The 288,358-nt window shown below is 47.8% G+C and overlaps 1 protein-coding gene, 2 long non-coding RNA genes and 1 other non-coding gene across 5 annotated transcripts; 2 read left to right on the forward strand and 2 right to left on the reverse strand.

Moving 5' to 3' along the window:
• Positions 1–4,383: 4,383 nt before the first annotated feature.
• On the reverse strand, positions 4,384–198,841 carry LRFN2 (leucine rich repeat and fibronectin type III domain containing 2). The gene is made up of 3 exons (XM_007972687.3): positions 197,711–198,841; positions 47,228–48,652; positions 4,384–8,503 (listed from the first exon to the last, which is right to left on the reverse strand). Exons 2-3 carry the CDS (start codon positions 48,625–48,627, stop codon positions 7,534–7,536), a joined length of 2,370 nt encoding a protein of 789 aa, XP_007970878.1. The 5' UTR covers positions 48,628–48,652; positions 197,711–198,841; the 3' UTR covers positions 4,384–7,533.
• Positions 23,289–23,391, forward strand: LOC119626928 (U6 spliceosomal RNA). Its single transcript, XR_005243101.2, has one exon. It is a non-coding gene; the product is annotated as a U6 spliceosomal RNA (small nuclear RNA).
• On the forward strand, positions 85,988–96,147 carry LOC103221539 (uncharacterized). Its single transcript, XR_012089251.1, has 3 exons — positions 85,988–86,231; positions 86,391–86,448; positions 95,847–96,147. It is a non-coding gene; the product is annotated as an uncharacterized lncRNA (long non-coding RNA).
• Positions 118,273–137,289, reverse strand: LOC140708940 (uncharacterized). Of its 2 annotated transcripts, none has more exons than XR_012089252.1 (3): positions 136,557–137,289; positions 130,083–130,285; positions 118,273–119,430 (listed from the first exon to the last, which is right to left on the reverse strand). It is a non-coding gene; the product is annotated as an uncharacterized lncRNA (long non-coding RNA). The 2 variants fall into 2 exon arrangements; XR_012089253.1 differs by lacking the exon at positions 118,273–119,430 and adding an exon at positions 129,118–129,222.
• Positions 198,842–288,358: the final 89,517 nt, after the last annotated feature.

Raw genomic sequence — 288,358 nt, forward strand, 5'->3', positions numbered from 1 at the left:
GGTCAATGGGCTACCATCCCCCCACCCCTTGGGAAGAGCTCACCTCCCTTCTCAAGTGGAGAGCCTCTGGCCCACTCTCAGCCCTCTGATCAGAGTCAGGCTCTCACTGAGTGATTTTCCTGGTACCTGGCAGTCTTCCCATCCTAGAAGGGAACAGTGGGAGGTTTTTGGTGGCAGCATTTGTGTCATTCCAGAGTACTGAATGTTAGATTTTGGCTATTGGGCCAATCCTGGAACAAAGATGAAGGGTGAGAAGGATTAGGGAACCAATCAGTGAGGGGCAGGATGGCTATCCTCAGCCCAGATGTGAAGTCTAGAATTTTCCAGGTGCTTCCACCTATTATGGGGACTGTTGTGTACGTCAGAACATTCAGGGCATCAGGGGCTACAGAGGTTACCATGTACTCTCTGCCCCTTCCCTGCCTCCTTTCTTTGCTCTAAATCATGGAGACCAGTACTGATTTGGCAAGGGAATATCGAACCTCTTGAGATTTTCCCAGCTGGGACCCTGGCTCTGTACCTGTTTTTTAAACACTATTTTGACCATAGCAGTCTTTGGGAGTTGCTTGATGTTTGGGCTCTGGATTTCCCATGAAGTCAAGAATGATGGATTCACATGGGCCCACCAGGAATATGGAGCCATGGTCCCATTAGAGTACAGAGAGCTACTCCCTGCCTTGGGTAAATCCTGAAATTCATCATGCGTAATTTGGCTTATAATAAGATTAATAAGAGCTTGAATAGATATTGAACAGGGGATCCTAATACCCATTGAGGGAGGCTGGAGTAGACGACTTCTGATAGCTTTTGCCAGCTTTGAGAGTCTATGAGCTTAACATATGTAATATTATCATGAATATGCTACAATTTATATTAATTTAAATGATGCATATCATTAATACTAATGACTATTATGCTGCCTTTTCCAATCCAATATGTGATCTGTATAACTACATAACTACATAGTACTACAGAAGCATACTTACTGAAGTCGATACTTACCATTGATATCTTACCAAAAAGGAAACTGTGGCCAAGAAACAGGCTCTTAACCCAGATCCCCCAAACTAAACAGCCCCTTTCCCTCAGGAGCAACTGCACCTGCCTTGGGTTACTCAGGACCCTCTAGTTCTCTGCAACTACCCTTCTTCCAGGCCTGCTTTGTTCCCTCCACCACACCCCCTCTCAAGCTCCTAGGACAGCCAGAGATGCTTCCTTCAACCCCTACTTGTCCAGGCGCAGGACCCGAGTCCTTAATGTGCCCCTGTTAGATCCAAAGCCAGTCACTTTTCCATACCAGGTCTTAATTTCCTCTTCTGTAAAGTGACTCAAGATTTTGGAACTTAAAATCTGGTGAATTCTTCCAAGCACAGGGGCCATCTTATGTTGCATGGCCTTTGGCCAATCTATCTGTTCATCTTTTCTTGGATAGTAGTTTTGCCAGATTTATAAGTTACCTTGAAATTAGTGAAAACAGACCAATCTTTGATAACCAGAGATCTAAAGCATCAGTGTATGTCCCTGTCCTTCAGGGTAATGTGTAAGGCCCTCAAAGGCATGCATAGTGTCTTTGACTTTTATCTCTCTTGATACCATGCACAGTGCTAGGCACACAGCAGGTCAGCAAGAGCATGCTGAATGAGCACAAACGGATTTTGCCATCCGACAGAGGGCACAGATGTAGACCCCTGAGGTTTTACTTCACAGCAAAGTGGAAACAATGTCAGATAGGTCAGCTAACAGAGGTCTCCATGGTTTGGAAAACAGGATATCTTGGATGTAGCCTAGGAGATTCAAGGGAAAGAAAACTCATCCTTGCAAAGTATATGAATGTTAGTGCTGCTGTGGGGTGTGCTAGGGAGCACCGCTGAACACATGTTACAGAGGAGGTGCAGGAGAAGAGGGGGTGTGCTCATCACCAACTAACCAGATGGATAGCCTGGACGGATGGGCTAGGGCTGTGGGAGGTTGGTCAGTGGGCTGACTGACTGTGGGCCAGATGGGTTTGGGGATCCCATGGAGATGGGTGAAATTCCAGTTCCACTGTCTCAGCAGTAGGAAACCGAGTGTGTGACTGTTGATGTCTTGGAAAGGACTAGATCATGAGATCTTCCTTGCTCCAATCCCAGACAGATTCCAGCATGAGATGGTGGAGGAGAATTCTGGCTCCAATCGCCAGGAGCACATTCAGCTGTTGGCTAAAGGGACCAGAAGATCAATTATCCCAACAATAGCAGGAAAATAACCCAGGAAGAGCCTGTAATCTGGGCCTACTTCCTCAGAATAGGTGAGCAAAAGAAAGATGCCACATGTTATACAAAATGAGAATATGGGGAAAGATCATTCAACCTGTCAGAAGTTCCTAAATAGCTATGATAGGGGTCGCAGGATAGCCTTAAAGGTAAAAGCTAGCTCCTCTCTTTGGTCTGGGGAAAACATGCCAGTTTCCCTCCGACAGAAGCTTTGGGGAAGGGAAACCATGAGCCTTGTAAACACTGACTGACTGTGAGGTACAGAACCTTAACTGAGATGATGGAAGCTACAACCTTTGGTTTAAGGGCTGAAAGCACAAATAGATATTTTTAAACTGTGAAAGTGACAGTGTTCCCTTTAGATACTGGGGGACTAACCTGGATGGGCCTGATTCTATTATGCAAAGGTGGAAACCTCAGGTATTTACCTGTGAGAAGCCTTCTTGTCACAACAAATGTTTCTTGCTGCCAACTGCGTCACATGGAAAGGCTGGTTTTGATACTCTAAGTGGAATCTTTAAAACTGTGCATTCAGATTTTGAGTGCTGCCTGCCAATAGTCTCTTCTTTTGAATAAGCATGTCTATTTTTCTGGCAGCAGTTTGCAGAAATCCCAATGGTTGCAAGAACAGAGGAAGCCCCACCCAGCTTGCTGAAGCCCTGAGACCTTCACTGCAGGCACATTGAGAACAGAAGACACAGAAGTACTCAGGCTGTACTTACGAAAAATCAAGACTCACAGACTTTTAAAGAAAAGTTACTTTGCATTTGAGAAGGGGGAAACCTGAGACAGTGACTGTTGCCTAACCTGGCTGACAATTATATCCCTTAACAAAGAAGTGTTCCTAAGGTATTTTGGAATTTCAACACTGTAACGATGAAAAAATAAAAAATTCTCTTGAGGGAAACCTGAGGGATATGTCATTATCAAGAACATAGGGAAAGGGCTCGAACTGTTTTTCCAGAAAGCCTAATAATCAACTAGGCAAATATTGTATCAGCTATCTCACTTCTGCAAAAGATCGAAGAGCTGGAGGCTTCTGTATATCAGGAAAGAGGATCTGGGTAGGTATCATCTCTGATAGGGACAGGGTATTAAAATAGAAAGAGGCAAGAAGATGGGTTTTGTCTCTGGAGCAAGCTGATGTCAGGCTTTTTGTCTTAGGGGGAAGAAGTTATAGGCTCCTGGGGCAGAGGAGCCCAGACAAGACTGGAGATGGAAGGTTCATTCAACAAGTGACCTCCTAGAGGTCACCAAGAGGGGAGAAGGGGTGGCCACAGGGTGGGGTGGGGAGTGCAGTCTGAATCCTGAGGAATTTTCCTGGCTGGGGGAGGGAACGTGTTTTAAGGCAAGGAGGGCCAGAAAGGCCAGTGTATGGTCAGAAGGAACCGATTCACCAAGGTTCTCTTGCCTGGAGTTAACATTCTGAGGATTCTAGCAGATCTTAGGCTAATCAAGGGTTTCCCGATTAGGCTACAAACGTGAATCATTCAGTCAATATAAAATACAATCTATTAACAGGTTGATGGGAAGAAGAAAGGATAGGGGAGGCAGTGTAATGTCATGGGAAGAACTAAGGCTTTGCAGCCAGACTTAACTGTGTGACCTTGGGCAAGTTACTTAACCCCTCTGAGCTTCCGTCCCTTCATTTATAATATGGGCATAATACTATCTACCTAAAAAGGCTTTAGTGATGATTCAGTGAGAAACATATGTGAAGCAACAAGCACAGTATCTGGAAGCTGTAGGTACTCAACAAGTGTCAGTTTCCTTCCTCTTCTAAGCTGTGCTTTCAAGTCAATTGTATGTCTAGAGTCACACTGTCCAGTACAGTGGCCAGTACTAGCCACATATGGCTCTCGGGTACTTTAAAGAGGGCTAGTCTGAATTCATATGTGCTATACATATAAAATACTTTAAAGAGGGCTCATCTGAATTGATATATGCCATACATGTAAAATACAAACCAGATTTCTAAAACTTTGTACCAAAAAATACTATAAAATAACTTACTAATAATTTGAGTGATTACATGTTACAATAATATTTTGGATATATTGAGTTAAAATATAAGATTAAAATTAATTCTACCTGTTTCTTTATGTTTGATTCAACATGGCTACTAGAAAATTTAAAATTACAGTGTGGCTCACATTTTATTCTATTGGACATTACTGATCTAGATACTAGAAAAGACAAGGTTGGGAAGCTGTGTTCCAGAAGCACGTTTGTTTCTATATCTTGGGTTTGGGTTTTGGTTTGTTCTCCCACGGTTTCCCAGTAAAAGACCCTTTTGAAAAAAATACTATCCAGGGCTCAACCAAAATGGGTAGAAGATACCCACATGCCCCTAGTTGTCAGGCGCTGTGGTGACCACAGTCCAGGAAAAAGTAGGTAGGGCTGGCACATCAGAGAATGGAGATGTCAGGTAGGACAGTCGGGACAGCTGGGGATAGACTGTTCTTTTCTTAGCCTGAAGCTTCACTTCAGATTTCTCTACCTTTCTCTACCCTGGGAGGATGATCCCATTCTCTATTATTTCAGAAGATTCCCCCACCGTATACACGAACTTGGCAAGAAGCAGGCTCCCACCAGGCAGTAACAAACACAGGTGCAAGAGAAAATGCCACTTCAAAGCCATCTTTAGAAAACCCCAGAGTTTCCAGAGAAATGAACAGCAGACATTCACAGACATAAGAATGTTCTTTTTTTTTCTCCCACCCAAGGAGTGTGGTTAGTGGTTGTTTTTAAAACTGTACATTTTACTGTACATTTTTTTTAGCAAAGGAGAAGATTGGCATTTATATTCTGACCACAGGGATGCTGCTTTCCAAAACTCCAAGTCAGAAACATGACAAACACAGGAGCAAGTACATATGATGTCACGACAGAACTCGGAGCCACTGATGAGAATAGACAGTGAGTTGGTTCCTTCCGCTGTTCACCACCTTCCCTCTGTGTGTCTGAATCCAAAGGCAAAAAAGAAAGCTGGTATTTGAGACCACTTCCACAATGGCTATAGTTTGAAAGGATGAATGAGAAAGATGAGGAGGGATAAAAGAGAAGAGGAAAAAAACAGGAAGGGAAAAGAGAAAGGGTGGAAGAGACTTCCTTTCAAGTTACCCAATTCTGTGGGTGCTTCTGTGACCATAGAAGGGATGTGCTCCAGCCCTGGGACTGGCCTGGAAAATTGTTATAACTTGAGGTCTCAGGAGGAACTGGCCTGGTCTGTTAATGACCTTGTCAGGACCAGAAAGGGACTGGGAAAGGCAGAGAGTAACAGGAAAAAAAAAAAAAAAAAAAAGAAGAAGAAGAAGAAGAAGAAGAATGAAGAGAAGAGAGGGGAGGGAGAAGTGAGGAAGGAGGAAGGCCTGGGATTTGGAGACTCTGGAACTAGAGCCAAAGGTAATTCTGCATAGACAGTTGCAATCCCTCCTTGTGTGTTCCAGAGTGGGGTTGGGGGCCAGCAGCTCAGCTCCAGGTCTGAGGCCATTGGAACTTTTTGGCCCAGAATGGTCTTGCCTGTATGCATTGTGGGCTGTGTGGATGGCAAGTGGAAGAAGGAAGAACAAAAGAGGGAAAATAGAGGTCTATGGAAGGAGTTGGGAGAGGAAAGAATGAGTTGGAGAGACTGAGGGAGAGGTAGTGAGTTGCTGATGAGTAGACACCGGACAGGGATACAGGGGAAGGTCATTCCAATCTGTCTACAGCAGGTTCTCTGGGGGCACATCTCCTCTTCCCCTTCTCTTGCCACTGTCTGGCAGGGAGGGGTTATCCCTAGATGGAAAGGAGCCTATGCACCCCTCCCATTCCACCCTGTAATTTCCAAGGATGGACCCTCCTCAAGAAACCAAGAGCAGGCATCCCCTCATCCCACCTTGAGCCACTTTCTTAAAGAACAAACATGGGGCATCCTTTGGACATAGAAATGCCCTAGGCAGGGTGAAAACAGGGTCATGGATCCCAAACACCACTGCCAGGAGGCAGGTGGCCTTGGCTCCTGCCTTGACCTGGTCATGAACTCACTGTGTGACCTTGGGCAATTCCCTTATGCTCTGTGGAAGGGAGAGGGAGGGTTAAAGATGGGATGATTGCAAAGACCTCCCCAAGCTTCAAAAGCCTATTATTCTAAAAAGATTCAACTTCCCCCCTCCAAGGCTTCTAGAATTCTCTGTGCCCAGTAAAAAGAACGGGGACTGCTGTAACCAGCTTGTGCTTCTGGTATCACTAAGCGAAAAGGCCTAACATCTAGAGTCATGAAGAATTAATAGGCCCATAGAACTGGAAAGGGACTGGAGACCTAATACAATCCCAGTATTTTTGCAAAGTGGCAAATTCAGGTGCCAACAGATAAAAGGGTCTTGCCCCAGTTACTCAGCAGGCTCTTCATGTGACTATGGACACATGAGCTTTGGACTCCAAGTCCACTGCTCTTTCTGCCACCCACACTGCTTTCCTTAAGAGAAGCCCTCCTGGCCTGCCACATGCTCAAGGGGGACTTTCCATGCCAGCTTCCCAGAAAGAGTGGCAACAAGCCCAAAGCAACTCCGGAAGTTAAGATCCCTTGTGCCCTACAACATGAAGCCCTCCTCCCTCCCCACACATAAGAACCCAGGAAGTTACTCTTCTGGTTCAAACTTCTGTGATAGGTGTGGCATGTCATGATTGAGAAGCAAAGGAAACTAGGTCAGGTATTAGGGGTCAGTCACTCACCCCTTCCAGTGTCGGGTGTGGGGGTGGTTGGGAGTAATGAGAGCTCTGGGCAGGGAACCCCACAGTCTTCCCCCAAACAAGTGTGGAAACAGAATAATTCCCTCCTCTTGTCAATTGGCAACAATTACCCAGTACCAGGGCTGCTGGGAACACGCATTCATATGTACGATTAACTCTCGATTATCCGTGTGAATGAAGAGGAGGAGTCTGGGAAATGGAAAAAAATAAATTAAGAAATAAAAACAACACTAGACCCATAAGCAATCCAAAGCCGCTTGCTTGTAGGCTACATTTGTGATTAGAAAGGCGGAGTCTCGCCTTTCCAAACACTCAGGGCTCAGTCCGGTATTTGAGCGAGTCCGCATTCCCTGAGCACACCCCGGCCGGGTGGTGGGGAGGTGATATGGGTGTTGGGGGTTGGGGGGGGGACACGAGGCCATTGACAGGGAGAGGAAACTGTCCCTGGATGTAAACATCACCATGGAAACTCCACAAACACTTGCCAGTGAGATTCTTTCCCCTTCTTCTCCCACCCTGCGCGCAGGAAAGGGAGCATGCCCACCCCCACCTAGACCGTGCTCTCCATCACCCACTCGGAGCTGCCAAAAGTCCCTCGGGCCCCCACCAGGTCACTCTCCTCGAAGGGCAAGAGCATGCCGTTGACAGAGAGGCTGCGCTTCGTCCAGATGTTCGAGACCCTCCGAGGGGGACTGTAGCCGCCGGGCACTACCCCTCCCGCCGCCGCAGCCGCAAAGTCCCCCATGTCGAAGGAGTGACTGCGTTTGGCCTTGCCCTCCAAGGGCAAGGGGAGCAGGCTCCTGGCCCGGGCCGCGGGCGGCCCCAGCAGTGGCTCTCGGTCCGAGTGGTGGCCCCTGGCTGACGTCCCAGCCCCTCTCCCGGCTGGAGTCCTGGAGTCCAGCAGCTCCTCCTTTCTCTGACTCTTGAGGTCCAGGGAGGCGAAGGCCCCCATCAGGCGGTCAAGGCTGGGCTTGGGGCGCGGGGCGGAGGGTGGGAGCCTCCAGGGGGCCCGTCCCAGCCCCGCGGCCTCCCCACTGCCCAGGGAGCTGGAGGAAGAGGAGTCACTAGCGCGGGCCAGGCTGGCGGTGAAGTCCAGGAGCTCGTTGCGCACCACCACCTTGGGCGGGCCCTGAGGCGGGGCTCCGGCAGGCGCGCTGCTTGGAGGCGGTGGCTGGGCGCCATTGGTCTGCGAGTACACATTGCTGACGGCCGCTGCCATCTTACTGGGGGCCTCGTGGTTGCAGACCTTGTAGCGCACCATGAGGATGACGATGAAGACCAGCAGCGTGGCCACGATGATGCCCCCGATGACCAGGATCATGGTGCCGCCCAGTATCTGGCTGTGCATGGACTGGCACTGCGGGTAGTCAGCCTTGGTGAAGAACTGGGCACAGCCCACGATGTTGGTGGCTGTGAGTGTTGTGGCTGTGTCATCCCACATGGCCAGCACACACAAGTCGTAGCCGGTCCCAGACACCAAGTTGTTGACCACGAAGGCCTTGTTGGAGGCTGGGATCATCCTGGGGAGGGAGGTAGACACAAAGAGTGAGGGGTGGTGGGGTAGAAGGACAGGGTGAGGGTGAGGGGCCAGAGGGAGAAACAGAGTGAAGGGGGAGGGGGAGGGATGCCAAGACACACACAGGGACACAGAGAGAATAGGGCAGAGGGAAAGTAAGGGACAGGGGTGAAGAGACACAGAAGAAGAGAGATGAAGAGACAGAGAAGAGGGGAGGAGAGAGGGACAGGGGCAGGCAGGTGACAGGAATAGGGTATAGGAAATGAGAAGAAAGAGATGTGAGGAGGAAGACCCAGACAAGGGAACCAAGGGACAGGTTGGGGTGGAAAGGAAGGTGAGAGAGGGAGATTCAGGGATGGAGTGTCAGGGAGAGGTATAGATGGAGAATGTGTCAGAGACCGGGTGAGAGAAAATCCAGATATATGGGAACAAAAACACAAAAAGACAATGAGTATGAAGATGAAGGGAATGAGAAGGGGGGTAGTTGAAAGCAGAGAAAAGGGGAGGCATTTACAGGTGGAGGGAAAGAGGAGGAGGGGGAGAGACTCAAGCAGAGTTGAGAGGACACACAGGGACAGGCAGAGGGAGAGACAGAGAGGCAGAGAGGTTAAAGTGTGAAGAAGCAGAAATTATACAAAGGGACACCCGCTACCCTCCTCCCTCATACCTGCTACAAGTATTCCCTCTGTCTCTGGGAAGGGCGGGGTGAGAGGTCAACCCTGACCCTGTGTCAGCCCACTCCAAGGCTCCCTCCAGCCCTCCTGTGACCTCTGAGATTCACAGGGATCCCCATCAACACTTTCTGAGCCTTCTTTCTGGACCAGGTGCTGTGCTGTGTCAGAGACAAGATCCTGCCTGGAGAGGCCAGCACCACCCTCACCTCCAAAGGGCTTTCTCATGACTCAGGAGGGAGAGCATTTGCTGCTGCAGACTGAGGGAGAGAGGGTCTAAGCAGAAGAGGAGTGGAGGCAGGAGAAGGGGGCCTGCCGCTTAGGGGTGGAGGGACAGTGCAGTATGAAGGACTGGGGGGCACTTCTGCATCCCAGAAGAAAGGGACGATACCTTGGTCCTAGTTATAGTAGCCCAGGCTCAGCCAGGAAACCTAGGGGAAGAGTTTCTGTAGTAGAAGACTTTAACTGCTCCTTCCACCTTAGGGGAGGGTCTGATGGGGAAGCACTCTCCCCACATTGTGGCTGATCCTCTCCTGCCTGGACCTGCTCACTCTGAACTCTAGAACCTTGTGACCTTGTTAAGCCTGGATGCACACCCTGAACTCTAAGACCCTTTTTGAGGTATCATGCCTTCTGCTGATTCCAGAGATGATGCCTGTGTCACTTCCATAAACACTCCTGAAGAAATACCCAGGCTTGAAGGTAACACTGTGTAGCTTTCTTGGTATTTCCTCCACTCCCATTCTCCTATTCCCTACTACTTGAGAACGAAAGGGCTCTATCAGCAACCATCAACCCCTCAAACCTAGAGCTGGGCAACTTAATTAAGATATCAAATATGAAATACTGAAGTCTGAAAACTTCCACCTGGGATCCTCACACAGAGGACTGGAACTGACAGGCAGATATTGACATCCCGTCAGTGGGCAACCCCAGTGGCTGCTGCCTCCCTCCTCACCTGCCCACCTGCTCTTTTGCTAGGGAAGTCACACTGGAGGAAATTGAGCCCCCAAGGCCCAACTGATATGGTCTGGCTGTGTCGCCACCCAAATCTCATCTTGAATTGTAGCTTCTACAATTCACGTGTGTTGGAGGGACCTGGTGGGAGGTAATTAAATCATGAGGACGGGTCTTTCCCATGCTATTCTCATGATATTGAATAAATCTCATGAGATCTGATGGTTTTATAAAGGGGAGTTTCCCTGCACAAGCTCTCTTCTCTTGTCTGCCTCCAGGTAAGACATGCCTTTCACCTTTTGCCATGATTGTGAGGCCTCCCCAGCCATGTGGAACTGTGAGTCCATTTAACCTTTTTCTTTTTTTTATTTAAATTTTCCAGTCTTGTGTATGTCTTTATCAGCGGCGTGAAAATGGACTAATGCACAGCCCCACCCCTAGCACAGTGTTTGGGGCAGAAGAGGCCAGAGGGGTTAGGAGGGGTGGATCCAGCAAGGACCCTGCAGCCAGCCCCACAGGTCTATCTGAAGACTTCAGAGCCAGTTTCACCTGGGCATCATGACAGTCCTGTAAAGGCAGTGATCAGTACTCCCATTTCACAGAGAAGAAATGGCCGAGACTCAGAGAGGGTAAGTGATTTGCCCGAGGTCACAAGCTTGGACTGCTAGTATGCAGCAGTTGAGACTTTTAACACTAGCTTCTGGGTCCATGGTCTGGGCTTGTTCCTCATTGTGTGACAGACGTGGAAGCATTTTTCCTCATTTCAGTGAAAAGTTCACCCTGGCCTGTGGTTGGTCAACCACCTTCATCCCTGGAGCAGCTTAGAGCCTGCTGTGGCTCATGCTCCTCTACTGATAGGATGCCCTGCCTGCTGGGCCATCTGCTGGGCAGGGCCTAAGGAGCCCTGTATGGCCATCGCTGCAGGGGACACTCGAGTCCTCCAGGCCTCGTTCCTTTCCCCTCAGGGCTAATGATGTAAGTTGAGAAGGCAGGAGCTAAGCACACCCAGAACAGTGACAGCAGCAAGAGCAAACACCAGCTGGTAACTGTGTGCCATGCTCTGTTTTAAGTGCCCTATGCCAACTCACTTAGGCCTACAGCAACTCCCCGAAACAGCTGCCATCATAATCCAGATTTTTCAGATGGGGAAACAGAGGTGCAGAAGTGTTAAGCAAAGATAACATGGCGGAGCTGGGATTAAATCCCAGGGAGGCCACCTTCAGTCTTCTCTGAACCACCGCACTCCACCATTTTGCTGGGTCGCAGTGATAGAAGAGCATGTCCACTTGAGAGGTGGATGGACACCCTTGTTTACTGAATACCTGTTGTGTAACATAGATTTCCACATTCATGATTGCATTGAACACAGCCACCCCAGGACACCAAAGATGTACTACAAGCCCAGAAATCTTCTCAATATTTAGCCACCTTCTCCTGGGAAGCAGACCACACTATTACTACTATTACTACTACTACTACTAATAGCAACAAAATAAGAAGAACAGCTAACATGAGGGCTTACTCTGTGCCAGGCACTATTGTGAGATATTTAAGGGGATTAAGACTCATTTAATACTCCCTAACATTGTTGGGAGGCAGTTATTGTTATTCTCATTTTCATTTAACGGATAAGAAACTGAAGCACAGAAAGTTTAAGCTACCTGCCCAAGGAGGCCCAGCTAGTAAGTTGGCAGAGTGGGATTCAAATCAGGCAGTTTGGCTCCACGGCCTCCACACCTAACCACTGGGCCATGCTGCCTCCCAGACACTGCCCCATCTACCTGTCCTTCCTGGGCAACTTTGTGTGGAAACCTGCCTGGCCTCCCCAACTCCCCTTTGCTCCCAAACTCAGAGAAAATCATAATGTGGTGAAGCCACCTCCTAATGTGATGAAGCTGCAATTGGGCTGTGCTGCTGATGGAGGTGTAACAAGGCAAGGCTGATTCTTGGCGGGCCACTGGCACCTGGATGAAGGGTCAGGTCTGGAACAGTTTTGCACTGTAACTGGCCCATCAGAAACAAGGCCAGCAGGAAAAGCCTGCCAGGATGAAGAGCAGAAAGGCAGAAGACGGCTCCTGATTCCTCTGCTGTGTGCGTGCGTGCGTGTGTGTGTGTGTGTGTGTGTATGTGTGTGGCAGTAGGAGGAGCTGGGGTGACTTAAGGAGAGCCAGAGCCAGCTAACTCAAAACAGCCCTAGCGGGCAAGGTCAAGTTTGCCTTTTCTAATAACAATAATAACCAGTATTCGCCTATTGTGCTGGCATGTTTACACGCCTTATCTCATTTAAGATCCTGACAACCCTCTGAGGAAGTTATTCCCATTTAGAGAAGGAGGAAGCTAAACAGTTTGAACTTTCCCTTGGAGGAATGATGGGGCTGAGACCAGATCAGGTCCACTGGGACCCAGAGCCCACACCTCTTAAAAGCAAGACCACTGCTGCCTCCAGGCAGCCAACAGACAAACTGCATGAGAAAGTCACAGGAAATGGGCACTCCAGTGAAAGATAGAGAATTCATCTCTGACCTGTGTACCCCTGTCCATCTCATCATCCAACCCTACGAAACCATCCACGGATCCTCCAAGCTGTATCTGGGGAGCCTGGATTTCCCCCTTCACTCCTGCTCACAACCCATCACTCTGGCTGGTAGATTCTACCTTTTGAACACCCTCTGCCTTCCAACTCCACATGCAGTGTTAGCTTAGGGCTGTCCATTTCTGGTCGGGATGGACTCAGCAACCTCCAGTCAGGCTCTCTGCCACAGATTGTGCTCCCTGAAAGTGCACTCTCAGCACCACACCATGTCAAGTGCTCCACCTAAAACACAGCTCTAGCTGCGTCCCCTGCCTGCTGAGATGCTTCCAGTGCTGACTACGGTCTACAAGAGACAGTGCAGCCTCTTTAGCTGGGCTCCAAAACCAGGCTGCTGTCACATTGTTGTCCTTCTACCCACACAGCCTCTAACGCTGCCCACATTCTTAAAAACTTGCCCAGGTAGGAAAACACTGCAGAATCAGCCGGGGCCTGAGCGGGCAGATGGCACTTCCTAGAAGGATAGTTAAAGAACTTATTTATCAAGGGACTAATTGTAAAGAGGCAAGAGGTTATGGGGGATCACAAGGGAATGTGCAAGAACCCAGAGCTAATAGCAGCCAAGAGCCGAGCTGTTGCCTCTGCCACACCCCCAGGAGAGAGAAGCATGTAGGCCAGTGCTACTCGTAGTGTGGCTCACAGATGGCTGCCGGCCCATGGACAGTTTGTTCCTGCTCCATGATCAGACACTACAGAAGTCAAGAGTAAGCATTAAGGCTTTATAGCAATTTGGCATTGGTTGTCACATTCAAGTGCGTTATGATTATTTCTGATAACTTAGTTCTAGTCTTACAAAAGCACTGGCCTGCAACAGAGTGGGGAAAATTGAAGCTGCTCCTTCACAATGAATAGCTTGAGGAGCCCTGGGCTAGTGCAGGCTTTCTCAGCCCCGCCACTGTTGACACTTTGGCTGACTATGTCTTGGTTGTGTAGGGCTGTTCTCTGCATCGTAGGAGGACAATCCCAGGACACCCCGGGCTCCACCCACCAGATGCCAGAATACACCCACAGTGTGACAAGCTAAAATGTCTCCAAGCATTGCCCAGTGACCTCTGGGGGCAAAGTCACCCTCCACGGATGCACATTGGTTTAGAGAATTTGGTTGAGAGACAGAAGCTGCCAGGGGCAACCTCACAGAGTGGGCGCCAGACAAAGAAGTAGCCGGACCTCACTCTTCTCTGCCGCCGACCTTCTGCTGCTCCTCTGCATGGCTGAACCAAACTGAAAGCCAGGTTCACAGGCACATGCAGGTCAGGCTTCCCGAGTGCAGAGCAAGGCAGAGGAGGGGAGAGTGGATCCCGAGGGACAATAGACAATAAATGGCTCAACCGTCAGGTCAGTCATGGGCCTCTCGGTGAAAAACACGTCCCTGAAATCCTGAGAGATTTCTTTTCATCATGTAAACTACCAACATCTCTGTTAGCAGAAAACATGAATTGCTATTTTAAGTTAAGCTGTTCCAATGCGTTAAATTTAATTAAGCTCACACACTCTAAAAGACAATTTGAAACTGCAACCCCAAGCACTTACTCAGGAAACACAAAACAAACCTAAGTGACTGCCTCTGGATTGTTTTTCTTTTTTTTCTTTTTCTGTTAATATTATTTTGGCACTGTTCATTCAGTTTAACACTAGCACACAAATCTACAGTTGATACCAGAGGTCTATGAAATCACAGGCGCATACTGTTATTCTACTGTGGGCTCTCGAATCTGTTCTCCACCTTTCACCTGCTTGCCTCTGCTCTGTGGGGAACTACATTTCCCAGGCTACCTTGCCTGTTCCCAGGTTTCTGAGCCCTCAGGCTGCCAGGTGGAGGTGGCCAATGGAGGCACTGGAGAGAGACTGGAGGGCCGGAAGAGGGGAGAAGCCAGGTATCTCTTCTACTTTTTCATCTCCAAGTGGTTTTGCCCTGTCAGGCACTGAATTTCCTCTGTGATTCCAGCTGCCAGGGTTCCAGCTCCTGCTAGACACATTAGGATCTTAATCACTGGCCATACCATCTCCTCCTGTGTCCTTCCAGCCTTGGATGGGGATGGGTGGGTGGTGGTGGCTTCCGGCTGTTGCTAATCTCTATAGTGCCTCCCTGCCCTGTCCCCCACCCACTGCCCCTGTACCCACTGTCCCCACCTGTTGTTGACCTCTGAGCAGCTCCATCATCCCTAAAATCCAAACCCTGTACTGAATTCTCTTTCTCTCTCTCTCTTTTTTTTTTTGATACAGAGTCTCACTCTGTAGCCCAAGCTGAAGTGCAGTGGTGTGATCTCTTGGATCACTGAAACCTCCGCCTCCGGGTTTCAAGCGATTCTTGTGCCTCAGCCTCCCAAGTAACTGGGACTACAGGCACATGCCATCAAGCCCAGCTAATTTTTTATATTGAGTAGAGACAGGGTTTCACCATGTTGCCCAGGGTGGTCTCGAACTTCTGAGCTCAGGCAATCTGCCCGCCTTAGCCTCCCAAAGTGCTAGGATTACAGGTGTGAGCCACGGCGCCCGGCCTGAATTCCCTCTTTCAAAAGACCTAAAATGTTCCTTTTTTTTTTCTGACTGAATCCTGAATGACACAAGGAGATAACCTTTACATTGTTGAGAACATTCTATTTATTAACTTATTTCCTTGCACTTTGGGAAAAGATGATCATCTCTTCATGTCAGCAGCAGCACATCTTGGCTGCATCTGGTGAAACTTCAGCTGTAGGAAACAATTTACCAGCCTCTTGAAATCACTCATCACTCCCCCAGTAAGCCATCTTGATCCCATTATCCCATTGCACACAGTGGTCCCTCTTCCTTAGCATCATATCTTTCTCCACCGGGTGATCTCATCTTTTAAGGCCTGACTCATAAATTACCTCTGACCTCACCAGAGCTGTCTTTTCTCTCCCTTCTCCCACAACCCCTCCTACAGTCCCCTGTTAAAGCCCTGGGGGTTGTTCATGTACACCTTTCCCTTGAGGACTGGAACTATGTCTTATTCCTCTTTGTATTTCTACTGCTGATCATGATGTCTGGTCTAGAGTCAATGCTAAGTAAATATTTGCCCTGTGGTTAGGCAGTGAGTGCAAGAGTGCTTTGCAAAATGTTAGGGCCTAAACATATGTGAGGGATTCTTATCTAATATTCAAGGGCTAGCTAATGGTGAATTCTCAGACACTGGCTGGGTCTGAGGACATCTTTCTGGAGAGGTATTTTTTCTGTCACCCAGGCTGGAGTGCAATGGCATGATCTTAGATCACTGCAACTTCTGCTTCCCAGGCTCAAGCAATTCTCCTGCCTCAGCCTCCCGAGTAGCTGAAATTACAGGCATGCACCACCATACCTGGCTAATTTTTGTATTTTTAGTAGAGATGGGGTTTCGCCATATTGGCCAGGCTGGTCTCGAACTCCTGACCTCAGGTGATCCACCCGCCTTGGCCTCCTAAAGTGCTGGGATTACAGGCTTGAGCCACCGCACCCAGCCTGGAGAGGTATTTTTTCTGTATCCTTGAGGCTTACTGCAAGGGCTCCTGAAAACCTTTCATGGATGTGCATATACGTATGTGTTTGGGGTATATGATTGCGTGTAGGCCTGTGTGCAAGAAGATGTGTGTCTAAGAAGTATCATTTGTCAGCTGAATGTGTGGGTATTTGTGAGTATATGTCAGAGTGTAGGTGTTTACATGTATGTGGCAATAAGGGGTCCTGGTCCTAGGCGATGTTAGTCATTGTTCTGCCCCTCTTTCAACCAACCCCCTAACCCCACCACCCCCAGAGGCTCCCACAACCTCTGAAACGTCTGAGGTGACTTCCTGTGTGACCTCTCCTGCAGACTGAGCCTCCTCTTTTCTAATGGAACGGAGTTTGCCCCCCAGAAAAGGCATTTGGACCTCAGAAATAGCAATGGGAATGGAGTGGGAGTTTCTGCCTGGGCCTCGGCCTCCAGGAAGAGCCTGTGGGCTGACTACCAAACCCCACTCTCCCCCTCTCTCGTGACTTCCCATTTAGGCCACACTCTCTAGGCTCTCTTGCAGCTAGTATGCCCATGTGACCCTTTCTGGCTAAAGGGATGTGGAGGATGTCATCTGTGCCAGATGATCTGTGCCATCTCTGGGCCATCTCTTTGGTAGGTCAGGATGCCTTCCCCACACTCCCCTTTCCTTCTGCCAGCTGGACCTTGGGGCAGGATGACAAGGCCTGGAGGGAGGTACATACGGGTACCTAGGTCTCCCATGAGGAAGGTCTCCTGATAACCTGGCACACTGCTCTGGACTGTTAGGACAGTGAGAAATCAAATTTGATTCTGCTGGAGCCTTTACATTATGGCAATTCTTTGCAACAGCAGCTGCCTCCCCTGACTAACAGACACCTGCAGGTAAGATGAAGTAAGCCTGAGGAATTTGCTATGTAGTAGGTATGTGTGTGAGAGACAGGGTGAATGTGTGTGTTTGTGTAAGAGGAAGACATTGGTGCTGGTGTCTATACAAGAAATCCTTGCCTTCCTGGAGTTGTCAACAAATACCACCTCTTGTATCTGCATAATTTCTCCAGCCTCCAGCCTCCCCTCTGCTCCCCTAGCACCACGCCTTTCTAGGTGCTCTGTCCTCTCCTCCCTCCATCAGTGATGCACCATGGCTGCCTGCTGAGCCTCAGCGCTAATTTGGAATGGCCACATCAAGTTTCCCTCACCCCACCGCCCTGGCTCTGTGTCCTCATTACTGGCTCTTCACAGAACCACTGGCTTGCCACCCTCTCTAGCTAGCCTTGAGATCTCAGACTACATGACATGGCCTCATTAAACCAAGCCAAGCAGCCCTTACTCCCAGATTCTCTCTCTTCCTGCAAGCCCCAAAGGGACCTGTTTGCTTTCATGCATGAGCTGCAAGGGAGTAGAGGAGATGAGTGTGGTTCCATCCTGCATACAATTTATTGAGTACTTAGTATGTGCCAGGAACTTGACAGGCAGAATCTCTTTGATTCTGCACACTGACTGTATGAGGTAGGAATAATTACCCCATATCACAGATGAAGAAACTAAGGCTCAGGCAGATAGAACCTCTGCTCAAGCTCACACAGCTGGAAAGCGGCTGAGCCAGGTCAGCCAGGCCACAGAGCATGATCTTCCCTATGTTGTATTATACTGAATTGAATTGAGCAGAATCAGGATTTAGCAGGAGGCGAGTCTTGGAGTCAGCCAACTGTTTGCCAGCAATTTAATAAGAAAAAAATAACCTGCATTACTTTACAATGATAGTTAACATTTTTTAAGCACTTACTATATGTCAAACACTGTTCTGAATATTTTCCACGTATTAGTTAATTTAATTTTGGGAAATCCTGTGAGGGAGGTACTAGTCTTATTATCATTATGGATGAGAAAATCGAGGCTCCAAGAAATTAAGTGACGTGACTAAGCTCTCACAGAGAGGTTCGTGCTCAGCCAAGATTGAACCCAGCACTTTCACATTTCCTCAATTCATGTTCACAATAACCCTGGGAAGTACATCTAATAATTGTGCTGCTGTTTGAGAGGCAGCGGTCAACTGAACTGCCGTGGGCTCACATAGCTGATTAGGGCCGGAAATGGGACTCCAGTGAATAAGGAGGGCAGTCTCTCTACTTCAGGACACATGCTCCTGGGAGGTCTGAGGGAAGTGAGGGAACCACGTGGATATCCATGGGCAGAGTTTCCAGGCAGCAAAGAGGTGCCAGTGCAAAGGCCTTGAGGTAGAAACAGTGAGGAGGACGGTGAGGCTGGAACAGAGAGATGGAAAGGGAGAGTAGCAGGAAATGAAGTCGCCAAGGTAGCAGCTAGGAGCCAGGTTCTTGCAAGTATGTTCACTCTTGTGTTCCAACTCTGAGCATTGGCTGCTAGGTGCTAGTGTTAAGGATTCTGAGGCTGTGTTTAGACTCAGTGGGACAGAGTCCTCTGGAGACTGTCTCATATTTGCTGTTTCTGGCCTAGAGATCAGAGTAGTTAGAATTACCAGTACAAGTTGTAGACCCTACTGGTGACTAGTGCCAAATGCTGGCCTTCCCTAAACACCAGGTCCTGAGTGATCATGGGGGAAGGCACATGTCTTTTCTTTAGAGTGGGATGATCATGGAGCTGGTGTGACTCAGTGAGGGCTCCAAGGATCGGAAGCCTCTGATCTTCCAGTTGGGGCCAGGGATCAGAGGCCTGGGGTTGGGGGCCAGCCTCTGTCCCTGCTCTTCTGTCCTTGTGGCTCCTGAGAATATGGAGCTTCCACAAATGCCCCGAAGCACCCCTGCCTTACTGGCAGTTACTTTAGCCTCTCAGTGAGTGAAGGGGCCACATTCCTTTCAATAAGATTGAGACTCTGAGACAGAGCACCCCAACCATTGCCTCAATCCTCAGGTGTAGCCAGACATCCACTTCCACAGCCCCTGAGACAGCAGGCAGGGTTGACATCAGCCCCTGTTGAGTTGGCCTCTGGGTCTGGGTGTCCTTCCTTGCTCCCATCCCCCAGCCTCTTCTCTGCCAGTGGTCAGAGCGATCCTGTTAAAACCCAGGTCAGAGCCTGTCTTTCTCGCTCAACCCTGCTCCTGCCCCCAGAGAAGCCCACCTCATGTAGTCAAAGTCCTCACATGGCTCACAGGCCCCAGGCGATCTGCCCCTCCCCTCTTGGGTTTTGTCTCCTTCTACTCCTCATTCTTACTCTACAACCTGGGCTCCCCGCAACTTCTTAAATCTGCCAAGGGGGCTCCTGCCTCAGGACTTTCACACTGGCTGTTCCCTCTGCCTGGACGCTCTTCCCCCAGGTATTTATATGCTAGCTGATTTACTTCTTTCAGGTCCCTGTTCCAATGTCACGTTCTCAGAGAGGCCATCCCAGATCATCTTTTCAACACTGGGGGCTTCCTCAGGCTTGTCACTCCACTCCATTACGCCCCAATGCACTTTTATTGCCCAACAGACAATATCATTGATTTATTATGATTACTGTTAGTTGCCTTTCTTTCTCTCTGTCTACTAGAATGTCAGCTCCCTGAGGTCAGAGTTTTTTGGGCTGTTTTGTTTTGTTTTGTTTTTACCTGTTTTGTTTACTGATATTTTCCCAACACCTAGAACGATACTTGGCACAGCGTAGGCCCTTGAAAACATTGGCTGAACTTGTAAATGAAATGAATGTTCCACACTGCACTGCCTAATATAGTAGCTGCAGGTGGTCATTTAAATTTAACTTCAAATTAATAATAATTGATTAGAATTAAAAATTTACTTTCTGAGTCATAATAACCAGATTTCAAGGGCTCAGTAGTCACATGTGGCTAGTGGCTACTAGATTGGACAGTGCCACTGTGTGACATTTCTGTCAACACAGGCAGTGCTATTGGATGGTGCTGTTCTAGAACATGCTATGCAGCCCTATCCATGTACCCAGCAAATGGTATTAACACTGTCATTTTCTATGTGAGCCCTGATGCACCAAACAGGTGGGCCAGTCCAGGTGATGTTGTCCAGCTCTGGGGCAGTTCACACCAAGGAATGAATTTGTCTTGGAGGCTTTGATCCAGACCTCTGAGCAGCTCCCCATTCTCTCTGAGGCTCTGGACAGCTTCATCCCTCCTTCATGACTCTTCCAGTTCTCCATGGTTCCTAGGACCTGTGGGTTCAGCATGCCCTCTCTGGGATTCTCTCAGGCCTATCTCCAGCTCCTCTGCCCCCTGGAGCGTTCTCTCTGCCTCCGATACTCAGCTTGTGCCCCAGCCCCTTCCCAAGGCTTGGCCCCACTGGCAAAGCTGCTTCACCTTCCCTACAGTCCTCAAATAGGGTCAGCCCTTAGCCAGCCTGTGTCTTTGGGCCCCCTCTGGTCCTTTGTTTCGATATTCTGGTTCCTGCTTTTCTGCTTCCCATGTTCAAGCTACCCATTACACATCTGACACAATTCTATTAAGAAAAATCCCTCATAGATCCAATAACAATGATAGATATCGGAATACCTACCGTTAGCAAGAGAAGTTGAAGAGGCAGCAGGTGCGGTGGATATGCACACAGGCTCTGGAGCCAGACTCTGGGGTTCCAATCCTGGTTTTGCACATACCAGCTATAAAACCTTATCTTGGGCAAGTTTCTTAATCTCTCTGTGTTTGTTTCCTAGAAATATCCCCTTTCTGTAAAATGGTGCATTCAGAATCTCTGCCTTATAGGGTTGTCATGAGGATTCAAGGAGTCATGATTCCTAAAGTATCTAGGTCAGTGCCTGGCAGAGAGTAAGCCCTGCATGAGGGTCTGTTACATAAAGGAGTGGGCCATGCTTAACCCGCTTAACCCCAAGGAAATGCCTCTCTGATGGTGGAAATCCAGGCCTCAGGGATTTGTGGCTGACAAACCTTATGCAAATTAGAAACAAGGAGATTCGGCAGTGCCTGACCCTAGCTGGGCTGGCAGGGAGGCATCTTGGCTTCAACACTTGCAGCAGGATGGGTCCCCTTCCAACTTCCCATGAGAGTCTTGTTCAGAATTCACGTGGAGGAAGTGTCAGGAAAGGCCTGGCTGAGCAGTGGCAGAGGTGACAGGAAATTAGGCCAAAGAGAGCTGAGCCCCAGCAGGCTGCCTCTGTGCTCATCTCCCCAGCGTTAGGCCTTACCCGGTGACAGGTGAGGATCACTCGTTGGGAGGCCCTGTGTTTGCTCCCTGATTTGGGAGGCATGGTGGATGCAGCTGCCAGGCAAGGACTTGGGAAAGTCGCAGCCCAAGTGTTTGGTGGAGGCAACAGTGTTAGGAAGGGAGCTTCGCCCTGCTCCATGGGGCTCCTTCATGGAGGGGATAAAGCCAGGAGGTGGGAATCTAGGCACTGGCACTGCACCACCGGGTTCAAGCCCCAGTCCTGTCACTGACCAGCAGTGTGACCTTGGCCAAGCCACGTAACCACCCTGTAAGAGGGGGCAGATGATAGAGCCCCGTCACAGGGTTGCTATGAGGATTACATGAGCGAATCTCTGTGATTTGAACAGTGCCTTGTCCCTAGTGAGTGCTGAATTTGTGCTAGTGTTTGTGACTGAGGACAGAGAAGTGAATCCAGGCCTGAGGCTGGATACTGGCTGATGGATCAGGTGCACAGCCAGCTCCGCAAGCCAGTCGTCTGAGGTCTGACAGTCTGTCTTGGTGCAGGCCACTGGGGCCAGCCTGCCCCCTGATCCGGGCACTTCTCTTGCTGACTCATCAAGGTGTCTGCTAGCTCTTCCCAGTTCTTCTCTGCCCTCACCATGCACAGATCCTAGGAATTCCAGGTTGAGAAGGGCCCTGAGAGCCAACCTGCTCATCAGCGCCTCCATAGCAGGCCCACCTGGCTGTCAGCACCCTCTGCTCACACACTTCCGGGATATACCAGGCAGTCATCCTAGCTCTGGACAACTCCTAGTGACTCATGGGGGCCATGGTCTGACAGACTGCGACTTCCTACCACCAGCCCAATGCAACCCCACAGCTGCCCAGAACAAGCCTGTTTCTTTCTTTTCTACATGTTGATGCTTCCCATATTGTGAGGCCACTCTCTCATCCCACCTTGACTTTTCACATCTCCAGAATTCACATTTCCGTTTCTTCCAACCATTTCCTCATAGCACAGTTTCTAGTTTGCTGGCAGGCTGCCCCGCCTGATCATACCCAATCACATGTCAGTTTGTCTTTGGCCCTTCTCTTTGGGGGTTCTGAGTAGTCAGATCCTATGCTCCCCAATCAGACATCACACTTCTTGTGAACACCACCGCCCTCCCTGAAAGTACACTGGATTCTCTAGAAGCCACATCCCATTGGTGGTCACACTGAGCGGACTGTCAATGGAGAGGCCCTGTGCTTTCCCAGGACTGCTGTTAAGCCACATTGCTTAAACAGTGTCCCCACCACTGCAGGCTCAGCCAACCCAGGCGAGCTCTTGAGCCCATGTAAGGCCTGCCTCTCTCTCTCTCTCATTCTGTGTATGTGTGTGCGCGTCCTCATTCAGGTCTCCACAGATATAGAAGTCTTTTCTGCATTTAATTGTCTTTAGCTTCCAGCCCCCAGGGACTGGGTTGGCATATCTTAGAGGAAAGAGTGTAGGCTTTAGACTCAGACAGAAATCTCTCTTTGAAGGCTAGTTCTGCCCCCGACCAGATGTGTGACTCTAGACCATGTAACTTTCCTCTCTCTGAACCTCTGTTTCCTCACATGTGAAATGGGAGAGTAATACCAGCCTTCTGTGGTGAGTGTGAGAAATCAAGTACAACAGGAATAAACATGTCTGCTCCTTTCCTGGGCCATTTGGTACCACAACGACGATGACTACAGTGATGCTACTTGTCATTCATCTCCTGGAGGAGCTGAGAAGAGCTTACTCAACAACTCATCACGTACCGAAAAAAATGCAGAAGGTGTCAGATCAATTATACCTTGTTATAAACACAAACGTGTGCAAAATGAAGATTCCCCACCAGCTGTGCCCAAGACACGCTAGAACAACCAGCAGACACCAAGTAAACACCACCTAATGATGAGCCTGATCGGACCATTCGCCCCAGTTGGCAGATCCATAATTTCGTGGGGGCATCACCCGGAGCACAGGCAGCACCAGCCTCCTTGAAAATGCTATCGTTTGCTCTCTCTGGCAGCACTTCCACTAAAACTGGAACCATGCGGAGGTCAGCATGGCCCCTGCAGAAGGATGGTGGCAAATCTGTGAAGCGCTTTATATTTGTATGAAATTCTGGCACATGCTACAACTTGCAGGAACTTTGTGCGATTCCACTTATATAAAGGGCCTAGGGTAGTCAAATTCATAGAGACAAAAAGTAGCAGGGTGGTTGCTGGGTGCTGGGGGAAGTGAGGAATAGGGAACTCTTATTTAATGACTACAGAGTTTTAGTTTGGGATGATGAAAAAGTTCCAAGATGGATGGTGATGGTGACTGCACAACAATATGATGTATTTAGCGCCAGTGAACTGTCCACTCTAATGTGGTGAAAATGGTAAATGTTATGTATATTTTACAATAAAAAAAGGGCAAAAAATATTGCAAAGCCAGTTCTACCAGGTGAGCAGGAAGAGGAGAGGTTGTTGGAAATAGATGTGTCACTTTAGGGAGGCTGATGAACATCTGGGTGGCAGTCACCATCGGCAGGGGCTTCTTGATTCTGTTGTCAGTGAGCTTGGGTGACCCTGTCAGATCTGGGGAAGGAGACAGCATTTGGGGAGGGGTAGAAAGAACCCCTGGCCATCTGATGCTATTCTACATGTGCCCCAGTGGGTGAAGAGTAGGGCAACTCCAGAGTAGAAGTTGGCAGGAATCAAATGCCTGGGAAGAGGCATTTGAAGATCCAGCATGGTGGTTCACAGCAGCTGGGCCTGGGTTCAAAATCTGCTCTGGCGCTGACTAGCTGTGTGACCCCAGGCAGATTACCTACGCTCTGCCTCAGTTAAATAGGAATGCTAGTACCTACTGTGTTGGAATATAATCAGGGCTAAATGAGGTAAAGTGTGTTAAATGCTAGGGGTGCCTGGAAATAAATGCAGGAATGGTAAACACTGGGTTTTGTTTCAGTGCCAATGGTGAAGTCAACAGTAACCCTTTGTCTTAGTTTCTGTGTATTGCTTAACAGAATACCACAGACTAATTTATATTTTTAAAAAAACAACAACAAGATTTTCTCATAGTACTAGAGGCTGGAAGCCCAAGATTAAGGTGCCAGCATTTGGTCTGACAAGAGCCTTCTTTCTGTATCCTCACATGGCAGCAGTGGGAGGGCAAGAGAGAGACAGAGAGCCCCCTCAGCAGCCACAAGCCCTCATGAGTTTATCACCCCTTACGGGCTCCACTTCTTCATCCTATCATCGGGGATTAGGTTTTAATCTATGAATATCGAAGAGGACACAAGCATTCAAACCACTGCACCCTTAATAAAGCAACTCTGGGTAAAATGAAGCCCTCAGTCGTTTCATGGAGGGGCCCCACGTTTTCCTTCAATTATAACCATCTCCTTCGGTCAGAGCAGAGGCTGTATCATAAGAAGGAACCTGTATTGACCACCAGGGTGAATTTGTGCTCTAGTGAAGAAGGTTTACTGACTGTGCCATGTGAGGTGCGTCACTTCCCATGTTTGAGCCTCAATTCCACAGTTTTCTCACCTGCAAAATGGGTTCATAACAGCAATCATACGGTGTCTTCGTGAAAATTAAGTACCATGATATTTGTTCAGTACAGAGTATGCTGCTTAGAGTGTGTTTATGCAATAAAAAGCAGCCACGATGATGTTTGCATTTGGTATTTGAAGATCAGTTTCAAATGTTGGCCCCACCATCTGCTAGCTGAGCAATCTCGAACAAGGAGATTGTGCTCCTCTGAATCTCAGCCTCCTCATCTGTCAAACGGGAATGAGAACACTACCACCTCCCCGAAAGGACCGTCTGGAAAACCTAAGATGCACATCTGCTTGGACACAGTATGTAAGTGGTGAAGCATTTATAAATGTGAGGTATCCATTTTTTATCATGGGGACAGCCAGCACTCGTGCATAATGAGTGACCGAGAAACTTACTGACACTTCCTTGGGGGCTGCTCCAAGCTGCATGCCTGGAGGCAGACTCCCTGGTGAGAGCTTGCTGGGCATCCAGCTGCTGAGTTGCTGCATCATCCTGCCCACTGCCTCACCCCACGGAGAGTTGCCCTTTCCACCCAGCAGTCAGGAGGAGTCCACTCAGCACTTCTCTGGGCTGTGCTTCTGCTGATTCTCCCTGGATACCTCTGTCTCTAACAAGCAGTCTGGTCAGGAAGGAGTTAATTAAGGGTGGGGAGAGTGACAACTTCTAGAGGGAGTTCTCAGGTGGGCAGCAGGGAAGCCCCACTCTGTCCAGCCAAGTGGAAGGTCCTTGCACACTCCCGATCCTGGAGTCAGCAGGAGGGAGGGTGGGGGAGCAGAGCTGTCCCCACCCACCAGCCATCCTCATGTCCAGGCTGGAGGACGAGGCTCTAACTCCCACTCTGTCATGACTTGTTCAGCCTTGGGCAATTCACTTTCCTTCTCTGTGCTTTTAACATTCTAGAATTTCATAAGAACATCACTGGAAGAGGGGTGATGGGAGCGAGGGGGAGGTGGGAGGAAGGGGATGGGATACTGGGGCCGTGGGAGTAGGGGCAGCAGCAGGTCCCTGATCCTGAAAGCACACAGGAGTTAGCATCAAAGTGACCCAGGCTCTGGGCTCAAATCCCATCTCCACAATTTATTGACTATATCTTTACTCCCTTACTTGACTTTCTGTAGCTTGTGTCTTCTTATTTGTAAAAGCAGTTTGCGGACCCAATTTGCAGAGTTATATGAGGATCAGCAGTAACGTATGCCAAGCAGTGGCATACAATATATACTCAATAAATCATTTATGTATATAGTGAATGCTTACGTACTTTATTATCGTCTATCTTCTAGTTGTCTGTCTGTCATCTCTTTTATAGACTAACACCATCCATTCCACCCACCTCGCAGCAGGACCTCTCCTGGTGGCAGAAGATGAGCCACCTGAGGGCACAGGTAGTTTTAGGGGTTGGGGTCTCTGCCAGATGGCAGAGGAGCCTTCCTACGGGATGTATTCATTAGCAGGAGCTTTAAGGTGGGGCTGGCCTGGCCCAGAGGTGCACCATCCTGATTTTGCCCGGGAATTACTAAAAGCAGCAGCGTAATTATCCTCCTTCCTCTGTCCTGCCCCAAGTCTGGGAGCAGCCAGCGCCTGTGGGGACAATGAACACAGAACAGAGCCACTAATTGCATGCCAGGGTCCCTGGAGGATGGCCATATGGGCCTGTCATCTTCTTAGTGTGGAAGTAATCATGTAAATAAATCACGTGTGAGTAAATCACAGACTTATCTGTAATTTTCTGGGAGTCTCTCCAGCACTGTTTATTAGGGTGCATGGGTCTGAAGCCCCAGGAATTGGCTCGGTCTCCTCCCTCTCCTGCTCCAGCTGGGGAGAGGCCACACTGGGTAGCAGACGGGAGTGAGGCTGATGAGGAGTTGTCCCTGCTCTGCTGGGGCACATGCAGGTGCGGTGGAGGGTGAAGCGCAAACGGGCATGGCAGGAGTAGGGGGGCTGTGGGAGTGAATGGCCATTGGCCGTGTAGGTATGTATGTGAGTGTGACTGTGTGTCCACTGGCCAGCGTGGAAGCAGCTCTGAGCATGTGGCAGGGAAAAGGATTGACCTGAAGCTGTGAGCACCTGTGATCATGCACAGGTGGGGTGAACACTTGAATCAGCGTCCTCACAAGGGCCACATGGCCCCACGGGATCTGGGCCCACTGCCTCTCTGCCCCAGCTCGCCCAACCTGCCCTGCACTCTCTCTGCTTCAGCCACCCTGGCCTCTTCATTGCTCCTCAGAAACACTCCAGTCACAGACTTTGCTCTTCCTTCTGCCTGGAAGGCCCTTCCCACAGACCTCAGTCCGGCTCCCCTTCAAGTCTTTGCTCAAATCCCACCTTCTCAGGGAGGCCTGCCCTGGACACCCTAGCTAATATTACAACTTACCCACCACCCCCAGCACCCTGCCATGTCTTGCCTGAGGTTTCTTTTTTGTGTGGCACTCACTGCCTCCCAGCACCCATATCATTTACTCATTTGTGGTGCCTGCTGCCCGTTTTCCTCTCATAAGGACCAGGATTGCCAGTTGTTTTGTTGACTGATGTGTCCTGAACACCCGGAACAGGAGCATTTCTTTGCTGGCATAGCTGCCTCAGGTCTCTCATCTGCATGTAACATGGGGAGGAGACAGAAGCCATCCAAGTCATAGGGCTGCTGGACAGGCCCAATGGTCGGATATCTAAAAGCACTGACAGCAGCCTTGGCACACTGTTCAGTAGCTGTGAGCCCTTGTTATCATGCCCCACTGCAGCCTGGAAGTGAAGCCTGCATGAATGATCCGTGGAAGGATCTGACACAGCAGCAGGTATCCCAGGGAGGGGTCCTGATAAACGCTTCCCGCCCCACTCCCACTCAACACCTTACAAATTCTCAGGAACAAAAATGTTCTGACCTCCCCCAGTCAAGGAACTCATATTTTGGGGATCCCTTTGGGTTAAGAAATTATTTATCAGGAAATGTATAAGATATTTGGTTTTTTAAATCAAGGGAAAAAGCAAGCGAGGCCCCACCCATGCCTAGCCCGGGGCTGCACAGCTCCAGGGTCCTACAGGTAGTTAACAGAGCGTGACTGACAAGTACATCCTCTGAGTGCTGTGAGAGCCGCGCAGACCATGCAGGACCTGGAGCTCTGGCCTGAGAGTCTCCAGCCCAGAGTCTTCTCCCAGCGTTGCAACCCCTAACAGGCTATGAGACTGGGGTCAAGTTCTATCCCTTCTCTGGGTCTCTGCTTTTCCCTGACACCGTGAGGCATTGCAATTAAGCCATTTCTTAGGTAATTTCCAGACTCATTCATTCATCCAAGAATGTTTGTGGAGCTTATGTGACAGGCACTGCTCTAGGTGTCTGTGGGGACAGCAGTGACCCCCACTGATACGAGTCCCTGCCTTGTGGAGTTGACATTCTCTGTGGGGACAGAGCAAACAGTAAACACAATTGGTAACTGATTTAGTATGTTAGAAAGTGGGCTGTGCTAAGGAAAGAAGAACAAGCAGGTAAGAGAGAAAAAGAAAGTGTTGAGGTTAGGGTGGGACGGCTCAGGTTTAAGTGGGTGGTCAGGCATCACCTCATTGAGCAGGTGACCTTTGAGGTGAGGGAGATCTTACATCCTAGGAATCTAAGAATCTGGTCAATGATTTCCAGCACTGCCGTATTCCAGAGAGCACCGTTTGTGGTCTCTGGAGCCCTATCTCTTCTTTTTCTCCATTGCTGTGCACACTGACCCCATGCCACCCAGTGGGTGATGGGACTGGAAGACAGATCAGCCATATTTGCAAGAGTGGTGAGTGATTTACCGCTGCCTTTATTCATACTCTGATATTTCATGGCTCCCGCGGCTCTGATGGGATAAATATGACCTCTTATTCTCCACTTTGCTTAAGACTCAAGGTCAACAGCCCAGTTGTGATCTATCTGCTGTTCCCTCGGCTGTATGTCCCCAAGCCAGGGAATCCCGTGACTGTCCAAGATTCACAGTGTTGTCCTCCAGCTACACACGCCTGCCTGCCACTCAGCACTGGGCCTGGGCCTGGCTGGGCCGGGGAGGCAGTGGCTGCAGTAGCTCTGGGAGAATGATGGCTCATGTAGGGCAGACGCTGAGCCATAAATCTCGCTCTTCCCCAAGCCTATGCTGTCTCTAGGGCTGAACCACGACCCGGTTTCCTTTCAGTCTGGGAAGAGGCAGCAGTGGGAGGCAGAGCAGCCATGGTTCAAGTGGCAAGTTATAAATTAGAACACCCCAGGACATGGCCATCATCTTCCCAGCATGGAGAAGGGGTGGAAGGCGTGCATCAGCATGCCTGCCTCATATGGAATCCCCCAGGCCCTTGAAGCAGCCGAGGCTCCCCTCTGCCTTCAAAGCAGCCATGGCTTTGTCAGACATCACCAGCACTGCCGGAAGTTCTCCCACTTGTCTAGCTGAGAGCCCACCCCTCCTGAAGTGCCCACCTGTTTCCTCGTGTTCCTCCTTATGTGCAGGTGGGTGGGATGGGTGGATCTGGTTCAGTCTACCCCATTTCCTCATGGTGGTTCTCAGTGCCAGTGGGCTGACGGTTTTGGGGTTGTTAGTAGATTGGGCGACCGGGGAGGGGACAGGGGTGAAGGAAATGGGGTCACTGGACTCTATTTTGAAGACATTACCTGTGACTCCAAGACACTCATCTCACCCCCTCAATCCTAACTCATGTCCTGGGAGGGAGAAGTCAGGAGCTCTTTGGAGCACAACAGGCCTGGGTTTAAATCTGGACCTGTCACCTCCTAGCTGGGAGGCCTCGGGCAGTTTACATACCCTGTCTTCTCCCTGTGATTCCTAGCCTGGGAAAGAATCATAAGCCTGCCTCCCGGGGGGCTATGAAGGTGTCCGGTGCAGGGGGGCACACACCGTGGGCACTCAGAAGCTGGCGGCGCACTATTGAGGCCTCAACTGGAGCCAGTCTACTTGGCTTCACATTCCAGCTGGGACACTTCAGGCAGGCTTCTTCCCCAGGCCATGCCTCAGTTCCCCCCGCCCCGTAAAATCGAGATAACACCTGCATCTTTTTTGTCAGGATGTTGAAATAATTAAATGAGCTAATAAACAGAAACCACGTACAACAGTACCTGGCATGGAATAATTTCTCAGAAAGGTTGGCTCTTATTCTCCTTATCTTTATTGGAGGAGAAACCACCTGCATTCACTTAGCACTTTTGACCTAATCCCATCCATTGACTTTGTGATTTATAACCCATTTATTTCCAATCAAAGAAATGAAATGACTTGAAACATAAAAACATAAAATGGGACACGCAAAATTTGTTAATGTTCTATTGAAGATTGAAAAATCAATAAAAAGGCTTGAGTGAGAAGCTTGCCTCCCAGGCGGGGTCATTGTGACACCCAAAGGATCACTTCAGTTATAAACCCCCACATGACCACACAGCTGAACACAGCCCTGAGCCACTCCTTTTGGGAACAGGCTAGGGAGGAGGCAGCAAGATGGTCCTGGACAACGTGAGGGGGTGGCTTTGTTGGGGTACTCTGTGTGGGAGTTGGCACCGTCGGAGGCTAGGGAGGGCTGAGGCTGCCTTTACATGGGGGGCACCCTCAGCTTCAGAGGAGCTTCTTCAGCCCATTTTGGCCCGGACAGGCCACATTCAGTGCATTGCCCACTGCCGGACCCCACACCTGCAGGGAGACGTCACAAACCCTGCACACATCTGAGGTAAGGGACTGGAGACCCACCCCAGGCAACTTCCTGCTCCAGAGACAGACAAACACGCCAGTCTTTCCCCACAGTGCCTCCTGTGCCTCTTCACTAGTTGAGCTCTTACTTATTTTTATTTTTTTCTTTGAGACAGTCTTGCTTTGTCGACTAGGCTGGAGTGAGATGGTGCAATCTTGGCTCACTGCAACCTCCACCTCCCGGGTTCACGTGATTTTCCTCAGCCTCTTAAGTAGCTGGAATTACAGGCACGTGCCACCATGCCCAGCTAATTTTTGTATTTTTAGTAGAGACGGCGTTTTACCATGTTGGCCAGGCTGGTCTTGAACTCCTGACCTCAGGTGATCCACCCACCTCGACCTCCCAAAGTGCTGGGATTACAGGCATGAGCCACCATGTCCGGCCTGAGTTCCTACTTGACCTTCTGGGTCACCTCTTCCAGGAAGCCTTCCCTGGCTTCTCCAGGCTAGGTCAGTTCCCCAGGACCTACTCTAGCATATACTTGCACAGCATTTATCACAGCTGTAGCTACTGAATCGGTGAACACCTCCCAGCATAGTTGTTTAACGTTTGTCTCCCTGGGAGATGCGAGTTGCAGGAGGGCAGAAATGCCTTGTTCATAGCTGCCTTTCCCATGTGTGGCCCAGACGAGTTGTAAACTTAAACACCTCTTGAATGATTAAAGGTAAAGGCAAGGATGGAGCGAGGCAGGGAGGGAAGGTGTTGAATCTGAACAAATAGTATTGGGTGAACTATGAGAATTATGTTCAAAAATTAAATGGACATATTACAGAAAAAGAACTAGTTTTATGCCTGATAAAGATGAAGGCAGAATTTAAAGGTTGGAGGTAGAGGGAGATAGATTTGAGGGCCTGCAATGAAGTATAACTTTTGTTTATTTGTTTGTTTGTTTGTTTTGAGACAGATTCTCACTTCTTCACCCAGGCTGGAGTGCAGTGGCATGATCTCGGCTCACTGCAACCTCCGCCTCCCGGGTTCAAGCAATTTTCCTGCCTCAGCCTCCCCAGTAGCTGGGATTACATGCATGTGCCAGCACGCCCAACTAATTTTTGTAGTTTTAGTAGAGACAGGGTTTCACCATGTTGGCCAGGCTGGTCTCAAACTCCTAACTTCAAGTGATCCGCCCGCCTCAGCCTCCCAAACTGCTGGAATTATGGGCATGAGCCACCACGCATGGCCAATGAGGTATAACATTTTAGCCAGTGGCACCCAGCAGTGGTGGGGCTTTCTTGTCTCTGGAAGTTATTCCTGCATGAAGCCAGCCAACATCCCAAGTGGGTGGTGGGAATGAGGGGTGACGGGTGGGAATGAGGGGTGACGGGTGGGAATGAGGGGTGATGGGTGGGAATGAGGGGTGACGGGTGGGAGGAGTGGTGGGCACCACAAGGATTCACAGAAAGGGGAGGGTTGGCCTGGTTGAGCTTGAACTGACCTTTTCTTACTCTGGACTTCTTCTTGGTCTGAGAGTAGCAAGAACAAGGCCCATTTTAAAGACAGAAGAACCAAGTCCAAGAGAGTCGCAATAAAGAAGCAGCTGGACTGGTCCCAAGGACTTTGGCTCTGCCTTTCCTCTCCCTGACTCTCCCAAGCCCTTGACAATAGGTCCACAGAGGGGAACTGGGCTTTGAGGTCACCTCATGACCCTTCCTGACCCCCTTCCTCCTTCTCCTGCTAGGGCGTCCACTGTGCCCTCCCTCGGGTCAGCATCCACTGTTTGCCAGTCCCAGGAAAAAACCCACTTTACCATCTCCCAGGTTTCTGCCCCTTAAACGTGCAAAGAAACCCATCTTTAATGGTGGAATTCCCGGCCCTCTGAACTGTGAAGGAAGCATTTTTAAACAGGGTTCTGTTCTTAGGCCTGTTCTAGGCAGGGTGGGGAAGAATAGGTCTTGGGTCTAAACCTGGGCGCTCCTGCTTTCCTGGCCTGGGAGAAGCAGCCCCCCACCCACTCCCTTTTACTGCACACCAGAAGCTTCCTTCCAGCCCCCTGCCCCAGAGGGAGGCGACTGCTGAGCACCAGCCAAGCCAACCCAGGAATCTTCAAAGCCTCCCTGTTCCACTCAGACCTTTTTCCTAGCAACAATCAAAGCTTGAGGGAGGAGAGCAAAGCAGCCTTGGGAAGCAGCCCTTGGCACTGGCTCACACGCGGTGGCATTTTGACGGGTGGTAAAAATATCTTTCTGGCGTTCAGTGCCGGCTGCCGCTGCCGCCACCGTCTCAGTTTCCAAGATCCTGTCTCCAAGCTCAGTGCCTCGGCAGCCTCCCCACCTGTCAACACACACCTTGGGAGTCAGAGCACAGGTCACTGAGCCCCTGACCAAGGGCCACATTCATATATGACAACTGCCACCTTCATTGCCAGGGCCAGGCACCAGCCAAAAATGCACTTATGAGCCACTAGAGTAGGTGATTTATTGTCAGAAATGCCACGGCACACACCTAATGAGCTAATTAAACAAGAACATAAATAATTACTCCCTATCAGAGTACAAGGTTGTGGGGTGGAGGGGCTGGGGTTTGCTGACGGAGGAGCTGGGTCAGTGATGGCGTGGGATGCTCTGCTCTACAGAGGAAGATCCAAAACTCCTCTCCACTCATGGCTGAGTTGGGCCTCAGTGAGGTTCCCGGGCCGAGCAGACATAGGCCCAAGGATTCTGCCAGAAAAATCATGACAAAATGCTGCTTTGTTCCCTACCTAAGTACTTCCTACTCCCTCACAGGCCCACACCCTAATCTCCTCCTGCCCCAAGTGGGAGAGAAAGAAGGGGTCCTTCTCCCATTTTATGGATGTGAACATTCAGGAGGAAGAGGGTCTCAAGATACACCTAAAACCCTGCAACCATCCCGTAACTGGTCTCCCTGATGCTCTCCCTGCCTGCTGTGGTATATTCTCCAGCCAGCAGCAGAATCTTTTTTCTTAGTCACACTACACCAGTCTCCTGCTTTCAAATCTCCCCAGCCTCAGCCCCAGAGGTTTCCATCTCATTCAGGATAAAAGCCAAGGCCTCATCATGGCCAGCAAGGGCCTATGTAATCCAGCCCTGTCCAGTCCTCTCACTTATTCACTGCCACTCTACCTCCAGAGGCACTGGAGTCCTTGCCACTTCTCCAACAGGATAAATGTGTCCCTCCCCAGGGCCTCTGTATGTGCTATTTCCCCTGCCTGACTCTTTCACTCCATTCAGGTCTCTACTCCAACATCACTCCTTACAGAGGCAATTCCTGACCAGCCATGTAAAACCGTAGCCCTCTGGTCTCCGTCTCGTTTCACTGTTTATTTTTCTTCCTCCTGTATATTTTTGAACTTTTCATCTCTCCCCCCAATAAGAATGTAAGCTCCTTGATATTCAAGGCCACTCTTCCCTCTTCCAACCTCTACCTTCCTATCACTTTCCTAGGCAAGTGCTATGCCTGTCTTTTCCCAATCCTGAGGTTTTAACCAGACAATAAATATTTATTGACTGAATAAATGAATAGCTGGTTCCAAATACAGAGTTTTCTTCATCCCAGGTCATTCCTCCCCTCAGAACTAGACCCTGGCTTCTCACCAGCAACAGGAAGAAGCCCAAAGTCAGGACAGCACTGGCTCCAAGCTCAAGCTCCACCGCCTCCAAGCTGTGAGGCCTTGCAAGTCATGCCACCTCCCTATGGCTCAGAGTCCTCATCTATCAAGTGGCAATCATGGATCACACCTCATAGGGTTAGCATGACTCCAAATAAGAGAACATGCAGAACAGCTTTAGAACAGTACCTGGAGTGCAGTAAGGACTCAGAAACATAGCTACTGTGTGTGACATTCAAGGCCATCCATACTCTGCCCTCTTCCAACCTCTACATTCCTATCCTTTTCCTAGACCAGTGATTCTCAGAGTAATTTCCCCAGACCAGCAGCATCAGCATCCCGGAGAGAATGTATTAGAAACGCAGATTCTCAGGCTCCACTCGGTACCTACTGAATTACAAACTCAGGGGACAGGGTCTTGTACTTGTGTGTTCATAAGCCTGCCAGGTGATTCTCATGCATGCTCAGGTTTGAGAACCACTGCCCTCTAGGGGGGCTTTCTGCCAGGAAAGTCAAGTGTCACAAATTATTGGTACTGTTTCTTTACGGGCCTGTAATAAAGGAGGATCTCCACAGCCTTTCATGGCTTGATGCTGAGTGCAGTTCATTCCCTGCACCTTGCCTTTGGGCTTGGCCACGTAACTTGCTGTGGGTAGCGAGATTTTGCAGGTGTGATACCAACAGAAGCTTGACATTCTTTTCTGCAGCTGGGCTTGCCTTCCTGCATTTCTGCTATTACCATGAGAAGAACATACCTAGAGAACCACTACCCCTCTCCTGGCGCTCCAGGATGAGATACCCAAAGAAGATGGGAATCAGAACTGGAGCCTGAAGCCAAGTGCAGTCGTGCCCAGCCCAGCCCGGACCAGACCAGTTCAGCTCCAGCCAGCCTGCAGAGCTATGACTAAGGAAATTCAATATTCTTGGCTATAAGCCACCTAGAGTTTGAGGTTCTTTGTTATGCAACACGGTTGTGGCAGCAGCTGACAAATACACCAGGGGCCCTCACAGGACTTTGACTGGGCCTGATCATTCCTGCCTCTGTCTCTGTCTTCATTGGTTTCACCTAAAATAGCTACCACCCCCGCCGACCCCGTGCAGCCTCCTTCCTTCCAAATCCCGCCTTAATCCCAGGACACAGCTTACACTCCACTCTACCTGCTCTCATAGCCCCCCAGAATATGTTCCTCTCAAGCCAGGCAGTTAGCTCATGGAAAAGCTCAAGTGGACTAATTTCACCAAGCAATTCATTTACGTTTTAACCTTTTTGGGGGCTAATTGCTAAACTGAGAAGCTCCTTTACTTAATACCATCACTGACTAATGACCTAGTGCAAAGGTTTGCTGTTTAACAGATCTCTTCCATGCTTCATTTCCTGCCGCTCACCTCTTTTACGATGCAAGTGGAGTTCATCCGCATGTCTGGATCAGCACTCTCAACCACAGCATCAGCCCCACAGCCACAGAGCACAGCGGAGCCCACCTTTGGAGCCCACCCCTGCTGGAAATAGCTCTCTTTTGTAAAGAGTTAACAAGCTCGTTCATCCACAGTGCATGGCTGCATGGCCCTGCGTTCACCCCGGGGTGGCCCATCACATCCTGTGGTTTTGTGCCATTCTTCCCGCATCCATCCCCCACCTCTGAGACCCTGAAGATGATGGACATTAATTTGACTTCTTGTCGTGATCCCTTCTGTCACCCACAGGGTGCCCACTCCCATCACACACATTCATGCCAGACCATAGGCCTCATTGACAAGAGGTAAGCTTCCCTCTTTGCTTTGCTCTGTGTCTCCAGAGATGAGAAAAGAACACTCACAGAGAGGCAGGAAAGCAGCCCCATCAGCTTCCCCCTGAGGCTGGCCTCAGCCACAAACTGGCTACTGGTTGCTGGGACTGTGTGGGCAGGTGCCAAGAAACGCTCACAGCAGCGATGCTTCCGCCCAGGCAGCTCTGTGGCCGTCGTACGCCTCCCCAACATCCATTCCCCACTTCTAACTGCCCGGCAGAACGCTGATTTTATCTAGTGGGGAGCAACGTGCACGAACAGACAATTGCCCTCCTCAGCCTCCAATGTGCATTGGGAAAAATACAATAAGCTAGCAGCAAAAGCCACTGGGTGGGATTCTTTAAAGGGGTTGGTGCCTGTCTTAGTTTGGGTTTCCCAGATGCAGACCCTGAGACCAGGATTTGAGTATGAGTCGTTTATCTGGGAGGTGGGCTCAGGAAGCTGTGGTAAGGAAGTGTGGAAGGAAGTCAGCACAGGGCATTTTGCTAAGCAAGTTACCACTGTGGGCAATTGGGGCCCACCCCTACTGGGAGCCCCTGGGAGCGAGCATAGACCATGTATCCACCTTTCTCCGAGGGTAAGGAAGCTGGGGTATTCATCCTCCAAATTCTGTTAAAGGCTGAAGGCTGATCCCAGGGTTGGCAACTCCCCTATGGATAGGCCACGCCAGAGAAAATCTCCAGGTAGAGAATGTGAGCAAGAGCAGGAGCAGTGAGCCACACATTAAGAATAATGCAATTGACCTGCCTCAGTCCCTGACTCCATGGAGCTCCCATACCAGCTCTGAACTACCATCTTCTGGAATGCTTTGACAGAATTGTGAACTCACAAAAGTATCTGACAAGTCTCAATCCATTTAGAAAGTTTATTTTGCCAAGGTTAAGGACCTGCCCATGACGCAGCCTCAGGAGGTCCTGACGACACGTGCCCAAGGTAGTCTGGGTGCAGCTTGCTTTTATACATTTGAGGGAGACATAACACATCAATCAGTACACGCAGGATGTACCTGGTTCAAACTGGAAAGACAAGAGGTGGGTCACTTCGAGGTAATAGGTAGATTTAAAGATGTTCTGATTGGCAATTGGCTGAGTCATTATCAACAGAAAGGAGTGTCTGGGTAACAATAAAGGGTTGTGGAGACCAAGGTTTTATCATGCAAATGAAGCCTCCAGGTAGCAGGATTCAGAGAAAATAGATTGTAAATGTTTCTTATCAGACTTAAAGAGTCTGTTCTGTCAGTAATTCCGAAAGAGAGGAGGGTATAATGAGGCACGTGTGGCTCCCCATTCCCATCATGGCCAAGTTTTTGGAATGCTTTGACAGAATTGTGAACTCACAAAAGTTCAGGTTAACTTTGGAATGCTCTTGGCTGAGTGGAGGGGTTCATTCAATTGGTTGGGGGGCCTTAGAATTTTATTTTTGGTTTTCAGAATGACGGAAATTACCCCCAAATTTGGAAAAGTCGGATTTCTGCTACTAGAAGCACTTCACATTTTATGAAGATGTTCTTCTTTCATGATGTGTCATCTCTTTCCAATTTTACAACAACCTGGTGAGTTATCATTATCCCCATTTAGAAGGTGAGGAGCCTGAGGTTCAGACAAGTAAAGGGAAGGGAGATCACAAGAGCCCATGTCTGGAACCCATAATTCCATCTTTCTTATGGTAATCACTCAGACTCAGCTGAGGGGTGAAAAAAATGGCTCCAGCAACTGAAATGCACATGGTGTTTTTGTTTCCAAAGTGTTTCCACATATGTTATCTCTTTGGAGATAACCCCATAGAGAAAAGATTTTTTATTCCAATGTTAGATGAAGCAAATCTCAAAGAGATGAGTAGTGCATGGTAGAGCTGGGATTGAACCCAGGCCTTCTGGCTTCTTCCCTCACTAGCAGTTTAGAGACCAATCCCCTAGCTGTGGATTTACAGAAACTCTGTCTACCAGTGCTGTCCAAACCCCTGATTTCACTGGGCATGATGCTGAATGCATGTCAGAATCACTGGGAGAGCCTTAAAAACGTGAATATCCAGGCACCAACACAAGCTGACTCAGAATCCCTTTTTTAATGGGGGGATGCCACTCCTCAAGGGATTCCAAAACACAGTCAGGGTTGGGAAACATGGGTGTGTAGGAAGCCCTGGGGTCAGGGTCAGAATGCCTGAATTCCACACCTTCCCCACTCCTGGTCTGACCTGGGCTGTTAATGAGGCTGAGTGGAGCTGGGTTCTGTGAACACGAACATGCCTGGAAAAGTTCAGTTGTGAGATAAGTGTTTGGTGTTGTTTTGATGGCCACCATCACAGCATCATCCCCAAGTCCCAGGCACTCCTCCAGGCCTAACCCCATCCCTCTGTAAGCCCTTTTTAGTGTTTTCCTGGTATAGAATAAATGATATCCCCACTCCCATCTCCATATAACCAAACATATGTAAAATTAATTGGACTGGTTCTCTTGTTATCTCTTACTGGAGGGGGAAAAAGCTTCATTTCAGAAGATGGGAGACCGGATACATGCTGTAATCTCTTTACTCTTGCTAATTACTTTTTATCTTTGGAGCTCTCTCCAGCCACAGCTTTTGGAGATTGAGAAAGGAATAACGTGGAGAAATTAGTCACCTCTGAACAGATGCTCTGAAGCTTTTTGAATCCCAGTGGTGTCACCTTCTTGAGGACAGCAAGAGGGGCAGGATGTGGGGGTAGTAATATGATTTGAAATGCTCTTAGAAGGTGCCCTGAAAAACATCTCCCCATGCACAAACCTACTGTGGGTTTTAAAACTCCACCATCAGGGATTCACTCCTTTGGGTCTTTCAGAGCTCCCAATTGAAGTGAAAATATTTCTGAAAGGGGTTATACCTTATACTTTGATCCCTTAAAACTTCATCAGATCGTTTTCCAAGTTTACAGCTCTGTTGGTTTTGAAAAATGGAGACACAGGAGGCAGGCTGGGGAACAGGGACTAGAAGAGAGGTCCAAGAAGAAAAAGTGGGCAGGCTCCTAGTAATCATAAGTACTCTCAGGTAACCAGTATGCCACTGCTGACTATGAAGAATGCTCTTTCAAATACATGAGTTCATTCAGTCCTCACCACAATCCTATGAAATATGCAGAAAGGAATCTCTGTTCTCATTTTACAGATGCGAAAATAAAGATGGAGAGCAGTAAAATGATTTTCCCATGGTCCCAGGACTAGTAAATGATGGAGTTGTGTGGATGTGCTACCTGCCTTCCTATCTTCTCTACATTACTGAGGGTGCATTGTGCCTAACTTGGAAAAAATAACCCTACATTTCCTAGATTCCTTTGCAGAAATGTGTGCCCAATGAAATGCAAGGAGAAGTTATTGGATGGGGATTCTGAGAAACTCCCCACTTTGCTTTCTTGCCCTTCTTGTTTCCATCTTTCCTATTGCATAAAAGGGAGATGGGATCACTGGTGCTCCAGCAACCATTTTGTACTATTAAGTGACCTTAAGGACAGAAATTGTGTGCTGAGGATGGTAGGACAGAAAGACAGAAGGAACTGGGCTCCTGATGACCATGCTACCGAGTCCTAAATTCTCTTCCACTGGTCTTCTTTTACATGAGATATTATAAAACCTTATGAGTTTAAATCATACTAGTTGAGTTTTCTGTTCATCCTAATCACCACCCTGGACTTCTGACTCCAGAGTCATTTTTTTCTGTAATACCTCTAGCAACTCTGTCACTTCACAGTGGCTTACCTGGTGACATGCAACCCAGAAATCTTCATCTTGCCCATTGATCACCTGGACGATCCCAGGCGGTACAGTGGAACCAAGCTTCTCACTGGCACCCCTGTTTCCCCAGCATTGCTGGAACTTAGAAGTATGAGACTGAGTCTCGACTAAAGCTGACAGAAAATCCCTATGGACTTCCAGAGAGCTACTCCATACTTCCCAGAAAGAGAAATTACAGCTGGTGTCCCCAACCCATGTCTCCAGCCTTAGTAAGGACTCTTTGGGGCTTTAGTGAGAAGTGCCCCACAGCAGGTACATAGCACAGTGGAAAGGGCTGGATGTAGAAGACTACATTTCTTAGTCTTTGCTTTGGCTAACTTTGTAAAATCTACTCAATCTGTTTAAGACTAGTTTTACTATCTATAAAATAGGTTTAACATTATAGTCTTTTGCATCCTCTCTTGTAGATGTCATGTTTCAACAGTGTGAAAAAAAAAAAAGAAAATATAAAATCCAAGGCAGTTTGATTTTGATTTGGGTTCTGACCAAGGAGTTACCTTTCCTCCCTGTCCACCCCTATTTCCTCCTCTATACCATTCTCTTCCTCTGCCTGTCGGGACTCAACCGACCCTTCCAGAAGAGTCCAGACCCTCTGGGGAAACAGCTGAGTCAAAGAATCTTCTCTCACAGGTCCTGTCCCTGGCATGCCCCACTCCCTTTAGAGAACACCTGTCCCTAACAGCATCTCCCTTTAAGAACACCTGTTCCCACCAGCTTCTCCCCATGGCCCCAGATCCTGAGATGTTGACTTCACGAGTAAAGTTTTCTCCAACCCACAGTAGAGATGGCTGTCTTTTCATGGGGTAGGGCAGAGCTCCACTGAGATGTGGAGTGGTGAGATCCTGATGGGGTGAAAACTTGCTGAATCTGCCCTCTTGTCCTTTCCCCAAATGGAAGACAGAGCAGCAGTAAAAGACGCAGCCCCCTGCCCCAGCCCTGCAAAACTCAGTGGGGTGGTCTGGTCTCCCAGTACAGGACGTGTGTCTAACAATCACAGAAGACATGGCATGGGAAAGGGAGCCTGCAGATAGCGTCGGACAGGGGCTGGGGTGGCTGTCATCTCCCCATCTTCAGGGTCTCTCTCGTCACAGCCCCTCACTTTTCTACACGAGGATGGGGGCAGCATATTGAGCAGCACAAGGCACAGCTGCATCCCGGCTGACTGCCTCAGGAGCACGCCTGCTCTTCCCCTGGCCCTCCTGGGGACCATTCCAACATCACGCCTGGTGACAGATGTTCTTGACAACTCTTAGAGACAAGTGTTAGTGAATGTCACTTGGGCTGATAATGACATGCAGGACATTTAACTTTCCATGTCACCCCAGGGATGAAGCCAAGCTGGGGTAGGCTGTTGCTGCCTCCAGGGTGGCAGGGGAGGCTGCCTTTCTGACTTCCCTCTCCCAAACTTTCCCTACCCCTCGTTGACTCCTCTCCCCTTTGTTGCTGACACCATTAGTGCCAGCCCCTTCCTGACAGGGTGGGCCCTGGCATTGAGGGACATGTCAGTCAGCCCTCCCCAGTCACAGAGGAAACAGGCCAGGCCCCGCTTGTGGACTGTCTGTCTCCAGTGTGTCACAGCGCCTGCCTACAGGGCTCAGCTGTGTGTACTCAGGAAGGGCAAGCAGCTTGGAAGTGCAGCCAGGATCGTTAAATAATGAGGGAGCTTATTAGCTGAAAAAAGAGCAAGGCACTATTTTATATAGCCTAATTCAAATCTGGTCTGAGTTATCCATGATTTGGGGTGATCCGTGCCTCTGCTCCTCCTTCCTGGTATGTAGACTAGATGCTGATGTTTTCAGACATCGCTCACAGCTCTTTGGGGTTTCTGTGAAACCTTGAGGTGGGTCACTGGTGACCTGTCAATGGCCTATGTCCAGGTCTGGTTGGGTTCTCTGGGCCTCTGCCAAGATTTTTGTCTCTGACCTCAGGCCCTGGAGCTTAAATGCCTGTGAGACACGGTACCCTAACCCCAGGAGGCGAGCTGACACAGTGCCCCCAACTAGTAAAAGCAGGTAAATTTAGCAACAGTGGAAGCCATATTATCTTGATCATGGGATTTTGAAAGTCTCGAGTAGATCCACACACTATGAGAGCTGGGATCATTTAAGTTAAATGTTTTCACTCCTGCCTGAAAGTCAGGCTGCCTGCTTAGTACCCCTGGAATGGAGTCAGCCAGGTTCTCTTGAACCCTTTTGGTATGGGCAGCTCACTACTTTGTGGCAGCTTTTACTTTAATCTGCTGTTGGGCCGCTTTGATCTTTATTTCCAGTCTGTCCAGTTCACCAAATGTTGACTCAATAGCTATTTTGGACCAGGACTTACTAAGAGCTGAGGACATGGAGATGAGCATGCATGAATATCACATGCTAGCGAGGAAGATAGATACAAAGCCAAATCATTTCGGAGCCAGATGGAGAGCAATGAGAGACATGTGTAAGGCTGTTGCTGTTGGAATTTTGTTTTTGTAACGGGCCAATGCCTACTTCCATGCACGCATGTGTGTGTGTGTGCGCGCGTGTGTGTGTGTATGTCTTTTCCTCTTTTCCACCCACAAATTCTTCGAATAAGTTAAAGGAGCCATGACTTCTTTTCTAAGTCTTCTCATCTCCAAGGTGAACTTCTCCCATTTCACCTGAGCTTCCAGAACCTCATTCTCATCAGCCCTCCTCTGGATACATTGCAGCTTATAAACATGACTCCCAAGACTGTACCATCCAGAATTAAACATATTAAAGCTCTGCTCTGACCAGCTACAATGACTCAGCAGAACCATAACCTCTCATGATCTGACCACTATACTTCCATTAGCGCAACTAAAAATGACAGGAGTCTCTCACCGGTTTCATCACATTGTGGCCATAACATCCTCAAGATCAACCACAACTCTGAGCCTAGGCACACAGAATTTCAGTCGAGCCAGATTTTCCTCACCTTGACCTTGTGCAATTGCAACTGATTTCTTGAACCAAAATGAAGATAGATGATTGATTGATTGATGTTTTGTCGACATGACAATTGGCCAAACCTATTTTCTGTGTAGTTATCAATCTCAATTAGAAAATACACTGGCAGTACAGAAATGGGACAGATGTTGAGGCAGAAGCCAAAGGCTTTCTGGCATATTCGCATCAATTTATTAATCAGTCTGGTTATCTGGTTATCTGACCAGTTACAACTTCACTTCATCAGTTTACATGTCTCCATTTTGTCCCCAAGACAGCATGAGAGTTCACCAAATGTCCTGTACGATTGTGACGTGCTCTGTTTATGGTAGTGACTCACAGCCAGCAGAAACTCCTAGGACATTTTCCAAGTGTACCTGTCACTCCAGAGATGCTGGTCCAGCCGAGAATCACTATGCAAGCGGGGATATCTCTGAGAAGCACTGCCCTCATGAATGACAAGGAGGCAGATAAAAAGGTTGAGAACTACTGGTCCACAGCCTCTCCTGAAGACATGGTTCAATGACTTGGCAGGATTTGCCCTTAGTGAACCCATGTTAGGTTAGCATTCTTTTCCAAGCGCTCACAGCTACCTATTGAGAAAGTCTTTCCAGAATTGTATAGGGACTCCATGTCCAGCCTAACACCCTAAGCATTACAGAGTTTATTCCCTGAAAATCAGAATATTCACCCCTTTCCCATCTCAGGCATCTCTCTGTCTATGCTATCTCAGAATCACCACCACGGGCTTGAGAACCTCGTCTACTTGCTCCTTTAGTCCTTACTCACCTACATGTGACCCACCAGGGCGTGGTGACCAGAACTCATGGATGGCACTGTTATGCAGGCCTGTTGGGCTTTGGCATCCCTCTCCATAGTATTGGTCTTGTTAGGTTGAGGCTTTGGGCAAACATACAGGCTGCCTATATTCAGATTCCATCTCTGCTACTTACCCCCTGTTTAACACCTTGAGCAAGTTTCTTCTACATAAAGTGAAATAATAGTTTTTAACCTCCTAAGGGTTTGTGAGAACTAAATGAGTTAGTGCACATAGAACCCTTAGAATAGTGACCAGCACAAATAATCCATCAATGCAGGTGTTTATTGCTGCTGCTGTTGCTGCTGCTGCTTTTCTCCTTGCTGGGGAAGATGGAGGCAAGTTGCAAGTTGCAACTCTTTGCTTCTTATCTATTCTCATTGTAACCTCTTTCCCAACCAGCATTTCTTCTTCTTGGACATAAACATGGACTAAAAAACCCTCTTTGGTTGCATTGAGCTTTCTCTGTACAGCACGTGCTCCTCTTCAATACTCATCTTCAGATACAGACCTTTCCTCCCTTCTTTTGTATACCTTCTGTTTAAAATGAGCAGGGCAGAGAGCCCTGTGCCCGCTGATGTCCACTCTTTCTAATGAGGTCAATTCATTTTCTAAAAATCCAGATTCTGTATTAGAGTCTCCTATTTCTCTCAAGCCGTAATCCCTTTTAAGACAGTGGGCAGCATGACCACAGGGGTTGAGTCTGGGTGCTGAAGCCAGAGGCTGGAGTTCAAATCACAGCACTGTCTCTTTCTGCTGTGTGTTCTTGAAATAATTTTATTTTTTAATTCTCTTGGTCTTTTATGCTTCTTCATATATCCAGACGGATTAAATGAGATACCACCTGTAAAAGCTAAGCATCAAACACATAGTAGCCTGGCAGTAATGTTGGCCAGTGATTGCTATTACTATTATCTGGCTACAGACTTGCGCTTACTTTTTCCTCAAAAACTTTGGAAATTTGTCTTCTTAAAGAGAAGACTGAATTGCATATCTAACCTTCCTCTTCCACTTTCTTCCCCAAGATGGTGGATATGATGCTAGTCTTATTTTATACTACTATTATTCTCACTGCTACTACTACTGCTAGTAGTACTACTAGTACTACTACTAATACTAATAATAATAATCCTTGCGTGTTTACTACTATATGCCCCCACTATTTGGAGGATTTCCATGCTGTATCTCCTCTTGTCTGTGTAACCAGCCCTGAGAAGTCACTATTGCTAGCTGCATTTTTTTATTCCAAGGTTTCTGACGCTTCCATTTAATTTACATTATATTTAGAAAGTTAGTGTTTCCAGGTTCTCAATCACCAAATAAAAGCAATTTGAATTCCCACCTTGAGTGATTACAGGAGCCTACCCCAAGCCTTCCCCTCCTCCTCCCAGGGTATCTTTGAGACCCCTGGTGAGCTGCGCCATTTTGGCAATGCTAGCGTGTTGCCTTGTGGAAGCCAACATCTTCTCTCCCCCTCACAAACTGCATTTCCCTGTGCAAACCACAGAGCTGGTAGCTTTTTGCCTTTACATTTTTTTTTTAATCGAAGTCATGACCATATAATAAATTCACAAGTAAAGAAATATATTTATTTTCAAAAGGTCAACCTCACAAGTTAGCAAAGAAATGCAAATTAAAGCAAGTGCCATTTTTCACCTCTCAAATTGGCAAAGATGAAAGTAATTATATATTCAATATTGGCAAAAGTGTGATCAAAATGAGCACTTCCACTGATGAAAGGGTATTTATATGTAATGTATAAAGATTATAATTTATCCATAAACCAGTAATTCAACTCCTAGAAAAATATGCTAAAGAAATCACTGAGGTTGCACAAATATATTTATGTGCAAAAATATCCCTCACTGTATTACTTTTAATAATGAAAAATGAGAAACCACCTGAATGTTCAATAATAGAAGGTTAGTTAAATAAATTATAATACAGCCAAATAAAAAGTATTTTAATACCATGGGAACTAAGCAAGCTGTAATGGTGAGTGGGAAGAATTAAGATACAGAATATACACTAGATTGATTATAAATACCATTTGAATGAACTCAGACACCTTCCAAATTTCTCTTATTAACTTTGGATGGTGGGATTATAGGTAATTTTTATTTCCTTCTTCATCAATTTTCCCTACTTTCCAAATTTTCAATAAAGACTATGACTTTTATAATGAGAAAAATACATATATGCATATTTAAGTTTGACTATATGCCCCTATCTATATATTCCTATATATGTTCATACATGCCTGTGGGTAAGTTCCAATACTGCTTTCTCTCCATTCTGAGACGCAACACTGCTGTCTAGACAAGACCAGCAGCTGCCAGGTAACGGGAGTTCCCCAGCTCCACTACGGTTTCCATGACACACCCACCCTCAATCACATTGACTCTATTCTTCCGCATGTACTCTTCTCCCACAAGCTTCCCATCCAGAGTCTCATCAACTCAGACAGTCAGAGCTGGAGGAGACCTCCAGGATGGATCAAGTATTCTTGATCTCTCTTGCACCATGGGCCCTTTGGCTGTCTGATGAAACTCATGGGATCCCATCTCCAAACAATCATTTTACATGCATAAAATAAAACACACAGAATTTCAAAGGAGACCATACATTCCTTGAGTGATAAGGTTCTAGGCCATGTCCTTCATGTTTCATATAAGGGAACTCATCTGTGGTCAGCATTTCAGCCCCTGGCTTCTGTCTCTCTGTGACCTTCTTCCCTCTGAATGACTTGTGTGATTCTATTGTAGCTTTCCACAGTTAACCTCCCTTTCTACCAGACCTAGGAAAGACCCCTTGATTTTCAAAGAACTTTCCAAGGTCAATATCATTGTCTGCACTTCTAGATGAAGAGACTAAGTCCCAGGGGGTTCAGCACAGGAGAGAGGGCTGACGCTACCTGTAAGATCCAGGGGGCTCACGTGATGTGGTCTGACTCAATCAGCGCTCAATCGGGAATGGGAAGCTCTTCTCCCTCTAGGGCTCTAAGTGGGCTCTAGGGCTCCTTAGAGGACCCAGCAGAGGTCTCCCAGAGGAAAGAGACTGCCTGACGGTGAAGCCAACCCAGAGAAAAATAGAACTTAGGGGAGGTAAGAAACTGAGAATACAGGTTTGTGGGGACCTTTGACCCAGCTGAACCTGAAGCAGGTTCCTGACTTATTAATGACATGAGTCAACACACTCCCGCTCCCTTTCTCTCTCTTTTTTTTTAAAAGCCAGTTTGATTCAGTTACCAAAACTGAGTAAGTGCATTTAGTGAGTGTCCAAACTAAGTCAGGTATTAATTATCCCTATTTTACAGATGAGAAAACTGAGGTAGGCCAGGAGAATGAAATGACCAGCAAGTGGAAAAGCCATGATTTGAATCCCACTCTTTCTGACCTCAGAGCCTTAACCATGACTGTATATGAGTCCAGGTGAAGGTCAAATGCATTCCTCCTTGGGGGAGTCAAAACCTTCAGCCAAGAGGTCTATTCATTGTCCTTGTATATCCTCCATCTGGGCTCAGAACAGAACATTCAGAAGCTCATAGCCACATGACCACTGACCATAGCCACCCAGCCGGGAGGTGTGGTCTTTCTCTACACATATCTCTCAGGCTGACCATGTGGGTTCTTTTCTTCTTAGCCTTGTAGTTGATGTTCTTTCTATCTCCTCTTACCTGCACGAACGGCACAGTTTACCCCAGAATCCCCACAGACACCTTTGGGGAAGAGGGGTATAGATGGGAGCAGCCCCAAAACCTCTCCATTCCCTCCTCCTTCCCCAGCTAGACACCCTCCCTGCCTTTGCCACAGCCGCTTGCTCACCTGTAAATCAGTACCTCATCGTCAGAGCAGTTGTACTGCAGCTGGTACATCTTCACCCGGGGTGCTGACTTGCTGACAGACCACTTGACCAGAGCTGAGGTGGTGGTCACTTCAGACACAAGCACAGCCCGTTCCGGGGGGCTTTTGGGAGGCTCTCCGCCCCCACTGCCTCCACCTCCCCGGCTGGTCTTGCTGGAACCAGTGATGTCTGAGAGGCGGGACTTGGGGGGTGCAGTGCGGCTGGTGCTATTGCTGAGGTGTGGCAGCTGGACGATGGAGACCTCCACCATGGCTGTGGCTTCTCCGGCAGCATTGGCAGCAATGCAGGTGAAGGCACCACTGTCCTGAGATGTGGTGATGAAGATGTCCAGGGTGCCATTGTCATAGACAGCGGTCCTTGAGGAGTTCCCTACCAGGCGGTCATCAGGGGCTACCCAGTGGATAAGGGGGCTGGGGTCCCCGATGGCTTTGCACTTGAGTGTGGCCGCCTGGCCCTCCAGAACCAGCAGCTTGTGTGTGTGCTGGGTGATGAGAGGCGGCTCGCACACAAACTCCTCCTCACGCACGTGCCAGAAGTAGCGACCCTTGAGGCCCCCAGGGGAGCCACAGGTTTCCAGGTCGTCGTCTCGCTCGAGCCTCCGCAGCCAGAGAAGCTCACAGTTGCAGTGAAGTGGGTTACCCCCAAAACTAAAGGACAAGGGTGGGGCAAAGGGTGTGGCTGTCAAAGCCGAAGCCTGGGAGCGGGCAAAGATGGGATCAGGGGGCAGCTTCTGCAGCCGGTTGGAGGTGAGATCCAGGCGGGCCAGTTTCTGCAGGTCTGCAAAGGTGCCCTCAGCGATGTGGTCCAGCAGGTTGTGGTCCAGGCTCAGCTGGTGGAGGTTGACCATGCGCCGCACGGAGTCCCACGGCAGGCCATGGAGGTTGTTGTAGGAGAGGTCCAGGTCCTCCAGCGTCAGCAGGAAGTCCTCAAAAGCCTCATCTGCAATGCCACCCAGCTGGTTGTTGTTCACAATAAGGTGCTGCAGGTTGACCAGGCCCCGGAGGGTGTCCTCCCCAAGGCTTGGCAGCCGATTGCTGTCGAGATGCAGGGAGCGGAGGCTCTCGAGGTCCAGAAAGGAAAAGGGCTGGATGTGGCTGATGGTGTTCCTGGACAGGGTCAGGTCCACCAGCCCAGTCATGTTGGCAAAGTCCTGGCGGCTGATGTGGATGATGAAGTTGCCACCCAGACGCAGCTCCACTGTCCGCCGGTCAATATCAGGGGGTACAAAAAGCAGCCCCTTGGAGGGGCACAGGGTCCCCAGTGACTCAGACAGGTTCTGGCAGACACAGTACTTGGGGCAGGCGTCGACCACGGCAAACGCCATGCCAAACGCCAGCAGGCCACCAAGCAGGGTCTCCATGGTCTGGTCACTCAGGCCACGGTGCCTGGAAGGGAGAAACACAAAGTCAGGGTCAGAAGGCAAATTCCTAATGCATTCACCCAGAGCTTCCTCCCTCACATTAACTCTCACTGCTTAGGGAGTGGCAGAGAATGGCATGTGTTCAGGCAAGACCTAAACTCTTCCAAGAATCCCTCTAATGCAGTTTCACTGTTTCTCTTTTCCTTAGCTTCTATCACCTTCTAACACACTATTTAGTTTACTTATTTATGATGTTTACTTATTGTTTCCTGTATCAGTCTTATATGGTCAGCTCTAAAGAGAGCAGGTACTTTTGCCTGCTTTACTAACTGCTATATCCCAATTACCTAGCTCAATGCCTGGAACACAGTAGCTGCTCAATAACCATCTGTTGGATGGATGGATGGATGGATGGATGGATGGATGGATGGATGGATAGATGGGATACCATACCACTGGCTTATCCAATAGTTGAGTTTGAAAGGATGTTATGGCTGTATTTTGAGACATAATTTTACCTTCTTAATTGGTTTAGGCTTAGCATGAAATTAAATTGAACCAGCATTCCTTAAGAATGATGTTGTAGATAAGAAGAGAGTTGGTGCTGAGAGTCTCCAGGGTCAGTGGGGAACTGTTTCACCAAGGAGAATTCATATAGTTCATGAATCCTTGAGAATGTGGGAAGTGAAGAAGGAGGTATGATGGGAGGCAAAGGAGTGAATTCTGAACCCTTCGTAAGCAATTAGCCTCTGTCTGGACCCTCACATACATCAGCTCTTTTGGACTTTAGGAAACCCCTTCAGAAGGAAGGGATTATCTATACACAGATGAGGATTGCTCATGGCCTCAGAGCCTCCTTTGGATCTTTACTCACAAGTTACCTTCTCCCAGAGGCCTTCCCAGATGCCCTTCCATGATCATCCCCGCCCCACCCCACTGCATAGCCCTCTGCTCTGCTCTCTATTTTCTCCTTGAAACTTATCTCTATCAACCTACTCTATGTTTTACCTATTTGTCTTCTTTGTAATTTGTTCTTTTGCTCTAGCAGTAAAGCCCCAAGAAGAAGGGACCTCTTTTTATTCACCACTGCATGCCTAAAGCCTAAAGCACTGCCTGGCACATAGTAGGTGCTTTTACAAGAATGACTATCTAAGAAAGAAAGGAACAGAAATCTGACTCAGGTCTTCATGCCTCCAAATCTCAACAGTTTCATCACTATCCCATGTTGTACTAAATGTGGCCTTATTGATGTAGTGCTTCTTGGGTCTTTACTGCTAGAGCAAAAGAACAAATGATAACCAGCTGAGGTGGACTTTTGGAAAATCATGCACACTGATTGTGTAGCACTATGCAGACCAGCATTTCTCAAATTGCCTTTTTTTTTTTTCTTTTCTTTGAGACGGAGTCTCACTCTGTCTCCCAGGGGAGTGCAGTGGCGCAATCTCGGCTCACTGCAACCTCCACCTCTGTGGTTCCAGTGATTCTTCTGCCTCAGCCTCCCAAGTAGTTGGGCCTACAGGCACACACCACCATGCCCAGCTAATTTTTTGTATTTTTAGTAGAGATGGGGTTTCACCATGTTGGCCAGGCTGTTCTCAAACTCCTAACCTCAGGTGATCCACCCGCCTCGGTCCCCCAAAGTGCTGGGATTACAAATGTGAGCCACCATGCCCAGCCCCTCAAATTGCCTTCTAAATGTACTAATTACAGTTCTGCAAAAATGGCTTCTAAGGCCAGTAAGTTGGGGAAGCATTGCCTACTCTTGCTTTCTCTCACAATAGCTCTATGCGCATGAGCAAGTTTAGAAGAACTGAGAAATTCTGCTGCAGTGAAACACTAAATTAATGTTTAATTTTGCATTACTCCTATTTCTTTTTACTATAAAGACATCCCTTTTTAAAGCAACAGTTATATGTGTATATATATGTGTGTGTGTGTGTGTATATATATATATAAAGAGAGAGACAGAGAGATTATATATATATATATATATAGAGAGAGAGAGAGAGACAGAGAGAGAGAGACAGATTCTTGCTCTGTCACCCAGGCTGTAGTGCAGTGGCACAATCCTAATTCATGACAGCCTGAAACTCCTGGGCTCAAGTGATTCTCCCACCTTGGCCTCCTAGTAACTACAGGCATGTGCCATCATGCCTGGCTAATTATTTTTATTTTTATTTTTATTTTTGTAGAGTCAGATTTTGCTATGTTGCCCAGGCTGGTCTCGAACTCCTGGCTTCAGCCTCCCCAAATGTTGGATTTACAGGCATGAGCCACCTCGCCTGGCCAATATCTTGTGGAAGTAGAGCTCCATAGCTCCCAGTTTGAGGAGCACAGATGCAGAAAAAAACTAGCTTATTTTATTTTTTATTTATTTATTTATTTTGAGACAGAGTCTCACTCTGTCGCCCAGGCTGGAGCACAGTGGTGCTATCTCGGCTCACTGCAAGCTCCGCCTCCTGGGTTCACGCCAATCTCCTGACTGAGCCTCCAGAGTAGCTGGGACTACAGGCACCCACCACCATGCCCGGCTAATTTTTTGTATTTTTAGTAGAGACGGAGTTTCACTGTGTTAGCCAGCATGGTCTCGATCACCTGACCTCATGATCTGCCTGCCTCGGCCTCCTGTAATAGCATTTTTTTAAAAGAAAAAAAAGATATGTAATATATTGAAAAATCTATTCCTATCATACACTTTATTATGCATATTTGAATTCCATTATACATATTTGAATTCTATTATTGTTCCTCTTTAAGGGTAAATCTCCTACCTGAGACCCTTTAAGGGCCAGAGGCTTGCCCTATATTTCATCTGGAGAGAGCATCACTGTGAAGTAGAAATACGATGTGAGCCAAAAATGTGACTTCAAATTTTCTAGTGCCCATATTTTTTTTAAAAAAGTAAAAAGAAACAGGTGAAATTAACTTTGATAACGTATTTTATATAACTAGCTATATCCAAAATATTATTTCAACATATCATCAATATAATTATTAATGAGATGGCTAACTTTTTTATTTTACAAAGTCTTCAAAATCTGGTGTGTATTTTACCCTCAGAGCACATTTCAAATGCTCACTAGCCATATGTGGCTATTGGCTACCATACTGGGTAGTGCTGCACAGACCAAATATATCCTGTCACCTGTTTTGGTAAATAAAATTTTATTAGAACACAGCCATGCATATGTGTTTACATATTGCCTGTGGCTTCCTTTGTGCCACCGTGGCAGAGGTGAGCCATTGCTGCATATAACATGTGGTCACCAAAGCCTAAAATATTTACTATCTTGTCCTTTACGAAAGAGTTTGCTGACCTCTGTTCTATAGGATATGTGTTTTTTTTCATCTTCATCATGGGCACCTTCATTAAAAGTCTTGGCCAAAGTTCCACACAGCTCTGCCCTGGGGTCCCCATGAGCACCTGCCCACCCTGCCAGTCCCTGTTCTCACCAAGCTCCTACCTAAGGTAGACCAGCTTTACCTTACCCAGACCCCACCAGATCACAGGTGTTGATACATGGAAGCTTTCCACTTGCCACTTTTCCAACTTGCTCTTTGCTCTAATGTGTTCTGGCCTTCTTGGTCTCTACTTGCTGGGGCCTCATAGAACAAAATGAGGATCTTCTCCATTTGCACTGAGTCTTGAGTTTTAGTTACACCTCCCTATGACTCATTGTGGTCACAGAATGAAGAAGGCCGACATTTTTTTGGCTATGGCACCTGCTCAAATATAGTTGAGTGGTATTCTCTATACCAATGGGAGCACACAAACAGCCACAGCCACATCCAAGGATGTCCCTTGCTAATTAATTAAGAGGTGGTTGAGTGTGTGTGTGTGGCAGGGGGTAGTGTTCTATGGCCCCAGGAGAAAGGCCATCTCCCTTATGAGCTCTTATCAATAAATGCGGCAGTGTTCTAAGTCTAGACAGCACTTCCCAACATTTTCAAGTCCTGGCACACAGGAAATGATATTTGTCAGGTGCCCCTGGGCCCAGGGCCGAGGCTGTTCATGGCCTGTGCTGAATATCTTCCACTGTCTCTCCAGATCCTCTCTCCCACCCCCGCTGCCGGCGCTGCATTCTGGGAGGCTGACCCATATGGGCTGCATCTGTGTAGTATAGATGGACTGCCTCCACCATCCTTTGCGCCTTTCTACCCTTGGCTGTGTCGCCTTCCCTCTAGTAGAGACAGCAATGGCAACAGCAGGCAAAGAAGGCCCAGCCACTTCCGGATGCATATCCTGGAGCTCAGAGGCACAGAGCCCATTGTTTCAAACAGTTGTGTCCTTGTAAATTATGCTAAACAAACCACATTTTAAAAAAAGTTTGTGGAGGATTAACAAACGTCTAATGAATTCAAATCTATGACATAATAGAGCTGGGTAAATATATTTTAAGTAATCAGCATGGAAGATTACTGACAGAGAAGTGACTATTGAATCTTAATTAAAATTGTATTCTGAGAACTGTCACTTAATATATTGTTCTAACAGCCAAACAAAAGGCGGTTTAAATCCCAAGTTGGGAGGGAGACAAGGGGACTGGATGAATATGTGTAATTAGTGTATATCTAGGGTGCAAGGCCTTTCTCTCTGGGGCCAGAATTTGGACAAATGCTGGAAAGAGGAACTCCAGGCCTAGTTCCCTCTAAGTATCTTAGGGTGGTGTAGGTGGTGGAGGGGAGGAAGGATATCCTCCATCTGGGCTCACAATAGAACATTCAGAAGCTCATAGCCACATGGCAATTAGGGAAAAGGGCTCAGACCAGGAGCAAAGAGATAAATGAAAGTGGGCAGGAGGGGCAGTGAGATTATTTGTGGGCAAAGCTGACAGAGGTGTGTGGGGATCAGAAGCGAGGCTGAAATGGATGCTGGTATCAAATGTCAGAATCAGCCTTCATAGGAGGAATCCATCTGCAAAGGAGCGAGAGCTTGTCTGCCCAGAATGTCTATGAGCCTGCGCTGGGGGGAGGCAGGGTGGCAAACAGAGGTAGATACAGGGGAGCAGGGAGAAGAAAATCAGTCCCCAAAATGAACCTACAGCATTCCAGAAAAGCAGTCCAGTCTTGGGCATTTATCCAGGATAGAAACAGAATCTCCTCCCTTCCTTGACTGGGTTTCTCCATGCAGTCTTCACAACCCTACAAGGTGAGTGCCACCATAATCGCACAAGGCACCCTCGTGCAGGCAGAAAGAGGTGTTCCTGCTGGCCTCTGGTAGGGTTCCCTCATCTGAGCAACCTCGTGCAGTGAGCAACTTGCCCCACCCTACCTTGTGGCCCTGAATATTGTCATCCCCATTTTAGCTACTAGGAAGTGAGGTTAAAAGAGGTTTGTGCCTGTCTCAACTCCCCTAGCTACCCTGGACAGAACCACAATTTAAACCAAGATCATCTGGCTCCAGGCCACGCTCAGAGTAAAGGAAGCCCCTCTGGAGGCTTCCATGTGCCTGGCGTGCAGAGAGACTGGCTGCCTCCGCTCCAGGTTTGCTTAGTAGCTGGTGGCGAACCAGCTGCTTGGCTACATGCGGGCACTTGTGTTTCCTGCTTGGGGTCAGGCCTGGAAGGGACGCTGGCATTCTCGGAAGTAGAGAGGCCTAATAGGCCCAGAAAGACCCACCTGTCGGGCCCTGATAATGGTGAGTCTCTCTCACACACATACACGTGTTCAGAAATACATACTGGCAATAATAAATATAAAGTTGTGGAACTAGGCTCTTGGTTTGTAATAAATGCCTTCGGATGTGATTTTACATTTAAAACAAAAGGGAGAAACAAAGATGATGACAGAGAGTGGAAAAATAATGAACATGGCGGCAGAAAAGGAAAGTTCTTGTTCCTTGGCTTGACCACAGGCTCTCCCTGTAGCCAGAGGCTTCCTCCCCTCACTCCGCTCCCTGGGCTCTGCCTCCCAGTCAGAACCACCTCGAGCTGTTCCAGACAGAAGAGGCAACAGTTAGCAGATGGCTGGCACGATGTATGTGATATCTCTCCACCCTGATTTCCATTTAAAAGATACCTTAGCAACCAGCCGAGGAGCCACCCGCCCCTAGAGCCTGTAAATCAAGTAAGATGCCTGTCTCTGCATCAGGTAAAAAGAAATGGCCCCTCCAGGGTGCTCCAGGCCTGGAAAGTGTGAATTAATAAGAGTGGGAGGGGTTGGGATCTGCCAGGGAGAGGCAGCCGCCTGCAACTTCTTTCCAGACTTCCCCTCCCAAAGCCCCACTGCTCCCCATAAATCACACCACTCAAGGTGAGCCCTGGAGGGACCAGTTCTGGAGAAAGGGGTGGGGAAAGGAAACTTGAGTTCCACTTGGACGGGGGCATACAAGCCTAGAAACATGCTGCTTTTCTGATTTGGGAGTTGCCAGGGGGTGAACGCCGCCAGCACCGTGTGCCAGCTCCAGTGTGAAGCCTCTCTCCCTGCCCTGCTGTCTCCAGCACATCCACCTCCCTGCAGGGTGCCCACAGACTCTCAGGAAGTGGCATTCTGAGGTTTCATCTAAGAGGTAGCATCAGTGAGTTGATTTTTAAAACCGCCTTTCCAAAGCCACCCTGTATAGAGATTCTTCTAGAATCATGAGAAGAGACAGCAGAAGCAGGCTCAATGAGTGTGTGTTGGGGTAGGAGAGGGCCCCTGCTCCACAGAGATCCCAGTCTGACAGGGGAGGAACAGCATTTGACTTCAGGGACCTCCTAGTTTGACCATGGAGTCACGGTTTCTAATTTGAAGGTAGGGGGAAAACAGAGAAAGAGAGAATCCCCGAGTGAGCCTCCCGCTCTCAGAAGGTTCTAGCTTAGTGGCTGCAGAAAGACACCCACACAAGATAGGCAAGAACATTCTCTGTTCTTTCCCCAAACAAAACCCTGGGGACAGGAGCCACATCCTGTATCTCCAAACTTCTTCATAAACCCGGTAAAAACAGCAGTCTGGTAACACAGACAACAGGAAAAAAAATAGACAAATAGACAGGAAAAAAAAAAGACAAAATAATGTCTAAAACATCAAAAGGGCAGAATGAGCCCATTAGGCTCTTTTTAAACTTCTATTGTGCAAGATAAGCAATTGTTATCATAAGTAAGTTATTAAGCTCAGAACCGCTTCCCCTCTGTTCTCAATGACAGCATTATGCCTCTGTGTTAGCACGTCCGTGATAGCTTTTATTGTGTGGCAACATAATTATGTGTTTGCCTGCCTTCTACCCTTGTGCACCTGGGAACCCCTTCTTGGCAGGGATTGTATATTGCTCAGCTCTGTGTCGATGGTAGCAAACCCAGTACCTGGCACTGAGTAGGCACCCGGGATATGTTTGAGGAGAGAATGAGTGAATGAATGAATAAATGAATGAATGAATGGATGGATGCTCCAGCATGAACAGACACAGTAGCCCTTGACCCCTCTGACACCCTGTGCCCTCTGACTCAATGCAAATGCATGCTTGCACCTCTGGGGCAGGCTGGGTGTGCTAAAGAATTATTGCCCCCAGAGAATAGTCCCCAACCAATGCTAGTGAGGGAAATAGAGGATAAATGCCTCAACTTCCTCACCTCCTGGGTGGGACAACTCCAAGGCACGTTCTACATAGTCTTCTAGAAGCCCCTAGGAGGGCTGAGCCTCAGTTGCCCTTCCCAGTCACCTGCTCCTTAATGCACTGTATATGGGCCTCCTTCCTTTCCCCATCTCATTTCCCCACTTCTGTTCCCTCATTTCCTGCAATCATTACCCAAATAAACTACTTACATTCAAATCCTTATTTCAAATCACTGTTCCATTTCTGGGGAATCCAGCTCAAAGCAAACTTCTTAATTATAACTGTCATTATATAAGGGACCAACTAGCTAAGCTTGGGCCACTGTAGAAACGTGAGATGCAGGGAAATAAAAAATAATCTAAAAACCATACACGTCCTTGTTAATAACTAACAAACCCCAGCAACTTTCAGAGGAAGGAGACCTCAGTTCACATACCAATGATTGGTAGTAATAGTTTAATGGAAAACGTCTTCTACCCAGGGTATTCACGACCTGGGCTGTGCGGCACTCGCCGTCTGTTGTCTTGAGACATGTGTGAGCCAATGTGTGAATGAGTGTCTGTGCATGAATGGAGGGAGGCCTGTGCACGGATAGGGTGAGGGGTGTGAACGCGGAGGCTGGAATGTGAATGGAGAGGTGTGTGTGTGAGGAAGATCTGTGCAATAGTGGGCGTGTGTGACTGAGTGCTCCTGAGGGCGTGTGAGTGAGGGGGCCTCACATGAATGGAGGTGAGTGAATGGGTGTGTCCCTTGATGGAGGGCTGTGTGGGTAAAGGAGAGCCGGGTTTCACCAGTAGGGGCCTGGATATGAGTGAGTCCGCCTGAGGAAGGGAGAGGGAGCACAGCTTGTTTGTTCAGCTTTGATGGAAACAAATGCTATTTTCCTGCTGTGTTGTCAACTTCGAATGCATTAATCTTCATGGTTGCCTGTGATCTCTCCCTGCTTTGGGGACACAGACAACCCACAGGCTGGCAGCTCTCAGCGTCAGTTTAGACCTTAGGCTGCTCCTCCTCTCCCTGCCTATCAGCCTCCACTCCAGCCTACAGGTGTGAGTACGTGGGGGCTCTCGTGTCACACAATGAGATTTTTGCTTTGAATCAGTCATGACTTTGAAGATTTTTTGTCTAAACTGCCCCGACCCCCAACACTGCCCATGTTTCAAGCATCTTTAATTTTAATTTAATTCTCAAGCAAGGCTCCAACCCTAGGAACCTGGATGGAGACCAGAGTTCCTGGATGGAAACTTCTCACCCAGAGGGTGAAGGTGGAGAATGCCCAGTCACCAGGGCCTTGCCGGGCCTTTCTCCCTCGCCCAAGGTCTTCCCCAGCAGATCCAAGTGCCAGGTTCCAGGCCTTGTTATCTCAACCCCTTACTCCGTCTGGTTCTGAATCACAGAGCACCCCAGTTCACTAACACACCAGCATCCTCTGCCCTCCAAGGGCCTCGGCCTTTTACTAGTACCCATCCAGGAGCAAACTCAGTGCAGGATCCTCTCTAGGACGGGGCTAATGAAGGGAGCAGCGGGGTAAATAATGCGAAGTGGCAGATAATCCTAAACTCATTTCCATTTGGCTGGGGAATGTTCACTCTGTGATTTACTCTCCTCATTACGGTTGGCCCAGGTGAAAATTAAAATAGGCTTTTCTTTTTCAACCTACACAGGATAGAAGGTAGGCAAAGGCTAGGAGGCTAGGTAGCATCAAAGGTCACTGTGGCTAGACTCCATAATTACAGGCTGACACAAGACTTGAAAGTTACTGCCGGTAGGGGTTGTATTTCCTTCAGTAGACTGGGGCTCCTAGAGGACAGGGCTGAGTCTCCCCTCAGACTGAGACCCTCTGAGGATGGAGCTGAGGCTCCCTGAGGATCTCCCCTCAGTCTGGGGCTCCGTGAGGACAGGGTTGTATCTCCCCTCAGACTGGGGCTCCCTGAGGATGGGACTTTGTTTCCCCTCAGACTTGGGCTCCCTGAGTCAAGGCTGTTTCCCCTCAGACTGGGGCTCCTTGAGGAGAGGGCTGAGTCTCCCCTCAGCCTGGGCCTCCCTGAGAACAGGACTGAGTCTCCCCTCAGACTGGGCCTCCGTGAGAACAGGGCTGGGTCTTCCCTCAGCCTGGGGCTCCCTGAGGACAGGGCTGGGTCTTCCCTCAGACTGGGCCTCTGTGAGAACAGGGCTGGGTCTCTTCTCAGACTGGAACTCCCTGCGGATGGGACTCTGTTTCCCCTCAGACTGGGGCTCCCTGAGTCAGGGCTGTTTCCCCTCAGACTGGGGCTCCTTGAGGAGAGGACTGAGTCTCCCCTCAGCCTGGGCCTCCCTGAGAACAGGGCTGGGTCTCCCCTCAGCCTGGGGCTCCCTGAGGACAGGGCTGGGTCTCCTCTCAGACTGGGGCTCCCTGAGATTGGGACTCTGTTTCCCCTCAGACTGGGGCTCCATCAGACAGGGCAGTATCTTCTTTCTGTATACCAAGGATAAGCCCAAATTTCTGCCTCCTGAGTCTGTGGCTAACGTGAGCAACGTCTTCCTGTTTCCTCACAGCCACCTCTCCTCACTGCATGGGGCCCTGCTGAGGGCCTGGTCTCCCTGAACACCCCTCCTGGTTGTGCAGAGCTGGGCCTCAGCAGGGCCTGGCTAGGCTGCGTCTCTTGAGCATCATGTCCTCAGGCTGCTCTGAGGAGAGTCTCATTACACAGGCCTGCGGTTATCACCCTGCCCTGTTATTATGTGTGTGGTGTAATATTATGCATAGCATATTTAATCTTGGGCTCCTAATAACCCCTTTTATTATTAAAACAAAAATAATTTAGAAAATCAAATTTCCTTCCTGAAGGGCGTTTGTGTTTCATTTGCCTGTTTGTGGGCGGTCAGGCAGGGCTGCTGCAGTGGAGAACAAGTTACAGACAAAGGGATCCCACGTTGTACCGGCAAGGTCTGGTCTTTCCTTGGCCTTCGGACAGAATCCTCACCTGTTGACCAACCTGGACTTATAGGAAACCAAGATGCACAGAAACAAGACGACTTTTCAGCTGTGACTACCTTTACTGTTTTTGAGCCCCCACAAATTATTTCAGTAAACATAATTCATAGAAAACAGCCGCAATAGGGAAAAGGCCCATTTGGGGGATTCCCACAATAGGCTGCCCTATCTCACAAGCATTAGCCAGCTCTGAAGTATTTCCCAAGCAGCCGCGAAAGGGTCAGGATGAGTACGGATCTGGACTTCCAGGGCCTTTGAGGGCAAAGAGAGGCTAGGCCTATATGCCATCTCTATCCCCACGCACATACTACAAATGCTTCCCTCAAGACCAGGTATCATCCAGGCCCTGGATCCTTCCTCCCACTTTGCAAAAGGCAAATGGAACAGAGTCTCCCTGCCTGTGGCATTGTTTATTGTTCTCCTGTGTCCCCGCAGTTCTGGGGAGAAGAGGTAGAGACACATTATCAGTCAGGGGCTTGAGAGGAAACAGATGAGAGAATCCAAGCAGTAGCTGAAGGATGTTTGATGAAGGGACCATTTAGAGAGATGTGGGCAGGTGGGGGAACAAAGAAGAGGTGGTGTAGCACCCAGGGGGTGGCAACAGAGGGGAGCTACTCAGCCTTCTACCCCTAGCCTAAAGGGACAAAGGTAGAGGGCAGTTTCTAGAACCCAGTCAGGGCATAGCCATGGGAAAAGACTTGTCCAACAGGAGGATGCAGCCCTAAGTAGACAGACACAGCTCACTGATAACCTCACACTGGGAGGGAGCTGGCCGAGGGAATTAGCCTGTCTCTTTCTCCACCCTCTCACCTGCTGATGCCTCCCAGTGGCCAAACCCAACGAGAGGCCAAGGGGTAAGGAAATGTACATGCAGTTGTCCGTACAGGTCAGCCTACCCGGGCACAGAGCAGGGCAGTTAAAGGTGGAGAGTTTATTTGGAGGAGCAAATAAATGAAAAATAACTAGCACAGACAGGTAGTCCTTCTCTCTTTTCAGCTTTCTCAATGAGTTATTGGATAATTAAGGCACTTGGAAGTATAGGAAAATGAAGAAGGGAAAGAAGGGGGAGAAGGAGAAAGGAGAAAGAGAGACAGACAAGAGAGATTAATCTATTGGAAACAACAAACCCACAGACTCAAGAGCAGTAAATATGAATTCAATTTGGTTTTGCCATTTACAGAACCCAGCCTTCTAAAGAGTTGACAGGCCGATCAGATAAAAGCTGCTGTTGCCACCAGGACAGCACATTTAAATTTTTATTGCAAAGACCAGGCTCCATTACCCTGGGATTTGCTCTCTGCATTCCTAATATTGTCTTTCTTCGGGTGGGAATGGGAGTATCTGACTCTCGCTTACAACCAGATACAGCAGGAAGAGCATGCATAGGAGTTCCATAAGCTCGGTCCCTGCACTGACCCAGCCTTGAACCTCAACAAGCCACTTCTCTTTGTGCCTCAGGTTCCTCATCTGGGCAATTAGGCTGGATGGGGGTCATCAATTCAAGTTTATTTCTAGCCCTGGTTTGACTAAATGTTGGCAAGGAGCAGTGAAGACTCAGAAAACCCTAGCAGTTCAGTCCACCCTGCCCAGTCTCCCTCTCAGTCCTCAAGTCCAAATAGGCCTTCTTTTTCCCTGCTTTGCAATTTTTTGCTTCTCCATTTCCTCCTGCCTTTGTCTTCTTCATCATTTTTTTTTATTACCTCCAGTCTCCTCCCTGGTGACTTTGTTTGCTGTCAAGAGCTGGAACATTGCAGTCAAGCCCTTCCTCCTTCCTGCACCCCCTCCACCTCACCCCATGGGGACCTGCTTTACTCAGCAGCAATGATTCAACCATTCAGTTAGGCTTCTGTCAAGCACCAGCCCCACATGGGCATGCAGACATGGGGTGGTGGAAAGAGCTGGATGGGACATCTTCCCTCTTCTCAGGAGGAGCTTACAAACACATACCTGGATAGGAGCAATCCAAGGGAGGAGGCAAGTATCTACAGGGTGTCTGGTGTTTCACACGTTATTTCATTTAAACCATTCACTAATGCAATACCATCTGCCCATTTTATAAGTGGAGAAATTGAAGCTTAGGAAGCTTCCACACCTTGTTCAATAACTTATGACAAAAGGCAGAGTTGGAATCCCAGTGCAGGTATGCCCTAGCCCCTCCCAGATGACACTGTTCTCAAGGCTGAGAGCAAAGGTGTTATGGGAATTCTATGGAAGAGTCCTCCTCCAACTAGGGCAAGGGAACGCTTCTCGGAGCAGGTGGTGCTGATTGTGGCCTTGAATGGTAGGTGGTAGGATTTCAGCAGCTTGGGCCAATTGTCTTAATGAGGACATTCAAGAGGGGAGAACAAAGATTCAAGGTATTGTGATTGGAGAGAGGTGGATCTGCCAAAGGGGGACAATTATAGGAACCTTTTTTTTTTTTTTTTTTTTGGAGACGAAGTCTTGCCCTGTCGCCCAGGCTGAAGTGCAGTGGCACTATCTCAGCTCACTGCAAGCTCCACCTCCCCTGTTCATGCCATTCTTCTGCCTCAGCCTCCCGAGTAGCTGGGACTACAGGTGTCCACCACCACGCCCGGCTAAGTTTTTGTATTTTTAGTAGAGATGGGATTTCACCGTGTTAGCCAGGATGGTCTACATCTGCTGATCTCGTGATCTGCCCGCCTCGGCCTCCCAAAGTGCTGGGATTACAGGTGTGAGCCACCACACCCAGTTACAGGAACCTTATAAAGGAAGTATCTTCAAGAGGCCCCGGCTTGAGAAGTGCTGTCTTAAGAAGCTTGACTTACTGGCAAGGTGGCTAGTGGTAGGCACATGGCCTCTGGGGTCCAGCCACTTTGTAGAACTAAGGCGTCCCCTCAGCTTCAATCCTGGCTTGCCTCTTTCTGGCCCAGTGGTCTTGGGCAAGTTGCTTGACCTCTCAATACCTCAGTTTCCTTACCTGTAAAATCAAATAATCTTATAAAGTTGTGAGGATTGAGTCAATCCTGTAAAACACTTAACCAGGGCCAGGCACACAGTAAAATCTCAAAACAGTGTTTCCCATTACAGTTCTTATTAAGTGCACTCTCTTTAAGTTGTGACTGGCTGTTCTCAAGGAGAAGCTTTAGTAAAGAATGAATTTTAGATTGCCACCAAAATAAAAAGCTGAAATGTAAAACATATTCATAGAACTCAGCACCTCCTGGGGACCTCACCACTAGTTTAGGAAATTCTGCTGTTGTGGGCTAGATGGGCAGGAATAGAGCCATGACTAGGAAACAATAATCAAATCTTCCTCCAGCCTGGCTGCTCCTGAATCCAAGATCAGGCTGGGTGTAGTTTGGGTGCAGGAGGTCTCCTTGCCCAGGAGAAAGGCAACCAGCAGTGGAGAGATTTTTTTAAATTTTTAATTTTAATAAAGAAGCATTCCAAGGCAAAAGTGGCTAGGGCCCACAAAGGTGATAATGCAGCCCTGCTCAGGGGCACTTTCTGGGCACATGTTATGGGGGATACAGAGGATAAAGGATCTCCCCCTTCCCCGCTGCCCCTGCATTCCTCCTCTCTGATCATTATAGGCTTTTTAGTAACCGCCCCCCCCCCAGCAGCTTCCTCACTCCCAATGGCCTTGCTGGCACAGGTTCATCAGGCTTCTGTCACTGGGGCTAAGTGTATTTATTGTGCTACATCATTAGCGGTGATACGTATACATTGAACACCTGCTGTGCTGAGCTCCATACAGAGTCTGAGTAAATAGTTTCTTTCTGTCCTCTGGGAGGCTGCAATCTATCAAAGGCAAGACAGAGTCTGCACAGAGGAAGACACACAATTATCTTCTTCCAGTAGGAGAGAGAGGTGTGTAGGCAGGGGACAAATGACAAAAGCAAAATCTGCCCTGTTTCTCCTTCAAACTAGACCTCCCAGAGAAGTGGGAGCTGTATCCCCCTCAGACTGGGGCTCCCTGAGGATGGGGCTGTGTCTCCCTCAGACTGGTCCCTGAGTCAGGGCTGTGTCTCCCTCAGACTGGTCCCTGAGTCAGGGCTGTGTCTCCCTTCAGACTGGGGCTTCCTTATGACAAGGCCACACATTCCCTCATTATCCTATTAGTTTTCCAAGAACACGGTATTTCTACTTTCTCTATTCAAGGCAAAAGACCTCACCAACCTTCTCATTAACCTCAAGCAAAGCATGTCCCCACCGTATGCCTCAGTTTTCCTGTGTAAATGAGGACATTAATTACCTTTAAAGTTGTGTTAATGTTATGACATTAACCTCAAACTCAGAATTCTGCCTCACAGGCTTTCTTCTTTCCCCAAATTTGGCTACCTTTAACATCACCATAGGCAGAGCTGTCACCATCCCGTAATGTCTTCTTCCACCTGAACTAAATGGGGACCTGAGTTTAGAATCTTTAACAAGTTTTTTCCCAAGCCTTTATTTTTCTGTGAACTTTTCAGAAGCTGAAAGACTTGACTTTAGCTCAAATAATTCTCACTCTTCATGACTTCAAATGTAGATGATATCATCATCATCATCATCATCATCATCATCAAATGGTGAACACATGAATGCTGATTCTATGCTAAGCATTTTCTGCTTTAACACATTTCATCTTCCCACCCACCCTAAGAAGTGGGTGTGGTAATTATTTCTATTTTACAGATAAGGTGAGGCCCATCAAGGTGTTTAGATGATTCACTCTGGGTGGCCTACCTAGTAGGTGGACCCTCATCCATCTGGGCTCTCAAAGAGCTCTGTAGACATTGCCAGAGTCTATGTTCTCCTCCATTAGAATCAACCAACAAAATGTACACAAGGCTCTAACCAAACAGCAATCACTTTACCATCAAGCACTGATATTAACTGATAATTAACCAAGAAAGAATGGGGAGCATGTCCTGGAGTTTCAGGGAGGGAGGCCCAGCCTTTAGGTGTCAAAAGCCATGAGTGCTCCTAGTAGGGCAATAGCCTGTGAGAGACCAGGAGTGTGGGTCCTCCTGAGCAGTGTCCTTCACACCCATGAATCCTTCCTCCACTCATACCCATCACTTGGCCTTGGGATTTGTGGGCTTGCTGAGTTGGGGAAGCAGCTCACATCTTCCCACTATGAAGAAGAGAAACAGAGTCAAGTGCTTGGCGGAGGCAGTGTGTTTTGTTCTTCTCCTGCAACCCCCTGGGTTTAGTGCACCCACCAAGTGCGTGCTCCCCTCCAGACCCCACCTCTGGTAGCCTCAGATAGGGTGAAAAAATAATTACTTTGTGAATCAGAAGATCAGGGTGAGCCTGAGGCCAAAAGGGATTCGCGTCTGCCAAAGTAATAATGATACCCAACAAATATATACAAATTGTAAATTTACAATTAAAGATAAAAATGAAAAAAATGAAATATTTGCATCTTCCATCAGCCCTAATCTTTTGGATTCTTCTCTTGCTGCAATACTCAAAAAGTTCAAATACATAGATGGTTAAAATATTAATGGCTGATTATCTTAAATGAGAATTCTACACTGCCTTAACCAAAGGACTGAATCGCTAATGAATTTTTAGGCACTATCTCCTGACTTGTGGGGGCAGTGTCTGGAGAGATTGCAAGGCTGGGAGAGTCTAACTGTTGCTCTTAATTCACACCATATACATGTTTCCTGTCCTTTGGCAGAAGGCAGAGCCAAGGAAGCTGAACACTTCTGGCTTGCAGAACTGGAGATTGAATGGAGGAGGCTGGCTGGAGGCTCTGTGGGCTGGGAAAGAGGTCCTGGGCCTATTTTGCCAAAGGGAGGAAGCAAGGGCAGTTTCCTTCTTTAGTTAGGAGGGGTAATAGGGAAGTCAGGCTGGGGGCTCAGAAGTGTAGCCAAAGCAACCAACTCTTCCTTGATACGCAGCGTTGTGCTCTTCCTCTATGGGGTGACTACCACAGCCTCTTGGTTGTTCCCTAACACCCATTTTCCTATTCTTCCCCTAGTAAGAATCCTCAATTGCACATGGTGAATATAGTTAATAATAGAGTATTGTACATTTCAAAATTGCTAAGAGAGCACACTTCAAACGTTCTCACCACAAAAGTGTTAAGTATTTGAGGTGATGGTTATGTTAACTAACTTGACATAATTATTCCACAATGTGTTTATAAATCAAAACATTCCTTTGCCCCCCATAAATATATACAAATTGTAAATTTACAACAAAATATACAAATTTTAAAAAGAGAAAAGAAGTCCCAAGTATTATTTGGCCAAAAGACCACCCCCAAATAAAGACTATATTTCCCAGCCTCCCTTGTACTTAGTTGCAGCCACGTGACTTAGTTCCAACCAAAGGGTTGTGAGGAAATGTCTACTATATGATGACCCACAAGTATCCTTAGAGAAAGGTCATGCCCGTCTTTGTTCCTTCCTGCTTTCCGCTGATTGGAATGTAGATGGGGTGGGTAGAGCCTGAGCAGTTATCTTGGACAATGAGGTGGTGGTCAGGTGTTGAGAATGCAAAACAATAAGATGGAAGGAACCTGGGTACCTGGTGACCATGGCACCACCATATAGCCCTGGACTTCCTGCAGTTTGTCTCTTTTTTCTTTACAACTTTCTATTTTAAATACTTTAAGACTCATAAGAAGTAAAAATAGTATAAAGAGTTTCTATATACTCTTCACCCCATTTGCCCCATTGGTAACATATTACCTAGCCATAGCACAATTGACATTGGTACAATGCTATTCATCCAAATATAGATCTTATCTCCGTATTTGTTACTTGATAGAGAAATAAAATTCTGTCTCATTTGGGCTACTTTGCATTGTTTTGGTTTTCTTTTTTCTCACTCACAATGAAATCTATTTCTAACTGATATGAATTTCCAAAAAATATAAGGTGGCATCCCAGTCCCATCCCTGAGAAATGGATATGGTAGGCAGAAGGAGCTGATGCAGATGCAGGGAACTAGAAAAACTTCAGGACAATGTAGAAAAGTTTTTTGAAACAGACAGAGATACAGGACTATCAAGTCATCCTTTCTTTCGATGGTGCTGAAAGAACTGTTCTCTCCAGCCTCCTTACCCCACCACTGACTTTGCATCCTTGCCTCACCTTCTCTACCTCAGAGCTCACCTTTATTGTGCTTGAACCACCTGCATATCCACATCTTACCTACCCAGAGCTCTGCATCTCCCTGCTAATTCTTGGAGACTTAAGATTCTCATTAGTATTGCCAGCTCCTGGCCCATCAGAGTCACATGTCGGGAGAGAGGAGTGAAGGCGGGTGACATTTGTTGGTATTTTCAACTCGGGTGAAAACAAACAAATTGCACTGAAGTTAAATGTCAAAGGCCCCTGAGCATATTGAGAGGGAGGGAGGAGCACCGCCTCACAGGGGCAGCCTTCTCCTTGTCCCTGGGTGGGGGTGCATGGGGGATGCAACCATGTGAGAAGCCTACAAGGAGGGCAAAGTGTGCAGTGTTTGTCCAGTGTCCAACTTCATCCCGTTTTGGGCAGACTGATTATATACATGGGCAACACCCAAGTGAGGAGATTCATTTATTCTCCATCTATTCGCTTAGAGAACATTTACTGAGAACTTACTACGTACAAAAGTTGCTGTAATAGGTACTGAGGGAAGCCAACTATGAAACAAATTTTGGCTGGTCTCCACCTCCAGGGAATGGATCTCCCTTAGAGGACATAAGATGTACAAATACATAATGTAAGAAGTGAATGAGTATCATCACTAGGAGTACAAAGTTCTTTGAATGCTCAGACACAGGAGGAAGGAAGATCAGAGAAGAATTTCAGAAGCTTTGTCATGAGACCTGAAGGAGGGACAATATTTAGACATGCACAGATGTGGGCTATAGGTGCCACTCACCTCAAAGACAGCATAAATGCATCTCCATGGATATCACTATTAGCTTGGATATCATTGTTTCCTCAAACTAAAGAGAAGTGCACTAAGGGAACTAGACGTGTGTGACATAATCCAGCAGAGGAGGTTTTGTTTGTTTTACTCCTTAAACCATGGAGGAATTTCTGTGGTCTGTGAACTGATTGAAATTGTATGCCACATTTTTTTGTGATTATGCATTTTTCTGGAAAGACTATCCACGGCCTTCATTAGAATCTCTATGGTAGAAGTGACTTCTCCCAAACTTCAATTCCTATTCCACAAGCTGGCAAGAAGTGGGTCCTCACTGAATCTTGGACCATTAGTTGTCTGTCTGAATCTACTCCATGAGGAGAGGCTGGAGGTTTCTACATGTGGTTCTTCTTGCACAAGCTCTAATTCCTGAGACCTGGGTTACATGCGTCATCCGGAGAGACCCTAAAGCAGCTGCAGCTCAAGGGGGTGGGGCAAGAGATAAACAGGGGAAGGAATAAGACAAGCTCTTCACCTGGGGGAAGCAGCATCTTCTGCTTATGTCTGGCCCTGTGGTGATTGAATTATCAACCCTCAGACTTAATGAGCACCTCTCTAGTCTGACCACGCAGGCTGTGTTGGGGAGAGCAGACATTTCATTACTAGAATTCAGTGGTGCTGTGTGGATCCTGGTCTCCTGACAATTACGAGAAGGAGCTGTAGTGCCAGGCAGCAGCCTTATGTTAGTCTTGCCTTGTTAGAAACATGCCAACTCTCTGCCACTCCCTAGTCACATGTGTAGCTCTATGTGACCAGGGGAGGCCAGATGCCCCTTCTAGGAGACCCAAAGTACAAAACAAATTCCCTAGTCACGTGTGTAGCTCTATGTGACCAGGAAAGGCAAGATGTCCCTTCTAGGAGACCCAAAGTACAAGACAAATGCCTTGTTTGGATGTTTCCTTGGGCCTGGACCATCTGGCTACCCAGAAATAATGAGAAGACACATGACACCTTTCCAGATTAGGATTAAGAAAGAAATGCACAGGCTGCTGCTGGACAATTTCTAGGAATCACCATCACTCCTTCATCCTTTTACTTCCAAGGGTATCTCTCCCAACTAAAATGACTTTATGGACACCTCAGGTCACTGTAGATATCACCATTATCTTCCCTCCTACACAAGGAGAAACAAAGGCACAGGGAAAAGGCCAGGGACACTAGAAGACTCTAGGAGGATGTCCGAAGTGTCCAGTCTTACCACCCAGTGAAAGTCTTCCAAGAATCAAGGGCAAGCATAGATCAGAATTGTTGCGTCATGTGATAATGCATGTCAGAGTTTCTCTAGGTCACCTGGCCTCAAGGACAGAGTCATGGCTGGTCAATATCAAAAGCCCAAGACCAACCAAATCTTGGGTCAACCATGCCATAGGACTGCTCCTGTGATATTGCTGACATCCCAAACCAACAATGATTCAGAATTAGCCACATCAGCTGGCAGTCATGATAGCCAGTGGTGTCTCCAGTCAGGGTTAGAATGTCACTCCCTGCATTGGTGAGTCCTGAGCACTGCTGGATTATTACTTCAGGGCATCCTGACATGAGGGAAAGAGAAGTACATTTCAGCCTGTGGCTGTGTGATCCTCCCTAAATTCTCCACCCTGGAAGTCAGAAGAACTGAGGGATTCGACCCACCTGATTGTTTCACCAAGTCCAGAAAAACTTAGTGATGGGTGACAGGTCTCTAAAAAGAGCCACACAGACCACAAGTAGGATAGAAATGACTGAGGACATAAGGGAGGTTCCTTTGAAGCCAACTGTGTGAACATTATGGAATTATCCTTCTTCCTCAATACTTCCTTAGCATACAGAGAGGAGGGCACACACAGAGAGAGTGAAGGAAACAGGGTGAGAAAGAGAGGAATAGGGAAAGGGGAGAGGGAGAGGAAGAGAATATACACAAAGAACTTTAGAAAGAGAAATTCCAGCATATCACACCAGCCCCCTAGGATAAGAGATTTGGTTGTAGCCTTGGGCAACTTATGTAAAATAAGAGTGACTCATTGCTAGGTGTAAGAGATGAGGCCCATGGCAAACCGCATTGACAGAATAGGTGATTCTTCCTCAATGGGAATGTTCTATGGCACCCTGCTTCAGGCTAGAGAAGGGTCCTGATCACCACTGCCAGTAGAGACTCCAGCTCTCTCCAAGAAGAAATATAAAGTCTTTTCCTGTTGTGTACCCTGCAGGGAACTGTCACTCTAGAAATGTCATTATGTTAATACAGTTGGAAGGAAAAAGGAAGAGGAGTGCTGGAGAGTGAAGATGTGGCAATAGGGTTGAGGGCAAAGGAGAAACTAATTGGCTGGCTTTGATATTCTCATTGTGCATTGACGTGGCACAATGTGGGGGAAAGATGAATGACATCTCAGTTGTCTCTAGCTTTAAGGATCCTAAGCATCTATGTAACAAGGATCACCCTACAACACCCACCACCACCACCCTTAGCAATGCCAGACCCACCACCACCCACCACTCCTTAATAGGGTCAACACCACTGTTACTCCCCCAACTCAGACACACACACACACACACACATACATGCACATGCACACACACACACACCTCTCTTTGAACTCACTTTGCAAACACACACACCTCTCTTTGAGTTGACTTTGATATCCAGAGTTTCTTCCCTCTGAGTTAAAAAGACACTCTTTTCCCCCAAAGACATTTGCCTAGAGGGACGCATGATCAGGACTGGGTGATATGCAGGAGCATTTTCAGTTTTACTCACATCACTCACAGGGCTTTTAATTTGCTGAGGGCACATTTTGTGCCCAAGGATTAGTAAGTCACTGATACCGACGATTCTCTACAACAAACTAATTTCAAGGTTCTTTTGGATGTGACAAAGCTCAAAGCAAAATGTTCCCATAAACATCCAGGCCCTGTCCATTGTTTCATCAGATTCCAAACACCTGCCAGCCTCTCCCTGGCTCTCCCTGCTTCAGGTGAACCCTCCAGTCCGTGTGGTTTTTGTGCTGGACTGTCTCTCTACACCATCTCATCCTGCTAGGAATGACTCTGGGTTCCCTGAAGTGGGGTCTCCTGTCTAGTTGGGATGCTCCAGACCAAGACCATTGATCATTTAAAACCTCCTTGGATGTCTAACATGCTCAACTTTGTTGATAATTAAGGCAATGCAAAGGAAAACACTTTAATTTCATTTTTCCCCAAGAGTTTGGTAGAAACAAAGATGTTTGATAATAGCCAGTGCTGCTGAGGCTGTAGTCAAACAAACATAGTTAAACACTGTTGGGGCTGTTGGGGAGGGAGGTGCAAATTAGACAAATTATTGAATCTGTTGACATTTTTGAAAGACAATTTGGAAATATCTATAGAAATTTTAATGCTGTCCTGGGTGCATCTAGTTGGGGATGGTGTCGTGGGTGGTAAAATTTACCAAGACAGTTGTAGGTAAAGAAAGACAGATTAGAGAAAGTATGAAAATATGTTGCAAGGGTGCAATGGGCAGTACAGCAGAGAAGGGCTGTCTGCAAAGAGCCTGGGGCTGGAGGAAAGTTTTATAGGATCATGCTGGAGGGGGTATGTGCAGAAGGAGGTCATTGTACCCTCAAATCGTTTGTGATTGGCCATCTCTCAGAACAATTGCTCATTTTTCTCCCCTACCTGGGCCCCTTCCCTACCTGGAACCCCTTCCTTGTTTTTGCTTACTTGTCTTATCAGGATTCTACACTATCTACTCTTTGATCCGGCAGTTTCACATCTAGGAATTTATTCTGCACAGACACTTGTACTTACACACAAAAATTTAGATATAAGAATTTTGTTATAGCATTGTTTATAAGAGCCAAAGACTATATATAACTTAAATATTTACCTATAGCATACCCATATGTGAAATGCTGAGTTGTAAAACCTAATGCATAGTGAGATCCTATTTGTATCTCTGAAAAGGACACATACACACAAACACACACATAAGCACATCTATTTATCTTTTATATGCTATCTATGTATAAGCCAGAAATTTTTTGAAAGGTTTCTCTTAGAGCTGTAACTGGGAATCTAGGACACAAAAAAGATGTCCTTTTTATTATACACAGTTTTGCACTGTTCCCATTTTTTAAATTTAAATCTATTGCTTTTATAATAAGAAGAAACTATTTATAAAGTAAATAACTGAAATGAAATTCATACCTCTTGACTCTTTCCCCTCCTCTTCATTCTCATGGTTTCTGCCTTGGAGCCATGCTTTCCTCTCACTTATCACAGTAGCTTTCTGTCACTCCTCAGTACGCGAAGCCTGTGCATCTCTGAGACTGCTTTGCACCACTCTACCAAACACATGGTGATCTCATGGCCTTACCCGTCCCTCAGGCCACCAGCTGTTTGCTCCACCTCAGTTGTCCCCTCAGCAGAACACTTCCATACAGCCATGTGGATTCCACGTGGGGTCTGGCGTAAGCCCCCACACCACCCTATAGCATGAGATTGGGCTTCAAGAGCACTCCCTTAAGAGGTCAATGACACAACCTGGAAGTGCAGGGGAGTTAACTCCTTATGGGGTACTAGCCAATGGAAACATCCTAAAACGGAGATAAAAGTATTACATATTCCCCCCAGGGCTCTCAAACAAGCCAACAAATATCCCAGCTTTGCTCACTCTGAAGGACTGTACAAACATGAGGAGTTACCATGCAGCAGCAGCAGCAGCAGCATCACCATCATCTTTATTGTGTTATTTTGTGGCCTTGAGCACACATAAGAGCACAAGATATCAGCAGTAGGGTGGAGGTGGGACTTGTCAACATGATGGGTGTGATGGGGTACCACTCCTGTGATTACATGACATTGTAGGGCAGAGGAAGTTCTGCAGATGTTATTAATGAAGGTCCCCCATTAATAGACTTTGAGTTAATCATAAAGGAGATTATCCTGGGTGGGCCTGACCTAATTAGATGAGCCCATAGAAGGGACTCAGCCCTTCCTGAAATCACGGAAATTCAAAGTGGGAGAGATGTTTCTCCTTCTGGTTTTGATGGCGCAAACTAGCATGTTGTGGAGAGGGCCATTCAGCTGGGAGTGGTAGGCAGACCCTAGGAAGTAGGAGAGATCCCCAGGTTGACAGCCTGCAAGAGAGAAGGGGCCTCAGTTCTACAGCTTCAAGGAACTGAATTCTGCCGACAATCTCAAAGGAGCTTAGAAGTAGATATTCCCCTAGAATCAAGCCTACAAATCAGAATTCCTTGACTTCAGCTGTGTGAGACCCTGAGCAAAGGAGCCACAGAAACTGCAAGGCAGTAAATCTGTGTTGCTTTAAGCCATTAAGTTCCTGCTAATTCATTATGCAATAACAAAAAACTAACACATACCCAGAAGTGTGAATTCATTTCGTACTGAAAGAAGGAGGCAGCTAACTGCTTAGAAAGCCAGAGGAGAAGGACAATGAACTCCTAGGAAATGAATCTAGGAAAGAGAGACTGAGAGAAACAGGACCCAGGTATATTCATGAAATGTGTTTCCTAAGCCTGAAGTAGTCTACTCTGTAGCTAGCCTGAGTACTTAGGGTCACTGATCTCTTTGAAACTTGTGCTCTTGTGTGTGGCCAAGGCCACAAAATAATGATCGTGTTGCTGCTGCATGGCAACTCCTTGTGTTTGCACAGCTCTTTAAAGGTAACAAAGCTGGCATAGTGGTTGGCTTGTTTGATTCTCTAAGAACCCTAAAGGGAATATTTAATACTTTTATCTCCATTTTACAAATAAAGAAAATGAAAACAGATCATTGAGGGCTCTCCACAGTTACACAGTTATTAAAGGCTGCCCAGGACCCAGACCTGAGGCTCACAACTCCCTCTCCAAGGAAGGAGAGAAAAGGGAAGGGTGAAAAACAGTAGCTATGCTCCTTGGGTCAAGGACACAAGAACCAGCCTCAGAGGCAGTCCAGCTCCCACTTACTTGTAGTCATTTTGGCACCTAGGGAAAAATAGCATTCCCAGAATCACCACACGTGCTTTTCTCTAACCAGGAACACACCAACCATGCAGCTCTTCATCTTTCAGCTCAGTGAAGGATAGGGGTGGTCACCATCTAATCCCCTCCAACCATCCCAAACCACCTCCCCTGCACCCCTCACCACCACCCTTTCCTCTGTTCTCTCCTCCTCCTCCCCTATCAAAACATACCTGTTCTAATTCCTAGTCTCTTCTCACTAAGAATATCATCACCATATGGAGGTAGAAATGGATAACAATGGTTTACATTCCTGTCCGTAAGCCAAGAGAGATGTGTATATTTTAAGAGTTTTTTCCTTAGAGTCCTAATCCAAAGGAGGGATCTTAAATATGTGGATTTAAGGCCTTGAAATATAGGTAAGCTGCTTACTCTGGAAAAAAGTCCATCATTCCACAAGGAAGTTTAGGGGAGAAAAAGGGATTATTTTCTGTTATACCAAGGGAAAGGTAAGTGGAGCTTGCCTTATTGTCAGCATAGGGTTACATCAGAAATGAGAAAACTCAGGCCAGAGTCAAGAGTCAGTAGCTCAGGCCTGTAATCCCAGTCATCCCAGCACCTTGGGAGGCTGAGGCAGGAGAAATCACTTGAGCCTAGGAAGCTGAGGCTGCAGTGAGCCATGATCGTACCTCTGCACTCCAGCCTGGGCAACAAAGCAAGGCCCTGTTTAAAAAAAAAAAAAAAAAAAAACAGAGAGAAAGGAAATGATAAAATTCTTTGAAAACCTGAAGGTGCCATGATGATTTACCATGGGATCTTGTGCAAACATGTGTGGTAGATGTGATGAGTGCTCACCAGTATCCAGCTCTCTTCCCCTTCTAGACAACACTTCTCAGCCTTCTTACAGGTCTGAGAGCTCTGCGATTGCATCTGGCCAATGAAATGTAAGCAAAAGCAATGTGTGTGATTGACAGATATGATTGCCCAGCCCCTCTCCTGCCCTGCCATGAGGGCCAAGAGGGCTGTGCAGTCCAGAAGTTGTAGCTACAGGAGAATGAAGCCATCATTAGCCTGGATTGTTTAGGGTCACATATAGGACAGTTGCCCTTAAGAGTCATTCATGTGCATAGTGGATTTTGTGAGGGTGAGAAATAAACATTTGTTGTCTAAGATTGGAGGCTGCTTATTACTAAAGCATAATCTAGCTTATTCTAATTAATAGATTTCTTAACTTCACTGAGTCTGTTTTCTCTAACATATGGAGAAAACCTGCCCAGCCTTCATCCTAGGGTGACAGTGAGGAACAGATGAAACCACTGATAACTGCTTTGTAAACAAAAGTGTATAAATTATTCCAGTTAGATCAAGGAATGGGCAATTTGCTGGAACGGAGGTTTCACTGACAATTGGTGCAGGCAGTGATAAGCCTCACACGTTAGGAAGCAGAGAGAGCTAGGCAGTCGTCACACTTTTGTTTTAGAAAGGTACTATTTAAGAGCAGCAAAAAGTCCAAAGTTCTCTGAGAACAGCAATATATGTCAGTCTAGGGCTGTCCACTGCAGTCTACACACTGGTTTCTATATCCTGGCTATGTTGACAGGTGATAGTCCAGAGCAACATAAAGTCTCAGCTTTCTCCATTCCCCCAGCAGTGAGATAGAGCAGAATCACTAATCACCCTTCTTTCCATGCTAACAGACCCCATCCCTCCTCCAGGGTTGCTTGGACAAATGGTACCAGCCTCTCCTAGAATTACAATGTGACCTTGTGTTCTCCCAAGCAAAGTGTGCAGCAGTGATGAGTGCAACTTCGGCATCCCTTGCTTTAAAGAAAAGCTCTTCTTCTTGACTTCTCTTTCCAATTCCCAGGAGTTGGGTAGTTGCCAGTCACCCAGCCCCAACAACGCAGATGAGCCCAGCACCCAAGGGGTTTGAACCATAAGACAGAAGAATCCTGGGTCTGAATGACTGTCCAGCACAGCTGACCCCACCAGCTGGCACCAACTAGACTGCTCTGTGAGAGCAAAATACACTTCTATCTCATTTCAGCCATTCTCTTTTCGGACTCTTTGTTATGGCAACTTTACCTTATCCCAACTGATACACTGGATTAACAGATGCTACAACAAATGTTTCAGTTTATTTCATATGTGTTTTCCAAGAACCCATGAGACCAACATAACAAAAAGTCTTTCGGTTTGTAAACTTGGCTAAAGATCTCTACCTTCCCTAAGAAGGAAAGCCAGGTCCCTGGGCTAGGCAGGCAGGTAGGAGGGCACTGAACAGTACCCTTTGGGTCTCACTATCTCACTCTCATTTCCCCCAAGAATCCAAGGAAATTGTTTCTTTACCTTGGCCACCATACTTTCAACAAAGTGAACAAAGTCTATGATGGGTCAGTCACAAGAGTAATAGACCAGAGGAACTTCAATTGTGAGGGACGATGTGTTCCCCTGGTCTGTCTACCCAAGGAGTGACTAAATAGAGTAAGAAGCTTGGAAAGGTGTGTGACATATAACTCCTTAGTAAATTGCAGCTAAATTGCAAACACTGTCTTTTTACAGTAAATTACAATATGTCAAGTATAGACAAAACATGTGTGTTTTGCTGTGGACTTCTCTCCATGAACACTTCATGATTCCCTGCTTCCTACTGTCCTCCCCTCTCATCTCTGCAGGGCCTAATCCTATCAGTCTTTCAGGGCCCAGAACAAATGCTATCTCTTCTCCCTTGAAAAACCGGCATGTTCCCTACAGCAAGATCAGTTGTTCCCATGTCCAAATACGAAGGCATTTTCACCTGTGCTTCTGTTGGGATGCTTGGCACTATGTGCCTTCTGGATGTGTTGGTGAAGACACACAGCAAAGGCTTGTGGTTTGGATGGAGGTAGGGCCTTTTAATGAGAACATGTAATCTTTGTCTCTGGCTAGGGGCCTCATATATTATTTCATCTAATTCTTATATCAACTCTATGAGCTGGGCATTATTAAGAGCACCAAGAGGTGAAGTCACTTACTCATGGTCACCCAGCTAACAACTAGGTAGGAAGGAATTCAAACCTAGGAAGATGCAATTGCAAGCCAATATTTATAACCACTGTACAACGCTGCCCTCATTCATGACAGGGACAAATGGGTGCCCATGAAGCTGGGCACAAGGAAAATATTGATGGCAGAGAAGGTGGCTGCAACCAGGAGCAGTTCAGAAGTCGCCATGTGGACTCTTGTGGAGTCCCCTCACAGGGGCTCCTTCCGGAGGCTCCTACTGACAGCAGGCCTGAGCTTTGAGTTAGTCAACCGAGATAGTGAAACAATTCTCTCAATTAAGCCAAACATCTGGTCAATGTAGTGAAAAATCAGTCACCAGGGTTCTGGCCACAGACCCAGGACTTCTTCCAGGCTGTAGACTCTTCCCCAGGCCCCTGCAGATGGTGATGCTTCTTTAATTCCCAGCCCCTGATTTGCATGCTTCTTTCTGATTGGTGGGTGAGGCTCACATCTAATCCTGTCCTAAGGACCTACCATGAGCATAGGAGGGGCAAATTCTGTGGCCTCTGAAGTGTGCATTAGAATGGAGAGCTGGATTCAGCCCAGATCCTAAAAGCACATTCCCAAGCCGGGTACTAAGTTCTGTGCTGTCTGCTGTAGAAATGCAAATTGCCATAATAAATGCCAATTATCCCAATTACCTCTAATTGTCTGGCTTATGTAGCAAGAGCATTACCATAGGAGAGGCCTACAAGGGAGAGGGTGTATTTAACAGAATACCCTATCCAGGAGCTGGGTTATAAATGAAGTAGGTGAGCTGGCCCAAGAAGCCCCCTCCATAGCCCTTGGGATAGATCACCACAGAAAGACGAGGAGACTTCACAGTCTACCAGCTGCTTGGGGACAGCACTGATGCAGTGACATCTTTATGCAATGGTCATTAAATGCTATTTAAAAATATTGGCCAAGTGCTGGAGAGATAAGAGCAGAGAACATATGCTTGTTCCCTATCCCTCTTCCTTCTGGCCAACTGAGTCTATGGAACAACTAGGGGAGAGGGTAGGCTATTGAATGAAACAATGACATTATTTTCCATCATTGTAATGTAACATTTGATTCATTCATTTATTTAATCAAGCAGCCAGGCAATCGGGAAGCATGCACTATATAACAAACATCTGGAAACAGCATTTTGAGCTGAAAAGCGACATTAGAAATTATACACACTGGGCTGGGCTCAGTGGTTCATGCCTGTAATTCCAGCAATTTGGGAGGTTGAGGTGGGACTATGGCTTGAGGCCAGGAGTTCAAGACCAGCCTAGGCAACATAGCAAGAATTCGTCTCTATAAAAAAAATAAAAAAATTAGCCGGGCACAGCAGTCACACCTACAGTCCCAGCTACTCTGGAGGCTGAAGTGGGAGGATTGCTTGAGCCCAGGAGTTCAAGGCTGCAGTGAGCCATGATCACACACTGCACTCCAGCCTGGGTGACAGAGTGAGACCCTGACTCTAAAAAAATAAAAATTTTTAAAAAGAAATTATACACACTGCACGTCCAACAATCATGCCAAATGATTTCATTCCTTTGTGTAGCAAATAATTTTTTGAGCCAGGCACAGTTGTAGCCCCCAAAATATAGCAGTAAACAAGATAGATCAAATCTCCAGCCACCCCACACACCAAAAAACAAAAACAAACAAACAAAAAATTCCCTCCACCTTCAACAGAGCCTATATTATAGTTTGGGGAGACAGAATACACGAGATAAATAAAGGAAACATGATATCAGAAGGTGGTAAGTGCTAAGGAGAAAAATAAAGTATGAGAGGCGAGGGAGATTACCAGGTCTGGAATTGAAATTTAATGTAATTTGGGTGACACAAAAGAAGATGACACAAAACCTTTAGTAGCAGCAATGAGAGACTGCACCCTCCCCCAAAAACCTCACACTCTATTAGTCACTACCTGAATAGACTAGAGACAATTTGATACAATACAGAAAAATATGGTCATAGGCTATGTACAAATACATTAGCTGAGGTCCCATTTGTAGTTGTGCAGGCTCATTTTTTATCAGCTTGGGTAAGAACACAAGTCTTGCTGGACCTCTTAATTCTGTTACAGTATTGATTAAGGTTGAGCAAATGCAAAACGTGCAATTTACACATACCTTTGTGAAATCAAAACCTCTCCATTTACTGACAGAGCAGTAATTACTGCAAGAACTGAGGCCACCTCAGCTAAAACCAATAAATGATTTCATTTGCCAATGAAAAGAAAAACAGAGACTAAGTATTAAGTGTGGGTATGTCGCCTTGTGCTGCTGTTCTTAACCCTGGCTTGGTCCAAGGGGAGAAGCATGGGTGAGCTCAGGATGATGGAGAAAAGCCCTGGGATGTAGGCTGGTAGGAATGTGTGGATTACAAACGAAGCTACACAAGTCCCTCCATACTCTCTTGCAGGATTTCAGGTACCCTCTTGGCTTTGACTAAAGATATCTCCTCCAGAAGCACATGGACTCCATTCCAGGAAACCCCTGCAGCTCCCCTCAGTACGTGATTCATAGCCTCCCTTCCCTAAGTCCTCTCTGTCTAGGAGAAAGCCTGCTCCTGCCTCACTCTTTCCCTCCCTCATTCCAAGAATTTTTACTGACCTAGAGGCATCTAAATCTGTATCTCTCATTCAGTACTTGTAAAGCAATCTTGATTTATCAATGGGGCTACAATGAATACAACCACAGTGATGATATCTCATGAGTGACAGCACTTTGCAGTTTATAAAAACTTTTTTTGTCTATCATCTTGTCAAATCTTCACAATAATCCTACATCTCCATTTACAGATAAAGGCACCAAGGCTCACAGAAGGTACCCAACGTAACAAAGAGTGGAAGCCAGGTCAGTCTGGCCACAGCGCACACGTCTACTGTTACCTTCTAAGGACCAGTTGCTTCCAGGGCCCAATGTACCCTTGTGTAGTAATAGAATTGTGGTTGGGAAGATGGCTTCCAGAAAAAAGACATTATTTCCCAGTCTCCTTTGCAACTAGGTGTAGCCATGTGGCCAAGTTCTGGTGAATGAAGTATAAGTGGTAAAGGTATAGACAACTTCTAGGAAGTGTCCTTAAAGGAAGGGTTGAGCTCTTCCCTCATCTCCTTCCTGCTGGCTGGAATGTGAATGTGACAGATGGAGTTGCAGTGGTCATCTTGAACCATAAGGTAGATTTGGGAGTGAAAAACATGCAGGGCAATAAGGTGCAAGGAGCTTGGACCACCTAGCTAGAGTTTTATATAAGAGGAAAATAAACTTCTATTGTCCAGTTTGGATTATCTGTCACTCAAAGTCATACCTTGTCCTAAGTTATATAATAGTATTTTATCTACAAACAGAGTTGCCGTTGGATCTCTCTCTACCTCTGCAACCAGAATGCTAATTTGGAAGCTCTTTATCTCTTCCCTGGACTGCTGCAATAGCTCCTGACTAATCTCCCCTGCTCCTAGTCTCAGTATTTCATATCCATTTTCCACTCTGTGGACAGAGGGACCTAACAATGATATTACTCTGGCTACGTTCTTTCCTGGCTCAAAACCTTCAAGCGTTTCCCATTTGCTCCAAGATGGTGTTTGAACATCTTCCAATGGGTGCTAGTGTCCCACAACCACATTCCTGCTCAACTCTCTAGCAGAATCTCTACCCTTCTCTGCCCAGTGTTTTAAGCAAGCAGGGATACTTACTCCACTCTATGTTACCTGCATTTCCCTGCATGCATCATACTATTTCTTTCTTTTCTTTATTTTTTTATTTTATTTTATTTTATTTTTTTTGAGGCATGGTCTCACCCTGTCACCGAGGCTGGAGTGCAGTGGCACGATCACAGCTCACTGCAGCCTCAACCTCTTGGGCTCAAGACATCCTCCCACCTCAGCTTCAAAAGTAGCTGAGACTACAGGCATGCACCACTGTGCCCAGCTAAATGTTTGCATTTTTTTGTAGAAACAGGGCTTCACCATGTTGCCCAGGCTGGTCTTGAACTCTTGGGCTCATGCAATCACACCATTTCTTATCTATGTGTATTTGCTCATGCCTCCTTTCCACCTTGAACAATGACCTGCCTTTATCTGGCCAACTCCTAACGTCCTTCAGTGTTAACTCAGACTTTACGCTGCAGTATGTCGTTTCTGATCTGTCTCTTATCCCTATTCTAGACTGTGTTCCACCAATGCGCAGCTCAGGTTTCTATCACTACCCTTACCACACTGCATTATAATGATTTCATATGGGTCTATTCTTTCCACTAGACTGTGAAACCCTCCAAAGCAAGGACTGGTGTGTTTTTCATCATTTTCTCACTAGGATCTGGTAAAAAACATGGCCTAACCATTCATATTTCTGATGAATCAATAGATGAATTAGTTAAAGGAGTGCTGTGGTTTGCATGTATGCCTCAAAGTTCATGTGTTGGAAACTTAATCATCAATGCAACAATGTTGAGAGTTGGGAACTTTAAGGTGATTAGGTTATGATGAATTGATGCAGTTATGGTGGGAGCAGGTTCCTGATAAAAGAATGAGTTTGTCCATTCCCCTTCCCACTTCTGCTGTGGGATGATGCAGCAAGAAGGCCCTTGTGAGATGCAAGCCCCTTGACCTTGGGCTTCTCAGCCTCCAGAACTGTAAGAAATAAATCTCTGTTCCTTATAAATTATCCACTCTCAGGTATTCTGTGATGGCAGCACAAACGGACTAAGACAAACAGACTCTGTTGGGTGTCTTACCCACACCCCTCAATGCCCACCATTCCCATGCATTCTGAGGGCTTCCTGCCCCAAGCACATGTGACTCTGCCTTCTGTGGTCACAAGAGTCAGTAGGCTATGGAAAACAGGTCAGAAATGCAGAAGGGTTACTCACCCCCTACTCCAAACCAATCTCGGATGGGAGCTGGTGAATAAGCAACCCAGCCTTCTCACTCTTTGAGTAGGACAACTCTCAGAGATAATCTACACATTTTCTTGTGGTAGGCAGAATAATGGCCCTTTATAGATGTCCACATCCTCATCCCTAGAGCCTATGAATATGTGAGGTTACGTGACAATGAGGAATTAAGGTTGCAGATATAATTAAAGTTGTTAATCAGCAGATTGTAAAGTAAATGTTATGCTGGATTATCCTGGGTGCATCCAATGTAATCAATAGGGTCCTTAAACATGAAAGAGGGAAGGAGGTGAGAAGAACTAGACCCACTGTTTCTGGCTTTGAGGGATGGGGCCATAAGCTAAGGAGTATGGGCAGCCTCTAGAAGCTGGAAAGAGCAAGGAAACAGATTCTACCCTAGAGCCCCCTGAAAGGAATGTAGCTCTGTCAGTACCTTGATTTTAGTTAATGAGACCCATTTTGAACTTCTGAACTACAGAACTGTAGAATCATATATTTGTTATTTTAAGCTATCAATTAACAGAAGCAACAGGAAACTAATGCACTCCTGGAAGTCTCCAGGAAACCTGAGTCTCAGGTGTTCAAATCAGTGACTTGCTTATGAGCAGCCCTATATTGGCTTCTTGCCCTTCCTGCTCTCACTTCCCTACTTCTCTATCAATGCCTCTTGAAGTCACCCCCAGATAAACTACTTACTCTCAGATCCTGACTTGGTTTACTTCTGGGAAAATCCAACATAGGATATTAATTAATTGGAGGAACCAGGGAGATATTTGACCACAAAAACCTGGGCTTTCCTGACCCATGTAGGATTTGATTCAGATCTGATACCTGACAGCTTCAGGATCCTCAAACATCATAGGATATTCCCAAGAGGATCAAATTTCTGGGAATTTGGAGACTGGAGAGATGCCCCCCAATACCAGGAGTAAGGAGGGCAGGATGGGATGGAACAAAGGTGGAGCAGCAGTGGGCTCACACTGTCCACCCAGAGAAGAACAAGCAGTGACTTGCCCCCGCAGCCCTCAGGTAGGTTCCTGGAGGGGAAGGGAAGCTTTAACCTGGAAAAGAAAAGGTTGTAGGGGTGGAGATGGTAACTGGCAGAATAAGGCAGTAGTGGTGACAAAAGGCAATCCTCTTAAGGCCCTACAGTCTAACAGGGCTTACTTAGAATATGGCGAGAAAGAGAAAGTGGTACAGCAAGGGAAGACTTGAGGCTGTCAGCTACCAACTGTCTTTCTCATTAGCCACTGAGCACTTCTTTGGGGTCTGAAATCATGGGATAATTCTCTGCAAGAGAATACAGGAGATGTAATAAGTGGGATGACCTTTGCAGGTCCATTCCCATCTGATGTTTGGATATTTTATGACCTTGAGACAAGACGACCAGATCACCCCAAGGAGCAGGCAGCAAAGATAAAGGGAGGGAAAATCAGGAGAACCTATAAATGTGTTAAGCAAAGGTCACCCAGATGTTGCCAGGCCATCTTTCTGCAATTTGTCACTCTTTTAGGGGAGGTTCCAGATGGGGAAATGAAGTTCAGTCCCAGGGAGCCCTTCATTGGAGGGAAGAGTCTCAGTCCCATTTTTAAAGAGCCCCTGATGTTACAGGTAGAGCAAGGACACCCACCTGAAAGACAGCCATTGGCATCCAATAACGTCTAGTATAAGCAGGGGTTTCCATCATGAGGTGATATAGGCAGAAAGGAGAGGCCCCCACTCAAGAGTCTACCAACATTGCTCCTGCCAGAGGACAAAAACACAGGGTCCTGGGCTGGACCTATCATTTAGAGGTAAATCCACTTCCACTTCTTCATCCCTATGCAAATCACCCCAGACAAGCCACTTCTGTCCCTACCTTAATTTTTTAGCTGTAAAGTGAGGACAACCTGTGCTTTACTTATTGTTATAGGATGAATATGGCCAAAATTCATAAGTATGTTGAAATCCCAAGTCCAAGTGCCTGAGAAATATAACTGTATTTGGAGATAAGATTCTTGAAGAAATAATTAAGGTAAAATGATGTCATATATATGGGGCCTTAATCCAATATGCCTGGTATTCTTACAAGAAGTAAAACTGTGGACACAGACACACAGAGGAAAGATCATGAGAAGACAGAGGGAGAAGAAGGCCACCTACAAGCCAAGAGGAGAGGCCTCAAAAGAAGCCAACCCTGCCGACCCCTTGGTCTGGACTCGTAACCTCTAGAATAGTGAGAAAATAAATTTCCATTGTTTAAGCCACCTGTTCTTGTTTCGGTAGACCTAGCAAAGTAATACACTTATCTCTGTATTTGGAAAGTTGAATGAGATGATGATGATGATAATAATGATGATGAGGAGGATGATGAGTGTGTTTCAAAAATGAGGCCCTTTCCCCCGTCCCATTAGTCCTCCTTCCTAGGTCCCTACTGTTCTTCCTATCACTTGGTGAACTGAAGGGAGAGCTTTCTCCAGATCCTATCTGGGGCGGGCCCAGCTGCCTGTGTCCTTGGAGGCTGGACTCAGCCTGCAGATACTGCAGCAGGCTCTGAGCTAGAGCCAAGACCTAAATCAGAGGAGGTGACATCCCCTCCCTTGCCCTGATAGCCTTAAAAATGGTGCTGCTCCTACCTTGTCCCACCCAGGAACTGCACCAGGACATCCCTCCACCCTGCATGCACCTTGCAAACCATCACTTTACTCATCTCTGTAGTTAATGCTGGGAGTTAGTCATCTACCCGCAGCTGGGTCCTCACCAGCCACAGTGTCCACTTTGGAGCAGAGGGACAGACTTGTAACCTGGAGCCAGTCCCTTCCTTTGGAATTCCCACTGGCGGATTTCTCTTTCTAGAACATCACATTGGGTGATCATGGGCCCCTGGGCACCTAAAGCACATGTGTGGGCCTCAGTTTTTCACCTGCCACACATCTCCTCATCCTGCCTGCAGAACCCCACCTGCCAAGCCAACATGGCTCCCCAAGGCATGTGGGCTGGGGAAACAGGCAGTCATAGGCTGGGTGCATCTGAGAAAACACAATGCCCCCTCCTTCCACATCTGCTCAGGTAACAGAAACCACAGAGAAATGGAGCCAAGTGTTTTTCCATTTAATTAACAATTTAAGAGGCTGTGTGACTGGGTGCAGTGGCTCACACCTATAATCCCAGCACTTTGGGAGGCCAAAGTGGGCAGATCATGAGGTCAGGAGATCAAGACCATCTTGGCCAACATGGTGAAACCCCTTCTCAACTAAAAATACAAAAATTAGCTGGGCATGGTGGCGTGCGCCTGTAGTCCCAGCTACTTAGGAGGCTGAGGCAGGAGAATCGCTTGAACCCAGGAGCTGGAGCTTGCACTTAGCCGAGATCGCGCCACTGCACTCCAGCCTGGTGACAGAGCAAGACTCCGTCTCAAAAAAAAAAAAAAAAAAAAAAAAAAAAAAAAAAAAAAAAAAAAAAAAAAGAGGCTGTGTGCTGCTCTCAGAGGAATTCCCCAATGGAAAGAGAGGAACTGTGAAGGCAGAGTAGCCAGTAGTGAGCCCTTCTCATCCCAAGCTTCAGGTTCAGCACATCTGGCTTCCCCTTGCTTCAGCCCCTGCGTTACCTGCTGCTGTCCTTGCTATTCACCTCCAACACAGGCAACTGCTGGGCCTGGGCGCACCTCCAGGGGAACACCAGGGGTGGGGATGGAGCACAGGAGACAGGGTCAGGACAGGGGGTGGGTGGCTGCACCACAGATGCCTGGAATGTCAGACCCCCCTGAGTTAATCCCTCATCCTACAGAGGACTGCAAGGACCAGGAGTGACAGGGTCACACCTGGAATACCCCACCCAACCCTGGGGACAGCAGGCTGAGAAGGAAGTTGGTACATCAGGTTGTGTCCAGCTGGTCTGAGCCTGATAGGTGAGGGGCTGGGGGACAGTGGCTGAAAAAGTAAAAGGGCTAAGGGGGCCAGGGGCCCACAAGCTTGTTCAATCGAAGGCTGCAGGCAGGGGTACGGAGGAGCGTGATGTGCCGATATCTGAGAGTGTCTGGAAAAGGGGATGGGGCTCTTCTCAGTGGCTCCAGAACTAAAGCCAGGGCAGAAGGTACAGGAGCTCAACTTCCAAATGACTTTTCCCAGAATCCAAACCATAGGAAGATGGATGGCTCTCGTGTCCTGGCAAAGTAATGAGTAAGCTGTCACTGCATGTGTTCAAGCAAAGGCTAGCCTGCCACCATTCAGTATTGTCATGCCATGGGGAGCTCTGCAAAGTATCACATCGACTGCTGAAATCTCTCCCCCGTACACACCGAGCTGCCCTGGGAGAGCTGGTATGGCATGCTGCTGAGCGTTCAACCCTAGAGCCAGCTGGCTCGGGTTCAAATCCCTGCTCTGCTCTTGAGGAGTGGAGCTACCTGGGGTAACTCACTGCAGCCACCCCCAGCTCCAATACTGTATTAGAAGGATGACAATGGCAGTGCCACCTTCAAAGGGTTGCAGTGAGGATGGAATGAGTTAATACTGCAAGTACTTGCTCATTCTGGTTGCACAACCAGAAAGGCCACTCAGACCAGTATCCATCCTCCAGATCAGCCAGGAAGGATTTCACTTTGTATTACACTAAGAGAGGTGCCTTCTCTGGAATGACTTGCCACACACCCACAGCCAGACATAAAGTTCCCTGAAGGAAGAGGGTAAGCAGGGGACCCCAACACTGCAAAGCAAGCGCCTTGAGAGGGAACCTGAGTGCTCAGAAGCAGTGAGGGCCTATTTATTCACACTTATTTAGTGAACCTCATGCCCCAGGTATCCCAAATGCTGGAGGGCCCAGTCACAGGGACCCAATGACTTGCCTTACCCAATAATAAATAGATGCCCCAACCCCACTTGCAGGGTGCTAAACATAAGCTCCCCAGTGTGTGCATGGAAGTAAAGACAGTCAGGTTGTACTTATAGAAAACTTGAATTCTTCCCCTGTCAACCCCTGCACTGTCCCCTCCCTCTGTCTCTGCTCCTCATCTTCCCTCCACCTTCCCTCCAGCCCCTGCAGTTTCTCTTGTTTGGCTTCCTCCCCAGAGCTGGATAGGTGTTTCCAGGTCAAGACAATTGGTTGATTCCATCAAAACCCACAGCAGGTGGGGCTTTGAAAAAAACAGGAGTCTGCATATTTATTCTCGCAACACTTTTCACTGCTTGCCTGAACTTCTCACTTTTCTGCAGGCTGAGTTGGCATCTGAAGACCCTCTGCTGTTGGCCACAGCAGCAACTCAGGAGAAGTGGGAGGATTTAGGAGTGCAGAGAGCAGAGAAGCCGCTAAGGGCATTTTCAGCTTAATAAGCCTTCCTGGGCGTCCTGCCAAATGACCTTTGGGAGCAGCCTGTGGGGTACCCCTCGCTACTTGCAAGCATTCAGATTCGCCCTGGGTAAGCCGAGCTGCATTTGTGCACTTCCTCCTCCTCATGCTGGTGTGGCTCAAGCCACTTCAGAAGCTTCATCCTATGCTTCCAGGGAGATCCTATGGGAGCCCTGGATGTGACCTGACTCTGAGCAGCATTTGACATGCTGATATCCTTTTTCCTCAGGCCTCTCTCCTGCCTGCACCTGCTGCCTCCCCTTTCAGGCACCTTGGCAGGCTGACAGGTAGGAACCATGTCATTCCCTAAACTGCATTTTATTGGCTCTGAACTTTCAGTAAGTGTGATTCTCCTTGGCTTGGAACCTCCCGTCTCTGTCTCTCCCACCCTGGTGTTCACACCCTTCATTCGCTCGGGGCTGCATCCGTCAGGAGCTCCTGAAGCACCTGTTTCTCTGGCTGTTTCAGAAATGGGTCTTATTGGGCGAGATGCTGGAACAGGGGACACAAAACATACACCTACCTCCTCCCTGCCTCTTGGGATCCAGCTCTCATCTCTTCTCCCACTCCTCCAGATCTCTCCTCTTACGTTCTTGCTCCCCAAGATAGGTGATCTTCTGGGCCCCAAACTTCAGGGCCCCACTCTCTACTGGATGGCAGCCAGGAGGGATGGTTATAAACTGACAAGCAGCTCCCAGCTGCCACGCCTCGGCCAGACTGCCTGTGGAGCGTCTCAGGTAGCATCCTGCCTCCTCCCAGCTTAAATGTCATGTCTCCAGGAAGCTCCCGAAAAGGAGACAGCGTGTGTCAGACTAGAAAGTGCCTCTGCTTCAAAGTTAAGAAAACCTAGGTTCAAACTCCAGCCCAGCCATCTTCTAGCCATGTTGGGGATGTGACATAGACCCCCTGGCCTCCATTTCCACCCCCAGTCATTGGGGGAAATGGTCATGGCCCACACTTCCCAGGGTGCTATAGATACTAATTCATTAATCCCTCACAACACCACAGAAGGTGGGCATTACTATTATCATCCCTATTTTGTTTTTCGTTTAAGTTCTGGGATACATGTGCAGAATGTGCAGGTTTGTTACACAGGTATACATGTGCCATGGTTTGCTGCATCTATCAATTTAAGCCCCACATGCATTAGGTATTTGTCCTCATGCTCTCCCTCCCCTTGCCTCACAACCCCCACCAGGCCTTGGTGTATGATGTTCCTGTCCCTGTATCCACGTGTTCTCATTGTTCAACTCCCACTTATGAATGAGAACATATCATCCCTATTTTACCAGTGAGGAAACTGAGGCAGAGTGGTTACATCACCTGCCCAGGGATACATAACTAGAAACTGGCCACCTGGACCCACCATGCCCTTAACCACTATTGCACACTACCTCGCACACATGCCTCCTCACTCACTGGGATTCAAACACCCAGGTGTCCCTGGCACATGGCAGGAACACAGTCATGCAAAATGGTCTTAGGGTCGTCGTTTTTTTAGATAGGGGGCTTTCAGGCAGGCCCACAGGGTCTAATAGGTATAGTGGGGGAAACCTGGGCACCTTCTCAGGTAAGTCAAGAGCCTTGTGTATTTGTTTCCTGGTGCTTCCATAACAAATGGCCACACACTGAGTGGATTAAAACAACAGAGACTTACCCTCTCATAGTCTGGAAGCCAGAATTCTGAAATGAAGGTGTCATCAGGGCCATGTTCTCTCAGGAGGCTCTAGAGAAGATTGCTTCCTTGCCTCTTCCAGCTTCTAGAGGCTCCCTTAAATCCTGGGTGCTCCTTGGCTATAGCTGGATCACTTCAGCCTCTGCCTCTGTCTTTACATGGCTGTCTTTTCTGTGCCTGTCTCTTCTCCTTTTTTTGTCTGTTATAAGGACACTAGCATTGGATTTAGGGCCTACTTTAATCCACAATTTTTTTTTTTTTTTTTTTTTTTTGAGATGGAGTCTTACTCTGTCACCCAGGCTGGAGTGCGGTGGCGTGATCTCGGCTCACTGCAATCTGCAACCTCCGCCTCCCGAGTTCAAGCGATTCTCCTACCTCAGCCTCCCAAGTAGCTGGGATCACAGGGGTGTACCACCACACCTGACTAATTTTTGTATTTTCAGTAGAGACGAGGTTTCACCATGTTGGCCAGTTTGGTTTTGAACTCCTGACCCCAAGCAATCCTCCCGCCTCAGCCTCCCAAAGTGCTGGGATTACAGTTGTGAGCCACTGTGCCCGGCCCATAATGATTTCATTTTGAGATCCTTATTCCAAATAAGGTCATATTCTAAGGTTCCAAGTGAAATTATCACTTGGAGGTCACTACTCCATCACAAATACTCTTTTGGTTCCACCTTCTGTTTCTTAAAACAAGAAAATGATGCTAGAAGACCCTGTGCTCTTCTGGGTCTTCAAGGACAATGACCTCAACCATCCCAAGGCTGGTCCTGAAGAGACAGCCCCAGCCACACTCACTCTCACGGTTGTTGGAGACTGGGGCTTCATGGGCAAGCAGCTACAGTGTACCCCATATGTGCAGGAGGAGCCTCCAGGGGTCAGTATGGCCCCAAATTCTCTGGGATGGGGCAGGAGACCCTTGCTCCATGGCAAGCCAGCTGCAGGCTGGGCACTAGCACTGAGCCTATGTGCTTGACCAACTAAAGTGCAACAAAGGACAATCGATGTAGCGGTTCTGCTTGGAGATGGCAGCCAGACCTTGAGAGCATCGCAGGGAAGAGAGACAAGGATGTGAGCCCAGTAGGGCCCCTGGAGGAAAAATGGAAAAGGAGGGACTTGGGGGATGGCCTGGGAGGGATTCCACTCCGTATTAGAGACAAGCATGGTCTGTATGATGCTAAGCTGTGTGCAGGCGAGGAAGGTGTGGGGAGGGCAAAACGAGGTCCCAGGCCTCAGGGGCTGGTGGGGTGTCATGAGATGTGTGCTCAAGGGGTACACAGAAAACTTCTATAGGTTGTGCCATCAGTACTGGAAACTGAGAAGTTGTTTTTGTTTCAGTGGAAAGATACGTTATGAAGTACATGGAATAGAGATGATGAGGCTGAGGAAGGGAGCCCTGATCCCTTCCCCTAAAACTAAGCTCTTCTCACAGCTGCTTTTAAAGCAATTTCATGTTTCCTACTCTGTCGACCTCTCACTCTTGGCCATTCCACCTTGTTGTACAATTCCAGGGGCACCATGCTTGATGTAGTCCAGGTCAGCGGTGCTCCTGGGATGTGCTGCCTGTGAGATGGGTCTACCCTTCCCAGGTTACAGAAGGGCAAACTAAGCTTCAAAGAGGATGGGTGAATTGCCCAAGGATGCACAGCTAATTAAAGGCAGGGCCTGAAACAGTATCTAGGGATTTAGAATCCCACCCAAGTGTTTTGCCCTAGAGTGGTGGTGTGACTTTCCTGTAGTTTCTTTCCTCCGTAAAATATATATTAAAAGCTGTATGTTATGGTTGCATTGGTATAAGGATGAATGTAGTCCAGGCTAGATTGTGTCTGATGGGCCCAGCATGGTCTAGGAAGCCCCTTCCTGCTGGGCCCCAGCCTGGCCTGATGCCGTTCAGCCCATGCCACCTCCCTGTGACTTAGTCTGTGCCCCACCCACACTTGGGGCCTACATTATAAAGTATGTAGGCCTTTTTCCCCTCCCCACATTTACTGAAGTTCTCTGGGATGGTGCCTGCCTCCTGTCTGCCTCTATGTTTCTCCAGACTTATCTCCTCCAAGAAACCTTCTTTGATAACACAGATGTATTAGGAACGGCCACTAGAAATTCTCTTTGTATGGAACCATCTTGAATTCTCTTTGAACCAGTGTCTCCCCAGCCTCACTGTAAGAAAGGCAGGGCCCACGTTCTCCTGTGTGTATGCAACACCACCCACTTGTACTTCCAGCAAAGCCTGGTGCAGAACGGGGCACATGGGGAACCCCATAGGTGCTGAGTTAGCAGGGGTAGCCCCTAGGTCAAACTTGCTCTTTCCCATTCCCTGCTTTCCACCTGGCAAACTTGTACACACCCTTCAAAGCCTCGGCTCAACACTCCTGGTCTCTAGAAGCCCTTCTTTATAACTTTCCAGACAGAGTTCATCTCTCTACTTGCCCGCTCCCCTTAGTTCCCAGCACAGGCTCCATGGGAAGAGGATACAATGCCTTCCTGTCATCATCACTTTCCTTGGCCGTTTCGCCACCCCACTGGGGCAATCCTGAGAGCAGGCCTGACCCACAGCCCAGGACAGGCCTCAGATGTTGGTGTCCCGATGGACATCTTCTGCCCCAGTCCAGCTCACACTCACTGGCAAGCAGAATCAGGAGTGGCATCCTATTTCCAGCCTGCCTGGGCTGGACCCCAAGGAATTTCTCAGGCCTGCTACAAAGTAGCCTAGACACCTAGTTCCCCAGAGTCTCTTCCCACCTTCTCCTTTAATTAAACTCACTTTCAACTCTTGATGATCAGGAAATGGATTATTTAGGTCAGCAGTCTCCAATCCCAACCACACATTAGACTTACAAGGAGCTTTTACAAAATTCAGTGTCTGGCTTCCCGCAGATCAATTACATCGGGATTTCTGGGAAGGGGACCCAGAGTGAGTATTTTGGGTATTTTTTAAAAGGCTCTTCAGGTGAGTCTGATGATCAGAGGGGTGGAAGTAACTCATGTTGGTGGTAGTTTTCTAACTAAAAGTGTCTGCCTTTTGTTCTCATGATGTTTTAGTTTTGGCTCATCTCCCGAGTCAAGGGCTCTCCTCGAAGGCTGGTTGGGAAGAGGTCATGGCTCCTAGAACTGATGAGGATCTCAAGGGATGGTAGGACCTGGCTGCCTGCCTTCAACAAGGTTATCTACGTTGTCTGTGGTCCCATGAGAAAACCAAAACCCAGAGAGGTTAGGTGCCTTTCACAAGGTCACACAGCCAGTGGATGGCCACAATGAGTTATAAATCAGGTTATTTCAATAAAGATTTGGTGGTGGGCTGGGGCAGGGGTCAAATGAGGCTCCAGAATGGCACTGAGTGCACGTTTTCCCAGCACATCACTGGCCTTCCCAGCAGGCACTGCAGGAACAGGCAAGAGTTAGCTCCATTTCCCTCAGTAACAACTCCCTGGTGGCCTCAGCTAAGCAGCCAGCTTTGGGCACATCCTCTCCTGGTTGTCTCCTCCTAGGAAAGAGACCCCAGCTGGAGGCCCGCTCTCCCCTCCCTGCTCCTTCCAGAGCATTTTGCTGAAAGAGCTGCAGGCAAAGCTCTTTAGCGCCATGGTGGTGAGTCATCCGTGCCCCTCTTTAGAGACCTGACGCTCCTCTCCAAGCCCAGGAAGGAGAGATGTTTAATTTATCAGACAATGCCACAAGATGTTGTTTACATGCACACCGGATGTAACACAGACGCAGCAAACCGTGAATATGGTAAACCTGTTTGTGGCTTCTCCTCCGTGTCATAATTAAAGAGACAGTTGATTGAATCACATGTGCAAAGTGGCAGCATCAGGGAGGGAAGCCACAGGGATAAGCCGGCTCCAGGGTATGTAATGTCCTGTCCCTGCTATGCCAGGGCGCACCCCTGCTGCCATCCTCTTCCTCTCAGATGGAATGGCTGTGTGCCCTGCTGCCCTGTACATGCTTCCTCTTCCTGTCTCCACCCCTGAGTTGGGGTCTGAGCCCATACTTTGTGCTATCATCTTATTTGGTCCTCAGAATAACCCTAGGAGACCAATGCTATTATTGGCCCATTTTACAAATTACAAATTGACAAAAAGCACTAATAATATTAATTGCCACTATTATCACTACCACCACGGTTAACATTTGTACATATTTACTCTGTGCCAAGCTCTAAGTCCCTTATACGTTCATTTAATCCTTGCAATAGCCCCGTGAGTAAGTACAATTAGTATCCTTATTATACACATGGGGGAAACTGAGGAACAGTGAGGTTGAGCAACTTGCCCACAGTTACACAGCTGGAAAGCAGCGGTGAGGAAATAATCCATTCACTGATGGAGTGAGAGCAACTGGAGATCCAAGGGTGAATGGTGTAGAGAGCCCACCCCTCACGGAGCAGGCGAATTAACCTGCTGAGTACCTCAGTAGCTGAACCAGGGCTTGAGCTAGGTACTCTGGCGTCCTGAATTTGGTTTCCGTCCTGTCTGACCATGCTCTCGGTCCTTTCCGATATGCATATGTGGTGCGTGTGCGTGTGTGTGTGTGTTCACACATGCACATACGTGTAGAGTGTGAGGCCACATTCTGAAATGCATTTTCTATTGATACATTTAATCTGGAACCAGCTGGTGGTTTTGACTATCCAGCTGATCACATGGTAGGTTTCAACAAATAAACTAAAGAAGTCAAACTGAATTGAATCTAGCACCACTCCTTTCTCTGGGCTTCTAGGGACTGGAAATGTACAAAATTATACTCCGAGGAGTCGGTATAGGCAAATAGTTGAGGCGCAGGTTCTGAAATTTTGTCTGGCTTAAAACCAAGCTCCCACACATACCAGATAGAAAGCCTTAGGCATTTGCTTCACTTCTCTGTGCCTCAGTTTTCTCATTGCAAAGGGAGATGATAATGGTTCCTACCTCAGAAGTTTAAGTGAATATTAAGCTCTTAGAATGTTTGGTACCCAGCAGTCAATAAATTACAGCTCTCACCATCATCTTCATCACAATTAATAGAAGCGAGGTCTCTCCCAACCTCTTGCCAAAGCACACTTGGGGAGATTCCCTGTCCTCCATCCGAGTCATAGCAACCACCGCTCAGAAGAGGGCTTCCCACTCCTGAGCTGACAGTGGCTGCAGTGCCATGGGCACTGGGCCTACAAGACAAGCCACAAGGGTTTTAGTGCCAGCTCTGACACTAGACAAGTCTCTTTCTCTCACTGGGGCCTCAGTTTCCTTATCAGTAAAATGGGGGGCTGCTAAGCTACTTCTGCTAAGTGACCACTAAGTAACTTTCTAAGATCCCTTCTAGGTCTCACTTCCTAAAATTTCTAGGAGCCTCCCTCCTGTCTCTTTCCCGTTGTGATCCCTTTTCCTGGGAGAAGCATACTCCTGAGTGTGTTTTGCTAAAACAACATGAAGGAAGATCCTCAACTTCTAGATAAGCTGAGACTCAGCAGGAATCCAGTCAAGTTCGTGGCAGGACTGACCTGGGGCTCGGGTCCACTGGTTCCTCGTCATCACCACAGAGCCCAACTACGAGGCTCCATGGGGATTTGAAGACCATGCGAGGGTGGAGCCTGGGCCACATTCCTCCTTCTCTCCAGCACACAAGGCCCTGCCAGCCCTAAGAATCTGTGCTGCTGTGAAATAAGTTTGGAAAAAATAATTTTGGCTTAAAGCCTGTTAATTTTTTCTAAGGCCTACTTCTAGGAAAATGTCAAGGATTCCTGAGAATTGATGTTTGAATGCAGACACGAATCTACTTCCCCTTTCCATGTCTTTACACGAAATCCTCACGGCCTAGTAGAAAGGATAAAAGTAAACACTGATTTAATGCTTGCTGTATACCAGGCTTTCTTCTAAGAACTTTGCATATATTAACTTATTGACTCTTTACACAGCACTGGGTGAGTATTATTATCCCTGTTTCTCAGATGAGGAAATGGAGGCCAGATGGCTCCATTTACATGGCTAGATATTGATGAAGCTGGGATTTGGTTCCACTTGTCTGGCCAGGAGTTCAGTTCAGGCTCTTTTTCTTTTTTCTTTCTTTTCTTTTCTTTTTTGAGATGGGGTTTTGCTCTTTCACCCAGACTGGAGGGCACTGGCACTATCATGGCTCACTGCAGCTTCAACCTCCCTGGGCTCAGGTGATCCTCCCACCTCAGCCTCTGAAGCAGCTGGGACTAAGAGCATGTGCCACAACACTGGCTATTTTAAAAATTTTTGTAGAGATGGGGGTCTCACTATCTTGCCCAGGCTGGTCACAACCTCCTGGGTTCAAGCAATCCTCCTGCTTCGGCCTCCCAAAGTGCTGGGATTACAGGTATGAGCCACTGTACCTAGGCGAGTTCAGACTCTTAACCACCACGTACATCAGGGATTATGCTTTGGAGTTGGGCAGTGTTAGATTTGAATCCTGACTCCTTGCCCTGCTTGCTGTGTGGCTTTAAATGAGTCTCTTATTTCTCCAGGTCCCACATGCCTCCCCTAGAAATAAGAATAAATCCCTAGCCTGAAGGGAGGGTTATGATTAGGACTTATCGATGTCACATGTCACCATGTCTCATATGGGACCAGGTGGAATACAAGCACTCATTAAATGGTAGCTATTATTTGTGACTTAAAGGAATATCAGACTGCTGACTGGGCACTTAACTGCAAAACCTAATGATTCTGAAATTCATAGTAGCTAAGATGGAGTCTAAAATAATGTCACCTCTATGTCTGGAGGGAAGAGGCTTAGAAAAATCTGGACTAAACATCCACAGAGAATCTTTCTAGAATGCTTATATATTAATTGCAAGTGCCATGCTAATTTGAGGGAGTCACCAATTGCTGATGGGCCCCTGACAAGCATCTGGGTCTGTTCGGCAACATAAATCTTCTGAGGGCTTTAGTTTTGAAGGAAGAAAAGCATTTATTGGGCTGGGTGCAGTGTCTCATGCCTATAATCCCAGCATTTTGGGAGGCCGAGGCTGCAGGATCACCTGAGGTCAGGAATTCGAGACCAGCCTGATCAACATGGTAAAACCTCATCTCTACAAAAAATACAAAATTAGCCAGGTGTGGTGGCACATGCCTGTAATCTCAGCTACTCAGGAGGCTGAGGCAGGAGAATCACTTGAACCCAGGACGCAGAGTTTGCAGTGAACCGAGATTGTGCCACTACCCTCCAGCCTGGGCAACAGAAAAAGACTCTGTCTCAAAAAAAAAAAAAAAAAAAAAAAGGAAAGAAAAGAAAAGAAAAGCATTTACTGAAAAGCGGTCCCTGGTTCAGAGTTTCATCAATACCGATAGATCCTCTCTTGGGGATCAAAATCAGTTTGCTTTGAATTTGCTTATTTTTTTTGATGGGGATGGAAAGCACCTTTGAGAAACTGAGACCCCGGGAGTCTGGTGTACATGTAAGCCCAGGGAAGAGTCCACAAAGGCAAATCTAAGGATAGGGCTCACCTGTCCCTTCCAGTTGCCCAGTGACTGTGCTGAAGGCTCCCTGGGTGAGGTTAGGGTAGCCGAAGGGTGGTGTTCAGATCTGAGAGGTTCCTGTGCCTGGGTCCAGGAGATGAAGGGTGAAGACTCAGTCCCACAATCCTGTCATCCAAAGCCTCAGTTTCACAGCCCTAAAGTGGAAGATTGCTGAAATGCTACAGCACCAGGCCAGACCAAGCAATGATGCTGTTCTAAGTGTTTTACATATGTTCACTCATCTAATCCTTCCAGCAACGGAGTGAGCTGGATCTAGCTATTGTGCTCATTTCACAATGGGGCAACGGAGGCACAGAGCAGTTACCTAGCTTGCCCAAGCAGCTAGAAGGGATGCTGGGTTCTGCAGCCAGGCAGTATGACATGGGAGCTGGCACTTGTATCCCTTTGCCCTTTGTGTTAGTGTCAGTTGCCATGTAGAAAAGGTGCTACTGTCAGGCAGGGGTGGGGAGGATGGGACATGGGAAACCTTGGCTTCTGAAACTCACTCCTCCCGGTGGGCCCAAGTCTAAAGAGGGCTTCTCTGCTGGTCACTTGGCAGGACCTGAATAGAACCAGACCCGGATGACAAGTCCCATAGAGGTCCCAGGTTCTCAAAAGAGGTCTTGGAACACAGATGGATGGACCAGAGTCAGGAGAAGATGCCAAGTTCTGAAGGCCCCTGGGGACCACATGGAGGCGCCTCCACCATCCTCAGGGGTGAAACCACATCCTCCCCTTGGGGGAATGCTGGCCCTGATACCCCCACCTGCCTGCCCAGCCATCTCCAGCACTCCCCAAGATCTCTACTTTTCCTTCTGGCAAGGGGTACAAAGACAGCAAATAAAACTGCCAAACTTTTATTTCTTTTTCTTTTTTTCTTTTTCAAAGATGTCCCTAGTCTGTGGTTGCCATGGCAACACCTGCTAGCTTCTCTGAAGTCAGCGCTCAGCTCCCTTCACGGCCTCAGCAGCCTCCCCCACTGCGCCCTCCTTCTGCACACCCCCGCCCTCGCCCTGCCCATCTCAGCTCCACCCTGGGCCCCGCCTCCCCCTCCTGGCCAGGCCAGCTCCCTGGGGATGGCTCAGGCTGGGGCGGAGGAGGACTTCAGAGGAACTCAGAGTACAGGCAGATAAGTGACGGTAATGAGCTCCCGGGTGGTGCAGGCCTGCCAAGGACTCCCGGACATGATTAGGGCGCCTAAGGGGCTGTGCCCACTCCACTGCCAGCTCCCTGTCCCTGCTGCAGCCACTGTCCCTCTGTTCCCTTGGCCTCTCCCCTGTTCTTGGAGCTCTCACTTCCTCCGCCAAAGCCCAGAAGGCACCAGGGCGGTTGAGAAGAAAGAGTCTGTGACAATTCATCAGCCACTTACTCGCTGCCTGACTCTGGCAAGTTATTTTACCTCTCAGACCTCACTTTCCTCATCCACAAAATGGGTGCCTAACACTTACTTTAAGGGTTGCTGTGGGGCATAAAATAGAAAACGCGTGTCAATACCAGCTACACTGTAGATGTTAGAGTGATGCCATTTCTCATCTCTCTGCTTTTCATATCCATCCTCCCTTCTCCTACCATCTTCTCTCCCCTTGAACCTGGGTTTCTTTGCCCTCCCTGCTCTGTCTGCTTCCTGGACTTTCCCACTATTGCACTGGCAGAGTTGGTGGCACCCTAATGGCTTCCACCTTGGGGTTCACCCATGCTTCTCGGGGTCACATAACTTCTTGGAGAAGGTGAGGTGGGAGGTGCTTGATCTGCAGAAGAGACAGCCTTGACCTCTGATGGGAAGCCAATGAGGGTACAAGAACAACAATGGCAACGGATCCATTTATTGAGCACTTATTGTGTGCCAGCCTCTATTTGAGGAGTTTTTCACAAATCAGCCCATCTAATTATAACTTCACACCTATGCCGAACTTACTCTTGCTGTCCCCATTTTATCTCTAGGGAAACCAAGGCTCAGAAGTGGCAGGAAATGAGGAGCAGTGATTCCATGATGTGGGTATGAGAGGGAGGAAGGAAGATTACGAGGCAGCTTCCAGATGGAAGCAGGACTTCCTTCCCTCCCTTTACCCTCAAGTCTCAGTTAGGCTTTGAGACAGGTTCTGACATTATATCCCAAATCACCCCGAGGAGCATCTGAATCCCTGAAAGCATCCTTGGTTCTAAGTTCAAGGTCACACACAGTCTCCTGCCTGCCACATCATCCTCCCTCTTGAGCCTGTCAGCATTCTTGGCTCCGAGAAAATAGCCGCCTCTGTCCCCTCTCCCTGCCAGGAGTGCGGGCTGTCTTAGCATGCACAGCAGGCAGAATTTGCTATCTCCTCTGGCAAAACCTTTACCAACAGGATCTTGAGGGGCTTTCTGTGTACCTGTGCCAGCTCCAGAGTGTCGGGACCTAGCTATGCCCCTCTTGCCACCTCTGCTTAGCAATGAGACAGTACCAACTGCCTCCTCATCATAAAGGAAATAATTTCATTCCAGAAGGAAGGATTTATGAGAAAGCAGGCAGTGGGCCCTGACAAGGATGGAGTGTGGCGCTGATCCAGGAGACAGGGTCACCTGAGCACTCTCATTTTGGAGGCCTCTGCCAAGCTGTGTGATCAGTGGCTAGTCTCTAGTTTTCAGCTGTCTAATCCAGGCCCAAACTAAGGAGCAAGGGCTCCCCAGTGGATCCTGCCCCCACCCACTGAGCTCCAAAGCAATCCCTCCTGCCAGCTTCTCCAGAGGGCTAGTCCGGTGCCTCCCTCACTGTAATGTGCACACAAATCACCCAGGGGACCCCAGAAAAGAGCAGATCCTGGTTCAGAGAGGCTGATGGGCCCTAGATGGTGTACTTCTGTGCTCCTTGGACTCTGATCCCACTAAGAGCATACTTGGAGGGGCAAGGGTCTTGGCTCCCTGGAGCCACACATGCTCCTCCACTCTAACCCCTGGGATCTATTCCTCAGGAATTAGATATCAGACCATCGTTCTCAGCTGCTGACCACCCATCATCCAGGCCTGTACGGGAACATCTCCGAGCTAAGTCCATGAGCTCAGAGCCACGAAATGCCATATCCGATCCTTCCCTCAGAGGGATGCAGTCCTCGCAGGCCCCTCTGGCTCTCGTACATTGAAGAGTATGTCCAGGTGAGAGTTGCCCAGGTGGGCTCTGCCATCCACACTTGCTCCTCAGCCTGATCAGACAGAGGCTGATGGGGTTCAACAGAGATAACAAAGTTCCGAGAAGATGCAATGAGAGTTCAAACGTAGCCTTGACTACTGTAAGAGACCCCAAAAAAGGATTTGAGGGTCAAAGTGGAGCACTCACAGAATTCTGCATTCATGTTTGTCATCACACTCCAACCTTGTGTAAGAAAGAAAAATCATTAACCTACTTCCTCTTCGGTTTACTACTCTAGCTACAAAAGGGGTATTTTTCAGGCAGGTCATGTCTATAAAATGTTCAACTATCAGACCAATGTGTCTGTGCACACCCAGACATAGAAGGATGGACAAGATGACATCTCAAAGTAGCTCCCAAGTCAGCGCGGAAATCTATGAATGTCCCACCCTCTCCTGGGCATCACAGAGAGAAAAAGCCCCTTCCCTACTGCAGTTTGTGGTTTTGACTTTGATTAAATCTCGAGATTAATTTTTCCCAGTGACAGAGTGGCCAGCCTGGAAGCCATAATCCCTTCAGTAGTTCAACATGTTTATGAGGGTGAGAGGATGCTTAATGCTGCAGTTAAAATGCGAAGCTGAGTAATCAGTTCATTAGAAATTTACTCAATATGTTTGCTGTCTACAGCTGGGCCCCACTCCCCTGGACAGAGATAAATCAGCAGACAATGCAGCTAGTGACAAGATAAACTCCTCCAACATCGAAAGCAAGGCTCAGAAATGCCCTCTCACGGAGGAGAATTCTCTGGCCCAGTGCCCCTGAGGTCTTGGACAAGGCCAGGCTGCTCCCTAGAGTTGGAGAGAACTCTTGAGGTAGAGTACACCCAATGTCTGGACTTTAAGCCCTGGAAGAACACAGGGCAAATCAGGAAAGCTGTGGCTCAAGGTCACTTGGTTATCATGGGCTGACCAGCCAAGGGTCTTAGTTTAAGTGCCCCGGAAGGAGATCCTGAGACAAAGATTCAAGGGCACATAGTTGATTTGGGAGGTGGACTTTGAAAACCTGGGAGGGGGGAGTAGGGGAAGTGAAAAGAGAAAAAGAACCCAGCTAATAAATGTGTGATTAAGCTAGTTACAACAGGGGCAGCTGGAACTCAGCCCCACTGGGGAACTCAGAGGCGGTGCAGACATTCACATCAGTGCTACCCCGCCCTCCTGCGGGGCGAGGGTGCTGGAAGGCGAGTGCCCATCAGTCATTGTTTGAGGGCTGCTCCAGGGGCATAAATTTCTTGGCCCTTCTGGCCTATGTACTTTCCTGGGCAGAATGTGTAAGTCTAGAAGGCCCTCAAGTCAAAGATGCAGGTGTGGGCAGTGGGCCGTGGCAGTGGGGCTGGTATAACTGAAATTGTAAGGTCTGAGGGGAGATGGTGTGCCGTCCACAGAGGATGAGCAGAATCAAGTGGGAATACAACACCCACCCAATGAGTAATCTTAGAAGGAACTCAGGACCCCTGGGCTAATGGGTTTCACCTCCTGACTGTGCAAGTAGAGCAGGATGCATCTCTAACAAAGGGCGGGACCCCTAAGCCCTGGAGCACAGAGATTCCTTGGGGAATTCAGCGGATAGTGAAGCCTTCTGGCAGATTCCTTCAGGATTACGATGGGCTCAGGGGCATGGCGGGAGGGCATCTCAGCGGATCTGTGCCTGGGTAAGGAAGGGGTAGAAGTTTGGAGAACTTGCTGGGCACTTATCTGGGTGGAGAATGAACAACAGAAGTGTCCCGTGGTTAGGATGAGGCCGCCTCATTTGAAATGTTAATAAATCATCTGGAAAAGGGAGTTACGCAGTGAAAGCTGGGGATGTGCAAATGGCACTAAGTTTTTTGAGGGAATGAAATGTCAAGCCAATGGGGATACGCTACAGAATCCCACAAGGGTGTGTACGAGTGGGCAGAAAAGTGACAGATGAGATTTGGTGTGGGCAAGTGTAAGATAATGTATTTAAAGACATATCTCAAGTGCTGTATGACTTCCTTCTGAGATGATGCATGCCACGGTGGTTTTATTTTAGGAAGAGTAGGGAGGGAAGGGGAACTGACATTTATGGTGTGGCTACTAGGTGTTCACAGGTTTTATCTTCTGGATGCAGAGTGAGGAAATGTGGTTCAGAGGGGCAGAGTAAATTGCCCAATGTCACACACCTGGGAAGGGATGGTGTTGGGATCCTGAGTCAATCTATGTTCTTTCTGGTCTGTTCCCTGAGGACATGAGCCAATGTATAAAGTGGCCTGAAGACCACCAGGCAACAGCCATGACAGGGATTACTTCTGGGTCTGCTTCCTCTCAGGCCTGTCTGGCTCGGTCTCTTTTGCTGGTCTTTCAGCAAAGGTTGAATTGCTTCTGGTCCTTCTTGGCCTTCTCTATTCTCTTTCCCTTGGGGAGGTCATCCAGTTCCATGGTGAGTAGACCATTTTATGCCAATGAGCCCCAAGTCCATGCCCTCAGCCCTGGCTTCACCTGAGCTCCAGACTCACCATTTGACTCTCACTGATATCACCACTGGGATGCCTCATAGGTACTCCAGACCTGGCAGGGAATCAGTGAGTTCTTGCTTCTCCCCTTACACCTGTTCTTCCTGCAGCCTTCCTCATCTCATTAAATAGCAACTCCATGGGCCTATCCTTCCATCTCTGCAAAATGTACATGTCCCAAAAAAGTTAGCAGATGGGAAAGGGAGATGGGCAGACAGCTGTGAAAGGTGCATGGCCTCTGACTTTTGGAAATATGGCCAGAAGGGATGGCTGGAAGCCCAAAGAACTGTGAAATTGATGGGGAAAAGTCAATGGGTTTCATCAGTGAATCCAAGGATGGGATGGCTAGGATTTGGAAGTGTAAAAAGATACATGTCAGGATAAAACCAAAGCAAGCTACCAGGCCCACTGTGTATTGCCACATGGAGAACCGCTGCCCACCTTCCCCAGCTGTCTGCTGGAGGTATCCTGTGCCTCTCATCCAAATCCTACTTTTTCTCTGCATCCCCTGAACAGTCAGAATCACCCAATACTCCTAACCCCCTTTCCCTAATCTTAGCCTTGAGCCTGGTGTGGGGTGGAAGCCCCAGATTCCTCTGGTTGGTGGGCGGGGTAAAGGCTCAGCGTAGCAGTCCCTAGGCCCCCCAGTCACAGCAGCAGCCCCCAGTGTTTCCCTAGGCACGGGTTGAAAAGGAAAGGGAATGTTTTCTCTTGTTGTTGGGAAGACGAAAGCCAACCAAAAAAAGCCATAAAGTCACTGGATTGGAAAATGAGAAAGTAGAATAAATAGGCTCTTAGGAGGGAAATAGGTCTTCCCCGCTCTGTGAACAGAAATAAACAAGGAGAGCACCTGTCAGGAGGAATTTACACCAGGGAATGGGTGGCTTGGCCCTGCCCAGAATCTGCAAAGAAAGGGTTCCAAGGAGCCCTGAATCTTCCTTCCAGACCAGACCTTTCTTCTCCCACTCTGCTGGCCACCTGCCTGGCCCCCCAACCCCCACCGCCATCCACACCAACTTCCATTCCCTCTGCCTTGCTCCTTCCTGACACCAGCACCCCATGAGAAGTGGTCCTGTCCTCTGCTAAAACAACCCACCTATCCTCCAAGCCTCCCTCCTGTGGGAAGCCTTCCTGGACCTCTTGCTTCTGAGAACCTGAGTCCCAGGTATACAACAGACCAACTCTCTACCTGTCCCCACCACACCCTAGGCAGCTGCCTGCCATTCTGTCCCTTGACCAAGCCATTTATCAAGCCTTCTGTGGCCCATAGAGTGTAATTATTCACATCTTTCAAGGCTCAGCTTCAACATCTCCTCCAGGAAGCCCTCCATGATCCCTACAACCTTTAGGAGGACTTAAGGCTTCCTCCCTGTACCCACTGAGTATTAGGGGTAGTTCCAAACCTCAGGTCTGGTATGAAGGAATTTCTACCTCCTCTGCCTCCTTGAGGGCAGGTGCATTTCCCTATCCCTAGGGGTTTCAGGGTTAGAGGATGATTAGAATTAGGGAACATTCTAGGAAGTGTAAAAAGTTAGGAGCAAACCAAAGGAAGGGAACTGACTCAGTAAAAAAAAAAAAAAAGTACTTATTGGTGGAGAGTTGAACTGATAATGTTGAATTTTATTTTGCTTTCAAGGTGTTGGCATAAAGATTTCACATAGCGCTAAGCACATAGCCTGCTGTAAAGTCCATTCCTTCTACAGATATTTACCAAGCACCTCTCTCACCCCCATCTATACCATAGGCACACATATACCTCACAGCACACCAGGAACCAGCAGGCACTCCCCACCCTGCCTGCCTCCGTCTCACTGCCTTCTCTGCATCCCTGCTGTCACTTTAGTGTATTTGAAATCCAACAAAGACCTCCCACCAGAAAACAAAAACACGAACGACAGAACAATAGAGCACCCTGTTCTTCTAAGCACCAATTCAACAATCATCACACTTCAGAACTGGAAGGGGACTTGGAATAAGCTCATTGGACCTCTTAACTCCATAGATGGTAAAACTGAGGACGCAAGTGGGGCAGTGCCCATCGGAGGCATGCAGTTAAGAAGAGGCAGAGGCAGAGACACCCGCAGACCTCCTAACACCTGGTCTCCAGGCTCTCCTCAACCCACCTCAGCTTGGCCCGGTGGAGGGAGATTGTGCCTGGAGGAGGTGGCAGTGTCTGGGACACACAGGGGAGGAGATGGGTGAGAAGGAGGAAAACTGGGGGAGGAAGACAGCAACCCAGCCTGGGAAGGGCTTGGGGGATGAGGCAGGGCTGCCTGGGTGCTGATGAGGAGGACTGGGAGGAGGGTAGAAGGACACACTTAGAACTCTGAGTGAACTCTCCTCACCCACCCTTCTCACCTTCCCTCAGGGTCTGTCTTCTCCCACTTACTTAGGGAATAATAATGACAGAAAGGTGGAGAGTAGAGACAAAAGAGAGGGCTGACCCACATGTCCTCCCTCCCATCTCTGTCCATCTGTCTCCATCTACTCACTCCCCACCCATGACTTACCCACTGTGCACTCTGTAGGCATGCCCGGGTGCCCCCAGCTCATCTCCCTATTTGCACCACCTCAGCCCCCACTGCTGCCCCCCGAGTCCACTTCCCCATGACCTCTCTGGCCTTTCTGCTCCTTCCCTCTATGCCTTTCTGCCTGCAGCAGAGGGAGGACCACCGCTTGCCTGGAGCCTGGAGCCTAGCGCCTGGAGGTCAGTCAGTTCCGGTGGGAAGAAGGGCCCAGCACCTACTGCTTTGCAGCAAGCCCAGGAGAGAAGTCAGACCCAGTAGAAGCATATCTTGTCAGGGTTCTGTGGAGGCCGGGGAGGAAATGGGTCCAATTAATCCACATTTGCCTCTCCAGATTGGAGTACAAGTGGGGAGATGGAAGAATTAACCTTTTCAAAAATGTAATTTCATAAAATCATCTTGCTTGGAACAGACTCTCTAGTTATTACTATTATTTATGGCCATGTCCATGCCTCAGGCCACCACCAGTGTGGAGAGATGGAGGAGGAGCAGCGAGGCTGCAGCTGCCTGATGGAGAGAAGAAGGGCTGCCAGTCTGAAGCCCAGGCTCAGGGCTCACGCAGCCACCCTCAGAGCCCTGTGGCCACCAGAGCTCACCTGTGGCTCTCCTGCAGAAGGACCCCCATGGGAATGGATTTTCAAGTCACTCTCAAGACTCTTAATGAAAATTCATTGCTCTTTGCCTCTTTTCAGCCCTGACGATACTCTTGGAGCTGCTGATTCCCTGCTCTCCCTCTAGAGCTCACCATGTCTGGCACAGGCCACAGCATATGGCCCACTCTCAGCAGCTGCCCCTCATAGCCAGGCCTGGGTTTGCTTGTACCACCCACTAGCCCTGTCAGGACTGGAACATCAGAGAACCCTGCCACCAGAGACTTGCTCCTGGGCTCAGAGAATGGGCATTAGGCTCCCGCTGCTGCCAACCTGCCTGGGGCAGCGGAGACTCCTTGCCTTTCTGGCCCTCTGTTCCCTCCCTGACTTACCGGCTTCCCTGGCTTCGATCTGGCTGCCTTCTCTTCAAGCTTTGAGTGATGCCTCACATCCTTGACTCATCCGGATCTATGGGCCTCACCTATAAGGTGAGGGGTGTGTGCATGGTGTGCAGAAGGGACAGCCAGGAGGCCACTGTGGCCATAGAGGAGTGAGGGGGAAGAGAAGGACAAAGAGGATAGGGAAGCCATGGCGGTAGAGATGGAGGTCACGTAGGGCCTTGCAGGTCACTGGGAGAGCTTTGGCTTTTACTCTGAGTGAACCTGGGAGCCACTGCAGGATCTAGAGCAGAAGAGGGTGTGACATACCATCACCACTGATGCTCACCTGTTCTCTGGGGCCTGGTCTGCTCAAGCTGCTTCATTCTCCACACCTCAATATCTCTCCTCTTTCCCTGGGACTCCATGAATTTAACAATATTTCCTAGGTGGCCATCTTAGAGTGCACCTGGAGGGCAAGGAAAGAGACAGGTGTGGCTCCTGCCCTTGTCAAGGCCATCACTTTTTGGAAGACACAAGATTTCCTCCCTAGAAGTGCCAAAGGAAGAGTAGCCAGAGGACCCCTAGCGCTCTGGCTCTGGCTCCACTCTATTTTGCTGTGTGACTCTGGGTAGGCAGCTTACCCTCTCTGAGTGTCTGTTTCCCTCTCTGGAAAATCAAGGATAGGGACCCTGTGGTCTAAGGTACCTTCGAGCCAAGACACCAATCCTCTGGAATTGGGAGGAACAGGGAGGATGATATAGGGTCATGGGCTAGTTGGGCAGGATTTCCTACATGAGCTACCCTGAGTCCCAAGGGTGAGTGAAGCGGGAAGGGTGGGAAGGTGCAGTCCCTTCCTCTTGCCTGTCCTGGAAACTGCTCTCCTTCCTGCTCAGCTGTCCCCAGCCCACAGCTCCCCCTGCTCCCCTCTCCTGGCCCAGCTCCTCTTTCAGCCCCTTCTCTGGCACTGAGCTGGAAGCACATCGAACCTGCCAGGTTAAATCAGATCCACATGTGCAACAATTTAACAAGAGCTGGATCTGGCATATGTGTGTGGTTTTTAAATAGAGGTTCCTTGGAGCCGGTTGTTTCACTCAGAATGAAAACAATTGATTATCTTTAGAGCCACTTACTGAGGCTTATCAGCCTTGATACAATCGGCCTGGGGTTTCCAGGACCCAGCACTACTCACCTGCCCTCAGGCCTGCAACAGCCCTGTTCTCAGGGAGAGGTGGGCATCACTGCATGGCAGCCAGGGGCACCTTCTCTGCTGGGGCCCAGGGCAGAGGCAACAGGACCCCAAGGAGGGCACTGAAGGCCAGCCTCTCTATCATAACCAGAACCAGTTCCCAAGCCCAGAAGCAGTTAGAGGAGGAGAAGAGGGGGTCACAGGAACACTCCTCCCAATTCACTGCCTAGCAGAAGGGAAGAGAAATTCCCTACCCCGGGGGAGCTTCCATTCTAGCACTAGTGTGGTTGGTGGACAGTAACAAGACAATATATACAGGATGTTGGATAGGGGTAAGTGCTTCAGTGAAGCATCAAGCAGGTTACAGGTATGAGGGGGAATGAGGACTGAGGAGCAGGAGCTCATTTGGACAGGGTGGTCAGGGAGAGGGGTGCAGGGACACTATGACATATGAAACAACCAAGCCCTGGTGACATCTCAGAAAGCACATTCAAGGCAGAGAGAAACAACATCCTGGAGTCCTCTATGCACTGGGACCCGACCCAAAGCTGGGTGTCAGGGATGGGAAGTATGTCCTTCTATAGATGCCCCCTGCCCTTGCCAGTCCACCTTGACCTTCTGCCTCAGTTTCCCTGCATGCTACTCCAGTTTCCTGCCAGGCATTCCTCTGTATTTGGAGTCCTGACTTGAACCCTGACTCATCTGGCTGAGGAAATGACACTTGTCTAATGCTTACCAACTGCTTCCCAAGGGCAGAGACACTATTTTCTATATCCCAGGCTAGGTGGCATTCCACTGTGTGTAGGCAGACAGGATTCCCAGCTGGCTTTGAGTACTGCCCTCTGCCTTCCCATCTCCCATTTCAGGGCTTAACCTACTGGCCTGGACATGCTCTCCCATACAGAGTCTGTCTAGCACCAACCCTACAATGGATGAGGCCGAATGGGACACATAAACAGCCTCCTGAGCTCTCCAGCACCTCCAGAAGCCCTAGCTCTGTTTCAATCCTCCTCCTGCCCCTTCATCCCTTGGAGTCTGGTTTCTGCCCCACTGCCTTGCAGCTGGCTTCTGCCTCTCAACTAGGCTGATGTATTGCTTGGACAATCCATTTGGCTGGATGCTGGCCTCACCTCCAGACACCAACTTCCAGCTTGTAGGTCAATCCTGCCTTATCCGCATCAAGCCAGGCTCTAGAACCCCAGTCGGGGACCATGCTCAGGTTACAACTGATCTCTGTACCCTGACCTGGCCCCACAAGGGCAGACATAATCACTAGGTGTGTCTATTAGCTAGGCCAGTGTGCCTTTCACTTGAGCCTCACCTGCTGTTCTGAAAAGACAGTGCTGTCCTGTGGTTCTGGAAAAGCCCAAAAGGGTGAAATGGACCTCCCCTAGGGACAGCCGGAGAGGAGCTTCCTGCTAATGTCATGGTGAGTCCTGTGTTTTCAACACAAAGTAGAGTGTTAGGAATCTTAGAGAAAAACAACACAAGATGGGAAAGCAGGTTTGAAGTAGTTATGGATCTCAGGTTCAGGGGGAGACAGGACACCTGGTTCCATTCCCAGCTCTGTTCCTAACAGGGTCACCTGGGACAAGTAACATTCCTGCTCCTCAAATGTCAAATAAGGGGTCTTGGACGAGATCGGTACTTCTCTCACTGTGTGCCATGGAAAGTTCCTTGGAGCCCTCTCAAAGGCTGCTCAGAGTCGAGGTGAGAGCAAGGGGCTTAGTTTCCCCACCCCTATTTCCAAACAGCAGGGCTGCTTTCTTCTATTTAAGCTGCCTCAAAATGCTGCCTTTGAATAAGAGTTGAGTCTTACAAATTGCTTTAAAACCACTTCATTAGATGACTTTGAAATTCCAAGAATTAAAGATTAATCATCAGTTGATGACCTCAGCACTTGGCTCCCTGTCTCTCTCCATAACCATCCCTGCCATCATTCCTGACAATTTAATATCCTGGCAAATTACCTGTTCAACACCCAGGCCCCTTAGTCCATTGACCCTCTTAGCACCAAGGACCTCGTCCTTCTCTTCAACATCCCCTCACATGGCCACAACCTAGACCTCATCATCATCCATAACACCTCACCTCTGAAAGCTTCATTTCAAGCACCCCCTTGATTGTCATCTCCTATCTCACTCTCTACTCCTATGCCAAATATTCTTCCACCTGATTGAGGGCCCCAACCCATTCATCTTGTTCACTGTTGATGAAACATTATTCTTATTTTCTTCTATTACTCAGCCCAGATTTCATGGACCAACCCAAAAGCCATCCTCTTCCAAGTACTCTTATTGCCCTTGAACTTATCTCCCTCCTTCATGCTCACCTGAAAATCCCCAACCCTGATTAAACCCAATCATCCTTCTGCTTGGCACCTGCACCCATCAGCTGACTGGCATCTAGAGCCCTCCAGGGAATAACACACAGACAGGTAGACTAGTTCTAATAACTGGGCAGACCTTTGAACCTTCCCAGGTAATGTTCCTATACTTTCCTAATTCACTTTTCAACATTTTCCATCATTCCTCAAATCATCATTTTCCCTGTCTGGTCCTCCTCAACAGACAACAGCTTTGATACACACTTCATAGAGAAGTCAGTGAAATCAGAGACCTATCTCTTCCTCAATCCCTGTGCTACCAGCTGACTTGCATTTTCTCACTGTCTGGATTATCTCACTGAAAAACATGGTTCCCTATTTCGCGTCTTAAAAAATAAATTTCCTTTGACCCCATGCTGGCTTCCAGCCCCTCTATGACCCTGAACACCTGTTCATAGCAAAATATTTACTAGTCAGTACCATCTCTACTGCCTCATCCCCACCTCTCTTCATGTTGGGCTTTTACTCCTACTTCTCCATGAAACAGGCATTGATCAAGATCACCTCTGACCACCCAACATCTTCTCAAAGCCAAGTTTCAGTCCCCATCTTGCCCACTCTCCTCATGACCATCCATACAGTTGCCCTGTCTCCTTCCTGAAGACTCCATCATCTAGAACCCTCCAGGGAATAGCACACAGCCATGTTGACTAGCTCTAATGTATGAGCCAGTCAATTTACCCCCAACAGCATGGGTTGTTCCTTTCCAGCCTCCCTCCTTTGCCAGCTCCCAGGCCTCTCATTGTCAGATTGCCTAAGGCTTGATCCTTAGCATTCTTCTCTTCTGTGTCTACACTCTACTCAGATAATCATATCTGGTTGGACGACTTCCAACACCTTCTAGTGGGTGAAAATTCTTCACATTTACTTCCAGCCCAGTCCTTTTCTCTGAACCCCACTGAAACTACACATCCCACTGCCAACCTGCCACCTCCACTTGGTTATCTATTGGGCACCTTAAACCCGAACAGAAAAATACATTCCCTCTTCTCACTCCAAATATGCCAATACATTCCCCGCTTGGAGCCTTTCCCAACTCAGAAATGCCCCACCATCCACCCATCCAGATGCCCAAGTCAAAAGCTTAAGAGACATTCTTGATTCCTCTCTTCCTCTCCCACCAAAGAGCCCGTCCATCACTAAGTTTCCTTAGCTCTACCTCCAAAATGTATCCCGAATCCAACCCCTTCTTACCACCTCCACTGCTACTGCCTGGTCCATGTCACCATCCTCTCTCACCTGGACCACATTAGTCTCCTAATTTATCCTATCATTCTGGCCCACCTCCAATGTGCCCTCCACAGAGCAGCGAGAGGGATCCATCTAAACTGGAATCAGGTCATGTCAGCCCACTGTTTGAAAACCTTTCAGTAGTTCTCGCTATACCAGGGATAAAAGCCATAACCCCTACTGAAGCCTGCAAGGCCCTGTGTGATTTGGTCTCTACCTATTCATTTTCCCTGGGGCCCACCCTTGGTCAGGAAGCTCCAGACACCCTGGACTCAGCTCATTCCAGTCTTAGAATCTTTGCACTGATTAGTCCTACTGCTTGGATGCCTCTTTCCCTGGCCTGGTCTTCACATGCCCAGCCCTCATCATTCAGCTCTCAGGTCAGATGCAGTGTCCTCAGGGAGGCCTCTCAAAGGGCCCCCTCCCTGACCTCCATCATCCTGCCACCCACATCTGCACTAGTCTATTTTATCTTCTGTATTGATGCTTAAAAGCATCTTCCTGATGGGTTTGTGTGTCATATTCTGCTTCCTCTTGCTAGAATATAAGATCCTTTGGGATAAGGTGTTGATTTGGGTGGTTTCTGACTCTAGTCCCAGCACTTCAAAAGCACCTGGCACATAGTAGGTGCTTATTTAAAATGCCTAACTAATAATCTCAGGCCTTCAGTTCCTTGCTGATGGGCCTTGAGACTCCAGTTAATTACTCAGTGCCTTCCCTATCTATAATGTAAGAGTTCTCATACCCGACACACCTCCTGGGCTGGTATCGGCTGACTGAATGTAATACAGCTTTACAATCTATGGGGCACCATGCAAAGGAGTCAGTCCCTCACCTGGATCTGCCAAAAGAGGCATGCAGCTGGGAGGAGAGAAGTTTATAGCATCCCAAAGTAAGGCCCTTCTGCGGCCATTCCTGACTGCCCACCTCACTCCTAAGGCTGTTTGCCTTCTGTTTCCACTTTGCCTCTTCCCCTTGCCTCAGCTTCAGAGCCCCTCTGCAGTTCCCCCAGACGTCCCTTACCAGCAAGCCACTCCCTGGTTCTCACCCAGTGAGGACCCCAGCACCCCTCTCTTCCAGCATCTCCTCTTAGTCAACCAGGCCCAACCTGTTGCCCTCATCAATTCCTGCTCACCCAGGCCCTACTTCGTCTTTTCTGCCCTGCCCTCCATTCTCTCTTCTGTGAGCCTTCCCTGTGCTCCCTTCCCTATCCAGACATTTGCCTCCAAAGCTGTCTTATGGCTTTGTTTTCCAGCAGGAGTCATATAAGCATTCTGTTTTCTTCTTTTCTCAGTCACCCATTATCATACTAGCATCTAATAAGTCCCTTGTACTACACAGAACACAAGGTGACATCATGTCTATCGGGGAACAGAAAAGAATGTACTTACAATAGGAAAGGGCTCAGAAGGGAAGAGCTGAGTGCCTGACAGTGCCTCAGTTTCCACACCTGCATCAAGGAGGCTCTGCAGCACAGGTGTCCTAGATTTTCCATAACACCTCCCTGACTCCCCCACCCTCACCTTCCTGTCTTCCCCAGGATTGATGCATGGCCTTTGCAGAGAGGGCCTTGGGCTCCCCAGGAAGCAAGGATGATCAAAAAAAAAAAAAAAAAAAAAAAAAAAACCAAGATCAGGACATCAACAGCTGGTACACAGGGGATTCTTAGAAGGCTAGAAAAATGTCACTTCCCGAGTCTCAGGCCACAACAGCTATTTATCATCTTTACTGTTGGGGAATAGCCCTGAGAGGGAGCTGACCTTGAAGAAGGAGAGAATCACTTCTGGGGTGTCTGCCTACTGGGGTGCTAAGTGGGGCAAAGGATGGGAGGACAGGGTGAAGACTGGAGGAAAGAGGCAAGGAGACAAGGTCTAGGCCATCTGGAGGCAACACTGACTCTACAACAGTGTGCCTATAGATCTGTATCCACTGAAAGGCTCTGTCACCATCAGGGGAGCCCTGGAGACTGAGCGCAGGGAAATGGCATTGAAAGTGCAAGCAGGAGATGGGACACAGCTGGAAGGGTTTGTCACAGCCAGAGAGGTAAATAATGAGTCTCTCCACCAAAAAGTCCAGTCTTCTGCCCTCAGGTCCTTCCTAATAATTGAATCTAAGCTGCATTCATGGCTGAAGGGGTCTACAATTAAGACCCAGATTCAGACATGCCAGGGCCATTGGCAGAGAGGCCAGAGCCTGTAGAAGAGGATCCTGACATATTTATAAAGATATCCCTAGACATTTATCAGATATTTCTGCTTCCAGTCACCTGCCCTGTGGCTGCCTTTGCATACTTTTTTTTCCCCATATCGTCACACAAAAAAAAAGAATGTACACTTGCTCCCAAATGCAGATATAGTCACAGCCGAAAGTTCAGGCACCAAGATATCCAAGGACACTCGTCCTCACACATATGATCTCATGTGCTATGCACACACTCAGCTCACGCCCAGCCTGTTCTGCGACACCCACATGGACAGGCAGCTGTACACAATCACTATTTAGGTCCTTGGGGCATGCCAGTGAATGAAGTCAACCATGATCCCTGCCCTCAGGAAGCTGACATTCTGGGGCACCATCCACAGAGAGGTACAGACACTTTGCCTCTGACTCTTACACACAGACTTATTCAACACATACAGAGACTCTACACAAACATTTAAATGGCCCATAAACATTTATTGGGCACCTGCTATGGTCCAGGAAGCATGCTTGAGACTAGAGATACATCAGCAAGCAAGAGCAGCATGGTTCCCGTCCTCAGACGCACCCAGAAAGGCCTACTCCCAGACACAGGCTCAACAAATACCGACACACACGATTTCAAACACAAATCTGAAGGCATTTTTATGACGCCCCAGGTAGCAACTCACTTAGAATGAGGAACGAGGAGGCTCTTTAAAGTTCAAAGTCAGATCTGTACATTGTCCATTCCTCTACCAGGCTGTGTGTTCCTCTCCGTTCAACATCACATCGTCTCCATCCCTCCCTAGTGGGCCCATGGAATAATTGAAGTGCAAGGGACTGCCTGCATCCTGGAGCCCCCATCTCCCCAGCCCCGATGATGCTGCTCAAGACATTTCTCGGGTTTCCCACTGCCAGGACGGGGCCAAGCACAGACCCAGTGGCCGGGGATTTTTGCTGAGCCATTACATTACAACAGAGCCTGCTCCTTCCAGACATTTTTTTTTCTTCTACTTTTGCTTTTAAAGAATCAGAAATAACTTGGCCGTAAAAATGTGCTTTGGGCAGAAAGCTGACTCCCAGGGTCAGAGCCCAGGAGAAGATTTCTGCAACACAGTTTCAGGAAAAATAGCAGGCACTCAGCAATTTTTATTTTCCAAGGGATGAAGAGAAAATACAATTGGAGTGGATTTAGGGCTTCGCAGGGCTTTGCAGGGCTCCTCTTCAGGTTGCAATGTGTATATGGTTTCTCTCTTTTCCCCGGCTGGAGAGAGTGGCAGCAGGGAGTGTGGGCTGAGGGGAAAGTGGAAGTGCTGGGTCTGCTGCCTGACAGCGCATGAGACCAGTAACCCGCTCCCCCTTAGAGCATGGTGAGTTTCTGCTGCAAGGTTCGAGGCTGGTGGGCTGTGTTCAGGGTAGTAGGTAAGTGGGTTTGGAGCCACTGATCCAAGTTCAGATCCCAGTTCTGCCTTCTACTAACTGTGACAGCAACGTTTTTAGAAACCTTTCTGTGCCTCAGTTTTCTCACCTGGAAAATGGGAAGAACAGCAGCACCTACCTCATAAGGCCATGGTGACAATAAAAGAAATCTGCAGTTCATATGTATTTCAATAGAGGAGGCCCTAATAACTCTCGGAAGATGGCTACTACCTGCCGCCCATCCTCTCCATGGCAGGCCTCTCCAGCTCCCTGCCTGTGGGATGGACGCCCAGTACGAAAGCACTCTTAGCCTGCACTACTACAGACAGCAACGCCCGGGTCCTGGGCCATCAGGGAAACCCCATCAGCCTGGTGTTCTCACACGTTCTCCCTGGGGGCTGGGAGGCTCTCCGTGCTGACTACTCTGCCTGCCCCTCAGAGCCTCCTTCACCCAGCTCTGTGCCCCAGGGAAAGGTCCCCTTGCCCTCTTATCTGCTGTCAGGTTTGGCCCATGGGATGTACCAGACGAAGGTCACAGGGCCAGTGGAGGGTGAGGCTGTTACTTCTGCGGCATTCCCTCTGGCTTCAGAGCCTCAGGTCTGCTTCCTCCCTATCGCTTCAGGCCGAGGGGCAGGCAGCTAATAGCTTGCATCACTGCTAGTCTTTGAGTGCCTCTCAGCCCTTGTTGATTCTGTCAGATCTGCCCACAGCTTTATAAAAAGTCCCTTCCTTAAAGATTCTGGAGAGGAGTGAAAAAAGCAGTGTACAAGGAAATAATCATGGTTATACACAAAGGCTTTCACACAAGGACGTTCATCATAGTGTTGTTTGTAATAACAAAAGGTGGAAAGAAACTAGATGTCCAACCATCAGGCATTGGACGAGTAAACCAGAGTAATCCAAACAGTGCACTGGACAGCAACTATGAAGAAAAATAATGCACTGCAAGAATATTCACCAACACTGGGGAATATTCACTACACACCTCCAAGAAAAACGGTGGGCCTAGAAGACTATGGATGGACTGATAGCATCAAAAATAACATCTGCAGGTTTGGAAAGAGAATTCTTACGTAGGAAATACATCAACATGTCTACTGTGTTATCTTTGAAGATATGAATTACGGGTGGTGGTGTGTTTTCCTTTTGTACACTTCTGTGTTTTTTCACTTTTTTTTTTTTTTGCATTGAGCATATATTATTCTATTGATTAGAAAAGAAGTTATTGATAATACAGGTACAACCATTAAAAATGACATTTTAAAAGAATATTTAACATCATGGGTAAATACATGCTGTAAGGTATGAAGTGAAAAAGCAAAAATTGCCCTGTCTTCATACATAGGTCATATGGACATATGCCTACATATATATCTGTCTAAAATAATATAAATATTATTTAGTATTATATATAATAGTTTCATTTAAAAAGACTGGAAGAAAGCACAAAATGTTAACAGAGGTTATCCAGGAAAGATGTAGTTACGGGTAATCTTTTTACCCTTGCCTGCATGTTCTAATTTCCTATCATAAGCATTGATTTTATTTTTTTTAAGACAGGGTCTCACTCTGTCACCCAAGCTGGAGTGTAGTGGCATAATCATAGCTCACTGAGGCCTTGATCTCCTGGACTCAAGAAATCTTCCCACATCAGCGTCTCAAGTAACTGGAACTACAGGTGCCCATCAACATGCCTGGCTAATTTTTTTTTTTAAATTTTTAGTAGAGACAGGGTTTCATTACATTGCCCAGGCTGGTCTTAAACTCCTGAGCTCAAGCAATCCTCCTGCCTTGCCCTCTAAAGTGCTGCGATTTACAGGCGTGAGCCACCACACCCACTCACCATTGATTTTTAAATAATCAGATTAATATTTTACATTTAGAGAATCTAGGACACTTGAAGCCAAAATATTCCAGGATATGGTCTCAGTCATGTGCCAGCATGCCTCTCTCTGCCTTCATGCTTGGATGTCCCTGCCTACAAAAGATGAGTCCAGGCACTCTTGTGAGCATGGTAAAGTTGGGGGCAAAAGCCCTCATGGAATCAGAGATCTGAGCCCACGGAGAGTGGAGTCAGACAAACAGGGGGCAGAGAGTCACACACCCTGCGTAGCCTGAACATTCCACCTTGTTGATGTGCGTTTTGCCCTTAGTGCCTTCATAGAGCATGTCCTGACTCCACATGCCCTGTATCAAGCCCAGTGGAGACCCAGAGAGGGTGTCATCTGCTGGGGAGACAAACAGACATCTGCAAAGGAAAGCAGATGTTAATACAGAAAGAATAACCACCTTTCAATTTCTGTACGGCCTTGCCGAGTTCAGAGCACAGTGTCTTTGTTACTTCATTGAATGCCCACAGCAGCCCTAGAGGGGAGTATCATTATCCCCACTTTGCTGATGAAGAAGATGAAGCCCACAGAACTTCAGTGAGTCTCCCTGGACTAAACTAGAATATGAGAGATGCCACAGAGCCTTCAGATGTGTGGGCCCAGCCAGCACCCAGAGCCAGGGTGGTGTAGGTCATCTCCCATGGCTTCAAGGAGGATTGAAGGAGGGGAGGATTTCAGAGGCAGAACGGAAGTCCTGTGGGTGAAAACGGCTGTCAGGAAAAGTCATAAAAGACACGAAGGCTGAAGTTACAAGCCCTTGGAAAATTTTTGCCTATGTCTACAGGAGGAGTGCACCCAAGCACAGGAGTCTCAGCCCATCCCTCCCCTCCCTCTATGCTGAAGGCTGGCAGCAGGGCACTAGTTTCTGACTCTTGACCTTCCTGGAATGATGGGGAATTGAAAGGCAAGTCACAAATGGGACATTCACTCAACACCTGATGAGTGTCCTTTGAATACGACTATGTGTCAGTGTTCTATTCACTGTCCTGTCTCCCAGACCCCAGACAGTGGCTAGCACCTAAGTCTTCAGAGAGTTTCTGTGGGTGGGTGAGTGACTACCTGCACTATGCTGTGTTAGGCACCGGGTTGCCCAGCAGGGGCACAGACAGACATGGCACCTGCCCCCATACAGCTAAGAGTCCAGTGTGGAGGCAGAAGTGATCAGACAGCCACATTAGGTGATGAGGCTCCCAGCCCAGGAAGAGCTCTGAAGTTAGGCCAGTTGTTATAGAACCACAAAAGAGAAAAATCACAAAGGAGCTGAAATTGGAGAGTCAGCATGCCAGCAGCAAGGGGACAGAGAGAACAGCATGTTCAAAGACTGTATCAGGGAGGAAGCACAGTGAATTCTGGGGACTGGGAGGTCATGGAACCCAGAGAGCAAGGACAGGGCAGAGGGTGGGTGACGAAGATGGAGGTGGGGTAGGCCAGCCATGCAGGGCCACGAGGGCCAGGTCTCAGACATGGAGATGATCTCACAAACAACAGAAAACCAACAGAGGGTTCAGTGGGGTTAGGGTGGCAGTGAGGGTGACATGATAAGAGTTTCGATGTGGAAATTGGATCAAGCAGGACAGCAGTGAAGCTGCCAGACCAGTCGGGAGGCTGTAGTGAAAGAACAGGAGAGAGGTCAGTTCTCCCACAGCTCCTCAGGAGGACTGACTAGTCGCAGTAATGGAGAGACTGTAGTGGGGGAGCAGAGGGAAGTGCCCACAGTGACACTTAGCTGCTCACTGGTGCAGCCGATGAAGGGGTGGTACTGTCCGCTGGGACACAGAGCCATGCAAGAAGGCCACCATTGTTGGAGAAGCCCACAAGCTCTATTGTAGACAGGTAGAGTTTGGGGACTTTTAAGACATCCAAGAAGAGATCCTGAGTAAAGAGTTGACAGCGCAGATGGGAGCTCAATAGAGGTCTTGGTGGGAGACACACATTTGTAGATAATCCACACAAGGAAATGAAGGCTAAGTACAGATGAGATTGCCCAGGGAGAGGGTAGAGCACTGGGCCTTGTGGAGCCCACCACCAGTGTGTGTGTGCCAAGGTGCAGCCAAAGATTCAGGGCACGCCATTGGAGGCAAGGGAAGAAGATGCTCCCGGAAGGACGAGGTGGGCGCTAGAGTCAAATGCTGCTAAGAAGTCAGATAAGAAGAGGACTTTACTAGGCCTGTTGGATGTAAAGACACAGAGGCCACCAGTGACACTAGAAAAAGCCCCTGTGCTGGAAAGATGGGGTGAAGGCTCATTCAGAAAGGCTGGAGGAGTTATGGAATGGAGGCCAAAAAAAAAAAAAAAGAGCCAGTTCCAAGATGTTCATGCAGGGGTGGAGAGAGATAGGAGGGTTGCCAAAGGGCATATGGCATTAAGGGGGAAGTAGTTCAGTTCCCAGGATGAATGGGCTCAGGGCTGGGGTAAGGGCCTCCCTCAGAAAGACCAATGCAGACAGCAGAAGAGACCTGCCCAGAACCATTCCAAGGCTGGCTGTTGCATCTTGCCCACAAGAGACGGGTAAAAGCTGGAATGACTTAGGAGTAAAAGCTAGAATTTTCTGATTGGTCCTGGATTCAGTCACTTAGTAGCTGTGTGACCTTGGGAAAGTTACTTAACTTCTCTGGGATGAGGAATTTTCTTTCTCTGGTGAAGAACTTTAGTTTCCTCATCTGTAAACTGGAATAATCACAGGGCGACCTTAAACGTGAAAAGCGACATGATACAGAGCAAGTGCTTAGCACAGTGCCTGGCACATACTATGGGCCCCAAAACACGACTCTAACCAATCCTCTGGTCACAACAAAGTAACCACTGTCATGCTAAAGAAGTGGGTGTATGAGGAAATCAGGATGGTCATGACTCATTATGAGGGTGGGAATAGGAATGAAAAAAAAGAAGCATATTCTGGAGTTATGGGCAAATGAGAGCCTCCTTCCCAAGAAACCCACTTGAGCCATGGACAGTAAAGGTCAGAAGGAAACAGTACAGAAATGTATATGGAAAGACGTCTTGTAGGGCTTGAACCTGAAGCCCAGCTAGAAATCACCTGCTCTCACCAAGAAACAGGTGTGGAGTGAGTCACGGCCAGCCTCACTCTCCAGCCCTTTTCAATTTCCAAAGGTCTTTTGTATACAGAATCACCTTTGATATTACAGTAGCTCGGTTTCACATGTGTGTGCGAGTTACAATGACCAAAGGCACACCAGCCAGCTGTGAGTATAGCGTTGGGTCTGAAACCAGGGTCACCCTACCTGGGACTAAAGCTCCTGTCCCTACAAACTGCCCTCCTTTGCTGGGTGGGCAAACCCCTCACTCTGTCAAAGCAATTTCACACTGAACCATTTTTAGAGTGTGTGATGTGATGATGGCAGAGGGCAGAGGTGAAGACAATGAGCCTAGATCTTTGGAGGGGACAGTTCCAGATCACTCTGGTGGCCTCGGCAAAGCAGCCAGAGGGCTCTGTCTGCACGGGGCCTGTGTGGCAGGTTTCTGTGTGGTTGTTTATAACCTGTCAGTGGGGTCTCCTGGGGTTCTGTGGGGGCGGGGGATGAGGTGCTAGTGAGTGAGATCCCTAACATGAGAAAATAGCCTCATAGTGAGTCTAATTACCACTTTCCACAAGGAATTTCACCGTGCGTGCTCGTTTGCTTTTTAATCATCCTCTAAATATGCATTTTCACGTTATACCCTAATGGCACCCAGAGAATCATTAGGATCTGTTGGGACCATAATCCATGGTTTCGGAAGTCTCTAAGTATGTAATTTCACTCCATGACGCAGGTTTCTAAAAGTCCACAAATAACCATTTGCATGATAAAGTCACAACTCTAAAGTCAATTACAGCTACAGCTGGAGAGAATTTATTTCCTTTTTGAAAATTAAAACATGAAATTGGGAAGTTGCCACACAAAAGCCTTCCCTTGCCTGGGTGGGAAGAGGGAACAGAATCTGGCCCTTTCCGCTACCCCTCGAACTGGGGTGGAGGCCCTGATTGACAGGGAGCTGTTTCATAATCACTGGGTAGCCTGGGCCAGGGGCCTCTAGGGTGGCACTCAGTGGAGTTGGCTGTGGGACTTTGCCTCACACAGGTCTCACCTATCTTCCCCCCATGTCTTAAGATCATGCCTCCTGCCAGGGGTTGGGGGGGTCCCGCCTATGTCTCCCCAGGATAGGTCTCCTCAGCTTGGCTGGCTCAGTCAGCTGGCCAGCTAGAGATCCAAGGCACATGGAGATGGGCAGGGGTCTGGGGCCCAAATGACCTTGACATGAGACAGTGTGACCAAGTGTCCACTGGAACGAATGAACCCACTGTTCCCCATCTCAATATTCAGGATCCTGCAGGCTGGGCCTGAGCTCTGAGGGCCCTCCAGTGAGGGGCCTAGATCTTTCAAGGAGCCTGGGCGTGGCTTGGAACTGTCACCATTTCCACAACATCAGGACTAGACACACTTTAGAAAGCATCTTATTCCAGCATTTTCAAAGTGTAGAAGGAAGGAAAGCTTCTCTACCAAGGTCACACCAGGAAAGGGCAGCAGAGTGGGTGTAGACACCCACGTTCCTCCCTCTGAGAATAAGCTGTGTCATGGAACCTGGCAGTCCCACCACAAGTCGTCAGAATAAAAACCATCCGGGTAGATTTCTGCTCTCTTTTCGTGTGGAGATTTGTGCAGGAACTTGAACTGAAAGCAGAGTTCTGACCAGAATGAATCTGCTGGCTCTTTGAAGCACGAATGGAACTATTTGAAAAAAGAAAAAAATACAAGGATACCCTCAGAAATCATGTGCACTGGAGCCAAATCTACATTCTATATATTTTAGAACTGTGACGCTGGGAGTGGAGCCTTCATCTATTCTCCAGTCTTAACTGGTGCTTTATTTAGTTGGTATTTAGGATCACTAGGAAGGCGCATTCATCAATCGAAGGTGTTAGCATGCTGGCGGGTTCCCCGGGCATGTTCCTATATGTCCTGCAAATCAGACTGTGTGATGGTTTGCCCCCGTCGTTGAGCCTCATTGTCCCAGACCTATTGGAAGATGCCTCTTCCAAGATGTCACTGTCCCCAAAGCTGGGATCAACCATGCCTCACTTTAAGAAGGAGCCCAGGATAGGGACGGTGGGAATTCATTGACCAGGAGTTTGAAGTTCTGGCCCTCACACTGCCAGTAACTGGCCTTGCAAATTTGGGCAACTCATTTCTGCTCTGAATCTCAGCTTCCTCAGATGCCAAATGGGACCCTAATTTACCTGGCAGGGATGTAAAGATGAAAAAAAGACCACAGAATTTTGTAGTTTCATACTTGTAAAGGGGAACAGTTTTCAAATTATAAAGTACTACACAGATCAAGAGCCATTATTAATTTAGAAAGCATGGCAATGATGTCAGGTAATCATGCTTAAATGGTATTGATTGTTTCCGCTCCCTGCGTGGGATGACGTCCTCCACCCTGGGTGTGGATTCAGGAGACTGGGGATGGATACCGACTCAACTCAGCCTGGCATCTCTACTAGACTGTAAGAACCTTGACTCATCTGGCACACGGTGGGTTCTTAATAAACGTCTACTGACACATCAAACTATTCTTGGAGCCAGACTAATATTGCCCTGGTTTAGTTCATGATCTAAAACGGGATTTTCCCCCCCTGTCTTCTGTACCCTAACAAAACACAGATGGAATTTTGATTACCACTGTTTATTGAGTGCTTGTTCTGTGTCAGACATGACACTAAACCCTGAGCACACAGTATCTTGTTTAATCTTCACAACACCTTGCTGACACAGGGCTGACCTTCAGAAACAGGCTCAGAGAAGTCAAGTGACATAGGTCGTATGAGTGGGATATGGGAGTGGGGATTAAAGGTGGAGGGCTCTGAAGACCCTGCTCTTAACCTCAGTGCCAAAGGGCCTTCTTTTAAGGTTGGGCAGGCCACTGGGACCCTTGGAACCTCAGTTTTCTCCTCTGAAAATTGGGAAGAATGATGCCCTCACCTGTTTTGGAGGGGAAAATGCCTAGTCCAGCATATGGCACACGGTAAGTGGCAAGAAATGCTGGTGACAGCTTGTTTTGTTTGGATTTGCTGTTTTGATCGTGCCTCTTATAGATTCGAAACGACCTACTCACAAAATACTCAGGCCCCGAAATGTTTCAGATTCTATCTGAATCTGATTAAACCTCAAGCCAAAACTCAGAGACAAGTACTATGATTCTTATGCTATGATGACAGTAAGATGAATAATGGCTAACAAATGTGTGCCTTTTATGACATTGTATGCATGTCACAGCTGTCCTCAAGGTGGGAGTCTCTGGTCCAGTGGAAAGGTGAGGAAACTGAAGCAAGGAGTGGGCCGGTAACCTGCAGCACAGCACAGAGTTAACAGCAAAGTCTCAGGACTCTGAGTGAAACGGTGCCCAAGCCTGACTCTGTCCCTTCACCAGCTGTCCCTTCATCAGTCCCGTCACCTTGGGCTAGTTACCTCCCCTCCAAGCCCTCACCTCCACCGAGACTTGAATCTGATAATTTTTGCAAAGTGCTGGACACAGTGGCTTGTACCTAGTACTGCTCTACAAAGTTTAATAGCTCTTGGTTTTTCTGCCCAGGACATGCTGCAGGTAAGGGGCAGATCAGGGCTTTGGCCTCCTTCCAGCCATCCTGCCCTGCCCACTCTGGTCCCTCTCTGCTCATCTCCCACCCCACAGCTTCCTACTGTAGCTGCACCACTCTCCTTGCTCTCTTTCCTTCCTCTGCTCATGAATGCAGAAGATGGGGGTTTCTGGAGGGGTCTGATCAGCAGTGTGGGGATGGGGATCCACCCAAGAGGACCCTGGTATTTTCTCTGTGCCTAAAGAGGCTCTGCTCCCTGCCCCTAGGTCTCCAGCAGTACAGTCTTAGGAGCCCACTTAGATTCAAATTCTTGGTCTACTGTATGCTAGTGGGTCACCTTGAGCAAGTTACTTTACTCCTCCATGCCTCCATTTCCTTTCTGGAAACTGCAATTGACAAAAGTACCTATTTTTAAGGGTTGGCATGGGTAGTAAAAGACTTGATACATGTAAGACACATAAAGCTGCACTTGGCCTGACATTAGTGTTCCATAAATGCTCAAATATGCCGGTAGAACTAATAGTAATAGTAACAGCAGAAGCAGAGTCTTACCCAAAGCCTGGGTTCTCCCCACTCAACACACTGACTTAGCACTGACTCTGCTAATGACCACAGAATGATCTTGGATATGCCATGGGCCCTCTCTGGACTTCATTCTCACATCCATGCAATGATTGGGTTGATAAGATGATCTCCAGGGCTCCTTCTATTCTAGGACTTTGAAATCCCTTCCTTATAAGGACTATGGCAACCAGTGGGGCCTATCCTCCTTCCACGTGTGAGATCTGCACTAGAGATGTGTGGGGAGGTGGATTATTCACTTGTGCACCCATCCACTCAGTCTGTCAACAAATATTTTGGAGTGCCTGCCACTGACAAAGCAGGCTCTCTCTTTCTCAATGACCCAGTCAAGGATGACACACTCCACATAACCTCCTTCCCAGGTTCTGATAGAACCTCTCACTTGCTTTCTATGAATACTCTTGTTCTCTGAACACACAGAAGTTCCTGCCCATATCCCCCAAGGTGGAATCACTCATGGGACAGAGCACAGGCTCTGTGTCCAGCAAGCCTGGTTTGACTGTCACCTTTCACTCTCAGTAGTTCTGAGATGTCGGGCAATTTCTCCCAGGATGTGAGTCATAACCCACTTGTGGGTCAGCAGCTCAATGGAGTGGGTCATCTCCAGCGTTGAAACATAATGAAAGAGTAGAGAGTAGAATGAAATGGCACAGAAAACAGAGTGTACTGTGCAGGTAAGGGGTGGGTGTGCGCATGCGGGTATTCTAGGGAACACTGGGCTGTGCAGGTAAGGAGTGGGTGCATGCATGCAGATATGCCAGGGAATATTGCACTATGAAGGTAAGAGGTGAGTGTCTGCATGCGGGTATGCCAGAGAACACAGGGCTGCGCAGATAGTGGCCGTGGGTGCATGCATGCGGGTATGCCAGGGAACATAGGACTGCGCAGGTAGGAGGGGTGGGTGCATGCATGCCAGTATGCCAGGGAACACTGGACTGCGCAGGTAGGAGGGGTGGGTGCATGCATGCGGGTATGCCAGGGAACATAGGACTGCGCAGGTAGGAGGGGTGGGTGCATGCATGCAGATATGCCAGGGAACATAGGATTGCACAGGTAGGAGGGGTGAGTGCATGCATGCGGGTATGCCAGGGAACATAGGACTGCGCAGGTAAGGAGTGAGTGCATGTGGGTACATGTGGGTATGCCAAGGAACACCAGCCCATGACGGGAATCCTATGTGTTACTGTGGGATATGGCCAAAAAACTTGAATGTCACATACCTAGAACATATAACTTGAGGGTAAAATGAGAATAGCATCAAGCCAGGTAAGGCTGGAGATTCCCAACTGATGCCTCACTGGTCATCTGAGGTCCCCCTGTCTTTTTCCTGGCTCATGAACCTCAGCCTTCAGGAAACTGAGTCATCTCCCTCACAAATCCCTTTGCTCCCTGTCAATCGACAAACCAGACAGTGAGTAAGAAAGTGCATATTAATCTCACAAACATTTGTTGAGCTTCTACATGATGCCAGACCTTGGGCTCGGTGCTGGGGCGCAGTGAGGAGTGGGGTGATAAGAGCTGTGCCCCAGGGAGTTTACATTCAAGCATAGAAGCCGGTGATAAGCTGACAGGTCCATGACCAGAATGCCAGGCTAGACAACATGCCGGAGGAAACGAAAGCTGGGCTGAGGAGACAGAGATGCTGTTTTCCACTGGGTGGCCAACTGGACTGCCTATTCATGCCCAGCCCTGTGGCACGCAGAATGCAGGGAGCAAGTGTGTGCAGATGACGGGGTTCTCAGCTTAAAGAAGCATTGGGAAGACAAGACTCACACAGCGGTGATGGAGGAAAGGTGCACAAATCCCTAGGCCAATGCTGGAGGGGTGGGGGCACTAGCGATCGGGAGGGGAAGCCCGAGTGTGCTCAGAAATCCTGTTTTGCAAGAAGAAAGGGTAGAGTTAGGATAAATAGGAAGTGAGCTGGCATTCCGGGGCGGGGAGAGAGGTGAGACCATGGGGGAGAAGGCCAAAGGGAGCCTGGGGCAGGAGAGCTGAGATATCAGATAGCACACCAGGGGAAACAATGAGAGGAGACCTTGAAGGGGCGTGAAGGTCAGACAGAGTTTACTCTTGGGCCAAAAGTAATAACATGTATGGGGCACCTACTGAGCACCAGGGCCTGTGCTGAAAGTTCTCCATGTGTTAGCTCATCTTCATTCACATAACTCTTGAAGTAGATGCTACATTTCATTGAATCTCAGATGCCTTTGATTAGAAGATGGACGGTAATTTTTTGTATCCCTAAGAAAGAAATGTCACCGTTAAACTTGGACAGGTCATTGGTTGCAGAATATGTTTCAATTCCAGAGACATTAAAATAAACATCTTAGAATTGACAGAATGTGGCATTTTCATCCACGGGAAGTAGGGGCAGCGGGAGGGTCAGTAACTTTCTCCAAATCACAGACTGGTAAGTAGCAAGGGGGTCTGAGCCCAGGCCACCTGGCTTTGAAGTGTGTGTTCTGTTTTGTCAGGTGCTATCGTCTCTGTCTGGGAGACGTTATGGCAAGAGGGAGGTGCTGCGGGTTTCTGAAAGGAGGCATGAGGGGTGTTCCAGGAAGCATGCAGGCCAAACTGGAGAGGGAGAAAGGGCAGGGCACCCCAAGGGGGTGACAGTGAGAACCAGGTGTGGGTGCCAATGGTGTGGCCAGCCCCTGGCAGGTAGAGGGGATGTGAGGGAGAAGAAGGGGTGCACAATGATTCCAGGTTCTAATATGATGATTCTGTCCAGCCAGAGGCTGAGTTTTCTACAAAGGAGAAATGAAAGAGGTGTAGGTTTCAATTAATTGTAACTCTCATCCTTGACCGAAGGATGCTCAGGTGGAAACAGAGAGAAAGAGGAAGGAACTAGGGAAAAGAAGGCTGAGGAAGGGGCAGGGAGGGTTTTGCAAAGATGAGCAAAGCCAGTCAGTGAATCACTGTGGGACACAGAACTCCTGAGGCTAAAAGCCAGACTTTTGGACACTTAAAATCCAGATCATCCCCAACCCTGCCCAGGTTCCCAGGTTTTCTGTGCACACTGACCATAGTCTCCAACCCCCATCAGGAGAACTGACCTGTCCCATGCAGGTCAGGTCAGCTGACTTAAGAGACAGTAGCCAATGGATCATCTCTGAAAGACCCAAGGCCTCCAGTCTGCCTTTGCCTGCACCTAGGGAGGTACTTACCCTCCCATTGCCCCCGCTTCCTGTGGATAACAATGCCACATTCTGTCAATTCTAAGATGTTTATTGTAACAACTCTGGAACTGGAGTGAGTCTTATAATCAATAACATGTCAAAGTTTAATTAGCAGCGATATTTCTTTCTTAGGGATACAGAAAAATATGGTTTATCTTCTAATCAAAGACATCTTAGATTCGATGAAATACCATAGCACATACCTATTTCAGTATCTCAGACACACCCTGATTGCAGAGATTCTATGCCCCCAGGCCAGGCCAAGCCAGTCTCTCTGTTTTTGCAGACACCTGGCAGGAGCCACATTTTGGGCCTGGTTTCGCTTAATGAATTCCCTCCTTGGCAGCTGTGGACTCAGCCTCACTGAAAATAAACAAAACAGACCCTGGATTCCTCCTGGGGGCCCACCGCAATGCGCCATAGATCCCTGGATCCACCGTAGGAACCATGCTGGGATAAGAAAAATCTACCAGGAGGGTGCCAGAGGCATACGTCCTTTATGCTGAGCCCTTGGGCAGAGAAAATCACTGCCACTTTCTGAGCAGGAAGAAATCAACTCCAGCTAGTATTCCCAGTGATGGGAAAACAGCCAGCCTGGGAGATGGGAGTGAAATACACAGAGAACATCCAGGGCAGGATGGGGCTAGGGGCCTACAAGATTCAGTCTCCTATCTTCCAGCTCAGCCAAGGTGAGCCATGGCTTTTCTGTTTATAAATGTCAAGCCTGATGCTTGTAACAGGCATTCGTTTAGCATGTCCTTAGTGGCTGGGACTTGTCAACTGCTGGGACCCAGAGGTAAGGCCCAGAGCAAGTGCCCTGGAGAAGCCAGTGTACTGGGGAGGCAGGGTGTGGCAGCTATAATTTGTCTGCAAGCTCGAGTGCTCAATAATTATTCATTTGAAGGAATACAGCAGAACAATTGAAGAAGCCGTTAACAATACTCCCTCATTTAACAATTTTTTTTTTTTTTTTTTTGAGACAAGGTCTTACTCTCATCACCCAGGCTGGAGTGCAGTGGTGAGATCTCGGCTCAATACAACCTCTGCCTCCCGGATTCAAGCAATTCTCCTGCCTCAGCCTCCCAAGTAGCTGGGATTACAGGTGTGTGCCACCATGTCCAGCTAATTTTTGTGTTTTCAGTAGAAACGGGGTTTCACCGTGTTGGCCATGCTGGTCTCGAACTTCTCACCTCAAGTGATCCGCCCACCTCAGCCTCCCAAAGTGCTGGGATCAGAGGCATGAGCCACTACGTTCGGCCTCATTTAACAATGTTTTGAACACCTACTAGGTGCCAGGCACTGTGAACAGGGAATAAAATGAAAAATGATCCCTGCCCTCATGGTATGACATTCTGGAGTCAGGAGACAGACCACACTGAACAAACCAATTAAGCTAACTATATAATCTGTGCAAAGGTGATATGTGCCAGGGAGAAAAATAAAGCAGAAAAGGGAAATAGGGAGCTCTGGGGGAAGGGGTAGAGATTTTAAGAGTAGTCAGGAAGGTCTCACCAAGATGAGGAGGACAAGACCAAGAGAAACTTCCCAAAAGTGATATCCGGCCTGAACCTTAAAAAGTGACTGGGAGCCCACCAAGTGAGGCACTTCCGGCATAGGGAGCAGTGTGTGCAAAGACTCGGGGTTCTGAAGGCTCTAGGTGATCCTGGGGAGCTATCAGGAGGGGCCTGGCCAGAGAGGACACGGGAGTGGGGAGCTGTCCATGTCATGATGGACCACCATGCCCGGCTAAAATGTCTGAGCACCATCCAACCAGCTGGGAAGTCTTGGTGGATTTGAAGCCAAGATGTGACATAATCCTGTTTAAATAAGATCCAATGAGAGGCAAGTATGGAAAAGCTCTGGAAAAATCCTGAACAGCATTCCCAAGGAATGCTCTACAGGGCGTTCTCTCAATTCCTAAGAACTCCATGTGAAAGAAAGAGTTCCATATGCCAGATAGTTTTGACCCCCCCACGACACAAACACACGTGTATTATATACACACTGTATGTATGTAATACATACGTTATACGATTTTTATTATTTTTTTTCCTAAACGGAGTCTTCCTCTGTCGCCCAGGCTGGAATGCAGTGATGCAATCTTGGCTCTCTACAACCTCTGCCCCCCAGGTTCAAACAATTCTCCTGCCTCAGCCTCCTGAGTAGCTGGGATTACATGCATGCACCACCACACCCAGCTAATTTTTGTATTTTTAGTAGAGACAGGGTTTTGCTATGTTGACCAGGCTGGTCTTGAACTCCTGACCTCAGGTGATGCCCGCCTTGGCCTCCCAAAGTGCTGAGATTACAGGCGTGAGCCACCACACCCAGTCATATGTTACACGTGACTAGGCAAATCAGCATTGTTATCTGCCAAAGAAAGGTAAAGGATCTGAGAAGGTCTGCAGTAAAAATAAACTTTCGGCTTTTGACTTTTACAATTTTCACATTTTCTTGATTTTGCCAATTCCAAACTCACTTGACCACATAACCCTTCTCATTTCTCTCTCCCACCCTCGTAATACCTATTAGCTTCCTGGAGAAGCAGCAGAGCGGGGAAAATGCTGCCAAACAGTTCCCATTTCTCAAAGTGTATCTCATTTTCCATATGCAGTGCCCCCCCTTATGCTGCCCCTGGCTGGAGGCCCCATTTTTAGAACTTCTCAGCAGTAGCCCCCACCCTGGGCCAGCCACCTGGGCAGCTCCCAGCCTGCCTGGCCGCCGTAGGTGAATGCAGCAATCCTGGTCACTCTCTAGTGGGTTAGCATAATCCAGAACAGTAGATAATCTAAAAGCCATTTATTTTTGGCATGCTTTAGTGAGTTTATTTTTACTGTAGCCTTACTTTCCTAATTTGGCCTCACTCAGACACATGCTAAAATGAGTGCGCTTTTTCTGAACACACTCTGAGTAAAGAGGGGGAAGGGGATCCAGAGGGATGCTGAGGGAGGCTGGCGGGGGAATGTCATATATGTTGTGGCCAGTGTCTCCATCTTCAACTGCATGTTGAAAAGACCTCCAGATTAGAAACTCTGTGCTGATCTGGTCCCTGAAAACAGCAGCTCCAGGAAAAAAAATGAGCAGAATACATGGTTCAGTGAGATCTGGTATAAAAAGCATGCGCTTGAGGGGCACTCTGATGGGGGTTTGAATCCCAGTGTCGCAGATCCCATTACCCTTTCCATGACAGTGCGTGGCTCCCAGCTACCAGCACCTACATCTTTCACCTGAGGGCTTCTGGCACATCCAAGCCACTCTACCTGCCCACATGGTAGGCCAAAGCTGCCAGGGAATTAACACTCCTCACCCTTAACCTAAGAAGTCCGGCTGGGCGCAGTGGCTCACACCTGTAATCCCAGCACTTTGGGAGGGAGAGGCGGGTGGATTACCTCAGGTCAGGAGTTCGAGACCAGTCTGGCCAACATGGTGAAACCCCATCTCTACTAAAAAATACAAAAAAAAAATTAGCCAGGTTTGGTGGCATGCAACTGTAATCCCAGCTACTTGGGAGGCTGAGGCAGGGGAATTGCTTGAACCAGGGAGGAGGAGGTTGCAATGAGCTGAGATCGCGCCACTGCACTCCAGCCTGGGCAGCAGAGCGAGACTCCGTCTCAAAAAAAAAAAAGTCTTCAATCATTGCCTCAGCAGAGGGGTATAAATACCCCTGCTCACTCACTCCTCAGGTGGTCCCATTCTGAGGCTTGAGTTCTCACTGGCTCCCATGGTTTCCCAGGGGGATTAGGCTCCAGTTGCCACCAGATAGATGGCTTGAAAACCTGCCCTTTGTGGGCTGCCTTCCTGCTTGTCTCACCACCTATTTGTGTTTTCTGGGCCCAGCTCCCAAATACATTACTTAGACTCAAACCCTGGTCTCAGAGCCTGCTTCTAGGGGAACCCAGACTAAGAAACCCCTTCAGGCTGGGTGACCTGGGAGCAGTACTCAGCACAGTCTGAGCCTCAGTCTTCCCAATCATTAAAGAAGGGACATGACCCCAGCTCCACTCCGTTCTGCTTAGGGTTCCAGATATCCCAACAGATGCCAAATAAACACTGAGACTTTGTTATTCTCTGCAACAAAATCATTTACACCAAGTCAGGCCTGGATGGGTCACCAAGCAGACTTCACAGCAGACCATGACATCCACAAGGAAACAGGAACAAGGATGCTGGGGGAGAGAAAGGACGCAGTTTTCAGCCATCTGAAGGCAGCTGGGGAAGCTTGGCCCACACACCACTGTGAGAAGGTGAGAAGGGGTCACCTGATTTAATTTGCAGGAATCTCTAGTTGATGCCACCTGCTTTACTAATTAGAAAATTACCTGCCAAATGGGTTCTCCCCCAGCATCTGCCCACCAACTTGCTGACCAAGTCCTGCCTCCCTGACCTCACTCCCTCCACAGCTGTCTCTTTCACACACCCCCTCCACACTAGGCATGCGCTGTTCCCACTCAAGTCTCCAGGTTCCTGGAAGATCATGGGGTGGCCAGGAGCAGCCAAGGATGAGTGGGTCCCCAGTCTGAGCCTTGCTTGTTATATCACCTTAGAAAAACACCTCCCCTCTATGGAGCTCATTCTCCTCATCTAAGAAAGGGGCAGAAAAAGACTCCAAGGCCAGGAAGGTCTCATCCTCATCTGGGTGGAGCTCTCCATTCCTTCCATAGCTGTTTTTTATTGTGTGTCTACTATGAGCCAGGCCCTGTTCTAGGTGCTTGGGATATACTGCTGAATGAACCAGAAACAGTCCCTGCCTGCATAGGGCTTACTTTCCCAATCTAGAAATCAGCGCTTGCTGGAAAGAATAGCCCTGCTGTGGCAAAAGGACTGGATCACCCAAGTGTTCTGATGAGATAACTGGCCTCACTCTCCTCATCCCCAGCTGCAGTACTCTCCCCATCCCTACCCTCACCACAGATTACCAAGTGCCTGAAATCCCAACCTACATCCGTTCAATTTAATTAACACATGGTCTTCAAAAGACCTCTGTAGAAGGAACATTACCAGGGAGTGAGAACTACGTTAGTCATACCTTATAAGTATGAAGGTATGATTCCTAGGTGGAGGGCCAGGTCGTGCTGCAAGACACAGAAAGCACAAGATGGGGAAGCAAATTCTTCTTAAAATGCTCATCTTTCTACTGGTCCCATCTCAGACTTTTCAGACAAAAATCATGCTGCTCCATTTAAGCTTGACTCTGGGCAAGCCGTAGAGTCTTTCTCTCTGATGTGGACGCTGGACAAAGGCAGAGAAGTTCTTAAGCCTCCTTCAGCTCACAGAGCCGGGCCTCCATGTGGATTATCCATTTCCCTGCTCATTCATCTTTGGAACCTTCATGCTAAGCAGCATTCCCCGCCCCGATGCCTCCCCACCACCTGTGTATGTGCATTGCAGGAGGCATGCTCATTTCAGTATCAGTCTGTGCAAAGCCTAATTAGGGGGTTAATTAGCAGCCTCTCCTCGCACACCCACCCACCAGCAACACACACTCGATGGCATAGTGTGCATGTGGCAGAGCTGGGGAGAGGGTTTACGGGATTAACTGCCCTCTGGAATCAACTCTACTCCATCAGTACGGACAATTTGGCAATGACAACAGAGACCGAATCACTCAAGCAAGGTTCACATGAGCTAAGAGGGGGTATGAGGGAAGATCAGGCCTGTTTTCCTCCTGCTCCCCACCCACTTTCTCTGACTCCTCATCTCCCAGTTCACCCCTTTCCAAGTAGAAGTAGTTGGTGAAGTATAAAAAGCCCTGTGCACTGCTTGAGCATCAGGAAACCTGGATGCTAGTCCCAGTACTGTCCCTAATTTGCTGTGTGACCTTGGGTGAATGCCTAGCTCCCTCTGCGCCTCGGTTTCCTCATCTGTCAAATAATAGGCTTGAATTAGACAAGAATAAGAACCATTGTGGACACTTACTGTGTGCTATGAACTTGGCCCTGTACTAAGCATTTTTCATGTAACATCTTATTTAATCCTATACTAATTTTATTCTGTTCCCTGCTCTCTCTTCAGCTGGTGACCAATAAATATTTGTTCAATGAATTCTTCCAACACCTCTATGAAATAAATACTACTATGATCCCACTTTCCAGAGGGGAAAACTGAGGTATAGAGGATTAAGTAAGTTGCCAAGCTCACCCGGCTTAGTGAATGGTAGAGCTGGATCTGAATCTGGGAGGTCTGGTTGTGGACCTGCATGCTCACCTCCTATGCTGCTCCCTCCTTGATAATCTACTGACCTTAGATGTGAGTCAGAGCAGGGTCTTGGTCCTGTGTACTTCAGAGCATTGACCCAGGGTGAGCACCTGGTAATGCCTCATGAAAGCCGGCTAGCATCATTTCTAATGTCCTTACATTGACGGCCCTCACACAACCCCTCCTTGAGCCAGTACAGATCATTGAGGATACCCTTAGTCATCCATTCATTGTCGTTCAACCAATACACATATTGAGTGCCTACTGTATTCCAAGCACTAGGGGCATGAAAATGAACAGGACATGGCTTCTGCCCTGGAAGGTTTACCATATTACAACAAAGTGTGGTGCATGTTACCCAAGAGAAGTGATGCTTGAACTGAGCCAGGGGAGCAGGCTCAGAAGCAAGTCGGTGAAGGTGGGTGGGCAAGGAGGTTCCAGGAAGAGGAAATGGAAGTGGAGAGTGTGGGGGCAGCAGAGAGCTCAGCACTTTCAGTGGGGGCTGAATTGAGCAGTGGGGAAAGGCGAGGGCAGATCTGAGCACGACCAGGGCAAACCCCAGGGGTGCTAACCATGGGAGAGTCACCCCTTCTGCAGGGGTCGGGGAAAGAGTTAGGGGACTCACTACTTGGCCCAGACACTGAACTCAGTGTTCACCATAGATTATCAGTTTTGTTCACAGCTGTGTTTTTAGTACTTAGAACAGTGTCCAACACAGAAGGTTATCAATACAATATGTGCTGAGGGAGTGAATGAATGATTCTAATTCTCATAACAACCCTTTAAAATTAAGAAAACTGAGGTTCAGAGAGGTGGAATGACTGGTCTATATTGATAAGCAGTGGGACCAGGACTTAAACACTAGTATAGTCCCAAATCTGCCCACCCAACCCTGTATTCACATTCTTTTCTATAAGACTGTGAGGTTCCTCCCATAAGGGGCAGAGAATACCACCCCTTGACTTTGAATTTGACCATATGACTTGCGTTGGCCAACAGAATAAAGTGGAAGTGATGTACAGTTCCAGGCTTCAGATTCAAGAAACCTCCTAGGGTCCTCTTGTCTTCTTGTGCTTCCACCATGGCCATGACAAGAATATGCGTTGCCCAGCCCGCTGGTCTCAGGAATAAGATGAGAGTCATGAGAGCAGAGCTATGTGCACAGCCTCTCCAGTCAAACCAGGCTCAGCATCGCTGCTTTCAGCCATTAAGTTTTAGTGTGGTTTGTTACTCAGCAAGCACTGATGAATACAACAGGGATAGGAAAGGTGATGTGTAAAAGTTGTCTGATAACACACAGGGGAAGCAGGTGAGTCTATAGGGCGTGACAGAAAGGCTTCCCAGAGGAGGAGGCATTTGAGTTGAGGCTGAAATGATGAGTAAGATTTACCATTTATTCAATAAACTTGAAGTATGCACATGCCGTGTGCCAAGCACTGTCCTAGGTATTAGAATTGCTCAAAGGAGAAGGGGCATGGAAGGGCATTTCAGGCAGAGGGAACAGCATATGCAAGAGCAGAGTGGTGCTAGGACAGTGTGGCATATCTGGATATAAAGGGTGTGTAGGACAGAGTGGGTGACGAGGCTGCAAAGGTAGGCAGGGCCAGGTGGAGCAGTTCAGGCCTGACTCTGAGGTGACAGAGACCCCTTAAGGATTTTAAGTAATCTAGTGATGAGACTCAGCTTTGGTTTTAGGCAGAATCCTCTGGCAACCATGAGAACTGTAGCAGGAAACAGGAAGCCCAGCCTGAGAGGAGATGATGCTGCAGTTCTGGCGTATGGCAGTGATGAAGGGGTGGAGGAGTGCAGAGGGGCTGGGAGAGAGGACAGGCAGCTTAAGGATGTGGGCTGAAGAAGGAGGTACAGGGAGGGGGAGCAAGCATGACACTCTGGGCGCTAGTCTGGGCAACTGGGTGGGAGGTTATAGAACATGGGAGGTGGGTCATTTTGGGGGCTGGAGCAGGGAAAGAAAACACTAGGTTTATGCTCCCATTGTAGGAGAAGCCCCCTCCCTTGCAGACCTGGGTCATGCCTAACCACCCAGCCATCTGTCCAACACAGCCGGAGGCATCGTGGCCTTCCTGTCCTTTCCTATCACTCCCATCCTCATCAGGAAGGTCCCCTTTAATGGCCACTGCTGTTCATATAATCTGAGGAGGATGAGCAGCTGGCTTTGTGCTGACACAGTGGTGCAGGCAAGGAGAGGGGCCTCTGGAGGCTGGTGCAGGCTGTGGTAGCGGGAGGGAGGGGTGGAGAGTTGCCATACCTTAGACCTGTCCCCCTCTGCCCAGGCCTGGCTAGCCAGCCCCTTCATAGTCTCCATGGCAGATGCTTGGCCATGAATGCAGCTGGAGAGGCTGCCAACCCTGTATCACCACCGAGCACCCTCAGAGGGGCAGCGCCCAGCAGCCAGGAGCAGGGTGGGAACATTATCTCAGTTCTGTCCCAGGCGAGCTGAGTTAGAGGACTCATGACATACACACAGGAACAAACAGGCCAGGCAGGAGAAGCCACTGGAGAGACAGTGAAGAGTGCAGGGAGGCAGACTCCAAGTCCTTCCTTCAAAGGCATGGGGCCGTGTCGCTAGAGAGACACAACTAGAGTCAGAGAGGACTGTGCAGCCGGAAGGAAAGAGAGAGAGAAGAGGAGGGGACAGGAAAAGTGTGTATGCCATAGCATGTTGAATAGATGAGAGAAGAGAGGAGGAAAGGGAAAGGAAGGGAGGATGAGAAGGATTGGGAATCTCACATGGAGCCTGCCAGCAGCTAGGCACTCCTGTGGTGCCCTGAAGGAACGGGGATTGGAGTGGGGAGAGGCTTAGAAAGGGCACTGACACCCCCTTTCCAGACAGGATCTCAGAGTCCCAGGCACCTGTGAGCTGAGGCTGGGGGCTGGAGCAGCCAGAGAGAGGGGGCTTCTTTGACAATTTGAAATAAAATGTGCACAGCTTTCTAATACTAACAGCCTGTTATTAAAATCAAGTGCTATTTTGCAAAATGCATTTGCCAGAGAATCACTAATTACAGGCAAGGCACATTTCTGTGTGTTGGTGCCGATTAATCCTGAACGGTTTAAGCAGTCGAATTTTATACATATAATTATCACTCAAGATTCACTAAACAGCAACAAGATGCTCTGGGCTCTGCCCTTGAGGGACTGTGTGGCAGGGAGGGGAGGAGGCAGGGAGGTGTCCAGACAAGGAGGTTCTAGCTCAGGCTGGGCTGTACTGTATCACGTGCTGACAATGTCACCTTGACCCACCTCTTCTTATCAATCTCCTACATCCTGGAATAGAACCGAATAAAGACACCGATGAAAAGGGAGGGGTGGGAGAAGCTGAACACAGCCCACAGGGGAGCTGCTAGCAATGCTGCACCCCTTCCCAAACATGGCCCCATTATGAGACTGAAATAGCTGTGGGCTTTGAAGCAAAAGGTATGTTCCATTCTTCTAAGGTCTTGGAGTTTCATCTGTGAAATGGGCTGGCTGAAGAGTTTCTCAAGGATTAAGGCCATGCCTCCAAGACCAGAAGGAAGAGAGGGAGTCTTTATGGGGTCCTATGGTGCTGCTCAGCCAGAGAGGATGGGTCCTCACACAGCCAGATGTTGTATGTGGTGCTGCCAGCTGCAAGGCATGCTGGGAGGTCCTGCTGGGAAGAGGTGGCAGGGAACTGGGGCAAGCTCGCACCAGTGCGGGGAAAAACATGGAAAAACTAAATGGCAATGTGGGACTGAAGGCCGGCCGACCGCCATTCTGGGAGGAGGGACAAATTCAGATAAAAGTCACACTCTGCCTAGAGGGTGCCCAGGAAGGTGGTGTCATGTGGGCTTCTGGGCAACAGCAAGGGAGTTGGGGTATTCGAGTGGGACCCCATGGAGCAAGAAAGTTGAGTATCCAGCCAATTTTGCAAGAAGAAAAGGCCCAGAGCTCCAGCCTACTACCTAAGGCACAGGCTTGCCCCAATCTCAAGGGAAGCTGGAGGGTCAATGAGGGTGTGGATTCCTGGGGGGACTGGGTAGGTGAGGCAGAGAGGTTCTTGTCTGCACACAACTCTAGAAGGACAACTTCCCTCTGCACCTCCCTCATCTCCTGCCCCTAACAACAGGAGACTAGCTTTCCCAAAGGCAGCTGGGATGGAACCAGCAACCAGGGGCTGGCGAGGGGACCGTATAAAGGTTGCTGTTTCCCACCTACACCAGAATTCCAGGGCCCTAGCCTGCCCCCTACTCCAGAGTCCCTTCCTATGGAGGAATCCTGGGAGCACAACAGTTTGAACAGCGCTGGCTTAGAACCAGGCAGCTGCATCTATGTGGGACCCCATAGGGGTTTCAAAGAAAAAAGAGGGAATCAGGGATGATAGCCACTCATGCCTTCTCTGAGCCTGTGTCATGTTTGTGACTCTGTCCTCTGTGTGATGGGCAGAAACTGGGGCCGAGTGTCAGGTGCAGGGCCTGCAGTGGATGTGAATGCACCTGTCTGGAAGGAGAGTGGTAATAAGGGAAGGACAGACACACAGGCACTGGGCCAAGTTAGCAAATCTGCTGTCAGAATGGCGTTAGAGAGACTGAGTGTGACACACGGTGTCTCAGCACGTGTGAGCTTTCCTTTTGTTACCATGGTCCTGGTTGTTTCAGGGGCTCAAGGGGCCATTTGAAGCCCAGAGGAACAACAGACTATGTGTCACTGGGCCAAATGAGATAACACCTGTGAAGGTACCTGCCACACAGTAGGTGCTCAATAAAAGCTCAATGCATGGTGAATTGGAACCCCTCTATCCTCCTTCTGGAGGACTCTGGCCTCCAGTTTTACTCCTGCAGACAGGCCCCTTGATGCATCGCCCACCTAACTCACCAAGAGTGGGTTTCACAAGCACCCCACCCACACCCTAGCCCTGGGCCTCAGCCCCATGGATCCAAGTGGTGAAGGATAATTTCATCATAAAGCCAACTCTTTTGTGTTTGGTTGGTTTTTAGTGCCTTAGGACCCTAAAGCGTCTTTAGGTGATTTTTTACCAATAGCCCTATGAAGAAGGCATAACAAGACTTTACCAGAGATGCTACAAATAATACCTTCGATCCACTGAGCACCTACTCTGTGTCAGCCCAGGGCAGGAATTGGCATGCATGAGCATGTATGATTTCACCAGAAGTAAGTTCTACCATTGGCCCTGTTTACTCATGAACACATGAAGCTTGCTCTGAAAGGTTAAGACACCCAAGGCCACAAGGCAGTCCCGTGGCCATGCTAAACCTGCCTGCAGCAGAGCAGGAATGCCAACCCCAGGTCTGTGCTTGAGGTCCTGTACTTCTGTCTCTGTGACAGCAAGAAGAGGTGAGTTGACTGGCCCAAGGTCACAGAGGCTCAAAGCTGGGTCTTCCCAGGGCCAGTACTCTTCCAACTGCCATCTAACTGCGTCTGCATAGAAGGGCACGGGGAGGGGCTGGGGAGGCCACCCCAAGCTGCATGGCACTTCCCAGCAGTTGCAGGAAAATTACTTGCTGTTTTCCTCATCATCGTGAACACCAGGGGCACAGGAAACCTGGGGGATAATGTCCCCCATTAGCCTGTTTTCTTGGCACGCAGAGGGAGATATTTTAAAAATAAAATAGAACTACATCCAAATTTGATACCCTAACCTACCAAAACACATGCAGATTTTACAATACAGAAAATTCCCATCAGAGTCAACGCAGTTATCCCCCTGCCTCTGACAGGTGTCCCGTAACCAGGACAGATCAGCTGGATGCCTGCCTGTCCTGATAAGTGATGCTGTCGGCCAGTCACCTCCCGCTACCCTGACTCACTGCTTCCCACCCACCACCCACCACACCTCTAACACACACTGACACACACACACTCTCTGTCACACACACACACACACACACACACACACACCCCTGCAGCCCTCATCTCTTGTCTCTCTTTGGCTGTGAAGTAGATAAAGCCTGGCCTCTGGTGTCCCATTTTTGTACCTTTTCCATCTTTCTTGGAGACCTGGTTCACGCAGGCAGGGGGCCGAGGCGCTTCCTCTCACTAACTCTGTTGGCAACCCAACCAGCCTTTAAACTGTGTCTTTTCATATATAACAAAAGACCTTTCTTTTTGTCGTTAAAGGAACTTGGGAGGCCAAAGAGATGGTGGTCAATATTCCCAGGAGAGAGGGGCCTTCCAGGTGCCCTGAAATCAGGCCGTGACAGAAGCTTATAGAAAACTGGATCCTAATAGTAACAACTCATTCTTATCCTGAACCCCCACCCACTGACCTCCAACCCCTGCCTCAGAAAACTGAGTCAGGGGTCAATGATTCTAGAAGCTCCATACCCTGCTCCTTTATTTCCTGTTATAAAGAACCACAAAGGCATTGTGGCAAAGGTAATGAGCTTGGAGTAAGGAGAACTGGGTTCTAGTCTTGGCACTGCACCTACATTGCTGTGTGACTTTAGGAGAGTCACTTCCCCTCTCTGGACTTCAGTTAATCACCTATAAAATACAAAGTGGGCATAAATGGACTTCAAGATTCTCCAGTCCTGGCCACCTCATTTCTGATTCTGTGACAAGTCAGTGTCCCCACCTGGCCCTGGCTCCACTGTCCTCCTCTGGGGCCCTGCTGGTGATTCCAGGCGGGGAGCAGGACACAGGAGCATTCCATAGGCCACTCCCTTGCTCACCCCTGCCTGGAGCAGTCTCAGAAATCACCCCAGAAAGCAAGGGCGGCCCTGCTGCAGGCTGGCTCTACTAGGCAAATTACAGCCTCTCAAGGGTGCATATGACAAATGACGACTAAATGGTTTGCTTTCCCTATGCAAATGAAGCCACCAATTTACATTCATTTGCACCTGATGGGTGTCTGAAATGGATGGATTTGATTTGTGCCTGATCTGTAAGTGTCTAATTTATTAATCAATAAAACGTCATGTACAGGCTTGAGGATCCCCAGTTCCAGCCAGCCTCCCATATATATGTAAATAATGCAATCTCTCAATCTACTTGTTATGTAAATGTTAATATAAAACTGACAGAAATATGCATCTGCAGAACTTTATGAGCAAAGAGAACTGAGATTTACACATGCTCCGAGCCTACCCTCTGCTCCTCAGCTCTTGTGGTGCCTCCTTCCTCTTGCCACACCTTCTTACTTTCCCTAGGTCAGTTGACCCATCTCACTTCCTCCAGGAAGCCCCCCTGCTCCAGTCCTCCCACACTGCCAGGCCTCCAACCAGTAGCGCTGGCTCTTACATCCTGGACAATCTTGCTTTTCTCTGGCCCTGGAACTTTGCCCCCAAGACCACATAAGACACAGTCTTCCCCCAAGTTCTCCCCTTTCCATTTCTGTGCTGAAATTTACCCCCCTCCAAGGGCCAGCTACACGTCACCATCTTTAACAAATACACACTGAACACGAAGGCACAGGATGGGTGCTGGGAAGAGGGAGAGAGAAAAGATTCCTGTTCTCAAGATGTTCTTGGTTTAATAGCAGTAATGTTTCCTTGGCTATCTGCAGGGCACAGTTCTGAGCACTGCTTATGGGCTGACTGCTTAATTTGCACAATAATCTCTGCAACGAGGGTGCTACTGCTGTCCCCATTCCACAGAGGACAAAAACAAGGCAAACTAGCAGAACGGGGGTTGAATCCAGCCAGTGTGCTCCGCAGCTGGTCACAACACTACAGTTTGGCCTTTACCCAGTGAGCAAAAAGGTCATTTCAAGCAATGGTGTGTGTATGTGTCACCATTCCAAGTGCCAAATTACGTCTCTTCTATAGTTCTCCTTGAAGGGGCCACAGAACAAACCTTAGCAAAGATGGAAAATGACAGCTTTTGCCTCCTCCCAGTTCTGATCTGCCCTGTTCTTGTTTCCTAGCCTATGCTCCCAGGAAGGCGTGACCTTACCTGGATCTTGTGAATGAGCACCTGTCTTTAGCACACCAGTTCTCCACACCCACATGACATTCTCTCTCCTGCCCTCGAGCTCTGGGGGTTCCACCATGGCAGCATTCTCCATGTCTGACTCCCACTCTCTGTCCACTGTGAGGGCGAGGCCAGCTCTTCCTCAAGAGCTCAGCAACATGCCCAGCACTCTGCAGACCTGTGTGGCCCGTGGGTGGCTTCCTTTTGGATGTGGCCATCGGGTCCCTCCCCACTCAAACTCCTCCTGCATCTCTTGTCCCTGCACACCTACCACCTCACTAACCCAAGACTCAGGAACCACTCTTAGCCCACATTTTAAGATGAAAGGGTTGAGATCTGGGGAATGAAGCCAAGCTCGCAGCATCACATACCTGGGAGATGGTGCAGACAGATTCAAAGCCAGGTCTGCCTGGCTCCCGGGACCATTCCTTTGGGCAGGACTGGTCATTGCCTGAACTGGGTGAACTCAAAGGGACTGAGTAGGATTAAAAGGTTGCACTGAGGGCATAAATATGGATTTGTCTGCAGGAGCTCAGTGACACAAGGCTGTAACTCCAATGTGGCCAAGGGAAGGGCCCCTAAACATGAGACCAGTGACATCAAATAGCAGTGTTTCTAGAAATTCCTTCGGAAGAGCAGCATTTCACTCAACCTTGAAAGTAAAATGGAAATTGACCTTCTTTGCACTGGAGAGCTATTTTCCAGAAGCTGCCTGAAGGAAGGCCTAGAGCTGCAGACAGCCTGAGCCTCATCCTCCAGGGCCTTCTCTAACAATACATTCCAGGACAGCCAAAGTCATGTCAGAGATAGAAAAATGAAAAGGGACAAGGTAAGGACTAATGTTCAACGATGCTTACTCTGCACCAGGGGCTTGGTAGATTTTATTTCATTCATTTGACCCCGTAGCCTATGATGTGACGTACACAGTGAGACAAGATATTTACCTAAAGCTACACAGACAGCAAGGGGTCAGACCAGAATTTCAGTTCAGGTCTTTCTGACCACAAAACCCGGACTCCTTCTAGGACCTCAGAGTCTCCAGTCATGGAAGGAAAAGGCCTGGAGTCACTGTAGATGATATGTCAGTCTGAAATATGAGAAGGAAGTTAGATTTTAAATCATTGAGAAAGAGAACCAATATACACTTGGCTAAAGATAGAGGGATTATGTAAGCAATTAAGGAGAAAGGTATCATAGTGTATTTGACCAGGGTTTGAAAATCATATGACATAAATTATTTTACTCATTAATGATCACTTAATGATGCTGTTTTTAAAATAATTAAAGCAAGACCACCTTAAGGCATTTGAAACTACATGCTTATGTTCTAAATTTGAGGCCAAGTTCAGTTTGTAGTTTGGGTCGTATAGAGGAGACAAAGGAACCTCCTGCCACCAGACCTAACAATAATCATAGCTATAATAGCTATTATCATATGTGTTACTAACTGAAAATGCCTTAAACACACAAACTCACGTAATACTACAAAGTGACTGTTATTATTCCCACTTACGGAGGAGAAAATGGAGTCTCAGAGAGGTTAAGTAAACTGCCCAAGGTCACACTGCTGATTAAGGCCAGAGGGGGAATTCAAATCTGGGTTTCTTTGGCCAGAGGTTAAATACTTAACCCCTACAGCATATCCTAGCTTTTACAAAAGAGGTATCTTAAAGCTTCAATTTTCTATTGTCAACCTTGGAATTCTAACAGGGTAAAGATCACGTGTGTTACCTAACTCCAGCCCCTTCTCCCCACTGGTGGCCTGCCGAAGTGGGGCTGCACAGCTGTGTTAGAGCAACCAGGCTGAACACAGGGATGCCTGGATTCTCAGACACTCTAGATGCCCATGGGAAGAGGGAGCACTCAGCAGAGTCACTCGACGACAGGCACACCTTCTCCCAGCTCTTTAACGTGAGGAGGAGGCTGAACCAGCTGACCCTAAAGCCCTCCAGTGCTCAGATCCTGATGCCTCTGGCCTACCCTACTACTGCTGTCCTTGGAGAGCTAAGGTGGACCCCCTTAGCTAAGGGGGTCAAAGCCAGTGACTCAGCTCCTTCCATAGGCTAAGGGCTCCAGGCTCAGACTAATACAGATGCTTTTTGACTTCCGATGAGGTTACGTAAGTTGAATGTTTACAATACTTTCAACTTAGAATGGTTTAGGTTTTTCTGGACATCACTAGATCATAAATCTGGGAGCCTCCACATCATTGTAAAGTCAGAAATCCTAAGTTGAAACATCCTAAGTTGGGGACGGTCTATAGTCCTTCTTTCTCCCTTTCTAGGGTGCAGAGGATCTTTTGGGCTTTCTGATCTTTACCCCAGGTCCCCATGGATTCTCCAAGAAGCCTTTTAGATTGGTTGCTCCAAGTAGTCCCACTGCTAGCCCCATTCCTGACACCCCAGGACACATTCTGGGCTCAGTTTGTTTACACGTTTGGGAAAGGCATGGCCTGGGTGGCTCCTGCTCCTCTAGCAGGCAGGGGCTTCCCACAGACTCACACACACACTAATTTGTCCTGACCCTCCCTATCGCCCTTTTCTTTTTCTCCAGGCCTCAGGGTGGAAAACGAAAGATGCTTGAGGTCACTGCCCTCCTGTTCTGTACACAAGCCCAAGCTTGGGAGGAAATTATTTGAGATATTCGGAAGAAGCGGGGAGAGCAGGGCAGCTCTGAAGTCACTGGGAGGCTGTGAGAGGTCAGCCAGCACTTCAGAGGACCCCAGGACCTTTGCATAACCCTGGACTGAGCGGGAAGGGAAAATCCCAGTCATGACAGAAACTGAATTTCCCACCAACTCAGTAGGAGGTTTGGGATTCAGGGTCAGTTTCGTGGCAGTGCAGACAAAATAAAGAAAATGTGATATTTATTGCTCACTTAAATTTGTGGACCAAACTGCCTACCATGCTATCCACACTGTTTCCTGTAAGCAGTCAATATGGGCTTAAGGGAAATGTAACTCATCTTAATATTTGTTTAAATCAAATGGAATATAGAAAGTAAATAAATCTGCTGCCAAACCATCAACTAGGGCATTCTAAACCCAAAATAAAGAGCCTATGGACTGTCTATGGATTTAGATTATGCATAGTTTTCTGCCGCCACTCCGTGTTTTCAAATCAATAGTCACATTTCACTGCAGACACTTTGAGCTGTCTGGGTTCAAATCCCAGTTCTGTTGCTTATCAGCTGAGACACTTCGGCCAAGGTACTAAAACTCTCTGTGCCTCAATTTCCCCAGCCATTAAGTGGGAGTCATAATTGCATAACCCCCACAGGGTGGATGTGACAATTCAATCAGGTCACAAAAGTGCATGCTCAGCCTAGTGCCTGGCACACAGTAAGGTTCAATAAACAGGAGCTATTATTATTATGCTAATTTGAAGGATTCTTGTTGTTTTTAAACGTCCTCATTTCACATTGCAGATACCCAAATAGAAACAGATTTTCATTTGCTTACAAAACTTCCGCTTTTCTCCAGCTAGAAGTTACAGGTGGCGTCTATGGGTGAATGTATTAGGCAACACTTACACTTTAAGCATGGGGAAATGCAGGCCCAGGGAGAGTCGACGTAGAAGGAATGAAGCAGAGACAGACAGGCCCTCTCTTTGCAACGCCCACTGCCTGTTCCACCCATCCCCTGGACTCTGTGCCACCCAAGCATACAGGCCTGCTCGGGGAAGCCTCAGTCTTCTCTACTTTCCCCTGTGGCTTAGACAGATAGAAGGTGAAGTCTAACAGGGAAGAATGCTCTACATTCAGATCAGGGCAATCAACTGTACAGGCCTGGGACAGGAAAGTCCTGGCTCACAAGCAGTTCCAGAAATGAACAAGGGCCCAAGTTATGGTAAGGGTGAACGGTGAGGTTCAGGATAGGAAAGAGTAACTGAACAGCAGCTCATTGAGACAGAAAAGACATGGAAGAAAGCAGTAACAGCAGCAGTGGTGGTAATGGTCAAAATGACCATGCTTGGCCTCTCTGCAACATATGGCCTTGTTGACCATGATCTCTGTGACGCTCTCTTCTTCCTGAGTTTGTCCTCTCTCTGATCACCCCTTTCCCAACTTCCTCACAGGATTGCCCCTCTGCTTGCTCCTGAACCCTGGTTCTCCCCAGGACCCATCACCCCCACTACCCATTGCTCTCTTCACTCTCCACACTCCATGTGGGGGACCTGCCCCCTGCTCCACAATGCCCACCATACTGATGGCCCTCAGGTCTACACTTCTGCCAGGCCTGGTCCAAGCTCCTCACACACACTTCAGAGTGCCAAGTTCACACCTGCTCTTGACTGTCCAACAGGCACCTCAGCCTCATACAAAGCAAATTCTTTGCTGCTTCATATGCTGCTTCTCCCTTTGCCTTCCTGGTCTGGGTAACTAACTGTCAACACCATTTGCCTGTCTGCACCAAGCCACAATCCTTGGAGCCATTTTTGGAAGGGAGAAAGGGAGCATTTAAAAAAGCATGTTTGTTGAAATACCAGATGCATACAAAAACAGTGCATATTATAAGCTCAATAAATTTGCACCAAATAAACAGACCATGTAACCAGCACTCAGATAGAGAAACAAAAGAAAACTAGTCCCTCATGCTCCTTCCGGTTGCTCCCCGAACTGGGCAACTGCTTTTCTGATGTCTAATATCACAGATAGGCCATCTGATTTGTAATTTACATAAATGGAATCCTACAATATTTAATCTTTGATGCCTGGCTGTTTTCATATGTTCATGAGATTCTCACAGAACATGCAACATAACTTCCAGTTGTTCATGACTGTTGCTGTGTAGTATTTATTGATGTGAGCACATCATGACTGACTTCTTCCACGGCTGATGAGCATTTCTGAGTCTCCGGTTGGGGCTATTAGGAATAGTGCACTCTGAACACCCAGGAACACATCTTGCCAGGGCATATGTGTACATTTCTGCCGTGTCTAGGAGGGTCGCAAAGTATGCATCAAGATAGCTGTAGTCAATTCTACCCAATGGTCTTCTGAATGTCTGTCTCCCAGGTCCTCCCTCCAGCAGTGGAGAAGAATTTCAGTTGCCATTGGAGCTGTTTTTGATTCGTTGCCCCTCTCCCTCCCTCTGCTAGCAGCATTTGTGGCTGTCTTATCTGTGTGCCAGTTTTTGTTTATGAGGCCGATTCCCATGGCCTTCAGTTGCTGCTGATTCTACTTACACAATAGTTTTTTTAATCCATAGCTTTTCCATCTCTACTACCACTGCCCCCTCCTTATCTTCTGTGTGAGCTGTCACCTACAAATGTCCTTCCCTACAAGCCTGTACTGGCCACTGTTCCCCATTCTATCATCTACATTCCAGTAAGATGCCCTGACACAACCCACCAGTGCCACTTTCTGTCCAAGAACCCCACTAGCCCCTGGCACCTAAAGCAGTCTCCATGCTGGGATCTGTGAACGTCTTGCAGGCAAGGGCAATCGCCCGAGTCTCCGTGCAGGAATTCTTCAGGTGCCCACACAATTCCTGCATATATGGAAGCTCAGTTTGCATTCTAACCCCACCTACCTTTCCAATCTCATCTCCTGAAGTTTGACTAGTGAACCCACATCAGGGACACCTGCATGGCACACAGCTGTGGGCTCTCTTAAGCCTTACCCTGGGCCAACTATGTATCAGGCAGTTGGATGTGCCTTCCCCTTTGCCTGAAACTCTTTCTCCTGTGGAGACAGTTTTAGGGAGGTGGCAGTCTAGTCCTACTTGGGGTCATCATATCCCAGAGACAGCTGGAATGCACTTCCACACATTATAGGAATATAATGAACCTAGTGGTCACATTCACCCATATAGTAATCATGCCCCAATGCTACTTGTTTTATATTTGTTCAATTTATATTTTACAAAACAATGTCATGTGCTTAATCTTTTAATACAGTAGCTCTATGAGATATGTAATGGAACACCATTATTCTCATTTCATAGATGAAGGCTCAGAGAAGTTAAGTCACCAACCCAAAGCCACACAGCCAGGAAGTGGTAAGCTGAATATTAAATCCAAGTTGTCTGATGCAAAAGCCATCCCACCTCCACTGCCTCTGCCTGCCCTGCCTACGGAAATCCTGTACCTCCTCCAAGATGCCTCATCAGTTATTCCTTACAAAGCAGTTCCGGATTTCCCAGTCAGAATTAATTAATCTCTCCTCCATGCACTTTATCTGAACTTTTATTATAGTAATTATAGCAGCCTGACTTTTACTACAATCATTATTTACATGTCTGCCTCTCCAACTGGGATGGGAGCTCATTAAGGGCGGAACCCTGTCAATTTTGTACCTTGAGCCCCCGGCAGGTGGGTACTGAACACAACACAATGATAATAACAGCAAGGCAATAATGAAGGCCTCCAGCCTTCAGGCTTCATCAAATCCATAGCTTAGCACCTGGACTGTGGGTCAAGTACCAACAAGCGACAGGCTGCCTGTGGTTGTAAAAATGCAACGACCAACGGTTTAAAGGTCTTAAGTGGCAGAGTGTTAAATTCCCACAGGATGAGAATGTTTCCTACGGCTTCTTAAGGTGCCTTGATGACCATTTACTTGTTTCACCCATTGAGTCTTTATTTTATTTCGTTTTGTTTTTGTCTCTCTGTCTCTATGTCTCTGCCTCTGTCTCTGTCTCTGTCTCTCTCTGTCTCTCTTTCTCTCTCTGTCTCTTTTTCTCTATCTCTTTAGTCTTTTCTTTTTCTTTCCCTTGACTGGAAGAAATACAGAACCAAAATACATTTTCTATTACTTTATGTACCAATTGAATTTTTAAAAATCTGTTCCCTGCTCTAAAAAGTATATGAGTGGGATGTTTTCTACTTTACTCCTCTCTTGCTCAAAACACACACACACACACACACACACACACACACGAGAGAGAGAGAGAGAGAGAGAGAGAGAGAGAGAGGTCAATTTCTTTCAGGGACCCTCAGGTAGTCTTTTCTGACAATTACTGGCTGTTGATTAAAACCACAAAAAGCTCTGCTCCTACCTCTCACCCCCACAAAAGTAGGTACAACTTCCTAGACTCAGTGAGGTCAGCTCGCCTGTACCAAATGCCCTGGGAAGCAGAGGCCAGAACATCCCTGCTTTGGACACAAGATAAAGGCAGAAGTAGCCTGTACATGTGGGAAATTCATATCCTGATAGAGGAGACTTGACAAAGAAGTGTTGTACCCACAGAAAACTCCTGAGAAGCACGCTGTGGAGGAAAGGATGGATTCAAAGCCCAGGTGGAGCTAAGCACAGCCTGGACCAAGGAAGGAGAGGGAAGGCCTCTACCTGTGGCCACACTGCAAGGTGGAGGCTGGAGCAGCATGGCATCATTACAGTTAATGGTACCACACTGGCATGATGAAGGGCCAAGTGTGCCCAATTCACTGGGCACTTAGAATTCCTCAGGCATTGCTCCAAGTTCTTCACATGGACTAGCCATTTAATTCTCATGTCATAGGCACTGTTACAACTTCCCTTCCACTTTCTACATGAGAAAACTTAGGGACAGAGAGACTAAGTAGCTTGCCCACAGGCACACAGCTGGTCAGTGGTGGACCAGACAGCCTGAATGGCAGAGCCTGTTCTCTGAACCGCTTTCAAACATTCCAGGGGGCCAGGAACGCTGAGACCCAGTGTTAGCTCTGCCAGCAGCTGTGTGACCAGTCACTTCTGCTAGGTCTCGGTCCTCTCACTGTGAGATGGGCTTGATGAACTGGATGAGTTGTTCTCATGTTTTGGGGGTCACAGACTCTTGTGAGAATCTGGTGAAAGCTCCCCCAAGGAAAACGTGAATTGCACATTTTCATGGAAATGTACACATAACACAAGAGGGCTCCCCAGACCCTGAAAGCCCCCCGCTCCCCCCGACTGCTGATCCATGGACTAGCAGCTCTACGGAGAATTCAAATAGTAGCTTTGGCAGTCCCTGGCTCTGCAACAGCAGGCAGACAAGATCTGTGCAGGCTCTGAAGCCAGCTCTATGACCCTGGACAGATATGGAACTGTCCTGTGCTTCAGTTTCCCCTCTGGAAAATGGGCCTCATAATGACAATATTTCATAAAGATTTTATGAGAATTGACTGACAACATACACACAATGAGCTCAGGACAGTGCCTGACACATATCAGGTATTGCTATTATTATTGTTGGCGCTCACTCCTCACCTTCTTTCCAGGACCATCACTCTCCCCAGGTCTCTGGGCACAGGCTTTGGGCAAGGTGACCCATAGCCTGTGGTAAGAACAGGGGACCTCTTGGACAAGACCAAGACAGATACCATTTACTGAGCACTTCCTAAGTGCCAGGTGCCCTGTGCCCATCTTAGAAAATCCCTAGGCAATGAGTACCAGAGATCCCATTTCACAGATGAGGCGCCTGAGGCTCAGAGAGCTGGAACCAGCCGGAACCGCTTGCCTCCAGGCCCATGATAGAGTGGCGGAGCTGGGACTTGGAGCGAGGTCTTTCTGACTACAAAGCCCAGGCTTTTCATTACCACTCTAGTTTGCCTTCCTTGGGCAGCTGCAGGTCGAGCCTTGGGTCTTGGAGTCATCCCAGAAAGCAAGATAAGGCCAAGAGGAGAGAGTTTCTGTAGCATGGGAGGCCTCAGTGGCTGCTGCCTTCTTATGGGATCATAAACCTCTGATCCCTCTGGGTCTCAGCCACCTCGCCTGCCTGTCAAATGAGATGATGAAAGGGAATGCCCTTTGGGAGGCATTCTGAGCATTTACAACCAGGCTTCATGATGATTACCATCATTATCATGACTATTATGACTGCTCATCCTGAGTTAGTAGGCAGACAGCTGTGTCCTGAATGCCTGGGGAGAGCTGAGGGCAGCCTGGAACCTAGGCTGTGACCAGGACCCAGAATTCCACAGAGAAGGGAAGTGTGGGGTCTGGACTGTCCCTGCCATTGCCTTGGTGTCCCTTGGGGGTGGCTGAAAACCCGCCTGGGGTCAGGAGACAGCCCCACTACAGCCTGTTGGAAAAGGACTTTGACATGACCTCATTAACCACCCTTACCTCTCCTCCCCATCCTTGGCAGGGGGTGGGACTGCGAGCCAGGCACCCTCCTCCTGCCCTCCAGCAGACCCAGGCTGATCTGTCTGTTAACTGCTTAGCTGCACAGTTTACACTGGTGGGAGGTGCAGGTGGGGAGGAAGGATAACAGGAAGGGGGTGCAGGCCCCACATTTGCTGACAATGCACTGAGACTCTTATTATGCCCATCTCATCAGTGTTCTGAGCGTGTTTTGAGTGAGTGTAGAGAACCCAAGTCAGCCAAAGCTTCCTTTGACGTGCACAATGCAGAGAAAAAATAATTCGATTAGGGAAAGGGGACAATAAGAAAGACAAGGAGAAGGAGGTCACCTGGTTTTGCAGCTGGCTCAGCGATGCAGAAGCAGATGGGTCTGGCCTGAGTGAGAATGTTAGAAAGACACTGTGCAGGCTCAGGATGGAGTCAGGTGGGGAGATGGAAATAAAGAAGTTCGCGGTCAATTGCCAGTTGCATGTGACCAGTCACAGGAGGTTCTGCTTCAAGCGGAGGCAGAGCAGGAGACCTGGAAAGGCTCAGAGGCTCCTGCCCGAGGGGCGAGGCCTGGGCAAACCTCGAGGAGAGAGCCAGGTGCTCCAGCAGCTCCCAGGGTGAGTGGGGGGCCAGTTCTGTCCACAGGGATCCCCAGTCTGAGAGAAGACACAACCCTGCCTCAGGGAGCCCCACTCTGAGGGAGACACAGCCCCGTCCTCAGGGAGCCCCAGTCTAAGGGGAGACGCAGTACCATCCTCAGGGAGCCCCAGTCTGAGGAAGACATAGACCCGTCCTCAGGGAGCCCCAGTCTGAGGGACACAGTCCCAACCTCGGGGAGCCCCAGTCTAAGGGAGACACAGCCCCAGCCTCAGGGAACCCCAGTCTGAGGGGAGACACAGCCCTAGCCTCAGGGAGCCCCAGTCTGAGGGGAGACACAGCCCCATCCTCAGGGAGACCCAGTCTGAGGGGAGCCCCAGCCCCGTCCTCAGGGCGCCCCAGTCTGAGTGGGAAGCAATAATCCCTACTTTCAAGGTACTTCTAGTCTAAGAGAAGAGTCAAAGTCACTGCCTTCCTGGAACGAAACCCAGAACATGTATTACATGCATGTTAACTATTCCCTGAGGTCACAATGTGACTTAACAGAATTACAGCAAATGAGGGCCCGGAATTTCTTTAGCTGTCTTGAGTTAGAAAAATGAAAAGAATCAGGGAAGGGACTAAAGGGCCTGGGCCTACAGTGGAGACGAAGCGGGGAATATGGGAAATGAGGAGCCTGTTTTGGACCACAACCACTAGGAGGTGCAGCTGGAGGAACTCAGGTTCCAACCTGCAGAGTGCTGGGAGAGCTGGCCTGCAGGGACTCCATGCAGGGTGCAGCCTCCACCAAGAAACCTGAGGCCCTGCCCCTCAAAGCTCAGGAGCTGAAGAAGACCTGCCAGACAGAGGGCAGCTCAGAATCTGCAGATCAGAGGGTGTGGAGCCACCAAGACCTTGAGCCTCATCTCCTGGCTCCTGGCGAAGGCACCCCTGGAGGATAATCGTGGACGCAGTCACCGCTCTTCATCTAAAGGTGCCATTTGTCAAGTGGTTTCCATGTGCAGTCACTGTTTTCAGGCTTTACATCTCCAAGCTTTCTTAAGCCTCACCACAACAATATGAGGTAGGGCTATTATTATTCCTGTCTCCCAGATAAGGAAACTGAGGCATGGAGGGTTGACGAACCCTGCCGAAGGTTATGGAGCTAGTACACGGCACAGCTGGACTTTGATCCAGGGGATCTGGTGCCGTGGTTATCCCTTCTCTGTGTAATTGTTTTCAGGGACGGGGGCCTCACTCCCTAAAAGGACTGTGATTGCCAGAATAGCTTCTAGCATAGTCTGCAGCACCCAGCAGAGGCTCATCACCCTAGATGTGTAGGGCCCATGGGGGCAGGAACCCCAGTACTGGGAATAGTGCCTGGCACATCGTAGGCCCTCAGGAATATTTGCAAAATGAATGTTCTTCCAGTAGAAACATTTCCTAGGCACATATCCCCTCACTCCCGGGTCCACAACCAGGGAAAGGTCACAGGTTCTGGGTGTGCCCCTACTAGTCATAACAAACTATGGCTAGCACCAGTCCCAACTATGGAAACCCAAGGCAGGAAATTTCCAAGGAGAAGTATCAGGGGAACTGAGCGGGCTGCTGTGAGAGAGTTGAATCCAAGGCCCACCTCAACTGCCTCCTTCTCCAGGAAGCGTCCCTGACCACTCTGGCCCTTGTCTGATACCTACCATCTTTGCCTCTCCCCGGTCCTGAGCCAAACCTAATGAGACTTGTTCCTGTCTGTGGGGGTGGCTTACCTCCCCACCAGACCACAAGCTCCACTGTCGGGGCAGAGACCTGGCATTATGCTGCTCTCCAGTCCTCAAAGCCTCGGTGTCCAGTTAGGCACTAAGGGGACTCCCTCAGTGTTAAAGCTGGATAGACATCAGAGGGCCTGGGGTGGGGGCAGGGGACACATGAGGGAGGGACTAGGCACAGGACCCACACCAGCCCCTTTAATGCTCCAGCTGCAATCAGGAGATCCCAGGCACACTAGAGATTGAAGGGAGGGGGGAACATAGGAAATGAGGAGCATGGGCCCATGGAGACCCTCTTGCCCCATCACCTTTCCTGTGGCTCCAGCTTCAGCTTCTTCAGGTTTGAGGATTAAGGAGGGACAATACCCCCAGGACCCACCCACAATCACCAACGCTAAGGCAGAGGCTGCCTCTTTCAGGTCTCTCTTTGCTATTCTGAGAAAGGGTAAAGGGAAAAATAAATAATTATTTCTCCTCAATAGGAATTAAGTCTCATGAACCTTAGGCACTCAACACTGTGGGGAGGGGCAGGAAGTGAGGGGGCTACCTGGGAAGAGGGGAGGGAAGGAGAAAGGCTGGGGCTCCGCGGAGTGAAGTGATGGGAAGCCCCGGAGCCAATAGGCTTCCCCTACTCCCAGGCCTCCAGCTCTGCAGCAGCCCCCCTTCTCCATGGCCCCCTGCCACCCACTACCTTCCCTCTGACAGCTCATTCCAGAGCAGGAAGCCACCCCCATCCCCGCTCAGGATTCCTGCACCCCAACAAGAATTGTCATAAACACAATGGGTCCAATTACACTGAGAGACTGGATGGCTTAAGAAGAGAAATCCTTGCATCCAAGTCCCTCTTTCTCTTTGTTCTGCAACAACAGACAAATTGGCCACTGTCCTTGCTGCTCAAGACCCTCATCAGAAAACTCCAACCACCATAAACCCCAATCACCCCCTGCTTTCCAAATTACAGCTTTCTACTGGCACCTCCCAGGGGATATCCCCATCCCCAGCTTCTCCTCCTAGACTCTCACAGGTGTGTCTGACCCAGGGCATCTCAGCACAGCCCCTCTCCACCTGCCCTCTGGTCTCAGAGATGCCTGTTGTGTGTCAGGCCCGGGACTGGGGCTAGTGGGAAGGAGGGCAGTGAGTCCTGCAAGCACAGTGTCAGATTCTGTCTTTTTGTGCTCATCAGAAATGTTTGCATTAATTTGTATTTTTAGAAACATTGCATTAAAAGATGATTTTTTCCATGGCTGAGTGTTGTGGTGCCCTCTTGAATGTCGCACCCCAGGTATTCACCTCGCCCTGTTCTGGTCTTTTCACACCCTTATGGGTGGAAGTCTGGGCTGTGTCCAGGTTCCTCCCTCTCTAAGACAGAGGACAGCTAACAGCCCATTCCTCACTCCATCTTCTACCCTCTCAGCCCCAAACCCACCCCTCTCTTTGAGAATAAGACCCCCTCCACAACTACCTGTCCCCACCTCTGCAGGGCCAGACCTCAGAGGGCAGAGGCTAAGGAACAGCTGTTAGCCATGGATATCTGGAGCCTTCCTAAACAGAGCCTTGAAGTGACCTTCCCTTTTGGGGGGGTCACTGACCCCCATCTCGTCAACTCTGCCTCAGAGGTACCATTTCCCCAGCTTTAAGCATTTTGATGTTTCTTCCCTGGCAGCCTGGCAACTGACAGGGTTCAGCGTAAGCCAATACTGTTTAGACCCAGGGCGTCCTCTTTAGAGAATAGAGGAATAAATAAAGACAGAGAGTTCTAAGTGATGGAGAAAACAGTCACTCTCAGCAGCCTTGGGAAGCTTCCAGGTTCAATTCATTTCTTTATTCAATAAATATCTCTTGAGCACCCACTATGTGCCAGACATGGTCGTGGGAGCTTTGGGTACAGCAGAGAACAAAACAGAATCTCTACCTTCAGGGGCTGTCATTCAAGTTTCAAGGTGGGAGGCACATCCCACGTGCACAGACCTCCAACACACACAGGCTACACCTCATTTCATTCACACAGGATTCGCAGCCCCCATGGCACTGGGGAGCCCAAGACAACTGGTTGCGTTTAGAGCAAATAAACGGAGATCTAAACTTCTAAGCAGGGTAGAGAGGCTTTAGATGGGTGTGGGAGGTTGCGGTCTTAGTTTTGATCTTGGTCCCTGCCCTACTTACGGTGGGGCCTTGGGTAGTTCATTGATGTCGTGATTCCTGACTCAGTTTCTCCATCTGTGGCCAAGAAAGGATAATCTTCCCCTCTTCTATCACCTCTCCAGGATGCTGTGAGACGCCAGGAGAGAACAGAGGCTGTAACGCTTGAGATCTGGCAAAGCTGCCACGGTGGAGAAGCAGCACTGGGTTGGGAGTTAGCGTCACAGCCCTGGCGCGGCACAGGCCATGGATGCAGTAGTTGAGGGAACACATGTGGTGTCTGACGTGGGTGTCAATCCCAGCTCTCCCACTGACTAGCTGTGGAAACTTGGGACAGACTCTTGAGTACCCTGTGCCTCAGTGTCCTGGTCAGGTGTGTGCAGGGAAATACTACTCAAAGTGTTACTCCAAATAAAACATTCCAAACAGGCCCTAGCACTGTTCATAAGCATTTTGTAAACGCTGCTGATTGTGAGTTTGCTGGAGCTGCTGGGCCAGCCCATGCCTCCTCTGGCGTTCAGGAGTGCCGTCTGTAAAATGAGTATGTTGAACCTAAGCTCCTTCCAGATCCCAAGCTTTTGCAAAGCATCAGGGTGTCTTCCTTTGAGGCCCCGAGCATCAGACCCTCAGGATCTTCCCACTCCCTCCCCACCACCACAGGGGCCGGGAGCACTGTCCCACTCCACACGCTTCAGGAGGGGAGGAGAAGACAGTCAGGGAGCTTTCAGAGGGTGCAGTTCTCTTGTGGATCTGCTGTGACTGGTAGCGTGGGGAAGGAAGATGTTGCCCTGAGGGGCTGCCAGCTGCCTCTGCCGCAGTATTGTTGAGAGCAGAAAGCAAAATTGGGTTTTCATTATGAAAGAGAAACACTGGGCCTTCTGCAGAGCATTGTTTCCTTTCCTTCCCCGCGTGGAGGGCAGCTCATCCAGCGGTGGGGCAAGCACCCTGTCCTGGGGATACCCACACCACAGCCCCCAGATGCCCAAGGAGTACAGCAGGGGTCTGCAGATGCCCAGGAAGGCAAACATCTCCATGACAGAAGAGGGCAGTCTGGCAAACTAAAGCCCTTTCCCAGCTCGCTCTCAGGGCCAGAAGGGGTCTTTCAGAGGCTGCAGGAGGCTGCTGGGGTCAGGAGGGAATGAGATGTGTCCCCAGCAAAGGAGGACAAGTGCTTGTGAGCTATGCTATTATGCTGTACCCCCCGTGCCCACTTTCTCCCTCCTTCTGCAGCAGGAAAACTGCTGTGGGCACAGAGCCAGGCACAGGTGCAGGGTGAGTCCTAATTCTGCCGCAGCATCCTACATCACTGGTACAACCATCAGATCCTGACCCCTTCCCCAGGCCAGCCAGCCATTGGCGGGTCCCAGGCTCACAGTGAATGGTCGCTTCAGGTTGGGTTGGTTCTGCCCAGCCTGAACTCTAAGTAATGCTGCTGCACAGACACCCCAAATATTCCGCCCCCCACAACCTGTGTGGGGTGATACCTCCCTGACCATTCATGTGGGGCACACCTGTCCATTTTCAGTCACCTCACATTCCTCAAGATGACCTTCTGCACCAGACACAGTGAAGGAAGAACTCACAGCTGAGCCAGGCGGAATGTGTTCCCTGGGCCATAGCTGTGAGCTCTCTGAGGGCTTTGTTCACCGTAATTTCCAGGTGTCCCTAAGAAGTGATAGGGCCTGGGTGGGTATTCAGAAGATCCAGGATGGGGTGGGGGTAGAGGCAAATGATAAAGGCAGACATCAGGGTGGTGATGGCATCAGTGGAAACCCCAGGAGCCTCCTCTGCCTACCCAGAGAATGAAGATGACAGAGAGAAGGCTTGGGGTGTGGAGCAGAGCCCAGGGGATACAAATCATTGTCACGTTCCCAGACATGCCGACCACAGGTGTAGGTGACAGGTTGCAGCTGCCGCTAGTGGGGATGTCCTCACTTGCAGAGGATGCAGGGAAATATGGCTCTCCTGAAACATGGGCCTCTGCCAGGGCAGCCACAGCCCCCTGTCTTCCAGCACCACCCCCCGCTCCATAGACACATGCCCAACAGTTGGTTTCTGGACCACAGAGAGATTTTCATTATGTTACGCAAACACCTGCATCCATCAGATACCGCAGTGGCAGCATGCAGAGTGTCAGGCAGGCACCCAGAGGCACACGTGGCAGTGCCACACGCAGGTCCAACCACCAGCCCAGTATGTGTCTCTGTCCTCCCAGCTACCTGGAGAGACTGCCACACACACACTTGCAGTCATGTGGTCAGAGACCTGGTGGTTCTAAGTCACGCAGACACACACAAATACACACATACTCCATTTCCAAGTGAACTGCTGCTTTTGGCTGGATGCTTGCTCCAGGTGTATTGGCATCAACTCTGACATGCGAAGCAAGGACAGTGCCAGGACAAACCTCACACACCCTGCAATGAGCTTCCTGGGCCCCTGGGCGAATTGCCTTTCCATGGGATGCAGGCTGTGAGTTTTCCAATTAGGAAACCTGGCCCTGAGAGGTGGCAGTGGCAGCAGGGGGTCATTAAGGATGCAGCCTAAGCAGTGCTGGGTAGGAGGAGGAGGGATGAACTCGGGAGGCAGGCTGATGGGTGAGCGGGAGGTGCTGCAGTGAAACAGGAGCATGGCAGAGACTTTCAGAGTGATTTGGAAAACATCTGCAGAGCACCGAGATGCACAGACATCCCAGCTTCAATCAGCAACCCCGGGCAGCAGTGGCTTCCTCACTGGCCTCCAGGAGAGAAACAACCACCACCCAGGTTGCCAGCGGGGGCTCTGCAACCTGGGCCTTGGAGCCGGGTGGGAAGTGAGATACTAAAAGATCTTCTTCACACCCTTTCCTGTGTACCCAGCCCTGTTCCCCAACTCTGACCAGGCCTTGCTTCTTTCAACAGGAGAATTTGGCCCTGCTACCTCTCCTTCTCTTAGCTCCAGCCAGAATGTGGGTCCCTCAGGCATCTACCTTGAGCCCATCCCCAGAGGGCTGGGCTTTCCCAGTTGCTATCTCCAAGGGAGTAGTGCCCTAGGTCTCTGCAGATGCAGCAGGAACTGCTGCTCCCCAGAGCCAAGTATCCACATTTTCCCCAAAGGCATCTAATGCCAAAGCATCCTCTAGACAGAGACTGTTTGCAAAGTGAACGAGTGCTAAGGATAAGGGTCCTAATTCCCAGTCCCACATCCTGCCACTTAGATGCTTCATCTGCAAAATGGGTGGCAATCCATTAAAATGACTGGGCCTGATGACTTCCAGAGCCCCTGCCAGCCCCAGAAGCTGGGATACTCTGAAGTAATCTTGAATGGAGCCTTCAGACATGATCAGGCACATTGCAAAGACCACAAGTGTGTGCTCTCGGCAATGCATGAACACCTTCCAACTAATTCAGTCCCTGCTTCCTCAGCACAGAGTCCAGAGGGATAATTGTCTCCTTCTCTCTCATTCTGGTTTCTCTGCTTACACAAGCCACACAAATCCTTTCCGGATGGAGCCCAGGACACACAGAAATCATATGTATGCACCGTCATGGATGCGCCTGTCTCATTGCCGGCAGAGACATTAGCTAGTGGGCAGCTGAGTCACATTATTGGCTTACATTCAATTCCTGGTCTGTGTACACCCAAGTGGCCTGCACATCTGTACCTTCTCCACTCCAACTTCTTCCTCCCACCATCCTAACTCTGCTGTCCTCTCTCCTCTCCTCCCTCCACTCACCTAGGGAAACAAGCTGTGGGAAAACAAGCTTGTGATTTTTCACCGTGTTTATAAATCTCTTAAGCTTGACACGGTGCTTTTTTTCAGCTCGAAGCCTAGCTAGAATGTGGCTGTTTTCACAGAGAAAAATCAAAGGAAAGGGATTATAATTACGGGTCAAGTCCCGAGTGGGAAGCAGCTGCAGGCATTGGGGGCTTCCCTTGCCTGGGCATCGTTTGTATCAGCGAAAAGCTGGGCATCCTAGCAGCATGCTGAAAAGGGATTCGACCTGAGTTTTTGCCTCCTCTCATTCTTTCCATTTCTTGCCCTCATGAAATACAGTGCTCCTGTTAAGAGTGTCTTGTCCTTGTCCTTGGTGTGGCAAATGCCTACAGCCAGGTTCTAAACGCTCAGCTCAGAAGCCTCAGAAGGACTTGGGCCTGACACCCTCACTCTGCCCTAGTCACATCTGGGGGATGCACGTGCTGACCTCCAGCTTCCCTCCAGGGAATGGCACGTCTGGCTCCCAACCAGCACCACCCTGAGATGCCGGGCTACCCAAGGACTTTCTCACCAGGACACAATTAACCAGTCCTATCCAAGCCTGGAAGGAGCTATCCAATCTGCCCAGCTGAGAGAAAGAAAAGAGAATGAAGGAGAGAGGAAAGTGTGTGTGTGAGAACACACCAGGCCTAGCTCTGAGCTCAAACCCTTATACCAGGCAAGCAGTGTCCTTCCCGACGCCCGAAAGTCTGCAGAGTGTCTCTCCCACCCCCAGTGATGCCAGGCATGAAAGTACCACCTGAGGCTGAGTTCTTGAAGCCTGTTGTTGGTTTTTAAAAAAATATTTAGCATGAATTCTCAGTGTCACTGTGAAGCTATGATATAAGCCAGCCTTTGTTCCCCAAGCCCCTCTTTGGGAGCATCTTACTACTGAGCATTTCTCAGTGGATTTGAGTAAATAGCCATGTGTGTGCCTGTGTTCCCCTGCAGCACCCTGCCTGGGTACTTGAGCGGCCACAGACGTTTGCTTCCAAAGCTCTGTGAGCCTATACCTCCCCTTCCCCAACCCTGGATTCAGACTGTCTGATCTGGAAAGGTCTATGAAGTAATTTACTCCAATGCCCTCCTGTAACAGAAGAGAAGGAAGGTAACTGGTCCAAGCTCACAGGGAGAATCAGCAGCAACCACCCACCCGCGTTAAGCCTGCCAGTGTACAGGATGGCCCATCTCCCCAGCTCCAGCAGCGCTGAGGATAACCCGCATTTTCATGGTGCAGAAAAAGTGATACTGGCCAGAGAAACCTAGTGCCAACTCAGTGACCAGCACCATGTGTAACCCTAAGCAAGGTTCCTTTCCTCTTTGGACCCTAAACCTGCACTTTATAAGGAGGAGGATAGAGCAAATGGGCAGCTATGATGATTAGGATAATGGTAACTGAACAACGGCTGCCAATAAGGGGAGTGTTGGGTAGTGGTTAGAAGCACAGCATCCTGAATTCAAATCCTGCTCTGCCATTTATTAGTGGCTGACCCAGGGTCAGTCACTACTCGTCTCTGAGCCAGAGTGTTGCAAATCAGGGGTAATAATATTACTTACCTCGTGGAATTGTTGAGAGATCAAATGAGCGAATTAATGCAAAGTGCTAAGCATAATTGCCTAGCACATAATAAATGTTTCATTAATGATATTATTATTTTCTCCTTTTGGAAACTGACCAGATAGCAAGGAGCCTAGTCCTCTAATGCCGGAGAGCTGAGCAGTGATAAACTCTTTCTGTCAGGGTGTAAGGGGCGGAGCCTCCTGGGTCCCTGGACACAGAATGAAGGTGGTGTGGTTGGGCTGGGTGGGGCAAGGTTCTGGAGTTTTAGGGCCTCCTACGAGGCCACTCACTCACTCATAATGCAGAGCAGGCAGCCACAGGCTCCCTGGGCAGCAACAACGATGGATCATTGAAAACAAACTGACTGAGTGATATGTATTCCCCCATCTCTCATGTTCAAGCACTGGGCCAACCCCTGAAGCATGTTAAGTGGGTTACTGTCTGCGGTGGAGTGCTGGAGGGGAGAGGGAGAGACACACAGCCACGGCCCCAGGTGGAGGAAGAGCAAGAGGGGAGGTCAGGAAGGTTGGCGAGAGAGGAAGAGAGAGGAGAAAGGATAATGGGAAAGTAGAAGAGAGGAAGGTGGGACAGGGAAAGAGAGAGAAGTAAGGGAGCAGAGAACGAGGAAAAGCAGGGGAAAAGGATGAGGCAGAAGCACTTGGAGGACGAATGAAGCCAGGGCCTGGGTCTCATGAGATGAAAAGGTTGACCATGGCCCCTCTAAAGAGGGCTGCCAATATCCTTTGGCCCATGAGTACAGAAGTATTTTAAAATGTAAGCTTAAGAGGGCAGGAGCTTTTTAAAAATTGTTTCTTTTTCTTCTAGTGTTGTATCTTCAGCTCCTAGAATCATGCCTGCCCAGGAATTCAATAGCTATTTGCTGAATGATAATATTTTAGTGCTGGCAGTCAACTAACCACATTTTAGACAAGTGGCTTCTGTGGGCTCCACCCTGCACTCTTGACAGTGGGGAGACTCCAGAGAGAGGGACCAGGCTGCCTGGCTGTTTTTGAGGATCACAGGTTGGCTGGGCAAAATGGGCTGAGAGAGGGGAGGTAAAGAGAATTTGCATGACAACTCACAGTCAGCAGGCAACTGGCTGGCTCTGGCTGCAGGCAGCACGGAGGGCCAGCCCAGAGAAACGGGGCCTTGAATGCAGCTGAGCATGTATGAATGCAATGTGATGTGCCCACTTGGTCTTAAAGGTCTGGCAGGTTCCAAAAGTTTGCACAAAACCTTCATGTTGTAACCTAAGGGCTCATTCTTCCTTGGGAAGAAGGTGCATTATTAATCTCAATGACCTGCTGATATTGACCCCAGGTCTCCCCACAGCCTCTTAAACCACCTGACTATTGGATTCAGGTTCATTAGGGACAAGGGTGAGTAGCTGGGCTCAAGTCCAAAACTATCTCCTGGCCAACACTGGTGGGAAGCCCAGGAAGCCTCTCATGACATGTCCTCATTGGCTTAGCCAACTCTCATGAATCAGACAAGATAATAAGGTGACATTCACTGACTTTGGAGTCCAGCTGGATTCAAATCCCAGCTCTGTAGCTTCCAAGCCTTGTGATCTTAGACCACTTTGTGAATAGCGAGAGCATAAGTTTACTGAGTATTGACTCTGTTCCAGGAACTGTTCTCAGTGTTGTGTATATAGGTTCACTACCCTATGTGGCAGGAACTAGATTTATCTTATTTCTCAGATGAGGAAACTGAGACACAGAGAGGTAGAATAACAGGCCTAGAGGCAAGGAGTGAGTCAAGATTGCAATAGAGTCGAGATTGAGCTCAAGCATTGACCTCAAAGTCCTGGTCTTAACTTCTACACTATTTTTAACTTTCTGAGCCTCAGTTTCCTCATTTGTCAAATGAGACAAAATAAGACCTTCTTCCTAGTATTACTGAGAGAATTTGAAATACAGTAATATATAAAGTACTTGATAAAGTGGGTATTCAAGAAACTGCAGCTATCATATTTTACGGATGTAAGAGTATATTTCTGTTGTAAAAAAAAAATGGCAATAATGCAAATCTTTTTTTTTTTTTTCCCACCATGTTGCCCAGGCTGGTCTCGAACTCCTGACCTCAGGTAATCTGCCCACCTCGGCCTCCCAGAGTGCTGGGATTATAGGTGTGAGCCACTGCACCCGGCCACAAATCTTAATTAATGTCAGTAAGTGGCCCAAAACCATGGTGACACTCCTGCCTCTTAATACTCGCTCTGACTCTTATACCATTTACCATATGGGCCGTGTAGTTCCCCTGTGCTGGGCATCTTCTATTTGACCCTCCAGGTCCACAGTACACCCTTCTTCACCCTGGTCATTGTCCAGGAGGCTGGTCAGTGTGGCCTCCCTCAGTGGGCATCATGCCCTCTGCCTCCTGAATAGGCAAGGTCAACTGGGAAGATCAGCGGAAGATGGGATGGAGAAAGGAGAGTGAGTTTGAGCTATTTATCCTCCTACCCCTAGCTTCCTCATCATGAGTCTGGCTGTGACCCGCAAGCAAAGGTGACATACCTGGTGGGACACCTTTTTGATACTGCTCACATACTCTCTGGGGTCCAGGAACTACTGCCTCCCTTCTCCCTCCAAGTTTAGGAGAAGTAACAGCCCCCCAGCGTTACTAGCCCCAGGGTATTTCACTAGCCCTATGGTTTCTCTATCCCATCCCCACACCATTGAAAATAGCTTCTTTTCATATAACTCATTTGACTATCTCTTCTGTTTCCTGATGGGACCCTGAACAGTATGTAGCTTCAACTAGATGAAGCCAGAAGGCATCATCTTCATTAAAGCCTGGCTGACTTTGGGTCAAATCTTGTTCTAATATTTACCAGCCATGCGACCTACATAAGAACTTCAGTTTTCTCATCTGTTTTTACAGGGGAGTAAAACTAGGGATAAAAATCGTACTTGGCCGGGCACGGTGGCCCACGTCTATAATCCCAGCAATTTGGGAGGCCAAGGCAAGTGGATCTCCTGAGGTCAGGAGTTCGAGACCAGCCTGGCCAACCTAGTGAAACCCCACATCTACTAAAAATACAAAAAAATTAGCTGGACGTGGTTGCAGGCACCTGTAATTCCAGTTACTCAGGAGCAGAGGCAGGAGAATCACTTGAACCTGGGAGGCAGAGGTTGCTGTGAGCAGAGATTGCGCCATTGTACTCCAGCCTGGGAGACAGAGTGAGACTCCATGTCAAAAAAAAAAAAAGAAAAGAAAGAAAAAGAAGAAAACGAAAAAAGAAAAACAGTACCTACCTCACAGATTATTTTGAGGCTCCAGTGCACATTGCAGGACACAATAAATGAAAGCCATCAGCACTTTAGCATTATAGTTATATCAGGAGTATGTACAGCTATTATCCCAAAAGCTCTAATTTTGACTTGGGGAGTTATGTGTTCCTGAAAAGTTGAGACTCCAACCAATGCATTTTAATTCCGGAGGCCACAGTGATTGAGAGGAACATACAGCCTAAACAGGTCCAATCAGAGTGAAGCTCAGAATTCCTTCCAAGACTGTTGGGAGAATGTATTCTCTCTCCTTTTAGATGCTCTGCCCTATGGACATACAGCCTACATCTGCTAGAGCTGCTATAGCCATCTTGCTACCATGAGGAGGAAGGCCAGCCTAAGGGCAAAGCCAGTTCACAGAGCACAGGGAAATGAAGCCAAATTCTGATAAATCCATACTTGAGGTCCACACCACTTTGTTACACAAGCCAATAAAATTCATTTTAAAAAGTCAGATCGAACTGGGTTTTTATCTACTTGTAATCAATTTCAACCAGTGAATGGAGAATTTGGTACCAGAATTGGGACGTTGAAATAATTGACCCTACAATGTCAGCAGGGTATACACTACCAAGCCAATGGGGTGGGACAACAAACAACAAGGATGTCGCCATTCAGGATCTCCAGGTATACTATGCCTTGAACAGCTCAGGGCCATCAATGACATTGATAGTCATAACAGATTTGCATGTTTGCAATATAGTTTTCCAGCAAAATGACAGTAAAGTGACTTGAGAAAGAAAGGAGGTTTTTTTTCTAATTTTCACAAAGATGTCAACTAGGCTAGTAGCAAGCTCTCATGCCCCTAATCTGGTGAATTGGCAAAACTTGTCATGCAGTGACAAGGAGGGTGGTTAAACTGCTGCTTCATTTTCCTTTGGACTCAGGCCATGTACCTGATAAGGCTATGGAAGATAAGAAATTTTAGGATATTGGAATAAATTGATTACTTCATATGGCTTTCAACAAAAAGTAACGTCCTACAATAAAAAGATAATCTTCGGTTCAAAGTGGCCCATTGAGAGCAGAGAGAGAAAAAGAAACAATGGCTTTGCTAAGTGAGGTTATTGCTGCTGCTTATAATCCAAATTTCCTGAGATGATGATAATCTGGAGTCTGACAGGGATGGAAAAGTGATGCTATTGTATGTGGGCAAAGGTAGGTGGTGGGAACCACAGTGGAACATAAGATTGGGCTCACCAGGAAGTGTGAGTCCCCAGACCATGCACAAACATCTGTTGAAAGAAACTCTCGGCCAGATACGGTGGCTCACGCCTGTAATCCCAGCACTTTGGGAGGCCGAGGTGAGCGGATCACCTGAGGTCAGGAGTTCAAAACCAGCCTGGCCAACATGGCAAAAACCCCATCTCTACTGAAAATACAAAAATAACCCAGGCATGGTGGTGCTTGCCTGTAGCTACTCGGGAGGCTGAGGCAGGAGAATCGCTTGAACCCAGGAGGCGGAGGTTGCAGTGAGCTGAGATCGTGCCATTGCACTCCAGCCTGGGCAAGAGAGGAAGTCTCCGTCTCAAAACAAAAAATAAAAATAAATAAACTCTCTTACTCTCTTTCTGGCAGTGAGGACAATCCCTTCTGTTGTGAGGGTGCAGCTGGGGTACAGCCAGTAAGCAAAGGGCAGTGGTACTGCCCTATCCTGAGGCAAAGAGGACCCCCTAGGAGGTACAGCCTAACTAACATGGAGGCAGAAGCTGTGAGATGAAGGGCCAGGGTATGAGCAGAGCAAGCAGCTCTGTTGCTAGGAGACAATGCTCAGACTTAAGACTGACTCAGCAATATCTCTTGCTGCAGTTATTGGCACATGATATTGACTGGGAAGTGAACAGACTAGTAATCTAAGGTCTTTAGAGGGAGTCACGTTGTCAAGCCTGGCTGGCAATGGCCTTTGATTGCTCAAACCTTAAGACATACCTCAAGCTCCCAACCTCATCCAGTAGGGGGCATCTGTCAAAGTAGCACAGAAGACAGGCCTTTTCTAATATCCATCTCAGAGGAGTCCAGAGAAGACAATGGACAAGAAAGAACCTTCCACCCCAGACTAGCTAACCAAAGAAAGCATGCACTGCCAGAAGAAGGTACTGTGGACCACAGACCAGTGGTCACAATGTGGCTTTCCAATTTTACTATTTTCCAAATGGGAGAGGTATAGTTTTGTTTGCTTTTTTGTTTTGCTTTTTGCAATTTTCATATTCTTTCTCCAATGGTGTATATTGCGTGTGTTGAGGTGTAGACAGCTTACTACTTAACAAGTCAGTGCCTAGGCCATAAAGAGTTCTATCTGGAGAGGATGAAGAGGACTCACAGCGCTGAGAGATGCTGGATGGAGAACTGTAGGCAGAAACTAAGTAAAACTCCACAGTTTCTGCCTGTGGGCATGGGGTGAGTATATCATATGTCGATGGAGAATTTTTAAATGTGCATATGTAGTACAAGAGTATGTGTTGGCAGCCAAAGAGGTAGACTGCAGTGGATGGGAGTGGTTGTCTTCAAGAGATGCATCATAAAATCTCCAGATGTCCATGTAGGGCCTCCTGTGAGTCTGGGGAAATCAACGCAAGGGTGGATGAGGTTCATGACACTAGGCTAATCAGTGACAATCCATGACCCTGGCCACAGAGACTAGTCCAGAGGAACATGTGATCCAAGTCAGTCCACTTGAGGTGACTCAAAGCACTTAGGGGCAGGGACTTACAGAAGGTCCACTGCATTCCAGGCACTATTCTGGGCAGTGGCAGATACTTCAATGAGCAACTGAGGTTGGGTCTCTACCCTTCAGGAACTCACATTCTTCAAGAAAGCAGAGTATATAGACATGAGGCCAGGGAGGATGTCAGCTCCAGGAGGACAAAGTCAGTACACAGAAGACAGGACACAGAGCCAATGAGAAATGGAGCCCGAGGCCTGCTCAAGCTTCTCCTGAAGCCCACATTACCACTGGACTTTTCAATACATGAACCAAATAAACACCCTTGATCGTTTCAACTAGTTGAGTTGGTTTTTCTATTATCTGTTGTAACATTTATCTCTTGAGTTTAATTAATTCATTTGCATTTAATCATAGCAACTAACCTGATGGCAGGAGCGTAGATAGTGAGTGATAAATATGTGCCAAATGAATACACAAAGGTGAAAAACATCAAGCATCTGAGTAGAAAGCGGCTGTTGAAGATTGATTCCAGGATGGAACTGCAAAGGCCATGATGCTAAGATCATACACTAGCGGTAAACCTAGCAATGCAGAGTGACTGAAGAATTCACTGAACATTCTTAATAAGAACAGCATAGATTTTTATAAATATAATTACTCTGATCTGCTCTGACATACCAACATGATAGGATCAAATGTTAAGAAAGATCAGCGGTAGAAGGAAGATTCAAGTCTATCAAGTCCAATTCACCCATTTTACTGATGAGGAAGCTGAAGCCCAAAGGAAAAAAAAGACCCACCCAAGTCACACAGATACAAAAATCCATTTATACAAGGTGAGAGGCACACTTACTCCCATACTGGGGGCTATGTCTTTTTGTTTCATTCTCTAACACCGTGGTTCTCAAAGCGTGGTCTTCAGTCTGCAGCTCAATCCTGTAAATTCCCAGGTCCCACTCCAAAACCTGCTGAATCAGAAACTCTGACATGAGTCCAGGAATCCTTGCTTTACTAAGTCCTCCAGGTGATTCTGATGCATTCCCAGGCTTGAAAACCACTGTTCTAGAACAGTGGTTCTCAAATCTTAATGTGCATACAAATCACCTGGGATCTTGTTAAAATGCCAATTCAAATTTAGTAGGTCTAGGGCAGGGCCCAAGAATTTGCATTTCTAACTAGTTCCCAGGTGATGCCAATGCTTCTGCCCCATGAACCACCCTTTGAATAGCAAAGCTCTCTATGTTAAAATATTGTTTTACATCTGTTCCCTGTCACCTGTGGAAATTGGAATTTCTTACACACGTAGCTGAGCAGACACAGTCATGTGGGACCTGAAAAAGTAAAATCCCAGAGAGGTACTACACCCTGCAAAAGGAGATAGATGTATACCAAATCATATCTCCAGCTAAAAGCATTAAATGACTCAAATATAAAACATCAGTCACTAAAATCTCGAAAGCCATTTTTCTTTCCTTTCTTGCTTTAAAAAATTCATTATAAAACCAATATCATTAAAAGATTTTTAGAAAAGGAAAGGAAGAAAAACACTCATACTCTAATTACCCTAGCCCAGCAACTATTTTTTCATATTTGCATATTCCTGCCAATCTTTGTCCATAAGTATCCTTAAAAAAAATCAGTTCCTATCATGTACTATGGAATTTTCTTGACAAGAATAATTCTGTGTTGGAGTGTTCTTATCTTATTCTCATTTATCTTAATCAGTAAAAATCCCATACCTAATCATTTCATTAATATACTCAGCTATTCAACAAGTTAGTAAGAGTTACACTTTCTGAAATTTGCGCTAGCTGATGCTTTCCTGGTTCTTTGAGCAGGTGTGTGCCCCTCAGCTCTGTCTCTTTCTCCAGCAGTCATGCATCTCCCTTCTTGTTCGCTCTGCTCTGCCTGCCAGGTGGAGGAGGGCATGTTGCTTTTCTCAGCCACTTCTAGTTTCTAATTAACCCACATCCTGGGGAGAAATAAGCCTCTAGGTGGCTTAGCCTGCGTTTGCCACCTGACTCTTTAAGGAAACTTGGCTATGGTAAATATCAACCAATGCAGATTGACTTATTAAACAAAGCAATGATGAGTTCAACACAATCACTTTTTAAAATAATCAACAAAACCTACACCGCAGTAGAAAAACAAATATAACTAGAGTGGAAGGGCTTAAAGCCACAATGGAAACTGAGTCATGTCAAAGGAAAGCTGGGTACTCTCTAAGTGAAGGAAGCATTTCACATACTGGACGTCTTGGACATCATCTTGAGCAAACACCAAGTTCAGATGATAAGTGAAGGATGGCACTTCTGGACAGTCCATTTGTAAACAGGGAAGGTCTTTCCCCACTGTGTTCTGGATGGCGGGGAAGGTCTAGGAGGGCAAGGCCATTCTGCATCATGTTCTGAGATCAGAGTCAGCACATAGCAAATGCTCAGGGAATTGCATAAATAAGTGACAAATAAAATTGGTCAATAGGGAACTACAGTTCTTAATGAATTCGCCTCAGATTTAATTACATTATAAAGATGAAACACACTTATCCATTATCTCCATAAGGAGTCTTACAGGTGGATAATATAGGCTTTATTTGAACTCCATAGATGGGAAGACTAAGGTGATGCCTTACTTATAGGAAGCTGGTGGCAGAGGCAGGCTGAGGTTCCAGCCTTGTGCTTCTCACCTCTGGGGTCTTCTCTGCAGATCACACTTTGGATGACTGATGTCCTTCCAGCCCTGAATACTGTTACTCATGGACCCAGAGAGGCTGCTGTCTCTTTTGTGGTTTCAGGTGCCTCTCTCTCTCATGGGACCTTCAAGGATTTCAGAGAAAGAATCACGGTCAACCCCCTTCTTCCCCCTCTCATCTACCTATGACCCTCCATAAGGTAGACTCATCTACCTAAGACCCACCTGGGAACCAGGGCTTCTTTGCTGGGACAAGCTCCTGTCCTTACTCCTGTCCCCCCAAAGTGGGAGAGGAATGTTCCATGAGATACACTAAAGTATAAGGAAGATGCTGGTCAAGAACAGGCTACCTGGAAGTCAGGATGGATGTCAAATGGACCCAGAGTTTCATTTATGAGGCCACCTCAGTTTTGGAGGCCTTCATATAGTGGACTAACCTCATGCCCTCCTTAGGGGCTTCTCTCCTTGGGCCTCCTAAAAGCCTGTCTCCCTGCCTTGGTTCCATTCAGGAGTGAGCTAGAATGCAAGATGGAGGGAGGGAAGGGTCAATGGGTGGGTGGATGATGGGAGTAGGGGTGAATGGGAGGGAGAGGTAGATGGGCAGAGAGACAAAATGACAGAAGCAGCTTGGACAGACAAATTGACAGGAAACAGAAAGGTGCCATGGGAATTGGTATTATTTTGCTTGCTTCCCAAGAGCAATCATGAATGCAAGGTAAAGTGGACCTCACAACTGCTCACCTCTCCAGGCCACCACTTCGTATTCTCACCATATAGAACCACTAGGCAGCTGAGCTGAAATGAGGTCCCTTGTACAGATGGGTGAACTGAGGCCCAAGGAGGCCCAAAGTCTCAAACACTGTTTTTTAATCACCCCCTTCCTACTTGACTCCCCTTCTGAAAAATCGCTCTTGTCCTAACTTTCACCTACCTATCCTCAGTCTACCTTTTATCTCTGTACTCAGTCAGTTTCTTGGTTAAAAGTCACCTCTCAGTAAATCAGCCTACCAGCACAGTGCTTTCCACAGCAAACGCAGAAGGTAACGGCAACATTCTGTTTCTAACAAAGTCATTTTTAATAATGCATAATTAGCTATAATTATTTAAGAAAAGTCCTCTTCCTTGCATGCTGGTGGAAAGTTCCTCCTGACATCTAACATAACTCTGTCCTCTTTACAATTGGTGAAATAATTTCCCCTGAGTCTGACCCTCTTTTCCCTAGGTAAGGTATTGTTTTTGCCAACTTTAGAAAGGCCAGTAGAATTAAAAGCGCTCTGCTGGGGGCCCCTCTTTTGCCCCCACTCAGCACCCTGCAAGGGCAAGTTGTGAGGAGAGGGGGAGGAACCTTGGCTCCTGCCCACTGCCCCTCCGGGAAGAAGCCATGACAGTGAGGTCATCCCTGGTGAGAGGTGAAGGCTGGGCCCCAAGGGGATGGGCACCAGCTGAGGGTCGCGGTGGGGAGGCTGGGCCGGAGATGAGCTCACCCACAGTAAGGAGGTGAGGAGACCCTTCTCCTCCTCTCCCCTCCACAAGTGAGACTGCGCCAGCAGGATGCAGGAAACGTTTCTCAGAAGTATTGATCACAGACGAACGAGTGCAGCTACGGATGGGCTGTCTGAACCCCATCCGGGAGGTAAGAGCCAGAGACAGTGTTGCTACACACAGCCCCTTCCTCACATGCCACTGCTCCAGGATGCAGGAGGAGGAGTCTGTGGCTTCTGGAATTGTGAGAGAATTCTTTCATTCTCAGCCCCACATCCTTGCATTCACCAACTTTCTTTGACTTAGCCTTGCTCCCCAGCCTGCTTCTTTCCTATCCTCCCAAAGTCTCCAGAAACCTGTTCCCCAGCCCTGCCCCAACCCCCGTGGCAGGAAGCCTTGCCACACTGAGTAGATGAGATTCAGTGGGGAGTCTGAGTCTGCTCCAGCCCTCTCTACCCTGCCTCGCAATCCCCACCAATGGCCACCCACCCCTCCCCACATCTCTCCCTGACATACACAATGTCCATAGAGCTTCTTATCTGGTGGTGATTGTTTTACTGTACTAAATCTTCCTTCTTTGCTGACATCTAAATCTACACAGAACTCCTGAAGAACAAGAGGTGTAATGAAGATCAGAATAACCTCAACAATAATGATACAGGGAGAATGCACTCTGTTCCAGGCACACGCCGACCCTCACCGTCAGCCCACCTGCTCTCCTCAAATGCCACCCACCCCGTCCACCTAAGCCACCTAGAAAGCCCCCCGCCCCCCACCACCTGGTTCTAAACTGGGGTCTGGGAGGGCTGGGAGTAGCCATGGGAATCAGAGGCCCTCCCACAGCCCCTCCCACACGTTGGCCCAGGCTGGATGGCCAGCTTTCCTGTCTAGCAGCAGGGACCCAGCCCCGACTGAACACAGGCCCTTGTCTAGGGCTCTGACACCTGACAGGCCCCTCTTGCCCTAGAGCAGGGGCCCTTCTGCTAGAAGGAGAATGTGATGTGAGGCTGTGCTGAGGGCGCAGAGTAGTAGGGATAAAGGGCATGAAGCCCCACCCGCACTTCTGAAAGGACAGAGGAAAGGGAAGGGGAGAGAGCCCCGGTGCAGTCACTCTCACAGAAGCAGCTCACCTACACCCCGATTCTGCAGGAGACTTTGCTATTAGTCATTCCGGGGAAGCCACACTGCTTGTCCTAAGGATGGAAAGTTATTAGAGGGGAGGGCAAGTAAATGCCCACAAGGGCATATGGCTAGTCAGTGTAGAGAGTGAATTAGAACCAGGTCTCTCTCTCTCTCCCTCGCTCTGTTTCTCTCACTCTTACATACATAGACACACACACACACACACACACACACACACACACACACACTCCTACTGATGCCCTGGGCCACCGTCTGGATGGCTGATTTCTTGAACTCCTGTTCCCCTGTCTGAGTGGCCCCAAGTTTGACCCACCTGCAGAATTCCTGAGGCCATGGCCACCAATGCTTTCATCTCCCAAGACACAAATCCAGCTCAAGGCATCCTTTGATTTTGCCTAATCCACATCACTTCAGACAGTGAGCTCCTTAAGAACAAGAGACATAATAATAACCAGGATCTTAATCAACACTCAAGGCCAGATGCCTCCTTGGGTCTCCCTTTCCCCAAGTCTGGCTCCCCCATCCCCATCTGTGTGCCTTACAGCCTCTCTGCCACAATGCAAAGAGTTCATTTTGTGCAGGACTCTCAGCCTTTGGGATGGGGCAGCTGGAAGCTCATCATAGAGACAATGCCTCCTCACTCACCCGAGACGAGGTCTCCATGTGTCCAGCACATGGCCCACCTTTTGTGGATTCCCAGGAAGCAGAACATACAAACAAGTCTGCCGCCAAGGCACCGATATCTGACCAGCAGAAATGATGTCCTCCCTCAGAGATAAAGCATAAAGGTCAGAAAAGTATTACTAGTCGAGGAAACAGAGCCACGGGGGTTCAGAGATGGGGCAACCATGGTGGTAACGGTGGCGGGATCAAGGCTACCACTGCTGACCTTTCTCCTAGAGAGTCACAGAAAGATAAGACCTACAGGCACAGTAGTCAGGGGTCTGACGATTGAGTGACCCATTGGGTTTGGGTCAAGGAGACCCTGTGGAGGCCCTGGGGTCAGAGACAGGCCTTCATCCTGAAGGCCCAGTAGGATACCCACAAATAAAGATGAGAGTGGGGTGTGCCCAGGGAGAGAAACTATAGCAGCAGAGATACCACAGCCAGAACCCAAACCATTGCATCCAAAGGCCCAGAAATAGTCCTACACAAATGATTAAGTGTGCAGATCCTGGCCCTGCTATGGTACTTCACTCTCCTATGTGACTCAGCCTTTCTGTGCCTCCTCTGTTAAATGGGATGATAACGGCACCTATGTCATAAGATCCTTGTAAAGTGTAAGTGGGTTGATATTTATAAAGTATATAAAACAACGCTTGTCACACAGCAACTTCTATGGAAGTGATTATTTTTATTGTTGATAACGACGATGTTATTTTGTTGCACAGAAGCCTTTTATAATAAACTCCCCAATGGTTTTGCTGCTACCTGGTGTCTAAGTTTTGGGCAAGGAATCACTTGTCCACTTGCCTAAAAGAAGAAATATATTCCAGCAGTGGGGGTCCCTGATGGGCTGTGTGGGCCTCCTGACTCCACCCACATGAAGGGGTGGGGAAGAGGAGGAGCCTTCTGACTGATGGGTGGAGTCTGGTGCTTCTGGGAATGAGTAAGCTGAGGGCCCCAAGGAAGCTGTTCTGATTCCCCAGAGAGATCCTCCAGAACAAGCCTGTTTGTTCGGCTCATTAACACCTCCTCTCCCTGTGGATCCAGGCAGGAGCAGCCAGCAGCCCATGTCCCCTGGCTCCTGAAGAGACACTGCATGGACTCTTTTCCTGCCTGCAGCTTTGTGCCCAGTGAAGGAACAGCCAGCACTTCCTTACTCGCGTTATGGAAGGTCTAGGCCACTGCACTCTGCAAAGAACCTGTCCCTCCATTTTAAGCCCTAGCATTGCAAAGATGGATCTGCCTCTGGCTGAGGCATTTGGGGCTGGGAAGAGGGTTTGGCCACCTTGCTCTGGGATTCAAATGGTCAGTGAGCTGAGGGTGAAAGGTACGTGGGTCCCAGCAAGGTAAAGAAGAGCAGAGAGAAGGCTGGGGGAGATGTCCCCAGTTAGGTGGAGAAAAGAGTTCCTGACCCTGTGGAGTTTGGGGCCCAGTGGGGGAAGGCGAGGGCTAGACTGATGTTAGAAACATTAAATTACTGTCTTTATTATTATTGTTAGTGCCTATTCCTAATACTACTAAGCTCCTACTCTGCTCTTCCAAGCACTTTACTGACATTGTCATTTAATCCCACAAAACCTCTATGAGGTTAACGTTATTAGTGCCTCCATTCTGCAAATGAATTAACTGAGGCACGAAGAGGTTATATAACCTATCCGAGATCATACAACAATCAGAGGCAGCTCAATCCAAAGGCCGGGCTTACCCGTGACACTGTGCAGAGGATGCATGCTTGAGAGTAGCACGCGCAGTCATGGATGTGTGAGCACCAGGCTGAAGGACAGAGGAAGGCTAGCTGGGAAGGCAACCCCAGGTGTCCCAAAGAACTGATTTGTAAAGACAATAAGGGCCGTGGATCAAGGGGAGAGGGCATGGGGAGGAGCATATGTTGGGGTGTCAGGATGGTAAGAGATGAAGCCTCTGATGATATTGGGGGGAGGATGGATGGCCACTGGGTGGGGGTGAGAGAGGCTGCTCTGTGTCAAGTGCGGAGAGGGAGCCAGCGGGCCTGGTGGGGAGGGGTCAGCCTATAAATGCTCCTCCTGGGAAAAGCCTGGCAGTGAGGCTTCCTGATGACGCTGTAAATCAGGGCCCCTAAGTAAAGTCATTACCATACTGAGGTACTCAGTCTATTGCCGGATGCCACTGTTTGAGACATTACTTTGAATTTAGTTTATGACTCCTGCTGCTGTAAATCCTGCCTAGAGCGGATCTGAGGAGGTGGATGGGACACCCCCACACCCTGGGAATCCCCAGTCCAGCTGGGACGGTCCCAAGCCTGAGTAAAGAGAGGCTAAGCTGGCCAGGAGAGTCTATGGGAGCCTGGCCTGGGGCCCACTATGGGGGTGGGGGCAGGGGAGGGAGGGAAGAGGAACCAAGGGGGCTACCTGGTCCCTCTAGCTAATACCTTGCTAATATCAGGTCTTTTGACACTGAGAAATTGTCCAGTCTCTGAGATTGTCTAGGACCAGAGCCCCCAAAGATGCTAGGACAGGATGTAACTCAGGCCTGACCCTCCCCTGGACATGTCCTACCCTAGCTGCCTACTCCACCCCTGCCCAAGCACCCTCCCAAAACTGAATGGCATTTCATCTACCCCCTCCGACTCCCCATCCCGGATGGGCTCCCCAGTCTTATTCACAAATCTTCATTTCTCCTTCTCTGCCATTCTTCCAAGTCCCACTCGTGTGGGAGCAGCTGGTACATAGGTCTGGCCTCTCTCCCTCTTCCGTTCCCAGGCACAGTCCTGACTTGGCCCTCCCCATGCCAAGGCGAGTTCTAACTATCTGCCCATACCCGCCTCACCCCCAGGCCTCCGGCTCCTGGACACAGCAGTGTCTTCCTCTCTGCATTGTCTTGGTTAGCCCTGGGTGAAGCACTTTGAGGAAGCTCAGTAAACATTCGTTTTGAGAACTATTCATTTCTGTGGCCTTCATGTCTCACACAATGCGGGAAACACAGAAGGTGCTAAATAAGTGTTTGTGAACTGAAGGGAATCTAGTCCAGGAGGCGCTCTTACTGAGCCCACAAGCCACCAACGCCTGCACCCATCTGGGACGGCGCTCTGGCCAGCAGCACCAGCCACCATACTACCCACCTTTTCAGAGATCATGTATTCAAGGCCTATAGGCCCTTCCCATGACCAGGCACCAGGATACCATCATGTGTGAGACACCACGCCTAGCTGGGGAAGCCCAGTTGAGGCCAGAGACCCAACATATTCAGAAATGATGGATTGCACCATCATGGGGCAGAGGTGGCAGGACAAGGGCGTGCCTGACTCCTCCATTCAGGAGGCTCTGCCGTTGCTGGCCTGCTGCTGTTTGAAATGCTGTCTGGATCAGCCAGACAGAAGATACTCCAGGAGGCAAAGCTTCTCTTACTAATTCACATCAAACCAGATCTGCCAATCACTCAGATTGGTGTTTATCAAACTGCAGTTCATGATCCATCGGTTGGTCACGGAATCAATGCAGTAGTCATGACCAGCATGCTCAGTAGAGCAGGATAGAATAGGACAGAGCAGAATAGAAGAGGTTACAGGGTATTGTGCTTGGTAAGGACATCGTGTCATAGTATATCTGTTTCCATTATACAAGTGTTGGGTATTTGTATGTTTCAAATGCATTTAGTAAGTTGTCATGTAAAATCTATGTCTTACAGTGGGTTCAAGTCAAAAGAGTCTGAAAGCCACTAATACAGATGATCTAGATCATCTGCAAACTTACCACACTATAATTGCTTTGGGCTTCCGTCTTCCCTCTCTGTAATTTTGATTCAGCAAATAGATGGAGTGTCCATCTGTGCTAAGAGATGTTCTGAGCAGTTTGTTGACTCAGTGCAGAAGTATCCTTCACCTAGTATTATAAGCAGAGTGTGTTCAGAAGAGAGGTACCTTCAATGGGACCTCAGAGACATTGCAGTTTCCAGGGCCATGAGGTGGTGCTAGGAACTCAGTCCCAAGGGAAAGAGAGAGAGAGGAGCCCCAAGACCCTCGATGCTCTGTGTAACCCTCAGGGACTGCTCCCCTGCCTTCAGGGGAACAGAAAAGACAGGGCTGTGTGGAGTGCAGGAGAGCTGGCCTGGGCCCAGGCCCTCACATGGAAGGTCAGGGCTAAAAGAGACCCCAAGGACCTTTTGCAGTGACCCTTATTTAGTAGATGTAGAAACTGAAGCCTTCACAGAGAAAGGCAATGGCTGATTGGGGACTGATCTGGGAATGGAATCCATGTCTCCTAGAACTTCCCCATGAGCACTGTTTCTATGGCTGCTGGGACCTGCCAGAGAAGCTGGCCCACTGGGCAAGCAGGCAGGCCACACTGACACAGTGCCCTTCCCTCCGCAGGGGCTGGTGCTGTGGATCTTGTCAGTACATGGGGATTAGGGAGCGAAGAGATTCACTGGTTACTCTCTTCTTGGGCTTCCACAGAAGGTGCCTGAGCTCTGCAGTTTGATAGAAAGTTGCTCAGAATGGAAGGGCTGACATAAAAGCAAGGTAGGCACGGCCTTTTTGGATACTAGAAAAACAGGAGCCCAGATTTATCCACACAGATCCCTGGTGAGAGAGTCAGGAAGGGAGGGAGAATTCTCATGACGACAAGCTCCAGAGGGGCTGGAGGAGGCGGATAGAATACAGCAGGCCTGGGAGGCCCACCCCAGGCTCAGGCTTCCTTGTTCAGGCCTCAGGGAACCCCAGGCATCTCCCCATCCACCATGATGACCAGGAGTCAAGGAGTCCCTAAGCAGAAAACCATCAGTGTTATTCAGCCCCATGGCCCCAGGGACTAGTCCAGTGTCTGGCTCATAGCAGGTATTCTAGAAGTATGTGCCGAATGAATGATTAAATGAATGGAGTTGAGATTAGAGAACATAGAATCTGTTCTCTGGAAAATGACAGTCCAGCTTGGGTGTAAGGAAAGTGATAGACAAGAATCATTTAAAAATCAACATATGATAAGAGGCAGATGAGGGGTACAGATCATGAATGAGATGGGAGTTGTGAGCAAGGCTGAGCTGTAGCAATCACAGAAGGCTTCCTGTGGGTGGTGGTTAGGGTCAGGTAGAGATAGGGCAGACACAAGGAGGAACCATGACTACACAATGAACTACTGGGCTTGGGGAAGTACAGACTGTCTAAGGAGCACAGAGGAGGGGCACCTGTCTAATGCAGACCTGAAGGGCCCTGGAAGGCTTCCTGGGGTTGGATGAGTAGGAACACAGAAACTGGTCAGGTGAACAAGTATGGTACAGCGGGAGGGCAGGGCAGTGAAGAGCAAAGGGAGGGGGAGAGAAGGGAGAGAGAAGAGATGACATTTCCAGTTTCACATCCCCAAGAGACCATGGGGTCCACCGGAAGAGTGGGCCATTTTGCCAGGATCCTGCAGTTCCAGCCAGAAGCAAGAGCTCATGGGAGTTTCCCTCTGCTGCTCTGAAAGCTTAAAGGGCCCTTAACCACCAGAGAAGCAGCAGGGATGGGGCCTCCTGGTCCTGCCAACACACACACATATTAATCAGCCAGAGAAAGCTCTAAAAAGAAACCTAGCCTATTTCTGTCTGTGCACGGAGATGAAGACATTCCTAGAAATGGACTCTTAAGCCTCCATGGCACATGCAAAGGCACATGTGAGCGTGCATATGTGCATGCGTGCACATGTGCGTGTGCGCGCGCGCGCACACACACACACACACTTCATTACCCCCAAGGGACCAGATTTGGGGCTTGCCTATGGCTGTGGCTCTCAAGAGGCTGCAGGTGAATCTGAGGGAGGGGCTGGCCGTGGGGGTCAGTTTGTGTGTGTCTGTGCATGGGAGTGTCATAAGCATGTCTCCCTGACAGATATGTTCAAGTTTGCTTTAAGTGTTGACTGCCCATTAGCTGGTTTTCAGCTTTACCCATGTCTTCCTGAGAGTTGACTTGAAGCTGACAGGTGGCTTGAGGGACTGCATGTGTAGAGACCCCTCCGTGCACACACATGATACCCGCAGATAACCCAGGTGTAGATGGGCTCCTCTCTCTGCTCTGCTCCGGAAATATCTGCCTCTCTGCATCCGCTCGATTGCTCCACATCTGCGACTTATAATTCTCTCTCTCTCCTGCCTAGACTCACAAGCACAGCAGCAGGGACAGCTGCCGGGCCAATGAGCTCCTTCTGCCTCCTCCTCTGGGGGGCCCTCCAGGGTCCTGAGGCTTGCTGAATCTTCACTTTCTCATCAAAGGGAGGAAAGGCACAGGGAGCAGCAGCTGCCAGGGACTCCCTGTCAATCCACAGTCATTTATCACAGAGCAAAGACCATTAGGGAGCAGTTGTTTTTAGGGGGTTCCATCTGGATGAACATCACCTGTTGCTATTTTTAAAACACATTTTTTAGTGACTAAGCTGGGATTGAGCTGAGGCGAAGGTAGATATGGAAGCAGCTGACTCCCCAGACGTTCTGCCTTCCCCCTCAACACTGAGGGCCTGCCATGAGCCCTGGGGGCTATGTCACAAACAGTCTCATCTCCTGGGCTGCCAAGAAACAAGAATAGAAATCAAGGTAGAAAGGATAAGACGGATGTGGAAGTAGCTTCAGCCTCCCCACAATTACCAGCCCTGTCATCAAAGTCTCCAATAACTTCCCTGTCCTTGTTAGCACTACGATTGCCATGGATACCACCCCTTCTCTCATTTCATCACCTGGTTACTCCACAGACAGACCTTGTGTGCCCACAAGGTGCTAGATTCAGAATACAGATAATTCATTTACTTAAATGACCACCACTGCACTTACCAACCATGGTACAGGCACTGCACTAAGTGCTTTCCAACATTATCTCATTTAATAATAACCCTGTAAGGTCAGCATTCTTTTTATCTCCACTTTAGAGTTGAATATGTTGAGGCTCAGGAATGTTACCTAATTTTCCCCAAGTCATACAATCAGTAAAGAAGAACCTAGGGTTCAAATGCAGGTTCATCTGAGTCTCAGGTCTGGCCCCTATATTAGCCATCTGTGAGACAACTCCAAGAGTGTTTCGTGTCCAGTAGTGGACACAAACATGGGGACCACGGCTTACAATATATACCTTTTGTCATGTTCATGACCAAGAGTTAACAGCAACAGTCATCCAACCAACACTGATTGAGGACCTAGCATGTGCCAGGTGCTGCTTTTCTGCTTGAGCGCCTAGAGATACAGATAGACAAAGTTAAGTTCCTGCTCTCATAGAGTTTACAATCCAACCATCCACCCAACTGCCCAGAGTTCATCTTTGATATCTCCTTCACATTCACAGCTCCCCCAATGGGATCAAGGTGTCTTCTAATCACCACCAAGTCCTGTTGATTTTACCACCTAAGCAGCTCCAGCACCTGTGCACTGCTATCCATCCCCACCGCTATAATTCAAGTTACCATGATCTCTCTCCTAAACTACTCCACTGCTCTCTTAATACACCCACTCTCACCATCCTCCAATCAGTTTTCCACAATGCAATTAGAGTGATCTTTTCAAAATGTAAACCTAGGCTCCCTTCCCTTAAATTAGAATACTTTCTCTCCATTGCTCATAGCAAAAATGCTTCTTAACAGCCCATGATGCCCTACCTACCTCCCCAGCATTCCCCACACCATGACCACAATAGCTTCTCCACCTTCAGTGTGATCATATCCTCCAGCCCCACGATCCCCCCAGCGTCCTCCACCACCATCACAGGAGTCTGCATAAAGCAGCCCCTCCACCTGTGTGATGGAGTCAGACTGCCCTGTACCAAAGCTCTGACCATTTGAGACACAGACTCAGAAACACACCGTCACGACGCCTGTCTGTTCAACTAAAAGCCTCAACAAGACTGATCTGGAGTTTCGAGACTTTCCCCAACTCTAAGAAAAATTGGAGGGCAGGATGTATAAGAGCCAGGACCATCTAGCAGAGGACACAGATCCCAAATCATTATAGAAAGCCCTAACATTTATATTCAAGCCAAAACTTGGTATGATGACCTTCAAGAGCAACCTTAAAGAGAACCACAAAAGTATGTTGACAGTAAGAAGGGGAAGGCCCATTTCCTTAGAGTCCTTACAATATTATGTCTGTAGCCCCTACATCCCCCAGTTGTAAAGATGAGGAAACAGAAAAGGAAACAATTTTAAAGAGAGGGGAAGACATTTGATCAAGGTCATACTGCAAGTCCCTGGGACTGCCAGGATTCAAGGTCAGCCTGAGACTCCCTCCCTTACTTAGCCTATCTAGCTCCCTGGAGAAAAGAGGTGGAGCCACTCAGGAAAGGAACAGTCTCCTGCTACCAGGGTCCTCTTCCCTGGATTCCAATGAGGAAAGAAAAAGACACTCTTTCTCTGGGCTTCTAGTTTTCCTCCAAAGCTGGGAGAAAAATCAAAAGGGCAGACACAGTCTGCTTCCAGCCAATAGGACAAAATTATGAGGTGGGAGGCCCTTCTGACTGATGCTGGCTTGGCTAAAAGAAAGAGCAAAAATAAATCTCCCTCAACCCCAGTCCCTAAAGAGCACATGGGAAGCAACCTGACCAGTTTATGGTTTAAAACACATGATTACAAAGCTGTCTCGATCCTTGACTACCTCTCTGTGTCCCCATCTTCCTCCTCTCCACTTCTGAATCTCCACTCCAGAAAAGATATGGGACACCAGGCAACAGAGCCAGAGAAGTCAACAGAGGTGGAACCCATGAGAGGGAAAGAATAGCATTTAGAAGTTACACTGAGCATTGACTATGGACATATTTGTATACAAGCACTTTGATCTTCACTGTTTTGAGGACTAGGCACACCGTAACCCCTTGAATTCCACAGCAGTCCACCTTGAGGGGTTCTGATGGGGTCAAGGGGCAGACCTGGCCTGGCTAAAGTGGAGGTGCTGGTGAGGCGGCACCAGCAGGCATCTTACAGAGACTATACCCCACAGATGAACTCCTGAGGCTCTTCTGGAAAATCCACAACAACTGCCATCACATTCTCCAATGCCCCTAGACAGCCTGCTCAAGAACTGGAATGCCCAAACTAATAGCTCTCCCAGCTGCCAGATGATCAGTTTACCCCCAAATCGTACAAACAAAATTTGCTCTTCCCAGATGGTCTGCAGTTTCCCTCCCTTCTCTTCTCTCTCTTATAAATTGGGTTTTGCCTGTGTGAGTTGACAGCAATCTACTGACTGTCTTCCTCCTAAGAGAACTATGTACAGATAACTAAGTCTCAGTCAAGGTTTGACAGCAACCTGGACTGGCCTTGGCCTCTCTGGGAAAATAACCCCAGGCCTGTGCTCCCACAGTGCAGTTAAGATACATGTGGACTGCGGTGTCTGCCCTGTGTCCAGTGAAACCCCTGATCTGTGGGCCTGGGGAGCTGTGAGTTGGCATGCAGGCCTGGGATCTGCGTGTCTAAGATGGTATATGGGAAATTGAGACAGCAGCTTCTCTGTATCAAGGAGACTTTTAACACGCTTCTCAGGTTTTATCAACAGCAGTCAACATGGCCCACATGGGTGAGGGGCAAAAAAAAGTTATGTATGTGGGTGGCTTCCAGGCCTCCTCACAAGATGAAGATAAAGATACTATGTGTGCTCTGTTTCCTGTCCTGTTTCAAATGCCTCGCGAATTCTAAGAAACACAGTGCTAAATTAAAGCCTACTGTATCCTCTGAGTCAGATGGCCAATTCAAACCTGTGATTATTCCCAGTGTCACTGGGTTACTAAACATCTCCCCCATTTCCTTCCCCTTCCTTCTTTCCTTCTTTCCTTCTTTCCTTCTTTCCTTCTTTCCTTCCTTCCTTCCTTCCTTCCTTCCTTCCTTCCTTCCTTCCTTCCTTCCTTCCTTCCTTCCTTCCTTCCTTCCTTCCTTCCTTCCCTCCCTCCCTCCCTCCCTCCCTCCTTCCTTCCTTCCTTCCTTTTTTGAGACAGAGTTTCACTCTTGTTGCCCAGGCTGGAGTGCAATGGCGTGATCTCGGCTCACTGTAACCTCCGCCTCCTGGGTTCAAGTGATTCTCCTGCCTCAACCTCCCGAGTAGCTGGGATTACAGGCATATGCCACCACACGCAGCTAATTTTGTATCTCCCCCATTTTCACCTGTATTATAACAGATAAAGAAACTAAGGCACACAGATATGAGATGACTTGCCCAAGACTATACAGAGCAAGATGGGAGCACCCACTTACACTGCTTCCAAACAAGGATAAATGGTGTGGTACAATGGGAAGGACATGGGTCACTTTGTCAAGAGCCCTGCCTTCCAAAGGCAGCTCTGGGATCCACAGTTTCATGTGGGAAGAAAATTGAACAATGAGGGAGAGAGAGTTTGGTAGCCAGTGAGCTGGGAGGCAGGAAGCATGAGTACCCACCTATAATCCAGGCGACAGAATATTGAGACTATATTTAAGCCTTCACTGGGGGAGAAGCCCTGGAGGATGGGAGCCTGTTCCTTCAAGGGAGCACTGGCCTGGAACCAGGGGAGAGTTGGTACATTCGAGGCATTTAGACCTCAGGGCTTTGCAGGGGTAGGGTGGGGATCATAAATGAGGAAGTGGGCCTGGGAGGGATTTCCAGGTTGAAACAAGAACCCCAGAGGCCAACAGGGTGTGGACTAGAGAATCTTCACTGATGGTCAGAAGTCCAGCTTAGAAACCAGATGGAAAAGCCCTTCCATAGTCAGGACCAGATGGGGTTTATATCAGCCCAGAGTGACACCGGTTTGGCATTGTGGTTGGGGGCAGGAGCGACCAGGTGGAATGCTGCACCGCCCAGATTTCACTGTTCAGACATGCCAAGGAGGATTAAGTAATTAAACTGGGTCCAGCAAGTCATCTGCCCAGTACAAGCCTGGCTCCGCACTGCTCTCACTGCGGCAGAAGGTCTTCTGCACTCTGATCTCCATGCCTTCAATTTCACTCGCAGTAATCCATCCTCCACACAGCTACCTAGGCCGAGTTCCTTAAAGGCAAATCGGACCATGTCATTCTCAGTTTAAAAGCTTCCCAGGGCTTCCATCGACTTCCCCACCAAGCCTCAGCTCCTCTGCATGACGTGCAGGGCCCTCTCAGGTCCGGCCCTGACTTCCTGTGCTGCCACTCAACTCCCTTGACCTACCTCACCCTCTGCGTTCCCTCCGGCATGGCACTGCCAGCTGCACCATGTTCTTGGGCTGTGAATGTCTCCCTTCCCCATCTCTGTGGTTCTCAACCCTGGAATCAGAATCCTAGGGAAGCTTTAACTCTTCAATGGCCTGGCAACTGTCTTGGGGGTAGGGCTCAGGCATCAGTGTTTATTAGAGCCCCCCAGGTGATTCCAACGTGCAGCCAGGGCCAAGAGTCACTATTCTCTCTCTAACCAACCCTCAACTACTTCCTTGAAGATTCAGCCCAGGTGTCTCAGCCAATCATCAAATATTTATTGAGCTGGGTACTATTCTAAGCAGTGGATATAAAAATAATAATGATAGCTAATATTTATCGAGCACTTGCCATGTGCCAGACACTGTTCTAAGTGCTTTACATACATTAACTCATTTAGCCCAAACCATACCTCTGTTGGGGGCAGGTATTATTATTTCTCACATTTTACACATGAAGACACTGCGACACAGAAAGATAAAGCAACTTCCCCAGAGTCACACAGCGGTGAGTTGTGCAGCCAGATTTCTGCACAGGCAGTCTAAGCACCAGTCTGAGCTTTTAATCCCTGGACCATCCATCCTGTCCCTTCCCCATTCCTGCCCCATGTTGTTCACAGGCTGCAAGAGAGAAGCAATAAACCAACAAGCAGATACAGAGTGTGGAAAGGAACACACGGGGCAGAGGGAAGCTGCCCTTGGTGAGAGCAGCAAGGGGCCAAACTTTAGACTGGGAGTGGTCAGGCCATCCCTAAAAGCAATATTTAAGCTGACATCTGAAGGACGAGTAGCGTCCAGCCATGCAGAGGGTAGAGAAATGGTGCTCCAGGCAGAATGCAAAGGCCCAGAGGTGGAAAAGAACACGATCTCTTCTAGTAAGTGTTCATGGTTCCCTCAGTGTGCAGGACGTGGGGAGAAGGCACAGAAGGAGGTAAAGAAATGGACAGGGCCAGTGCCTGGCAGGCCACCTAAAGGGTTAGGATTTTATCCTAAATGCACTGAAACATCTTCAGCAAGGTGTGCGCATTGTCTATGGGAGAGTGACCTAGAGGAACTTAGTGGGGGGCCATTCAAGAGGGTGCTGCAGCCATTTAGCAAGCGGCCCAGAAGCAGAGCTGGAGAGGAATCACCTCTTGCTGGAAGCACTGCAGGTTCCTGCCTCCAGTCACAGGACCATCACGGTGCATTATAATTGTTTCTTTACCTCTCTGCCTCCCCACCAGACTGGGAGGCCCTTGAAGGCAGAAACTAAGTCTAATTAGCTGGCCTCTGTCACCTAGCAGCTGACCAATACTAGGTGCTCCGTAAACATCTGTTAACTGCAAGTGAGTTGAATGGAATCATGCAAGGCCGATTAGGTTGGCAACACATTGAAGAATTTCTTCTTCTTCATTGATCTGGGGACTTCACAGACCTTGGCCAGAATAAGAGGATGCTGCACGCCTCCAACAATCAGTAGAGACCCTCCTCTGAGCACCCGCCATGGAAAAGCAGTGTTGGGCTATAGATAACTTGCAGCAGCCAAGGTCTGTCATTTCCCTAACCCCCAGCAAACCCCATAAGGCATGGCAATGGGGAGGGAGGAAGCTGAAGCCCACAGTCCTCCTAAAGTAGCAGAACCTCAAGATTCCAGGTGGCACTGGATGTTTTAAATAGCCCAGGTTTTAGCAGGCAATTTGGGCACCCATTGTGAGTCTGCACTTCTGACAGTGAGGGCAGGGCCAGGTCCGATGTTAGAGCCTCGGTGGCCCTCCTTTCTGCTGCCATCACCACCATCAGGTGGATCCCCAAATCATGTGACGCCCCACCTCCGTTCGAATCAGAGACATGCAGAGGAAAAGGGGAGGAGCCTTTGAGGGCCCCCACAACCAGTTGGTGGCAGAGCTGGGGTGGCCGTGCAAGCGTCCAGACTCCCAGCCCAGTGCTCTCTCCATGGCACTTCTCAATCGACCTGCCCAGCCCCTAGCCTGCCCTCACTACTCCTTGAGGAACGTCTCTCTGGAGGTGCTGAAGCTGCCCAGAGCACAGAGTCTCTGAAACAGGGGGGCCCACAGTTTCCTGGGAAGAAGCAAAGAGCCAGGCCCTTCAGAACAACAGCTACCCCTCCTCCCGTTCTGCTCTCATGCTTTGCTAACAGTGTGATGGTTGAGGGGGTAGGGCTAAATCCCTGCATGCCACTTATCACATGTGTGGTCCTGAGCAAGTTACTTAAACGCTCTATATATCAGTTTCCTCACTAGGAAGTAGAGATGATAGTTAAAATAACAGTACCTGTGTCTTGGGTTGTCATGGACAATAAATTAGATAATAAGTGCAAAGGGCTTAAGGCAGTGCCCAGCATGTAGTAAGTGCTTACTTAGTATGAACATCAGAGAGAACTTTCTAGATCAGCATTAAGGGACCTGGGTCATTATCCAGTTCATAAACCCCCTGTGTGCCTCAGTTTTCCTATCTGTTAAATGGGGGAGTGATGCAGCCATATGAGTGGCTTAAACACAACCATGAAATGCTAATTACTATGGGAAGTGTTTGGAAGTTAAAGAGAAAAAGTACCTTAGAAGCGGGAGGCTTGATGGGCAGATGACCCCACAGCAGAGGAAGGGGCCCATAAATCACCACCAGCCCAGCAGGCTGCCTGGGTTTTATGGGGCTTGGGGCCCAGGCCACTTTCCTGAACATCATTTAGAATTTATAGACTCTTGTCCCTGTCCTTTCTGTTTATTTAGTTGCCTTAGAAGCCAGCCTGGCATTAATAGTATCTTTGCTGCCCAAACAGGAGAACGCAGCCTTTTCTACGTTTAATCCCCAGCTAGTGGAAGGAGTGAGAGCTGGAAGTCCACAGAGAACCCTGGGGCTGCTGGTGGGCTCCTATAGTGAGCAGATGGGCTGCTAGCAGGCGGGCATGTTCATTCTGCAACAAGGTGCCTCCTGTACCTGCTGGGGGAAGGATCGGATAATGACAACTACATCAAATGGAATATTGGAGCCAAAGGACCACAAGAGTCCAGGTCTCCCCAAACCTGCTGCCTGCATAGCTGCCCCAGTGATGACTGAGACCTCATAGACTTCATGTGAATTTGAACAGAACTGAAAGGGACTGGGGGCATCCTGTCTATTTATCAAACATGAAAACAAGAGTGAGAAGCATCAGCTGAGAACTCCTGATGAAATCTAGTCCTGCCTTCATCACTTACAAGCTATGTGACCGTAGCTTAGGAATTTGGCCTCTCTGAGCCTCAGTTTTCTGTCCTATAGAACAGGTTTAAAAGTACCTGCCCTGACTATTCCAGAGGCCACTGGGATGAAAAATGAGACCAGGTACCGCTGGGGGGAATTTGGAAAGGATGGGAGCCAAGCTGCAGCAGAGTGGTCAGGAGTGTGGGGCATTGGGGCCAGATGGCCTGGGTGCCAGTCCCAACTTGGTCACTTCTTAGCTGGGTGACCCTGGGTGCACGACTTGACCTCTGTGTTTCAGTTCCCTCTTTGCCATAATTTGCCTAAGTGACAGAGTTTTGTGAGAATTAAGTGGGATAGCATCTCTGAGCCTGCCAGAGCTCCATAAATGTGGGCAGCTAAGAGAGGCTCCATCCCTGAGAGTGTCTAGAATGGCTTAGGGCATGGCAGTGGATATCAGAAACAACTGGATTCAAATCCTGGCTCAGCCATGCATTTGTTCTGTGACCTGGGTAGGGTGCCCAACTCAGCCTAGTTGGCCTGGGACTTTCCTAACTTCAAAACTGAAAGTCCTGACCGGGCACAGTGGCTCACGCCTGTAATCCCAGCACTTTGGGAGGCCAAGGCAGGTGAATCACCCAAGGTCACAAGTTCGAAACCAGCCTGGCCAACGTGGTGAAACCCCATCTCTACTAAAAATACAAAAATTAGCCAGGCATGGTGGTGCTACATAGTGGGCTGAAGCAGGAGAATCACTTGAACCTGGGAGGCAGAGTTTGCAGTGAGCCAAGAGCTTGCCATTGCACTCCAGCCTGGGCAATAAGAACAAAACTTGTGTCAAAAACAAAACAAAACAAAACAAAACAAACAAACCAAAAAAAGCACAACTGAAAGTACTGCATCCCAGGAATCCCCTTAGTCTCAGACAAATTCAGACAATTGGTCACCCTAGACCTGGGCGAATCTCATTGATATTTCGAGCTTCAGTTTTCACATGTGCAAGGAGGTAATACCTACTTTGCAAAAGCAGCTGGGAGACAAAATGAGAGAATGCATATAAATTATGGTATAGACAAACACTTTAATAATATATGCCATGTGCCAGGTGCTATAGCATTTTGTAGCTATTTACCATTTTATACTCATGACGACCCTAGGGATTAAGTATTGCTGTTAGCTCCATTTTACAGAAGGGGAAAGTGAGGCTCAAAGAGCTAAGTGACTTGCACGAGGGTACATAGCTCCTAAGTGGAACTGCTGAGATTTGAACCCAGCTGTCTGACTCCTGGGCCTGATTCACTGTACTAAAATTCCTCTCACATACCAAGTGCTCATCAAGTAGTAGCTATTTATAAGAAAAGCAACAGAAATGTCACCCTCAGAGTTATGCTCCCAGTTTGTGTCCATCACGGGGCAGGGGGATGGCAGGGAATGGTGGGTGATTCTGAGCCCACAGGAAAAAGTATAAGCTTCACTTTACCTTTATACTTCACACTTTCCACAAATGTGTGGCCTGTTCCATAAATCTCAGGCTATGTAAGTTTGGTGCATAACTGGGAGGCACTGCAGGTACCTGCGGCTCCAGGATAAAATCCAGGCAGCTCCGGAGAGAAGCAGGGCCCCATTAGCAAGGACAGAGTGAGAAGTGGGCAGGGAGCAAGCTTCACTTCACAGCAGGACCACGGAAGTGCAGATGTGTGGAGCTGCACTCTGCCAAGGATGGCTTCTTGGAGTTATGGGACTCACGACATCCTCAGGCTCAGGACCCTTTTCCCCCACCCACCGTAATAAGGGACATGCAGAAGGCACAGGGGATTCCTGCTTCTCCCAAAACATCTGCCTCCCTTCCCCATGAGTGTGACATGGGAGACAAAGAGATGAGTGTCTGGGCCATGGCAAGTGGCATATTGTGGCCTGACTCCAGCCATGGCAATAGGTCCTTAGGATGATGGAGGAAGCGGGGATGTGAGGATCTGGAGAGGAACGACTCCTCAGGATGCTCCACACTAGACCCAGTCACCCCTTCCAACTCCTGCTCAGGCACCAGGCATCTCAGGCCGCAGTGGGAAGCACTCAGCAGGGCCTCCTCACTGCTGTGCACTAGTGAGGGCAGGGCTGGACCTGACAGAGTGCGCAGAACCCCCAGCTCTTCCCCTGCTGCCCACTGGCTCACTGTGCTCCTGGGAGCCAGGCCCAGCTCAGAGGTGCTCCTGGGCTGCAAGCGCTTTGCCTCTGAAACAAAGGGCAAGGGAACACACAAAGGCAGTACTGAGAGAGACACCATGGAGGTCAGGATGTCACCCTCCCTCCATGGACACAGGAAAGAAGGAGGATGGATGGCAACCACACCACCCAGCCAGGGCTCCCACCAGTCTTACTCTGTGCCTGCCCTTCTGCCCTTGCTTGGGGGCCAAAACAGTGGCTATTGGAGGCCTAAACATCTGCGGATATTGGGGTAAAAGGAACTTGGCCCCTTGCCCGCCCTGGGGACATTTCCTGCTATTGCAAGGTCCTCAGGCCTTTCCCCTGGGTGCAGTGAAAACAGAAAGAAACCGAAGTCGCGTGAGGATAAGAACGCCTCTTGCAGCACCATGAAGCCATTCCGCCCTGTCCTCACTCTCCCACCCCCAATCCAACTCAGGGATCACAGCGCATGACAGTGTGCATCCTGGTTAAGAGTGGGCTCAGGAGCTGGCTGCTGGGGTTTGAATCCAGCTAATTCAAAGTTGAATTTTACTGTAATAGCTGTGTGACCTTGGGCAAGCTACTAACCCACTCTGAATCTTCATTCCTTCACCTGTAAAATGAAGTAATAACAATACCCACTGCACAGAATGAATGCGGGCATAAAATAAGTACATAAAGCTTATTTTGGAATAGCATGGGGCTCACAGCAAGCATTCAATACCCAGTAGCCATTATTATTATGGTATAATATAATATAATGCAAGCATGACCTGGTCATTCCATTAGCCTTCCTGAGCTACAGTTTCCTCATGTTTAAATGGAGACAAGTCTGCTTGCCCTAATTCCTCACTGTCATGGGGTCCAAAGAAGACAGGTATGGCTGCAAGTAGGACTTTAAAATGTATAAAGTGCTGTATGCATGGAAGGGATGAATATAATGCATACTCCAATAAATACAATGCAGTGTAAGCCTAATTCCATAGGGTAACATGATACAATGTAAGATAATACTCTGTATTAAAAACTGAATTGGAGAGAGACAAGACAGATGGAGAGAGAGATGGAGAGGCAGAGAAAGGCCAAGCAGAACAGGGACAGAGAGTGAGGGCTGAACTGAAAGAGCAGCGAATCAATGTTGTACTGTAATTTAAAAACCAATATACAGTAAATATCAGCCCGGCGCTGCAGCGCAGCAGCACGGCAGGGCAGCCCAGCCTGAGATAACTCACGTCTCAAGCCGGGCCAGCCACCACTGCGTCCCACCGGCCTTCCCTGTAACTCATGATCCATTGCTCTCTCTCCGGAGCTGCCTGGATTTTATCCTGGAGCCGCAGGTACCTGCAGTGCCTCCCAATTATGCACCAAATTTACATGGGCTGAGATTTATGAAACAGGCTGATCACAGAGCCCTAGAAGGAGCTCAGGGCCTTGACATCTCTCCCCACCCCAAGAGAGAGACACTGGGCTGGGGCTTTGGGTCCTGGCCAGCCTGGCTCTGAGCAGAGAGTGGCTGGGAGGCCTGGGCTCCAGTCGGGTCCCACTCCTAGCTCTCCTCCTGTGGTTCTTGCTGTTGTCTCATTCTGGCCTTCACCACCTTCCTGACTCCTCTTCCTATGGTCCCACGCCAACCCTCCATCATCACCTCATGTCCCACCCTAGATACTAACCCATGATCCATTCCTGCACCTTGACACCCTTGAGTTCCTAAAACCCCATCCCCATGAGCATTCCCTCCTCCAGTCTGCTTTTCCCTGCTGCAGGTCCTCATCCACTCTTCTGGGTCCTGGCCCAAGGCCCATTTTCTTTCCTTTTATTTCTTTTTTTTTGGATACGGAGTCTCGCTCTGTCACACAGGCTGGAGTTCAGTGGCCCGATCTCAGCTCACTGCCACTTCCGCCTCCCGTGTTCAAGCGATTCTCCTGCCTCAGCCTCCTGAGTAGCTGGGACTACAGGCACCTGCCGCCATGTCCGGCTAATTTTTTGTATTTTAGTAGAGACGGGGTTTCACCGCATTGCCCAGGCTGGTCTCGAACTCCTGAGCTCAGGCAATCTGCCTGCCTTGGCCTCCCAAAGTGCGAGGATTACAGGCATGAACCACCGCACCAAGCCCACAAGGCCCATTTTCTTGCCCTAAATTCTTTCCAAGCCCTTTCAAACCAAAAGATCCAGGAGGGTCTCTTTCCCACCACTAGGAGCAGCCCTGGGACAAAGGTGTGGGGTGGGTAGGAATACGGCCCAGGAGGATGTCTCTGGTTTTCTGCCCACACACCAGGCCAGGCTGAATCAAAAGGTCCTAATCCAGGTTCCCCGTCCCTTCTGTGCCCGCTGAGTGCTCCCAGCACAGCCCCGCCCTTATGTAAACATTCAACAACCCTATAAAGTGGATGCTACTCTTATCCCTATCCCCATCCCAAGGCACTCATGACAGTTTCAAAAGGCTTCAATACTCATGTCCTGTGGCCTAACTCCCATCCTCTGGGGTGCTGTGTAGAGGGCAGCCTGCTTCTCCCCATGACATTTCACGTGGACCCCGCCTAGTTTTGCAAGCCTGGAATGAGATCTTCCTTCCCCACCATGGTTTATTTTCCCAGCAACCTGATCCCAACATGCATAAAGGCCAGGTGGGAAGGCCAGTCCTGAACTTATCAGCTATCATCAACCAAAACCCTCTGCTCCAAGATTCTTGTGACCCCTCACCTGAATGCAGTGTGGCTGTAAGGTACCATGAAAACCCCATCAGACCAGAAACCACTTCATAACGTCTGTGCCTCCGTTCCCCTTTATGCAAAGTGGTTATAATCATAATGTGTATCCTGACTGCCTGGTAGGTTTGTTGGAAGGGACAAATGAGATCATGTGGAGAGTCCCCAGATTGCTGTCTAACTTAAGAGGTGGTTGTTAGAAAGGAGTATCAGTTAAGAGGGTCCTTAGTGGTATTTTTCTAAGTATGGTCCTCTCCATGCTTAGAAAAGAACCACTATTTCCACTACTACTACTCTACTACTACTACTGCTGCTGCTGCTGCTACTACTACTACTACTACTACTACTACTACTACTACTAATAGCTCACACTTATATAGTGTTCAATCTACTACTACTACTACTACTACTACTACTACTACTACTACTAATAGCTCACACTTATATAGTGTTCAATATGTACCAGGCACTGCTCCAAGTATTTTATGTATAGTAGTTAATTTAATTTTCCTAACAACCCTGTGAAGTGGGTACTATTATTATCCTCATTTTGCAGATGAGGAAACTGAGGCACAGAAAGAATAACCCACTCAAGTTCACACAACCAGGAAAACAGAACACAGCGGGGGCACAGGTACACACATTTCTCCCTGTGAGAAAGGTGCTCCATCCATGAATTTTGGTGCCAAAAGGTTCCCTAATAATGTGCCTTGTGTATCTGCTTTACCTCCGCCTTAGACATAAACTTCCCAAGGACAAGGACTGGTCTTTGCTCATCAGGTGAAGGCCTCCCAAGCATCAGGAACCTGCTTTGCCCATTTGCAACCACTCTGTGATTGCAAGCACATTCCCTGCCAGCAGCCTCATTTCCAGATTCTCTCCCCACAACAGCCTGGGGAACCACCCTCTCCTCCAGGGCAATAGCCCTTATTGTCATGTGCTTAGAAGGTGTGACTCTGGACACAGAGTCCAGGATTTAATGTCTATTCCAGGGTCTCTAGCCTCAGCTCCCCTTCTTCCCAGCTTGGCCTCTGTGACATAAGTCCTCAGGCTAGGAAGAAGATTAATGGTTCCTTTCAGGCCAGCTGTCCCTATATTGGGACAATGACCCCAAATCTCTTCATCCTATCAGTTTCTATTTGGGTGAGATGGTAAGATGTCAGCTTAGTGGTAGAGCAGGGGAGGGAGCTGGGAAAGCAGCTTGAGAGCCTGTTTCTTAAGTTGCCTTCATTACCATCACCATATCATCACCATCACCATCAGCATCATCTCCACCACCACTATCAGCTTTACATCAAGCAGTTAATCAAGTGTGACCTTGACTGACTCCTAAGCAACACACACGAACACACACACACACGTGAAAATGCAGGTGAGGGCTGCACTAGAAATCAGCCAGAACTTGGAACCGCCACCCCCAACACAATCAAGTCCTGGGGTCCACAAAGAGGGCTGGAAAAAGTGCAGGAGAAGAAGCCAAATGATCGGTGAGATGGAGGGCTGCATGCACACATGGATTGGAGAGGTAATTCACCTTTGCAGTGTCAGGCTCCCTGGGTGGCACATAGTAGGCATTCGATTAACGCTTGCTGAATTAAACCAAACAGGGGAAGACTGCTAGCCATCAAGTCATGAAAGGGATGGATGAAGGAGGATGGGATTGATTAACATCCTAGAGGAACAGGCTCTCTGGGCCTTAAAGTTTGAAGGAAGTGAAGGAGGCACTTCAGAGCGAGCTAAAGGAAACCTCACTGCCACGGCAGGCAGAAAAGCACAAAAGCTATAGCCTCAAGAGGTGAGGTGGGCTGAGACTACAAAAAAGGATACATTGATGATGGGCGTAGCTTGTTCCCATTATAAGAAATAGCAATGAGAGGGCTTATTTACCCCGACCCTGAGGACAGAGGCAATCTACTCTTCTCCCACACCCTACTTTGGTGGAAACAAGTCAGAACTGAAACTGGAATGCCCATGGGCTGCCCCAGGGTGGCATTTCTCACTTGCTGGAGTTTAGTGTGAATAAAAGCTTCTAGCAGACTGAGAGCCAGGAAGGAAGACGATCACCAAGAAGCTGCAGAAATATGCACATGTCCTGGCTGAGAAGGATAGAAGGTCTGGTCACCCTTTGTCTGTGTGGAATCTCCCTGGTCCTTAGTTTCCCATCTTCAACACAGGGACAAAATATACCCTTCCTGTCTTTCACGGTTGTTCTATAGAGCAGAATGTGCTACAGCAGCTCCAAAGTGGTAGGTGAATCTCTGGACAGGATCCAGAAGTCTTGGCGCTCATCCTGACCCTGCTACCTGCAAATCCAAGCCAGTTTCCTCATCCATATACAGAAGAGGACATGGTTTTATCCTCCTGAATGAGGTCAGAGGGCTACAGGAATGACAGGAGGCCATGTATTGAAATGCTCTGTGAAGTAGACAGTGAGCTGGAAGGGTTGAATGGCACCCGCCCATGTCTTTGAGGGAGAAGCCAGTGCAGTGGAAAAAAGGAGTGCGTGCATGTGTGTGTGAATATGTGGGAGTGTTCCATTTGTAAGAGCAGGTATATGAACTCATGAACGTGTGTACATGAATGGTGCTGTGTGTGTGCATGTATGAATGTACAAGTGTGAGTATGTATATGTATGTGAATATATGTGTGACTATAAGCATAAATGTGGGTGTGTATAGGTATATGTGTGGGCATGCAAGTATGGATGTGTGTGAGGTATGTGAACATGTGTACACTGGTGGGTGGGTGTGTGTATGAATGTGTGTGTATGTGCACATGTATGTGGGGGAGTGGGGAGGAAAGAGACACCTTCATTCATTCAGCAGCCCTGGGATCCTGGTCATTCCAAATGAAACCCAGTTACAGTGTTTGGTCATACAGTAGTCAGGAGCATGAAGCAAAGAAAAGCCTCAGGTCAGTGCTATCTGGCAGAAGAGGATGGGAAGGAGGATGGAGGACCCCAGCCAAGTAGCTTCTGGGGTCCAGATGGCTCCACAGAGATGTCTTTGCTCTGAGGCTGGAACATGGACTCATAAATCAAAGGATCAACGACCTGAACTGAAAAGGCCTTAGGAGAGCACACAGGCTCTGATCTACAGGTGAGGACAGGAAGAGAGAGGGGATGGCCAAAGTCACACAGCAAGTTCTGGGCAGAGCTAAAAGGAGAGCTCATTCCAGGTTCCGCGCACCCCAGCAAGCATTCTCTGACCAGCCCTCAGTGCCTTGTGCTATAGGAGGACCTCTAACCGCGCACCTCCATGACCCCAGATCCCCAATCATCCTCCCTCCCTTCTGCCCCAGGAGGACATTTCTAGGTATTATAGTGGCTTCATTACACGAAAGGTTGAGTCAAGGAATCAATTCTACCCACCCAGGAATCTTCAATACCTTTTTAGAATGACAAGGCCTCATCTTACAACCATTGTTAGGCATTTTTAGGAGTTTCCAGGAGCTCAGAAAGTCAGAAGTGCCTTTGCCCTCACTGCCATCATCCATCGCTCTCTCACCAGGTGCTGAGACCCTAGCATGGCTCATTCCCCAGTGAGTGGCCACATTTCATATGTTTTGGACACATCAAGGCTTACTTTACAATTATTCTGAAGTAGGAGCCTCCACAGACCCTCAGTATTAGTTGGGGGACTCCCTGGCTTCTTTGACTAAAGCTGCCTTAACAGGAGAATGAAAAAGAATGGGGTAGCTGGGCAGAGAGTGCTACTTTTGGAGAAAAGGAATAGGAAGTGAGTCCCTGGGAAGAAGAAATGGGAGGGCCAAATAGACTTTGCATCCCTAGGAAGTTTATTAGAGATCTGAGTTAAGGCAAGAGGGAGCCTGTTCCTCTGTGTTGTCCTACACCAAAATGGGGTAGAAGAAGGGATGCGTTGAGGGGAGAGGACCCAGGCAGGAAACATGGAGGGAAGAGGGGTTCAGAGATGCTCAGCTTTCTGCTTCTTTATGTTGTTTCTGGGCACGTGAACTGTAGTTTAGCTCCTGCTGGTGGGTGAATATAGGATATGCCAATAATAAATGCAGTGAACTCTAAAGAGCCCAACTTATTTTGTAATCTCTCATGTTTTGGGGGCTGCCGTGTTAATACAGGATGGCTGCCAGGGAGGCCCAGGCTCTCCTGCAGACAATCCCAAGCAGGCTGATAAATGACGAGAACACAGTTTTGTTCCTTAATCCAGCTTGACACAGTTTAACACCCATATCTTGTCTCTATAGTTCCAGTGGTTCCTCAGGTTGGTGTGGTCTCCATTAGGCTTGGCCCTTGGAGACATTCAAAAAAGCAGGCCCAGCTCTGTTCCAATCAAAGATGCCCTGATTTTCCATTGCATGGAAGCCCTGGGTCTTCTCTGCAGGGCCCCCATACCTTCTATACAACCCTTAGTTACAATGCAAGGAAATCACTCAGAAAAAAAAAAAAAAAAAAGAAATAGACTGATAAATCATGACATGTGTAGACTGTGTCATTACTAAAACTTGCTTGGTGCTTTGGACTCAACAGTTGAACAAGCTGAGTGGCCCAGAACATAGCAATTTTTGACCCTCTGTTCAAAGTTTAGCCTTGTGTTCTTGGGCAGTCAACCCAACACTGTCCTGACCTCCCATCTTGATAGAATGGAGATTCCTACTCAGGAGGTCTGGAGCATGGGGCTTTTCATGGCTTACCTGCTCCCAGGTGATGCTGACACTGGTCCACAGACCACACTTGGGGTAGCAAGTTGCAAGTGCATCTGTCTCCCTCACTATCTTCTGAATTCCCCCTGCCTCATTAATCCACCTCTTCTAACTAACACTAACCTCTGTTAATTTTAGGACAATGCATCCTCAGTGGGGACAATATCGCCCCCAAGGGGGCAAAAATGTGTTCTTGGTGGGGAGGCAAGAAAAGAGAACTTAATCTTTTGATATACAAAGTACAGATATACATATAGAATGTCTGTGGTATTAAAATTTAATGGGAGGGTGTGATTAGGAAAAACCCTCCAAAAATGCTTCTTCCAAAAATGCTGCCCATGTGCCCCTTCCTAGCTTCCTGTTACCAGTCCCACCCAATTATCTGAACCACAACTACCCTGTTTCTGAAGGTTCTTAACACCCCTTTTCTCAGAAAACACAGTGTCCATCTGCCTGGCCTATAATCACTAGTTAACTGCAGTCCCACATGAAACTGACCCATGAAAGTCCACGTTTAGTGCCCTGATACCTGAGTATAATTATATTTGACACTTTAGTGACAGTCTTAATGAGAAAGGGTCACAAATATAGCTGTGAGTGCTAAAGGGCTTGTCCAGTTTACAAAGTTCAGTCACACATGCTGCTCTGCCCTTCCAACAACCCTGGGGGACGAGCATTAGCATCCTGTTTCATCAGTAAGAAAACCAGGCCCCTCTCCCAAATTGGATGTTCCATCTCCCAACTACACAGATAGGACCCAGTTCAATCACATCCCCTGCCCAGGCGCCACAGAGCTGTATCCATTCACTTTACCTGGGCCTCACAACATTCGTATGAGGTCACCCTTGGGGGAGTGGGCAACAGAGTCAGAAAGAGAAGACTGGGTGCTGGCGGGGGGTGGGTATTTTACATTCAAACCTTAGATAGGAAAGGGTGGCAGGAGATACTTGTAAAATGTAGATCCCCTCTTCCTGAGCAAATGTTCATGGCCATAAAAATCTAAAACAAACAAGAGAAAGGGAGGGAAGCACGTGCCTGGACCCCAGAGGTGAAATTTGCTCCTCAACCATCAATCCTCAAAGTTTTCTGGAGGGTTCATGGAGTCTCTTAACAATCAGCTTATGTCTGATGGCATCAAACCCTCCTGGCAGCTCCCTGGACAGGGGGAAGTTGGCTGTACTATCCTCCATGTCTCTGAAGACTTCTCCCTCCCTTCTAACCTCTCGGCTTCAACCAAAGACTCAGATCTGAAAAGGGGTTTGGGGACCGCCAGGAAAACATCAGGTCATAATACATCTGTTGGGCACGTGCTATTATTTTATTTTACCAGGTCAAGACACAAAGACTCATATGGTTAACCAAGATGTGGCAGAGCCAGAATTTGAACCCAGGCCCCCACATGTTGAGGTTTCATTCCATTATATGACAACTCTATCCCTTCAATAAGGGATAACCCTAAAACTCCACCCCTACCCAAAGAAAAATCACAACATACTCAAATTGTTGTTGCTCTTGTTCAGAGTCCAGTTCCACTTGGCCATCCCAGGTTGTTTATTGTTCTATGTCTCTGCTTCCAGTCTAGCAGCCTCCCCAATCAGACTGTGAACTCCCTAGATGCTCATATCTACCTTAGGAAAGGGGAGTTTCTGAAAACAATTAATTCCAATTTCACTTCTCCACTGTCCCTGGGTAGCCAGACCCCATGCCAGGAGCTTATAAGCCTCTGTACACCCACCCTCCAAAAAAAGGAGAGCAGAACCTGCTCAACCCCACAAGCTGAAGAGGCTTGGCAAACTGGCACTCGGAGGCCAGAATCCCAGGTTTTTGTTTTTCTTGGTTTTTGTTTGTTTGTTTGTTTGTTTTCCTTTGAAGCTGCAGCAAAGATGAGAAGAGCAATTCCTCCTTCAGTCAAAGCAGGACTCAGTTGGCCAGAAGGCTGCCTGGTTTCCCCGGTGGCCCCACCCACTGTGACTGTATTTTCTTCCTATCTATCTTCCTTCTCCTCAGCCTCACCTCCTGGAAGCTCCCAGCTCACCCTGTCTCAGGCCAGACTCCCCAGCTTCTGACGTTTCTGGGCCTGAGCAAAGAACTGGCACTTCACAGAAGAAGGAACCCTGAAACCCAGCCTCCAGCCCACGGCAGGCAGACACCCAGTCCTTCCAGACAGGAGACGGAGCTGGGAGCCAGCCTTCCAGAGGCTGAAACAGAAATGCCAAGTTTGCTGTTTGCATCCCCAGGATGAGGGCAGGAAGATAAATAATTACATTCCTGGCCAGGAATTAGAACAGAAACTCTAAATTGACGGCTGGGCAGGGGGCCTGAGCATGTGAGGAGGCCAGAAAGAGAGATGCAACTCTGCACTCCCAGCCAGAGTCAGAAGGGAAAGATGACATTCCAGCATCAGCTGAAGGGCCAAGGCAGCTGGCATGGTCGGCAGAGGCTGACGGCTCCAAGTGCAGGCCTTTTGGAGCTTCTGAATACTCCCTGTCGGACCCTGACTCCCTTCAGCCTCCAATGTACCCCACAAGGAAATGCCACTGCCATCAGGGCTCTGCTGTGTGCAGCCAAATAAAGCTCCTGTCAGAGGGCAGTGACCAGACCAGGGCACAACCCCAAGACCCAGTTCCCTTGCTCCCCACTTTCAGTTCCAAATCGGCCCCCACACAAGAATAACAGCCCATATAGAACCTCTAGCTCTGGTCCCTGGGAGCTTCACAGCCCAGGGAATGGCAGTTTCCTCCCTAGCTTTGCTCCTCCCCAGCAGCAGGGGATCAAATTCCTGAAGCTGCCCCCTCCCCCAGTACTAGAAGGCCAATCAGGCCATGGAGGCCACAGCTGCCACCTCCCTGAAACATACACATGCATACACACACACACACACACACACACACACTCCGTTGTGGCCAGGGGAGGAGGTCTTCATCTGTAGCCATGCCTGTAACTCCAACTCAAGAGTGCAGGCTCTGACATGTTCCCTGTCCCTGCAGGTGTCTGTCTGTCTGCAGCTGTCTGCTGTCGCCGGTGCATTTGGCAACAATCTGGCTCAGTCCCTCTGCAGTCTCAACTCAGGCTCCCTTCTCCCTCCTGCTCTGGTTTTCAGAGGCTCTATCTCCCTAGAACTCTCTGCCTCTGTCCTTTGTACTGGGCTGATGGGAAGATGAGTAGGACACCTCCCTCAGAAGGTCTGTGCAAAGCAAGGCACTGTCCACCTCGGAACGGTCCACTGCTCTCCCTCCTCCCTACCCAGACCAACCTTAGAACCAGGGCAGGGCTGGGTGGGAGACAGAGACCTAGGAACCCAGGCATGGCTAATACCATTTTCCATATTGCTTCATCATGCCATTCTGATGCCCCAAGCTGCACACACACACAATCCCCCTGATCTCGCTTTCTGCCTGAGGCCAGCATAGGGTCCCTGAACCTGCCCTACCTGCCTCCCCAAACTGCAACCATGCCTTCCTTCCTCCCATCCGCTCTGCATCAACCCCTCCGCACTTGGCTTCACCCCACCCTACCCAGTCCACAGAGCTCAGGGAGTCCCGGGCGCCCCCACCCAGCCCCCAGCAATGGCTCTAGCCAGGCCTCGCATGTGCGGAGATGCAACAGAGTGGTCTGGCAGCAAAGTTCTCCTGCTGCTTTCAACGGTTCCATCCACCCGCCTCTCCATCCTGCTCTCCAGCCTCACACGGACCCCGCTCTCCCCGCTCCCCGCCAGAGTTTCACCCCCACTATCGGAAAAAAAGACTAAAGAAAGAAAAGGAAATCTCTCACGATAAGGATGGGCGAAAACAGAAGGGGGTGTCCGCAGGAGCACCTAGGATGAGGGGAGTCTTCAAGTGAAAAAGAAGGGGATGCAAAGTTCCCGGTTCCTTCGGGTGCGTTCAGCCCCGCGCCAAGCTCCCGCGGACACCCGGGATCGCGAAGACGCAGCGCCGGCGACCACTCACCTGGGCGAGGCAGCATCTACCCCCGGCTGGGAGGCACCGAGGCCGGCTCCGCGGGGCGCCCGGGCTCCCCTGCTCGGCCACGCATCCTTCCCCGCCCGAGACAGACTCGAGCTAAACCCTCCGGCGGCTCCGGCGGCTCCGGCGAACGCAGGCAGATGGTGGCCTCGGACGTCCACGCGGGGAGAGCCCTGAGCCGCTTATTCAGTTATATCCATGGCATTTAGCAAGAAGAAGGGGGAAAAAGCACAACTTGCTCTCTTCTCTTCCAGATTAAAGAAAATAATAATAATAATAATCTCTCCCTAGGAGGATGCCGGTAGGATTTTCCGGATCGAAGAACCCCAGGCATTCCCAGGAACCTCGGGCATCTTGGAATGTGGGGTGTCTTCAAGTTCAGACGAGCCTGCGGGTTGTGTATGTGTGAGTGTATGTGTGTCTCAGCGAGAGGGAGCCAGGCACTCACACCCACACGCACACACAAACACACTCCCCCGTACTCCCCGCATGCACACTGCTCCCCACGCGCGCGCGCATACGCGCGTACCCGGTTTCCCTCTCCCCTCCAGACACACACACACACACACACACACACACACACACACACACACACACGGATCACACGCTCCAATCTGGGAGGGAGTCGGGCGGGCTGCGGAGACAGCACAGGGCCAGCCGTGGAGAAAGCCCAGCGGCCAGAGGCGCCCAGGAACCCGGCGGCCGTGCGCACCGTCCCCGCCGAGCTCTCTGGCGCGGCAGCCCCCAGTGGCGACCGGCGGAGCTGCAGGAGCCGAAGGCAGCCTCTGAGCCCGCTGCCCGGCCCGCTGTCGAGCGCACCCGCTTCCGAGACGACCAACACCGCCGCCGAAACCAGAGGGATTCACGGTCCTGGCAGGGGTGGCGCGGGGACGCACGGAGGGGCAGGAGTGGGCTGGGGCCGCCGTAGCGGAGGGCGGTGGGCAGGCCGCGAGCCCCGGAACCGGGAGGGCAGTCTCGGCGGTCCAGCGGCACGGGCAACCCCTGCTGAAGGCGAGCCGGGCGGCCAGGGCTGCACCTCTGCAGCTGGCGCCGGCGCTGCCGCCTCACGTGCCTAGCGCGCCCTGCAGCCGTCAGCCCGCCGCCTGCCGGAGGAAAACCCGACCGCGCCGGCCCTAGGTTGGGAGTGGGGGCTGGGACGATCGCCCCCACCCAGTCCTGGGGCCCAGTTCAGATTCTCGCATCCTGGTAAGGGACCTGTGAAAAAAGAGCGCCCCGTGCACGCACACACACGCACTTTGACTTTTCATGATTATTACAAGAATCAGTGAGGGGTGCAGTGGCGCCAAGTGTTTGCACAGCATCTTTACAACTCTTCACTTGTTCGATCTTCCCAGCAACCCTCATTCGATGTATAAGGAAACGGAGGCCCCAAAGAGTAAAGTGACTTGTCCAAGGCATGTGGTAGGTAGCGGAGTCCCTACTCAAAGCAGACTGTGAGCTTAGAGTCAGAACACCCGGGTCTGGTCAGGGTCTAATCTTTGGTTATCCTCCCTGCCCACTATAAACAACTAGTTACCGGAAAGGCAGGACCGTCCTCTGCCTTACTGGACTCCCCAAGAGGCATTTCCTTCCTTCTGAAGGAAATGAAATTTTGAGATTCCTGTTAGTACTCCAGCTGGTAAATCCAGGGGCAGGAAGAATGTCAATGTTGCAATCCTTCTCTACTCTCCTGGTGGCTAACACATCCTGTGCACCTGTCCCGGTTACCCACAGGGAGGCACATGAGGCATGTGGATGTGTCTCTGCAGGATTGGCTCGGCTGGATACATCTGTAACATACGACCCTGTCTCCGCTCTAAACACATGCATAACTGCAGAAGCCGAGACAGCTGGTCCTCGTGTGTGCACCCTCCACATGTGCACCCCGGGAAACTGCCAAACTGGCATGCTGCAGATCCTGGAAGACAGGCCCCTCCCTGCAGGAATTCTGGAAAGCCTGGTGGGGGAGGGGCATAGCTGGGATGAAACTCAAGGTGTATGGTGTGGGCCCTGGAGAGAAGGGATCTAACTCAGGAGTAGGGAGTGAGGGACAGAGGTAGGGAAGAGTCGTGAGAAGGAAAGTAATGAGGAAGGAGGAGGTGAGTAAAAGGAGGTGTGGAGTAGAAACTGGGGAGGGCAAGTAGGGAAGAGGAAGGGGAAAGGAAGAAGGAGGGGAGAACAGCAGGAAAACTGCCTTCCTCTTTGCTTACCTGAGGGCTTGCCTACTATTGGCGGGGGCTCCCAGGAAGAAAGGCTTAGGAATAACTACAGCCCGGGCTCAAGTCTCTGAATTCTCCCAAGGGTTGGGGGCAGTGGGTTAGGTTATCTCCCCTAACGCCCAGTCACCTGTGAGACAACCAGAATGCAGCGGCAGGGATAGAACCAAGCTGGCGCCAGAGTAGAAATGGAGCTGCTTTTAGAAACTAGTAAAGCATTAGAATGATGTGAATGAGGGATATCAGAAGGATGGACCATTCTCTGCTCCAGAGTGAATCCAATACTCCATCAAGAAGTTTTCTCAAGTCAGAAACACGGATGTTCCATGAAGAGCCAAGACCTGGGTCATTGGTAATTCTGAGAATTACTGGTTTATTTTTCGAATTACATTTGCCCCAGCATAACCTGAGTACTGTGCTGGGGGACAGGTGGCCTGGATGCTCACCATGGCTTTGTATTAACAAGCAATGTGACAAGTCCCTTTCCCTCAAGAGATTTGGACTGTGCACTTTTTAAGAGCCTTTCCAGCTCTGGGAGCTCCCAAGCAACCTTGACAGATGGAGTATGGTGGGACCACATACATCTTGGGAGGCCAAGAGAAAACCGGTCTACAGTCACCATTTACCATGAAAATCCCCAGAAGATAATCCACAGTTGGATCACGAAAAGGTGAAAGACGGTGGCTTTCTTGGCTCCTTGAACAAGCCCACGAGGACTGAGTTAGGGTCACTAATATGGCATCTGGCTTCCTGTACTGGTTACTTACCTCAGAGTTGAGCCAGGGCTTCCCACAGAGGTGATCCCGTCATTCCAGAAGGGGTTGGGGAGTGAAAGCCATTCTAATAATGGGCATTTTGATTCTTCTACATGTTCATTCTGCTAAATAACCCTGTGATGAACATCTTTGTACCTAAGTCTTTGCCCACGTTCTTGTTTTTGTGCTTAAGCTAGACTCCCTGAAGTAGAATCACTAGGCTGGAGGGTATGAACATTTTTAAGGTTCTTTGTACATACTTTTTTTGTTTCAGTTTTAGAACCAAGGCACTGAAGTGCAGGGCAGATAAATGATTTCCCAGAGAGCTCCCAGCAGGTGCTTAAGGATATTTTCACACACCCTTTCATGTCTCGATGTGGTAGAGAATGACTGTGCCTTGTGCTGTAGGCTGCACATCAAGGCAGAGCTCCACCCTTGAATATAACTTCAATACCCCTAGTAAGAAGAAAGTTTGGGCCCCCTGCCACCCCCAATCAGGACTCACCTTCCCCTCCAGGCCATGCCTGCTCTCCTTGACACCCCTAACGAGCCTTACCCTGTTGTCTGTATGCCTTGGTGTTTTTCACTAGACTATAAACCCCACACTCCTTGGCACACTTCTGGGCACACGGCTGGCTCCCAACCCTCACTTGCTAAATGGAATCTCAGTGTCTGATTAGAAGAGTTCCCAGGAGGGTTTGGGGTAGAGAGGCACTCAGCCTGAAGAGAAGGCTGATTTGGCCTAGGCCTTTATAACCAACGAAAAGACTCCTTTGCAATGAATGATGGTGAGTCTCTCTTCTCTGTATTCACTGAGTATGAAAAGGAGAGGAGACTGGCTTTTTGTGGTGAAGTATTCTGGTTTGATGACAGGACAGAGCCAGGTGAAGCTATGGAATCCCAGGGTGGGGGCAATTGAACCTGCTTCATAAAAGAAGGGGTGCAGTCTGTAATCCCAGGGTGTGCTAGATACACTTCTTAGAGTTTCCCTTGGCTCACTATGGCCTGAAGAGTGACTCTGTGGGCTGGGGAATAAGAAAGATCCTGGGGCATAGTTTCATAAGGTCTTGGGATCTCCCTCCACTGAGTCTATTCCATGGACTGGATGCTGGGAGCCACTCCTGAATTAGCACCTCGTTCACTAAACTTCCCCCAGGACCAATAGCCAGCCCAACCCCAGTTTATCCATAGGCCTTGGCCTTAGCCTCACATAACTTGGACAAATGCATCCTCAGAGCCGAGGGTCCAGCACCAGGGTGCCCTATCTGGAGATGAAGGGTCAGGTCTTTTATTTCTGCAGTGTCCTCTACCTCTCCTCCCTTCCCAAATGCTGGAGTAAGAAGAAGCCAAAATAAATTCTTATTAGTATGCATATGTATTCCCAAATTCCTTAACAGAATGACTAACACCACCTACAGCCATTAGCTCTGGTTTGTTTTCTAAATCCAGTTTACTTTTCATCATTCAGATCTCTGTTTACCTCTTCCCCTCCCCTAGGCCCAATGGACTCCCTTCACAGACTCACCCTTTTGCCCAAATACCAGGTCTGGGAGTGGGTTCCTGATGTATCAAAGGATCAGACAATACAGGGAAATAATAATCAATGAAAAGGAGGTCTTTACTGAGTATTTTTTGTTTGTTTGTTTGTTTGAGATGGAGTCTCTTTCTGTTGCCCCGGCTGGGGTACAGTGGCATGATGTCGGCTCAGCGCAACCTCTGCCACCCAGATTCAAGCAATTCTCCTGCCTCAGCCTCCGTGGTAGCTGAGATTATAGGTACCCACCACCAAGCCTGGATAATTTTTGTATTTTTAGTAGAGATGGGGTTTCACCATGTTGGCCAAGGTGGTCTCGAACTCCTGACCTCAAATGATCCACCTGCCTCAGCTTCTCAAAGTACTGGGATTACAGGCATGAGCCAGTGTGCCTGGGCTTTACTGAGTATCTTTTATGTATCTTTTAGCATTTTGCTGAATACTGTAGAGGAGAAGAAAAAGAAGGAGGAGGCAGAGTTTCTCCTTGAAAAGAAAAGACACTTTACTGAGTATCTTTTATGTACCTCCTAGCATTTTGCTAAATACTGTAGAGAAGAGAAAGAAGGAGAAGGCAGAGTTTCTTCCTGGAGAGAAAAGACACACCAATGCTGGCACCATGCCTTGCAGTCTATAGAGAGCATTCCCAAATATTACCTCACTTGTTCATCACAACAATCTCATGAAATAGATCATTATCCCCATTTTACAAACAAAGACAGTGAGTCCCAGATAGGTTAACCTGATGGCTCCAAGCGTTTAGAGCTATTGACTGATGGCACTGTATTTCAAACCAAATCTTCTGACTCCACATCCCAGGCTCCTTCCTGTGAACAAGACAGCCTCTCTAATGCTAGCCTTGATGCCACTAAATGGTGAATTACCTGATGCAGCCTGAAGTGCAGTAGACATGTGGCAAAGAGAAGGACAAGGTGTTCGAGGCCACACTGACAGACACACGGAGCTAGGAGATTCTAGAATTGGGGGCAGTAAGGTAGAAAGAGCTCCAGAAGGGAAGATAGAGGAGCGGATTCTGGTTCTTTAGTGTGACCTTGGGCAACTTTTGTTTTCTCTGGGCCTCATTTTCTCCATCTCTAAAATGAATCCGGGATAAATGGTCTCTGGACTTTAATGAAAAGAATAAAGAAAGCCACTCAATGAAGAACTGAAGACAGCAGATGCCACTGACTTCCCTGGCTTTCTGACTCCTGCCAGGGAATTCCTAAACCTTAAGGGTGGTATTGAAGCAAAGAACACTATGGGCTGTGGCAAGTGCTCAGGCACATCTGGGAAGCATCACAGCCCTTAGTGCCCCAGGGCTTCACTGGGCCACCCTGTCCCCTTAGCTCAATTTCCTCTCTTGCCATCAGGCATAAAACAGCAAGAGTGCCAGGACTGTAGGCCAGCCACTCCTCTCTGTCCTGGATGAGGATTGTTGTATTTAATTCTCAAAAAACTCTAGCAGGTAGAGTTATTATTCCCATTTTACAGATCTGGAAACTAAGACACAGAGAGGCTCAGTAACTTGCCAGGCCAGAGAGTTGGCAGGTGGCAGGGCCACAATTCTAATCTTGACACTCTAACTTTAGAGCCTGTTACAGAACTGACTGGTTGAGAAGTAAACTTGTTAAATGAGAAAGAATTAAAGGAAAACCACTGTCTCAGTCTCCAAACTGGACAGGGCAAATCCCCCTCTTTTCATTCCAGTTCTTACTCCCTTCCTTTACCTCTCCCTGACTCCTTCTATGTATTGTTGAAACATATAGTCATAGTGTGTGGTTTGTTTTATAATCCAGTCAACTGTGGAAGCACAGCTATCGTCATTTATGTCCCTGCCTTAGCATCCTTCACCCAAGAGATTTATCGCAGCAGGAATTGACTACAGAATTCTTTCCATTCCTTAATCAAGTCCTTGGCTTTCCTTTCAAAGGACTTGTGGAGAATGGAGCAGAAACCAACTCATGTCTGCAAAACAGTAATTCCATTTAATCTAATAAAACTGTCTTTGTGGGTTCCATGTGAAAAGGACAGGACAGGATTAAGGGAAAGAGAAGCTGTGGTCCCATCCTCCACTCTGGAAGAGCTGATCAACTGTGTGTTCAAAAGGCTGTCACATAAGAGAATAAGTTAAAAACAGAAAGTTTGGGGAAATTCTGTATTTCAAAAAGAGGAAGATCACCTCCGAGCAGAGAAGACAAGACTTCAAGGAATCTTGAAGGTGGATAACACTTGAAGGATAGTTAGCATTTTGGTAGGTGAAGAGATGAGAAAAACCAATAGTCCAGGCAGGAGTGATAGTCCAGGCAAAGGCAAGGAGGCAGGACAGTAAAGCAGCTTTGGGGGCATGAGGAGTTCTCTGGCATGACCAAATCCCAGGGCAGAAGAAGGCCTAGAGGTCAGGAATGTTGGCTCTGTTACAGTCTCTGGGTTTAAATTCAAGTCCCCCACCTCTAAAGGAAGTTACTTGAGGCCAGCTACAGGACCTCTCTGTGCCTCCGTTACTTCGTCAGTAAGGCAGAAATAACAGTGACTGTGTCACAAGGTGGATGAAAGGATTAAATGTCATGAACGACTTTAGAATATTGAGTGGTTCATAGTAAATTTTCAATAAGTGTTAGTTGTTGTTTTACCACGATTCTTACTAAGAACATAGTGGGAAGTAAGAGTGCAGAGTTGGTTGACACTACCTTGAAGACAAAGGCAATTTGTCTAGATTCCTTTCTGCAGGTAAATGGGCAAAACTGCAGGGTTTTGAGCAGATCTATGCAGGGGTTTGGTGGTTGCACTCCTAGAAGAAGGAACTGAAGAAAAGGAAAACAGTTATAAGTTAATTGAAAGAGCCCAGGTAAAAGGGAAAAACAGGGTCATCTCAAAGTCTATCATGCTGACGATACAAAGAGGTGAATGTCAGAAGTAGAATGGACTAGACCCTAAAGGTGATCAGGTCTGGGGAAGAGGAGAGTGTGGTCAAAGCAACTATATGAAATAAAGTTCACCGGACTGGATGAATGGTTGATATCCTTTGGAAAGACTGGGAAGATGAGGGAAACTAGGGGAAGATGAGAGAAACTAGGGGAAGAGGTAAATGAGTTCCACATCAGACGTGTGGAGCTAGAGAGCTCAGGAAAACCCAGATCCTCTTGTCCTGAGCATGATTCAACAAAGGGTCTGTAACAAATGATCAGGGGTAGAATGGAGGTGAAGATCATATAAACGGAGAAAATTCACAGGGAGAAAATGTAGGGTGAGAGGTAGGTGGGGGTTAGAAACCTAACCTTACTCAGCTTACCTCCGTACATGGTCCTGTGCTAACCCTTTTAATCATATGATCTGTGATCCTTCTTGCAAACAGAAATTGGTTAACCCATTTTGTGGATAAGGAGACTGTGGCTCAATAAGATTACAGTCACTCTGTCAGTTAGAGTACCCAGGTAAGGAACAGAGAAGCTCATAGAGGAATCCAGGAAGAAAAGGTCCTTGGAGCTTTGCTTCGCAAATATTCCATGCCAAGGCTCACATAGAAAATGGTATTTATATGGCATATGGAGGATAAATAGAGAGGCTGCTTTTCACCAAAGATGATTTGCCCTCCAAACTTCCCTGACTCCATGTGGCTGGTCCTAGTACTAAAGGAATGATCTTAGCACAGTAATACACAGTGGTGATATTAACAGTATCTAACAATTGGTACAACCCAGGTATAAACCAGCAAGAACAGAAGCCCTGTGCCACACCAAACATCATTCTGTCTCTGCTACATAATGAGGAGTTTCATCTTGGGGTCCTGGAACAAGGACTTGGGTAGCCAGGTGGGGGAAAGGGACACGTAGGGTGCTCGGGCAGTGAGACAGAAGTATTTCTGTATTTTAATCACCCATATGTCTGAATGTCTCATCACAGCCCAGCCTGGGACCAATCTGCAGCACTCTCGTGAGCCATACACACCAGCTGGACCCCTGGCTCTGAATCTGGTTAAATAGTGTATATGACCTGGCAGAGGAGTAGGTCTAGGAGGATGGGGACTGACGAAGCAGAGCTGCTAGGTTTGGCAATTTGAAGGTCATTGGTGGCCTTTAAGAGAGCAATTTTTGCGGAGTTATGGGTGTGGAAACCAGATTGCTAGTGGTTGGGACTGAGTGGGAGGTGAGGAAGTAGAGGCGGTGAGCGTATAATACTTTTTTGAGAAGTTTAGCTGTGAAAGGAGGGTGGAAGGTGGGATGGGAGCTCAGGAGAAATCAGAGTAAAGGAAAGACTTTCTTGGGGGTGGGAGACATTTGGGTGTAAGCCAGGGTGAAGCAGCCAGTTTAGAGAGGGAACAAGGGAAAGAGGCTCTTGGGGAGGAGCAGGGAGGGTTCAGGCATGAACCCTGGCAGGAAGAAATGGTCCTTCTTTCTCAGAGACCAGAGGCAATAAACAAAGCATCAGGAGATGACAGAGACATTTTGAGGTGAAGAAAAGTAAAATATGGTCTGGGTCTTGCAAGTTGAGAGATACGGGTTGAGGAATTGGGATTTGAGGGGAAAAGAAGGTTGGAGCAGCCCCTTGGGATGAGATTGGCAGTCAGTCAGAGGATGAACATAGATATTTCAGGCAGAAGGGAGGCCTGTGGTTTTCATTACATTGTGGTGGAAACTCAGCGAGGTTGTGGGACTTTGTCCTGCAATTTGCCAACCTGGGAACAACAGAAAGAACCAACATGCACATGCTCTAGGATTTGGGGTTAATCAGGAGGGGAGGGGATGTATCGAATGTGCAGTGAACTGAGGGTCTTATAAAAGATGGATTGTAGGGTCCTGGGTCAGTAGGTGACTAAGGATAGCCAGGGAATATTGGACAGGGAGTCAGTGGGCTTGCTCTGAAAAAGAACTGGGGGTTCAGTAGACATAGAATGAGAGATAGAAGGATAGGAATTTGTGGCTGGAGCAAAGGAGAAAGTGGAACTCCAGGGTCTGGACTCTCTTGGGGTATTAGGCTATTGCCCCAAGCATTCCTTACCAGCTTTCACTCAACCACAGCATTCTCCTTATCCCTCACCTCCACAAGTTAACATTCTCCTCTGTACCCACCCTGGCCCCACCAACTACAATCAAACTGTGGTATGTTTGTCACCCACTCCGCCTGCTACTCCTTCTTGAACTATATCCCTTTCACGGTTTTCCTAACTTCCCAAATCCTCAGAAACAAATATCATCCTTTGGTTCTGAAGGTTTTATTCCTTGTTAAAAAAGCTTCTTAATCTGTAGCCCACAGGTGATTCTAAGAGGAGCTATGATCTGTCCAAAAGTATATAGCCAACCTTACAAGTATGTATATATGTGCATTTTTTAAAGACAGGGGCTATCATATTTATCACTCTTTCAAAGAGATCCTTGTTCCCTTCACCTTGAGAGTGGTTAAAGGGAGAGAAAAGAGCAATCACTGATAGAGTCACAGGAACTTTATTTGCTCAAGGTCTCTTTTTCTGTGATCTCAAATAAGTCACTTCCGCTCTCTAGACCTCAGTTTCCTCATCTGTATAATGGAAACAATGATTCTCACCTTTCAAGATGGTGGTAAGGATTAGATGTAGTATGAAAAACCAGAACAGTGCCTGGCATGGTTGACTTTTAATAAATAGTAGCTATTGGTATTGAGCTAGTTTGGATTCCTCCAGGCACAGACGTTTCCATGGGGTTTGAGTAGAAGTATTTATTTGACAGGATATGTAGAACATGTCAGTAGGAAAAAAAGAAAGGGAAAGAATCCAATACAAGTTATATAATCAAACATGTACTTTCAGGTGGAACTCATAACCCACTGGGGGTCCCTGAGATACAATGTGAAGCACACTTTGAGTTGTCCATCAAGGGGTGAGGAAGTGGAGTACTTATCTGCCTATTTGTCATCTATCATTGGCTAGCGGCTTCCAGGGACATGAACTCTCCAGCACAACTGACTCTCTTGGTCAAGAAAAACCCTGGGGTGTAAAGTCTCAGGTGTTCAAAGTAGCAAGTTAGTTGTACAAAGGTAAACGCTCAAGAGATAACATCAGGGCAATGACAGCAACTGCCATAGCGACTAATAGGAAGCCTTCCCCATCCCCACAGCTGGCATTAATAGGTTCCCCACTCTGTGCCCCATTAGCCCTTAGCTTGTCCTCTCGTCTTTGCCCTGTGCTATACTAGCAGTGTGATATCATATGCATGTATATGTGTCTCCCCGAGAGGACTGGAAGCTTTTTGAAGGCAGAGGTTTAATCTAACCAAGCTCTCTGATGCCAGGATCTGACATAACAGCTGTTACAAAATGAAAATATACCATACATGCTTATAATAAATTAACTCCCCTCAGAGTGGTAGTTTGGGAGGTTTCTGATGACCCACTCTGCCAGAGGGGTGGCACCATTAGGTATTCTGCACACACGATGGGAGATTTATGTCCCCTCCTGTTTCTGTGGCAGGTGCCTTTATCACACAGCATGTACGGTTCCTGAATCACTTGCCAGGGGATTCGTGTCTCAATATTATAATCTCCAAAGCAATGATATTAGAAATTCAATTTTAAAAAGAAAGTGTTTAGGGTGTCAGCGTGTTATGATAATTATCTGGGAGGATTTTTCCCCCTGTTTCTTCTTGAACTGCACTAGTAAGCACTTTTCCACCTCAATACAAAGAATGGGAAGAACATGGACTATTTCTGTATGTGTCCCCCACCCCCACCCACATCCTCCAGCTCTTATCTCCACATTGCCAACACATGGGGAGCGTACTCTGCTCCCCAGAGCACACGCCTGAATAAGCCTGATTGCTTTCCTGTATTTCTTTATAAAACTTTAAATATTCATTGCGCCATCAAATTAAATGGGATTCTTTGGCTGTCATTCTTTTCAACATGCTGCGTTCTTTTCTCTGGTACCTGTCCTACCACCATTTGAAGCTTTTGGAGACTCGTCATTTAACATTACCCACTAGGAGCTCAACTCGCAATCAAGGGAGGATGCTAATGAAAACAGAGGAGTCGGAGGGGCTTGTGGAGGCCAGAAAATCAGCTAGGGCAGGGGGTTGGGAAAGTTGGAGGCAGCAGAGAAAGACCAGCTGCTCTTCCTTGCTCAAGGAAGGAGGTGTGAGCATGAAAGGCCAGATGGGGAGATGGGAAGAGGACGTGACAGAGTAGGCCAAAGACGAGATGGAAACCACTCAACAGGCCTGTTGGCCTTCCTTCTTCCCTCTCCATCAAGTTTAAGGGCAGAGTAAATAGCCCTTCGGGATTTCAATATTCCTAGGCCAGAAACAGACAGCTGGATCAGATGAGCTGTTGAAAGGCCCTCCTAGCCTTTTGAGTCATTAAATGTCTTTGTCTGGCAGTGATAGAACTTAACAAGAAATGATCCATGGGAACCTCTAGGAGAAATTGGGGTGGGGAAAATATGCAGATCCAGCTGAATATCATGCGTTGCATTGTGTTAAATTTCAATGCAATACATTACATTTTAATCTATTTCCTCTGCCTGCGTGGTCCCTTAACAAAGGACTCCATCAGCGAGCAGCCGACTAACTTGCCAGGGACCGGTCACCATCTCCGCGCTGTAGTCATTTATAACCACCCTGAAGTTGGATAATGCGCCGCGGGAGACAGTCCTGCGCGGCTGCAGCTGCAGGATCAGCGAGTTGCCGGGTGCAGGGGGAGGGGCGGGGAGCACTGCAGGCGGGCACTGCAGCAGTTCGCACTGGGGCCGCCCACCATCGCTTAATTCTCCCTAGTGCCCAGCTGAAGGCCAGCGCGCTTCAGGAACACGCAGTGCTGGACAGCGAACCGCGCGCTTCGGGAAGCATTGAGCCGTCTCAGGAAATAACTTTACCTGGACCACAGAGGTTGTAAGGGGAATGGGGAACACCTGGGTGACATACCCCCAGCAGGAGTATTAGCTCGCAGTGTGGACTCTCCCCTGGGCCTCAGCTTTTCTCATTTGTAAAGTGAGGATTTGTTCCAGGTGTTCTCAAAGGACCCTCAGAGACCTGGTCTCCTATAAATCAGTTGCTTGTAAACGCGATAGTGACCTGTAGAACAGTGGTTCTCAGACCACCATGGCCATCAGAACCACCTGTGGAAGGAGATAAACTGTATATTCCCAGGCCCAACTGTGGAGTTCTGATTCAGTAGGCCTGGGATAGGACTAGGGGGATGTTTATTTTTAACATGGATCGTTGTAGGCGCTTCTGCACCAGTCAGACAGAGGATTTGAGAAATATTGCATTTAGAAGGACCACCTGTCCTGATTTTCTTACCTCTTCTCTGCCCTCACAAACCCATCATCACATCTTTGCAACACACACACCCGCATCCCTGTGTACAAATGACATTTATTCTCAAAACTTCTAAAGCACTCATTGTATTCCTTAGTTTTCTCAAAGATAAAAAATATCTAAAACAAGGCAGCTGCTCTCAAAGAGGTCTTAGGCTCACAGGGAACACAAACAGCCAGACGGCTAACTGTGATGCAGAGTGATAAGTACCCCCACTAAGGGTGTCTAGCTGAGTGCAGTGGGGGCACAGACGAGCGGGCTCATGCTGTGTGCTCACAAAATGGGGCAGATGGCTGTCACCCTTGGGTGAGGGTGTCGCTCTTCTGGGCCCTGCTGCATGGGATTTTTCTTGCACAGTTTCCTTAGCATCATGCACAGGTCTCAGTCTGTGTGGTACACAGCACAACACCGAGTAGACAATAATCACTCCGTGCTTGCGCATTATGGAACCTCAGGGGGCACCTGACTTGCTGAAAAAACTTCCTCCATGTACTCATCCACATCACTACCCTCCTTCTTATCCCCTTCTCCTCCCTGTCATTCTGTTTTTTCCAGAGTTTTCCCTAGCTCTCCACTTGTCCACACCACTCCACTTTGGTAGCCTCCCCTCCAACAAAAAATGTCTCTTTTCTCTAACTCCATTCCTTGTCCGCAGCTGCCAGATGACATCTGTGAGGAGGGTGGTTTGCAGTGGCTGCTAGTGAGAGAGGTCCTTGAAGAGACTGAGTTGCATTGTTCGTCACAACACATTATGGTGAGGGTAGGGATGAAATGTGATTCTAACACAGTGACAGTTGGGTTGGCTGAGTGCTGAGGTGGTAGGATCAGCAAGGCAGGCCCTAGGTAATAATTGATGCCCCTTCTGTAGCTGCACCCAAACAGGCTCAGCATTGGCCACAGCTCCTTTTGCCCAAAGATCTACACACCAAACTTTATTCCCTGGCAAATACTGAGTCTTCCCATCCTCCACCCCTACCGTTTTGCCTTGCTTCCTTTCCTTTGCCAGCCCACCATCTGGAACCCTATTACTGCTTTTCTCTGTTTTCATGGACCTGATACTGTAGATACCCATTCTCAATATTGTTCATCCTACAAACATCCGTTTCTGAATTCTCGAACCCTTCTCTTTCATTCAAGAGGTCACCCTGATGGAGAACCTCTTCTAGACCTTTCCATGAAAGCCCCTAAGTTCCTAGAGTCCATACAAATCCATTCATGTGACTGAAAGGCACAGAAATCTCTTCTACCTAGTCTGAATTTTTTTTCCAACAAACAAGGTGATTTTGTTACTCCCCTGCATGAACCTGGTTCTCAAGTCATAGCAGTTTTCACTAAAGATAGCCATATTTTATGCCACATTCCCACCCCCATCAAGTAATATTTGGAAGGAATATTTTTGCAGCTGCAAAGTGAAGTTTCTAATGTGAGTCCTACACATACACTGGTATGGTTTGGCTGTAACCTCACCCAAAATCTCATCTTGAATTGTAATCCTCATAATCCCCATGGGTCAAGGGAGAGACCAGGTGGAGGTAATTGAATCATGGGGGCGGTTCCTTTGTGCTGTTCTCGTGATAGTGAGTGAGTTCTCACAAGATCTGATGGTTTTATAAGTGTTTGGTAGTTCCTCTTGCGTTCATTCTCGCCCTACCACCTTGTGAAGAAGGTGCCTTGCTTTGCCTTCACCCTCCACCGTGACTGTAAGTTTTCTGAGGCCTCCCCAGCTATGTGAAACTGTGAGTCAGTTAAAACTCTTCTCTTTACAAATTACCCAGCCTTGGGGAGCTCTTCACAGCAGTGTGAGAATGGATTAATATATATACCATCGTGGTTCCCCCAATTTTTTGTCCTGGATCATGACTCACTTTTGGCTTTCCTGATAGGACTATCATGGAACATGCTTTCCAACTTTGGTGGTTCCTTTTCCTTAGGTCTAAGCCTTATTCCCCTATCAGCTTATCTGGTTTGATATCTGCTGCTCCCAAAACCAGAGGTCTTGCCTAGAGCTGAGAGTATGCCCCCCACAGACCCTAGTATATAGTCACTACCACAAACTCCCACATTTGTGCCCCACCACCACATTAGTGGCCTCCTTGGACATAAAAGCTTTCTACTCCCCTTGAAACATGGACTGTTGGGCAAATCTACTAGAAGAATTAGACATGTTCTCATAGCTTCCCAAGTCCCAGCTAAACCAGCACCTGTCTTTCTTTTTCCCATTTGCCTACTCCATTTAATTATCATGACAACTCTTCAAGGTAACTACTAGTATTTCCTCTTTGCAGGTGTGTAAGTTGAAGCTCACGGTTGAATAATTTGCCATAGTAACTAGCTGGCCTGAGACTATAATACAGATTTTCTTCCTCCTTTATTCAGGAAAGATTTTCAGACCATTTGGGTCTTTAGGTTAAGAGGAAGGGAGGAATTAGGCATTCAAAGTAAAAAGAAAAACTTGTTTCCTACTAGTTCTTCCCAGGTGGATGGCCCTTCTCATCCTTCAATTGGTCAAAGGAAGTTGTGGAATTTCAAGGATGTTAAATATGCATGGCGGATGCTGTCAGTGCCCTGCCCATATCCCCTTAGCATTCACTGGTTCTTTGCATGCTGAGAGTCTCTTATTGCGAGCACCTGCATCTCCCTGCCTGAAGGCTTTCTTTGGCAGTAAGAACAGCTATAAGTGCTAGAGAGTTAACAACCAAACAGAAGTTCCCAATCAGTGATGAATGGAAGCTTGGTGGTTAATGACCTCATCATTCCTCAAGTGAGATTAGTCTGGAACACATGTCTCAGAAGTTCCCAGTGGGATTGAAGTCCAGTTGTTCACAGTGGTGAACTGGTCATTAACAAACCTGTATTGGCTTCTGTCTATATTGCTTATGACAGAATACCTACGTCTGGGTAATTTTTTCAAAAAGGAATTTATTTATCACAATTATGGAGGCTGAGAAGTCCAAGGTGAAGGAGCCATATCTGGTGAGGGCCTTCTTGCTGGCAGGGATTCTCTGCAGAGTCTCAAGGTACCACAGGATGAGGGGACTGAGCATGCCAGCTCAGGTCTCTCTTCCTCTTCTTTTAAAGTCATCAGTTCTACTGCCAGAATAAGTCATCAATTCATTAACCCATTAATTCATCAATCCATGAATGAATCCATTCCTGAAAGCAGAGCCCTACTGATACAATTACCTTTTAAAGGCCCCATCTCTCAATACTTCTGCATTAGGGGTTACATTTCAGTTTTGGAGGAGACAAAAATTCAAACCAAAGCAGCTTACTTGCCTATCTCCCTTCCCAAGTACACTCTTGGTGCTCCCCAGGCTCACCTCTCAAAGGAACTACTTGGACTCGAATCCTGGTACCAGGGTCTGCTTCTGGGGGATGCCAGGCTAAAACAATATGCTTGGAACATTAGAGGTTTTCTGGCTCAACCATCTCATGAATAAATTAAGTTCCAGGGAAAGAGGTGACTTGCACAGGGTCAAAACCTGGAAGAGCTGGGCTGGAGCCACACATTTGTCTACTCTTAGTTCAGTTCCCATTCCCTCCTGGGAGCCCCTCATGGAACCCCATGAAGCCATATATCACTGGGAATGCACCGGCAGGAATTGGTGGAACTGGTTGGGGAGTGGAGTAAGGGAGGTAGAAAAAGAGTGAGTGAGTGCAGAAAAGCCCACAGTCCATAAATCTCGTTATTATTTCCCCCTATATTTTGGCTGTCAACAGTTTCACACCACTCTGTATATCTGGCCAACTATGGGCAGCAGGGATCTGCATCCCTGACCCAGGTTAATTACACAGTTCTCCTGAGGCTTTGAGACCACAGAGGTTAAAACAAGCTCTGCATCCATGTACTGGAAGGCTGCTCTATGCCCTTTTCAAGCAGCTACTGGTGGTGGTGAGTGCTGGCAGTAATAACATGCTTGCTTGGTGCTGGAACCTGAGTTGGCTGGCTGGCAGGCTGAACTGGGCTGAGCTAGACCAGGCTGCTGAAGGTTAGAGGCTCAGAACATCATCACAGAGCAAGGCAGGAGCTTTGGAATTACTTATTTCATCCCCCTTATGGTAAAGGTGAAGAGTGTGAGACCCAGAGGGTAAATGGGATTGCTCAGTTGATGTGATTATACTTGCTATTTAAGATCAAATATAACTTGGCTTTGATTACTTCTGTCAATGGAAATAAAGAGGAAGTGCATAGAATTCCAAATACCATGTAATACAAAATAATTTCTATTTTAAGTGTAAATTGAATTTGAAGCCATATTTGGGAGAAGGGAGGGGTTGAAGGTGTACCTTTATAATCACGCTGAGCCCTATAAAATGACGCAAGAGAGAAGATGAAGTAGAGAGGAAAGCCAGGAAGTGGAAGTAGCTGGCCTAGGATTAAGGATGTCCTGTGGACAATCTTCATAGGGTAAACAAAAAACCACTCTAGTAATATAAACATATTTACTTCACTTAGTCTTTACAGCACTGCCCTTTTATCCCTCTCCCTCCCTAGTTTTAAGGTTTAGCTCCCAGGGAATCATATCCACCACCTCCTTACATAATCTCCAGCATCCTTACCTTCTTGTCAATCTGCCACTTGCACCCTGAAAGCTACCATTTTGGTTCATTCAATTATCTTCCCTGTATGTCTGTGCTGAGCCCTAGAGAGGAAAGTCACATACTGAACTGGGACCAGAGTTGGGGTCTCACACCTCATCTGGCTCCTTCTCCCCTCTTGGGACTTTGGCTTGGGTAATCTCCTTTTCTAACTCTCTATGGTGACTGTGTTAGTTAACCTTCCTCAACTTCTCTGAAAATCATTACATATTCCCAGTTTCCTCTTATTAGATGATAGGGTTTCTCTGTTAATCAGAAGATTCAGACTACTAGGCATGAATTCCCTCAACCCCATTAAAAATTGATCTGCTCTCACTGTTGTCCATATCTTCTTTCTTGATAAAGCCCTTCTTCTGCCCAAGGATAACTCTTTCTATCCATAATGTAGAGCTTTCCTCTTCTATCTCTGTGAGGAATTCGTTCCATCAACAGCTGCACTCTCCCTCATCAGCCTCTTTCCCCACTAACTCTTACCTCTGAGCATAGAAGCAAGTTCAAGTTTCTGCCACTTTATGAAGGGCTCCTCCTAGCTAATCATCTCTCTCACCTTCCTTTAAAAGCCACAGTTTCTAAAAGAGCAGCCTGCATTCCCTATCCTCACATCCTCTCCTACATTCATCTCTCAACTCAGAGGGTCAGAGGGTGTGATCCAAGAGATAAGAGAAAAAAACAGTGCTGCCACAAACATCACGGAAGAAGAATCATTTTTAAGGTACTCATTGCACTGTGGGCTCTACTCTGGCCCCATCTGCCAAGGGCAGGGTATCAATGACTTCATAACTGCCACATCCCTCCCCACTTCTGATCTGATCCTTTTCTTACTTAGTTTCTCCTTACTGGTTCACATTTTTTAGTTCCTTAAAAATGATTCTTCTTCCATGATGTTTGTGACTGCAGTGTTTTTTCTCGTATCTCTTGGGTCACAACCTCTGAGCCTCTTGAGTTATCCCTAAAAAGTGGATGCTCTCCAGTATCCTGCCCTTAACCTCTTCTCTTCTTGCTTGATGCATCCTACCTGAGTAAACCTACCTATGTCTCAGGTTTCATTCTTGAGTTAATTGTTCTCAAATGCATGTCCCAGCTCATCCCTATCCTCTGAGCCAGCCAAGAATATTCAAAGGCCTTTTGAACATCACCACTGGATGTCCTCAAGCACCTCAAACTCATGCTATACTCTGCAGAAATCACCGCCCTTTCCCCAAAGCTGGCTTTCTTCTCCTATTTTTTATAGCTAAAAACTTTGGTCACCCTAGGCTCTGCTGTCCACCCCCTGCCCATCTTCCTCAGGCTTTCCTATACTAGTATTCCATAGTATAGGAAGCCATATTTGATAGTATAGATCTATATATGTCTGTGATTACCTATATATCTAGTCTCATGACCATCCAATGCACCCTCATTTAATTGCTGGTTAAGCTTTTTCATTTGATTTTTAGGTGCTGGGGTGTGTATGTACATGCATGTGCGTGTGTGTTTGTCTGTCTTTGTTCTATTCTTAGTACAATTCAATTCTAGGCCAGGAGAAGGCAAGTTATTATCAGTCATTTACACTTTAGTATGAATCAAGAAAGAATAAACATTACAAATTATAATTTGTTAACGTTTCCTTAACATTTCTGATTGAAGAATATGGTAGGGGTTGCAGGGGAAAAGCCCGAATGCCCTAAATGGTAGCTAAATGGAGAACAAAGAGGCACTCCTAGGCAGAGAACCAGGCAGCTGGAGAACTTGAGTCAAACTATGCCAGCTTCCCAATTTTTGCCCAGGCTTGGCAAGCAGTATTCACTAGCCTCAAATTACAAGAAGCTTGTTAGTGCTTCACATCTATCTCAGAACTGACCCATCTGTGTCTGGCTCACATTGACTGTTGCTCTTGGGGAGATTTGAAGATTTAAGATAGAGTTGTCTGATCTATAAATATAAGCTATATTTTTGTTCTCCCTCCCTCTCTCTCTCTGTTTCTTTCCTTTGCTTTCTTTCTTGCTTTCACTTAGCTAGAATGTAATTAAATTTGAATTGCGGCCAAAACCGATTTGTGAGACAAGCATTTGGTTAGTGATATTGAGCCAACCAGGTGAAAAAAACCTCAGCAAAACTTCAAAAAGGCCAATAATCACATTGTGATTGAAATTCAGCCCCTGTCTTCTCATCCCCTCTCCTATTAACTTGGACAAGAGCTGGAATCCCTCTTGGGACCCTGGGCTCATCGTGTTTCACAGATGGGTCTAGATGTATATGTGCACATAGCAGCAAGGAGGGCCAACGCATCCCCCAACCATAGTTGAGGAGGCCTAGTTTGACTAACAGATTCTAAGAAATTAGAAATGGACTAGAGATAGCAGAAGGGGGTTGGGATAGAGACTATGATTGGAGGGAGAAGATGAAGGATGGTTGGGGCATCAAATCCTGGAATTTGAAGCTAGAATGTAAGATGAAAAATCAGAGTAAGTGTGAGACAGAAAGTCTTCAGGGATCAATCATTTATGAAACAAGAGATTCTTAAGTTTAGAAATAACCTCAGATGGTATCTATTCTAACACTCCTTCTCCATTTTACTGATGTGGAAACTGAGGCCCAAGAAGGGAATAGACTTACCCAAGGTTACCTTATACTATTAAATCAACCATGAGCAAATAGTGATGTGCCTTATTCTGTCCCTGATTCTCTGGGGGCTTCCAAGGAGTGTTAAGGTACATTTTCTACCCTCCAGGGAAATGACGCCTGGGTAACAATGAACACATCCTTCCTAGCAGCCTGTACCCCTAGCTTCTGTGATCTGCAGCATGTTTGTGCTAGGTTAACTGTGATCCTGGCTCTTCCTTTCCCAGCTCATCCCAGGGTCAGTTTTGGGGAGCCCAATGAGCAGGTTAGAGACAGGCAGGAGTGTACTCTGTGTGTGTGTGTGTGTGTGTGTGAATGCCTGTGCATGAAAGATTAGTAACAGAGCCCACTGGCCATCTCTCATTACCTTTCAATGCCAGAAAGAAAGGTGTCTATAGGGTGTTTATTATTTTGAGTTCTCCATGCTTCTACTGCCCTTTCTTGGTATAGCATAAAATCAGGAAACTGAAGACCTGGGCTCTAGTTTTTGCTCTGATGTTGGGTGTACAAGTCATGTCTCCTCTTTGAGTCTCACTTCCTTTATTTGTACAACAGGTCATATTTCACTGCATGGCATGCAAGGACTGTTGATCTCTGATATTTGAAGATGCCATAATTTTAGAAGCCAATGGATACCCAAGTCCTATTAATTCATTTAGTCAATAAATAATAATGTCAATAATAAAAAATAATAATTATGATTGCGATATTTTCCAGCTGGATGGGAGATGTTTGGCTGATAGACTTTTCCTCGCTGTTGCTATTTGGGGGATTCAGAGCTAAATATAGCCAGTGACAGGCATTCCAAACACCATCATCCCAAATTAGGAAACACATTTGCACCTCCTATCAACAGTCCTGTGGCAGACACTCTGACGATGCTGACAAAGACACAGGAAGACTGTTTCCTCCCATGAGAAAACCTGTGTCTGCCTCCTGGAAAAATCAGACCAGAGATTCATGGAAGGAGTTCATAGGGCGGTAAGGGTGGCATAGGAATGTATGTAGGAATTTACCTTAGTAATGAGGAGGTCTGGCATATAGATTCACTACTATTTATTATGCACCTACCATGTCCCAGGCTGTGTGCTAAGTATTATGTTATTTTTTCTTTTTGAGGCAGGGTCTCACTTTGTCACCCAGGCTGGAGTACAGTGGCAGGATCTCAGCTCACTGCAGCCTTGACCCCCTGGGTTCAAGAGATTCTCCTTCCTCAGCACCAAAAGTAGCTGGGACTACAAGGTGTGTGCTACCATGCCCATCTAATTTTTGTGTGTGTGTGTGTGTGTATATATATATATACACACACACACACATATATTTTATAGAGCAGGAGTTTCACTATGTCACGCAGGCTAGTCTCAAACTTCTGAGCTTAAGTAATCCTCCCACTTTAGCCGCCCAAAGTGCTGGGATTACAGGTGTGAGCCACCATGCCTGGCCAGTAATTTGCTACTTCTAGTCTTCATGGCAACCTTGAAACATAACCCCTGAAGACCACACAGTTTTAAGTAACAGAGGAGAGATATGCATCTATGGCTGTCTCAACCCAAGGTTCATGTATCATCCGCTACACAGTACTGCCCCTCTGCAGTTCCTTCCCTTCCTCCTTCCTTGAACAGTAGTGGATGCTTACCACGTTTCTGATACTGTGCTAAGCATACAAACGTACCTAAGACACAGTTCTTGCCCTCAAAGACCTCCCAGTCAATGCTTAACCGATAAAATCAACTATAATCAAAATACAGTGTAACACAAACAATGATAAAAAATAAATGCAGGATGATGTGAAAACTAGACTAGGGATGGCATGAGAAACTTCCAAAGAGAAATGAGATTTGAGTCAAAATATAGAGTGACAAGCATTTGACAGGCCATCAAGGCATAAGACAGCAATCTGGTGAACGAATCAGTGTGGGCAAAGGCATGGAGCATGGAGAGAGTGCCTGGGATTTGGAGAGCAGCCAAGGGTGCAGAATGGAATCTCACCCATAGCCACCACTCCATCTCCATCCCCAACATTAAGCAGTACTATTAGCGAACTAAGGGACAAGAATCATTTAAGGGGCCAAAAATTAAGAACTTCTCTCCCTCTTGCTTCACAAAATGAGAGAAGCTTTGAGCCCTGTTTCTGGGTGCCTCAATTCCTAGATGCAGAAACCTGTGTGTGCCAACCTGGGGCTGGAGTAATCTGAGAAAAGCTTGCCCCCTCCCCTTGGGCTCCAAGCCATTCTCTGTAACCCTGGCAGCTGAGCTGGTCAGTGTCTCCAGGGAGCTGAAGCTTTTGCAATGAAATTGACTGCTGCCTTTGACTCTTGATGCCTTCCCACTGGGCAGGGGTACTAGAAAGGTAGATGCCAATATCTTACTGTGCAACAGCAATTCCTCCTTCCCCCTTCCCCTGCCCTTCCTTGGTCCCCATCTTCCTCTACCCTCCTCCACAGTTCTCCTCCCCTCTGGGCCCCATCATTTCTTCCTCCTTTCACCTGGTCCCTCCCTGCCTCCCCTCCCACTTCTGCCTCCATTCCGCCCCATTCCTCCTCAGCACTTCCCTCTCTAGCCTTAGCTTCATGATGTCAGAAAATAAAAACAAGCTACTTTTTACGCTTTCTTTCTAAACCCAAGCCAATAAAATACTTCTTTCATTTGAGAAGGGAAAGTAATAACTTGGGCATTCACAGGAAACCCAACACACTTATTTGTAGTCTTGGGGAGTGCTGCGGGTGCCAGCTCTTCCTATGTGATGAATCCTGCTCCCAGAGCAGCAGCATAGGGTGTAAGACTCAGGAAATAGCCCAAGAGGAGCAGAAGCAGCAGGTCCTCCTAATTTGACAGGCTGTAACACCATGTTCCCTGCCTGCCACAGCTGTCCCCTCTCCGTGGGGGTGCGTTTGAGTCTCACCCCTTGGCCAGGAGCCTAGGACAATCTCTACGACCCCCGCACCAGCGTCTTCAAAAAACCTGTGCCTAACCCAGGGCAGCTTTTATGACATGGCCAAACTAATCATGCCTCTACCCCATCCCATAATAAGTGGCCATGAGCAGAGACTTCCCAGTCACGGGTAGACCCAGTTCCTGGCCTCAGGGATTCCCCAATCTGAGGGGGTAGACACAGTCCATACTCCCAAAGATCATCTTGTTTGATGGGGGCAACACAAACCCTACCTTCAAGAAGTTTCCAAGTTAACAGCTGGCACCAACTCACCCTAATACTTGCAACATACCAAAGTGTGATGCAAAAAAAAGCAAGCAAGCACATGGTCTTTGGAACTAGGGGTCCTGCTGGTTATAAATAAATCCCACTCCAACTTCAATGACATCTTCATCTGTAAACTGGAACTTCTTTTCCTAGCTGCCTGGATCCCCAGTAAAGACCACGGAAAGCTTTATTAACTGTGACTCCCTCTAACATGCTGGTTGGCAGTTCTGTGGAATTTTTGCCTGTGACTCCTCTTGGTCTCTGCTTCTGTGGCCATTTCTGCTAGCTGCTCCCTCTGTCCCGGCCCCATCCTAATTACTCTCATGTCGATTTCTACCTCTCAGACTTTCTCTAGAATAACAATAATGATACTCTTTTTTTTGGTTTGTTTTTAATGGAGTCTTGCTCTGTTGCCCAGGCTGGAGTGCACTGGTGCAATCTCAGCTTACTGCAACCTCCGCCTCCTACGTTCAAGTGATTCTCTTGCCTCAGCCTCCCAAATAGCTGGGATTACAAGGGCTTGCCACCATGCCCAGCTAATTTTTGTATTTTCAGTAGAGACAGCATTTTACCATGTTGGCCAGGCTGGGCTTGAACTCCTGACCTCAGGTGATCCGCCCACCTTAGGCTCCCAAAGTCCTGAGATTACAGGTGTGAGCCACCATGCCTAGCCAATTATACTCTTTTATAAAGGGCCAGCTTTTGCCAGGCCTCATACTAGGTGCTTAACAAAATCTCAATCTTCATCTCTTGGTTTTAAATTCATTCTCTTTTCTGAGAGTTTCCTGTGCCAATTGCCAAAGAAAAGCTCCACTTCCCTACTGTTCTCATGCTCAGATGCTCAGCTCAGAGCGGCTGCATGCTCTGGGTGCCCTATTCCTGGCATGTCAGCTGTAAACCCGCCCAGAACAATCAGCCAACACATTCACTCTGGGCCTCTCATACAGCTTAATATCCCAAAGTTCCCTTCAATGAGTTCATTTCTTGAGCCTTCTATTATTAGGCTGCAAATCCATTTTCCAGATGGTGTTGCTGGCACAGGAGAAGTCTGGGACCCTGGCTCAAGGTCACCCACAACCCTGCACCAGAAAAGACTGTGAGTATCTGGAGATGGGTGGAAGAAGTGATAGTGGCGACATAAAAGAGCTGGGGGCTCCCACCCAGCCAGGTGGCAAAGTGGATTGGAACCTGCAAGCCACGCATTTTAGTGAGTGTACTCGCCCCTCTCCAGCATTCCACCTACCAGGTCCGAGGCTGGGCCTTGCAGCCATGATCCAGGCTACTGCAGTGGTCAGAGTAGAAGCCAGGGAGGCGGGCCTGATGAAGAGCTGACATGACTGTCGCACTCCTGCCACGGCCCCTAAGGAGCCATGAGGCTGACTGCCAAGTAGTTAGGGACCAATCTTTGAGGATGGCCAGAATGGATGCCTCCCTCTCCTGAATGACTGCCCAGAATGCAGAGTGACCCAGGCTTGGAATGCACTGTGTCTTCTCAGATTTCCTGCAGCAGCGCTAGCAGAGAGGGTACAGTGGCAAGATGTGTCCACCACCATCCCTTCCTCAGTATCTGGGACAGTCTAGTGGGAGGGGAAGGAAGGGAGTAACTCTCAGCTAGAGACTTCTGCTCTTTAGGACAGTCTTCTGACCCCACTGGGTAAGAGAACTTCGGTTCTACCAGTGCTGCTTCCTCTGGGATCTCCCAGGCCAGGACTGTCTGCCTCGACCCAGGGGTAGGGAATCAGAAATGTCCTAGCCCCTTAGAGGACCTAGGAGGGGTGTAGGGTGGTGACCTGCTATCCCAGTTTGTCTGGGACTGAGGTGGGGTAGGGATGCTTCCAGGTGGGACTTTCAGTGCTAAAACTGGCAAAGTTCTGGACAAACCAGGACAAACTCTGGAGAACTGCCTTGTCCCACCCATCAGGGCCACCAGGCTCCTGATTCTTCCTTCCTGCTTTTTTAAAAAAATTCCTCTGGATTAAAAGTTCCCTGTTTAGCACTCGTTCCAGCATAAAGGACAAAAGGAACATAAAGGACTAGGTGAATAGATAGATAACATCTCCATGGTCACAGCATGCAAACGTTAAAACCAAGCAATGCTGGGTTGTAAAGCAGCTATGAGAGAAGCTTGTTTGGAAGGTGAAGGAGTTGGCTGTCTTCTAAGGAAGATCCCAAGGGAAGCAGGTGCTCTGACCAAGGGGCTGGGACCTGTAGCATTGACCTTATAGCTTTATCAAGGGTACCCACCGCTCATCTCAGAGGATCTCAAAGTGGGGACGTGACTGTGAAGAGGGATGTCATGGGATTGCGAGCTTTCAGTGAGGTGGTGTGCCGGAAGGTGATTTCGCCCATGTCATGGTAGACACTATATGTGCATCCTTCCCTCACTCTTTCACTCACAGCCTCCTGGAACAATCTCTTCCTCTCTCTGTCGGTTCTCATGAATTTTTCTCTTTTTTTATTTTTATTTTTTTGTCATTCTCAGCTAATCTAAAAGCTCATCTCTTTCAGCAAGCCTACCCAGAGTAGGAGTGTCAATGAATTTCTGTTAGTCTTTATTCCACGTTCAGGTGATATACAAAGATGTCTTTGATTAGGGAAATGTCATTCCAGCTCCAAAGGAGGTGAAAAATGTGTGTCTTTGCACTTTGCAATGTAATTTAAACTGTAATATTGGCACCAAAATAAAATGCTTCTCTTCTTTCCATTATCGTGTGTGTGTGTGTGTGTGTGTGTGTAAAATACCTACCTCATTTTTTTTTAATTGAGCATTTACAAACCAGGTGGGGAGTAGAAGAAAATTCCTGCACCAATCTTCCAGGAGAGAAAAAAGGTAGCTCAGTAGTTCTATATATTGGGAGAAAAAGATAATAATTGGCTAATGTTCATAAGAACTAATAATTAACAAATTAGGACTCAAGGTATTTCTTCCCCAAAGAGTAAATATTTGTTTTAAATGAACAAATGGGTTGATTACAATTACTAACACGTGAAAGTGTTGACTGAGCCCAACTAGCAGCTGTGAAATGCAAACAGACGTGTAGAGACATAATCACATTCTCATTCCCACTAATGACTGTGATGAAGCTACATCATCGTACTACAAACTGAAAAAATTAGCCTTGAGGTTATAAGTTGATGTGAAAGTTCTTTAATTAATGCATGCCATTTCTGTTCTCTGGGGCAGCCTTTTGCAGCAAATCTGTTGCTGAAAAGCTAAGCATGCTGGTATATGTCATAAGGCAAAATTTTATTTCCCACAAATTGTATTGTATATACAAATACTTTTCAACAACATTTCACTTATATTTTCTCTACATTTTATTATGAAAAATTGCAAGCATGTTGAAGAGACAAAAGAATTTTTCAGTGACCACCCATAAACATATCACCTACATTCTACAATCAACATTTTAGGTCTGCTGTATTATCTGTCATTCCATCTATCCATCCACTAATACATCTCATTTTTATGCATTTCAAATTATATGAAACATATCAGTGCAATTCACTTTTAAATACTTCAGTATACATATCACTAACTAGGGTTAAGTATTTGCTTATGGTTCTTTTTTAGGTCACATTTACATATACAATATACATAGTGAACGCACCAATCCTAAATTTATAATTTACCGTTGGTGCATTCTGTATAATCGAAGCTCCTAGAACATTACCATAGCTCCAGAAAGTTTCCTCACATTTCTTCCAGTCCATGCCTTCCCTGCTACCCCAAGGTAACCACTGTTCTGATTATTTTCATGGTAGTTTGCCAGTTCTAGAATATTACATTAACAGAAACATCTAATACATACAATTTTGCATAAGGTTTCCTTCACTGAGCACCATGTTTCCGAGTTTCATTCATGTTGTGTAAAATCAGTGATTTGTTCCTTTTCATGCCAGAGTAGCAGTTCCTTGAATGGGTGTATCACAGCCTGATTGCTCGTTCTCCTTCTTACGGACATCTAGGTTGTTAGCTTTTGGCAATTCTGAATAAAGCTGATACGAACTTTCTATGCAACATTTCTTGTGGACATATGTTTTCATTTCATTTGGGTAAAATCCAGGAATAAAATCACTGGATCATAGGTTAGATACACATTTAGTTTTGAAACTGCCAGAACCCTCCAAAGTGTTGGTGACATTTTGCACTCTCATCAGCAATACATGAGAGTTCCAGTTCAGGTTCTACATCCTCGCCAGCACTGGTGCTGTCAGGCTGTTTAATTTTAGTCCTCTGAATGGGTGTGTAGAAGTCATTGTAGTTTTAATTTACATTTTTCTGACAGCTAGTGATGTTGAGCATCTTTTCTTCATGTGATTATTGGCTATTCATTTACCTTTCTTTGTGAAGTGTTTCCTCAAATCTTTTGTCTATTTTTATTGGATTGTCTTTTTATTATTGAGTTGCAGAAGTGATGCATATATTATGGCTTCTAGTCCTTTTCAGGTATGTTTTGCAATATCTCGCCCAGTCTGTGGCTTGCCTATTCATTTTCTCAATAATGCCATTTGATGAGTAGAATTTTTAAAATTTTTATGAAGTCTGATATAATCATGTTTTCCTTTATTGTTATTGTCTTCTTTAATCTTGTCTAATAAACTCCTTACCCCCAAGTCTCATAGATATTCTTACATAGTTTCTTCTTGAAGCTTTATAGTTTATGATCCATATTGAATTAATTTTCATATATGTGAAAGGCAAGACCCAAAATTCAGTTTTCCACGTTAATAGTCAGTTCTTCCAGTACCATTTGCTGACTTTCCCTTCCATTACATTGATTTGGTGTCTTTGGTGAAAATCAAATGCTTATGTGTCTATTTCTGGACCCACAATTCTGTTCCACTGATTTATTAATCATTATGCCATTCATGTTATTCAGATTAATGTAGATTTCATAATATGTCTTGGAGACAAGTAGCATAAGCCCTTTAACTTTGTTCTTTTTTAAAGGATTGCTTTGGATATTTTAAATCCTTGGCATGTCCATGTAAAATTTAAACTTAGCAGGTCAATTTCTTTAAAAATTGCTATTGGAATTATCAATGGGGGGGTGTAATCCATCTATGGGGACAGCCTAATTTGGGGAGATTTGACATCACAACAATTTTGAGTCTTCCAATTAATGAACATGTATTATCTCTCCAGTTATTTATTTTCTCTCAACACATTTTATATTTTTTAGTCTTGCATTTATTTTCTTAAATCTATTCCTAATTTTATGATTTGTTGTTTTTCTAAGTGAAATTTTACAAATTGTTACTTGTACATAGAAGTCCAGTTGATTTTAGTGTTTGACCTTACACACTGGGATCTTCCTAAGTTCACTAATTAGTTCTAGTGGTTGTTTTATAGTGCAACTCCTAATTCCTTGGCATTGTATATGTAAACAACCGTGTCATCTGCAATACAGTTTTATTTTTTCCTTTCCAATCTCTATGCCCTTTTTGTGTTACTGTATTAGCCATCAGGTCCAATATATTGAATTATAGTGGTGAGAGTGGATATCCTTGCCTTATTCTCCATCTTAGGAGTACCAGGACATAATTCTCCATGAATCTCTCATATTCCTGCAAGAAATTTCCCTTCTGTAAGAGAGATGCTAACAGGCAGAAGTACTGACCACCTTTTCTTCTGGATTATCTTTTCAAGAGTGTTTATACAATAAACAGCCTAGGAAGACAGATAATATCTGCAAATACCTCTGAATAAAAGCAGATATGCTATAAAGGATAGGACCTCCAGGGTAAAATACTGGGCAAGTTTGTTTAAGCCCCTTAGAAAAAATTGGGGTTCAGGTGCAATGACTGGCTTGCTGATGACCATCTTCCCCCACTGCATCCTCACATGGCAGAAAAGGAAGGTAAGCTCTCTGGTGTCCCCTCCTATAAGAGCACTAATCCCATCATGAGGACCCCACCCTCATAACCTCATCTAAACCTAACTGCCTTCTAAAGGCTCCATCTCCAAAAGCCATCACATTGCGAGTATATTAATCTGTTTTCACACTGCTGATAAAGACATACTCAAGACTGGATAATTTATAAAGAAAAAGGTTTAATGAACTTACAGTTCCACATGGCTGGGGAGGACTCACAGTCATGGCAGAAAGTGAAAGGCATGTCTTACATAGTGGCAGGCAAGAGAGAATGAGAGCCAAGCAAAAGGGGAAACCCCTTGTAGAACCATCAGATCTCATGAGACTTATTCACTACCACAAGAATAATAAGGGGGAAACCACCCCTATGATTCAATTATCTCCCACTGGGCCCCTCCCACAACATGTAGAAATCATGGGAGCTATAAGATGAAATTTGGGTGTGGACACAGCCAAACCATATTAGGGGGTTAGGGCTACAATATATAGGATTTTCAGGGAGTACAATTCAGTCTATAGTAGAGTTTTAGTAGAACTGGTGTTATTTTATCCTTAAATATGTTTGATAGAATTAACCAGAGAAACCACCTGGGCCTACAGCTTTCTTTGTGAAAAGATTTTAATTATCAATTCAATTTTCTTAATAAATATAGAACTATTAATATTTTTCTACTTCTTGAATCCATTTTGATAATTTGATTGTTTCAAGGCATTTGTCCATTTAATCTAAGTCAGCAAGTTTATTGAAATAAATGTTCTTATCTTTATAATGTCTTTAAGGTCTGTAGTGATGGCCTCTCTATTCCTGATGTTGGTAATTTGCATCTTGTTTTCTCTTGATGAGTCTAGCTAGAGGTGTATCTGATAGCTAATATTCTCTCTTGTTTGTCTTTTTTCAACTTCACTGATTCCTGTACTTACCTTTATTCTTTCCTTCTACTTTCTTTGAGTTTGCTTTGTTCTTTGTTTTCCAGTTTCATAAGGTGGAACCTTAAATAATTTTTGATATTTATTCTTTTCTAATATAAATACTTAAAACCATAAATTTCCCTCTAAGCACTGCTTTAGCTGTCTCTTACAGGTTTTGATGTGGTATGTTTTTTGCCACATAGAAGTAATAATCATGAAAATGAGAACTGGATTTATCCTTCATTCAGAAGTATTTTTGCGTTCCTCTGGTGAGTTCTTCTTTAATTTATGGTTCTTTAGAAAAATGTTTAATTTCCAAATACTTATAGCTTTGTGGATATTTTATTATTGATTTCTAATTTGATTTCATAGTGATCAGAGAGCATACTCTACAGAATGCTCATCCTTTTAAATTTATTGAACCTTGTTTTACAACTCAGAATATGGTTTATCTTGTAGAACATACCATGTTCATTTGAAAAAAATATATATTCCACAATTGTTGAACATCCTATTCTATAAATATCAATAAGGTCAAGTTGGTTGGCATTATTCAGATCTTGGATCAGATTTTGACTTCTGCTTTCCTTTCCTTATCTGAACTAGGTAATAAAAATAAACGTGAGCATTTCTGTGCACATTAAATAAGAATGTAAACATATATAAAGCATTTGGGAGATATAATTATTACAAATCCCAGTTACCTTTCTCTTGTGTGCCCTCATCCCCACTCTAGCCCCTCCCTGAGGTCTGATGTCAGCCAGAGGAGCTGAATGAATGAATGGATGGACGGACAGACCCACGAGAGGAGGGTGTGTCTGCTCTGGTATGCTTTCTTCCTGGTCCCTGCTCCTTTACCCTGGTTGGCTGGTCCTGATGTTTATACTTACCAGAATTTGACCTTATGAGGCTTTGAAAAGTGGTCCTATCTTATCTTTTGTGTGTCTTGGAAAATACTTTGGTAAGGTATCAGAGGAGTCGTTAGAAGCCTGGGGTCACACAGCCCCCAGACCCTGGGCTACATGGTAGGGAGAGAAAACAGGTGGCATGAGTGCCTTTCTTTCCAGATCTTGTTTTTATGACAGTGTTCACAATGTCACATAGCACTTAATTCCTCTCAGAATCTGTGGGTGAGACTGCTGTGGTTCCCCAGTAACCATTCTCTCACCCTTCCTTTAATAAAGGATCCCCCATGTTCTAGCTGAATGCATGGCGAACCCATGCAGTGATTACCTTTACCAACCTCTTTTGCAAGAAGATGTGACTGTGGGACTGAAGTCTTCCCAATGGATGTGAAGAGAAAAGACATCTACAGCTTTCTTGCTATGCCCTTGAAACAAATGGGGCACGTTCATCCGTTCCCCCTTCCACTGGCTTGAGGGCAGATAGGGTAATAGTGAGTCATTTTCTTGGAGCATCAAAATAGAAGTTTGAATCCCCTGAAACCTCCAGAAGGAATGGACATGGGGCAGTCCTAGCTGCCCTGGTGACCTACTTCAAGATTTTAGAGTGGGAATAAAATAAATTTCAGTTTCATTTAAACCGCTATATTTTGGGGTCTCTGTTAGCAATAGTCTAAACTGAATTCTGGCTGATACTAAATCCTTCCTAACACAGAGGTCCAGACAGCCTCTGCCAATGGACTGGTATTTGAATTGAAATCTATTTGCCATCCTGACTTAGGTGTCCAGTCCTAGGTGGGGAGACTGTCATCTCTGTGAGGCCAGGATCCATACCTGCTTCTTCACCTCCAAATGTCCAGCATCGATCTCTGAGCTTGGCTCTCAGAAGCTGCTTAATAAATATGTGCTGAGCAAATGCATGAATGAATAAACTTTGTTCATAGTTTATTCACATAGTATGTTCTCAATAAATACGACGATGATATAAAATTAGAGCAAAGGACTAAATGATTCTTAAACATTTCCAAGTAGAAAAACATATAACTGCTTTTAAAATGGTCAAATAAAGAAATCTTCTGATTTTTCCACAGGTTTGATATAGAGTGCAATGAGAGGGGACATGCAGATGGCTCAGAAAGTCCAAGCCTGAGTAGTCTGTGTCTGGAGAGCATGCCAGAACCTGGGGTCCTCCTTAAATTGCAGCACGCTCCCTTCGTATTAAGATTAACCGTCTACTACATCATCACCTTCTGCCCACTGCGAGAAAGCACAAGGAGAAAGTTCATGACACAAACAACCTGCATTTCTCCTAAGCAAAATTGCCTGATAATTTTTAAATCTTAGGCTATTGTTAGGGTTTAAACATTATCACTCTTTGACTGTCAAGAAACTGAGAATTGACCTTGCACCCTATCACCGCAAATGCAAAGCATGTGTGGTAGGTCCCGACTGTGCTGAGTAGAACCCTCCTTCAGGACTCAGGTACCCATTCCCCCAGCTGCACGCAGGGTTGCCTGCTGGTAGCTCACAAGTCAGTTCTCTCCTGGACTTGCCCTGGGCTAGGGTTGCCAGATAAAACACACGACACCAGATTAAATTTAAATATCAGGTAAATGACAAATACATTTTTTTTTTTTTTAGTCTGAGTATGTTCCAATGTCCCAAACAAGATTTGGGGCACACTTACACTAAATATACTAAAAATACTCATTGTTATTTTGAAATTTGACCTTAATCGGGCATCTTGTCTATTTATTTGTTTCACCCAGCAACCCTATCATTGGCTAAAGAAAGGCACCTGGCCCAAGGTCACACCCCTTTCCCCAGCAACAATAGCCAAAGACAGATCCATGCAGCAGTGGAATGGTCTGAGCTGCTTGCCCCAAACCCACTTCCAGAGTTTGTTGTAATGACTGAATCATGGCCTAGCTTCTCCTCCACTCAGTCCCCCATGTCTTCCTTCCCATTCACAGACAGATCCCAAGAACATCTAATAAGCTTCTTCACGCTGATGTCCTTCTCCAACTCTGCTTCCTGGGGAGCCAGGCCTGAGAAAGTACCTTTCAGCCACAGCCTTCCCGCCTGTCTTTTGCCCTCTTAACCATTTTTCCATTGTCTGTGCTGCCTAATCTGTTTATCCTTTTGTACTATATGTATTTTTGTAAGGCTTTTCAGATTCTCTTATGGAAAAAAGTAGTGTGTGTTTGTGTGTGTGTACACAATTAACAAAACAAAAACGTCATGTTTTGAGTGAAAGGTGACTAGAAAGAGCACTGGGGAAGGAATTCCAAGTCTTGTCCAGGCCCTCAAGTACAATCTGTGACCGGACTAAGGCACATGACGTATCTGAGGCCCAACATTTAGAGTGAGGATGATACAATTTACCCTTACGGGTATCCCACATGAAGGGGTGTATTGGAAGGCTCTGCAAATGCAAATCTTCACAAGTCTCAGTTGTGTTGTGGTGTGAGCTGGGCCTGAACCACAAACTCCCTAATTCCTCCCTGCAGGTCCTCAGGAGTGGAAACAAGCCTCTGCCTTCCTGAGTGACAGAGGTTTCCACTCTGCCCACCGATGGGCATTCCCTGCGTGGTGTGACGCTCCCTTCTGCCCTCTTTGATAAAAGACAGCCTTTCTACACTGTCCACTGCATTTCCGTGCTGACATCGGATAACCCCTAGGAGTAAGGCAGGAGTCGGGAAGTGATGCCCCAGCACCCGGTACAGCAAAAAAGCAGTGTGTTTCTGCTTAAACCACGGAGCCAAGCATCCACCTGGGAAGCAGTGGGGCTTAAGGATGCAAGAGTGAGCTAGACCTGTTCCAAAGTAGCCGGTTCATGGCGGAATTGTGTGGATTGGGGGCTCTCGGAGGGGATACCAGCGGCAGAGCCAACAGGCTGTAATCAGCTCTGACACTCTCCAGTGCAAAACACAAGCAAGACTGGTGTGGTGGAACTGCCCAGGCTCTGACTCTGAGGTCCTCAGCCTTGGCCACAGGTAGAATCACCTGGAGACTGACATCTCTTCGGGCGGATTCAGGCAGCAGTCAGGTGCAGACTCCCCAGGTGATTCCAATGGGCACCCTTGGGTGTGAGTCCACACACCTCCACCACTAGCTCTACTGTCTGGGGCAGGTCGTTTAACTTCTCTGAGTCTTTATTTCTTCATTGGTAAAAGAGGATAATACCTATTTGCTGTGGTTTGAATTGAGTGCTCCCAAAAGATGTTTGAAGTTCTAACCCCAGTAACTGTGAATGTGTCCTTATTTAGAAATAGAGTCTTTGCAAGACTTGGAACCAATCCAAATGTCCATCAATGATAGACTAGATTAAGAAAATGGGGCACATATACACCATGGAATACTATGCAGCCATAAAAAAGGATGAGTTCATGTCCTTTGTAGGGACATGGAAGAAACTGGAAACCATCATTCTGAGCAAACTATTGCAAGGACAGAAAACCAGACACCGCATGTTCTCACTCATAGGTGGGAACTGAACAATGAGAACAGTTGGACACAGGGTGGGGAACATCACACACTGGGGCCTGTCATAGGGAGGGGGGAGTGGGAAGGGATAGCATTAGGAGATATACCTAATGTAAATGACGAGTTAATGGGTGCAGCACACCAACATGGCACATGTATACATATGTAACAAACCTGCACGTCACATGTACCCTAGAACTTAAAGTATAATAAAAATAAATAGAACAATATTTCATCTAAAAAAAAAAGAAATAGGGACTTTGCAGATGTCATTGAGTTAAGCTGAGGTCATGAGGGTGTGCCCTAATCCAATATGACTCTGGTGTCCTTCCAAAAAGGGACATTTGGACACAGAGAGGCATATAGAGAGAAAACACCATGTGAAGATTGAAGGCGTTCTGCCACAAACCAAGGAACTACCCAAAACTAGGAGAGAGGCCTGGAATGATCCTTCCCTGGAGTCTTCAGAGGGAATATGGCCCTGCCAATACCTTGATTTTGGACTTCCAACCTCCAGAGCTGTGAGGTAATAAATTTCTGTGGTTCAAGCCGCCCAGTCTGTGGTACTTTGTTATGACTCCCCAAGCGAACTGAAACATCACCCTAAAGGGATTTTATAAAACTTAGGAAATAAAATATGTAAAGCCTCTGACACATCTACACTCATTAAATCATGATGACAATATGATTTTACTTTCCTAAATCCTTATTTCTTTATTGAAGATTGCTGTGTGACTGTGGACAAATACTTAATCTATGTATGTCTCAGTTTTCTTACCTATAGAAGGGCAGTAATGAGAGCACCTATGTCATTGGAATGTTGTAAGAAGAACAGAAGAGCAAACACGGAGCACAATTAGAACAGTGCCTGGCAGATAGTAAGTTCTCAATAAATACAATCATGATAATTATGACATATGATGACAGTGAAGGACTGAATGATTCTTAAACATTTCCAACTAGAAAAATATATAGCTGCTTTTAAAATCGTCAAATAAAGAAATCCTCTGATTTTTCCACAGGTTTGATGAGAGGAGTCATGCAGATGGCTCAGGAAGTCCAAGGCAGAGCAGTCTGTGTCTGGAGAGCATGCCAGAGCCTGGGGTCCTCAAATTACAGCTAGCTCCGTTGCAGTAAGGGAAGCCTTTGGGGGCCTCTGATGCCAGATGCCATAATTCATCTCTGAACTTGCAACTGTTGCCTGGCCTGGAGTTTGTCTTCCGATTAGTCCTCACTCTGTGTGGAGCATGGTTGTTATAGAACACAGGATAATCATCCCCAAGTGACTCTTAGCATAAGAGGACTGTGGGGTGCCCAGATTGCTTTGAGAGGCTGTTGCCTCAGGTGGGACCCTTGATCTCCCCAGTAAGCCAAGGAGGGCAGGGATTTGGTGAGGCCCCACCCCTACCCACTATGCTTCACAACCCAAGGGATGCAGGTGACAGAGCTGGTGAAGGTGATGGTGACCATGTCTGGATCCTGCTGTGGTTTGAGGATGCATGCTAAGCTCGGGAGGCTGGGAGGATAAATCTGCCCTTTTTATTGATGCCTCGGCCTCATCCTCCCTGAGAAATCTGATTATCTGGGCTACGCCGGCAGATGTCAACATGAAATGTTTGCTTCCAGGTCCCCACTTAGGGGGGCAGATGGGGCTGGCTCCTGCCTTCCTGTCAACAAACCATCATTAATCCCCCTCTCTTACAGTCGATATCTGATGCCACTTTTCCTGGTTTATGTGGCTCCGTGACCTTTATTTTGTTCCTAATAAAGATGGCCCCAGTGGGGTTGGGCCTGAAGAGAGCTCTTTAATTCAGAGGGCATTAAATCAAAGGGAGCTTCCCGAGGCAGCAGGCGGCTCCTGCAGCCAGCTTTTTGGGGTTCTGTTCACTGGCTGCTCTGGTCACCGTGACAGTATCTTTCTGTGGCATCTCCTACAGAATCCACTATTCCAGAGCTTTCTATTTCTCTTCCTTCTTGCTCCAGACCTTTGACCTGGAAGGTACACTGCAGTGAGAAATTCTCCCAGTCCCTGTGTGTTTTGGTATAAACCTGTTTGGCTGAGATGGAGGATTCGTGCTGTAAGAGCTGAGGCGTATGGTCAAGCCCACCTGTGGATGGGGATCAGACCAGTATGGCCAACTAGTTGACTGGTTCCCTGAGGGCTGAAGGGCAGAAGCATGTTCCTCTCTATATCAGACAATCCTGCTTGATTTGGGAGTGGGGACAGGAATTACTAAGGGTGGAGATGGACAGTGGCACTTGCTTTTCTCTTAGGCAGGGGTTTCTTACCTTCTCTTGTCAAGTGTGCCTACAAGAAGATTCCAGCTCAGTTGTTCCCAAGAGGTGCCCTGGACTCCAGGGTTATGGCCCCTGTAGGTACCACTAATACACACACACACACACACACACACGAGTCTACCCTGCAGAGTTATGGCCCCTGTAGGTACCACTACTATTATCGCGCACACACACACACACACACACACGAGTCCACCCTGCAGGGTTATGGCCCCTGTAGGTACCACTAATACACACACACACACACGAGTCTACCCTGCAGGGTTATGGCCCCTGTAGGTACTACTATTATAGCACACACACACACACACACACACACACTAGTCTACCCTGCAGGGTTATGGCCCCTGTAGGTACCACTTCTACTACTACTACTACTACTACACACACACACACACACACACACACAAGTCTACCCTTGCTTCACCAACTCTGCCTCTCTAAGCCAAAAACTTTCTACCACAATGCTTAAGCTACTGAAGTTCTCAACCTTGGTTATGTATTAGAATCACCTGGGGAGCTTTAAAAACTACAGAAACCTGAGAAAAACATAGCAAGCACTTTACAAAAGAGGCTACCCAGTGACCGATGAACACATCCAGATGCTCAGCTTCACTAGTCATCAGGGAAACACAGAATAAACCACAGTGTGATCCCACTACACACTCCATAGCCCGGCGAAGATGAAAAGCACAGACAATACCAAATTCTCGCTGGCATGTGGCATAACCAGAACTCTTATTCACTGCTGGTGGCAGTGTAAATTGCACAATCACATCAGAAAGCTGCTTGGTGGGATCTAAACTGAACATACACATACGGCCTGACCTAGCACTTCCATCAGAGCACACCCACAGAAATGCCTCATATATCCACCAAAGACACAAACAGGAGCGTTCATAGCAGAACTCTTCACAGGCACCCAAACCAGAAATGATCCACATGCTCATTAATCAAAGAACTGATCAATAAAGAGTGGCATATTCATATAATGATTCTAGAGAGCAGTGAGAATGAGTAAATATAGCTATAAGCAACAATATGGATGCTTCTCATATAATATTAAGTAAATGAAGCTGTGCACAAAAGAAAGGACTCACTTTTTAATCCATTTGTAAGAAGCTCAGAAACAGGCAAAACTTGGCTAAGATGTCAGAAAAAATATTGGTGAGCTTCAGGGCATGACTGGGAGGAAGCCTGCGGGATTCTGGGTGGCTGACAATGCAATGCTCTGTTTCTTGATTTGGGTGATAGTTACATAGGTGTGTTCGGTTTGTGAACATTCATCAAGTTGTGCACACTTAGGAACCGTACACTTTTCTAAAGAATGCTATGTGTCAATATTTTTTAAAAATACATTAATACCTAGCCTCTACCTTCAGATATTCTGATTCTGTTAGTCTGGGCTTCAGGCCTGGCATGAGTATGTCAGTTCGTCCCAGGAGGCTCTAGTATGCAGGCAGGACTGAGACTCCTGGACTTAGGGAATGGGGGTTGGAGTCAGAAGCAGCAAACTTAGAAGACTGATCCTTCCACAGACTTGCTGGCATAAGCTACTGAGTCTCTCTGGATCTGTTTTTCCCCCGAGTCAGGAAAAGGGGACAATAATTCTGTACCCACTGCATAGGGTTTTTGCAAGGAACAGTTGGGATGGCGTTTGTATAGCACTCTCTACTGTGCCTGCCTATACGGTGAGTGCTCCATGACGACAACAAACCAGTGAGTGCTCCACGGTGGCAGCAAACCACAGTGAGTGCTCCACGGTGGCAGCAAACCACAGTGAGTGCTCCATGATAACAAAAACCAGAGTGAGTGCTCCACAGTGGCAGCAAACCACAGTGAGTGCTCCATGATAACAAAAACCAGAGTGAGTGCTCCACAGTGGCAGCAAATCGCAGTGAGTGCTCCATGATGACAGCAAACCACAGTGAGTGCTCCATGATGGCAGCAAACCACCATTAGTGCTCCACAATGATAGCAAGCTACAGTGAGTGCTCCACGATGACAACAAACCACAGTGAGTGTTCCAGGATGACAGCAATCCACAGAAATGGCGGATCCAAGATTGCTTTATCTCCCATCCTGCCTCAGGATATCTTTGGCCCACCAGAAGCCAGGATCCCAGGACTGGGAGTCAGAAAGCCTGGACTCTAGACTAGGACACTGAGGAAGGAGGCTGGGCAAGCCACCTCCCATTTTCAGGCCTTAGTTTTCCCAAGGGTAACACTCAAGGGTTCCACAAGAAAAGCTAATGTTCCTCCTGCATCTGACATTCAGGAAATGCCATTATCCACCTCTGAGCTGCAGTTACAGCTGTGGAAATCACTTCCTTTGCCTGCATCCCCCTCCCACACCCCTGCCCAGGAGTAGCACATGTCAAGACAGAACCACTGTGGCTGAAGAATCAGAGTAGATTCCCGACTCCCGGAGGACCCCATGCTACATGGAGGTCGAACAGTTCCTCTGCTTTAGCTCAGCTAAGAGAAGGGCATTTCCATCGATTTTATAGGCCTAACTTCCTCCACCTGTTCTTTCTCCACCTTCTCACATGAAAGAAAAGGTGAGGAGAAAGAAAACAAGAGAGTTGCCAGCTTTCCTCTTTGTCCAAGGGTCTTTGTCAGCCTTTGCTCTTCCTAACTACCTAATGCCCTACACGAATCTTGAAGACCTTTCATTCTAGATCTGCCCTGCCAGACAGGGTGAGGCAGGCATTCTTTACCTCCCCAGCCTCCACCCAGGTGTCAGGGACTGCATCTGGGAAGAAAGCCTGGAACCTCACAGGTTTAACCGAAATATTCTAGCTCAATTAAGCAAGCAGGAATGGCAGTGAGGAAAGCCAGCATGCAGATATTACAAAGCTATTCTGCCTTCAGTAGGTGTCATCCCCATAGCAGGGAATGGGGAAGGGGGCCAAGCTGGAAAGTTTGCTGCCCCTCTGAGTTCACTGAGAAGTCTGTTCCAATATCAGTCACCTGAATGTTTAAGAATACCACAGCTCAGTTCCCAGATGGGGAAGTAGGGGCAAATGGATGTGAGGATGACTGCCAATCAGGCAATGGAGCAGATGTCTGAGGAAGTGAGCCCTTTATTTATCTTCTCCCAGGAAGCCACCTCTGGGAGGTGGCTGGAGACCTTAACACTCTGCACCAGGCCTGGTCCCCAGGGCCGGGGCTGGGCCACGTCGAGGGAAGTGAGCCATTCCTTCTAGTGAACATGCATAATTTTGCTAACCTCCTCATACAGCCCACAAGCCAATGTATTCAGTTTGTTGAAGTTAAGGAAAATGACAATTTTAGCTCCTGCAACAAATGAAAAAGCATTACTCTGAAAGAGAAGAGAATCTGTTTTTCTATGGCCAGTGGATCAAAAGTCCTTATCAGCTGTGACAAGAAAATTTCATCTGCCTTTAAATGACATTTGAAGTTGTTTATCACCCCCAGACCTAAAATGTTTAAGTTTAAAGGTTTAAATACTAAAGGAGAACTTTATGAAGACTGGTAGAGACACATATGTACTCCCAGAAAGTCAGCAAATACTCAGCTCACATTTGCTGAGCACTCCATGTGCATGAGAGAAAAGGATACAGAGACAAGGTCCAGAGAGGACGACGTGCAGTGACAAACACTGAGAGAAACCTGGAAAGACAGACAGAGACACATGTACTAAGCTAAGAGGTAAAGACAGAGGATGAGAGGCCTCTACAATCAGAGAGAGTAAAAATGTTTCATGACTGCAGAACAAGATATAAATACATCAAGGAGGAGAGAAGATCCATCAAAACCACAGATCAACAAATAGCATTTGTTTTAGTCATCTCTTCACCTCCAGCACTAAGGATCCCCTGGCCACATCCCCTACAGAGTACACTATTCCAGAGCTTTCTACTTATCTTCCTTCTGGCAGATCTTTGACCCAGAAAGTGCACTGTGATGAGTAATTTTCCAAATCCCTGAGGGTTATGGTATAAACCTGTCTGGCTATGATAGAGGATTCTTGCCGTAAGAACTGGGACTTATGGCTCCAAGCCCATCTGTGGATGGAGATCAGACCAGCAGGGCCAACTGGTTGGTTGGTTCCATGAGGGCTAAAGGGCAAAAGCATGATCCTCTCAGACAATCCTGCTGGATTTGGGAGAGGGGACAGAAATTACTAAGGGTGGAGATGAACAGGCAAGCCAAGGTGAGACAGGATATGAGAGTCCTCTGGTTGGTCAGGGATGGGTGTGGGGTGAGAGGAGGTCCACTGAAGGATGTGCAGTAACAGAGAAGAACTATTTCTACTGGATCCACAGGCATGCTACTGAGGCCCTGTGGGAGGGACCCCTGGCTAAAAATCTCTCTCTGGTTTGTGATGTGACTTAAAATATCTTTGCATCCATCGGGGTGTTTTCAGCTATACATAACAGAATATCCAACTAAAACAATATTTGTTTTTTGTATTGCAAAAATCTAGAGGTAGACCATTTCAGAGTTGGTTACCAACTAGTCACTAAGTTCAGCTCGAATTCAAGGAGAGAGGACATAGGCCCTACATCTTGACCAGAACAGTGTGAAAGAATTTGAGAAGCAAAAAAAGTCTAAAAATAAGTGAGTGTTGTTTTGGACAATTGAATTTTGAGTTGGTTTGTTACACAGCATTATGGTGGCAATGGCCGACTGATATACCTTTAAAATCATCTCTTGCTGTCAGTTGATTAGTATTGTAAGGTAGGTTTTGTCCAGAGGAAACGGAGCTCAAGAAAGGACTTCTAAGGTGGTCTCCTTAGTGCTTGCAGTTCTCGCCTGCTTTCATCTCCTTTCCCTCCTCAATCACCCTCTGGACTGATGGAGGCCGCAGAAGCCCCTATGCCCTCAGCTCCCATTCTGCTTCATGTTGCGGCCATTTCTCTGCTGTATCCACTGTTCTTGGATTCTTCATTACTGCCAAGGCTGCACAATACCTGCTGGGGCCTCCAATTTTGTTGCTCTCAAATCTTCCTCTGTGGGCCTTCCTCCCTTCAAAATTCCCATTTATCCTTTGTAAAGCATGGGTTCCACAGCAGGTTTCTCCAGCCAAGGGCCAGTTCTTTTGGAAATCCCACAGGCCTGCCAACTTGGTGAGGCAATGAGACATTATCTCCTGCTTTTCCTCCAGGTGGCTTTGACACTTTTAATCTTTATCCATCAGTCTTCTCCAGATGGCTTCCCACAGCTCTCCTGCCCCCAAATCCTGCCTCTGTGCTCACTGAGGAACCAGCTTCTGGTTTCCATTCCTCACCCAAAATAGAGCTGTCTTCTTTCTTGGACTCCAGGAATCCTGAGCATTCAATTGACATGTGAGTCATAAGCACTCGCCACGTGCCAGTCACCGTGCTATGTACGCGGGCTGCGCAGAGTGCAAGCCTGCCCTGGAGGACTGAGCATGTGTATTGACAGGCACGGACAAGAAAGTAAAGTGGAGCCCTAAAGTGATATCACAGGGGACTTCCTGTAGTTATCAAGAAATATTTGTTGAGCACCTACTGTGTGAAGAGCAATGTGTTTGACTGGAGATAGAGCAGTAGCCAAAGCAGATGAAGTCCCTGCCTTTGAGAACTTCAGCCAGGAGTTTCCAGACTCTTACAGAATTCTGTCCCAAGTCCAGTGGGATCCAATAAGGAGAATCACATTTCTCAAGGGACCAGGGTTGTATGTAGCAGATACACTCTGTATTCTTTCCATTCACTGTCCCAGTTCATGGCCTGGGGCCCTACAGTAAGCACCATGAGTGGTCTCAGGCTTTCTCCTGACTCATGCACAGAACAGGCCCCAGCTGTCAGGAGCTGACAGTCCCGGAGCAGTCAATGAAGCCTGGGAGCTGGAGGGTAAACGTCCTGGGTTCCTTGCCCCCAGAGGAGACAAAGCTGAGGTATGTTCTACACAACGGCCAAGAGGTCCCCAGCTGGATGGAGACTCACTTCTCCACAGTGGTGGCTGCTCATTAGCATACCCTCCAGGGGCTTCCTTCCCCTCCCTCCTCAAGGCCCCACACCCTGCCGCACCTCCCAGACAAATCACTTGCATCAAAATCCATGCTTTGGGCCAGGAGCGTTGACTCATGCCTGTAATCCCAGCACTTTGGGAGTCTGAGGTGGGCAGATCACGAGATCAGGAGATGGAGACCATCCTGGCCAGCATGGTGAAACCCCATCTCTACTAAAATAGCGAAAATTAGCCAGACGTGGTGGTGCACACCTGTAGTCCCAGCTACTTGGGAGGCTGAGGCAGGGGAATCGCTTGAACCCGGGAGGCGGAGGTTACAGTGAGCCAAGATTGAGCCACTGTACTCCAGCCTGGTGACAGAGCAAGATTCCGTCTCAAAAAAAAAAAAAAAAAAAAAAAAAAAAAAAAATTCCATGCTTGAGGGAACCCAGAATAAACAGTAACAAATAGGAGTAGGAGTAGCAGTAGTTGTAATTGGGAGCTTACAGTGTGCCAGGTATCTTTGGAATGGCTCAATTTTCATTACACATTCAATTTCTAAAATGCACTATGAGGCAGGCATTGCAATGATCCCCACTTCAAAAAGGAGAAACAGAGTCACAAGATGGAAACCAGCATTATATTAGGAAATACCACTGGCCAAAATTCAAGATCCCAGACCCAGCTCTGGGCCAACCAGCTGAGGATACTTCGGGGAATCTGCTTCAATTCTAGGGCCTCAGTTTCCCCTCATTTACAATAAGGATGATGCTCCCCATCTACCACATCTCAGAGGGCTTCTGAAGCTCCTATGAAGGGAAGGGTTGTAAAGCTCCAGTAACATAATGGGCATGTAAGGCCCTTGGAGAGGGCGAAGCTCAGTGTGAAATGGATGGATGAAGAAGGGAAGGATGAAAAACACGCTGTGTTCTCCCAGGCAGCACTCCTGGCCCTGATGATCTGGGTTTAATCCAGGAGGGGTGAGGCCTCTGTTCCTGTCGCTCCCCATCATCAAGGGATCAATATTGGAATTCAAAGCCATGAAAAGTTCTTCCTATCTGGTATTTCATATTCTTATTATCTCAAAACAATATTGTAGTCTTACGTATTTGTTGTTATTGTTTGCCGGCTTTTATTGATTTAATCTCCCCTCAGACTGGGGCTCCCTGAGGATGGGGCTGTGTCTCCCCTCAGACTGGGGCTCCCTGAGGATGGGGCTGCGTCTCCCCTCAGACTGGGGCTCCCTGAGGATGGGGCTGCGTCTCCCCTCAGACTGCGGCTCCCTGAGGATGGGGCTGTGTCTCCCCTCAGACTGCGGCTCCCCGAGGACCGGGCTGCTTCTCTCCTCAGACTGGGGCTCCCCGAGGACGGGACTGTGTCTCCCTCAGACTGGGGCTCCCCTGAGGACGGGGCTGTGTCTCCCTCAGACTGGAGGTCCCTGAGGACGGGGCTGTGTCTCCCTCAGACTGGAGGTCCCTGAGGACGGGGCTGTGTCTCCCTCAGACTGGGGCTCCCTGAGGACGGGGCTGCGTCTGCCCTCAGACTGGGGCTCCCTGAGGACGGGGCTGCGTCTCCCTCAGACTGGGGCTCCCTGAGGACGAGGCTGCGTCTCCCTCAGACTGGAGCTCCCTGAGGATGGGGCTGTGTCTCCCCTCAGACTGGGGCTCCCTGAGGACCGGGCTGCTTCTCTCCTCAGACTGGGGCTCCCCGAGGACGGGGCTGCGTCTCCCTCAGACTGGGGCTCCCCGAGGACAGGGCTGGGGCTCCCCGAGGACGGGGCTGCGTCTCCCTCAGACTGGGGCTCCCCGAGGACGAGGCTGCGTCTCCCTCAGACTGGGGCTCCCTGAGGACGGGGCTGTGTCTCCCTCAGACTGGGGCTCTCTGAGGATAGGGCTGCGTCTCCGTCAGACCAGGCTCCAATAAGTAAGGACTTGTCTTCCTTTCCCATCATTGCCAATTGTGGTTCTAAGCATGGATACCTGTAGTGGAAATCCTAAGGCTGGGGGCTCCCACAGCAGATTCAGGACTCTTTAAGCAGATATGGCAACTTGGGAGGTAAGGAGGCTGGGATTCTGGTCTGAACTGCCATGGAGCAGAGCCCTGTGCCGTGAGGATGTCCTCATTCTGTTTGTGTAACTTTCCACTTGACTTATTTATAGGTGCCCACACTGAGTGAGTTTACTGGCTGTGGAGTCTGCCACATTTCAGCTTCTTTGTGCCGGAGGGGCTAGGTGGGGAAGGAGAGGAGTAGAGGGTGTGGGGAGGAGGAGAGGGAGGAACTTCAGGACAGAGGCTCAGTGAAATATGCCCAGGCCCCCAGAGTTCTTAGACTCCCACACATTGTGTGAGTGTCAATCTGTGCCATTTCACATAATATTTTTATAAAGAAAGTTTAGGCATAGAATGCCTTCCTGGAGGATGAAATTCAATGCTGCCTGGATGCCTAGCCTGACCCAAATCAGAAGTGGGATGACCCGTTTTGGGCTCTAATTCTTACCTTTCTATGCCCTCCGTCTTGTAGGCTCCAACCCGCCTGACCTCCATGCCCTGCCTCTACACTTACCTGCCTACGGCCCTCACCTGCAGGGCTCTGTTCTGGGAGAGGGACCTCCTGTCCATCCTATCACCTTATTGAGCAGCCTGCATGCATTTAACTCATTTCCCCTCACAACAATCTTATGAAGCCCATTTTACAGGTGAGGAAACTGAGGAACAGGGAAATTAAGTGACTTGCCCAGGGTCACACAGCTAGTGGCAGAGGTGGCTTGAAGCCATGTCATCTGCTGGTGACGGTGAGCAGTTCACAGAACAAGGGGATTTAGAGCTTCTTCCTACAACCTGCCCGGGGCCCATCAGCACCCCAGTCCCTTGCCGTGCTCTCCTCTTCCCTTCCTTTCCATGCAGTCAGCATCTTTGTTCACGCTGAAAGCTTTACTTGTTTATCAGCTTACCCGTGGTTGTCTGTTCACTGTGAGCCTGTAGGCTCCCTGAGGGCAGCCTTGTCAGCCAGTTTTGTTCCCTGCTGCTTTGCAGCTCTGGAACAGGACCTGTCACAGACAGGCCACTCTGTACATGCTTGTAGAAACAAAAAAGGAATGATTTAGGGAGTGGTCACCCAAGTAGTGGCCTTCTCTGTTTAAATAGTTTTTCCATCACAGCGGTGAGGCCCCAGGTGCAGTCTGGGCAGACTGTGTGTGTGCCTCAGCATGTGTGTGTCTGTGTGTGTCCCAGCAGTGTCCTGGCTGGAAGCTGTCAGCCCATTGGGCTGGCTGGGCTGTGAGCTGTCTGTGTTTCGTGGCAGCCTAATCATGCCTGACAGATTGATTAGGGGAGAAAGTTGCTGCGTCTCCATCACAACAGACAGACTGAGCGTGTCTCCACTTAACCTTTCCCATCACACAGGAAGGCAGGGGGTGCAGGCTGGGGCAGAGAGGAGGGGTCAGGCATGGAGCGTGAGCAGGAAGTCTGCAGAGAGACAGAGGGAACAGGGGTGGGGGGGTGCAGCACAGTGAGTATGCATGAACGAGCCAGAGGAGCTGCAGGAAGAGGTTGCAAGACAAGGGAGGAAGATATGGAGCTGGTGGGGCTCGTCCCCATGGTGCATGCAGGGAGCCCCAGGTCCACAGACATCCTCATTGGAGAAGCATTGCCCTCTCCCTTGGATCAGTGGGGTGGTTGGTTGGACAACCTGCAGGCCCATAGCCCTTGGGTGGCCCTGAAGCCTGGCTCTGAACTGCACTCAGGAAGGGAGTGAAGCAGAGTGAAAGTGTTCAGGAACCTTCAGAGATGAACCATCTGCCATGGGCTCCCCTCTTATGGCTGAATGATCAATGGCCACTCAACCTTCAGCTGGGAGGAGAGGAGGAGCACTGGCTGAACTGAGAAAGCTGCAGAGGCCCTTGGAAAGCATCAGTCTACCCCTCCCGGTTTTATCCAGGAGGTAACGGGTCTAGAAAAGGGAAGGAACTCTCCCAAACCATTTATTCACCCACCACCAGTGGCTTCTCTCATAGATGCTGAGCCTGGTGGGTGCCTGGGGTGACAGTGGTTCTCCTGGATCTGTCTTCTCTGTCCTAGAGGCTTCACAGTGGGAGACTTATAACAACTGTCACAGTAGACCCTAGAGAGAAAGTCGCTGCCTCCAGCTCTGCACACGGTCTTGTCTACAATTCCACAGGCGCTGCAGGATGCAGTGAAGACCCCGGGTTTTCACTCAGATCACTCCACTTCGGGTGAAGAGGCCCATTGCTTCTAGAAACCTGGCCACTAATGTTCTGAATCATTATGCTTTTTTAATTGGTACAGTCTTAGTGGCAGATATTATATGCCACCAAGCCACCCCTTATATTGTGTTTTTTGTCAAACTTTTAAATGTTACTGGTTAACTGGGGCTAAAAAAAAAACCCAAATATAATATTCAAAATTTTATTTTAGAATGCTTAGCAGGGGGAACAAACTAGACAGATCCAACAATGATAACAGTCGCTATTATTGGGGAATTAGGTCTGGGAATTAGAATTATATTTTTTGCATCCTGTCTATTTTATAATTAAAACAATAGGCATTACTCTCCTAAAAGTGGTATGTCTGGTTTTGAATACATAAAGGATCTCAGTTTCATAAATGAAACACACATAGCAAAATGTCTGAAAAATAAAAGTTTTAAAAATAATAGTGACTGTGTTGTGAAGCCGTGAGTGATTTTTTCTTTTCTTCTACTTCCTCTTCTCTCAAAATCAGCTGCATTACTAACATTGGGGGTACAGGGTGAGTGTGGGTGGGGAGGGGAGGACAGTATTTCTAACAAACAAAACATTCATTCTCACTATTCTTCCTCACCCTCATCAGGAGAGGCCCAGCAGAGAGGAAGACAATTGTAGCTTTACTCAAAGCTCTGGGCTGGAGGCCCTTGGAAAGACACACACAATAAAATCAGTTCAACAATCAGCAGACATTGTTAATAGCCTTCCTGAATCTGCCCGCTCCCTTTGTGTCTCTGGCTGTATTCCAGTGTTGATCCTCTTCCCAGAGGCCAGGTGTGCTGCAAGTGTCCTTTGGCCCTGACTGGGCCCCAGCGTTTCTCCATGGAACACCATCGGCATTTGTGATACAGACGTGGAGCATCTCTACCCCTCAGGGACTATATGCTCAGAGAGGCCCCAGATGCTACATCTTCCAAAACCTCCTCCCTACATGTCCGAATGTTCCCCAGTGAGGCTGCTACCCCTGATTGAAACCCCCTGGAAACCAATTGCCATGGCTGTATTTCCTTTGCTACCAATTTAAGAAAGGTCAGGGGTTAGGGGTTGAATTGTGTCCCTCCAGAAAAGATATATTGAAATCCTAAGCCCTAGTACCTGTGAATTTAACCTTATTTAGAAATAGGGTCTTTACAGATGCAGTCAAGTTAAGACAAAGTCATTAAGGAGGGCCCTAGTGCAATGCAACTGGTATCATTATAAAAAGAAGGAAATTTGGGCACAGACAAATTTCTGTGGGAAAGGGAGGACTATGTGAAAAGACATAAAAGATGAGTTATGCTGCCACAAGCCAAGGAATGCCAGAGCTGCAAAGATGGAAGGGACAAGAAAAGACCCTTCTACCACATGTTCAGAAAGAGCATGGTCCTGCTGAAGCCTTGCTTTAGACTTCAAGCCTCCAGAACTGTGAGAAAATACATTTCTGTTGTTCTAAGCCACCCAGTTTGTGGTGCTTTGGTATAGCAGCCCAGCAAACCAATAAAGCAGGAGACTCTATTCTAGACAATAGCATTTGAGGGAAAGCCCACTGGGGAAATGTTTCCCACTAATACAAAGAGCCCAAACAGAAACAAAGGTTTATCTGACGATGGTGTTGTCGTGTCTGTATGTGGTGGCGGGAACTGCTGCAGCCATCTTGAGCATGTGAGAGACAAAGCTAATAACATAAGCCTGTAGAGAATAAAGAAGAACCTGGGTCATTGATGATGATTGTTAAGGCTTTGCAGCAATCAGCCGTACAATCACTCAGTCTTCTTATGTCAGATAATAAATTCAAATGCCTCTTCGATGACACACATATAATATAAATCAATCAATCAACAGCCTAGGGTCAGTGGTGGACACAAGTGAAGAAGTTGGTAAAAAGTAGCCAACCTTAGTTTGTCAATATCAGGTTCGCAAGTCAATGCCCTAGAACAGAGAAACCTAACAAGGATATTGTTTGCTTTTGTCTTAGTCAATCTTAATTTTCCAGATAAAGTGACAGAAATATATAAAAGCATAGCCTGCCTGGACAGGAAGAGAATTTAGTCTTCATCTCATGCAGTGGTTCTTAAAGCATGGTCCAGGGAGCTCTGGGGGCCAGTGAAGTCAAAATTATTTTGATAATAATACCAAGATGTCATTTGCCTTTTTCACTCTGATTCTTTCATAAGCATTCAGTGCATATTCCAGAGGCTGCATGACCTGTGATATCACAACAGACTGAATGCAAAAACAGGCATGCAAGTCCAGCTGTCTTCTGATAAACCAGACATGAAAGAGAGTTCCAAAAATGGAAAGCAAGACCACTGTTTTTACAAACTTTTTCTGTAAAATAGTTATTTTTCATAAAAATATCATTTGTATTAATATGCAATGGATTTGTTATGATTTTAAAATAATAAATATTTTATACAAATATTTAAAAATTTCTCTGAAGATAAAAGTATGTGTAACTCATATAAATAAAAGCTCTGTAGACTCCTCAATAATATTTAACAGTGTAAAGGGACGCTGAGACAAAAATGTTTCAAACTGCTGATCAAGTGACACCATGGTTGACCCAGGGCAAGGTGAGAGGCGCTCATTTAGCTGGGACTGTAGACAGAGGCAATGGAACTGGATTAGCTGATCACAGTAACAGCAAATATGTGCAGGTGCCTGTAACAGGCTAGGCATTAAGCACCTGTTACCTTGTGTCATTCTCACATCAACCATTTATCCTATAACTTTCCTATGAGATAAGCAAGTGGACACTACAATACCCATTTTGCAGATGAGAAAACCATGGATTAAGTAAGACAATCCTCTGCTCAAAGTCTTACAGCTAGTAAATGCTCAAGTCAGGATTCAAATCTGACACCAAAACTAGTGTTTCTGAATCTGGTGTCTTAGCCTCTGCACTTTCATGGAGCCAAAACTTGAGCCCCAACACTTACCAGTGTTTGAACTTCAGTCCATACTCTGAGCTCCCTGGGCCTCAGTATCCTCATCTGAATAATGGACATGGAAATATCTAGGTTGTGAGGATCAGTGGAAATCACGGATGTGAGAACAATTTGTAAGTAGTAAAGTTGATATGCTTATTATGACCCCTGCCTTCCAGCTGTGGTCTCTTTTGTGAGGACGATTTTGGGGATGGTTGTGACCATTGAAAGTATGGACCCACTTTCATGTTTCAACACATGTGTGTGTATGTACATACACACACAAGGTGATATGTAGCATATACATTTTTATACTAATACTCAGAGAAATACTTCAGTCTGTAAATCTCTTCTCTCTCTCACACACACACATGCACATGCACACACACGCAGAGAGCCTCAGCAGCTTTTGTGGAGGCAGAGACTGGCTTAGCAGGGTTAATAAATGCACCCCACAGCTAGAAGGAGTATCCAGCACCAGGTGCTAGGTAGTGGGCCACACCCTCCCATCTCTGGACCACAAACAGTCAACAGCACTTGAGATGTGACAGGCCTTTTCTGAGTTTTTTCTCTTTCAGCACAAAACTAAATAAGCACCATTTCCAGGCACTGTTTTGTGAGGCAAGTAATAGAGTCTGAAACAATTATTAGATATTTACTGTAGCAAAAGCACTGAACTGAGATGTGCTTTAAAAACACTAAACAGTAAAGCAGGGAGGGAGATAGAGTGGGATCAACTCTGGAAGAGGCAGGCAGTGTCTCAGGCTGTGGCCCTGCTGCTGGCTATGGCTTTGCAGTAGGGGAAGAGTCTGGTTTATGGCAGCTCCCTGCCCCGATTCTTAGCCAGTGTGTGTCCTTGGGCAAGCCACATCCCCTCTCTGGACCTCAGTTTTCTCCGCTATGCTCTGAGGGTTGACCAGAGGACCCATTTAACTCTGTGACCCCTGCGAAGTATGTCCCTGTGGTTTCACTGTCCTGGGCCTAGTGTCCCCAGGAACAAAGGGGCAGAAGTGAGTGATGGGAGAAAGGATGAGTCAGAGCTTTAGACCAGGGTTTCACATGCCTCTTGTGCATCTCCCAGCTCCCCAGGAAGTCTTGCAAAGTGTGTGCATAGGGTGTTGGGGGTGCTAAGGACCAGCTCTGGAAGGGACAAAAGCCAAGAAATGGAGGCAGGGACAGAGGGAGAGACCCATAGCGGAAATAGATGAAGGCACCTCTCTGGTCCCTTATCCCTCCATGATGCCCTTGCCCCTAGCTCCCTTGTGCCTGCACAACTTTTCCACTGAAATCCCTGCACTCACCCCTATGCCCATCTCCCTATGACTATCCCTTACTCCACTCTCTGAAATCATCTCCTCCCTCTCTCTCCTTTCTAGCTGTTGATTCTGGCTCTCAGAAGCCCAGAGCTATATTCCTTTCTCACCCACAGTGGCTTTCTGGTCCTGGATGCTTGGACACACCTAATTATCTTCTCTTGCCAACTCTTCTGTGAGTTGGAAAAAGCTTTTGCTTTGCAGTGAAAAGATATGGCCTCTAGGTCCACCTCTGTCACTTACCACTGGTGGGCCCTCAGGCAAGTGCTTCTCTTTTTGAACCTCAGTTTCCTTATTTGTAATTTAGGGCTAAAATGAATACTTCTTCACAGGGTGTTTTGGTGACTACACATGACGGCACTTTCTAAGCTGATGTGGTGCTTAAATGCTATCATTTGGCTACAGTGTGCTTGATTTAATTAATTTCGTTATCCCCTTTAGAGCCCTTGTGAAAATAGCGAGGTTTGCACACACAGGCATATTTTGGAGAGAAAGCCTATCTACCTTCCATGGGGCCCTTTACTTTTACACACATGCACATACTATACACACACATGCACACACACACACACACACACAGACTTGAGGCTCCACAAATAGACTTAAGAGAAGGCAGGTGAGGGGGGAAGGGTGGTGCACCCTACAGGGAGGGAGGAAGGACAGGGAGAAAGAGAGAGGGTTTCCCTTGCCCCAGCCCCTGGGTTTCCTCACCTGAATGTCCACAAGTGGGTTGAAAGCTACTCATTATTGGCTGAATTGTATAAAAGACTCCTAAGAAGTGCACCCTTCCAACTCGCCTCCTCTCAGTACCTCCTCACTCATCTGCATTGTCTGAATGTGGACATTCTGCCTTCTAGAACTGGGGAGGTACACAGCAGGTATTCTCCAGTTTGGGAGTAGCAAGAGCTTGGATGTGAGGCCTACCGTGGCCTCATCGGCAACACTGTGGAAGCCAGCGCAGGCCGACTGATATAGTTTGGATGTCTTCCCCCTCCAAATCTCATGTTGGAATGCAGTCTCCGATGTTGGGATCCCCAGTGCAATCCTGTCAATACTGGAGGTGAGGCATGATGGGAGATGACTGGATCATGGGGTGGATCTCTCATAAATGGTTTAGCACCATCCCCTTGGTGATGAGTGAGTTCTTGCTCAGTTAGTTCACATGAAATCTGGTTGTTCAAAAGGGTCTGGACCACCCCCTTCTCTTTTTCGCCATGTGATGCACTGGCTCCGGCTTTGCCTTCTGCCATGATTGGAAGTTTCCTGAGGCCCTCACCAGAAGCAGGTGCCAGTACTATGCTACTCATACAGCCTGCAAAGCCATGAGACAAAAATAAGCCTTTTTAAAAATATATATATACATAAATTACTCAGTCTCAGGTATTTCTTTATAGTGATGCAAGAATGGCCCAACACATTGACCTTGGGCCAGGAATCCCCTGCCCTGCTTCCATGACTGGTTCTGGGGCAATAGTTCCTGGGGGAACTTTAGCTGGGCACCTACCATGTGCCACTCTAACTCAGAGTTCAAAGAACACGAAGAGGATGGTTATGATTCTGGTCTGGCCCAGTGGGTGGCACAACCCAGTAGTGGATCAAGTTTGGCCAACAGGACCCTCCAAGTCGTATGGCATCTGGGTTATTTGTCCAATCACAGCAGAATCCTGACCCCCCACAGAATTTTGTCCTCTTCTAATACCAGGGAGTCCTGGATCCCTGGAGGGTTGTGGTCTCTGTAATCCATGCCACTCTGAGGTCCTAACTCCTTCTGCACCCACATCCATTCACCCCACCCTGGCACAACATAAGGCAGGACCTTTAGCAGAACCTGGAGGGTTTGCTGTGCAGAACTGAATTATCAACTACAAGGTGTCTGGGCACAGGAAACTGGCAAAGAGTGCTGGGAGAGGGCAGGGGCAGCAAAGATAAGTCAGGTTGCCCATTTTTACATTGTGAAGACTTTTTGGAGATGCTGACAGGGTCTCATGTGGAGGAGGGAGTGAATCATTCTTCTTCAAGGGACACATCAAGAACTCAGTATATGTAGCTATTGGGGTGAAGATGTGCAAACTTTTCCATAGTTGGGAAGGCACATTTGCCAACAACACAGTGACTTCATTTTCCTGGCAAAGGGAAGGGACTAACATTTATGAAGCACCTACTGTGTGCTCCAAGGTTGTTTCATTGCTAGGTTGCCTAAGGACAGAGGAAAATATGACTCTGTAAGATCATTATTACTACACTCCACAGATAGAAGACACTGTTAGCTGCCCAAAGTCACAAAACTAGTCATTGGCCAAGCCAGAATTCGAACTCAAGTCTTTGGATGTCAGAGCTGATGCACTTTTTACATCTGCATGATACTTCTCTGGAATCATATAACCCTGATCAGAATAAAAACGAGCAAGAACGAGTGCATAGGTCTACAACTGTGAGAACCTCAACTCTTCCATGCTCACCAAAGTCAGGGGACTTCGTAATTCACAAAGAGGGAAGAAAAACTGCTCCCCTCCAGCCAGCCCCTTGTACTCCATGTGACAAAGGTTCGCACTCTTGCTGCCTGAGTCACACACGCCAGTAAATAGTACAAACAATGATCCACATATTTCATGTCTATAGCCTCTGTTCTATCAGAATCCTTAAGCAACTCCTATACATCAATTTATTTGCCAACAGGTGCAGGGGTCAAGGTGAAGGGTGAGTACCATGAGGCCACCCTGGGGGATCCTCTGGAGACCCTGAGCCATTCTGGGGTGGCATTGCCACAACACACCAATGTACAGGGAGGGAGGCTGGTGGTAATCATCTTTGGGTAGCGGTGGGTCTAGGTTCCAAGGCGAAAAGATGAAAACTTGTGCTTTGTTCTATGTAATATTTAGCTTTGAACAGAAGAGAGACATCAAGAAAGTGAAAGGGCAAGGTCCTAGACAAGCTGGGGTTGGAACAGAAAATGAATAAGGGAGAAGGAAGCAGGCAGAGACTGTACAAGGTAAGGACGAAGAAGAAATACGGTAAGAAGAAAACAAATAGAGGTTGTGTTCTCTTTCTCCTTCTTCCTAAACTGAAGTAGAAAGGGAAGGTCTATTGAGACCCACTTATGTTATTAAAAATACCTCCAGGTCATCCAGGTCTCCCCACCTCACCTACCAGTGAGTCTATCCTCTCTGAGCCACTGGGAACAAGTCTATACAAGCAAAACAAAGAGCATTTCCACACTTGAATGTGAGTCGTATGGATGGAAAATGAATAAGATGGGTTGCTTCCTCTAGGAGAGAGTTTCTCAACCTCGGCACTGTTGACATTTCGGGCCAGACAATCCTTTGTTGTCATAGGACCTTCCTATGCATTATAGGATGTTTAGCAGCACCCTAGGCCCCTACCCACTAGATGCCAGTAGAACCCCCAGTGTGACAACATAAAATGTCTCTAGACATTGCCAAAATTGCTCCTGGTTGAAAACTGCTGCTCCAGAAAGCTAGGGCTACCTGCTTCCTGGAATGAGTTTTTAGAAATAGTTACTCTGCTTTTCTGCATCTGGAAGGACCTGCCTTACAACCGGTCTCAATGTAAGGACCCGCCTTACAACTGGTCCCCATGTCTGATGATCCATTTCTAGACGTACCGCGAGAGAGAATTTGTATTAACATCAAGGGTGGGTGCTTTTCTTCTACCTCTGAGGTCCACTCCCCAAACACCCCTGCAAAGTCTGGTATAGACTAGGAATAAAAAGCTCTAGTATTGGTCAGTGAGAGGCAGAATCACTGAGAAGGATTCTGAGTCAGCAGAGCCTGGCTATAGGGCCCCTCTGCCCTGGGGACATGGATCTCTCCATCTTTTCTTGTGCAAGTAGAAGCAGAAGACACCTGGCAGGCTGCATCTACATGTGTGCCCTTGATCAGGCACCCATGGCCTTTGTTCCTCTGTATTTCCATCTGCAATGGAAGGGACTGGACTGGAAGACCTATCAGGTTTCCACCCAACTCTGATGAACCACGTTCGGAGAGTCTATGACTCTGAGGTTATAATTAGAAAAAACCTGATCTTGAGGTGCATTAAGGATATGCAGAGCATGCTATGAATTCCCTCATGGTTACCTTTTAATTACTTGAATGGATATAGGCAAGCATTGCTAATTTGAAATGAAAAGATAAACGCAAATCTAATCTGGCTGGACATCAAATGGAACATGACTCTCTCTCTCTCTCTCTCTCTCTCTCTCTCTCTCTCTCTCTCTCTTTCTGTCTATCTCAAACACAGACACACGCACAAACACAAACACACACAAACACACACACACATCTGTAATAGAAAGGGGACCCCCAAGAGCTCAAGGAGAAGCCACACATAGAAACAATTCATCAATAATTGACAGTTGGTCAAACATTTGGCCATTTTTTAATTTTTAAATTTAACAGATAACATTGATTGTATATATTTATTGTGTACAACATGATGTTTTGAAGTATATATATATATATATATATACACACAAACATATATTTTGATTAATCTTTAGCAATAAGCCAAAGCCTAACTTGACCTGAATGCTTGGTTAATGTTTAATGTCAGCAAAATGCCAGAGTCTCCCTGCTTTTAACTCCCCCCAGCCCAACAAGATCAAAGGAAGAAAACATCTCTGCCCTCTCATCCTGAATTTCTCTGTGGCTGTTCCATTTTCTCTCTGTCTCAGTGTCTCTCCATTTGCATATGTCTCTGAGTCTCTGCATCTCAGTCTCTGGGTCTCTGTACCTGTTTATCTCTGTGTGCACCTCTGTGTCTCCATCATCTTTCTGTGTGACCCCCCTACCCCCACCTCCACCTCCCTCCCTCCCTTCCTCCTTCTCGCTCTTTCTCCCACCAATCACAACAAATTGACACGGAGCGGAGGCCCTGTCAGGAACATTATCTGCCTGTTCAGACCAAAGGGGTTTTCTTTGTGCATCTTGCCGTGATTCATCTTCAGAGGGGTCGATTCCTGGGCATTCATCTCTGTGTCTGCAGAAAAACTCCCTAAAGCTGCTGCTTCCCCACTCGGCCTGGACCTCTTGCTCTCTTGCAGCAATAGCTCTGTGGTTTGCTGGCTTCCGCCCCTCCAGGAAAAAAATCACTTGGGGTGGGAGGAGATGCTGCCACTACCAAGGCCGAGCTAAAAGCAGCTCCTTGGAGGGAACAGAGCCAGGACAATGGGCCCTGGGACGAGAACTCCAGCCAGCTCCCAGCCCCCTCCGCCTACCTCGGAGGGCGTGCCTCTCATCTTGTATGCTCAACATCGTGATTATTTATGGAGTTGTAAAGTGTCCTTCAAGCAGCTCATTCTTCTCAACCAGCTGTAAGGCAGGCGAGAGAAGGTGCTGGCCAAAACCAGGCTGCTTGGGGAGGAGGTGGCAGGGCTGGGAGTGAGAGACCCCTTCATCCTCCCCCAACTCAACTTGCCTTTCAGGCTGACCTTGGAGAGTGGAGACTGGTTCAGATTTCCTCTGCTGTGTATATCTTCCCCCGGAGAGCTGTGTGCTAGCTATGTGCTCCGAGAACAAGGGAAGCACATAGGGCCTGCTGGAAGGGGTGATGGTAAGCATGTCAGGGTCTGAGCAAAGACAAGAGTGAGGTACGAGCTGGCCTCCACTCTAATGCCTTTCCCCAGAGCTGAGGGTCTCCCTGCTGTGTCAGGCAGACTGGGCACAGCCTTCACATGCCCATTCCCAGGTCTAGGTAAGCAGAGATCACTGCTCAAGCCATTAGCACAAGGTTGAAACTCACAAGAGGCCCCTCTGGCTATGGGTATGCCCCTGGGCCAAGCCAAGGATGGTGGGGAGCATCCTAAGTGTTTCTGGAAATGATGGTGGACAAGGATTACCTAGGGGTGGCCCCCTCAGTCCTCACAATCTGAGATACAGGGAACACTGGGGTTTTAGGAATGAGGTTCTTAGTAGCATGCTGTACTGACATCTGGGTCAGATTGACCCAGTAATCTTGGCCATGCTTTTTTTGTAGGAGAATAATCACTGAATGCATCAAAGGTCAGAATGAGAGTATACCAGGAGTCAAGAGATAAGTCATGAGAGGTTGAGAAAGTGAGCTGACCCTTGAGTAACTAACAATATGCAGTGGCTGAGGGCAAGGGGGCACCTTTGCTCCTGGAGTTAGAGATGAAGTGGCTGATAATAGAGAAGCAGGGGTCCTCCACAACTTGGAATGGTGGCGCAGTGGACTTGGGATGTAGCATGGTGCTGAAGCACATGCTCTCAGGCACCAAATGCCCTGGGTGTGAATCCTGGCTTTAGAGTCAACAAGTTGTAAGACTCCAGGCAGCTCCCTCAACTTCAGTGTGCCTCAGTTTTCTCAACTGTACAGTGGGGCTAATATAGCAATATGTAACCTAGATATGTTGTGAGAGTTAATAAGATAGTAGACCAGTGCCTAGCATATTGTGAACAGCTATTATTATTTTCACAGCTATTACTGGACTCAGAGAATTGAATTTGATTTCCACCTAATTCCAAGTCCAGACCTTAAACCAGATACTTTATTTCTTCAGGCTTTGGTTTCTGGTATAAACTTGTGACTACCCCACAAGGTTGTTATAAGGATTAAATGTGAATGTATGCGGGCACATTTTCTAAAACTGCAAGGGATTATCCAAATGTGAGCTGGTTCCAAGGTACCACCAGGGGAGGGGACAGCATCTAAGAGTTGAGGAAGAAAGGAAATAAATCTGATGGACCCATATCTGGATTGGGTCTTAGGAGGTATTAAGAGTACCTTCATGAGGCAATCCAGGAAGACTTCCTGCAAGAGGACGGTTGTGCAAGCTTGACTCTCAGCAGTCTGAAAAAAAGGTGAACTCACTCTGAGAAAATTATTTCACAAGATGTTCTATAAGCAGTGATATCTACTGCCATGGGTTCTGCAATAAGGAGCAACAATTCCAAACCAGGTTGTTACCCTCTTGGTTCTGCAGAGGAGGAGAGACACAGGCCTCATGGAGAGTGTGTCTGGGACAACATCATCTCCAGGAGGAAATACATACTCTAATCCTGTTAAATGTTTGTGTCCCCTGAAGCCTCAAAGGCCCCATCATTAGTGATGTTCACAAATATTTTGGTTCTTTCTCTTTCCTGGCACGTGATAGGATGCATGTCCCTGTGCTTTTAAAGTTAGGCATGGGCGTGTGATTTGTCTGCAGTTTGCATGTAACTTGCAATGAAATGTAGACATGCTTAATTGCCAACACTTGACTTCAGTTTTCCTTTTGTTGTTTTTTTGCATTAGGAACCTTAGAAGCTTGTATCCAGGTGATGCCTCTCTCAGCCTGGTCTCTGAGTGACTCAGCAAGGAGACATTGCTTCCAACTTGTGTTGAATATGTAACATGAGCAATGAATAAAAACCCTCTTTGCATGAAACTGCTGAGATATTGGGGTCATTTGTTTCTGCAGCACAATCTGGCTCATCCTGACTAATGCAGCTCTAAAACATACAGCCTCAGCACCTGCTTTGTATTGCTATGTCCAGCCTCCAGGTAGAACCTGGATCCATTTGCCTATGATCCCTAATGCAGCTACAATGATATTTGAAGAGGAATAGAGGGGAGGACTAGAACACAGGTGAACAGGGAGTAAAAACAGGAGGTGCTAAGCCTGGGGTGCCCCACCCCATGAGAATAAGTGTTGCTGGGCTTAGAGAAATGCTGAACTGATCTTGTTCACTTCCATGACATCTTGTTCTCTGTTCGTGTGTTCCTGTCACGGAATGCCTCTTGAACTAGAATATTCAGATCTTTCCTCACTGATGCACATGGTTTCTCTGGAATGGAGAACTTTAAAAGAAAAGGCGTGTCATAGGAAATTGTACCTACAATGATCTTATTCCCCAATTCTTCCCCCAGTCTCAAAACAATCCTCTCAGTGCCCAGGCTTTCATCTTATTGATCTGGATGTGATTTATAGCAGACAATAATAAATAATCAGTTTAATAATATTAGCCTTTTGCGGAACACTTACTATGTGCCAGACAATGCTTTAAGCTTGGGTCTGCAGAGGAGGAGAGACACAGGCCTCATGAAGAGTGTGGAGAAGCTTAAAATCTTCACCAAAACCTCATGAGGATGTACCATTGTTCCCATTTTTCAGACAAGGCAGTTGAGGCACAGAGCAACTAAGTAACATGTGAAGGATCAACAGCCCATTCAAACCCAGTCCGTATGGCTCCATAGCCTGTGGTCTTAATCACCACACCATACAATAAGCATAACATTTTATCTCCCTGGAATCTGATGTCTTGGCAAGGGTCCTCTGTTCTATCCTGGGGAGACTCAGGAGTAGGGTCGGATCTCAGGGTATCATCTGAACAGAGTGGCTATACCACGTCACACACATCAGACCCTGCTACGACCAGAATCTCTTCGGTGTCTCTGCCAGCCCTCTGTTCCCTGGGGCCTACCATTGCCCTCGCCTATTATTTCAAGAGCAGCTCTTTTACTGGCTACTTCGGAAGCAGATGTTGACTTCTTGAGGTATACCCCACTCTTTGTGACTACCTAACAGCTATTGCCTTCTCCCTTGTAAGAAAACACTTATTTGGTGTGGTAGGACTATGCCAAGCTCATTGCCACACTTCTTCAGCTGTGAAGTGAGTTCCTTGGTCATAAACAATGCTGTGTGGAATATCATGATGGCAGATAAGGCGTGATGAGGATAAAACCTGCTTGGTCTAACTTGGTTGTGATAACTCCATTCTCTGTTACCAGTGACTATTCTAGGACTCGGCATGTAGCTCCATTCTGGCCAACGAGATGACAAGAAAGCCTACAGGGGGTGCAGAGGTACTGAGAAAACTTATCCTCCTGAAGAGGAATGTCCCTCCCACCTTGCCACTTGGGAGGCGGGCAGCCATCTAGCAACTTGAGGGACAACGACCTGGTGGCCTGGCAGAGCGGCCAGGCAGAAAAAACCTGGGGTTTGGATGACCTCATTGAGCCGCCCCAAGCCTGGAATTACCTCTTTCACACCCGAATAAGCCCCTACTACTGAAATCACTTTTGTTCAGATACTTGGTTGCTTGCTGCCTAACAGATCTTACCAAGAACAGCTCTCACTGGTTTATTTTCTCCTAAGATGATGTATAAAGCAAGCGGATCCAATTAGTATGGAAAGAACCACTTTCCCACACTTAGAAAGACCACCGTGCAGGTATCTGAGAAATGAAAGTATTCTCCAGGTCAGGTCTCAGTGACCAAAACACAATTAACTCTGATTCATTGCACATTTTAAATCAAAATATATTCACTATCTAACCCTAAATACAATCATACGACTTATTTTTTGCCAGGGAGACAAAATTCTACTAATGTCTGACAGACATTACAGAGAACTCTCCCATGCACTCACTTGCTTGCTTTCCTTTAGTTCCAAGTGGAGATGATGACAGGCAGAACTTTAAGAAGATTCTTCCACAAGTCCTGGGAGGCACTGGGTGTGTAGAAAGGACAGGAGAACGGTACCTTGAAAAGGACAAGAGAAACTGCACAGAATATGAGCCAACTCCTTGGTGGGGGGCAGTCCCCCAAAGCCTGACCATGGGAACAAGAGGCAGCTGTGGTTCAGGGGTTCCAAGACTGACAGATATAGGCTTTAAATTGCTGATCCACATTTGCTGTGTGACCCTGGGCACTTCACTTCCCTTCTCTGAGCTTTCATGTACTCAAGAGTAAAAACAGGACAGTAACATCTTAACTAGCGAAAATGAAAGGATCTTGGAGTAGGGGTTAGGGAAATGACAGCCATTACTAGTACTCTGGCTCCAACCTGGCCTGGGATAAGCAAGGTGATTTCTAACGGAACTCTTCCAATTCCTCAGTGGGGAGGCAGCTCCACAGAAGCGGGTGGCTGTATCCACTGAGACATCCAGGCTGAGCAGTAGTGGCTCTGGATGACATGTTTCATGTCTTTCAGAGGCAGATTCTGCAGTGGGGCTGAGTCTGTGGCTGCATTGCTCTGATTGGCAGGAGGAAGCTTAGCTTAGATGAGTTTCTAGAGGATCTGGGTAGGAATTCATCAGGCCAGCATAGAGTAGTAAAACAGGTCATGTTTTGGAGCCAGAATACTAGGATTTTTAATACAGCCCTGCCACTGACCAGCTTTAGAGTCTTGGGAAATATATTTAAGGGTTATATGCCTCAGTTTCCCCATCTGGAAGGTGGGACTCATAACCCTCTGTCACAGGAGTGTATGGGATTTGATGATGATGAAAGCACTGAATGACGGGTAGCCAGGGCTTCTCTTACTGACCCGTCACAGGCTACCCATGAAGGCATACAGCATATGTAGAAGGGGAAGGGATGTTCTGAGTAAAAGAGTAAGTACAGTGGCTCATTTTCAAGTCCAATTCCCCACTTTAATTGAGTTTTGCTGAAAAGCCCCATGCAAGCATTTTTCCTGCCATTTTGCCAGATTTGATTCTCGCTGATAACACAAATGCGAGCTGTTGCTGAAGATAGATGACTACTGTTGGCAGTGGGACGAGATGGTACGGATGAACAAGGGGGCCTGGGAAGAGCAGAACTTGCTCTGCTCTGATCAGGGCCCCTATAGATGTGCCTCTCCCCACCACCCCCTGCTCATGCCAATCCTGCCTGGGCATTCCCAGCCAACATTCCCAGCCCTCACCCTCGCCAGACTCACCTTGCGGGACAAGAGGCACCCACAATGTCTAGGTACTACTCTTTCTTTAAGTCTGCCTAAGATCAAAGTGTATCTTTTGGAAGGTGTCATCACAAGACTCCTGAATTAGGATCAGACCACAAGGTTACCTGGTAGAGAGCAGGACATTGATGGAACAGAAAGCACTGGTTTGTATTTTTTAAAGCTTTATATAAATGGCATATTCACCACATCTTCTGAAACTTGCTTTTTCTTTATTCAACGCTACATGTTTGAGATGTATTCATGATGATCTATGGAGCTCTGATTCAATCATTTTCTCTGCTGTATAGATGGACATTTTGGTTTTCTCCAGTTGTTGCTATTGCAAGCAAATCCATAATTAACAGTCACACTCACATCTCCTTGTGCACACGTGGGAGAGATCCTGGGTACATACCCAGGAGGAGAATGCCTGGGTAGAAAGGATAGCTTTGGATAGTGGTGGCAGGGTGGGACATGAGTCATGTTGCAGGCTTTAGTACCCTGTGTGATGGAGGAAGCCTCTCAGAGATGGAAAAATCTTTGTAGGTTCAGTTTCGAGGAGGGTCAACCCATTTCCTTCACCAGCAGACCAGCTACAGGGAAAGCTCCCCATCACTCAACCTCACATTCCACGCACTGCAACAGGGTAGGAAGATAGGAGCTGTCACAGCCCTCAGTGCAGGATTAGCAATAGAAAATAAACAGAAAGCCAAAATGGGAGTAAAAAGATCCAGCCACTTCACAGTTATTGTCATCTTTCAAAAGAAACTCCAGTCATTTTCTCTAAATGGAGAATTCTTACCTGAACAAAATCCCCTGCAACCTGAAGAGAAATCAAATAAAGAAATAAAGGCTCCATTGTGATTCTCACTCTTACCCCAGAGGAATTCCGGTTAAACACACTTCTTAGTTTCTCTTTCGATGCTGTGTCTTTTAAAATAAAATATTTTAGACATAAAAATATAGCTAATAATATTATGAACATTATGGACCCATCGACCATTTTACAAAATTAAACATTATAGTTTGAATTGAAAGCCCTTACAAACTCTTCCCAGGCTCCCCACATTCCTGAATCTAGTGTTTATCATGCCCATTTCTATACAGGTTTTCTTGCTTGCCCAGGATATAGATATCCATAAATAATAGAAAGCACTGGTTTGTATTTTTTAAAGTTTTATACAAATGGCATATTCACTGCACCTCCTGAAACTTGCTTTTCCTTTATTCAGCGTTACATGTTTGAGATGCATTCATGATGATCCATGGAGCTCTGATTCAATCATTTTCTCTGCTGTATAGACGGACATTTCGGTTTTCTCCAGTTGTTGCTATTGCAAGCAAATCCACAATTAACAGTCATACTCACGTCTCCTTGTGCACACATGGGAGAGATTCTAGGTACATACTCAGGAGTAGAATGCCTGGGTAGAAAATGGGCGCTATTACTTTCACAAGGGGAGGAAGGGTGAATGAAGCAAGGGTACCACCAGAACCCCGGCTGAGAACTTCCCACATCTACATGGCAGGGAACACTTTGCCCAAAGGCAGTGGCATCTACCCTAATGAGCAAAATCAGACTGTGGTCAAGGTATCCAGTAGTTTTCACAATTGCTGTCCTTTCCTCCTAAGAAAGGTGTGAACAGAGAGAATGGTGTGTGAGGGGAGGTGGTGTAAGTGTGTGTGTATATGTGTGTGTGTGTGTGTATGTAAGATCCACAGAAGCAGCGTCCTTTGTCTTTTTGACCAATGCATCCCAGCACCCAGAACAGTGCTGCGTGTGCATGTGATAAATACTCCTTACTTGAATATATACCATGCATGGATGTGTACATGTGTGTGCACCCATGTACACGTTCTGTGCTGAGGAGTACTCCCCAGTCAGGGAGGGCACAAGAGCTGAGATGCTGTTGGGAAGCAATATGGTCTGCACTCCCAACCCCTTAGTGCAAACCTAACGACAGACCACCGAATCGTGAAGTAAGGGAAATGGTCTGAAACATGGAACAAAGGGTTCGTGCCGCCTGCATTTCTGGGAAAGGATCTAAGAAGAAGATTCTTGGTATTTAGACAATAGGACAAAGCCGAAGGAAAACTCAAAGGAAGGCTTGTGGTCATCTTCCTCACAATAGCAAACTTCCTCCTCAGGAAGTTTGAAGAGCCAGCAAATGCAAGCCAAAGAATTAAAACATGAAAGCAAAAAGGAATTTAAAAACTAAACAGACAAGATAGAGAAAACCTGACGCTGATGGATGATACAAAGCAGTTTAACTTTGAGTAACTATGACCTACCTGGAGAGACTCTCGGGGACCTGGAATTTTGTTGCCCTGGACCTCAGGTTGTGGCCCCTGCCTTCCCAGACCACGGAAGCTTTGGGGGCAATTTAAGTAGTGGTAATAATGTCAGCTGTTTCTAATTTTTTCCCAATGGTAGAAATATGATAGGCAGAGAGCAAGCTGGGATTCTGTGCTAAAGGAATGACAAGTCCAACAGGCAGGAAGAAAGTGGCAATGGGAGACTGGGATACATAGGCGACTCTTGGGAATCTAGGGGAATTGGCCAGCGGATGGTCTGTAGCAGCAGGCTGCCTGCCAGCACCGCAGGGATAGTAAATGAGAACGATTCTGGTCTCTGGGCCAGGTTCTGAAAAAAGCAGGGCAAGCTCTAGTCCTACTGGAGGAAGAACACAGCCTCTGGAGCCAGAGATCCAGGTCCAAATCCTACCTGTGTGCCCTTGGGCAAGCTGCTTGCTCTCTCTATGCCTTGATTTCATCATCTGTAAAATGGGAATGATAATAAGTAACATTGACTCAGTGCCTACCATGTCCCAGGCATCGCCCTAAGAGTTTTTGGCATATCACATAAGCAGGTTTGGTAGCTCTTCCTGTTTTGCAAATAAGGAAAGCAAGCCTCAGGGAGATGCCTCCTGGAACTGTCGTGAGGACCTCATACAGTTGACGTGTGCAAAGCATGTCACACAGCAGGGGCTTGCCTCCAGCTGTGCTTTGTTTGTGGTTACTGTGGCGGGGCCTGGGGTCCCAAGCATACTGCCCACCCAGAGCCTCTGGCACAGGAATGGGTCAGGGAATCTGTCATCTCTGGGATTCAAAAAGGGCAAGTGCCTTCAAGAACAGTAGAGCCTGCTTCTGAACCTGCTTTTTTGTTCTGTGATTCCCAGAACAAAGCCTGCAGGCACTCACAGGATTTAGGAGCCTCTGACCTGGAGCTCAGCCTTTATTTTGTCAGCATACCCTCCCCAAAGGGCCTCCATGGGTTGGCTACTGTACTGAGCACTAGACATGTGCTTTCTCCTATGTCTTTCCAGGTAGCCTACGGCTGAGAAGTGATTCATCCATTCTAGAAGGGAGACATGAAGGCTGAGAGTGGGGATGAGACCAGCCATGATGCAGTGACAGAGTTGGGATTCCGATACTATCCAGGCCTCCTCTCATTTTCTGTCTCTCTCCCTGGCCATGTGTCCCCCTTCAGTCATCTCTGCCCAGGTTTATTAGTATCTCAATCTCGAGTCCTGCTTTCCTCTAACTCCATAGCCCCACTCTCACACTGGGAGACAAGCCCTGGGACCCTCACAAGCAGCCCTCTCATAGCCCCCAGTCCCTGTACTTCTCACTGCCCTAAATGTCTAGAGAAACTAAAAGAGTAAAGGTGCTTTAAACTCCTTTAAAAAGGAGTTAATTTGCTCACATAAAAACCAACCCTCTCTCCCAAGGCAATAAGGGCAACCTGCACCTTGCATGCAAATTTCCCTGCCTGTTGTTTGACAGAGGATCCTATGCACATGTGCACCCTTGGACACGGTCAGACTAGCATAACCGCCCAGAGAAGGAGCTCGTACAGATAGACACAGACAGCCAAAGACATGTGAGAAAACACGCAGAGAGAGGGGTGTGAGTAACCAGATACAACACACATCACATATACTGACCACAGATGCACTCCCCACCCCAGGGGAGGCCAGCTCACAGCACACACTCTACCCCTACACAGAGACACAGAGGCTCCTCCCCTCATGATTCCCAGAACAAAGCCTGCAGATATTCACGCGATTTAGGAGTCTCTGACACTCACGACCCCTGTGTCTTTTTCTGCTCCCTTGGGGCATTCTAACTTCATGTGCAGAGGCTGGGAGAGGCTCCCTGTGGCCATCTCTTCCTGTTGGAATGAAGGACATGGACTGGAGTTGGGTGGTAGCCGTCTCTCTGGTGTGAGGAGAACCTTTATCCTGGCCAAGGCTGGCCATGGGGCTGGAGGTGAGGTAGGGGTATGAGGGAGGAGGGTTGAAAATTCAGACGTCTAAACTCCCAGCTGTGGCCCAGAGTTTGTTAGTCTCTGGCCCAAGTGACCAGATCTATTTATTTCCAGCAGAATAAATAATCGATCAGAGTTGATTTTCTAAAGAAAATCCTCCCATGTGCACTCTAGCATAAGGAACAAGTGTTGGGGGTTGGAATCCTAAAGAAGGAAATCACTTGAGTCCCAGCCTCTGAGTGGGCACTTGTGTGGTCACCCTATCCTATCCCTCCCACAGACAATCACAGGACCAGGGAATCAGAGCCAATAGGAGCCTCACCCCCAACTCCAGGAGACCCCCAAGCCCTTCATCTTTACCTCAAGGAATGGCCATGGGCCTGCAGATCCCTGTGGGGTGAGGGATCTAGGGCAGTGTTTGCAATCTTTTTTTCCTCATTGATGTCCCCAGTAAGCCTTTTAAGATACTTTTTTTCCTAATTGTCTCTCTTGTAATTTTAATACCACAGATGCACTATATCTTTGTGGAGGTCCATACATCATCATAATAGCTGAGATCATTCCTCCTTCTCCCACTGAAAAAAACAATTTTTTCCCCACTAGGGCAATATTACCCTTGTCGAGGCATCCTGCTGTGGGTCAATGGGTTCCAGGAGAGAAAGCCCTGAGCCCAGCCCAGGGGAGGCCAGAGGAAGTCTGTTCTTCCATCAGAAGATTGGGGCGTAGGGAACAGACAATAAATGGGGAGCAACGTGGAGCTCAGCAAGAATTATTCGGTCTCTGGAGATGTATTAAAGAAAAATGAGCCAATTTTCTTGGTCTCCAACAAACTAAGGAAATTTCAGCAGTGGAGATGGATGCAGGCATCAGGAAGGACTTCCTGGCATGACAGTGCTGATAAGGTTCTTGCTAATTACTTGTTTATTGATTGGCCAAGAGCAAGAGGGAGGCATTGTGGGGGTGGATGAAAGTGAAGTGTGGTGGGGAAGGGCACAGGACAGTGGACACTGCCTGGCTTGTATGCTCAGTGGCCCCAAGATCGTGGAGGAGGCACCAAATCACATCTCACATCTTCAAGCCTCAGCTTTCTCTTCTGTAAGACAAGATGAAACCTATCGGAGTGTGGTTGCGAGTATTAAAAGATGTGATGTTGCAGAATGCCTACTACAATGACTGTCAACTGTCAGACAAGGTTAGCTCCTGTGTGGTCTTTGATTCCCTCCCCAGGTTCTTCCTCCAGCCTTCTCTACCCAGGCCCATCTTCTCCTACTGCATCTTCAAATACCAGGTGTGAGTCAGGCATCCCTGAGAGTGTGCGCATACCCATCTCACTGTGCACAGCCCTGAACTCAGGGCACTGCAGAATAGCTATGTGTTAGCACACTGACAATGTTCCAGACATGGTGCTAGGCATTTGGTATAAAGCGACTGACTTCATTTAATACTGTTCCAGTTACCTTCTGCTGTCTAACAAACCACCTCCAAACACTGGCTCGAAACAGTAACAGTTATTTATTTTTCACACAAATCTGAGAACTGACTGGACTCAGCTGGGTGGTTCTTCCTCAGGGTCTCACATTAGTGACAGCCAAATGGAATCATCTCAGAAGCATCTCAGTCACAGGCCCAGCAGTCGATGCCAGCTGCCATCTGACCTCTATAGGGCCAACAGTAGGAACATTCACGTGTGACATTTTCATGCTCTTCAGCTTCCTCACAGCATGGCATCTGGATTCCAAGAGCAAGTGACCAAAAAGAGGCAGAGACAGAGAGAAAGAGGGATAGAAACAGGCAGAGAGAGGGGTCACGTGGAAGTTCTGTCATGTCACCTTTTATTGCCCAGCCATGGAACTCAGGCAACGTCACCCCTACCACATTTGTTTGATCAGATGCAAGCCATACAGGTCAATGGATAGTCAAGGGGAATGAGACTGTACCTCTTGAAGGGAGGAGTGTTGAAGAGTTGATACGCATGCTTTAAAGTCACAGCCACTCAGAATAATCCTGCAAGTTAAACATCATTATGCTCCATAGACAAATGAGGAGATTGAGGTTTAGTAAAATTATGTAACTCATCCAAGAATGTCTCGGTTTCCCTTTGAAGTTTTTACTTAAAAGTAGAGGAGTGGTCTCTTTCTTAGAAAATTCTTCAATCTGGTGAGGAAAAACAACCCCACCTTGAGAAATACCCCACATACTAAAGAGACACAGCTGTACCTAAGAAGGTATCCAAGTCTTAGTGAAGACACAGCCTTGTCCTCAAGGAACCCCAGCCTGAGGGGAGATACAGCCCCGTCCTCAGAGAGCCCCAGTATGATGGGAGATGCAGCCCCGTGTTCAGGGAACCCCAGTATGAGGGGAGACACAGCCCCATCCTCGGGGAGCCCTAGTCTGAGGGAGACACATCCTCATCCTCAGAGGGCCCCATTCTGAGGGGAGACACAGCCCTGACTCAGGGAACCCCCGGCCTGATGGAGGACTCTGAGTCATTTTTCTTCAGGGATTCTCTGGTTCTATCAGAATGGACTGAGCCTTCATCATGAACTACCTGATTAGAATGCATTAAACTTGGTTTTTGTACCTAGTGTTGGACTATGGAGATTGTGTCTACCAATTCTTTTTGTTGGAAAGTTTTAAATAATTTAATGAAGAAAATCTTTCATACATCTACTCCTCTCAAACTTTCCTACCAAGATTTTAGCTCTAATATACTGGAAAGGGACTTGGATTGAGAGTCAGGTGATGGAGTTTTACTCTTAGCCCTGCCAGAACTAAGCAGAACATTTTCTCTCTCCAGACCTCATCTTCTCCATCATACTGTGGCCATGGTAATCCTGGCATGGTCATCAGTGACATGTTGGAGACACATTCCCTGCAAAGAATATATAGCTGAGTCAGGATTAGAACCCGGGCCCACAGCCCAGGGATGTTGAGGAATGTCTCTACAGGAAGTTCAGTTCAATGGAAGATGCACTGGGTTGCTGAGGGATGGGTTAGTCAGGATGGGAGCTCTGTAAGGAAGAGCAAATTCACACTCACCCCTCAGGGAGATGCCCGAACCCCATGTTTTCCTTCGTTTCCTCCTACTCCTACTTGGACCCCAGGAGCTTCTGCACTTCTGTGGTGGGTAGAGAGCAGGGTCATATGGACCTTTAGACAGGTCTCTGAGGCTGGGAGTCATAAGTAGCTAGGGAGGGACCAGAGTTCTTTATAATGCACCTATTAACTCAGTATCTCCACTCTCTCACTCTAAGCTGGAGACAAGTCTGCATTCCATGGAAGTCTCAAAGAGCTGTTACAAGAATAAAATAAATTGCATAGCTATGTACTCATCCGGTAGGAAGAATTTGTTTTTTTAACCTTCATAGCAAAATTTGGAGTATTATCTCCATTTTTCAGAGGGGAAAGCTGAGAGTCTGGAAGATGCTGAGACCTGCAGTAGTAGTGTCAGAGAGCAATCCAGATTTTCATTGTTCATTCATTCAGCAGTTACATGTTGCAGGCATGATCCTGGACCATGGCATGAATCAGAGGCCTAGTTCTTGCTCTCCTGGGGTGACAGTTTGAAGTGAAAAGACACAGTTTAAACGTGATCAAAAGTGCACTAAGTGTTTTACACAAGAACTGTAAAAGGAGCAGCAGAAGAGCATAAGAACAGAGCCCACCGTGTTCGGAAGGTGAGGGAAGCTGCCTGGAAGAAGGATGTGCAGGCTTGTATTTCCAGGAAGAACTAGACTAATCCAACTCACTGACTTGGGAAAATATTAGTCGTTTACCTGTGTACTCTAGGCCTGGGGCCAGGGACTAGCTTCTCTCTTTGGGAAAAGAGACATGTTAGGGTGGGTGAGCCTGGGAAGCTGAACTCATCACATGGGAGAGGCTGTTCTTAGGCCCTTGTGCAGAGTCTGGGCCCTGAAGGTGAATCAGGACAGCAAAGCTCTCCAAATCATTGTGGATCAGTTAATGGAGATATGAACTGACACCTCCCCTTAGCCCTGTTCTGGGTGGGAGGGGACTCCCCACACCTTCCAGGCAAGCACACTTACCAGCAGCTCAGCCATGGTTGGTATTTTACCTATTCATTCATTCCATGCTGTTCTCTCAGGGTCTTCCTTTCAGTGCCTTAGTTTCTTTATCTATAAAATTAAAATAATGGCAGTCCCTATACAATAGCTTGTTCAAGGATTAAACGGGTTAATATAGGTAAAGTGGTCAGAATGGTTCCTGGCATGTGGTAAATGCTCAGCAAAGATTATATGTTGTAATCATCAATGACAAGTTGTCCCACAGACAGGGGCAGGGTCACTCTCTCTGTTGAGCCTTTTGCAAAAGCGCGTATGTAGTTTTTGGTAATAATGAAGACAGTGATGAAAAGTTGTTGCAGTGGTAATAATAGTCAGTCTCCATAGTGACAATGATGATGATGGTAATAATGATGGTGATGATGATGGTGAAGATAACAACGATAATGATGGTGATAGTGATGGTAAAGATGATAATGATGATGCTGGCAATAATGACAGTGATGATGATGGTGAAGATGATGATGGTAATAGTGATGGTGATGGTGAAGATGACAATGATGACAGTTATAGTGATGATGATGGTGATGGTGATGGTGAAGAAGATGATGGTAATAATTATACTGATGGTGTTGGTGAAGATGATGATAGTAATTGTGATGGTGATGATGATGATGGTGAAGATGATGATGGTAATAAGGATGGTTATAGTGATGGTAAAGATTATAATAATGATGGTGGTAATGATAGTGATGATGGTGAAGATGATGATGATGGTAATGTTGATGGTGATGGTGAAGATGACAATGATGATGGTTGTAGTGATGGTGACGGTGAAGATGATGATGATGGTGATGGTGAAGATGATGATGGTGGTAATAATGATGGTTACAGTGATGGTGAAGATGACAATGATGATGATGATGGTAATGTTGATGGTGATGGTGAAGATGACAATGATGATGATGATATAAGCAATGATGAAGATTCTCTGTGGTAATGATTGATACATAGCAAGAAGCATGTTGTGGACAAGTAGTTTTTATGATTGTCTTTCTGTGACAGCTATGGGGAAGGCAGAAGTATCTATCACTCATTTCCAGAAAAGGATCAAATTTCAGGTATGTCCTCTCCCTTTTTCTGCCTTTCTTTGTTTCAAATGAAGGACATTAATGAAGAAATTTACAGAGTGATGGGCAAGATTAAGAGAATTAGTAAGGAAGAGTGAAGTCCCCAGGTACTGGTAACAACAGGAAGCTGTTACTACACCTATGCCCAGAGGGAAAAGGGAAGGAGGAACTCCAGCATTGCTGGAGGCATTGAGATATAGAGCCAGGAAAAAGATCCTAGGGACAGCCACTGCCAAAGATGCTCAGCTGAAGCAGGGAGGGAGCCGGGAAGAAATACCCCAACCTCTCTCTCCCCTGCCCTTTGATTTCCTGCCAAGCTTCCCAATTGGACACCAAGGACAGGGAGGCCTGGATGGTACTTTTTGTACCAGGCTCAGAAAGTAAAGGGATTCCTGGTGCAGCTTGGAGGGGCATGTGCTTCCCTCCTGGGTTCCAGTTTTCTTGGTGAGTCCCCCAAGGATATGACCCATGTCTCATTCCTCTTGGTCCCCCCTACCCCATCCCAGGCTGAATCTGGTAACTAGCACACAGTGCACATTTTCTGGATGCATACAACACAGTGCATGTTTTCTGGATGCATACAAGACCTTGTTCCAGACAGGTAGTTTACAGAGCCTCATCTTCACAAGTAAAAGAAATGTCACCCTCCCTTCTAGTGGCTGGTTATACTTCTTTCATGACTCAGTTTAGACATCTTGATTTTTTACCTGAATCACTCTAACTGAAATTGAAATTTCTCTACCCTCCCATTCTGTAGTGGAGGTAAGGCAGTGGCACTCACCTTTCTCTGGAGCCCCTATGCTGGTGCAAGGGCTGGATTGAGGCATCACCCGTGCTCTGCCAATGTGTGACTAGGGATGCTTGTGGCACTGTCTGAATATTAACTATGAGTGACCGGGAGATACTTGTTGGGGGGAAAAAAAAACCAAACTTCTGTTCCTGTAAAACATTGAAGAATAAATAACCCTAAAGAGTCTCCTTGAGCCATGCTTCCAGGGAAATTGAATTATTTCAGCAGAGCCAGTCCTACCTGAGTCCCCTACAGGAGAGCAGACCTTTCTCCAAAGCAGCCCTGCCACTTTCACTAGGCAGTCTCCAAGTGCACAGATCCCACACCCTCTCTCCTGCCCCCACCATGTAGAACAGAATGGGTCAGTGAGGTCTCTAACTGAAGGCAAACTGGGGCCGAAACTATTAGTGTCACTTAAAATTCACTCTCCCCCTTTCCTATTGTTCTAATACTTTCACTCCTTAATTGGATACATGATCATCATAAATTCAAAATAAAGACCACTTTTCCAGGCTGGGCACAGTGGCTCAAGCCTGTAATACCAGCACTTTGGGAAGATAAGGCGGGTGGATCACCTGAGGTCAGGAGTTCAAGACCAGCCTGGCCAACATAGTGAAATCCCATCTCTACTAAAAATACCAAAAACAAACAAACAAACAAAAATTAGCTGGGTGTGGTGGCGGGCACCTGTAATCCCAGCCACCCAGAATGCTGAGGCAGGAGAATCGCTTGAACCTGGGAGCTGGAGGTTGCAGTGAGCCAAGATAGCACCATTGCCCTCCAGCCTGGGTGACAGAGCAAGACTGCATCACAAAATAAATAAATAAATAAGACCATCTTTCCTGGCCTTCATTGCAACTAGGTATGAACTTTGTGATCAAGTTTTGGTCAATGGGATGTGAGCAGAAATAAAGTGCGCAACTTCTGGAAAATGTCTTTAACAGAAAGAGAGCATGCTCTTACTCTTCCCTCCCCTTGACTTGCTGGATAGAAGGTAGACATAATGGATGGGGCTCCAGCCACCATCTTGGATGATGAGGTAATGTTGAAAATAGAGGCCATAGATAGTGGAGGAACAAGATAGATGGAGCTTGAATACCACTGTAACACTTTAGCAGTCTAGAATTGACTCCTTCTGGATTTCTTAGAAGTGAGAGAGAAATAAACTTCTATCTTATTTAAGCCACAGCTATTTTGCTCATTTGTTTGTTTTCCATTACTACAGGCTAAACCTAATTCTAGTTGACATATTCATGGACTAAATCTAGTCCCCAGGTATATTTTGTTTGCCTACACAGTAACATTTAAATATTTTAAATTCAAGCCCAGCATTTTAAAACAAATAGGGTTTTTTTAACATAAAAATTTGAATTATGACTTCTAAAATGATGGAAGATCTGACACCTTTGGGCCTCCAATTTCAGCCCAGAAAGCCTGGAAGAAGCTGAATAGCACCTGTCCCTTTCAGCTGGGGCATGGATCCTTCTGTTCAACAGTCTCTCCTGAGCCCACTTCATTCTGCATTCCTGCCTGGCCCCTGCTGGCCCTGAGTTTTAGTTCCTGGGGCAGATATTCCTGTTGTTCACATTCAGTTTCCTGGGAACCCCACAGCCCTCTAGAGAGCCCTTCTTTCCTGCCTTCTCTGCATGAGCTATGGGGAGCCTGGCCTCCCTTACATACCTTCTGGAACCATCCTGAGTCTTACTCTCTGGCACAGTCACGGAGTGGGAGCATTTTCCTGGAAGGAACTCTATCTGAAAGCAAAAGCAAGGTGGAGGACAGAGAGCATCCTGGAACCACAGACTTTACAAGTGAACCAAAGCCGTGTCTGGGACTGGGCAGTGACTCGTCCTGGCCATGAAGCAAGTCTGCAGCAGAAAAGAAGTGAGAGTAGAGTTTCCTGAGTCCCTGGCCCAGTGCACCAAACTTCTTTGCAAGTTTGTGTAGAAAAACTTCCCTGGAAAAAGACAGTTTTTCTGTTATCCTCAAATTAAAAAAAAAAAAAAAAAAAAAAAGTCCCACTGTGTCCAAATCCAGGCTGTGGTGGGAGTGTGTGGGCAGAAACCTGCATATTTTGGTGAATACAGCCCATCTGCCTCCCTCTTCTGGACCCTAACCTCCAAAATGCCTGTGATAGGGACAGAGGCCTCCACCTCATGGTGAGAGCGGCTCTATTCCAGTACCAGGCTAGGAGTTTCTTCTCATAGAGGTCATAAGTTGTCATTCTTTTTTGTTTTGGTATCCCTGCTGCTAGTAAAGCACCTAGTACCTAAAAGAGGCTAAATAAATATTTGTTGAATGAATGAATGAATGAAATAGCAAAAGCGCAGGGCCATATATGATGAACTCCAGGTGGCTGGCACAGTCATAAAATTTCACCTTCCCCCTCCCAGCTTCCTGTCCTTAGGAGTCAAATCACCAAACACTCCCAAGTGAGGGGTTCTGAGCCAGCTGGTTCCAACCACTGTCCTTCCATCCCCACTGTGGACCCCTTCTATGCTTCAAGAGAGAGCCCAGAGGTAACTTCTTAAGTGGCTGTAGTAGCCTCGCCCCAGGATGCAGCCCCACTGCACATGGTCTCTGCTGGGCCAGAGGGGCTGACTGAGGCATGGTGCCACATTCCAGTGCCACAGAGATCAGGAGGAAATTGTCCCACTATTAGGACCCATGATTTGTCTCTACAAGCAGCAAAGTTAACTAGAACAGCTAATTAATAAGAGAAATGTGCAGCATCTCTGTTATTTTTAATTCCTCACCCACATGAAAGCATTATTGGTTTACCTTAAAACTAATTCATACCCAGTTGACGTCCTTATCTCAGGGTTGCCAGCTTCAGGCTGGACGTGAAGGAACTTCTGCTGCTGATTTCCTAGCCCTTCAAATCATCTCTAAGTACATTAGAGTCACATAAACAGGACATGTAATGAGATAGCCCTACTTTGCTTTGATACGTTTAATTACCAGCCTGAGAAAGGCAGGGGACAGAGGAGGGGCCCAGGAGAGATGCCTGGAACCTGATAATGCATGCATGTTGCCTGGTGACACACACATGTTGCCTAGTGATACACACCTGTTGCCTAGTGATGCACACATGTGGCCTGGTGATACACACAGGTGGCCTGCTGCAGAAACAAAATCAAAGCCAGTCAACTCTTCCCTGGGAAGCTTCCCTGCCTCATGAGCCCTGATAGTTGGCATCAGCAGAGAGATAGGAGAGCACAGAGAAGAGACGTGGCATATGCCAACTCAAGGCACACAGAAAAAGGTTAGTTTTTTAACATCAAGATTCCTTCTCCCCACAGCATGCTGTGGATTCCTTAATGGAACTTCCCTGGCAGCAAGATGCCAAGCAGGGGCTTTCTTCCTCGTGCAATCATTCAACATTTGTTGAATTAGTCATTCAACAAATACTTTTTGAGCACCTACTATATGCCAGGCAGTGTTCTAGTTATTGATGATACATCAGTTAGCAAAAGAAGCATCAATCCTGGCCCTCATGGAGCATCCATTCCAGCAGAGAATGCTGGACATAAACAATAAGTATAATAAATAAGTGCATTGCAGAGTTTGTTAATGTTGTGGGACAATTATCCATGGCCTTTTGAAATTCTGCACATCTCATTCTGATTTATCCTTTGCAGGATGTTTGCTGCACAAACATCCTTGAAAGCTAGAGACAGTATTTCCCTTTGCAGCAGAATGTGGATGTATTTATTATCCAGTTTCTAAACCATTGTCTCTTCTGAAGAAAAGGGGAGGCGTGCTTATTATCTGTCCTGCAAGATTCAGATCCCCTGAGCTTGCGTTTCTTTCCTATAACCTAACCCAGTAGAGATGGCCCCCATTCCTTTTCACATCATCCTGTAGGGATTGAGGCTCATTTGAGGAATTGGTATGAGGATTATATTAGATAAGGTAGGATTAAAATCGTCCCTGACTTTAGTAAAGTCTCTGATCAATAACACTGCCTCTGCCCCCAGAGTCATTCAGGTCAGCTTCAACTTGTTGCCCAGGGTCATTGTAGATAATATGATTGCCCTAGACTTTGTCCTGGTAGGTGAAGGTAGAGTCTGTGCAATAGTTAATACTTCCTGTTGCACCAGGTGAGCCCCTGAAAGGAAGAGGCAGCATATTGGTAGAACTTACATAGACAGGGCTAATATCTGAGTGTCCCTGAAGGTTTTCCTGACTGGGCTTCCTGAGGTGACTGCTGATGATGCTCATCTCCCATCACAATGACTCCACATCTTCCAGCGTTGTGCTGAAGATTTTTCTCAGTTCTCTTGGGATGCTGCTTTCATCGCCCTAATTAGGTTGCAAGCCCAGGGCAGGTACCAGGTCTCCGAGGGTATCCAGTCTGTCATACGCCTGGCAGAATGCTCTACTCATCACAAACCATCAACAAATTCTCAGTGACAACAACAACAAGAATCCTACTCAATGCCGAGCATGGTGCCTGTCCTTAAGTCACATAACCTGTGGATGGGTTGGCGAGGAAGAGGGAGTCATGCTGGGGCTGGGCTGCTGGGGCCACAATGTCCTTCTCTCTCCCCTCCAAGCCTTTCCTCCCTCCAGTTCAGCCTGCCCTGGCCATCCCACTCCCCAGGGGCAAGTCATACCCATTTCCCCTACCCTTTTTGGCGAATGGAGGAGCCATTTCCCCACCCAGAACTCAGCCCTCATCCAGTACACCCAAGCATCCCAGGAGAGAAGGAGGTGGGGAAGCTGCTTAAGTACTTTCCACGTCTGCATCCTGCTCCCCCAGCCTCCGCGACTATTATTGGTAAGTGAACGAATTTTCTCTCCTGACATCTGTAGCTCTTAGCAGTGAATATATTTGAAAAACCCTTTATGATTGCTTGAAATCATCCCTGCAATTTGATTCCTGATATTTCTCTTTACTCAGTGAGTGATTCTTTTAACTCATTATATCTTATACTGCAGACCTGCCCATCTCCCCCAGCGACACACACCACAGTGATATTTATCCCCCTTCTCCTACAACCTGCAGAGAAGTGTCCCTAGCAAGCCCCAGTGAAGGGCCTTCCTGCCCTCCCTCCACCACCCTCCCCATGTGTCTCCTCCACTGCTTCCTCAGCCTGCAGACACCCCCTTCTCTAAACCTCACACCCCACCAGGGCCTTTGGGTACAGGAACGTTTCTCAGGGGAGAGGCGTCTTTTCCTCATCCACCTACTGCGAGCCTCACATACCACAACCTGCTTGTGCTCATGATTATTTCCAATTCCTTCCAGAACACTTAGCGTTCCAGCCTCAGCATGTAAAACAACTTTTCCTCCAGGGGAAAAATGAGGTTCGGGGATTAGAAATAATACCAGCAACCATAATAACAATACAAATTAAAATGGGTCTCAGAATACTCAAGTGGCTGATGGTGGGTGGGGGTGCTGAGTGCCACAGACAGCCTCACTGGACCATAAAGATGTGGCTGCAATGGACCTTCCTGCTGTGGGAAGGAGGGCAGAGGAGGGAGAGGAGCAGGTGGGAAAGGTTCTAAAGGCACAAAAATGTAGTTGGATCTCAGGTGCACCCTGCAGATGTCTCACGACTCCAATGCAGCACGTGTCCAACCACAGTGTTGAGAGAGCAAATACACCCCCAATGGGGCCTTTCCTGCTCTCTTCTCACCACCAGGCATCCAGGATCCCCCTGGATTAGACCGAGATAATATGCCTTTTCAGTGACATGTCACTATGCCTCCCATTTATTTATTTATTTATTTATTTATTTATTTATGTTGCAGATAGTTACTGGTCACCTTTTATGTGTCAGGAACTATGCCTGGGGCTAGGAGAACAAAGAGGAATACGCCGGGTCCCTGCACAGTCCAGCATGGGAGATGGACACATAAACAGCCATGCCAGATCACAGCCTCAGCGGCTGGAGATGGAGTAGCCTGGAGGTCAAGAGCCCAGATTCTGGGGTCAGGCTGTCTGGATTTGAATCTCAGCCTCACTACTTGTTAATCGTGGGATTCAGGCTAGTCTTTTCTGTGCCTCAACTTCCCCTTCTATAAAATGGGATATTAAGAGCATCTACCTCATATGGCTGATGAGAGTTAATATATTAAAAGCTTTTAGGACAGAGCCTGGCAGATGGTAAGTGCTATATGTGTCAGCTATCCCTATTAAAAGGAGGGATTTGTTCAGTTTCCCAGTACCTTTCCTTGACAGAGGTTTTATTATATTGATCATTATTTGTCCTTAAAGCTTTTGGTTCTCAGGACAAAAGGGAGACCAAATAATCTCCCTCCATTTCACAAAAGGAAGAGCTGAGACTGGCTTTGGAGAGACTGGAAAAACGATCTGGGGAGGAAAGAAATATCCTTAAAGATAAATTCAATCAAAGAAGCAGGGAGTGCCTTCTGCTGAACACACAGGGTGATCGGTGCCCCTTGATCTTGAGCAACTCAAATTCAGGGAGCAGCCTCTGTTTATACCCATGGCTCAGGAAGGGGTATGGGATCAGGTTTCTTCCAGAGGGGCTCCTGGGGTGAGTTGACAAGAGGCCAAGCCAGGCTAAGAACAGACCCTCTTCTAGGCAGCCACTCTGCCCCTAAAGGTCCATCTGCTCTCACCACCTGGTAGATATCTCCAGGTGCTTTGTTCACTGGACTGATGTGAAGGTCCCTGCTGCACCTGGAGCCTCCCCACCTGGGCTGGGAGGTTCAGAGGCTGGGCCATACTCTCCAACCAAACTGGAAGGTCCCACGGCTAGAGCAAGGTCTCCAGGTGTCTGTGGGTCTCTTTGCCCTCAAAATTGGCTCTGCCGAGAGGGCTCCCGTCAGACTGGGAGGGGGTGTGGGAAATGATTCACATGGTGTGAATTATGGGAACCTGCCCTGAGGCTGGGAGTGTCCTGTCTTCCCTGACAGGATGCAGACACACATTGCGTTCTCACGATGCAACCAGGCAGCCCTGCCCGCCAGACCCCACCTCCACATCCACAGGATCCCCTTGGGCTCATCCACAAGAGAATGTGGGTACAACTGGGGTGATGTACTTCTCAGAAAGGTCCACAGAGAGGAGCCAGAGGGTACCTCTATCCATCATGCAGGGAGGGGCCTCCATGAAATGCAGTGAAAGTTCCAGATATTGATTGCTTGGTATGGCTCTTAAAGCAGTTTGCATCTATGAAGCAGAAGCTTTTGCTTCAGTCCTACATGCTAGTCAGGATGGGTTTTACTTTCTCCATTTCACAGATAAGGAAACTGAGACTTAGACAGGTAGAGAGGCTTACCAAGCGCACACAGCCAGTGAGGGTAGCACAGACTCTCTGGCCATGGTCTCTCAACTCCAAATCCAGTACTCTTCCACAGCCCTCACTGTGTTGCGTGTGCAATTCCTGCTTGCATTTGGGTTTTTAGCTGGGGAAGAAGAGCTCTCAGCTCAGAAATGAAAAGCCCAGGGAGGCAGGCCCAATAGGAGGGGGCATAGGGGCATCCATATCTCTAGAAGTCAGAGGCATTCAGGTGTCCCTTTCCTGGTCTGGTTTGACCCCAGTCGAGCTGCCTGGGGGGCGGAGTTGCAGGGTGAGTGCGCATGAGCTTTCTGGCAGACGGCGGTGAGTGAGCAGCTGCAGGACACATGGCCCAGCGCGGTGGGGCTGCGGGAACCATTACTGCAGTGATTAATTAGGCTCCTTCCACGCGGAGCTGCTGGGTTCCCAGGGCTGCCTGTCAAAACTGCAGGGCTCAGCAAACTGCAGGGTACCAACCCAGAACCACCATCCAGATCTGCTAGCCTGGGGAGGGAGAGTGGTCCCTGACATGCTGAAGTTCTGTTCCCAGGCCAGGCTCAGGCCTACCCCTTCCTGGGTGTGGGAATAATGGGAGTGGGTCATTTATTGCTTACATCAGAGAGTTTAAGGACCTCACTAGCTTAAACTACTATTTATCGAAGACCTGCTATATGCATCCACTAACTTCCATCAGTTACCATGATGGTAAGAAACTGAGATGAAGAAACTGAGGCTCAGAGGAGTGAAGAAATTGCCTGAGGCCAGCAGTATAAATGAGGGGATAGAGTAGGGATCTGTCCTTCTAACAGTACTAAGACTCCTGCAGCAACTTTATCAAGCCTCGGATAGGGGAGAAGTACCCACAGCCTTCAACCTAGGGAACCCTGAGACCAAGACCTCTTGCCCTTAGAATCCCTCTCTCTCAGTTATGTAAATCATTCAAGGATCACCATAGACTCAATAATCTCACTCCTCCTTACATTCTCCCCAGCAAAGGTGCATGTGCTCTTCCTGTCTGGGGCCAGAGGCGGGTGGGATAAGTGAAAGAGTTAGTATTGGCACCTTCACCCAAGCACAGGCACATGGAAAGCCCCACCTGCAAGTGTCCACATTCATCTTCTCCAGATGCAAGCTGGAAATATCTGAGCAACAGATGATAGATGATAGTCATCTTGGCTTTCATATCCCCATTCTCTACTTTAACAAACTGAGGTGCTCACTGGTTTTAGGACCAGGAATTAAAGTCAGGTTGAAAATAAAGGCTAAGAGTGTCCATGAAGGGTCATCACCAGTAGATCACTTGTCCTTCTTCATGGTGTCTGGGCTCATGCCAGCATCTACCAGTCAACCAGGAGCATGAGTGTTGGGTGCCACTTGCAAGGGGCCAGCACATTAACAAAATGCAAATGTGTATGAGGTTGTCCCACCAAGGCCTCACATCTGTGGTGAAGTAGCTTCTACACCCCCAAAGATGAGCTGTAGGGATGTGACGAGTACCCCAAGTTTCTGAGGACATAAAAAGGTGAAGAGAAATCAATTGGGAAGAAGGTTGTATTAGCATTCTCAGGCAGCCATAATAAAATGCTATAGGGAGATGGTTTTCTGTTTAAAAAACAGAATTTCATTTTCTTATAGTTTTGGAGGCTGAAAGTTCAAGATCAGGGCACCAGCAGGGCTGGTTCCCTCTGAGGTCTCTCTCCTTGGCTTACAGATGGCCACCCTCTCACTGCTTCTTCATGGGGTTGTCTCACTGTGCACCTGGGCTCCTGGTATCACTCTGTGTCCTCTTAAGCTCCTCTTCTTATAAGGAAATCCAACTGGATTAGGCCCCACACTAACAGCCTCAATTTAACTTAATCACTTCTCTAAGGACCCTATTTGCTAGTCTAGCAACATTCTGAGGTACTGAGGGTTAGGGCTTCAGCATATGAATTTTGGGGGGATGTAATCCAGCTCAGTGTTCCACCCTCTGGAACCCCCAAATTCATGTCACAGGCAAAATACACTTACCCCCACCCTAACAGTCCAAAAGTCTTAACCCATTCCAGTACCAACTCTAAGCTGCAGCCTTGTGACCGGGGCCCCAAATGGCTGAGGATGGGTAAAGATGGAGAAGCAGTCAAAAGGGGGCTGAGGGGTCTCGCAAGGCTGAAGCTCCATAAAGTAGAGTCTAATCCTTGGGTGGTACTGGCAAGGATGTCCCCAAAGTAAATGGCCTGACCCCAAGATCTCACTGGGCTAGTACTATCCTCATGGAGGAGGACCAAGTTAGCGAGGAAGGGGTAGGATGAGAGGCTGTGAGGATGAGGACAGACAGGTTGTGCAAGGCTTTGGGTATAAAATAACTGCTTGCTCAGCCTCCCTATGGGAGCAGTCGTGTGTGTGTGTGTGTGTGTGTGTGTGTGTGTGTGTGTGTTTAAATGCTATAATCGGTTTGCATTCCCTGTGTGTGCAACTCAAAGACCCATGGGTCAAGGCAATAGATCTATTGATTAATATTTTCATTTAGTTCAAGATACAGAATGTGGGTCACTTTTGAGAAACACCTTGCTGGAGGCAGGTGCCTTTACCTCGAATGTTACTGGGCAGCTCTTCGCTGTGATCTCTAGGAGAAGGTATAGACCCAACTAGGGAAGCTGGGAGGGACCTGACCCTATGGATCTTTCCAAAATAGAGGGAGACACCCTAGGACAATGAGCCCATAGACATATGGCTTCCAGGGTGGGGGATGTTTTTAATTTATCTCTGGAAAGCCTTTAGAGTCCAGCTCTGCCAACCCTAGCCTTGAGTAAGTGGTGACCTTGAAGGCCCTCAGAGTGGCAGGACCCTCAATCTGTGGTTTTCAAACATAAGCACCACCGGAGGAGCTTGTTAAAATAATAGACATCGAGGCTTTTGTCTTGAGATCTCCAGGAGTGAGGTCCAGGATTCTGCATTTCGACAAGCAGTTCAGGGAGATTTTATGCCCCACTCCCAACTGGCACTTGAGAAAAAACCTGGATCCTCCATAGGCTTGTTCCCTTAGCAGGGTGACCAGCTGGAGAAGCTGGGCCCTAGAACAGGTGCTAAGGCTGCCTGGTTGCACCATACTCTGGTGACCCCATATGTCCTTCCAGGAGAGAGAGACCCCTCTGGGATAACAGAGGTTATTCCTGATACACCAGAGGTAACACCTTCCTACACCTCTGTCAATGCCTTACAGCCAAAACCCCCCAGGAACCTATGGTTAAACAAGTTGGGCGTATTACTTGATGCATTCAGAACATGAAAAATGGAGACTCGTGAGACATCTCAGTAAGAGGCTAGAGCTAGGAAGAAGCTATTATAGGATCTGGCTTTGGTTAGCTGACTTGGGGAGAGTCCAAGAAAGCAGACGTCTGCCCTGGACTGAGTGCTGTCAGAAAGCAGGGACAAGTCTGTGATTGGGTATCTCAATAAGTTTGATCTGTGGGGAGGACAGACTAGAGTGAGACTAACACTGCAATTGGTAGAGAGGCAGCAGTCACTCACATTAGCTGGAGGAGGGACTGGTTGGTATTTTACAGTTTAGACAATGTTCATGTTTTGCCTGTATTCAGACATGATTATGGAATAGATTTGTTTCTGCCTTGATCCATTCTTGTCACAGGTGGCTTTGTCTGATGTTGATGTTTTACTATGAAATTGTTTACGTTCAACAGGAGAATGCTATGGCCAGCTCGTGGACATCAGGGGCTGCTTTTCTCTTCCTCACCACCCTATTGTTTCCCTGCCCAGCAAAATCGGGCTGTTAGTGCACTGTCTAAAGGAGGGACAACAGCCAATAAAACTGACCTTTTGTCTCCCACCTCCCAGCTACTCTGATTCCCTGTGTAGCTCCAGGTGTTCCTCCACCAATACCAAGTATGAGGTCTGCTGCCTTCTCAGTGATGGGTTCCCCTCCCATCTCTGTATTCACTGCCCTTCCCACTCAAAGACATGTCCTAGGGCCGGGCGCGGTGGCTCACGCCTGTAATCCCAGCACTTTGGGAGGCCGAGGTGGGTGGATCACTTTAGGTCACGAGTTCTAGAGCAGCCTGGCCAACATGGCAAAACCCCATCTCTACTAAAAATACAAAAATTAGCCGGGAGTGCTGGTGGTGGCCTGTAATCCCAGCTACTCAGGAGGCTGAGGCAGGAGAATCACTTGAACCTGGGAGGTGGAGGTTGCCGTGAGCCGAGATCACGCCATTGCCCTCCAGCCTGGGCAACAAGAATGAAACTCCATCTAAAAAAAAAAAAAAAAAAAAAAAAAGACACGTCCTGCGCAAAGGAGACAGCCCCTCTCTGTTCTTTTCAGTCCTGATTTCACGTTTCTTCTTTGCTGCTATGCCCCCATGTCAGTATGACTGTCTCCAATGACAGCCCCTACGTTGCTCTCATCCTACAGTCCTTGGCCCAGCCAGAGCCTTCCAGAAGAGTAAGGAGGGGCATTAAATGATGTGTAAGATGTTGAGTTTGATGGTGTTTTTAGTGTTGATTTCAGTGACAGTGGCCATAGTGGTAGTGATCACATTAATAGTGACAGTGATAGTGATGGTGCGGTGGGGGGGGGGGGGGGGCTGTTAAGGATGATGGTGACAATGGTGAGCTGATGCCATTGCTGGTGGTTGTGGTGGCAGTAGGAGTGATGGTGGGGGTGGGGGTAATAGAATTTGTGGTCATCACAGTGATGGGGATGGCAATAGTGACGGTTATCATAAAAATTCATTTATAGATTGAAATTCTTAAGATCCTTTCACAGTGTTCATGGAATAATCTCAGAGTTTATTAGGTTATTCTACTTCTTTCTTCAGGCAAGGAAATTCTAAATCAACTTTCTCACATTGCTCACAGGCAGACAGTAATGCAAAATTAAGCTGGTATGGCAGATCTCCTGTGGAGTCTACTTCCACATCTGCAGCTCCACACTTGCCCCATTTCCAGGCCCATGAAAGGAGATGCAGGTGGCCACTGAATTTCTGGCAGTGCATTCAGGCGCTTACTGATGGGTGCTGATAACTGCGAGGCACCTGGGGAGACGCAAGAGGATGGTCTCTGACAAGGTCTGTCATATGCAGCTATAGACAAGGATGGACACAAGATAAAGGGTCTGGAGCCCCACAGCTGAAGCTGACCCATTGGGTAGGGGCACACTGTACAAATAGGCTAGACCAGAGAACTCAGAAGCCAAAATGCAAGTTTTGAGGAGCTGAATGTGAGTGAGCAGCCAGGAGTGAAGGTGGGGCTGACAACTTGGGATGCACAAGACTGAGGCTTCCAGGGAAGTCAGTCACTAACACAACACCTGAGGAAAAGGGCCCTGAAACCAGGCCAAAGATGCCCCTGACAGTGGACTGTTACACTCACCCTACTACAGGATCACCCTGTGACTGGCTTCTTGGGGCAGGAAAAGCCTGGGCCTGAAGTAAAGGCTGTTACACCCCGCCCTGGGAAGTCTGAATCATACCCCCCACAGTCTCCATGACTTCATCCCTCCTTGGGACACTCAGGACTCAGAGCCACAGAGTTCAGGAGCTTGAGGTTTGCAGAGATCCCCAAGGAACTCTTGAAATCTATGGTGGCCTTTGAGATGTTTGCCATCCAGGGAATCAGTCACATATTTCCCAAATACAGACTGTGTTCTGACCCAGTCATGAAAACATAAACCACTCTAGATATTTCCAACAGTAATAACTTAATATAGGAAACTGGTTACCCAAGTGGTGGAAGAGCTAAGAAGCCAAAAAAGGGACAGCAAAGCAACCAGCTGTTAGCAAGAACAGAAAGCCACGGTGACCCTTAGGGCTGGCTAGAAGGACAACAGGAGGTACTGTTTCCAGAAGCTAGATGCCAACTCTGTTTGGCAGAAGGTGGGACTGTGTTGGTTACTCAGCCACCTTGAAAACAGTCATTAAAGCAGGAATACAGTGGGAGAAATACTCTAGCTTCTCACCTTTTCTTCCTTGCAATTTCCCATTATTTCTCTCATTGTCTGACCCTGGCAAGAAGCCAGTTGGCAAGGAAGGCTGGGAAATGTGGTGTGCAGAAGGGCAGGTACTATGGTTTGAATGTTTTTGTTCTCTACAAAATTCCAGTTGAAACTTAACCTCCAGGGCAACATTATTGGGAGGTGTGGCCTTTGGGAGCGGTTGAGTTAGGAGGGCTTCACCCTTATGAATGGCATTAGGTGCCCTTATAAAAGGACTTGACGAAGGGAGTTTATCTTTCTTGCCCTTCCACCTTCTGCCATGTGAGGATAGTGTTCCTCCTCTCTGGAGGATATGGTGTTTGAGGAGCCATCTTGGAAACAGAAACCAAAGGCTTACTAGACAATCAACCTACTGGTTTTTTGATCTTGGACTTCCCAACCTTCAGAACTGTGAGAAATAAATTTCTATTGGTCATAAATTACCCATTCTGTGGTATTCTGTTAGAGCAACACTCAGGGACTAAGACAGCAAGGAATGTATTCTTAAAGCAAAGAGGCATTGACTACCATATGTTCCAGCCTTAGGAAGTTGAACTATGTTGGGATCTCAGAGGATCAATGACTAACACTCTTTTTTCCACACCTAGTTCAGGGCTTTCTAAGAAATGGATATAGGAGTCAGGCAGATGGAGACCAAAATATTACCTTTAGCCTATTGAAACAGTGGAGAAACTGGCATTAGGGTCTCTCAGCCGGGTGGGCTTGCTAACACCTTATTCCTGAACTTGACAGGCTCATTAAGTCTCAGGCAGAGCTAGAAGTCAGCAGTCCCAGCCCTGTGGTGGGGAGGAGCAGAAAATACATGCCTTCTGTCAGCAGAGAGATCTCCAGAGTGGAGTATACTCAGATCCTGTCCCAAATTTCCACTCAGAGAAGTCATCTCCTCCCCAGGATGGCCATGAGGGAAGCAATGAAGGAGGAGAAGATTGTTGCTCTGATGGAGGCCCCTCCACTTAGAACCAGAGACAGGGCGACATGAAACCCTAGAGTCTCCTATCGGGAATGCAAAATCACCTCTACAGGATCTCTGCCAATTGGCTCCTCAGCCTCTCTTGAAAATCTCAGTGATGGAGACTCAGCACCATCCAAAGTAGTCCTTTCTATCTTCACACAGTTCTGGTGGTTAAAATGTTCTCTATGTTAATCTAAATTGTTCCTACAATTTCTATTTCTCCCTCTGGGGCTTCACATAATACATCTGATCCTTCTTCAAGGAGGTTACTTAAAGAAGGCAAGTATATCATCCTGAGATTTAACTTCTCCAAGTTAAATACTTCCAGTCCCTTTTATTTGATCCTGTATGTCCAAGGTTTTCCAACTGTTCAGCACATACTCACCTCTTTCTGGGCAAATTAAATTGGCTGAGTCATTTTCAAAGCATGGCACCCAACCAGCCACACCAAGAAATCACCCATCATCACTACCATACAAGTGACTACTGTGGACACTCCCCTGAAGGGGGATTTTAAATTTACCATTTATAATATTACTCAGTGGCATAGGCACAATTGTTCCCCATTTAGAACTGGAGAAACTGAGATTCAGAGAAGTTGTGGCCTGCCCAGGACCACATAATTAGCCAATGACTCACGACTGTCTCAGGCCACATTTGTTCTGCTATGACCCACTGTTTTCAACACTAAGAGGTAAAGCAATGAGCAGCTGTCAGGTTCACAACTACACCAAATGTCCTGCTCATGGTCAGGTTCCAGGCCATGCTGAGGTTCAACAGGAGTGGGCGGCGAGGCAGATAGCTGAAAGAACACTCAGGGGGCTGTAAGCACGTGAAATGTAGTTTTATCCAGCAGCTCTCTCATCAGGAACTTACATACACTAGCTCTCTCACGCAGTCCACCTTGTCTCAACTATCTGCTCTGGCTCTGCAGCTCCTCTCAGCAGCCAGCTCTGTGGCTCCTGCTGCCCCCATGCCGTCACCTGTACGCCCTGGCTTGCAAGGCCAGCTCTGTCAGGGTCTGAAGCTTAACTCTTTCTATCTGGTCACAAGCCAGTTCCTGGCTCCCCCACTCCCACCCGCCCCACCTTCACGGCAACAGGCTCTCCCTTACAGAGGTTAGTAGTGTTATTCTCTCTCTGTGGGCGCGCATGCGAGCCATGCCATGCCATGCCGTACTGTGCCGAACCGAGCCCCGTGTACAGCGTCAGCAGGGCAGTTATACCTTCTACAGACAAGAATGGCATAGAGCCAAGGGATGGCCTTCACGTGCTATGGCAATATGGCTGTGATAACAAGTGGAGTTCTACACCTCTGCTCTAAACTCTGAGTCACTCTGGATGTTTACCTCAGCCTATCCTTGACCAAAGCACAGCCATGTTCCTTAGAGCCAACCACTTACAGACAGTGAAGTGGATGAAGCCCAGTGGAGAAGTGAGATCCTGTGGCTCTCCATCCACAGGGCTTGAGAGGAAGACAAAGGCAGGGGAGCCAGAGGGATCCTGAGCCCAAGGGCCCTTCTCCACTTAGATGTGGGCACTGTGCCTTGTTGGCCCCGCAGTGACCCTGCCTTTTTGGCTGGGGGAAATGACTCAGATCCAGGACACCTGGCCCAGCATGTTCCTCCCGCAACAAACCCAGAGGAGGGAGGCACACAGAGCAGCAGCCTCTCCTGGCTTCTCACCAACCGGAAACCCCGAAACACAGAGCCACAGTTTTATCATGTTTATTTTAATATGTTTTAGGCAAATAGCTTCAATAGAAATGCTCATCTCTGAGTGCAGCTGAATAAAGCCCTCAGCTTTTCCCAGTGCTTGAGACAGAAAGGAAATCACGTGTTAATAATTCATCAGAGGTCTTTGTGTGTGTCTCTGTGTGTGTGTGTGTGTGTGTCTGTGTGTATGTCTAAGGCTACTGAGAACAAGTCTCATATTTCTCATTTATAGGTCTCTGATATCATCAGACAGAAATCCGTTCTTAAGTGAAATATTGATGGGTTTATTCTGCCATCTTAAGCGTGCCTCCTAAATTGCTGTAATTAAGGCTAGCAAAGAGGGGTGGCAGCAGAGAGGGTAGAGCAGGGATGCTGACACTAGACCTGAGAACGCATACACACACACAAATCACACACACGCACACAAACTGGCTGGTGGTTAACAGTCAGCTGCCCTGAACAGAGCTGAGGGCTGGATTCCCGAAGAAGAGTCACAAAAAGGCAGCTTAGACTCCCGCTCCCAGATTGAAGCCCCTTCTCCATCCAAATCCACTTTGGATCTAAACCCTCTCACCCAACCCGTTATAGTGGTCGCATGATAATTTCGGTGGCCACAATCTGTTTGTCACTTGTGGACCAGCACTTCAGAAGACTCTGAGAACCAGGTCTCTAAGACAAGGAGATGACCACGGGGGAAAAAGCTACAGTCCCTGCCCCAGGAAGGCCACTCCAGGTGGTCTGCCCATGAGCCCAGCAGCCTTGGGGGTGGGAGTGTTGGTGTCTGTGGTTGGAGTGAGTCTTGGAGGGCAGTAAGGGATGGGAGACAAGGGACTGGGGAATGGAGCCCCAAGGAGATGTGAGCAGGCCAGGAAAGACAGGAAATAGTAACACCGGAACACACAGCAGGGAGTAAAAGAGATTCCTGTTTTCAAACTCTAGTTTACTGCTCCACAGCTCAGAGGGAAGAAAGGGCCTGAGAGCCTGTCTGAGTATTCCAGGGGGCTTGGCTATGCTTGTTTGGAGCCCGAAGAGTTATTTCTTTCATGTTCCTCTTCTATCTCCTTCTGACTATGTGTTCCTCCTTCTCTCCCTCTTCCTTCCTTTCTCCTTCTGTCTGTCCCTTTCTCCCCCTGTCCTTCTTCTTCCCATCATCCTACCTTCTTTCTCTTTTTTATTATTTCTTTCCCAGGAAGAATCAGAAGAAATTGGTAAACATTTATCAGAGAGGCTTTAATTAAAACGTGAAACACTTAGCTGCAGCCCAAGCTCCTTTCCAGCACTCTGTCCTCTCAGCAGTTAATTATTTAAAGTAAAGTAATGTGGGTCCTGTTCTGCATATGAGATTACCATAATAATGGGAGGTCATCATGCTATAGCACTGGCTCAGGGGAAACCTCAGTGGGCTATCTCCCCGAGGACTCATTTGATATATCTACTCAGGTATCCCTTTCCTTCTAGGTCCCTAAGTGGAAGCAAGATGCCAGAGCACCCTTCTCCTAAAGACCCTTTCTCCCTACCTGAGAACTCTCCTTCTTAATTAGGAAATGCAAGCCCTATAGAAGGAGTGGAGAAAATGGGATCAAAGTGTAGTGATGGGGAAAGTATTCTTTTTAGATGACAGTGGCAAAAAGTAGGCAGAAATGGAACCTGCTTGTGGCATGAAAATGGGGGCAGAATGTTGTTAATGGTAAAGTTTTCAGCAACCGACACAACAGGACACACACCAGAAGGGGAGGCTGTTGCCTTTCAGATTAGGGGGTTGGAATGAGAAATCGGGTCAGGGTAAAAGAAATCAGACTTGGAGTAGAGTCTCCAGGGGAGCTGTGAGTCCTGATCATATGCATTCATTCATTCATCCATTTATTTCTTCATTCATCAGCTGTTTGTTATACTTGAGCAATGTGCCAAGCACTGTGTAAGGCACTGGGGCCAAAGCTGCAAATGAACAGTCCCTGGCCTAAAGGAACAACCCAAGACCATAGCACCTGCATACAGCCGTGGTCTCTAGTCTTATCTTCCTGAGACAGAGACATGTCCTCAGCATTGCTAGGGTGCAAAGGTCATCAGAGAATGACAGTTGTGGGAGAATAGGGGTGGGCAGGACAAGATGGCCTCTTAGAACCATTCATTCTAAGATAGACAGGTACACGGATTGCAGTGTGTCAGACCTAGAAGGCCTTCAACACCACCGGGTTAGTCCAAATGTCTTGGAAGACTGAACTCAGAGAGAAGATGACACAAAGTCACACAGCTGGTCTATGACTAAACCGAGATCAATCAGGACAAGCCCTACAGACATGAATTAAGGGGCAAAATCACACAGAAGATATTGTCCACAATATTGTACCTCTCAGATGCCCAGGAAGACCAGGTTCTCATATGTGCCCAGCACCTGGCAGGATGCCAGGCACATAGCAGGTATTCACTCAGAACTTACAGGGCATAAGGAGTGTCTGAGCCAGGCCACCTCCCTGGTCAACCTAGCTACATGCTTGGAGGCAGACCTGGAATCAGAAACTGTGGCATAGAGAGCATAGAGACATTAAAGGAAAATGCATATACCTAGTCCTCAATCCTCTGTGCACACGCGCGTGTGTGTGTGTGTGTGTGATATTTGAAAAATGTGACTATGTTTTTGGGGGAGTGGGGTGGGAAAAATTGACCTTACTTATGGTGCAGAGCACATGGAAGCATGGGAGAGTGAGAACTCAACAGATTTGGATCCAATTCTCATTTCAAACTCTTAGTT

This window comes from Chlorocebus sabaeus, chromosome 17 (genome assembly GCF_047675955.1).
Source record: "Chlorocebus sabaeus isolate Y175 chromosome 17, mChlSab1.0.hap1, whole genome shotgun sequence".
Taxonomy (NCBI): Eukaryota; Metazoa; Chordata; class Mammalia; order Primates; family Cercopithecidae; genus Chlorocebus; species Chlorocebus sabaeus.

Bases quoted from the DNA above. Each gene is read 5' to 3' on its own strand.
- LRFN2 (XM_007972687.3), bottom strand. From the start codon at position 48,627: ATGGAGACCCTGCTTGGTGGCCTGCTGGCGTTTGGCATGGCGTTTGCC. The intron at 8,504-47,227 runs GTGAGCAAGCGG...CTCCCTCCCCAG, and splicing joins GATGAGGTACTGATTTACAG to GATGATCCCAGCCTCCAACA.